This window comes from Mastacembelus armatus, chromosome 5, assembly GCF_900324485.2.
Source record: "Mastacembelus armatus chromosome 5, fMasArm1.2, whole genome shotgun sequence".
Lineage (NCBI taxonomy): Eukaryota > Metazoa > Chordata > Actinopteri > Synbranchiformes > Mastacembelidae > Mastacembelus > Mastacembelus armatus.
Window position 1 is genome coordinate 6,682,169 of NC_046637.1, and position 255,118 is coordinate 6,937,286.

At 39.2% G+C, this 255,118-nt stretch overlaps 16 protein-coding genes across 36 annotated transcripts; 5 read left to right on the forward strand and 11 right to left on the reverse strand.

Moving 5' to 3' along the window:
- Window positions 1–314: 314 nt before the first annotated feature.
- On the reverse strand, window positions 315–11,241 carry LOC113130584 (myosin-binding protein H-like). The gene is made up of 12 exons (XM_026307333.2): window positions 10,900–11,241; window positions 8,914–9,048; window positions 8,072–8,239; window positions 4,109–4,197; window positions 3,813–4,008; window positions 3,561–3,700; window positions 3,256–3,415; window positions 2,864–3,000; window positions 1,608–1,794; window positions 1,457–1,510; window positions 746–779; window positions 315–653 (listed from the first exon to the last, which is right to left on the reverse strand). Exons 1-10 carry the CDS (start codon window positions 11,153–11,155, stop codon window positions 1,479–1,481), a joined length of 1,500 nt encoding a protein of 499 aa, XP_026163118.1. The 5' UTR covers window positions 11,156–11,241; the 3' UTR covers window positions 315–653; window positions 746–779; window positions 1,457–1,478.
- Window positions 11,242–11,551: 310 nt separating this feature from the next.
- Window positions 11,552–83,894, reverse strand: nav1b (neuron navigator 1b). 9 transcript variants are annotated; one of them, XM_026306834.1, is made up of 32 exons: window positions 83,709–83,894; window positions 57,002–57,810; window positions 56,701–56,792; window positions 47,223–47,325; window positions 45,462–45,821; window positions 32,199–32,343; window positions 30,903–31,203; window positions 29,026–29,785; window positions 28,073–28,489; window positions 26,967–27,008; window positions 26,710–26,870; window positions 26,019–26,192; window positions 25,141–25,193; window positions 24,675–24,698; window positions 24,138–24,215; window positions 23,281–23,289; window positions 22,512–22,595; window positions 21,982–22,093; window positions 21,774–21,895; window positions 20,383–20,561; window positions 19,901–20,057; window positions 19,454–19,652; window positions 18,772–18,869; window positions 18,586–18,681; window positions 17,880–18,048; window positions 16,609–16,844; window positions 16,347–16,501; window positions 16,188–16,259; window positions 15,373–15,569; window positions 15,036–15,154; window positions 14,754–14,951; window positions 11,552–14,637 (listed from the first exon to the last, which is right to left on the reverse strand). In XM_026306834.1, exons 2-32 carry the CDS (start codon window positions 57,781–57,783, stop codon window positions 14,554–14,556), a joined length of 5,778 nt encoding a protein of 1,925 aa, XP_026162619.1. In that variant the 5' UTR covers window positions 57,784–57,810; window positions 83,709–83,894; the 3' UTR covers window positions 11,552–14,553. The 9 variants fall into 9 exon arrangements, with proteins under 9 accessions (XP_026162619.1, XP_026162620.1, XP_026162621.1 ...); XM_026306835.1 differs by lacking the exon at window positions 83,709–83,894 and adding an exon at window positions 71,485–71,594; XM_026306836.1 differs by lacking the exon at window positions 83,709–83,894 and adding an exon at window positions 60,098–60,182.
- On the forward strand, window positions 73,722–77,470 carry csrp1b (cysteine and glycine-rich protein 1b). Its single transcript, XM_026306846.1, has 6 exons — window positions 73,722–73,846; window positions 74,592–74,701; window positions 75,161–75,329; window positions 75,625–75,754; window positions 75,929–76,022; window positions 76,779–77,470. Exons 2-6 carry the CDS (start codon window positions 74,593–74,595, stop codon window positions 76,853–76,855), a joined length of 579 nt encoding a protein of 192 aa, XP_026162631.1. The 5' UTR covers window positions 73,722–73,846; window position 74,592; the 3' UTR covers window positions 76,856–77,470.
- Window positions 77,739–83,301, forward strand: tnni1b (troponin I type 1b (skeletal, slow)). 2 transcript variants are annotated; one of them, XM_026306848.1, is made up of 9 exons: window positions 77,739–77,752; window positions 80,048–80,156; window positions 81,327–81,360; window positions 81,564–81,570; window positions 81,670–81,711; window positions 81,800–81,931; window positions 82,076–82,165; window positions 82,662–82,838; window positions 83,025–83,301. In XM_026306848.1, exons 3-9 carry the CDS (start codon window positions 81,347–81,349, stop codon window positions 83,127–83,129), a joined length of 567 nt encoding a protein of 188 aa, XP_026162633.1. In that variant the 5' UTR covers window positions 77,739–77,752; window positions 80,048–80,156; window positions 81,327–81,346; the 3' UTR covers window positions 83,130–83,301. The 2 variants fall into 2 exon arrangements, with proteins under 2 accessions (XP_026162633.1, XP_026162632.1); XM_026306847.1 differs by lacking the exon at window positions 77,739–77,752 and adding an exon at window positions 77,918–78,011.
- Window positions 83,895–86,150: 2,256 nt separating the features above from the next.
- On the forward strand, window positions 86,151–92,932 carry LOC113130322 (troponin T, cardiac muscle isoforms-like). Of its 4 annotated transcripts, none has more exons than XR_003295690.2 (13): window positions 86,151–86,264; window positions 86,403–86,446; window positions 86,565–86,572; window positions 88,957–88,971; window positions 89,098–89,119; window positions 89,233–89,296; window positions 89,386–89,502; window positions 89,642–89,719; window positions 89,861–89,962; window positions 90,047–90,153; window positions 90,276–90,386; window positions 90,570–90,610; window positions 92,437–92,932. XR_003295690.2 is itself a non-coding variant. In XM_026306844.1 (13 exons), the coding sequence occupies exons 2-13, from the start codon at window positions 86,418–86,420 to the stop codon at window positions 92,474–92,476; spliced, it is 717 nt and encodes a 238-aa protein (XP_026162629.1). In that variant the 5' UTR covers window positions 86,160–86,264; window positions 86,403–86,417; the 3' UTR covers window positions 92,477–92,927. The 4 variants fall into 4 exon arrangements, 2 of the variants coding, with proteins under 2 accessions (XP_026162629.1, XP_026162630.1); XM_026306844.1 differs by having other exon boundaries at window positions 86,160–86,264; window positions 90,044–90,153; window positions 90,296–90,386; window positions 92,437–92,927; XM_026306845.2 differs by having other exon boundaries at window positions 86,160–86,264; window positions 90,296–90,386; window positions 92,437–92,927.
- Window positions 92,933–94,029: 1,097 nt separating this feature from the next.
- Window positions 94,030–104,083, reverse strand: LOC113130321 (plakophilin-1-like). Its single transcript, XM_026306843.1, has 13 exons — window positions 103,795–104,083; window positions 102,637–102,731; window positions 101,833–102,299; window positions 101,585–101,732; window positions 101,000–101,207; window positions 100,496–100,664; window positions 99,112–99,229; window positions 98,122–98,298; window positions 95,700–95,870; window positions 95,312–95,465; window positions 94,932–95,118; window positions 94,715–94,799; window positions 94,030–94,280 (listed from the first exon to the last, which is right to left on the reverse strand). The coding sequence occupies exons 1-13, from the start codon at window positions 103,982–103,984 to the stop codon at window positions 94,206–94,208; spliced, it is 2,244 nt and encodes a 747-aa protein (XP_026162628.1). The 5' UTR covers window positions 103,985–104,083; the 3' UTR covers window positions 94,030–94,205.
- A 960-nt stretch (window positions 104,084–105,043) lies between these two features.
- Window positions 105,044–119,690, reverse strand: smpd2b (sphingomyelin phosphodiesterase 2b). The gene is made up of 11 exons (XM_026308056.1): window positions 118,983–119,690; window positions 116,523–116,636; window positions 116,322–116,418; window positions 114,439–114,515; window positions 109,581–109,674; window positions 108,949–109,038; window positions 108,780–108,862; window positions 108,491–108,623; window positions 107,898–108,002; window positions 107,619–107,796; window positions 105,044–106,542 (listed from the first exon to the last, which is right to left on the reverse strand). Exons 2-11 carry the CDS (start codon window positions 116,570–116,572, stop codon window positions 106,118–106,120), a joined length of 1,332 nt encoding a protein of 443 aa, XP_026163841.1. The 5' UTR covers window positions 116,573–116,636; window positions 118,983–119,690; the 3' UTR covers window positions 105,044–106,117.
- A 520-nt stretch (window positions 119,691–120,210) lies between these two features.
- On the reverse strand, window positions 120,211–146,526 carry tead3b (TEA domain family member 3 b). 8 transcript variants are annotated; one of them, XM_026307053.2, is made up of 16 exons: window positions 146,351–146,525; window positions 145,868–146,010; window positions 135,344–135,598; window positions 128,408–128,472; window positions 127,860–127,922; window positions 127,655–127,717; window positions 126,174–126,185; window positions 125,066–125,191; window positions 124,887–124,930; window positions 124,660–124,716; window positions 124,146–124,210; window positions 123,886–124,022; window positions 123,487–123,660; window positions 123,192–123,335; window positions 122,908–123,060; window positions 120,211–122,357 (listed from the first exon to the last, which is right to left on the reverse strand). In XM_026307053.2, exons 3-16 carry the CDS (start codon window positions 135,465–135,467, stop codon window positions 122,244–122,246), a joined length of 1,341 nt encoding a protein of 446 aa, XP_026162838.1. In that variant the 5' UTR covers window positions 135,468–135,598; window positions 145,868–146,010; window positions 146,351–146,525; the 3' UTR covers window positions 120,211–122,243. The 8 variants fall into 8 exon arrangements, with proteins under 8 accessions (XP_026162838.1, XP_026162840.1, XP_026162841.1 ...); XM_026307055.2 differs by lacking the exon at window positions 124,660–124,716 and having other exon boundaries at window positions 146,351–146,526; XM_026307056.2 differs by lacking the exon at window positions 127,860–127,922.
- A 2,145-nt stretch (window positions 146,527–148,671) lies between these two features.
- On the reverse strand, window positions 148,672–155,469 carry LOC113130004 (tubby-related protein 1-like). The gene is made up of 13 exons (XM_026306287.2): window positions 155,455–155,469; window positions 153,301–153,433; window positions 153,049–153,171; window positions 152,788–152,916; window positions 151,686–151,805; window positions 151,406–151,540; window positions 151,251–151,333; window positions 150,935–151,099; window positions 150,596–150,708; window positions 150,392–150,500; window positions 150,182–150,280; window positions 149,517–149,688; window positions 148,672–149,301 (listed from the first exon to the last, which is right to left on the reverse strand). The coding sequence occupies exons 1-13, from the start codon at window positions 155,467–155,469 to the stop codon at window positions 149,168–149,170; spliced, it is 1,530 nt and encodes a 509-aa protein (XP_026162072.1). The 3' UTR covers window positions 148,672–149,167.
- Window positions 155,470–161,511: 6,042 nt separating this feature from the next.
- LOC113129952 (adenosine receptor A1) lies at window positions 161,512–184,050 on the forward strand. Of its 2 annotated transcripts, none has more exons than XM_033325197.1 (2): window positions 161,512–161,633; window positions 182,546–184,050. In XM_033325197.1, coding segments are annotated over exons 1-2 (639 nt in total). In that variant the 5' UTR covers window positions 161,512–161,631; the 3' UTR covers window positions 183,183–184,050. The 2 variants fall into 2 exon arrangements, with proteins under 2 accessions (XP_033181088.1, XP_026161996.1); XM_026306211.1 differs by lacking the exon at window positions 161,512–161,633 and adding an exon at window positions 179,688–181,747.
- On the reverse strand, window positions 168,692–172,635 carry LOC113129951 (adenosine receptor A1-like). The gene is made up of 2 exons (XM_026306210.2): window positions 172,160–172,635; window positions 168,692–171,966 (listed from the first exon to the last, which is right to left on the reverse strand). Exons 1-2 carry the CDS (start codon window positions 172,531–172,533, stop codon window positions 171,318–171,320), a joined length of 1,023 nt encoding a protein of 340 aa, XP_026161995.1. The 5' UTR covers window positions 172,534–172,635; the 3' UTR covers window positions 168,692–171,317.
- A 1,800-nt stretch (window positions 184,051–185,850) lies between the features above and the next one.
- rplp2 (ribosomal protein, large P2) lies at window positions 185,851–187,957 on the forward strand. The gene is made up of 5 exons (XM_026305804.1): window positions 185,851–185,972; window positions 187,157–187,280; window positions 187,385–187,433; window positions 187,517–187,615; window positions 187,826–187,957. Exons 2-5 carry the CDS (start codon window positions 187,158–187,160, stop codon window positions 187,900–187,902), a joined length of 348 nt encoding a protein of 115 aa, XP_026161589.1. The 5' UTR covers window positions 185,851–185,972; window position 187,157; the 3' UTR covers window positions 187,903–187,957.
- Window positions 187,958–190,078: 2,121 nt separating this feature from the next.
- Window positions 190,079–193,592, reverse strand: LOC113130491 (uncharacterized). The gene is made up of 6 exons (XM_026307181.1): window positions 193,352–193,592; window positions 192,030–192,649; window positions 191,779–191,889; window positions 191,471–191,532; window positions 190,859–191,119; window positions 190,079–190,606 (listed from the first exon to the last, which is right to left on the reverse strand). The coding sequence occupies exons 1-6, from the start codon at window positions 193,444–193,446 to the stop codon at window positions 190,568–190,570; spliced, it is 1,188 nt and encodes a 395-aa protein (XP_026162966.1). The 5' UTR covers window positions 193,447–193,592; the 3' UTR covers window positions 190,079–190,567.
- A 7,425-nt stretch (window positions 193,593–201,017) lies between these two features.
- Window positions 201,018–202,709, reverse strand: LOC113130005 (potassium voltage-gated channel subfamily A member 10). The gene has a single exon (XM_026306289.1). It carries the CDS (start codon window positions 202,707–202,709, stop codon window positions 201,018–201,020), a length of 1,692 nt encoding a protein of 563 aa, XP_026162074.1.
- A 13,657-nt stretch (window positions 202,710–216,366) lies between these two features.
- LOC113130467 (potassium voltage-gated channel subfamily A member 2) lies at window positions 216,367–219,123 on the reverse strand. Its single transcript, XM_026307131.2, has 2 exons — window positions 218,901–219,123; window positions 216,367–218,000 (listed from the first exon to the last, which is right to left on the reverse strand). Exon 2 carries the CDS (start codon window positions 217,861–217,863, stop codon window positions 216,367–216,369), a length of 1,497 nt encoding a protein of 498 aa, XP_026162916.1. The 5' UTR covers window positions 217,864–218,000; window positions 218,901–219,123.
- A 9,611-nt stretch (window positions 219,124–228,734) lies between these two features.
- Window positions 228,735–230,288, reverse strand: kcna3a (potassium voltage-gated channel, shaker-related subfamily, member 3a). The gene has a single exon (XM_026307157.1). The coding sequence runs from the start codon at window positions 230,286–230,288 to the stop codon at window positions 228,735–228,737; it is 1,554 nt and encodes a 517-aa protein (XP_026162942.1).
- Between the last annotated feature and the right edge of the window lie 24,830 nt (window positions 230,289–255,118).

The following is a 255,118-nucleotide window of genomic DNA, read 5'->3' on the forward strand; positions in this document are numbered from 1 at the left end:
TTGAGTTTCTAAAACAGTATTTTATGATTTTTCTTTTTTTTTTTTTTTAAATTCTGGATAAACTTTCATCTTTATCTTTGCAATTTGACCCTAACTATGAGGAAAGAACAGCTCAACAAATAAATACTTGTCATTCACTTGTCATTTGAAACGTTATTCTTTATACGTGTTGTATTGTAGACTTGTTTGCACACATTTTCATACTTTATATAAGTTTAAACAACAACTTGTAAGTTTTAATAACTTCTAGTTTTAACCTTTTGTACTCTTCACACTATTGTTGTCAGAGACTTACCGAAGACACTACACTGAAAAAAACAAGACCAGAAATTAATTTATTTTAGTGAAACACATAGATGGTACATGTAGTTCTATAAGGAACTATTAATACACCCTGTCAAATTCTTACTGTACACCTAATGAAAAGGACATGATGATAAAGTAGGTTGGTCAAGTATTTGAACAGGTGAAAATTGAGTTACCATAGACGGTACTGTTAGGGAAAAAGCTGATTGTGGACATGGATATGGACTTATAATAATGTAATGTTAGATAAAGGCATGAAGCCTCGTAACACGGTAACATCTGGCAAATGGTCACAGGTAACAGGTAGTCATCAGCCATATATACATGTTCTTGTAGGAATCCATCACCTTGATGTAGAGAAAAAGAAATAGTTTAAATAATACAAATTTTATTCATAGTTGTGGAGGACAATTTTAGACATGCTAAAAGTGTCACACACCTTATGCTGCCAAGGCGTAGGCCTACGCCTAATCCTAATTTGGTTTCAGAACAAATAAGAAACAACAGGTGTTAAAGGAGGGGTCAAAACTGCAGTTTGAGAAACTAAAATAATGAAGAATCACATGAGAGAAAAGACGAAACGTCAACACTTTTTAAACATTTTTAGAATATCTATGCTAAGAGCTATCTAGCAATCCACTTTTCCAGAAAACTACAACATTAAAACAGGCTAGTTGGTGTTCAGAGAGTAAAATGTATCTTTGCCCTCAAGGAGGCTGCTGTTCCTGCTGACTCAAAGAAATGTGACTAGCTAGTCACCTAACCTAGTCTCCTGACTGAGTTCATGCAGAGACCTTACAAATTTAATTTATGGGTGCTACCTCTTGGACTCTTTCAGTGGCAGAGGCCACCTTTTCCAAGTTTAGTATCCTCCATGTATGGAAAGTATGTCAACGGCACATGGAACCTCTGAACTCATATAATCTATCTAATGCATTTAGTTTACTTACTAAACTTTTGTGACACTCCTTCTACAAATATCAGTGCTGTACACCTGAAGAACAAGGAGACAACTTACTTCAAAAGTAATGTAACCAATCTATACTCTATGTTCTAAAGATCATAGGCACTTGGAAATATATTTAATCTTTGATTGGAAGTCAGTGTATTCAGCAAGCAAGATTAAAATAAAATCAGAATCATTCCTGACCTGTGAATATGAGAATGTTGACCTATTTCTTGTCTGCATCTGCAATTACTGGCTCTGTTTAACAGAAAGACAGGTTATTAACTTTCAGAAGGTGAAAATCTAATATTGATAATGCAAAGTGAAGTTGTTTATCCTAAAAAGCCTGACTTACGTTTGACCTCCAGCTTACAGGTGACAGTTGCTTCCCCGTGATCGTTCATGGCTTTGCAGGAGTACACACCTCCGTCAAAGTTACCGGGCTTACGGATTTCCAGAGAGCAGATACCCTGGACACAGATCTGCCTGTACTTGGGGTCGTCTCCGATAATCATCTGGTTCTTCATCCATTGAATCTTGGGCTGAAAAAGACAGACATTAAAATGTGATTTTGACGCATGTTATGCAAGGGATATAGGAATTACATTAAAACACCTTATAAATTATCAAGCAGCAATGTTGTTTCTATTTATGTTTGTGCCACTTTAGAGGAGAAGCTCTGCTGAGTGAAGCAGGCAGACAGCACATGCCCAGTTTAAGAGTTTTAATGGTGAGTCCCTCCTGGATCCCTACTGGGAATGTTACACATGTGACCCTGCATTTTGGCTGACTTGTCACCCTCACAACCTCTTTCCTCCTCCCTAACTTCAAAGTAGAAGAACAACAATTCCAGCCATGTCATTGGGAACATCTATGCTACTGTACTGTGACCTGGTGGGATTATCAGCCAAAAGAGGAGGTGAGAGGATCAATCAGCAGGTTAACAAAGGCAGTGACTGTCAGCTCAAAGCAAACGGACAGCAATGGATGAGTGAGGAGGATGTTTGTTTAAAATTGTTAACATGTCCTGTCACCACCTTAATATGATTATTAAGCTGGCACCACTGGTGTTACAGTCTTAGCTAGCAAACACTGACATTACATCATGCAACATTACATTGTTAGACTGCATCCCTACCTTCCAGAAAGCCGCTGATTCCCATAACTCAACATAGTGAACATGTAATTTAGAATTCCCTATTTTTGTTATGTATTTGTGTTATTATTGTTGTGTCAGCTGTAAGCAGGCAAACTCAGCTCTGGTGGTATGTTCAGTGAAACCAACATACCAAAATTATAGATTTCGCAGCTGACACACATTGTGAGCTACAGTATATACATATGTTGGGAAATCAAACTTTGAAGACACACTATATGCAAGACATGGTGAAAATTCTCTTAAATTAAATGTCATGACGACTGTTGCAGATTTTGAGTTTGAGTTTATCTGAGTTCACCAACAAAGTTACAACAACCTGGAATAGCGGTGTTTATGGCTATGGATCTGTCTGATTATTAAACTGACACATTTCAGTTTCATGTTCAAATGGGGAAAAAAAGACATGTTACACTGGTCAGGCATGGAAAATAAGGCAGATCCTGTTACTGTACTTTTGGGAATCCTCTGACAGAGCAGAGAAGCTTGGCGCTGTAGCCGACGGTAGTGACTCTGTCATTCAGAGAGGTTGTGAACTTCGGTGCCTCGCTGAAGTTGTGCTCCTTATAATCAGGAGGCTTGTAGTCAATACCTGAAAGAAAGAAGAGAAACACAGTTAACGATACAGCTGCTGGTATAAAGCCTAACTAATACTGTCAGTCAACGGGTTATTAGACTGCCCACCAATTACAGTTTGGCTGCAATCTTCCAACAAATGTATGTAACAATACATCTCTGTCAATAAACAGACAAAGCATATAACAGCAAGGTTAATGCAGGACTGACAAACTAAGGAGATGGAGATGAGGGATTCAAAGGAAACAAGAACGATGCAATGGAGAGGTACCTGTCTTCACAATCTTGGCAACGCTCTTTGTAACAGCAGCGCTCTCGCTCAGTCCACATTTGTTTTCAGAGAACACTCTGAACTTGTAAGTGTTTCCCATGATGAGGTCAGAAATGGTGGCATTCAGTCGATGGTAATGCTCCAACACAGTGAACCAGTCCTGAAACATACAGTGAAGACATCATGGATTAGCTGAGTAGATGTTGAGGGAAATATGAAATAGAATTTATTAGGTGGATCTTACTATCAATAATTAGCATAAATAATATATTATACAGCCAGCTTTGATAATGAAATACTCGTACTCCAGTCTTTTTGTCGGCCTTCTGGACCGTGTAACCTGTGATCTCTGTGTTTCCGTTGTCAGTGGGTGGAGTCCACTCCAGAGCAACATTGAAGCCCCAGGTATCCACAATCTTTACACTGGCAGGAGGCCCTGGCAGCTCTGTGAACACAGTGATCAGATATCAAGTATTACATTCACAGTTTTAAATCATATCAGAATGAAAGGAAATAATCTTTTACTGCAGCTTGGATACTAGTTACATTAAACTTACCAACAATCTGAAGGGTAAATGAAGCCTTGTCCTCAAAGCCCTCCACCTTCACACATATCTCATACACACCAGAGTCTTCCCTATCAGCTGCACGGATAAACAGGATGCTGTCTCTTTCGGTGCTGCGGATGTTCACCTTCTTTGTGTCCAGGGGCTGTCCATTCTTTGTCCAGGTGACCACAGGTTTGGGTTTACCCTGGACAATAGATAAATACATAAATAACTCAGACAAATGGGTAGTTGAGAAGTCTTATTCGTCATGTATAACCAGAAGGATGTAATCATATCCAGCTTACTGTGAAGGGGATAGTCAGATTGATCTTGTCTCCAACCCGGGCGACATATCTCTGTCTGAGGTAACGAGGCAGACGAACCTTTGGGCGGTCTAGAGGGGATCAAAAATAAAGAATGAAACGATTGTTATTATAGTTAACCAGCATTTATACATCAGTTATTCAGAGCCCTTCCTTTATGTGCTGCTTCCATAGCTTGTCGGTAAAGAACAGAAACAATCTGAACAGGATTTCTAGGATCTGTGAAAAGGCCTTTGGAGTGAAGTAAAAGAATTACAGTTCCTTTCCTGACCAACAAATCTCGAGGACATCAATGAGCAGGCTGAGCTGATCTCAGCTCCTCTGAGACAAAGAATTGTCACAGATGCAGTCAGAGCATTTCTGAGCTTTAACTGGTTGTAAAAGGAACCTTCAGTCTGAGTCCCTCAATCCCCTCTGCTATGTATCTGTCTGCTTGGTGCTGCATTGGTTCCATTTTGTTGTTTTTTTAATGGCATGCTGTGTTAAGGCAACAAGCAGGACATATGGAACTTTGGTTGCTTTAAAGCATAATAATAAAATAACATAAAAAACAGTATAGAGACATACAGTGGGTACGGAAAGTATTCAGACCCCTTTAAATTTTTCACTCTTTGTGTCATTGCAGCCATTTGCCAAAATCAAAAAAGTTCATTTTATTTCTCATTAATGTACACTCAGCACCCCATCTTGACAGAAAAAAACAGAAATGTAGAAATTTTTGCAAATTTATTAAAAAGAAAACCTGAAATATCACATGGTCATAAGTATTCAGACCCTGTGCTCAGTATTGAGTAGAAGCACCCTTTTGAGCTAGTACAGCCATGAGTCTTCTTGGGAATGATGCAACAAGTTTTTCACATCTGGATTTGGGGATCCTCTGCCATTCTTCCTTGCAGATCCTCTCCAGTTCTGTCAGGTTGGATGGTGAACGTTGGTGGACAGCCATTTTCAGGTCTCTCCAGAGATGCTCAATTGGGTTTAGGTCAGGGCTCTGGCTGGGCCAGTCAAGAACGGTCACAGAGTTGTTCCGAAGCCACTCCTTTGTTATTTTAACTGTGTGCTTAGGGTCATTGTCCTGTTGAAAGGTGAACCTTCGGCCCAGTCTGAGGTCCTGAGCACTCTGGAAGAGGTTTTCTTCCAGGATATCTCTGTACTTGGCCGCATTCATCTTTCCTTCAGTTACAACCAGTCGTCCTGTCCCTGCAGCTGAAAAACACCCCCACAACATGATGCTCCCACCACCATGTTTCACTGTAGGGATTGTATTGGGCAGGTGATGAGCAGTGCCTGGTTTTCTCCACACATACCACTTAGAATTAACGCCAAAAAGTTCAATCTTGGTCTCATCAGACCAGAGAATCTTATTTCTCATAGTCTGGGAGTCCTTCATGTGGTTTTTGGCAAACTCTATGCAGGCTTTCATGTGTCTTGCACTGAGGAGAGGCTTCCGTCGGGCCACTCTGCCATAAAGCCCCGACTGGTGGAGGGCTGCAGTGATAGTTGACTTTGTGGAACTTTCTCCCATCTCCCTACTGCATCTCTGGAGCTCAGCCACAGTGATCTTTGGGTTCTTCTTTACCTCTCACACCAAGGCTCTTCTCCCACGATTGCTCAGTTTGGCTGGACGGCCAGGTCTAGGAAGAGTTCTGGTCGTCCCAAACTTTTTCCATTTGAGGATTATGGAGGCCACTGTGCTCTTAGGAACCTTGAGTGCTGCAGAAATTCTTTTGTAACCTTGGCCAGATCTGTGCCTTGCCACAATTCTGTCTCTGAGCTCCTTGGGCAGTTCCTTCGACCTCATGATTCTCATTTGCTCTGACATGCACTGTGAGCTGTAAGGTCTTATATAGACAGGTGTGTGCCTTTCCTAATCAAGTCCAATCAGTTTAATTAAACACAGCTGGACTCCAATGAAGGAGCAGAACCATCTCAAGGAGGATCAGAAGAAATGGACAGCATGTGAGTTAAATATGAGTGTCACTGCAAAGGGTCTGAATACTTATGACCATGTGATATTTCAGTTTTTCTTTTTTAATAAATTTGCAAAAATTTCTACATTTCTGTTTTTTTCTGTCAAGATGGGGTGCTGAGTGTACATTAATGAGAAATAAAATGAACTTTTTTGATTTTGGCAAATGGCTGCAATGACACAAAGAGTGAAAAATTTAAAGGGGTCTGAATACTTTCCGTACCCACTGTAGGAGTTTATGGCAATCATGGCAGTTAATATTTGCAATATTTGCAAAATCAATAAACTAAAACTTAAAATGTTTGCAGTGATTTTGGGGTAAATTGTATTTATAAATGAATTTAAAAATTACAAAAATTACAAGGTTTAAACGTGCAAAGACCTAATAAAATCAATCAAGGATATAAAATATTATCAGATCATCACAGGTAATGAGGTGTCCCGGTAGCTCAATTATTTAAATGTGTCACATGTAACTGTAAAGTCTTTGGCTTAGAAACTGTCCCTGTGATTACTGCTGCATTTGACAGAGGCGTCAGCTCCCTACACTGTGTATTAGCTCGTTAAACGGCCAAAATAACCCATTAGTCACAAAAACAAAATCACACAGACATTTATCTACGGTGACATTCAGCCTCGAAATATTTTGCTGAAGCTTGGATATACTGTAAATGTGATTTGGTGAGAAGCACCACCTGCTGAATTCGGCAGAGCAACATTTGTCAGGTCTCTAAATAAAGCAGGCGTGCTGTAGTATAGCACCTGTCCTCATGACGCATGATTCGGTCTCAGTTACTCCCACACACATCAGAATGTATTAAAACATAGATAAATGAAGCAGGCTGCAGAAATATTAGTCTGCTATTTAACAGCCAGTGATTTATGAACACTGATCTGTGAACATGAATTATTTGGTAAAAAGAAAATGAGATGAGGTAAAGTACAATTGTATATTAGAATAAATCTGAGTCTTATTCTTTCATACGGACAGGGTTAGGATTAACTAGCACTGTACCTGTAAAGTCTGTGGAATGTTTCAAAATAAACAGTGAAGTGTCATGGATTTAGGTGTCACCTGAGAAGTTGAATCTATGCCCCCCACTCCCCTTCTATACTTAGAGACAGGACACACTGGAATTTACCCTCCAACCCCTCTCCCCTCTGCAGCCCCCCCGCTTGCACCCAGATCACTTGTCACCATCGATCTTGTGGAAAGGAGCCTGACATTCCACTCTGCAAGAGTCCTGGCAGGAATCACAATGCAATGTCAAAGCCTCAACAGAAAAATCAGTGTTAATAGCGGGGACATTCCAGCTAGTTTTTCCTATGCTCAGTGGTCACTTTGTCAAAGACCATTCCTAAGTTGTTTCTATATGTGGAGCACCTGCTATGATGAACATGACGTAGAACATGGCGCGATTTTTGGAATATAGCCATTCCAGCTTGGATTGAGTTCCCTGCTCGACTCTCCATTACGCATAACGTTAATGTGTGAGCCAAAGTACACAGCTCCTCATTTTAAAGCCCTGGTGATTCCAAAAATCATTTTACAGCAAATAACTTTATACTGTCTGCTTAACACTAAGGTGTACAGGATCTGTAAAACCATCAACTTAACTGGTGTGTTATCTGCACTGCAGGTGGATCAGTATTTCAAGTCAAAGTGAAAATAAGTAAGGAGACCACATTTTTTTACTGTTAACACCGAGAGCACAGTGTACAGAACTTGAACAGCTGAGAGACGACACACAGAGACCGAGACAGACATTCATACATTCACACCAACAAACACAGAGTCACCAAATTAACTGAACTTGTATCCGTTTGGACTGTGGGAGGAAGATGGAGTACCAAGAGAAAACCCAGAGGAGTAACAGGCAAACTCCATATAAAGTTTAAACCTTGAACTCAGAACTTAATAGTTCTAACCATAACACCATTACGTTCTCGCGTTCTGTTTTTCCAACATTCCTTACCAGCAACCTCCTTCACCAGCACAGCCTCGGGGAGGATGCCAGGGGGGCTGCGGCCTCCGGCGTTCACAGCCACCACGCGGATCTTCAGACGATCACCTGTGGTCTGGTTCTTGATAATGTAGCGGCAGGACTTCTGCAGATCCTCATTGACTGCATTCCAGTCTTCAGCTGGATGGGAAAATTATAAATAATGAAAGCAAACTGACAGAATGTAGTTTATCTCTTCATTACAGGACAAAAACTGTGATTGAAATGTGCAGAATATGCAAACTGCAGAAGATGGAATTGGAGGAACAGATTCAGATTCACGCAAATGATGGAATTAAATAGTGAAAACACTAAGCACTGTTTGTTGTAAAGGAAATAGAGTGCATATGTTTTACAAAATTATTTAGTATTAGACATGAATTTGCTGTTCAGTGGGTAAACAGCAGGCCCTCTCTAAATTGAACAGCTACTGATATTAGCTTAGGGCAGTAAGTCTAAAAGCAGAACCTCCAACGAGACCATAGCAACTCATGAAATGCTGCTTTCCTTGTAGGGAAAAGTTAGGTAGCTCATGCTATAACTCTCTGACTGACACTGAAGGAACAGCTGCAACTGATATGCTTGACCTACATTAAAACCGGAATTTTTATGTCCCTCAGAATGTTTAAAAACCATTTCAGAATTGTAGCAACTCCAGAGATAATGATACTGCACAAAAATAATAATGTACAAAAAAACAATATTCAGCTGTTGAAAGGGAAACTTTCTAAATCATTTGAAGGTCAGCTGTCATGGTATATACAGTACCACCAATTGACTGCTTGCATACCAGTCTATAGTAGAACAGGACTTACTTCCGTCTTTGCAGATTTCAATGATGTATCCATCCAGTCCGGACAACCCAATGGTCTCTGGCTGGCTCCAAATGATAGCAACTGAAGTGTCATTCTTGTCCTCAACAAACAGATCCACAGGAGCACTTGTGGGCTCTGCAGATTCCATAAAAACATACATTTCTTTTTCTATTCACATTTACAGGCAGTTAAATTGCTCAAATAATACAAATCAGAAATCAATTCAGTTCAATCATGATGTTCTTTACCACTATAATAAAAAGAACCAGTGAGAATTATATCACTCTAAGCTCAACTTTGGTTTTGAAATAGTTATCTAGAGTTAGTTAGAGTTACCTTTGGGTGGAGGTGGGGGAGGTGTGGGTGGTTTAGGCTCTTCTGATGCAGGCGCCTCAGCAGCTTCAGCTGATGTTAAATAAGCATTTGCATTATTATTGGCAGCATGTAATGAGCAGAGCAATGCTACAGTGTCAAATATAATCCAGTTATGCACTTTACAGCTCTCTGTCTCCCTAACTGAGAGGTCAAAACACTTGCAGTGCAATTACTAGGTGGTGTCTCAAATGACAAAATACGCTCAGTTAATAAAGACAGAGGTGAGAACTAGAACATGTTCTGTTTTTGCTGGTTGCGTTATCATCAGAAGGCACTTCGGAGTCGGGGCAGCTGGTGCTTCCTTTGCAGCAGCTGATATCAGAGGTTAGAATATATTAGATTAGATATTAGTGCAGTCCGCTTTACTGTGGGAAGTGGGCGGCTCAAGATTTAATAATAGTCATATATGTTTTGTTTTTTTTAAACCATCAGCTGCTGCTGATTCCTCAGCAGTGCATGAACTGATATTAGATGTTATATCAGTATATATGTTTTCTAAATATTACATGACATTAAAACATTACAATGTTAAAGCTATTAAAAAACACAAAAAGAGCAGAAATAGGTGAGTTGGGTGGTAAAACAAAGACAGCTATTCCTGTGAGGGTTCATACCATCCACCTCTGGTTGAAATATATCATCAGGAGTAGCAGCTTCATCAGTGAGAGCAGCTGGTGAAGTCCATCTGGCTAAAATTAATACATTGTAAAATAAAAGTCCTCTGTCCGTGAAGGTGATGATCAGTTTTGCGCAGTCTGTATTAGAGGGGTGCTGAATCAACTCTATGATCATTTAATAGGGTGATGTAGCTGATGCTGCTGAATTTGATTGGATTATACTGACAGGTCTTTCCTATTATTTTGTCCATTAAGTCTGTATCAGTGAGGGCAGACTAAATAACACAAACACCTCTCTGTACATACTGTACAGTTCAGAAGCACTCATTACTATTACATTATTATTGTCCCTTTCATTTGTTTGCTTGGTTTTTTTAAGTTGTAGCACATTTCTCTAACAAATGCCTCAGAGAAATGTGCTAATTGAACTTTATGATCAGGACTAGTGTATTAGACTAGTCTCAGCCAGGTGTAGCTGATAAACTGCTAACTACATGCAGATGTTAGATGCTGAATCCATGGTAACTGAAGATAATGTGATATATGTGTTTGCACTAGGGTTGTTCATGCTTGCTAAAGCCAAAGTATGAATGCGCATATTGGCAAATTCTTTACAAGATGACATCCGTTTTTTCTGATGGAAGTCAATGCGTGCTTGGAGCGCAGAAAGCGCATGCGTATGACTTTAGCGATTTTCTAATATTAGGTAAGAAGTCAAAGAAGTCAAATCATGAAGTTCACGCAGTAATTTTGCAGTTTACGTTTTATCTGGCCAATTACTTACGCACGGCTCCTCCTTACGCACAGGCGCAAATGCGTAAAGGTTAGAGTGCGTACTACCATGAGCTGAACCAACTATCCTTTTTATTACGTTTAAATAAAGGATAAAAAAAGAATCAGGGTTCATCCACCCAGAAATAAAAAAGAGCTGGACTGTACGCAAGTACAACCGACAGAAAGTGAGGACTCACAACCGCTGCGCTCGGGGTATTACCATCTGCGGGTGGAGGGGTGGGAGGTTTGGGCTCTTCAGCTGGCGGAGGAGCAGGGGCAGCCTCACCCTCAGCGGGGGCTGGGGCGGCTTCGGCCGGGGCGGCCTCTGCAGGAGCGACCTCCGGGGCAGGCTCAGGAGCCGGTTCGGGTGCGGGTGGAGGAGCCGGTTCAGGAGCCTTCTCTTCCTTCTTGGCTGGTTCTTTCTTAGCCGGTTCTTTCTTAGCCGCCTTCTTGATTGGGGCAGGCTTGGACGGCATGTTGAAGGTCGCAGCTAATTCCCAACTCGGTTAAGTCCTTAAAACTTTATCCAATGCCATCATTCCTGTGGGGATGGCAGGCTTATATAGAGCTCAGCAGGTTCAGGCACCACCCCTTAGTGAACTACATGTAATAGATACTGGACACCATGTATGACTCATTCCATCATGTCTGTTAGTTTCACTCATTAACACCCACTAAAAACCTTTAGTGCAAAAACTCTGGCCTAATTACATATATTAAAAGAAAATCAATACAATAGTGTTTTACTGACTTTACTTTTATATGTATAGTACTAAAAAGTATTATTTAAAGCATATACACCACTGTGGGAGAATTATAGTCTCTGTTAATAGGGTCAACACTGTCAAAGTGACAGACAAGAAGCTGCAGAATAAATATAACATGTATTTTATTGATTCCAACAAACAGAGATAAGTGGATGGAAGCCTGCAGAGGCGTGCCTTATCCATGTACTGAGCCCAAGAAATATACCTTTCTCTCAAGGATGATTTTTTTCCCCCCTCCTAAATGATTGTTGCCGCATACAGAATGCAGACCTATTTACAGTCTTTACAATGATGTTCTGTACAAAATAGAGAAATTAAGTTTTACAAAGGATTCTTTAGAAAAAAAAAAGAAATATCAAATCTGTGTATTAAAAAGGAAAACATTATCTAGAATGATTTCCCTAAACAATACATTAATGTTAACATTTTCCTCATCACACAGCAAGTTTACATGCATGTACAACACTTACAAATCCTTAACATTTTCACATCAGTGACATTAGATACAGCATAACAGTTTTGAAATCTTTAGCCCACAACAAGCTTTGCAAAAATATGACTATTCAGCAACCTGTATTGGCCTACGATATCAGATTTTGTTTTCTATCTGGTAAAATCAAACATGCAACTTGTGAAGTGCTGATTCTTGCCAACTATTTGTGGCAAATTCATTTTATTAAAAAAAAAAAAAAAAAAAAAAAAGCTTCTTTTGTTGTCATTTGACCATTTACATGTCCAGTTAGGTCATGTTTATCATCATTCATAAAGACAAAACACATGAAGCAGCTTCCAAACAGCTGAAATTCTTTAATTCCCTCTGTAAACCCTGTTCTGAATGCAACACCAAACAAGTCCTTCTCTCTTTAAGGCTCGGTATCAGCTGCTCAAACAAGTTTTCACTTTTATCCTGTGATGCAATTTGGTCCAAATTAAGAACTCAGACATAGATTAGATGAAAACAGTGTGTTATGCTCCTGAAGTTCAGACATTTGCTGTCTGCCAGCACCAGTAGAAGTTGCTGCATAGTCCTGATACACTAGTAAGCCAACACAAATCACAGCTATAACAGAGCAACAGGCACAACAACCATTGAATGAGATAAGAAGCTCGAGCTGATGGCTTTTGTTAACCTGCAGAAACAGATCAAAGTTGGGTAATACTGTCAAGTACCTGAAATATTTACAATAACAGAAATGCTTCTCAATTGGAAGATGACCAGGGTTAGACTCACTGGCCATTTGGCATCTTTTCCTCTGTAATGTTTTTTCCATTCATTCATTAATTTTTTTTTTAGTTATTGTGGATTAGCTTGGAGTTTCATAATAACCTTTTGGTAAACAGTGCAATAATGAAGCAAAAGCAGCTCAGACAACTTTAAATTTTAAACTTTCTTTTCACGCTGTCATAAAAGTGGTCTGACATTCACACAACATAGGTGACACCATACAATGTCTGACAGGACTTCACCGTCTTCAACACTTTGTCAAAATGTCCTAAAAATATAAAATTAATACATTTTTTCGAGATCTATTTTATATTTCTTTATCATTGGACAGATATGACACAATACTCTTTGCTAACCTACCCTGAACATCTACATGATCTTTAATCAACACCAAAACAGTTTGGGGGATTGTTAAAAAGCACCATATGTACCTAAATGATAACACGTCAGTGAGAAGAGATTAGTAACACTGCTTTTTTTTAATTGCATGAACGATTGTAAATGAACTGGGTATAGGTAGCCTTAAAGTCACTCAACACAGCCTCTGTTGTGTTTTGTTGTGGATTTTTGAGATAAGGCTTCCTTTAAAAGCACCTACTAGATGACTGATACTGTTATATGGAAGTTTCATAAATGTTTTCTATACATTCATAGTTGAACTTAAAACTTAAAACCCCCTAAAATGAGTCAATATGCATGATTAAAGTACAGTATTTGGTTCAGTATATAAGATATTTGCACCAACTAATGTAGATAAAATAACTGCAATGTTGCCCGATTGTATGTACATAATATATACAATAACTATTTTGAATTTGAGGGAAAGATTTGAAACAAATGGTACAGACAGATGGTATAGACAAAAACTCCAAATTGGGTTCAAATAGTCTTTGTTCAATTTAAAATCTTCTCGGGGGGGTCCTCCAATCATTTATACACTTATCCCTGTGTAATAAGTATGTAATACCTGATATATATGGTGACATTACTTGTTTACATAAAGTAGTTAATACATCTAAATTAACTGCTTGGAAAAAATGGTGTAAGAGTGATGCACTCACATCACTAATAACTAAGTTTTATTGTATGTAAAAGAGTATGACAGCAAGTTTAATTCTCTAACTCAGGCATGAAAAAGATGTAAAAGTGTACATGAAAAACGATTCTATAGTGTTGGTAAATTTTGTTCTGAAAAACAATCATTAATTCAAATGAATAAAGCCGAAAAATGACACGTTTCTGACTTTGTGGGGATGATATTGATGAAAGCACCAGTATTCTCTGCTGACACTAACGTCTTTGTTTTTAAGGCATTTTATTTGTTTCACCTGCTCTAGCTGTAAAGTTCAGGATTGCATATGTATAAGATTTGGCCTATAAAGACTTACACAGTAGATATGTACCGAAGAACTTTGCACTAAACAGTAGCATTTGTCATGCATTTGTCATGCTGTCATACTCTTTTCCAAAATAAGTCCCCATTAACTGAGAGTAGCTCCTGCTGACAAGCACTCCATATCCCATGATGCATTTCAGCACAACACAAAATGGCATGTATTTGCTGTTGCATTAATCGCTTGAAGTCTAAGCAGTGAGATGATGTAATTCATAGTGATCTATTAGCACCGACCCAAGAGTACCGAGGGTTATTGTGGTGATAAAGAGATCTGAACTGAAATAAATGTCCTCCAATCACATATACAGTTAAGTAACAGAATATAGCTTCTCATTCAATACTTTTGAAAATACTGAACATAATTTTGATTTTAATGAGTTACACTTTGAACCTCCTACTACAGGACTGACTTTTTAAATCACCCTACAAAATGTCTGTCAATTCTTTTGTTCCTGGATGCTAAGTGTTAAAGTGTAAACTTTGTGTTCAAAGTTTAGGCAGGCTAGGGTCTTCTTTGTCTGGGGATTCAATGTAATTGGCAGCCTCTTGAAGTTTCAAAAGCATTGCCATCTATAACAAAGAAGAAAGTTAAGAAACGTGAAACCCTAATGAACATCACCTTATACAACGCTGACAATTCTACAGGAATTCAAAATTCTACAAGAAATGATTATTGTCTCACTTACCAGAGGATCTGATTCCATGGAGCTGGGCGGAGTCTCCTTGTGAGGCCTTTCCTCACAGGGCTGACCAGGGCTGCTGGAGCCGATGCTCGGGGGAGGCAGATGGAACAGTTTTGCCTGGTCCTGCTGGGCAGATGGCCAAGGCAGGGTTCCCCTTACCCACTCCACTGGGTCCTCCCATACTGCCTTGTGGCCATGGACCTGAAGAGTTACAACATACCAAATTAATACCTTACCATAAAATGTAAGCACCACATTCTAGATTTGCTGCCTGTAGTTTCTCACCTTGATCCCATCCTTGGCCCCCTCTTGTAAGTATGGAATAATAGAGTGGTTCCAAAGGTCAATGAACCAACATCGAAACTCGTCTACTGTGACTGGACAGGACAGGAAAAAGCAAGGGCCTGAGGAGACAACAGGAACAAGAATAAAGAACACTGAGGACACACACCAGGAAAAATATTAAATCATTCATTCAAGCAAATGTTTATTTTAAAAACTGAGTGTTTTTACCCCATGTTAAAAATGTCACTCAGTGCCCCTCTGTAACTTCAACTTCAGATTTATTTATGGTTTATTTACAGAACAACACTCAGAGTCTATATAAGAGAGGGTTTTATACCAATGAGGAAGTCAGATGTACTGTGCTTCTCCAGGAAGGTGTGCAGATGATACCACAGTTTAGGGACCCAGTCTAAAACCCTGATCAGGTCCTCATTGGTCAGGCTTCTCTCATCCTCCGATTCCATGAGCTTCCTGTGCAAATATCGCACCAGGAAGCCGTTTGCTGGTTCCACATTGTTTGAGAACGTCACCATCCTAAAATGATGTAAAGAACATGCCACAAGTCATATCATAATCTAGACCATTAAGTGCATCAGTGGGTTGGTTTGGAGGCTATAAATTAGATTAGCTATGCCATTACCTCTGTTATCCACATCAGAATTACTTCAGTAAATTTGCAGTTTCAGTGACACCCATAGGGATGGACTGGTTGAAAACTGGATTGAATGGAAACTCAATCAAACTATCAATCTCAAAAAACAATCTCTTATTTAAGTGCTGTTCCATTCCTCATAGTTATATCCACTTTAATCATCAATATGACAGTATCAAACATGTGTTTCCTGTTTTTAGGTTGGCTTCTCAAAAAGAGGTATGATGCTGCTTTCATAATCTCAAGTCGGAAATAATAGGAAGTTTATTTTAATGTAAAATTATCATTTACAGACATGTTTAGGAAATTAGTTATTGCACATTTTCACTTACTCATATTTTACTATTTAACCACTTCCAGGTGCTTTTATTGTATTAAGTGTCTTTTTCCATAGGGAATTTAAAATTTAATCTAAGTGTAACCAGAAGGAAATCCTCTATAAACCCATAACACAATAACACAGAAGAAGAAATTCCTCCACAACTGTTTCTTTAACCAACCTGAAGCTGAGATGCAGACCATGGTTTGCAGTCATCTTCACTGGCTGATTGCTTGTCCCAATAATGTAAGGGCTAAAAACAAAATATTACACAGTTTAGGTTTCATTTTTCCATTATTTATTGATTTTTTTTTTTTTTCCCAGTCTATGTGAAGCTTACCATTTGTGATATTTGCAGGTAAGAGCACCATTGACAAGTTCACTGATGGAAGCAGGATCATGAATATCATCAAGAATAACTATCAGCGGTATTTCTGATGTGCTGGTTTCTCGATCAATTTGATTGGCTAAGTTGGAAAGATAAAGCTGCAGATCCTGAGGAGAGAAAGCAAACCACAGTGACGAGATGATGAAAGGAAAATGACAACATGACAAAATTATTCGCTGTTTAATGTTGTAGAGGATGAATCAGTTTCTATCACCTTGCATGACTGGCGGTGCATGTTGAAAGTGACCACAATGCCTTCTGTGACTTCACGGGCGCTGCGGTCCACCAGGTACTCAGCCAGCCGGGAAGCAAGGTAGGTCTTACCTGTCCCGCTCGGCCCAGACAGGATGAGGCGGCGGTGTTTGAGAAGCAGACTGATGTAGTGTTGCATCATGGGTTTGGGAATGAGTGTTTCAAATACCAGGCTGTCCACACACTTCTCTTTCAAACCTGAGCATTGAGTTCAAGAGACAAATGACATGAACAATGAATAAACAAAGTAGATGATTTCTAATCACCCTTTTTTTAAGAATATACAGTACATATAAAGGCTTTGAGTAGACCATGTTGTGAAAATGGATTTTTAATTACCTCACGTCCTTCATAAGGAACTAAATCATTTGCTCTAAAAATAATTCTGCTCCAAGTGTAATGCGTCTGTGCACCCCCTCATGAGCCTGCAAAGTGTAATGTTCTGCCTTAACATCTGTGGGGCCCATGTGTCTGAGACTGGTTGACAAGCTGAGACTGGCTGCACAGAGATCCTATTGCCCAGAGCCCCGTCTGGGCTGCCGCTGCTTTCTCAGCTCTCCAAGCACTTCGCTCATGACAGTACCATTCCTGCACTTCGCTCATTCCTGCATGCAAAGGTGCAGAGGGGTCTACTGACGGTTGAACCTCCATTCTCCTCATTGATCACAGCTCTGGTTTAGAATCACTGTTTGGGTTCAATATATGTGTTTCTTGTTATCAAAAAATATAATAAAAAATAATTCACATATATCTCTGTAGTTATAATGTTAAAACTTCATAATCTAACCAAATATCTTAAATAAGTTTCCAGAAAACTAATTTGAATGTTATTGAATTAATGAATGCATCAGCAGCCAGTTAGATAGTTCACTGGGCCTGTGCTGGTGCAGCCTTCAGTCAAAGGATTTACAGTTTAGAACTGAAGATACCTAAAGAAAAGCTAGATTGGCTCCAACAGGCTCCGCTGAAGCATTTTAATTATTGAAGAAGAAAGTTTTATATCAACATTTGTGATTGATCAACAGTAAAAAAGATCCTGAACTGTCATAAGCACTTTATCAACGCTTTCATTGAGAGCATTTGTATTTTAAATTAATGATGTGTGACAGTGCTGAATTCAACGTTGTGTATCTAATATAATGAGGTCTTAATTTTCTATTGGAAAAGCTATATCCATACCCATGGAAGGACATCTTCAGTTCAGTTTTTATTATGTTACATTTCTCCACAGACCTTTCAGAGACACAGTGATGCTGTTTGGCCCTCGTGACATGCACCGAGAGGGCTGTGTCTCAGGAGCTTCTCCTCCTAGCACTCTCTTAATATGGCCCATACTATAACTGTAGATCGAGTCAGTTGACAGGCCAAGACTGGAGGTGGGGTCCACTTTGGCTATATACACCTATGTAATGAACAGGAAGCAAACAGAACTGAGTAAAACTTGTAAACATAAGTTGCTTGCAGACAGAAATATTGAAGGATGAAACATACACATACAGTATGAAACAAAACAATAGAAACTGTCTGTTAACAATGGAAGTTAATGTGATCTGTTCTTAGGTGTTACAAGCTCCGGCTCATGCGCCATTTGGTTTTATTTGGGCCAATAAACCTAATGAAATGAACCAGCAACTCCCTACTAGCAAGACCTAAACCCCTTGTAAATGATCTTCTGAACTGCTTCAGTAAATTTAAATACCTCTTTTATTATGTTTGTCCATTTTAAATAACCCAGCTCAACACTAGTGCATATGCTATTTCTAGACCATAGCTTTCACCAGTGTGCAGCAGTTGAACTTACGTAAGTATCAAGCAAGCATCAACGTGCTAAATTTAATGCAAGAGCTGAATTACAAATATGAGCGTATGTTATACAAACAGTACATTCAGTTCTTAAGCAGACTGCACTACACCAAATGGTCAGAAGAAGGTATCTTACCTTAAAGGCCTGACTGACAGCTGAATCCAGCATAGTCCAGTCCATCCTGCCATTCACTCTGACAGTGCCCACAAAGAAATCCTGCTGTTTAACTTCCTGAAGACACAACGTGCAGCTAATTACTTACAATACTCTTTACTCATCTGAATGTGTAAGAATATTTAAATGATAAAAAAACAAACATACATCTTTGAAGACACGTAAATCTGCAACACAAACCACCACCCTAACACGGTGATCATCTCTCTGGGAGGAAAGGCTCAGGGAATCTGCAGAGTGGATGTCTGGCAAGAAGTAAATAAAAGAGAAACAGAAACAAAACCTCATGTAGCATGTGCGACACAAGTGGGCTCAAAATGTAAACAGTCTTTTCGTTATTTAGCACTGAGCCTCTTGAATATCTTATATGTTGCATGGATCGCTGAACCAAAGTCATTTTGAGAAGGTTGTAGTGATACAGAGTTGGAGTTTTTTTTTACATGGGCACCTGAGATTCTTCCAGAAAGTTTTTTGAGTGCACAGATTAGTAATTGGAAACATAATTGCGCTTGTTTTCTTCACTGTAGATTCCTACTCAAATGTAATATGTAAATTAGAAATTCATTAATAATTATGTTTATATATTGATCATGAATTAAAATCAAGACATAACAGTGCATAACAATTTTAAGTTAAATGTATTATTTGCACACTTGACTTCATAGATAATAAGTTATCCTTCATGTGTTGACGAACACACCAGGTGATACTGACAAGTAATCGATTTTGTTGTCTTGTGTTTGTGAACACTATTTAAGTGTTATCCCTCCTTATCTACCATTCAGGTAAAACCAGTCTTAGTCTACATTTTTCAGGGACTGAACTGTACCTGTGCTGCTCCCCTCACTCAGCCCTCTGCTGTAGCTTTTAGGCATGTGCATGGCTACTGACTGTCGAGGGGACAAACTTCCTAAAGCAGTGAGACCTGAGGACTGGGAGACAGAGCTGGAGGGTCCAGGTGATGGGCAGGGGGAAAGGCCACCTGTCTTCAGCTGATCATTTTCAGCCTTCAGGTTCTCCACGGTCCTCTACAGTTAAAAAAAAAAAAGTGTTATTGCAATGTTTATATATTACAGATCCACTTGGACCAGACTGCTGTAATGTTTTTTTTTCTTTTTTGCAATGAGAAAATATATCTGAAATTAGAAAGGTAAACATGATCTGTGCACAGTGCAGAAGATTAAACATTTAACACAGCAGTGCAGCAACTGACAAACAGTTTCAGTGAGAACAGGGTTTTAGAAGTAAACAAAGCAAAGAAAAATACTGCACATACTTGCATGTTGTTCATGGCGTCCTGCAGCTGCTCCAGCTGATGGGCAGAGCTTAGAGCCTCCAGGCGGATGTCTGTCAGTTTACGCTCTTTCTCCCACAACTCTGTACGCAGCTCTGACACCACCTTATCATCCACCACCTCACCTCCTTCACAGAGCCTGAAGATATTTAGTTGACACAAGACAAAATTATAGAACTCTGAAAGGAGAAAGACTGAGCCGATGAACAGCAAAAAAAAAAAAAAAAAATTATGTATATATATATATTTATATTACTAGTATCTCATTCATTTTAAGAATGAGATACTAGATTCAAGATTCAATGACATGTTTACAGACAGCACACTGTTTTGTAATAATTTATGACAGGAATATCAAATTATATCAAATTTAATTGTTTGTCATAGTAAAAGTCTAAATATTAGTAGTATAGTATTTTACTGTACCATCATAGTTTAAAAGATTATGGTAGTGAGAGGTTTACCCAGAAGATGATGCAGGGGTTGAGGATTTTATTGATGATGGAGGATTATCCCCCTCCTGGTGCACCTTAGGGGAAGAAGGTGCAGAGGATTCTGGGGTGGCAATTTCCTCAATGTCAGCATATGGCCCTGATGGCTTGGAGCCCTTTTTACTAAAGGCTTTATTGAAGGAGCTGCGTAACTGTTCAGAAAAGAAATGAGTTTGAAATAATAAATGTGTATGAAATCTTTTGTAAAAAACTTTTTACTCCTTACTATAGAGTAAAACACAGTTAACAAGCAATTCTTAAAAGCACTGGTGTAAAGCTGCTTTTATCAGATGGTACATATAACACTTAAAGCTGTCCCCTATATTCATTTCCTTAAATGGCAATGTGTTTTGTTATTTCTATTGAGAGTTTATTTACACAGTAACAAAGTAAAAAAAAAAAAAAAAAGCATGATAAATAGCTACAATTTTGGGTCAACGGTGGACAGATGTAAATTTACAAACCTAACTCTGTACAGAGCTGAATTTGCAGAAATTAAAATGGATACAATTGTGAAGAAAATACCCATCAATAATGCACATGGCATACACATGCAAGATGTGAGTGAAAGGGAAACTGAATACCATGCGCATGTAAAGTGTCTTTAGACCTGACAGCGGTAATACTCATCTTCATACCAATGAAGATGTCTAGTATTGTCTGAGGTCTGACATCTATTGTAAATAGAAAAGCCAAATGACATGCAGATTACATGAGTACCCAAAGTTATAATTCTGCAGTTTACAATTCAACATTATCAAAACTCACTACTAAGTGATCTGGCAAGCAAAGTTTCAAGGAACAAGGATCACAGGAAGTTTGCAAACTTTTCCCAAGTATGACTCATAAGTGCATAGAGGCTGGAGAAGTAGGTGGGGTTAGGGCTTATGGCGTCGTTTATTGTGGGAACATCACTCACCTCAAAGACCTAAAATAAAAAGCAGGGCAGCATGAAGGAGAGATCAGAGTCATACTTAATAACAGATTTGGATCAAAACAAGAGGAGAATCACACACATGCAGGAGCACAAACTAGGGCAGAGACGGACTGACGCTTTTCTTTTTTTAGATCAAATACAATCGGTACACTGAAAACTGATAGTGGATAACTAAAATTGATTAATTTAACACTGATGGGACACCTGGCCAATTATAAACCCTCACAATCCATTCAAAACTAAAACTGTTAAGATCATTCCTGATCTGAAGAAAACACTAGAATTATAAACCACAATGATCCTTTTTGTTGATGAGGTGTAGTGTTTGTGTGGGTCTTACCACACAGGAGAGTACTCAACTTGACATTTATTTGTCAGTGACTGAGAAGACTGACTATTTCTAGTCTGTGGTTGTGTGTGCCCTCACCCAGCTCTTCTTTTTCTTCTTCTTGGCCTCCTGCTCTTTAAGACTACCCATGCTTGAGTGACTAGTGGTGCTGGTGAGGCTGGAGATGCTTTCTGAGGAGTTCTGGCGATTGATCAGCAGTTCTAAACACCAGGAGAAGACAGCATCTTCAGTACTGTGATGGAAAAGGAGTTCTGACCATAAAATAAATCCCCAGCACATTCTCTACCTTTAGGTGTGATGTCCGGATTACTGAGAACACCATGAATGATTTCCTGGGCCTCTGTATTTTTGACTTTCAGAATTTCAATAGTCTCCTTCAGCTCAGTGAGCTCAGAATCCTGAAGAGGGAAACATCAATATGTGTTCATGTTAGCTCACAGGCTGGTAACTGAACTTGGGTTCTTGTGGAATGTCTCTCCGCTTTCAGCAAGGATAACTGGTTGCATTAAGTGCCTGTTGACAACATGGAAATCCTGCCATGCAAACCTTTGACCCACATCTCATTTCCAGAACAACTATATCCCCTGTTAGCTTCTCTATAAATGATCTAACAAACAGCAATGAAAATCTGATAGTTTGTCATCCTCATGTATTGGCACACAACTACATATTTAGAATGATTTTCAACTTTGCCTTCAGCTGGTACGTTTCTTTAAGTCTTATGGACTTTTCTTGCAATATTTAATATAATCTAATTACATTAAAACCATCACAGGTGCTATAACATCTATTAGCATCATATTATCACAAAGATACCTTTTGCTCAGAGGAGACCGACAGGGTCTGCAGTCGCGCTGTCATCAGAGCCAAACTCTGTTCAAATGCTGCTACCAGATTAGCCTTTAAGAGAAAGAAGGAGACAGAAAATGAGAGCAAGAGCGAAAGTGAGGGGGTTGAAACTGGCTGAACTGAATCAGTTTACAGTCTAAAATGCTAACAACACATCAATCAAATGGCTTTCTCCAGCTGCTGGGAGAGAGAAGAGAGGGATGGAGTAGTGGACAGCTCTGGATGATGTCGTACATGAAAAAAGATGTTAGGAAAATTGTGGAGAGGGAGGGCAGTGATATGGTGTAGCAAGACAAACCTCAACCAGATGTAGCATGTTCGACCTTTAGGCTAGGATGTCTCACACCATTGCTGCTGATGATGGCGTCTCATGATGTATTTTTATACCTATTAAAAACCTTCTAAATATCCAAGCTGACCCAATTGTAAAGGTCTGTTAAAACTATATGACACATCTTAATCTACAGTCTACAAAAAAAAAAAAAAAAAAACACACTCGAAAAATATTTTCAAAAGAGGTAAAAGCAATTAAACGAAATTTGGATCCATTTTCAAATTAAATGTGACCAAAAAAAAACAACATAAGGCCATAGTCAACATGCTTTCAAGGCAAGTGTTTAAGGTCAACTGTGCTACACCATGAGCCCTAGAGAGATATGTGGTGGCAACTTGACAGTATAATGTCCAGAATCATGCAGGAGAGACAAAGCACTCTGGAAGCAGCAGTCCAACAAACCTGGCCTAGCTGCTACGACCAGCATCCAGAGGTGGGGGTCAGCAGGAGGCAGATAGGGGGCAGCAGCAGCAAATCCAGCAGTCAATAAAGCCAAAGGCATAAAAGAGAGGAACAGCGGTATTAGAGGAGGGATAAAACAAATCTTAAAAACATAAAAAAAGGCACACACAGAGACACAGATAGGCTTCATACATTAAGTCTACATGTTCCAAACAAAGCTAGTTAAAAAGTGAAAAAAGAGATGGTATCACTCAGCGTCTGTGGTTAGGTGGTGTGTAGGTTAAAATGCAGTGTCATTAAAACTGCCAGGCTCAAGCATCACAAGCTGCACAGTAAGACATTTAGAGTAGGCAGGAGTGGGAAATCTGTTAGGAAGCTAGTAAAAAGTTCAAATTGAGTATTAGGAATTGAGGTTAAATATATGCCCATTACAATAACAGGGCTCAAGGATTTTGGGTGTGACAGGTGTGAATAGCAGTGAGGTAACTGGAAACAGAGTATGTTTGCAGTGATGCCCAAAGGTTACATATAAAGTGGTCCTGAATATTTTTTGACAGGTTGCTCTTATTCAGAATGGCAGAATGCAGATGGGCAGAAGCCAGAATTATGCATTAGCCTCTAGAAAGAACTGTGATCCTCATTTAGACATCAACAAAAGCAAGGATTTATATATATGAGGGCAGATGCTAGATAGACCTGTTAACATGGGCCTCTGTTTCTCAGTTATTCTCAGTGTGATTAAAAGTTGCCATTTTGGATTGATAGCACTAATAAAATCGGCCATACATCAAAGTCACAAAACTAAGCTAACAAATTAGCTTATGGAAAGTGATACTCTGTCAGAGAACCACACATACATTGGCAGAAAGCTGCATGGTCAAGTTGGCAACCTTTTCCTGTGAAGATTCCAGCTCTCGTCTTAACTTGCGGATTTGCTGTGGACAAATTGCACAGTAAGTGTCAGCAGTATGGACGTTGCATTAAACAGTGCTTTATCAGTGTTAGAGGTTTTGATGATGAAAATGCAGTGGAATGTGTTAAATGTATTGCTTCACTTGGGTAACTAAAAAAGAATGTGCAAACACCAAATATGAAAGGGACTGCACCAAAACTGAAATGACTCACAAACAAGGTGCTGTAAATACACCCTAAACTGTTACATGTTATAATCATGAGATGACAGTGGATTTTCACAATTTTTCTCATGCACTGAGAATATAATGTCTAAAAATGTTAGGTGCTACGGATGAACAATATTAGAGGTAAACCAAAAATGATCGGGGTTAGACATCACTGACCACTGATAACTCCACCAATTCAACAGGAAATGAATGACAGATGTTGCAGAGAAAAAGCACAATATAAGTTGAAGATTTATGGCACGTTGGCCTTACCTCCCCTTGTATCCTCTCCTCATTCTTAAGAACACATGATGAAAGCAAATAAACAATAAAGAAGGATAGGGTGGAGGATTAGCTTATATATTTATCCACAGTAAAAGGAGCATGACTGAAGTTTTATAGGGGTGACAGGAGTAAAATACAAACTTGGAATAGGTACCAAATACCCACTGCATGCATTGTGAGGCCATTAAGAGGTTGGAAGCAACTGTTTAATTTAATATAGTACATTTAATCCACTTCTACAAATCCATCAATCATTATATTGAAAGCAAACTGTATGCATGGGCAGTGATGGGGAGTTTATTACTGTATTCTATACTAGTAGCTTTTCTAAATGTTTATTTTCTTTTTTTTGATCAGCATATTTAGACTAAAAGCATAAACTACTACATTCCAGTAAAAGTCACATATAATACATAAACGGTTTAGTGTAGATAAAATGGCCATGTATACTCACTGAGGAATAGTTGGATGAAGCATTGGATGCCAAAGACAGCACAGAGCCATGGACTGTAAAAAAGCCAAGGTGGAGATAAGACTTCACATTAATAACAGCTGATTTTAATTTAAGGTAGTTTTGAGGTGTCAGTCAGGTACCTAAATGCTGGTAATAAAAAAGTCATCTTTGCCTTGAGTTTCTGCTCTACCATGTCATCATAAATGATAAAAGGTGCATCCATTAGATAACAGGAAGAAGAATATTTTTACTATTGACATCCGCTTTCCTCATCTGTTGTGTACGGCATACCATGTTCCCACTAAAACATTTAACCTCTTCACCTATGCCCTTCTCACCATACACAAAAAGTGTACTGCAGTGTGTTAAGAGAGGACAAAACGTTACACACAAACCTCATTTTGGATGATCTCTTTTCCATTACGAACGTTGCTTCAAAGCATTCCTTGGTTCTAAGCCTCAGTCATAAACCAAGTAAATCAGATTCCAAAAGAGTTTCCAAAATATGCACAAACTGAGTGGGACAGATATTTCTTTTATAATAGCAGAAAGAGCAGCAGAGTCCCTGAAGCTCCCAAGAGCTAACAGAGTGACCTTGCCTATGGAAACACATTTTATATATTTACAACCTAGGTCTGCTACACACACCACAACTGTGGTGCTGCTTACAAACACAGGGATGCGGCAGCACAGCTGACATTAGACTTGTAGATAGTGTCTTTTAGTTCTAGTCTAAAATGGAGGCACCAAAGCTTCCTCCTGTTTCCTTATTCATGAAAACAAATGTCCTTTTGACATTTTGCCTAACAGACTGCGTGCAGTATGAGCAGATAGCTTTGTTCAATTTGAAGCCATGTTGGCTGACTGAGCAGGCTCACCATCATCCCCTGGTTCACGGAACGACCCAGACCGCATCATGCTTTTTGGTCGGTCAGCCAGGGACATACTGCTGCCCAGGGGGGAGGATCCATAGACATCACAGGCAGAATCACTAGGGGGGCCTATGCTGTTGGAGCGTGATATCCTTGGGGTGCCACTGGAAATTGGGGCAACTTTCACAAAAGAGAAACATTTGGTAAGATGAAGAGTGGCACAGATAAACTGCAGGATGCAGTGTATAGAAAACACACACACATAGTAGGCCGACACCTAGGTATAGTATGCTTGTTCTGATGACTCCGTGTAAGGCAAAACTCTGGTTCCACAACAGTCAAAGATCTAAATATAGCTTTACTTGACCCCCTAATGCCCCCAATATCAAACTTGAACTCAAATCTTGGGTGTAGGTATCAGATCAACATATTTACATGGTTCAATCTGATATTATACTATCTGGCCACCACTTCATCACTTAGATATGACAGAATCTATTATTGACAACTTGTGTCAACATTACTTAACACTTAAAACTTAACTGGTCTTTCCTCTCAGTGTGAACTCAATATTCCTGTCCTCAGTAATCAACGATAAGATGGATGACTTAACAAAAATCTCAAGTCTCTTCATTTCAAAGCTTAAAACAGTGAGTGATTTTAGAACTTGGCAGCCACATAGGACAAGCCGACTCACCCACGTTGGTGAGAGGAGCCTTGACGGAGGAGGAGTAAAGAGGACGGGTGGGAGAAGGCAGCTGAGGGGGGCTATCGCTCTCTGTCATACTGACTATGGTGTGGGAGTGGCGCCTTCCCGGTTTGCTTCCTTCACTCTCTGATAGGCTTGAGCTATAGCGTCTAAGAGAATAGAGGTCATTTTAAACGTATGCAATGAAGATTCATTACAATATGAGATTTAAAATAGATGCTTGCACAATAATTGTTTTGACATACTCTAAGCCTTTCTTTGGCAGCGTATTCCTATCTGTTTGCAAACTGTAAAGAAAAAAGTAAAACATTAATTAAGAACCAAGTATTGAATAAGTCATTGTTAATAATTATAAAAAATACCACATTTCTCAGATCCTTACACAAATATTATCACTTCTTTACTCAAACACTGGGCACTTTATCTCTCACACACACACACACACACAGACACACACAGACACACACACACAGACACACACAGACACACACAGACACACACAGACACACACAGACACACACAGACACACACAGACACACACAGACACACACAGACACACACAGACACACACAGCGTGGGACTGTCAAAAAATACATTCCTTTGTCAGGAACTAATTCAGACCATCTCCACCTTGACATAAAGACATGTTCTGATTTTCCAGCCCTTCATCTTCCAAATAACAGCTCAGGCTTTCCGTTCCCAGAAAAGGCACATAAAATATGGGTGGATAGTATGTTGGCTGCCAAAAATCTTATAGCTCAATGTTGGATGTCTTCAGACTGAAACACTAGCTCAAATGGGCATCATGTTTCACACTTTATCTGCTGCTCTGATAAATGCAGCATACACTAGAAAAACTAAAATCACCAATTGTTTTTTAATTATCTTTTTATCCTCTGATCAATTAATGCCAGGATTGGATATAAGCTCCAACATGCATTTTTAACATGTAGTTCTTTCATGTCCCATCAAGCACTGGGAAATAACTGAGTTGCTTAGTACTTGAGTTGCACCAAATGACAAAATAGTATTGGTTTCTGGGTCTTGCCTTCACACCATAGAGGAAATACATTTGTGACTTATTTTCTCTTTGCTGCTTTTCCAAAAGTAGAATAATGAAACATTTTTTTTTTTACAAAATGTACCTACTATAATATGTTCTTTGTAAGAGACATTGTGCTTGTTTGTTATCTTATTACATATGACCAGTAACCATTTAGGGTCTAAAAAAGTAAGTGCCCCACAGTAATTTCCCTTTTCTTAGTCAAATAACAAAATACATTAATGATAAAAATCACATTTTGTGATACAAATTTTCTTACAAAGGACTTTAGATACTTCTGAGACTTGCCTATCTGAGAGGTTGAGGGATGTTCTACTCCCGGCCCCCCAGCTTCCTGTACTTCTCTCCTCCTTGTCATGTGACTCAGCTGTCACAAACCTTGTGCTGGAGGGTACACTCATCTGAAGGGGCAGGGACTCCAAGCTGCGATGCATACCAGACAGTTTGGGATAGAGTAGCGGTGACCCACTCAGGCTCAAGCTTTCACTTGTATAGGAACTGGGGGAATCGATGTGGAGGACAGGTGCTGGGCTAGGGGTGAGGCGGGTAGCTGTGTGGGAACCTGCCAAATCCTGAAGCTTGGAGTATGGGGGGACTTTGGGCGGGAGGTCCTGGATAGTCACACAGGAGTCAAGACTGTTGGAGTTGACCTTATCTAGATGAGCCAGGTTAGGTGGACGACCCAGAGATTTAGTGTTTAGCATCCTAGGAATCAGAAGAAATAACATGTCAGAAATGGAGATTGGTGTGAAGCCCTGAGTTATGATGCTGAGTTATGTTATGTGCAACATGTATTTTTTTCCTTTCATTTTAAAGAGTATTTCACCCAAATTACAGAAACCAAACACTACATTTAACAAATTTCTGCCAGTACATAACCAGACAAATGATTGCGGTTACATGTGACAAAGTTTTTATAAAATTTGATAGCAACATAAACCCAATCCAATTTTCTCATTACTCTGGACTGTTTCTTTGGTAGAAAGCAGTTCCAGGAAATACTGTTAACCATGAGCTCTGTGGATTATGTAGACCAAGTCAGACACTGTTGCTGGAAAGACATATAGCTCTTGAATTTTTGATGTTATTTCTTATTTCTGTAGGCAATGACAGCAGAATTCCAAATATAGTAAACAAATCCACATAGCTGCCACAAGAGGTTAGTATGCTTTTAAACAGTTTTATGCTTTTATTCAATTTAGGTGAAATGTCCCTTTAAAACTGTATTTTAAAAGAGACACCTCGGTGTGGTGGGCGATGACAATTCAGGGTATTTGCTGCTGCTGGTCCTTCTCAGGCTGTGCAGTTTCACAGCAGACTCTCCTGTGGACTCAGACTGAGTCTCTTCTCCTTTCAGAGACCCACAGTCTATATCAGCACCCACAGCCTTGGCCTTGGCTCTCTCCTTCTCTTTCTCTCTGTCTGTCTGGTTCACTGGACCTGTGCTTGTTCGATTAGCCATTTTATTGTTACAACCACTAGTTTCTTTAACCCTGGGACCTGTAGACGCCATGGGGACTGGTTTCAAACTCAGCAGACTAGGGTCAATGGTACCACTGACAGGCCGAGCTGCAGGCCGACCAATCACACTCAACGTGCTTGATTTGGCTGGTCGAGGCAGGCTGCGGTACTGAATGCTGTTTCGGGCAATAGGCCCCAGGAAGCTCTGCTCACTGCTGGCATCAAAACTGTTCTTTCGACCCGAGGATATTCCTCCTCCCACAGGCTTCACTGGGATGCCAGATGACTTGGGGGTTTTTCCCACAGTAGCAGAGCCACTGCAGATAGTGGCACCCCCTGCTGTCATAACAGTGGCAGTACCAGTGGCTGTTGGTGCTTTTTTGTACCCAAACGAGGCTCCAGCAGTGGGTTTAACTAAACCTGATGGAGGTTTGCGATGCTCTCCATGATGATCCCTGCCAGCATCTGAACGAGACCGCTGTAGACCAGCAGATTTAATGGAAATCTTGGATTTGTCCAGTGGCTTCTCACATTTAGGTGCTGCACAAAGAAAACACAAAATATCACAGTTGAATGACCACACTGAACCAAGTTAATTTACATGAACAATTACAGCATTTTAAAAATAAGCAACAAGAATGTTTGGGCTGCTAAGTTCGCTCTGTAGTTTCCATGACCCCAAAGACAATAAGCTGCTCAAAAAAAGATTGGATGGGTTGATGGGCCAGAAACCCCAATGATCGTAGTCTAACAAAATGATGAAAACCCACTAAAAACGACTGAATGTGGACTAGTTAATAAGCACTGTCATAGATCACTTCTCTATAACAAGGCAGCTTCACATAAAAAGAAATGTATGTATGCCGGTTGAGATAAAACAAGCAAGAACATCTGTATTTATTTAGAGACCTTTTATGTGCTCATAGCACTATATGACCCACCAAAAGGGTCTTATGCAAAACCAAACTTAACTTATAACTTATATATCTAAGTTATAAAACTTGGATCTGCATGGATCATTAAAGTACTGGACAACTGAATGACATATTAAGAGATAAGTGAAAAATGTATCATGATCTAATTTAAATCAAATGTTTTTAAAGTTGAAATTAAGTTGGGTAATTTACAACAAAAGGGCAGGGAATGTTGGTATTAGAAGTCATTGGAACTAAACTTTAACCTATTAATTAATCAATCATGACATGATTTGTTGGGAAGTAAAGGTAGAAAGAAATTTAGTTGCTGCATATGGTGGGCACAGAGTTTCTATAGGCATATATTAACAGCCTGTTCTCTAAGATAACAGGAGAAACATTGCTCTGGGCTTTAACAGAACTTTTTTTCTCCAGCAAAACAGATTTCACGGTGCATTTTTCTGTAGTATACTCTGCTGTGCTATAAATCAAAACCTGGCTCATGCTAAGCAGTACACTGCTGTATTCATCTTTACACCAAGCAGATATCTGCTTTGGCTGCTCTACAAACAGACTGCTTACATTTGGATTCAGCATACAAAGAAATAATAGATGACATAGCTTTTTAAAATTGTAACACTGGCAGTGATGCACCAAGTTCCTGTAGGAGAGAAATATCTTTAAAAAAAAGACAAGAAAAATCTGATGTGTAGTTTTAAAGAGAACACACAACCAGATCTCACCTGCGACTCTAAGCATGCTCTGAGATGTATGAGTGATGGGAGAGGTCACACCAACAGGAGGATTACGGCCCTTCCTGAAACTCCCTGGTTGACCCAAACTTTGAGGCTTCTTAAGTTCTCCTTTTCCCCCTGAATCTTCACTGAAGCTTGGAGTCTTCTTTCTCCACTTGCTTGGGGCCTCTGTCTTTAGACTCCCTGTGTCATAGCTGCAGCTATCAAGCTTGTGGCTGGATTTGCCATCTTCACTGTACCATGAAAGTCCACTTTCCACTAGGGAGCGTTTCTCTGCATCAGTGCGGAGCTGCACAGAGAGGAAGGGAAGAGGCACCATGTGGGTAACCATTATACATAGTCTGTTATCTGTGGAGTTGACTGCTCTCTGTAATCTTTGTTTCATCTAAGCTGCATTCCAGTGGGAAGGAATGACAGATATGCCTTGAGCAGAATAAAGAAAATCACAGCAGAAGACAAAGGGAGTAAAAACTAAACTAAAAAAGCAAAAACACAAACAAACAAATGGATTTACACTTTCAGCGATAAATCATAACATTAAGACCAAAGGGAAAACAGAAGAATACCATAAAACTTGTACTAGATCAGAAAAAGGCAGCTGCATTATAATAGATAAACTATCATGTGGTGCATTGAGGAGGTAGCAGTACAGATAAAATTGTGCTTGCTGCTTCTTGGCAGCCTATAAATGTGACACAGTGCGACAGATGGCTTATTGAGTACCGCTAATGTCCATTTCTTCCCAGTAAGAATTCTGCAAGCAAGCAGTATTCCTAAGATTACAGAAAAGTAGCATTTCTTTACCCGTGAAGAGGGTAGGATCCACCTTCTTAGAGGTTATTAAGACGCGTTTAAAGAAATACTCTGCTTGATAGAAAAAATTGGGTTATACATAGAATGTTTTTTCTACAGTAGTAAGCTCAATTTAATAAACAATAAATACTTAATTTTTAACTGCCATATACATCTCTGATTGTGAAGTTAGTCATTCAATGGTTATTTCAAAACTTGAAAGCTACAAAGACCATTCGTAACCTAAGAGTGCTGGAAGTTTCATGCTTTCATAGGACACGAGTAGATTGTGAACTGGACCATGGTTGGTTTAGTACACAAAGCAGTTGTGATATCACAAAATCATGCTCATACTGTAGCTATGTGCCAAACTCAAAAAAAAAAAAAAAAAAAAAAAAAAAAATCATACCTTCACCAGATTAGTTAAAAACATGGTACCACACTTGACCACATGCTGTGTTGCAGTAGGTCAGATACAGTAATTCCGCTCACCATGACAGAAGAGTTACGTCTGGATCCCAGGGGTGTGCTCGGGAGGGAGTTAAGAGAAGAGCTGGCATTGAACTCTTCGGAACTGAGGTTCTCCGAGCCATCACCGTCACTGAGCCCACTGCTGATGGAGCTGCTCTCATCCCAGCTGAAACAATAAAATATGCTCTTGTCAAAATGCTGAAGAAATCTGTGTTTAGAAGTAGAAAAGGCTGGCAGCAACAATGATGCTTCCATCTGTCGGCAGCATGTTGTCTCTGGAGGTGGCCACATGCTCAAACGAGCATTTAATTCCAACATGTCTGCAATTGCTTATAGTGCTAACATATCAAGGCCATATGGTGAAAAAAACCCTCACAATAAGATATTTCAGTTTTAATGAAATAAAGGTAGTAGACAATTGTCTATATCATGACAGACTTGTTCCAAAACAATTTTTTATTTCTAATTTTGGATATCAAATATGTTTGAATTTACGCATTCAGAAAGCAAAGATTTATAAAAGCTACTTGGCTTGTTAATAAGACTATTTCAAATGAGTTGTCATATCATAATGATGTTTTGCTGCTGGGATAAATCCAAAATCTGTGGCAGCTCAAGATGGTATAAAAAAAATAAAATAAAATAAAAAAAAAAAAAAAGTAGTAATGAACTTCTTGCTTTTTATAATGTCTAAATATCTGTTTTCAACCATTAACGTGCTGCAGTATGAGCGCAAATTACAATTAAAATGTTTCCTCGCATTTCTTCACTTTTCAAAAAGTCATTGTTGGTTAAAAAGCTTTTTCTACAATACAACTTTGTACTAACCATCACAACAGCAGCAGGGAAACTCCTAAGTAGCAGTCACAGTATAATCATCAATTTGCACAGTTAATTTGAACCAGTGCTTGTACATTTTAAATACATCCTCTACAGATAAACAAACTGCAATCTTCAATGGTAACTTCAAGGGACGGCAAAGGCTATGCTCATAAATTCTGCTGAACAGGTTTGACAACTGGACAGCTCAGGGTTTAGAAAGAGACTTGATTATGCTCTAAAAAAGCAGAATGAGTGAAAATCAAAGTGACAGGCTTCTAAACCCTCCATGACTCTACCCTCTACTCCACAGTGAAGTCCTACATTTCCCTGAAACAGATGCTGCCAGATTGCCCTCTTGTGTGAGGAAGACAGGGAAGGACAGTCCTAGTATAGCCCATAGAAACTGTTCACCGGGTGTCAGACCTCTGGTTGCATTCATATTTTAGTATATTTCACATGCTGATCACTTTGTGGAGTTCAATAAAACATGTAGCTTTGCACTCAACCAAAGCATCACAGAAGGATAAAACAGTTTTGAATCCAAGGAGAGTTTAAAATTAAAGAGTAAAACATTTTTTGTGCTTTAGAAGAATAATCATGCCTTGTTAAATTTAAAAATTATATCTCCAGAGAGCTAAATTAAAGTCTAGCTTGGGTTTTGTATAATTATGTTCCCCATCATTTCATCTGGCAACCACAGGTGGCAATCACATTTATGTTGGCACAAAAACACGTGGCACAGTGGAAAAGGTAAATTAATAAGACCCTTAAAGCTGAGTCACTGCTTGAGCTGAATCAGTTCTTTTCCTTTTCTTTCGCTTTCCTCACCGAGTTGAAAATGCTCTTTGTGGGTTTGCAGTCTGCAATTAGCAAAGGCATGGAAGACAGAATTGCATAGAAAAATAGAGACAAAAATGGCTCAACAAATTCAGTATGGGATTTAATCACATGGTTATAGTTGAGTTGTAGTTGCAGTTACAGAGGCAAAGCTTAACGTGACACTTCGTACAGATTTTGGGCACTGTAATGCATAACAACATTTTAGTGAAGATTTGTGGCTACAGATGACAGATATTTAACCTCTGAGACTAAGTTTGACATGAGCAGTGGAAAACCTACAACAAATGTTTAATTTGGGAATTTGGAAATGGTTCTACATACCATAAATAAGAATAATTCTGATTTACACTGAGTGCAGATGTTTGTGGTATGTTTAAAACAATACCACCTCTGTCAGAGGTAACAGAGGGCCCATGAATAACCCCACAGGGATGTCAACCTAAGAAGAAGGGGGGGGCTTTGGGCTGTTAATATTACAAGCTAAACTATCTGCTCTTAGGTGAAATCCACACACAGAGGTTGTGAGTACACCAGCGACGTGCATACTTCATACACAGGCTGGCAATTAACTTTTTGTTTTCTGTGGCACAGCTCCAACCTCTCTGATTTGTGTGTCTATGCTATTATTTAGGTTAGGTTGCTGTGAAAATGTTTTAGTTTAAAGAGACTACGGGATGATTGGTGGGGTGGTGCAGGGTGGGGACATTACAGTCACTGTCTAGACTTGGACCTGGATCTAACTGCATCACTCACTCACACACACTCACACACACACACACACACACACACACACACACACACACACACACACACACACACACACACACACACACACAACTACAAATACAAAAGAGCTGATTGCCACTATGGCAAGACCTGCAGCAGTGGTGAAAGGCACTCCGATGGTAAACAGAAAGAAAATCATTCATGCAAGACATTTTAGAGACAAACAATAAGAGAGTTTCTCAGAAATGGTCTTTTGGGGTTAGAGGACTAGTTTTAGTATCTTGGCACATAATAAAAAGAATTCATCTTGCGATTCATTTCTGGCTATGTGTATTTTCTACATAAAGATCCTGGCTCCTGCTGAGTGAGTGGTGAGGACATTCTCTCTTACACAGATGGCTGTAGCATCACCTCAGTGTCCCTTTAGAATAAAATGCGTCTTTATAGATCTTACTGTATCTAATAGAAAGAAGCTTACAGAACCCTCTATTACCGAAATGCAGCTAGTTAAACCAGCCGGACAAACCACCGTTGGACTGGCTTATTCGCTGATCTTACTGGAACATTACTGCGCTGTCTACATTCAGATGATTAGCTAGAAAAATGTAAAGCCAACGAATGAATCTCTTCACCCTCGGTGCCTAAAAACAGACGCAGACATTATCATTAACGTTACATATAACAGAGGGGAAATAAAAGAAAGCCACCGAAGTTCACAAGTTTAAAAAATGTGGAGAAAGTTGAGCGGTGTGTATAAGAGAAAACTTTGATGAACTGTCAGTATTACCTTGGCGTAAAAAGTAAGGTCCTTTTACCTCTTGGCGCCGTTCGCAGAGGAGGCACTTTCCCGATTAAAACGCGACCGCTCATTTGTGACCGTTTTACAGTTTTTAGCGAGCACTTCTCTGAATGAGCCGCGAGCTCAGCCCGAGAATCAAATTCATATCCTCCGCGAGCAAAGAGAGAGACCCCTTTCCTCCCATCCGGCGAGCAGAAGGGTAGCAGTGTACCGCCGGACTGGCAACACCCCCCTCCCAGGAAAAGAGAAAACAGAAGAGGGACGATGAAACCAGAGACACCCCGATATAGCTCTGTTTAATATCAGTCAGGTAACCATGGTTACCGCCCGATGGTTAATGAGACCGATTTGTTTCGATTGACTTTACAGAGACAGTTCACATTAGCTATTACCCAGTTAGCTTACAACCCCTCACATAAATAACTATTTTAACATTTACCAAACACATTCTAAACCAAAATTGATGTTAGCTAGCCTAAAACGCTTTACCCTAGCACTAGCCCCGGTCAGGACCCCTCATTAATTAGCACATATTCAAGCCCCTGATGTAAATAACCTTCACCGTCTATGAGCGATAATTAACTAACTATGCTGCTTATTGGTTGTGCCAGGTTACGGTTAGGCAACCATCCTATTTATATACGTTATAGTTAAGGCAAGAATCCTAACTGGTTTATGGTTAGGCGTGTAAATGAGATGGTCAGGGTTATAATAAGGGGTCAGGTCAGGTGGATTTTCACCTATGAAAAAGGCCCTAAAAAGTCATCTTAACTAGCCAAAAGGCAGGTTGTAAGGCTGCATCATCAATTAAACCGTTTGTTTAAATTGTTTAGAGATTTGGTCTGTAAAATGTCAGAGAGCACAGAAAATGTGAACATTTATACTAGTGCAATCAAATTATGGTGTATTGAGAATTCAGTTTAAGCATCAGTAGGGCTGCTACTCAACCTGTGAAAAATGTGTATACAATTTAGTTGCCTAGATGAATGTCAGAGTTAACTCAGCTGGGTCATGAGATTAGAAAAAAAATGTGCATTATAAATTTATTTACCATCAGACTTCCTTTTAACTCAATGACATTATTATCATTTAAAAAGTCCCTAAAAATAAAATGTGCTCCATCTTCATTCATTACCTCCTGGGGCCAAGCTGGAAACATTATATCACCGTGAGTGCAACAACAAACCCACAGATGACAAGGACCTCCAGTGAGGCAGAAGTCCTTTATAAAACCTCCCTCCCCCTTTTCATTAGCAGTGGAACAATCACACTGTGATGATCTCACCAGATCTTTACTCTGTAAACTAACCACTGTAGGAGGTAAACTCTCTGTGGGCCAAAGAGGTCCCACACCCAGCCCCATTCCACCTATTCAGTCAAAATCAGTCCAGTATGAGTCTAGATGAAATTATTTTCATTAAAGACACAGAAACAAAGGACTGTACATGAACAAACACGAACCTATAATCATTTCACCATTCAAGAGACTTGTAACAAAACAGGAAAAAAAATGCAGAAAACAACAAATGCACTTTAGTACATCAACTGTTAATATTCCTAACAAAAGAACTTATTGACCCTTAAGATGTTTTACATATTTGAGGCTCTCTGTTTTTCCACAAGTCTGCTTAAGTGGAATTTTAGATGACTGTGGTTTTACTTTTTGTTAAAATTAAACAACTTTTTGCTGTCAGTGTGCGTACCAGGCATACAGGCATTCCTCATAATCTCTTTAGCAGATTGAGATACTAGTTTGATAAAATCCTGTTTTGTCTGCCTCTATTTTTTTTAAATTGTCACTCTGATCAGCATATGACAAGGAGCTAGTAAGCAAGGAGCTAGGTAAAAAAACAAAACATATATTCGGTTTAAATACCTGTTGGTTGATCTACAAAGCTTATTTTCTAATAGCAAAACACAACCTCTCATGCTTATTCTTCGCCTAGAATGGTGATTGAGGTAAACTGTTTACAGTACACAAAAAGAAACCCTGTTGCACACATCTCCTGTTTATCTCAGCCTGGCCGCAGAGCTGCTAAACAAGCCGTCGTCTAAAAAGCCCTGATGTTTGTACTGTACAGTAACAGCTGTCCTATACAAATTCCCAACAGCATATGTCGGCAACACCCTTTGCACATGTACTTAACAGATTGAGGAATGCAGCCATCAAAACACTGGGTATTTACAAACTGTTAATATAGATTCAACCCATCTATACAACACCATAGCACCGTGAGGACCTTTACTTGTTTGTCCTTGAAACCACAGATACTAACATCAGCTACAGTATGTAACAGCCTCCAATCATATAGAAATACTATACAAAAGATTTTTTTAATCTGGCTGCAGGGATTTGCTATGATTCTGCCATAAGATCATTAATGAAGTCAGACATGATGTTGGACATTAAGACCTGGCTCTGTCAAATGTCATTGCTCCAGATGATCCCCTAGGTGTTGGGCGAGATTACATCCGCAATCTGTACATGCCAGTCAAGTCCTCCATCTCAAATTGAGCAGTGTTTAAGGGTCTGGCTTTGTGTATTCATGGTGGACATTGCGATGTTGTAACAGTAAAGATCCTTACTTCCTACTGTTGTAGGCATAATGTCTAAAATACTGTAGCATGAAGACTGTGGGGCCTAGCATACTCCATAAAAATCACCCACAACAGCATCCAGAAGCACATGGAGCTTGCATATCTTTGTCTAAACAGTGTATCTTTCAGCCACAACAGCAAGTAATTTAATTTTAATCAACCATAAATTATGCATTGTGAGCAGATAAAACTATCCAAGTTCAAAACCTAAAATAACTCTGACCTGGACATTGTTGCCATTTCTTTGTGGTGTCATGACATTAGTTTACCAGCAGGAGGCACACTGAGTTAAAGCTAGACCTGGCTCAGTAACTGTAATAAAGCTTGGCATTTAGAAATGAACAGGACTTCAATATATGCTTAACCTTTTGATGCTGTGAAAGAACAAACATTATCAAAACAGTGAAAGTTATCTATTTATATTTATATTTAGGTATCATTCATTCAAAAGCACAACAGATGAAAAAGCCAGTGGAGCTTTTCTTTCACACACTCCTGAATTTCCATTCAAGGATTAATAAAGTTTATCTTATATCATCTGATCTCATCTCTGATCTTCCTGGTGTGTAATTTTGATCTGTGCTTGACTATAACAAGGCAAACAGGACTGGGCTGCCTTCATCACAGAGCAGTAGTATATAATAATAGTAAATGGGTTTGAGATGCATCAGTGCCCGAGTCTGGGACTGTAGCCGGCTGCACCATCTCCGCCAAGCCGCAGAAAATGAACTTGTCGTGTGATTATTGGACTGGAAAAATGAATGTACAGTCTTCATCAACCTCAGACAGGAAACTCCCCCCCCCACAGATGATGAACCCTTCTTCCAGAGACCAACAGTCTCATGCAATGCCACACTTGACAGCCAGAGTCTCGAATATTGTGCTATTTTGCCATTATGATGTTGGATAGTTTTACAGTGTTGTCTTGTGGTCTGTCCCCCCCACCCATCTCAGCTCCACTAAGAAAAGCTCATAACAACTTGACTGATAAGGCACTTTAATACTGAACTTGAACTGCTTGCTTTTGGATTAATGTAGGTTCAATATCAGCAGACTAGTGGTAGAGCCAAATTCAGCATAAAGTAATATATTATGAACTAATCTGAACCAACCAGACCTCATTAGCTACACTTTAAGCAGATAATCTGACATCTCTGCACCAACTCCAACAAATATACTAATAAATGGGGAAATATGTGTTAATAGGTACCATATGATTCAAATTTGTACACTTAACAGTAGATGTATCATATTTTCCACCTGGGGCTGAGTATTGTACACTGGTGCAATCTAAAACACACGCAGACGACCACACGCAGACATGACACAAGGATGATTCACAGTCCCTGGGGGTGCTGCTGTAATGGTCTATTATTCTTGTGGGGAGGATGCTGGTGAAGGTAAAGGTGGTTTCAGGGTTTGAGATGGGGGGGCCTCTAGATCCTGTATTTTACTGACCCTTGTTGGCCGATGAGAATTCCATATTAACCCCAGATGTTTTTGAGCCGCTAACTTTAGAAGTATGTGTATACAATGTGTCACTGTGGGAACCAGTAACTCAGTGGTGGGTCTAATGGAGAATATTTTTACTGTTGCTCTTCTTTCAAGCATTTTGAAAGATATCCAAAATACAAATGAACTTACTTTGAAAGAAACTTTTCAAAATGATTTGTGTGTGCTGATTTGTGTGTAGTGTTCAGAGGCACGAAAACCACATCCCTTCTTACTGAACCATAGCCCATAAAGTACTGACCCCAAGTGGTGGCCTCACTATACTGTAATCCCAACAGTGAATACAGGAGACCTGAGTAGAGATTCCAAAGCCTAATTTTTGTGCAGATGGATTTAAGTGGGTCAGAAACCATGTGAGCCTTCAATAGTCAGAGAAGCACTGAGTGACTATAGAAAGGTCCAACCCAGGCAGGAAAAGGAAATTGAATGCAGACTGCCAGGGGCATAGATCCAGGATCAGATGACTGCAGCAAACCGTTTGTGTATTACAGAATGTGTTGATGCACTTACTTTCCATGAGTGAGGTTGTTAGGTATTCTAGTATTTAGAAAACTGCACTAACTTTTACATGGTACCTGCCAAGCCATTAACAGATCCACTTTGCATGAGCAAGGCTTTATTGTGGTTACCAGAGAAGCAAACCAACCCAAGAGGTTGTCTACAATGTACAGCAATGTAGATAATGCATTCAGTGTGTGTGAGGTAAAATATATAGTATATATATTTCTCTGTAACATACCATAGCAAGTTTTTGAATTAAAGGAACTAAATGTGTTTGCTCTTTTTGGATCAGTCATACAGTATTCCATACCAGATGTCTGGAAAAAATGCTTTTATACAACTGGTGCTACTGTAAATCCTGGATGTCGGGTTATAAATGGAAACAATAGCTTTGCAGACAGACAGCACTCACCACCATGCCAATTACAAAACAATGTAATTAAGTGGTTAGCATCTTCACACCAGTCTCTCTCTCTCTTTTTTTTTGCCCACCCATCTTTGTCAGTGTCTATCGTTTTCCGTCTGTGATTCTCTTTTTCTGGCAATGGAGACACACATCCTCGACATATACATCCATTCAGAAGCTATAACATGGCACAAAGGCAGCCTATCACTGGGTCAGTGGAAGGCGGTTGCCATGGCAGCACATCCAGAGCCATGTTGCCGCATGATCAGAGGTGTGATGCTACTGAAACAGCCTCTCCTCTGCTCTGCACTGTTGCCAGTATGCTGCTACATTCAAGCACAATATAGTACAGTCCAGGTTCTTAGTCTGTGTCATGCAAATAAAATATGGTTCTGTCATAAGAATTAATACATTTGCCAGATGAAAAACATAAACAAAATAAACCAATTCATCTGTTAAACAAAAATGTCTTTAAAACTCTTTGAAATATTCTAGATCATATTATAGTATATATTAAAACCCTCAGTTACTATCAAATATTTCTATTACAACATTAAATATATTGGAAAAAAGACTGGCTGGTATTTGTAAAATATTTGTGAAGACAAATGCATTTCCCAGGTTTTGAGTAATGTATTATTTTTTACTATGCTATGTTTTACAGCAGTAATGCACCTCTGTATGTCATAACATTAAAGCCACTCCAACAAATATATTTTAACCATGGATGAAATGAAAGTAATGCAAAATGGGACTTTATTGTGATAAAATGACACCTGACTCTGTTTAGCTCCGCAAGACATTTTAGCATCTTTCAGTTAATAGTTTGGTTTTACAGGCCTCAACTTTGCTGTTTTAGTTCAGCAGATGCTTTTATTGAAAAAGCTTTAGTTAGCGACCAGCTGGTGAACACTGCATGTAGTTTAACAGCTTCTTCAGCAAGATATCTCCACAAGAGTTAGTGGAAATCAAATTGAATCAATTTTTATATTAGATTTGCATTCAGCAGGTCACCTGAAACAAATGCTATGGTGAAATGCTAATTTAATTTGTTGTGCTGCCTCCAAGCCATGTGGTAAAGAAATAAGTTCCATTTAAGTGTACATACAATACTAGGTACAAAGACTGGCTAATGCGCACTATGGCTGGCACCAAAGATATTACAGTGGGAATGTAGTCAGCCAAATCTAGATGTTTTAACTATAAGTGAAAATAACACACACACACACACACACACACACACACCTGGATTATTCCACTAAGATACTACAGTATCAAAAGTCTTAATATTCCAGTGATTGAAGTTATAAGAGAGAGTAATGAGAGAAACAAAAACCCTTTGTACAACACAAGCTGGTCGAGAAGCAAGAATTTCAGCTTTGTATAAAACATTGCAGTTATCAAAAAGCTCATTTTGCAGCTAAAAGAATTTAGAGCCAAACCAAATGCTGAAAGATTTTTGTCTTTTTTCAATCAGTTCTCCTAATTTAAGGTTTCCAAATTATGTTTATGCCAAGATAATACATAAATCTGTCAGCTACAATAGTCATGTTTGGGCTGAAGGGCCTATTGTGAAAGTCTTGTTCTGTTACAAGCATTAGGCATGCATTCATTAAATTAAATTATAGTATGGAAAAAAAGAAATTTTCAGTGAACATCTGTATTAGACATGAAAATTTAACCTGAACCAAAGTGCTTATATACATAGCTGAGTGCCTGTAAAAGATCAACCACAATTGACTGAACACCACTTACATGACACTGTATATGTTAGAAATGGAAAGCCGCACCATACAGTAGCGATATAAAGTGATTACTGGACTCATAAACCAACATTTTAAAATATAGCTTGCAGTGGGATGATATCATAAGAAGAAACTGTAACCACAGGAAGCAGTTATGATTCTTGACGTGGACAGATGTTGTTATGGAAAAATAAAAAGCCAGCTCAACAGTCCAGAGACATGAAGCAGTCACTTTGTAAAATGAGCAAAAAATTACGTTACATAACAAAAAATTACATGCCAGCCAAAACCTCAAGCAGGCATCAAGTTTATTGAGGGAGATGGCAAATTATGTTTAACTCTAATATTACATTGATAAACTAATTTCAGTTCTTACAAAAAGTAAACGGTACTGAATGACAGCAAAAATAATGACTGTTCATACCGTACATACATAATGCATTCAATACAATTGTGTAATAAATACTTTGGAACAATTTCATCGACAGTGTCAGAGCGGCAGTGATTCAGTACTATTATAATATTTGAGACTGTACAGGATTGTGTGATACTGGAACTAGGACTAGGTCTTGACCAAACTGTTGCTAAAATAGGAGTATACTGGTCTAAAAAAAAAAAACATAACTCCAAATGCTAATGTTGCCTTATATACAAAATGTCTTCAACTTTGTGAACCAATGATTGCAAATCATTGCATCTCCGTCAGCTCATTTTACAATTAATGTAGTTCTTCTGCTGGAACTGTAAATTAAGAAATATTTTCAATCACATTAGCAACTTTAGAAGGTCAGTGTGTCTGTCACCTTCTTTAAGTTCTGTCTAGTGGACAAAAGCTGATGATATGGCTTTAGGCATACCTTTATTTATTGTAGGTCTGCAGGCTATATTGTGGGATAACATCAAGTAATATTTGCAGTGATGGCAACTGGTAAATCAATGGTTCCTTTTTCCAAGGATCTATGATAAACCAACAGTGATAAAAACAGGCTTCTTGAAAACTTTTTCCTTTAACTGGGACAAGCCAAATTATCATTATCCTGTATTTTGATACAGAGAAATGACTTTTTGTCTCTGATGGAAAGATGGAGTTCATGAGGAGATTAGGATGTGGTATCACATTATTGATGAGTCTGGCACACACTAGCAGTGATTACCGTCATTGTGTACACACTTAGCCTCAGACTGCCACTGCTGTCTGGAGTGGGTTAAATCAATATCCATGAGGCATCCAGTGATGTGCTTAGTTCCATTTTGTCCCAACATACATAAAAGGGGAGGAAAAACATGCCTTACCTTATTATTTCACAGTGCAACAATTATTATTCTTATTAATTTGCAAAACATCTCACTGACATTCAGATATAGTTAATTATATCAGGGCTAATTGTAAATCAATGGAATGTATGAAAATGTAAAAGTGGGGCTCTGCTGAAAGAAAGCAGAAATTGCACCTCTCATTACACTTGCTTTCTAGCTGGTTTCCATGGTTACGCAGGAGGAGCCTGATCCATTTTAAAGAGCTGGTAGCTAGTCAAGTCTCAATGAGCTGAACTGTGTGTGTGTGTGACAGGGATGTACAGTAGAAATCCAAATGGATCGTAGCATTTGCAAAAGGATACTGTACAAAGAAAAATTAGGGCATATGCTGTTGTGCTTGCCTCAAAGACTGCATTAGGTATCTACGCTAAAAGGTTGTCAGGATATTTATGAGGCAGTAATAGCTCTTGATATAAAGCAGGTATTCTAGTATTCCTGAAGGAAAATCACAGATACTTTGCACTGAAACTAATCCAAATACAGACAAGCAAAGCAGACAAATCAGAGGGATTTTCATGTATAAGCAGGAAATGTGCTCAAGGTCAGAGAGAAAACTGGACCTAGTGCTTCCATACTAGATGCCACAATAGCCTATAATTACACTTATATATGTGATACCACATATGAAGAGACATTTCCATGACACAGAATATACCCATAATCCTCCCGAGGTAATTAGTAATCTACCACAGGGACCAGTTGTACACAACAGGGTGTCTCACAGTCACCTTGAAAACATGTCTGGAGACTGCTAACAACAGTGGCCTAACATAGAGCATGATCAGGCATTTTAAAAAACTGGTTATACAAAATGATTAGCATCTTTGGTGCCTGTGCTGTAATAAAGCAGAGATGAGCCCACAGGTTCACCTCTCATAAATCTCAATCACCACACCAGAGCTAATGCTGCAAGGGCCATGACAAAACACAGGCAGACTTAACTGGATTTCAAGTGCTTGGATGTTAGAGTGAGGAACAGACCATACAACTGTCAGTAGTATGGTCCGTTCTTTTCAGAGTTCTGCTGTCTGATCTTTGTTACCTCTCCCTCCTCTCCAAATGTTACTCTTTCCACTTCTTTCATTTGTATTTATTAAAATGTTTCCTTGTATCATTATTAGTATCAGTCTTGTCTTAATGTCCTAATTCAGCCAAACTCTAAATTTGATAGCACTTCACTAAAACTGACCCACTTCACTTTTATACATTTTTGTCTTTGCTCTAATTCCTACTCTTCTTTTCTTCTCCTTTAATGCACTCTGTAGTAAGAATGTGACCTGGCTTGCAGAGCCTAGTGAGGTCCCCGGAGGCTGGGCTGAAATCCCACTGCATGTGGAACAGTGATAAAGCTGCTAAACCTCACTAGAATTGTCCTGGATTCTTTCTCTGTCTTTCACTCCAACTCTCATTGTAAAATTGGGAGAGTGAATTAGACAAAGACCCAGAAAGAATGTAACAGGAGGGTACTTAGGGTGAGTGCAGGAAAGTATTGTCTCAGATCTGATCCAAACTCTTTGTTGCAACTGTAACTGTTGGCTTAATGGTTAGAAGATTCTGGCAACGTAGGTCAGAGTGCTTTGTGGAAGCAAGAGGTCCCCTGGTGAGCTTTTTTTATTTTTTATTTTTTATCCTCAGTGAAAAACTCCTGAAAGCATTGTTGTACAGCCTCTGATAATGTCATGGGCAATATGAGGATCCTTAAAAAGCAAGAAAGAAAGGGTATCTGCAGGGACTGCTGATGAAAGGTCTTGGCTCTGCTAAGTGCACAAAATCAGATACCAACACAAAGGAGAAAATCATGATGTCAGCATGAAATGTTTCTTTAGTATTACAGCAGTGGGGCTGTTTGCATATTGATAACAGTGAGTTAAATGCAGCTCTACAAGAATTCCCAGGTGACCTTTTCAAAGTCACAAGGTTGAGGTCTTAAGGAAAAACCAGCATGCAGCAGTCTGCAGGCTGCTGGTTGTTATGGAAACAAGCGGTTCAAACATATATTAATCTTTCAATACTCTTACCCATTAGGCAGGTTGTCATCATCATCGTCCGGCAGGCTCTTTCCTAGAAGGTCACTGTCACTCAGGTAACCAGACTTGAGGTCAGCATCATCCGTATCCAAGGTTTCGATGAGCTCAATGCGGGACGTGCTGCTGAGGCGGCTGGAGCAGCGAGCTGGCATTGTATGGGCTGTATACTGAGAGCCAGTCTTACTCCCCTGGTATCCTCCACCTGTGGAGGATGGGGCATCACCTGCCTGGAGACGGGGACTGGACTGGCCATGACGCCAGGAGAGAGGTGAAGAGCGGTTGGACAGGCTGGATATGCTGCGAGCATTGGTCTCATCACTGTCATAGCCCACAGTACTGCTGTCCAAGCAGCTGGAGGGACACACAAGAGAAGGCCGAGTATATGTTAAATTTATATACTTGAAGCATTAAGCTGACAGTACTGTCCAGAATGACACACAAAATCCATATATCAACCACAATTTAAAGGATGAGACCAGAGGACGCAGCAAAACATGTTTCTTTCAGTGTCAAGAGTCCTTCAAAGAAACCCATAGTGGCACTGAGTCTCTGTTGACCCAGATACAGCAACTGTGCCGTATTGTCTTAAGGGACAAAAAACTAGAAATGTAGCATCTTAGAACCCAGAGACGAAGACATGGATGTCCTGATATATCTACATGACCAAGTCATCTGTCTCTCTGAGCAATATATTCACACGCTAGCAGAACGTGTCATTTTTATACCAAGAGGGTTTGTTTTACTTGAGCACAGAAAAAATATTTTTTATTTTAAATTGCAGTATACTGCAGCCTTTATCATAATACTACATATGAAAGTACATGAAAGTTTATTCATCCTCTCCTACATGTGGTTTGGTGTCAGAAATGTCCTTTAAATGGCTGGAGGCAGCTTCTGTGTCTGTTGATTGCAAAACTAGACATACCAACTAACTTAAATACCGCAATGACCACTGGAGTATTTTTTATTGTTGAATAATTCATCAATGTGGAGTCTAACTGGTGCCACTCTAGTACTGAAGGAGATAGAATTTATACTTTTGTTAATGAGTATTTTAACCTGTGTGAAACACATCTGAGCCACAAACAAAGTCTAAAATATCTGGGTTTTTCATTTTTACCAGCGAGCTAATCAGTAACTGTGTTTGTGAAATGATGTTTTAATAAATGTTTTTTTTTTTTTAATTTTACTTTAAGAAATGGGTGACTTTCAGGGACGATTGCTTTGCGTTAACATAAAATCACTCACTGATAAAGAACGTTCATGACGGTTGGATTTGTGCTACAGAATATATACTGAATATTTCATTCCATCTTTAACGACCAAATGAAATAAAGACCTGCTCTCCACCAGTGTCTTGTTATGTTGTGGTTGTTGCTACAAATTAATGCCTGGGCCTTTTGCCTAGGAGAGCTAAACTAAGACAGTCATAGAATGAAGTCATAACGATGAAAAAGAGACGGGCTATTTAAAAAGAATAAAAGCCAGATGTGCACCAGGTGGCAAATCTCCAAACAGGAACAGTACTGTTTATGCATGATTGTGCTATATATTGATCCAGCAGACTAGCTCACATAACAGTGTGTATTCTTTAAGTTTAAACCAAAAACAGAATTTGGCTTAGAATTTGATATGATGATTTCATGAACAAGTCGTACACTGTCTCAAGGTTGCTATAAGTCAATGACATTTTTGAACAATAAAATTAAAAAAAAATAAAAAAATCACAGAATGTAGATGTATTGCACTTACCTATGGCTAAGCTGAGCACCCCGCAGACTAGACATTGTATCCTCCAAATTCTGGCGGAGGTCAAGGACATTCTGCACGGTCCGTTTCCTCTGGGACTCAGGGTCTGTGGGTCAGTTGTGCAGAACAAAAGGTTATAAAACTTGTGTCAGAATAAAACTCAGATACAAACTGTTGTTATATGGTTGTTGTTTTCAAAGAATCCATGGGGACACATTTACTGCTTCCATGTGCACGTGCTCTCGCTTGCATTATTTGTGGCTGGACTGACATGACGAGTCTTCCTTGTAAAAACAAATGTATGTTCAAATAATTAGGGAGACAAATTCCAATCCATGAGCAGCTTAGCCATGGTAACCCAAGCTTTACCTCCTTCTGCATTGGGTACATCCTGAAGATCAGAACTTTTGTTTCCTATTTCTAGTGCATTATCTCAGTAATTCAGTTGAAGCTGTGAAGTAAGTTGTACTGCAGCCAGAACAAATTCACTGCAGCTCAGCTTATTTGGGCCAAGCTCTGTGCAATGTAATGTGTACAGGCTGATGGTCATGACCATGTGAAATCAATATTACAGTACAATTAGGAGTAGTGTTGTGATAGCTATAACAAATGAGGCATCTCCCTGTTTCAAAAGCACAAGGAGATAGGGTTTTCCACTGCAGTGTGTGGAGACAAAGCCCCTTGGGGAAAAGAGAGAAATTAAAAGCTTTAACAGGAAAAAACTTGCTGATGACAGGGGAAAAATGTGTCAAATAATGTGCTATCCTCATTAAGTGGATGCTGAACCAATTCAGCCAGATGTATATATGGTATGAATTTTGAGCTCACCCACAATTCACAAATACAAAATACACATGCTGGTGTCTCTCTTTTACAAACCCATGGAGATATAGGGTCCAACTCTCCAAAGAAAAGAAGAACTAGTTTATTATGAATTTTTGATACATTTCTTGGTTTTCAGTGGCATGAAACAGCACACAGCAAATATTGGATGCTATTGAGTAAAACTGTGGGATTTTAGACAAAGCTAAAAAGAATAGGATATTTTTCCATCCAGTCACCAACAATAACTTCTGTTACACAAGGTTTTGTTAGCCAGAGAAGCTCCATAACACACTCAAAGCAATAAAAACCAGTAGCTCACTTCTCTTTCAAACTGCAGTTCGAATCTACTTCAATTAAATCTTAGAAATTATATGTACATAGTACATATTTCATTCAATTACTTTCTGCATTATGTTCAAATAACCGCTGTAGTTGCAGTTAAATATAAATACACAGTACACAGATTCAGTCAAGTCACAAGCAGAATTTGATCTGTATAAAACAAAAATACTGTACTAATGTTAACCAAGTGCAGTGAATGCCTAAGCATAATCATAAAAAGTTTAACAGTGCTGTACTTTTAACAGAAAACAGGGTGGTTCCTTCAATACATATTGTTGTGAGGTCATTTTTAGGAGCCAGGAATGTCCCAGTGATCACAAACAGGTATTTAGTTTAGTTTATGTGACATTATGAGACAGAAGACAACACAATAAAGTTCAACACTTATTTCCACTGTGGTCTATGAATGAATCTTTTTGTCACATTCCCATCCACAAATTTACATTGTTATACTATGATGGGCCTACTGCTAATTGGCTTTGGGAAGACATGGGAATATACTCGAAAAGAATCCTTGACAGACAGCACACATCTGTTTTGAGTATATACTATAGTCAATATGTTTTATCTTCCTGTGCAGTGACAGTCCTCTGGCATCCTGCATTGCAGTGATGCGTACAAAACAGAGAAGGAATACTTGGACAGAATACAGAAGCAGATCTGAATCAGGAAAGTCCTATGAATGATGCAAGACCACAGGAAGCATACTATAGTGAGACAGTGCACACAGACAGAGACTGAAGCTAAATTACTAAAATATTGTTAAAGGCCCTCGGTAATAAATCTTGTAAACACCACTAAATCAACATTAAAGGTCTTATACCAATTAAAAATGAAACATTCGTATAATTTCTATACAAACAAAATGATCATTGTGAGTACTGACAGTCTTTATCAGCATCTTGTGTTTCTCTGAAGCACTTGACAGAAAATGATTGCTTTATGGCACAAAACAAAAAGAGGGCGCTTTTAGCTCAAATGGACCAAACAAAAAGAATGATTTAGATCCTTTATATGCTGGTAAACACATCCAAAGCCTTGTCTCATGTTGAGGCAGTGGGGTACAATATTTTAGGGCTGTATGACAGCCATGGTGAACTTGCATGGAAAATTTAATAAATGAGCCTATTAACAAAATAGGCAATTCTTGATGTTAAACAGGTAAACAAAGAGACCCTTGTATTCAGAAATAAAAGTGTCTTTTCAGAGAGCTCATAATGAGATATGCTGCAGAAGCAGAGCATGGCATTAAGCAGGACTTGAATGTACTGCAGACCATGAAAAGATCTATTTAAAGTGGCAAGCATATTGCAAGCACTGTACATGTACAATATGCAAATGGAAAATCGTTCCAGCCCAAGATATAATAAGGACTATTCAAATAATACTGTTCTACATCTTTTGCTAATCAATATAAGTCAATAATCAGCTACATGTTTTTTCCAATTAATTTTCACAGCTGTTTCTTTTCTTTTCATAAACATTAATCTCATGTCAAAAGCCCACATATGATAATCATCTTAAATGATCATAAATAATTCATTAAGATGACAAACTCCCTTCTTCAGAAATAATAACTTTCAGTTGATTTGGAACATCATGGAGGTTAATGCAGTACAGTGAGAAGAAAAGCTGTATTCACTCAAGGGTATTCTGCAAATTGTTTGTAATTAGGTTAATGAAGCAGATATGTATGCAGCACAGAACTTCATAAAACTCTCAACATAGACTTATTCACACTAAATATAAGCTAATGTGCATGCTGCTATAGCTATTCTGCAATGTATACAGATCTTATTTGGCTTTATATGTAACTAACACGAGAGTTGGATATCCATATAGCATAATGAGGCATAGATAACACATTAAATCACCACCAATGTGTTCACTAAGATGCACCAGGAAACGTTCACCACTAATGAGTGGACATTGTAACACACTAGGGCAATGACTTAAAATATAACCAACGTTTCTGTTTTTATGCATTTAAAAGCCCATGTTTCCCCAGCTGTCATGTAAATGTCCAATGTATAAATCCGGAAGGAAAATAAAAGATCTAAAATAACCTGTCAAGGAAAAACAGTGAGAAAAAATAGGTTTGAAGTTTAATTTTTAAATATATAGAAGTGTCCATTAGACACCTTATCCTCTCATTTAACTAAATACAAATCATAATTACATCAATACTGAACCTGCTGTTAACCAGAGGAATGCTTTGTTACACAGAAAATCAAACAAAAAAAACAAAAAAAAAAAAAAAAATCTCACTAGTAATACTCTGGTTATTCATAAAGTGCTACCTACTGATAAATATGACCTACACCTCCAAAGAGAATGCCACTCTCTGTCATTTGCACCATTGTAGTGCACAGGGTGTAAGCCATCTGTCAGTGCTCTACAGATGAATGAAGCTGGGAGGAGGCTAAATATGCATTTGTGTGCCTGAAATGAATTCAATATGGCATACTCTCCCTGGCTTTGGAAGCATACATGGGGCAGTGGATGGACCCTTGAGTGAATCGGCACATGTTGCAGCAAACGAGAGCTTTAGAAAAAAGATCAGTGTATTGGTAATAATTCCCATCTCCTCAGGCTTTTTTTTTTTTTTCATGCAATCAACCGGGAAATATTATGATAGGAAGCAAGCACATTTCACACAATCAACACACCAAGCCTCAGACACCTAAGCAGCATGCTGGAGGAAAATGAACAATAGAGCATCACATCATCATTGATATTTAGCTGCAAAGCTGGGCAAGCATTCAGTATAATAAGAAAGGCATGCTTTGCAAACACAACGATGTCGTTCTGACTTTCCACCTTAGTCAGAGATCAGGATGAAATCCGTTCATGGGAAATAGGATTCTGCAGCAGCAAGCAGGTGCTGTGTGCAGGCTTTATCAAAGGGGGCATGATGCTGAATTTTTTGAAGCACTGAGCGGGGCATTTGGTTTGTACCACATGGCGGCCACGCGTACTGGTAGAGGTGGCAAAAGTATCAAGGCTACTCTGTTGTACTCACCTAACATCTGACTGAAGAGCAGCTGCTCCAAGTCACCCAGCACTGTCACCACCAGCTCTGGGTCCACCTTAAGAAAGGGCTTATCTCCCCCTTCCTCCCCTTGGCCTTTAGGACCAGCCTCCCCTCCACCTCCGGCTCCCTGCTTCTTTGTGCTGGCCTTTGCCTTGCTGGAGAGGATCTCATCATCTGACTTTCCATCCTCAGGTGCCTTGCTCAGGGGCTTCACCTCAGCATAAGGACCACGAGGTATGCGGCTCTGCTTGTTCAGGGCAGAGGGAGCAGCCAGTGGGCTGAAAGGCTTAGGTTTGCCCTGGAACAGCGAATGCTCAGATTTGGATAAGTTTCGAGAGAGAGGGGCACCCCCTCCAGCGTTACTGCCACCCCCTGCTGTCTTTGGCTTGCCCATCTTGTTCTGCCCTGCTCCAGGCTTGGCCATGTCATCGCACCACTTTGGCTCATAAAGGTGCAACTTCTTCTCAGCATCAGTGAGTACAGCCAGGTTTGTCATAGATCTCTGCTTGCGGAGATTGGAGGGCACTGGTAACCTGCCCTCAGAGCTACCTGCCCGGTAAACCTTCAGCTCACCCCGCTGCGTGCTCTGAGGCACTCCAGACTTGGCCCTCTTAGCTGCCATACCAACTCCTTTGCCATCTACTTGGCCGTATGCCTTTGTGCCATCCGTTCTTTCCATCTTCAAATCTCCTTCTCTGCCTTTCACACTATTTCCAAGCATGCCTCCTGCATGAGACCATATAAAAAAGCATCAGCAGGAGAAAAGAGGCTTTCTTACCTAAACTGCACTCCCTATGCAACAAAAAAAATCATACATGAAATGCTTCTTCTCTGGTAATTCTGCAACCTTCCCTTTCTTCCTCCTATGTCTTTCTTTTCCTCTTTCCTCCTGACAGGCTGCTGCAACTGCAGCTGTTGCAGTGCTGTCCAGGCGCTCCCTTTCTCTCCTTCCCTCCTGTCCTGCTTTCCTCCGTTTTTTCCACACTCCTCCCTTCAGCACACCCTCCTCTGAACCGCGCAGCAGCAGAATGACAGCAGCGGCAGACGCAACAACGCTCCCTCCTCCCCTTGCTTTCCGCTGCCTCTCCCTCGCCTCCGACTTCCCTCCCATCCTCCCTCCTTTTTCCTTCATTTAGAGATGCATTGGTGTTTCTCAGCAGAAGATGTGAAATACAAAGAGAGCGATGAGAAACAATCTGTTTGGCTTTTAAAACCAGGTCCCATTCTCCTGTAACAGACTGTTTTCCCACCATGTCCTCTGATTCCTTTGTTCTTCCCCTCCCCCTCCCTCACCTCCAGTCTTCCCTGTTCAACACAGTAAACATGATGCATGATTTGTAATGTTAATGTAGCTGTTACTGTTATTAATGTGTAAACTGATAGCTATTCAGGTATGTAATTACAGACCATAGCATGAATTTTTAGCACTGTCAAAATCCCACACAATGCAACAGTGGAGGAGCCAGATTATCTCTCGATCCTGTCTGAGCTTCGTCACCATATCAATACCAGATTTACAGCTGGATAAATCATATGCTCAACATTGTGTTGTTCTCCTATAAATGTCCAACTTCTTCTTGGCATACTACATGATGACAAACATGGTAAGGGGTTGCATACATGATGTGATATTATCATAAACTGATGAACTAATGAATATGATTGGGTTAGTTGTCCACTGCTTTAAAAAAAAAACAAGAGAAGAAAAAGAACTTGTTTTAAAAGTATAATGGCCAAATCTGTGACTTCACTCCAAAAGACTGAGCAAGCGACAAGATGTGCCAGTGTAAGCAAGTAACACACCCAAAACCACACTTTGAAAATATCTTTGACTCAGTGTGAGACACGTGTATATGCACACACAGGCACACACAATTGTGTTAAACTGAAAATCCAGTCACCATTCTTTTGTGCAGGGTTTTTTGCTGACATATGAGTGTAATTTTTTTTAAAGATATTCCACACAGCCGTCTCTCAGGAGGATTGAGGAGGTTCTGCAGCGCTCACATGCAGAGCTGCTCCATGGAAACCACCCTCTCATCGCATGCAAGTCATCTGCACCAGACCTCACTGCTCTGCACAAACACAGCTGCTGAAGAAACATTTTACCTTTTCCATTAACTAATAAGACACTGCATATGTTATCAGGTATTCATCAAAAATAATGTTTTTGAATAAAATATATCAACAAAATGCAATGCTTTAAAGGGACATTTTATCTGTTCTTCTTAACTGAGAGACAAAGTACACACTTAGTTCCTCTTTTTCACAACAGAGCAGGATTGAATGAGAGGATGCTAAATGGTGCAAATCCTGTGGATATGGTTGACTAGTTAGCTATAATGCCCAGAGGGTACCTCTTTAAGCCCCACAATGGATTCACAACACTCAGCTGCATTTTTCATTTATTTATTTATTTGGTTTCAAAGCACCTAGGGTGGTTCATGGACTGGAGAGTTTGCTTGATCTGGTAATTAGTTTCTGGAAACAATGTCAAGTCTTGTTCCTCTTCATCACGAGTTCCAAGGCTCCCCTGCTAACTCCAGATCACTAATGGTGACCTTAATCCCAAGATTTAGTGAATGGCTCATCTGTTTTGGTGAGTGGGGATTTCTTAATAAATCACAGGATAATAAATTCCTATACGCTCAATTGCCTGTAGTGTGGTTTTTTTTTTTGTAAGAACATTTATTGCATCATATAGAAGCAAAATGAACACCTCCTGTCAGGACATGGGTTAATATTTGAACACCTGGACTTTAGGAGCCCTAGTGTTGACAAATTCTATTATTCAGTAGGTCAATCACTTTGGTTCAGACCGAAATATCTAATGTAACTTAGACCAGACATTTCTGTTTTTTTTAGTAAATCATCTCAGCAAGTGTTAGTGACATTGCCATAAACGTTAGTGCAGTCCTTCATGTCCCCCTCAGGATGAACTGCAATAACTTTGGTGATTGAGTAATTGTCCCCATGATATTAAAATGGAGTTTTAACTCCAAACAATGAAGTTTTCCAAAATGTAGCATTCCTTCTGTAAATCACCACCACTTCTCAGGAGAGGGTTTCTTTCACATGTGAGTCTAATTCTCACTGTTCAGCTGGCTGAGTATTGTGTGTATGTGTATGGAGTGGCAGGACAGTTACACAGCTGTGTGTTATGCACTTCCCCTGGACAGCATATGTAATCATTTTCGGCTGCTCAGTTGCTAAAATGCAAATGGATTCATGAACATCAGGGAGAACTCCACATATGCTGGAAAAGGAAAACTTCAGAGAGCCATAAAACAAATGAGCACATAGTCACATGTTAAAATAGAAGACAAAGTAGATTTTAAAAGTATGTGTCAATATTGTGTTTGTGTGGTAATTAATGTCATACAAAAGTCTCTCATTTGAGATTGAATGGAGTTATTGTGCTGGCTGGAATGTGAGCAGCCTGAGCGATGAAGGGTGAACTGTTTGGGGGGGGGGGTTCGACTCGTTCGAGTTTAACATTTAATGGAGTGATTAATTTGCTGTCTTGCAGTGGTCCTGGAGACTTTCCTATTTCCAAACCCTGAGTCATTTTGGAGTAACAATTCCTAGCTGAGCTTTAGTTTCTGTAAATGTTTCCACTGAATGGAATCGACATTAAAACAACCTATATATCATTCTCCAACTTGTGGTTGAAGCAGGACGATAGCAAACACAGACGCATCTCTGTACTCAATGGATAAAAGTAGAATTTAAACATCCCTCAGGTCTGTCCTGCTGCCCCAGCAGGGATGAGAGGAACTCCCAGGCAAGAGGTGAAAGCTGATCCTTCAATCAAAGCACTCAATCTCTCACTCCTGCATCTGTCCACCCTTATCTGAGGACCACTCAGTCTCTGGTCTCATTACTCCCTGAGGAAGGATGGTTGGAGGCTCACACCCCTCAAAGTCATTAAGATAATTAAGAAGCCAGTTAGAAGGTTTTATAATAGTCCAGTGCTCGTTGGGCAATAACAAACATGTTTGACAGGTGAGTTTTAATTATCTGGTTTGAGGTCTGGAACCAACACGTTTCTCCAACGGCAAGTTTTACCTTTATTAAATTATGATGACAAATATATCTATCAATCTCTTGATGTGAGCTCATACAACAAACATGGTTGAGTATTTATTCTGTTTTATGGTTACAGCTATTACCCCAGAGTCAAGAGCGTGTGCTGACTTACTTGAATCAATATCACTTAATCACAGTAGATCTTTAATCATGTAACCACCCTCAAATTGGACTTAATTGAATGAGATTCTGTGGTTGCTAGTGGTAAACAGTGTGGACCTAAAAATGATGAAACACTAATAAAACAAAGCTATTTTTTGTGTGTTTGTGTGTGTGTGTGTGTGTGTGTGTATGATATTTGTATGTCAGTCAATAAGCAACAAGACGTGAGATAGAGTGCTGTTTTAGCTATTAATGTTTTACACAGCACTGGCCTAAATGATGTGAACATAATCACAAGAGTAGAGCAGACACAAAAACATTTAGAAAACAGTGCTGCATTAATGGTGGAGTGTGATTTCAGAGAAGTGTTCTCTGCCAAGAATTGTGTTTTCCCACATGCACATAAAGAAAGAAGTGAAATACTTTAGGAAATCGTGATGTACATAACAGGTGGTAGATAGACTATGTGAGTTGGCAGCAGCTCTGGCGAGAACAACTGCCATGCTCAGTCCAGTGTAAGCCATAACAGAGCTTTGGTGTGACAGGATGCAATATAATGCAACTGGAAAAACAGTGTTTTGCATAACCAGCTGTTTGAACTCTTTGAACCTTACGAAAAGTTTTTTTTTTTCCCTCCACGACATAAGTATTTGTTTTGGCATATTGACTTTGGAAGAAAACAATAATAGGGTAAATTCAATTGCAAGTTGACAAAACTACAGAGTGTCTGCTCTTTAATTTTACAATGCTGTATGATGATCATCTGTCAACCACTTTCATTACTTATTATATAAAAAATACTGTGACCATGTAGGACACCTATGAACACTTCAGCCAAAACAGTTTTCAGACCGATTCACTTGAACAGTTTCTAGGGGCCTGAAACATTTTTATTTAAGTACAAAATAAAAGCAAAAGTAAAATCTGTAGGAAAGTCGAAACAATTAAAGTCTAGCAACATTTTTCTTTCATATCCAGTTAATTATAAGGCAACTCCTTAGACTGGCTTGGGAACCACTGATTTACAGTATCAGGTATGTCTACAATTCCAAGATGAAGCTCAGTGGAAGTAGATTCAAAGGGACTCACCAATATCTTCACAGCAGACCTCCATGGAGTCAGAGGAGCAGTCACTGAGATCATCTATGGGGACATCTGGGTCCTCGTGAGCCTGAAACCTACTGTACATTGAATGAGACACACACACACATTTTAATGGATAAAGACAGCTCAAATTTGGATTAATTGCTACAAAATGGGGAAAACACTTAAAACAGAAATGGTGATTTACAAGAGAAAGCACAACTGAGGGTACATCTGATGTGCCCTAAAAATAGACTGCAGTCTCTACAGTGGAGTGTATCTCAAAAAGGTAAAACACTGCCCTCACCTGAACCTGAAGGGTGCAACAGCAGCCATGTTGACTTTTCCTGGCTCACTTCCTCTACGTGGCATGTTTAATGTCTGATAAGAAGATTTTATCTTGTCATGAGACACTTCTACCTCAGAGGCTCCCAGTTCCTGGCTGGAAATGTTTCTAATCTCTTTTTGGAAGTTCTCCAATCCACCTGAAGACAATCCTGATATGTCATTCCCATTTGACACTTTAGTATAAGGGAGACGCCCTCTTCCTTGGCGTTGCTGCACATTAGCTGTGAGCTGGCAGGTGTCATCCGGACCCACATTGTCCACACTCCTCAGACGATATTTTCCAAAAGTCCAGTTCTTGTTGACATGTCGTCTTAACTGTAGGTCACGCAAAGCCTTCTGCGTCAGTGTGTTGGTGCGGAGGTCCAGCGTGTCTTTAGATCGTGGGACTTCTCTCTTTGGTATCTGAGGGCTGCTGTATGCTGAGCATGTTCCATTGTTTCGCTCTGTAGCTGCTGGGCTTCTATGAGGGTACATGCCAGCTCTTTGCTGCAGCAGGTGGGTCTTTAAAGCTGCACCTCTCAGAAGATCTGTATGACCCGAGGAAACGGACAACGAAGAATAGGACTGCTGTCGTCTAGCAACATGCTGATACTGCACCGTGGGATTGGGGAGGCCGCTGTGTTGTTGTTTAGAATACATCTTAGAGGGAGGTGTGATGCTTCGAGGTGAAGGGAGACTAGAGCTGACACCCGTGTCCCTCTGGCTCTGAGATATGACTTTGATATTCACTCCACTGTTCATGGTTGGTGAGCTTCACTGCACTGAGATCTGAAAAGAAAAGAAGAAAATTCAAATGTAAAGCAAAGTTTTGAAATACGCATACTCATGCTCCTAATGCGAGCTTATCCTTTCAGTAGGAAGCTTCAGAGGAATGCCACTCTTTGCATTTTTACATCTCAATCAAAGGTAATAGCAACATTAGTAAAGAAAACTACATTTAGTTAAGATTCATTGTTCTTTATGCAAAAGAGACAACATCCTACAGGGTGATCAAAATAAATCCAGAGTGACAGAGTTGTGTATATAGTGTAGGTACAAAGTGATGACTTAAAGCAGATCTGATGCTTGAACAATTAAGCAAATATCCATCCATCCATCCATCTTCTATACCCGCTTTTTCCTGAAAGCCAGGGTCACGGGGATCTGCTGGAGCCCAACCCAGCTCTCTTTGGGTGAAAGGCAGGGGTACACCCTGGACAGGTCACCAGTCCATCACAGGGCCACATAGAGACAAACAACCTCACACACTCACACTCACTCCTATGGGCAATTTAGAGTCACCAATCAACCTGACATGCATGTTTTTGGACTGTGGGAGGAAACCAGAGTACCTGGAGTAAACCCACACAAGCACAGGGAGAACATGCAAACTCCACACAGAAAGGCCGGGTTGCGAACCCACAACCTTCTTGCTGTGAGGCAACAGTGCTAACCACTCATCCACCATGCTGCCCCATTAAGCAAATATAATTAGAAAAAAAAAAAATTAACAAAGGGTTATATACTGTATATATATGCAAGTGTATATTTGAAGTACCTGTAGGGAACCTGCTGAGAGGCTGAGTATCAATCCATGCTCTATTCTGCATATTGGATAAAAAGCTTTTATTCAAAATTCCTACTGTAGAAAATACTGTCAAACAGCTGTGCATTCCAGGGTGTCTGCCTCACAGAGGTTTCTAACCACGACCTGCTGACCGAGTATGAGTGAGTGGCACAGAAGAAAGAGGAGAAGATGGTGTGTGGCGAAGAACCATTAAAACATTATTCACCAATTACAACATCAAAGTAGCTATAAAATCTAAGAAGCAGACTAGTCACCAGTTCGAATTGCACAAATGGTAGAAACCTTGACATCAAGAAAGTGAGGCAAACTGGCCTGTCGAATGTTGTTTAAGTGACCTTTAGTTGTACATTTAAGTGACGCAGTGAAGCCGCTGATTTAAGACAATGACAAAAAGTATCATGGGGATTTAAAGAGCAATAAATTAATAAATGTAAATCTTGTGTTTAAAATAATATTAAAAAGCGAATCAAACAACACTGGAGAAAAATCAAAGCATCAGTTGCATCATAAAAAGGACACCATATGTTTCGACAGCTTTGCCTAATGTATTCCTGGTCCTTTACCCACAACCTCCAGTGTGAAACATGCTGTGAAAGCCAGTGGCAGACTGACACCACTGGGCACGTGCGGCAGAAGAACAGCCCCTTTCAGGCCATGCCAACACCGGCTGTCCCCACCACGGCCCCGCAGAGTGGGCTTAAACAGTCCCACAACTCTAACACTCCCCCCCCTTCATGTATCCTATACTGATAACTGATGATCTAAAGTATTTATTCATGAAAACATTCTATAATAGAAACTCCACATCTCTGAAATGGCATCACTGAACATCATTAAAGAGATTGATTCAGTTTTTTCACCCCTTAACTTGTTTACAGTTAATTAACCCATGAAACAATCAATGAGCACATTTTCAGTGTCTTTACAAGCTCTTCATATGACAGTATGATTTCTGCTACTTCTGTTTACCCTGTGACAAATATATCATATATTTGTCCTGAAAGTGGAATTTCTCCTGTAGTTTAAGATATTGTGCTCATCCAAACAAATGTAAAAACAACATGAAGCACATAATAATTACTACAGACACTAAACACACAAAGGTTCATATGCACCTATATTTAAATAAACAAGAAAGTGAATGCAACCAAACAGGTTGAAATCAATTCAGGACTCATCATCATATAGAAAATGTATGTAAATTCATCTTAAGTAATTATGTAAATAATGTTCAGTGCAAAACATATGTAACTAATTTGTTCTAATTTGATTTTTATTAAATCATTAACCCAGACAACAGCATTATATTAAAACAACAAAAAAGCAGCAGGATATGTATCATGTTAAGATACAGTTTCAAGTCAACAAAATACTTATTAGCCCTACTTAGTGAACATCTGTGACATCCTTAAATACAATCGAAATGTCATGTCTCTGTACATGTTAAGTTACAAGGCAAGAGAGAATGTTTTTCTTTGTTTGTCTTACCTGAATAAATAAAAGTCCAACAATAGTCAATCTTCAGGACAGGAGACAATAAGGAAACAAGAGCATGCTGTGGAGCAGACTAACTTGCTCTCCACAGAGATGAGCTCGACTTAGTGTGATGCAGTGTAGAGTAATACAATTTCAAACCACGTGCTGCTTCAAAGTGAGTGGGAGAAAAATCGATAATGGACGACAACAAGGCAGTGATAAAGCTGAAGGGAAATGGGATGTCTTCACATCTCCTGTACTTCAACACTCCTGTTTTTGCTGTCTTCCCTGAGGACGAGGACGGACACACACACACACACACACACACACACACACACACACACACACACACACACACACACACACACGTCAGGACACTCCGTAGACCCTAATCCTAAACCTAATCACAACTAAATGCTTAACCCTAACTCAACTCTGACTAATTTCTAACTTTAGAACTGAACAAAACCTACTCACTGACAGAATTATGCTCAAAATGGTACTCTCAAAAATAGAAGTACACAGACACACACACAATTCACCTATTATGAACAGACTTACTAGTGACTCATATTTCAATATTTCTCTGGTGACATCATGCTGTGTTGTACCCCTGGGGCTCATCTTGTCACAGTTTCAATGAGACTTGGAGCTTCTTTTTAACATGGTAGTCTTTCAAAGAGCTAAAACTGACCCCGTTCTGCCTCAAACCTATAATCAGCCTGAGGGACCGACTAAAGACTAAAGATACTCATACAGACCCACAACACGTCGGCAAAGTTTTACCCTGGTGAAGTCTGCAAACTGCTGAAATCCAGTGCAGCTGTGTCAAAGGTTTGATAATGCTCTCATAAGACATCAAAGGAGTTTCCTAAACACTATAAACTGCTTTGGAAGAAAGAAATCAAATCTGGGAATGATCATCATTCAATCAACCAATGGCTTATGATGTCTTCTATAATTACACATTTACTTGGTAATTTTGTGTTATACGAAATGTCATTTTACGAGGTATCGCCATAGAAATTTGCTGTTTTTTCTATATACAAAGCTTAATTTTGGCATCTACTGTAGTACAAACACACAGGCTCTCCGTGCTCCGTTTTCTCTCAATTCTAGTGGAGCACCAAAAGAGTTCAACGAGTACATCATTATCCACATAATTCAATTTTCTCAAGACTGTCGTACTATCTAGTTTTCAAGAGGCCTGATCTAATATTTATATATAGCACCAAGACCCAGATTCCTGATCTACACTGACTCCTCCTGTGTCTAAGGAGAAGAGTTCTGTTGGGGGCAAAAATGGACTGAGATCAACTCCCCTTGTATCAAAGATGTACACCTATTGTACAGATATGCACAGACAAACACACATTCATACTGATTAACATAGAAATGGACAGAAGGAAATTAAGACACATTTGGCTAACACCAGCCCAGATTTTATGATGCCATTTGCAACAGCTAAAAGCTGCACTCTGTTTCAGTTCTGCATTCAGCATGACTGAAGCTTTTCGGGACACAAAACTACAAAGTTACAGTTTCTGTGGTGTATCATGACTCATTTTGGCTGTTTTAACCATCTGAATAGATGAAATCTAATTTTTTTTTTTTTTTAACTGCATACACATTATTGTGTGGGTATCTAACAATATTGTTTCCAGTAGAAGCTGTAATGTGTGTGTACAGCTTTTTTTTTTTTTTTAGTAAATACATTGCTACAATGATTTTTCCCTAATAGACAACATGGTCAGACTATTGGTAGACTAAATTGGATCACTGTCTCACCCAATCAGAGTGGCATCTTTATGTCTTTTAGACAAAAACTGAAACTTGCTGGTCCAAAAGTAACCATAGTTTAAAGTTGTAATGAAATTTCAGATGATATAGTTTGCACAGCAACATGTTTTAATGGTGTTTCCTGAGATCGAATTTAATTTTTTCCTAATCACATTGTCTCCAACATCAATAATAGTTGAGCTCTCCCTCCTCTATCCATCACACATCCTAACTGGATTACAGCACTCCACAGCAGCACTGCTCTGTAACATGTTTATTTATGAAGGCACACGTATTGTTTAAATCACATTCTTCTGTCTGGTTACCTACAAAAATGCTACTTGATACATTTTTCTTATGATGTTTGCTAAACACCAATTAGTGAAAGATTACCATAAAACCATTAAACACTGACAAATTGTCTTTTCCACTAAAGCCTGCTGTGCTTTTTGTGGCATGTGAGATTAGAGGGGGCTTTCAGGGGAGTCAGTTAATCTGTTGGTCCATGACAGGGATTTACCCGTTTTAAATGACTTTAAGTGATTAACCATGGCCAGTAATGCCATGACATCATCAACATCAAGATCACCCTGAATAATGTTTTAGCTTCAGGAAGCTGTCCCCATGTTGCAGCGTTTGACAACACTGAAACTGAAATTATCCTAAGGGATGAAGTTGATATTGGATCAGGCTATGGGACATTGTTGATCTCTATATAATTTTAATAAATCTGATAGAGCTTTTACTTTTTTTTTTTTTTTTTTTTTAAAAAGGAGACATTTTGACTTGTCATAGCAGTAGAAGCACAGGTTTTAGTAATAAAACTAATAATATTCAAGACAGCATGAATAATACCAGGTCCTTGAAACTAAAGCAGCTATAGCTAAATTCGGGGATCTGCTGGAGTCTATCCCAGCTCTCTTTCGGGTGGAAGGCAGGGGTACACCCTGGACAGGTCACTAGTCCATCACAGTATTGTTTACATGTGTTTTTCAATTTGTCACATGACTAAATAACGTCCTTGAAAATCTGTATTATTGACTTTTTGATATATTTGTACCTGTGGTGATGAATGGATAATGACAACAGGAAACTTATTAATAGATTAAGTAATTTAACAATGTCCATTATGTGTGGTCTATAAATAAAACACTAACTTTCATGGGAAGTATCTAAATTGATTACAAGCTGAGATTACCATAGTTGGGATCTGAGCAGTACCTCTGATAAATAGGTTGAAATCCTGAACCTGTGAACACCATTATCTATGCTTTGGTATGTTTCATCTAATAATTATATTTACATACATACAAGATCCTTTTAAGTAGGTCCTAGGAAGCTGTGAAAGGTGAGAAATATATAGCCATACTGCCAGTTCTCCTCTCTCTTTCCCCAATAGAAGCTCAGCTATTTGAGATAATTTGATACAGATTGCCAAGTCAGTCCTTCACTCATGAACTGAGAAGAACTGAGTTTGCTGGATGATTAAACATTTTATTGGTCATATAGTGGTTTATATTAATACTGGAAAAATTAAATGACGCATGAAGACGAGGCCCACATGAGGTTCAACCTGATTTAAAAGTGTGAACCAGCAGAGAACAGTACCGCAGTAATTTGTTATTCAGCTACGATTTGCGATTTTAAAAGCAGTTTTTCTCGGACTCCTGCTGATTTTCATTAGAGTATGTTTTTAAGGACCACTTTACACTTGATCACCAGAGGTAAAACAAAAGCACAATAAACCAGCTGCCGTTAGTGTCACCACTACTTCTTTTTAGATCAACATTAAACTATCAAGAAAATATACACGGCTGTTTGGATATGTCTGTTTTTGACTTTTTTCTCAGCTTATTACAAGCAAACATATTTCAGTCGTGGTGAAATTATTATTATTTTTTTTTTACAGAAGCACATTCCTGTAAAAAAAAAAAAAACAACTCTTCTGGGAAAAAAATCTGATCAAAGACTAGTTAATATTTGTGTTGACTGGGTTACAGCTAAACATAGACATTTCACATATACTGTAATACATCAGCTGATATTGCTGCTCTGACAAATTATTTCTTTTACCCTGGAACTCAAGTTGATATTGGTTCTGAAGGCTCAGGGAAAGGGTGATAAGCACAGCAGCACAGAGTATGGTGTATTGTACAATCCCTTATGTACACCGAAACAACCTGCCTCTGCAGTTATGCAACTCTCTCTTCAGTTCTCTGAAGTGAACTGAAATTTAGAAGGTTTACACTGAATCCTGAAGCACTGTGATGAGTCAAAGCGTGGGCTGGTGTCTGTGGTGGACCATCAGTCTTTATGTGGACTGGGAATTGGGTCATTAGAACCGGCAAGAGAAAAAAAAAACAAAAAAAACAAAAAAAAACACTGAAAATACACTTGAAACCGCTCCAAACAATGCAGCAACAACACCTAAAATAGTACCAGTGATTCAGTTCATACATACGCAAATAGAACACGCCTTTTCACTTTCCTACAGGCTAACGAGACCAGACTGCAGTAAGCAACAAAAATATGTATAGACCTCCTTCTTTGTCCAGATCCTAAAAAATATGAACGATGACATATGGCAAAGGGTGAAATAAACAATGTGACTAGGAAGTTTAATAGTTTTAAAGCAAAGGCCAGAAGAAGTTGAAAAGTTTACTATATAGTGGAATATATTCCTACTAAATGATTTCTCATTTTATACATTATGCCACTAAACAATTAGGTTCTGAATCATATAATATTCATGTAGCAAATGTAATTCATTCAACCACTGATTTTACTTTTGATACTTGATAACATATGATGATGTCATATGAATGTGTCTTACCTTGTGTAGGTCAGTTTTATGTGTGTGTATCAAAACATAATGAATGAATGAGATAATGAAATATCTTTGCATCAGAAATGTAAATGTTTGAAGTTGATTTTAATTAAGAAGCAGCTGCGATTTACCCAGGAATCAAGAGATTATCCAGTGTGCAGGTGTTTTCCTTTCATTTTGTGTATAAATTCCTGGTTGTAATTCCTCTCCTATGAAGAGCAACTATGACAGTTATGCAAATGGGTACATAACTCATGTTTTTACTGATTCCAAAGTACCACTATGAAACAAAGTTTCCTTTTTTAAAGTAAAATTACCATTTATTTTTTTCAGTCTCCAATAGCACTTAAACTGTGGCTGGAAAGCATGACTTGATATCCTAAATGACTTCACACACTACACATACTATGTGTACAGATCATTTCCTACAATGCCAGTGTGACAGAAATCCTTCCATCAGTTGCCAAAGTCAAAGTCAAAATTTATATGCCCTACTGAGCATCTGTTCTGATTCCTGCAAGCTGTCTCCACTGTCAGCTTGTCTCAAGACACAGCACTAGGGGACAGACTAAGAGTTTTTCCTTTTTTTTCCCCTCAAGAACAAAACCGTATGACAGGGTGCTGCAGTATTTGAAGAGACTATGTGCTAGCTTTGTAGGTTTTATTTATGTGAAAGATTACACTAGGTGACTGCAATATGAACCCTTACTTTTTAGCCAGAAGGGGAGGAACTAATTAGCGAAAACAGTTTGGCTGGAGCGAAAACCTGAATACATATGGCTCACAGTGGCACCACTGAGCTCGGTCTTTAACACTGCAGAACCATAACTGACTGGTTAAAAGGTTGACCCTCTCCATCTGCTAGTGTTATCCATATCAGATCAGATGCAGAGAGATGTGAGGGACCCTTTTTGAAACCACATTAGATAGGTCATGTTCAGTCTATTATTTAAGGTGCAGTCACTTGGAACAGTCTACTTGATCATCTAGCATCATTTGCATTGTCCAAATCTGACCACAATCAAAACTAATCTTTAAAAAAAACTATTGTTCCATTACACAGCTGCTTAAAATTACTACTTCTGTGCTTTTAAACACCCCCTGGGTATAGAATAAATGACCTTCACTGTTCCTTTCCCTTTATGCAATTTTAATAGGATTTTTTTTTAAAATTGAGCTGCAGCTAAAGTGTAACACCACTAACTGCCCAGCCTAGATTAGGCATTTTTGTATTTTAGTTATGTTTGGGTAATAGCTATTTTGACAGACTCTTTTTTAAAAAAACATATAGTGAACATATAGTGGATGCATTGTAATATTTATATTTGTCTAAGGGGATTCAAATAGAACCACATTATTTTGGTCATCTACTTTATGCATCCTTGGAGTATGTGCTTTCCTTCAAGGTTGGGTTCACCTCAGTTTTTGTTCATTGGTGGGATCACATCACTGAAATGCCAGTTCTCCAGGGAGGAACAGTGACTGCAACATGTCACTCAACAACTGACAAGATATTTAGTGTGAAATGAAATGAACCTGAAGATGAAAGTCTAAAGAACTATACCACATTAGGCTTCTGATGTCAAGTCAAATGATTTCTATATTTTGATCTGATGACGCTCAAAGCAAAGAAATTATGTATCATTATATATTTAAGAAGTGAGTAGTTTTCATTTTCAAATTAAAAGCAGGCAGTTAAATGATTTAAAGTATATAAATGCTGTTTTACATAGACAACAAGAAAAAAAAAAAACACCTTACACTACACTAACATTGACTTAATTTGCATTTAAATTGCTGCATTACTCTTCCTAAAGAGAGAGGAACAGAAACACACCTCAGTGTAAAGATGGTGATCTTTACACTGAGGTGTGTTTCTTGACATTTTCATCCAGAACATTTCAGGTTTGACATTCTTGCCTCTGGCAGCCTTTACGGATTCTGCATCAAATTAAAAAACAAAGCCAGATCTACACCTCAGCAAACTGAAGTGAAAAATCACTCCTCTCATGTCAGATCTTGTATCTTCCCTGTGACAAAGCATTATTCTGGGTGCACAACATTGTATAACAGCTTTATGTGGAACACATAAAATATGTATCGTGCTTTCCTAGGCCGGCACACGTGTCATTTTGGGTTAGCCAAGGTGGAACATGTTTGCCACTGGAGCATGTCTGTGGACTAGACTTTCCAAGCCATACAAACCACACACACACACACACACACACGCACACACAAACACAAACAGTTGGACACTGACACGTGGCCTTTACAAGGAAACAAAAACCACCTTTTGAATGTGAAGCTCTATTTGACAACGTCCTTGCACAACACCACTGAATATGCATATACCATAGCATTATATCTATAATTACTTTGATGTTATGTTTAATTTGAAATTAGGCATGACATACCATGCAGCATAGTTTGCACTGCTTGCAGTTTATTGACAACAATGATGCTAAATAGCAGAGCTTCTGAAAACGTCCTTGACGTGATACAGGCTGTTGAAACAAAATTATACCTCGAGCAGCATTTTTGTGCAAATATAATAGAGGTTTTCTAACCACAGAACAGAGAACACTATGTCTGTTTTGTTATACCATAATCCAGAGTGACATTGAAGTTCAAAGTGCAGAAGTTCAAAAAGGTTTAGCATAAAAGTGCATCAACTTGCAAACACAATATTTTTTTATTGGCTATGACATCACCCACCATTAGTGGTTTTCCCAGGGCCATACATGGGCTCCCCATTTAGAATCAAATTACTTTAAGGTCTGAGTTGTGTGCATTAGTGCATGCTAGGGTATGAGTATGGAACTTCTATACTTTTTGATACTAACCAGAATGTGTCAGTATCAAAGCACTGAGTCTCAGACAGTAAATGTGTGGTCAGGTTTCTTTTCCTTTTTACTTATTGCCCCTGTGAAATACTCAACATCAGCATCCAGAGGGTATATCTTGCAGACATTGGTGGTCCCCTTACTCATCATCTGGCACCACAGGGCATCACATTTTAAATTATGTGCATTACTTTGGTGTAGGACCAAATATATAAAAAAATAATGGCAGTGCTAGAAGGCTCAGCTGTGCTTTCTGTCTAGTTCTAAGACAACTAAAATCGTAAACATCCATCCATTATCTATCTTTGCTTATTGCTAAACAGGGTCACAGGGCTCTGCTGGAGCCTATCCCAGCTCTCTTTGGGTGAAAGGCCCTGGACAGGTCACCAGTCCATCACAGGGCCACATAGAGACAAACAACCTCACATGCACACAATCTAAAACTGTAAACATTTCATGCAAAACATTAGCATGTGACCAGTGTCATGGGAACCATGTTAGCATGTGGATATTAACATTTAGGGCAAACCACTACTCATGTAGCCTCTATGATGAAAGTCTGATCTTCATTCTTCTCTTAGCTTTGTTTTGGTTTCCAGCACTTCCTAAGTGACATATTCACCTTTTGAGAAGCTTAATCAGCTAGCTGGTTTATCACAGCTTTTTGGCAAAATAAAAAGCTGTCAGTTGCTGCTGTTTTTCTCGAGCAGCATGCTTCTCCAGCAGATAAGAGCAGTGAAACAGAACCAAAATTGTAAAGGGCTGTAAAGCCAAAACAGGTGAGCTCAAAGGTGGTAAAATGCACTATACAGCTGTGGGGAACTGCAGAGTTGGGTGATAATTTATGTCTTACCCCATTAAACAATTCCATGGTTGATGTAAACATTTTGTTTAGCTTTAAATTGAAAGAGCTTTTGCAGAAAAATGGGTTTAAATCACTCAGTAAGTAACCAAAAAGTAAAATTGATACTCATTTTTACACTAATATTGAAATACTGAAAATTATGTTGAACCCTTCTGCACAAATAACACACAGTATCAGTTTACCATTTTGCATAGGCAAACATAAAAAACATCTTTTAAAAAAAGCCTGAAGCCTCATTTTTCAAAGGATTTCATTGCTTTCTAAAGTCATGTTAACTTGGTCTTTGATAATGATATCAAACACCAATGCATGGTGTTGAGTGATCACAGTCTACTGTCCCAGGGTGAAGTCTGAGCTTGATGCAGTAGTGGCCTGTGGCACATATTGGCATGAGTCAGCAGCATCCCAGACAAGTATGAGACACTAGACTCCCTGTCCCAGGCAGGACAATAAAAGTCCAACATGGGACCAGAAAATTTTTATAAGTAATTAGTTTAGCCCAACCATGTCTTGTTTCCTTCAGGCCTCTCTCTATGCCCGTAGTCATACACGATACTGACAAACTATCACAGGGCACTGGTGTTGTAGTAAAGGACTACATGCATGCTGAATAAAACTACACTGTAGGAGTACAGTTATCTGAGCTGCAGTTGACAACAAGGTCACTACTGGGGAGAACAGGAAGTTCAGATCAATAAAATGATTTAAAATTCAGTGTAGCTTAAAAAAAAAAAAAAAAACCTGCAGCTGTCATGCCTCTCACTAGTTAAATTCATAACACATTCTATGCTTGACATTATTTGTCCTCAGCAGTCCATAAAGAACTCAAACTTACCTAAAACCAGGAAGCTGACAAAACTTAGAGAGATGGTAACAAGTACAAGAAAAGCTGAGACCATTTAGTGATGAGAGTGCCAAACTGAGTGAACTGTCCATCAGTCCATCCCTGTTGTGATTTAACAATGCAGTGTGGGTGATCCAATCCCTGTTCTAGTCTACAGTCTGATTCCTGCAAATTCCCAGATGTAACAAAAAAAAAAAAAAAAAAAAAAACAGCAGCCTGGCGCTCGCACTGCATCAATGACCGAAGCCTCCCAGCCTCTGTCCGATGTCTGCATCAAAACAGGACTGCTCCCTTCCTGCTTGCATAACAATACTCTAGACAGATACTCTGCTGCAGCTGGTGCGGGTGCATCAGACTACTTAGCCGGCAGTCACTCTCTCCGACTTAAATGGACCTGGCGACGCTCCAGTCCAAGTCTCTCTGAACAAAAGTGCTGAGATACAACAGGGCAATATACCTCGTGAACTACTCATAAAACCGCCTCATACTCTGCACTTTCTTGTCTCCGTCTCTGCCACAGCACTGCTTGGTGAATTGCGTATGCATCTTTTCTGCTTAGAGCTCAATGTCCTGTGTCACAACCAAAGCCACTGAACTGGACTGAATTGAATTGTCACTGCCTGTTTGTAGCTGGCTGCCTATAGGGCATAGTCTCCCTCAGCGGAAAACTGGGACAAGAGAAGCCTATTCAGAGAAATCAGCTCAGGAAAAAAAGAACGACAGGAGCAATGACACAGTGACAGCATGAGCTCACACACACAGAAACACCTGTCACATGATTTTACAAAATGTGACTTGTGACAATCCACCTGTGTTTTGTGGGACAAAAATTGCTAAATGATCAACTTAGAAGGCAAAACATGTGCAGGGTAAGGACGTGGTGGAACATGACTAAATTCAGCATGGGCCAAGAGCAATAAAACAACACTCACACTGGTGTGAAGATACAAGGCAAAGGCTGCTTTGATGGTGAGTTATGTTACATTCCCTCTTTTGCACATTCAAGTAAATTGCCTCCCCTTGAAGTTAAATCACTCCACAGGGTGACTAAAGTTCATGAGGAGAGATTATAGACTGAAGCAGTTTGGAAATTGGAGCCTTACATCCTCTGCATTGAGTCACAGACAGGAGATAAGTGAGGATTACAGTCAGGCTGGACATAGACTCAGAAATGTGTAATTAATCTGCACACTGTACACATATGGCATCTGACCTTGAAAGATACAAACTGCTATCTACATTACTGGGTCCTCTGCACAAGGCTCAGCATAATCATAACTTAATTAAAGATATCAAGATGATGAAAAAAAAAAATCTGGGGTTCACAGGCAGGTACAAACAGCCTGAGTGAACTGACTTGAAAGCAAAGCCTCATTAATCGTGCACTTCACACTCCAATGCCTGCATATTCTTTTAGAGTTAAAATTAAACCTTGTCACTGCTTTTCTCAGTACAGCTTCCAGCAGTAGCACACACCAACAGACAGCCGAGAGAGGAATCAGGGCGTGTCTCAGCATTACTTTAGCATAATATCTGCACATATGTGACCTCTGCTGACTAATTTATGAAACTGCATCTCCTCACCTCTCATTATGTCCAGTGTGCGTGCAACAGAGCAGGAGTCAGCAAACAGGCACATTCAACCACTCGTTGTTGAAACCGATGTATGGGCTGGTCGTCCAGGCCATACATCCTGTCAAACTCTATTACCTCGACATCTGTTTCTATTTGTGTCTGCTGAATGATTAGGATTTATATCCTAATCAATCCTATTGACATATATAAAATATTACAACTGCTTTGAGCCACGTGTGTTTAAACAGATTGCTTTTTGTTTTAACATACAAGCTTGCAAAGGATTCTACAAAAAACAGCTTTAAAAGTTCATTTTAGATAGATTGATGATTAGATTACTCACATGCTGAAACACTAAACAAACACTGCTTCCCTGATGAGCATATTATACAACATTCAAATTATGAAATCGGTTAAGCAGAGCTACAACTAACGATCATTTATACTGCCCATGTCATATTAAATGTCTTTTTTGGTCCAACAGTGAGTCTCCAACATAAGAATATTTATAACAAAAAATAGACAATCAGTCTACGTTAATTAAAACAGAGTCCAAGTTAAACATCACACAACATGAACACCAGTCAACGCCTGTATCCACAAAGCCAAAGCCATGAAACACAGTGATTGCTATGCAAACATATTGTCAGTGTGAAGTCAACTCACCTCTTCCAGCTATTGCTCCTCACCTGACAACTTGGCAGAGCTTCTGTGAAAAACGTTGCAAAAAAAGAGAGCAAGTGGAGAGCTCCTGGCTTCAAGTCGGATCAAATGTTTTTTAAAAAAAAACAAACAAAAAAAACAAAACAGGATTTTGCTGAATTCCTGCACAACACCCCAATGAGCAATCACCAGTCGTCCTCTTACTGATGAATGGACCACAGCCCAGCCTTGTGCCTGCCTCTGATCTTGCTTTGCTTCCTATCCTCTCCTCTTCCTCTGGATTAAATCCACTGAGTCTCTGCCACTCTACTCCTCTTTTTCTCTGTTCTCCCTCTCTGTCCTGAGCAAAACATGTACATATTCTACACAAACAGCCAAAGCGGATGTCCACAGAGCAGAGACACAGGGCTAGTGCTGGCCAATCGCAGGCTATAAATAGGCTTCTTGAGTTCATCATTGTCTCTTCCTATGATAGTGAAGAGCCTAGAGGGCTTGGAGAGAGGGAGGAACGCAGACCAAGCAGCATCACTCTATGCTGGATTTTACTTCCCTCATCTTATCAGTTTCCCATTTTTGATCCTCATCTATTGAGAGAGACATTTGAATCATTCTCGAAGTGTTTCAAATAAATGATAAAGTAAGAGTACATGAAATTATTCCTTTTGTTTTGCTTTAATGAACAGCAGGATGACTATCTTCACTGACCACACTGTCTATTATTGTGCAAAGGTCATACTTGTGATGTGCTATAGTGAAGTGTGAAACACAGGGAGGTTGAACCTGCACAATTGTTAAATGTCACAGTGCACAAGATCAACAGCAACAATGCCTATAATGTACAATATTATTCGCTATTTTGAATTATAATACACTAAAATGTTGTTATAATGATGAAGAAACAGTTTGTCAAAAAAAAAAAAAAAGGAAGCAAAATATAGGTTGAACAAATTGAAGAAAAATTACAAACAAAATGCAAATATAAAGATATTAGCTGTAGCCAATCCCACGTCATCGTACGAGAGGCTGGGTTCACCCTGCCCACATCACCTGCTTATCACAGGGATGACACATGTAGACAAACTCTCACATTCACATCTATGGGCAATTTAGAGTCGGCAACTAACCCAACTCCAACCTATGTCTTTGGACAGGGAGGAAGCCAAAGTACCCAGAAAAAAAAACAAAAAAAAACAAAAACAAAACACACATATATGGGAAGAACATGCAAACTCCACACAGAAAGGCAACAGGGGTGAAAGGGACTCTTCATCTGAAGCGACAATATAACCACCGCCCACCACTGTCCGAAATAACATTTTACCAAAATGTATAATCCTTAAATTATCACAATGAGAATGAACCTTCTATTCAGCTTTGTCTCTTCAGCGAGGCAGTTAAGCCTATTTGTATTTACAGTTAATGACAGTGTACATGAATATAACTGCACACGGTGATGATTTGTGATGACAGAAAAAATTATTTCAAATAACTTGCAGATATTCAGGGAAAATGTCATAAAGATGTATTGTTGGGACACACATACCAGATTTCAAATATCTGTGATAACCTTATGATAATCAGCTGGCAGTCACACATGCAAACATGAGTCTAATAAATACAATGTGAATTTGCTGATTGACCTATTGAATCACAAGGCACACTTAAATCCACCAAAAAGGTCTCTGGAGACAGTGAGTAATCCACTGCGTAAGCAAGTCATCCCATGATCTCAACAGAAACCCTTTGTGGGGCAGCAGTCACAGAGTCTTAGACAGATTCATACAACATCCAGTCTAGATGTCACTGTTGCTCTGTTATTTATGGCAACTAGAACAGCATCAGTTGGAGCGCATACATCTTACACAGAAAGTCAGTAAGTAATTTGAGGACATTCATACTGCCCTGCAGACAAATAGCAAGTGCACTTTAGGAAATATTAGGAGTAAATGTCATATATATGGTTGATGTCAGAGAATACCAAATAAGTTGACCCCCATCTTAAAAAAATATGGTGTTTAACATTTCATTCAGTTACTCGACTGAAATATACTATATGACCATAAATTTTAAGACTACTCTTTATGTTGTGCTTTCACTGAGTTGGAAACTTTGCAATACATGCATGACAGATGTCCATCTATTCATTCTTCCATCTTCCCACCCCATCAATAACTATATGTTTCTCCTCCTCCTCCTCCCCTCATTTCTCTCTCCCTGTGTATTTGTCCTGACTCCTCCCACAATTCAGCCTGGTGTCTGATCATCTTCCCTCTGCTTCTCTTCATCAGAGAAGTGTCTTTTCACAACTCATCTCTTAATATCACTGAGCAACCAGAGAGAGGAGCAGCCTTCCACCACAGTGCAGGTAAGAGTCACACTTAAGTTGCATCCTGAAAAACGTTGATTACAGAACAAGAAATTCCTCCACTTAATGTTTGAGATACTTTTCAGTTTGTTTTACTGTTCTCTGGACTTGAAGAGTTCCTTGAAAAATTACGTTGTTATATTTCAGAAGTCAAGGCCTGACTTTTAAAGTTTGAAAATATCCTGTTAATGTCTTGGATGACAGGGGTCTATGCGACAAACCTCAGCAGGAAAGGCTTCAGAGGCGTAAACTGTCGGCCTGCTGGGTTGTTTGAAGTCAGAATTGTTAATGTGTGATTACAAGATAAAATGCGAGGAATTTCCTGTTTATCCAGATTGATCTAGCAGATTACTAACATTCTGTGTGGAGGACAAACATATCTCAAAAATTAAAAAGATGTTGTGGCCATAAAAAGACATTACATTATTCAAACTAAGATCCAACATTGATGTCGTGTTCATACAGAATGTGCTCAGACATCATTTGCACTGTAAGAGGTGATTTCAGTCCTATCTGAGCCTCTCTAGTAGATACTTTGCATTTTACAACCAGGTATGAACAGTCCTGTATTCCCTCATGCCAGAGGGAAAGAAAAGGTGTCTAGTATTACTACACACCAGTACTTGTCCTTTTAAAGCGATTGTATGCAGCCTAAAGCGTTGCTGATGACCTAAACTGCAGAAGAGAACATTATATATACAGCGAATGACGAATGTACACACAGCGCTCTCCTGTATCCTCACAGAATGCCTTTTGGAGGAGGAAACAAGTGCGGCTGCTGCCAGAAAACAGTTTACTTCGCAGAGGAAGTCCAGTGTGAGGGGAAAAGCTGGCATAAGTCCTGCTTTCTTTGCAGTAAGTATTTAAGTTTTCAGGTAACCAGCTTTATACACCCACTGACTTTTTAATGACTGAAATCACAAGAAGAGCCAAGAAGGAATGCAGAGTATTTGGCATCAGCGCAGGAAAGTTAGCATCTGCAGGTTTTCACTCAGACATCTCAGTCCTTATTTGGGTCCAGTGGAAACATATGACAAAGGCTTAGTTTCCCTTTTATGGCAGAGGAAGATACTCATGCTCCCCCTCTGGCAAGCACTTATCTTAGCCAGCTAAGCAGTGTCGGTCTGCCATATTCTTCTTTAAAATGTCATGCATAGCTTGTGGCGATGCCACAAACAAAACAAAAGAAGTCAGACTTTTTTTTTTTTTTTAATAAAAGACTGGTGCTCGATTTCTTTGCTGCAATGAAGTCAGGGAAAGACTCACCAAAGATTTGAACTTTTTTTTTTTTCTCTTCTTTTTCTTTTGTCTAAGTGGTCTGTAAGAAGAACTTAGATAGCACAACAGTGGCTGTTCATGTGGATGAGATCTACTGCAAATCATGCTATGGCAAGAAATATGGACCAAAAGGCTACGGCTTCGGAGGCGGAGCAGGCACTCTGAGTATGGACACAGGAGAGGGACTCGGAATCAAGCCTGAAGTGTGAGCTAAACGGCCCTTCCTTCCATTCATTTTACTGAACAGCAGAATTATAAACTCTACATCCGCATCATAGCACAACATAATCCTGGTTGAATTGAATTTGAATAGAAAAAAGTGCATTCCAAACAGATACAAACAAGATGTTAAACATAAAAAAGATTCACGTATTTGTAATATTGGCTTTTAATGTACTGTTATAAAGCAATGTGTCATAGGTTTTATCCAGTTGTTGCATTTCCTCCTTCAACTGTGTTAAGTTTACTGCCATCTTTAAAGTTTTAATTTTTGTTAACAGACAAGCTCCCCATCATCCTACAAATAACCCCAACACCTCCAAGTTTGCACAGAAAGCAGGGGGCTCAGATGTGTGTCCTCGATGTGGGAAAACCGTGTACGCAGCAGAGAAGGTTATCGGAGGAGGCAATGTAAGAAAAGAAAAAAAAAAAAAAAAAAAAAAAAAAAAAAAAAAAGACCCTTTACTGTTTATCTCAGTCTATAAAGTCTCCCCTAAGGAAAAAAGGTGGATGACTTGCCAATTCATCCACCTTGAATTCTCAGTATATTTTTGAATGTAATCGAAATCTTTGCCCTCTCCTCAGTCCTGGCATAAAGGTTGCTTTCGTTGTGCCAAATGCGGCAAAGGGCTGGAGTCCACAACTCTTGCTGATCGAGATGGGGAGATCTACTGTAAAGGTTTGTGGATCACTTAGAGCTTAAACAATAGTGGACAATTTTATTACATGATGCAAAAAAAAAAAAAATTGAACTATTTTGATAATTTGTTATATTAAATATAATCTCAGGAAAAGTATTCAGTACTTAGCAGATCCAATATTTTAAATGTGACTTTCCTTTTTTTGACAGTAAATTTAATATGTTTGAGTTTTGGAAAGTTTGACAAAAACAAGGCAATCTGAAGATGATACCTTAGACTTCATGAAAATAATGGATACGTTACCACAAAACAGCTCCTTCATAAAACACATTCAAACTGGGCAATCTGAATGATTTGCAGTTAAATAAATGCAGAAATACTGCAGCACTCCAGTTATTTTGTGATATGCAAAATTTATTATTTCTATGATATGTTCCAGGCCTCAGCTGAGTTAAACCTCAGTGTGCAGAGCACAGCAGATGTCCTAAATTATTTAAGACAGATGGCCAAGAGGGCAGACTATCTGACATTTTGCCATTTATTTTATTTGTATTTGAACAGAGTAACATATGCATCAAAGTAAATATAAAGGTCTCCTCTTGTCAGTTGCCTAGTTTAAGTCTGCCAACTGGCCACAAAAAAAAAAACATATTCTTGAGATTCTGCAGCTGTGCAGATTGATGTTTGCCTTGAAATAAAGCGTATTTTTGCCTTCAGATGTGTATATAACTGAAGCTCCAGTCTGACAGTGTATTATGCACAATTTTGCAAATTTGTTGTAATTTTATTCATAGGTTGCTATGCAAAGAACTTTGGTCCAAAGGGATTTGGCTTTGGTCAGGGTGCAGGAGCTCTGGCTCATTCTCAATAAAGCCTGAAGCCTCGGCCCGCTTGGGACTGACATCTGGTGCGCTCTGATTATCATCGCTTCCAGAATCCTTCAGTCAATACCCAGCCTTTACTCTGCTCTTTAAACCCACTACAGGCAATAAGGAATGAATGGAGCACACAGAACTGCTTTGGAACATGTTCAACTAGAATTTGCTCTATACTGTGTTAGAATCTGGTGTATAACTTTCTAGATTAAGATAAATATACAAAAAAATGTAAAAAAAAAAAAAAAATGTAAAAAAAAAAAAAATACTGAACTCAACTGTTTGAATGTGTACACTATGTTTAAAGTCATAACTGCGTATTTTTAGAGGAAAAAATAGAACAAATGGTCTGTGGTTGTAAATCAAGGATATGCTTGTAGTGTAATAACAGAACTGAGATGTTGAGTTTGATTAACATCTTAAAAGAGTCTGTGAGAACGAACACAATAAAAACATGTTTCCAGGCTGACAGCTGTGAAAGAACCGCTTCATATCATGCTTTATTTACAGTTGAGATAAAGCCATCCTCCTTACTGCCTTATATGTCAAACGGTGCACATAAGGTCTTACAATGAGTCCTATTGTTGAGACACTAAATAAATATCAAGCAACAAAAACAGTGAAATATTGGTTTTATATCCTGGCATTCTTTACACAACTTTCATTGTTCTTCTTGTGGGTATGATCTGATGAAATCAGTGTGTGTTTATGTCGCGGGTGTGTTTGTTATGGTTTCTAACCATCATCACACAGAGCAAAACGCCAGCTGTTGCGGTGAACAACGGAGCCATAGTGTTCAGCCCTGTCTCTGCCTGCGACGAAGAGTTGGCACTGACCAGAGACCCATGCAGCTGTGGCAGTGATGGTGGTGGAGGAGACAGCTGTTTGTTTTGGTACAGACTATAACATGTGTGAGTCACAGCAACAGCAAAACAAAGTCTAAAATCCAAATTAATGAGAGAATTATGGCCAAGTTTTTTCATATGCTTAAATTTATAAGTAAAACATAAATGTGTTTCATGACTGGCATTGAAGACATCCTCATAATGGATATAAAACTCGCTCTGTGTATTCTGCTGTAAGTATAAGTCACTTAAACCCTTTACCCACCAGAGGGCACCAAAGAGGCCTGATCCTAGACTACAGAATCAGGTAAAAAAAAGACCTTGCTCACATTATAGCCAATAATGATCATTTGTTTTTTAGGAACATAGTTTCATATAAAAAGAGACAATGCAACAATCTTTATCTCAATATGGAGCAAAACATATCTAATCCTACCATTTACCACAAATGGAGTACCTATGGTTTAAGTATGACGTTTCTTCTATGATCTAATAGGTTATGATGTTCCCAAGAACAATCTGCCTCCTCCTATTTAAGTCAATGAGCTCAACAGTTAGACTCGTCACACCATCATGTTTGTCTCTGAAAGCTACAAAACTGGTATCAATTTGAAATACTTAGCTTAACATAGGAGTTGCAGTAATTTCTGGGAATGCAAAATATAGTGTATTTAAATAATAAAGTATAGGTCACAGCAAACTGTGGCATGTGAAAACTACAGTACTTTAAATTACTTTTTAATCCCCTGGAATCTTTATATTAGTTTTCGCTGCTGCAAACACATACCACACTTTGTTAATCCTGCTGCCATATACACTGTTATAATTAGCTGCTATGAATAAACAGCATGGCTCAGTGTCATAAATCAAAAGTAGTATCAAGAAGTTTAGTGGCCTGATACAGTGGGAATAAAAGAACAATCCTGTAAATTTGAACAATCAACTTCCCAATAAAAAGAATAAGACCATATGATTACAGACAGTGTCAAGGCAATTATGATAGGCTCAATGTGACCAGATTCATTTTACTATAGAGGCTGATTCACCACTAGCAGACTTTCCCATGGTAATCTCCCGTTCTTGCTGTTGGCTTTAACAATGGACAATCACTCTCTATAAATATGAAACTGTAATAAAGAACAGGGTTGGTGGCCCAGCAGGTCGGACACTGCAGCATCATGAGGCTCACCAGCCTTCTGCTCCACTGTAAGCAAGAGAAAACGCAGCAGCCACACATATATTTCCATAAATGTTAAGCATGTTTTCAGCATAAAGTGTAGCAGTATCAAAATGTTCTTTCAAATAACCCGTCATTTCTCCTAAATATAAGGAGACAGACTACAAATCTCAATTAGATTATAATGCAGATGTTTCAATAGGGGTAAAGAGGTCTGATGCTGCTCTACTGTCTGGACTGAATCGATTAATAGGTAAAATCATCAACAGTTTTAAATCCAACATAAAGCAGAGTCCGTCAGAAATCATGGCTGGTGTACCACTAAAAAGAGTAACTAAGCATATGAACATCTTTCAAAGTGGACCTCTAAGTTTGTGGCCGTGCTGCACAAACTGGAGTGGACTAAATCTGTAACATAAACATGACCCAGACACAAGTGATTTCATGGATTACGTTAAGGGCTCACTGACCTTGCCTGAGTGAACCAAGCACCTAGATGAGTGTTCACATAGACAGACACACATCAGTGCTTTTACTTTACTTTGCACACAAACTCAAAATATGAAGCGTGCACAATACAAGCTGCAACCCAAAGAGTGGCAGCATCACATGGTGCAGTAATTTAGCTATGTTTAGTTGTGAGGCCTTAGCCAAAGGCACACTGGAAACTACATTCCTGCCTTAAAACCATGGCTTAACATTGTCTGCAGCTATTATCCTAATGAGACCAAGGGAGGCTTGCATTCTCAGAGGGGACAGGGCACTCCAAAAGTCCAGCATCTCCAACACTGCTCTCAGGAGCCAAAGAAAATCTTAGAAAATCATCTGCAGTAAAAAGACACACTGTTTCCCTATGGATGCTTAAAGTTTGCTTTGCAACTTGGAAAACAAAAACAGGTGAAGGAATAAAGAGAATACATGACCCTGCAGTAACTACAAATTTAAATAGTTCACAGTGAAAACAGGAAAAACCAATTGGCTGAAACATGGTGAAACGCAAGTCAAAGAGGATGTTGTTTATCCCGTCCTGGCACACAGCAAAGTTCAAACACATTATTATAAAGAAGCAGAGAGCAGTGATCTGTCAACACAACATGAGCATCACAGACACACAGTTATGCTGAGACCACCCCCTCTCACGGTGTGTGTGTGTGTTTCTATTTAAGTCTCCTTGTGTTAAAGAGGAGGGACAAACGGGAGCAGGAGATAAATACTCTGGCAGTCTTCTCTCCACCACTTTGTGCCAGTCTGCATTCACAGCATCATTACTGAAAGGTAAGGCCATGCATCTCTACACTACGCTACAGTAAATCAATCTGTTAGTTATTGCTTCTCACATAAAAAGGTTTGTCTGTTGTGTACTCTCCACCCCCCTCAGTCACAGGTACCTTCCAAGAACTCAATTACACTTTGTATTTGATCAGTTTTACTAATCCTTTTGTACAAAACAGGACATTTAACTGTCTAACCAATATCATATTTAGAGCTGCACCTCACCACCATATTTAACATTAACTCAACTACTACTATTGATAAAAAAAAGATGATTAATAATTTTATCAGCAAACCACAATAAATAGTCATTTTAAGTTTCCAGAGGTCATTGTGATGACTCAGAATATCACAGAAATTACAAGAATTGCAAACATTTACATTTTGTGTTTTTATTTGGTCTTAAAAAAAAAAAAAAAAAAACTATTAGGTATATCTTCTCAATTTTCTGATGATTAATCTTTTCAATTCTAATTAGATTCAAAGTTTTAATGAAATTCAAAATACCCCATTAATTAAATCCCTGACAAATCAAGGTAGTTCATCACATATGCATATAAAAATACAAACTTGCTATAACCATGCAATGGTCTATTACGCCCAAATATCTCAATGAATGAGTTAAAAGGCATGGCAAAAGCGAAAGCTCAAACAGTCACTTCAAGCTGATAAAAAAATAATCTGAAACAAGTTGACAGCTGGTAACTGATTATACTGCTTAATTTTTCAAGCATAACTGCCAAGCATATCCTAGTTATGTCTTCTGAATTGCTGCTTTTCTTCACCTTCCTAATAATAGTAACAGCTCTGTCCTGAGAACCCCGTCTCTATTTGTGTCTTTAACCAGTGGAAAACTGGGGGTAAAAGCAGGAAATGTTATCGGTCTGTTGGGGGCTCTTGCATGCTTCTGTCTGCCATCACTTTCCAGCAGGGGTGTGTGCCATCAGCACTGGGAGGTGACAGGTTGATTCTGTGCAGCCACTTAACCCAGCCCAACAGTCCTTAAAATATCAACATATATTTACATTCCTGTAACACAACACAGTCGACTGGAGTGGAACGTATCTATAGTGGAGTTAAAAAGCAAAGCAAAGTTAAGCTGGGGCTCTAGCTGCAAGCGGTCCCCATTGTCAAGCACCTCAGAGTCAAAAGCTTTTTATTTTTGTCTTCCAGGACGAATTGAAATAGCCAAGATGCCTGAGAAAGCGTAAGTGTATCGTGTTTCCATTTCTAAATGACATCATTCAGCAAATTTAATTTATCTATAAAAACCCAAATTAAGGACGACAACTGCAGCTATAAGTTTAAACATTCAAAATGCTGTTATTCAGTGTTTGAACTTGTTATAAAGTCTCTGTATCTTTCTTGTCATTTCATGTCCACGTACAAATACATTAAAACTGACCACAGACCAGAGGTAAGATTCACACTAAGAAATTTTTTTTTCTGTAACAGGCAACTTTGATATTATCACTTGGTTAATAAAATATTGGTTTAAAAAAAATTGTTTGTGCAGAGGAAATCTAAAATCTCAGCCTCTCGCAAGCTCATGCTGAAGGTGAGTCCTCAGTCACATTTGCACATGTTGCATTCTCACTTGAAAAAAAAAAATGAAACATTTAGATTTTCTGTTGTGGGTGTTTCAGAGCCTGATGGTTGCCAGGGCTAAAGAGGAGCTGGAACAGGAGATGGTAGAAAAAGAGGAACAAAAGGAGAAATACCTGGAAGAAAAAGCTCCTCCGATACAAACCAGTGGCTTGTCCTTAGCAGAGCTGCGGGTACAATTTGAGATGTGCACTACAACTTTGCAAACAAACATTCTGTAAATTCTGACTGCATACTGAAATAATATTGTGAAAGATGTCCTATTAAACTAAGAAAGTGATAAAACCAACTTTGAGTTCCTCTTTATTTCCACACAGACATTATGTGAAGAACTTCATGCCAAAATAGACGTGGTGGACGAGGAGCGGTATGATATTGAAGCCAAAGTCTTGCACAACACCAGAGAGGTAACAAACAACACGCTGACAAAAATAACCAAAGCACTGATAACTTCCACATTAGCAGCAGATAGGGGTGCTTTGAAGTTGTGACCCTCGCTTGATACAAACATACAATCGATCGTATGTTTTACAAACATACAATCGTGGCCTAATGGATAGAGGTTGGCACTTGTAACCTGAAAGTTGTGGGTTTGAGTCTCAGGACCAGCAGGAATTGTCAGTGGGGTGGAGTGAATAGTCAGCGCTCTCTCCACCTTCAATACCACAACTGAGGTGGGACCCTTGAGCAAGGTACCGAACCCCCAAATCCCCGCTGCTCAGGGTGTGTGTTCACTGCTCTGGGTGTGTGTTCACTGCTCTGTGTGCACCCTTTGGGTGGGTAATGCAATTTCCCCATTGTGGGACTAATAAGGATAAAAAACTTCACTTTAACAGCATCTTTAAACAAATTCTACAACAAGATGCTTGAAACATGCAAACCTCCTGTCCACTCTCCCCACAGATCAAAGACCTAAACATTAAGGTACTGGACCTGCGAGGGAAGTTTAAGAGACCCAACCTGAGAAGAGTGAGGGTTTCTGCCGACGCCATCCTGTGTTCCCTACTGGGCTCCAAACACAAGGTCTCTCTGGATCTGCGAGCTAACCTCAAATCAGTCAAGAAGGAGGACACAGAGAAGGTTTGTTTGGAAAGAAGAAAACAAAATGCAAACAAAGCTGAGAAGAAAATGTATGTAAATGTTTATGTATCCAGAAACCACTGGTTCTTGGGTCAAAAATAACTATGATTGATTAGATTAGAACATACACTAAGAAGGTCAGTGGAAAAGAGTTTAAAATCTATGTCTAATGTCCGTGTGGTGCAGGAGAAGACTGTGGAGGTGAGTGACTGGAGGAAGAACGTGGAGGCCATGTCGGGCATGGAAGGCCGCAAGAAGATGTTTGACGCAGCAAAGGGCCAGAACCAGTAAAGGAACCGGCTCATCTTATGTCAGGCTGCATTATTTGCCAACCAAAGACATCTGAATACAGCACTTAACATTTAAACACTCAAAGACTTCATGAGTCACACTTAGAGATGCTGAAAGGGAATTGTCTTGTCACACCCAAATTTCCTGTGTGTTTTGTTTTATAATCACCAAAATAAACAAACAAAAAAAAAAAAAAGACGCAGACTTTTTCTGAGCACTCATCACTATGATGATATTTCATTGACATTATTCAAGTGGTTTTACAAACTTCTAGTCCTGTATGCAAATTATAATACTTAATATTTTCAAACTGAACCGAATTATATCCGTGGAATAACAACAACCACGGTCAGGACCCAATTTTCTTGAACATAAAAGCGATAACAGCAACACTTTAAACCTCAAACTCCCCTCGACGGAAAAAAAAACAGCATGAAAACCAAACATGTTAAAAACGGAGCTCACACAAGAACTCAGCTAAAACTCTACAGTGACTTCATTTACAAACATCATCCGTGCAAACAGCAGCACAGGGGCAGAAATTAGCAGAGAGCAGACGGAAGAATAGAGCAGCCATACCTGGCATCCCGGTAGGAAACGAAGCCTCGGTCGATGGTTTGCAGCCCGGACGGCAAAACGCTCCAGGTTGAAAAGCACTTTGTGCATCTGAATGGCGGCGGCTGCACAGATAAATTACTCCCAAATCTTTTCCTGAAGCGACGCGACCTCTGTGTTTTTTCCCTGCGCCATCGTGAAACTCTAAACATGCAGCACAACAGCTAAACAGTGGGAAGGGTTTTCACGGCTTGAATAGCCCGCCTCACGTCCAGGGGTGCGTTTGATATATACTGCAACACGAGGAGCTTTAGAAATGACAACCAATTGGGAGCATTCTAGTGGTACAGTCAAAGAATAATACAATGCATAAACAAGCAAATAAATAAATAAAATATTAAATACATTACCCCACCTCCCCTTTCTACCCCCACCTGAGATGGTATCTTCCAGTTTGTGGTTTGACTGAACACACCTGATCCAGGTGGTGGCACTCAGTGTCACCTACATTCATGTTGATTTAGAAATGAATCAAATGTTTCAATTACAATAAGGCTGTCATATAATACCATGTTGCCTAGATATAAAAATAAATCATCTTTGTATCTGTCATATGGCTGCAGTTAACAAACCTTCTATTGATTGAATATTTTCTAAGTGCATGGATTAAATTTAAAATTTCAGTCACAATTTCCAAGGACTGTAGGTGAAATCTTCAAATGTTTGAAAAGCAATCATATATATATATATATAATTTTGTCTTTTTATATCTATAATATTTGACATAAAGACGTAACACATCCTCACTGTTGAGAAGCTTGTATGAGCAAATGTTTGATTCTGTTTGTTTTGATTCTGATTATTTTAATACTCCTGAATTTGTTCCTGAAGGTCCCCAAGGACCAGATAATAATAAGCTAATGTGAAAGTACAGGCACATTGTTTGCACATTCTCTAGTTTTTATTTCTGCCACAAGGTGGGAGTATCAGCTCACAGTCACTGCATGAGAGAAGTGTTCCATCCAGCAGTTTTGGACAAGACAACTGGAGATAAAAGCATAGATCAGAGTATATAGATAAATAAATACAGTGTTTATTGACAGATACCAGATCTTGTTTGTAAAGACTTGTTTGAGATGAAGATCTCTGTCAGGACTAGTAGCATGTCAGGGTTCAACAGTAAGCCTAAGTGCTCTCCCTTGTTTGTTTAGTTGAGCCAAGTGCCAGACAGGTGGGGTTTTCATATATAATAATAATACAGTCAGACTACTTGAAACTTAATACTATAATTGTCTGACTTCCTATTATAACATTTCATCTATTTTGAACCCCACTCAAGTATATACCCGCAACAAGCAGTTGCTATAATGCTCTGTTGCATCAGCAAAGCCTACACAGTGATATATACACATTTGCAAAAAAATATCGGGTTCCCTTTTAAAATTATAATAAGCCTTGTCAAATGTGAAAGAGTTGGCAGAGCAGATCTCCAGTGAATAAATGCTTTTCACTGCCAACTGTGCTACTGTAAAATATATATCAAAATATACTTTATCGTAAGAATAATTAAATCCAACAAGATCAAAACAGAAACAGGCACACGTGGATAAAATCTAAATAAATACAACATATCATGTGGACATATTTCTGCGAATTTGAAAACCAAAATATTCACAACTTCAAATCTGACCTCATTAAATCCTGCAATAATAACAAACCAAATACATATTATGGTCATAAATTATTGAAAAGATTTGATTGTTTAGCTTTGAGTGTTCCAACAGTTTGTTGTTTTGACTTGAGCTTGTCTTAACTGACATGAGAGTTTGCTTGTGGAGGAACTCCACTTGATCTTCCACACTAAGAGATACACTTTGGCTTCGGCTCAGAGGATACTCAAGCCATAATCCTGACTGTGTGGTCAGATGCAATATTGACAGCAAACACTGGGAGTATCAAGAAGACCTGGCAAAGTCATGAAGGTGTTGGTGAGTGCAAGTTATTGCATGTGAAGACTGAAGGCAGGGATCCAAGATTAAAGGCGAGGAGCAGGAAATGGAGCCAGTGAAGGGAGTGAGTCTTATTTTACCCTCTTCATTTGGCAAAGTGTTATGGGAAAAATGCTCAGTGATTTAATTGCATAACACCTCCAGTTTAGAAAATAAATTCTTGCGGTTACATAATTCTCTAAGGTGAGTGTGGTAAATGTGTTACTGATCAGTAGAATTAAAACTAGTAACAGCAAATAATACATCTTTCCTTTGTATTTATGTCCAGACAGGGGTTTGATTACAAGGATTATTTCTAATCTCCCCCACATGTGCCAGAACTTAGAAACTTAAACCTCTTGAGAGCAATAAGACGCCGCTGGTCAGTCTAAGCTATGGAGAATGCATGTTTTCCCATTCTAGTTAGTGCCATTTGCCATCTGTGTGCAGGTATGTGCCCACCAATTGTTGACAAGGGCAGCTTGCCGCCATGTGATCTACTACTGGGTTTAAAAGCTTAGGGCCCACAGAGAAGGGCACAGTTTACAATTCCACATTCAACCCCATCTGAAGCATACATAGCACTATCTGGGTAAGTCTGTGTCTTTCTCTGATATGTTTTCAAACAACAAATAGAGGTTTTATTATAATATTATTACTAATTAACTTCTGTGCAGGCATTTGTATCTCACTGCCATTGATGTGGTTAAAATTGTACTTACTTGTACAGGTGCTGCACTTAAACATGTCAGACACAGAAGATGCCACATATGAGTAAGTAAATGCGTGTATTTTTGCAGAGTGGAGATTGATGAAAAGCAAGTGATGCCAGCACAGATTGAACTGATATGTAAAAAATATATATATGTTTGCTGTTTTTTTCTCGTTTCAGGGGGCACGGTAAGTCAGTTTATCTTTTCACTGAATACATACACGACTGAATGTTTACAGTGTCAAACAGCTGTACGTTGCTTTGGGAAAAACTGTGACTGGCTGGATGCTACACGGAAACACTGAAAAGGCATGAATGTTATGATAATGCTGCATGAGAAAGAAAAATTTAGAAATGCATTTATATCAAGCGTTTATGCTCGTAAAGTACATTGACATTGTTGGCTTCTCCATGTGTGTTTACTGTGTTGGAGAGGAGGATATTGTTGGTCTATATAATGACACAAACAATATCTATCAGAAAAATGTAAAACTCTCAACTTCAAGAGTCTGGTTGTGTTTCATCAGCCACTTTGTAACCTGCTTTATGCACTTGAACCCTGCATTTAAACAGTCTTAGCTACTTAACACACCGCATCTGTTAAGCTGCTGACTTCACCACGCAGCATATTGTAATTTTGGTATGATGGTGCCACTGTAGAAGCAGCTGCTATACTTCAGTTTTTCTGCCAGGTTGACCTTTGTCCTCTCTGTCTGAGGCTGGAAATGGTTCCCCTCAAATACATCTCCCAGTGGATCTGTCCTTTCATTTCAAATACTGCACTGGGTCACCATCTAACAGATAAAGGGTTGGAACTCTATTTCTGTCTCATTTGTGAGGCTGTCCAGTTGGGCCACTGTGCAGACCCACTGTCCCTGAAACTAAGCAGCACCTGTCTCCTGCTACGTGGAGTAGAGTTGCTGTTAGAGAGCAATGTGGGTCAGCTTATGTTCTCAAGAGAGGACCTTGGGGGAGATAGCAGCTCAAGCACAATGGCCACGTTCATTTTTATGCCTGTTACAGGTCTTTTAAATACAGGTCAGCTTACCTTTGTTGCAGTGGAAAGGGGTTGCATTTCCCCCTATTGGCAAAGGAAACCAAAGGCTTGGTGTAACCTTTTCTCACAGAGACCAATGAGGATAGCAATGCTGGGAACAAAAAACAGCACTAAAACTACTTTGTATGAGTGTAAAGCTCTGTGCAGCTGTGGGAAAGTTGGCAGCAAAATGGCAAAACTCCTCATTTCAATAATATCCAAGTTGTTATATATAGAATAATGTATATTAAGCATTGGTGTGCTTTAGTTTTGTAAATACTCTTTTTAAAAATGTCAAAAAGCAAATATTAATTAAAAATGACAATTTTAATGTGATTGTATCTTTTAATAGAATCCACAGTTTCCACTGCTAATAATCATTTGCATAGAGGAATAAGTAGATAAACTATCTGCTCATAAAAGGTTGAAATGCAATAGCAGCGTGCTGAGAACACAGGTCAGCACAAAACAGAACTGAAGAACATTTGAACATTTTTCAGGCAGAATTAAACACCATTCACTGTGAAAAATGCAAGTCACTGGCAGAAATAATGTTTATCATATTGTTTGCTTGTTAACTCTACATGTTCGCTTTGCACAGAAGAGGAGGAAGAGGTAGTAGAGGAGGAGGAGGAAGGTACTGCTTGTGCTAATATGTTTGCATGCCAGCATTACAGCAAAATCCAACCTGTTTTCAGCTTCATACCAATGCATTTGTTAGATAATCCAGAAAGATCCCCTTATGTTTAAAATTAACCCAAAAAGGCATGCTTAATCTTTCAACTAATCTGGACAATTGATAATTACCAAATCTGGACAGTAATGGTATATAAGCCTGGGAATATAATGTGATACTATCTGTAATTGCATGTATTATTCTGTATAAAAAGCAGTTCTTAAAACATTTTGCATGACTGGATCAGGATGAAGTTTACTTTCTAAATCTTTGTTACTGGGTTAGGGTTTGGGTAAGTGGAGACAAGACACAACAAGTCCTTCAACCTACATGAGCACAAAGGTCATTTTTCTTACACTTGAATAACCACTTATGAGACAATAGGGCCCCCAGCACAGACATATGATAGTCCCAAAGTCTGCATTAGGAGGAGGAATTCACAAAACCAAGCACCTTGAATAGAAGACCAGCGTTTGTTTTCCCATTTCCAACTGACAGTCAGTGTTGTTTCTTTTGTCCATGACTATTTCACAACCTTAACCATTTGTTAAGACCCTTAGATACAGTCCATAGCACCATACCAGTTCCAGGTGTATGGAAACGTCCCCTCACATTGTATGGAAACAGTAACAGATTGGTTAGGTTATGGTTGTGGACTGACAATGACTCTTGGTTGAAAATGTGGGGAAAAACAGTGGTTTCCCATCTGGCTGTCCTGTTTTTAATAAATCCATCCACCACAGACTCCACATCCCTGCAAAATCAGCTAATGTTCTCAGGGACTGTCACGGCTTTCTCTAAGAGAGCCCTCTGCACATGTTTTGCTAAACATTGACTTTTCACTGATCTTCTTTTGGCAGATGCAGCAGAAGGAGGTATGTTCAGGTGTTTGGGTTGTACAGGTCATTTGTATGACAAAAATTAATTTTTTTCTTCCATTGTTTTTTAATAAATTGTCATTAAGTAGCGCCTTGACTTTTTTCTTTTTAATGCATATACAGAGGATGAAAAGCCCAAGTTAAAGTAAGAACAGAGTTTGAATGTTATAAAAGTTGTTTTAACTTAAACTTCAACACAATCCTCCATGAGAGAAATACTTCACTAAAAAAACTAAAAAAACAATCCATCCTCCTCAGGCATGGTTTCGTGCCTGGGTTGGCACCTCCTAAGATCCCAGAAGGAGAAAAAGTGGACTTTGATGTAAGTTCAACTGAGGACTGATCGAAGTTACACCTGCAAGCTGTTATTTAGGCATTGGCTTAAATTTCAATTTCTCACTATCATTTCAGGATATTCATCGAAAACGAATGGAAAAGGACTTGACTGAGCTACAGACTCTGATTGAAGCTCACTTTGAGAAGCGTAAGAAGGAGGAAGAAGAGCTTGTTCACCTTACAGATCGCATTGTATGTTCATATCTCCCTTTTCTGCTGCAAAGTCTGATCTACAGCATTACCTAACTCGATAATCAAGTGTTGCTTTAATTGACTAAGTGTTTACAAGATTTATTTTGTTCTGTCAAATTCTCTTCCTTTTTTACCACAGGAGAAACGTAGGTCAGAGAGAGCGGAGCAGATGAAAATCAGAGCAGAGAGGGAAAGAGAGCGGCAGAATAAACTAGCTGTGAGTAAAGTTCTTGGTCTAATGATAGATCACCGATCACACTGTAAGAGATGCATGTGTCCTAAACCTGGCATGTAGTCTAGGAAACCCCAGCCAAAAATAAAATGGAGAATGGAAAGCTACTGTATTTTTTCCCACCAGGAAGAGAAAGCCAGGAAAGAAGAAGAGGAGGCCAAGAAGAAAGCTGAAGAAGGTGCAAGGAAGAAGCTCATTCTGTCTAATTTGACTTTCACTGGATATAAGGTAATTATTTTGTTGATCAAGATGTAATAGCCTGGCAAGTGCATACAACATACTGTATACCATGCTTTGTCCCCAATTCAGCAGACAGAAAGTGGCACAAAAAAACAAACAGAAAGAGAAAAGAAGAAGAAGATCCTAAATGATCGACGCAAAGAGTTAAACATTGATCACTTGAGAGAAGAGCAGCTAAGGTATAACAAGTAATTTCTTTCTCAGTTAATTTCAAATATTTTTCATGAGCAATTTTAGCTAAATGCAATGTAACCACCCTGTGCTATTCACTATTCAACTTTATCGCCCATATTGACTATAGACTATCTATGACTGATACAGGGAAAAAGCTAAGGAGCTGTGGGAGTGGATGCGCCAGCTAGAGGATGAGAAATTTGAGCTACAGTATAAGTACACGAAGCAGAAGTATGAGGTAAGATACATAACTGACAAACATGTATGTCAGCAATATACCTGTTCAATAGACAGATTCTGGGATGCAGGCCAAAACGCAAACAGAGCATGACTGACAGAAAGATTAATGAGGAAAATGCTCACAAGAACATATCACTGGGCACTATGAAAGTCAATAACTTTTAAATACATTTCTGTGCAGGTCACTGTGCTGAGAAACCGCGTCAGTGATCATCAAAAGATGTAAGTCTGTTGGATGCTCATGTTTTATAGTTGCAAAACAACAAATCACATAGTATGATTTTATAAGGGTGGTGTTCTATCCTTCCTATACATATATATATATATATTTATTTATATCATGAGTAATCAGACAAATGTTTATCAGTGTTACTACAAAATGCTTTTTGGATAAAAGAGGAGACCTTTCTCCAAGACAAGTACAGCTTCAAAAAGGCAGCAATCACCATTCAAGGAGTCATGCCTAAACTCATAAGTGTGTCCTGATGTAATTTTCACCCAGTGACCTCATAAAGTTTCCACTGCCTCCCATTTTAACTTCCCTAAGCTTATCTCAGGCTACTACTCTGGTTTCCATTTGTTTGAAGTGGCATCAGTAACAGATCTGTTGCCAGAAAGCAGGACTTAAATTTCCTAAGCCAAACAGGGCTGAAAAAACAAAAAGCCAAGCGTGTGGGATGTGTTTTAACCAACTAGCAGTCTGGGGTATTTGAACAACATATATGCACTCAGTCTCAAAGGAAATTTGGGCTGTAATGCAGGTAGAACAGCTGAGAGGTCTCATAACTGTTATGTGATATCATCTGTTCTGTAGCTCACAATAAAACAGTGACCAGCCCCTGTTGCTATCTAAATCATGTGAATCCTTTCTCTTGATCTTATAGGCAGTGTTCCAACAAGGGCTCAGGCGCTATACAAACTTTCTGAGCACATGCATTAGTTTTCCCGTAAAACATGGCAGAGGCTTTGCAAAACAGGAATATTAGTGAGTATAGTAAGAGTGCCAGATCATTTCAGTTATTCCTTTGAAACAATTTATATTTGTATTTTTTATATTTATATGTATTTTTTAAAATTTCAGGTAAAACAACTATCATTGATTTTCAGGCAATGCAAGTGCTGACAGAACTAAACATAATTTAGACGTATATAAAACCATAATTCACATCAGCTTTTTTTTTTTCGATAATGCATTCACAGGTAAGCTGCAGAGATCAGATACCTCAGTAGCAACTGGAGATAAAGATAGCAGCCAACTATTTGGTGGCAAATCTCTTTCCAATAGCAGACAGCTATGAAAAGCTTTCAGTAGCTACAGTATCTGAGGGCTTCTGTAGAGCAGCAGTTCCCATCCTGGGATCATGATCAGGATGCTAAAAGGACAATTATTTTGCATGAATATTAGCACAACTAATATCTAAATCTTAAAATCATGCTAATTTTTCTAAAATGTTGATCTTTGCTTGTGAAATTCTGCAGATGTTTGCAACATCTGTGTTGAAATGTTTTCCTCTCAAAAAGAAAATTCATTTTTTTGATTGAACATATTTGAACACAACCTGCTGGCATGTAGCCTGTCATGAAAGTTAACAAAACGTAGATAGGGGGTCTCAATAAAGATTTGGGTCCAGTGCTATAGAGAAATGAACTGAAGTGGGATGGGAATCTAAAAGAACAATTTCAGGGTACCAAGAGTCAATTAGATTGGCAATTGTTCCATGCACACAAGAAAAACTCAAACTTCAAATAAAATGGCAATGACATCTGTGTGTCCACAATGTCCTTTCTGAAACAGAAATTTCCCTAAAAGAATTAAAATCTCAAATGCATCGATACATAAAGTGACTGTTTTGCATCACTAGAATAAATTTGAGTACAAAGATTGCACATGCAAACATTGCAAACAGACCATTAGGCTCATAGACATAATGCGCAGAATACAAGGTTCGAAGCGTAAATAGAGTTTCCATTGGAAAGGGAATATGCACAGGTTCAGTAAGTTATTTACTCTACGTTTGAATCTCTGCTGACTTTCTATTCCTTCTCAGTTCAAAGGGTAGAAGGAGCAAACGTGGCCTGAGGAAGTAACATCTGACATCCACCAGAGGAAAACAGCCTACATATGACATCAATGAAGTTACTGAGTGACGGAAACTGCATAATGTTTTTAAATACTTGAATATGCAAGAACAAAATTACAATTATGAAAATATAAGATGCTCTTAAATATTATCTGTGAAATTAAGTGCATGCTGAGTTCATCTGCAGATATGTAGCCATAGGTTTGAAATGATTGCAGACTTATGAGACAGTGTGGTGCAGGTTGTTTATTTAACACGGGTTTGACTTAATGTGTGTAACCTATTATCATGGTTTTGCATAAGAAAGGTCAAAACAATAACAAGATTTTCAGTGTCATCTTTGTCCAACCACTGGATGTGTCACTTTCAGACTAGTCACTTATAGCTGAATAAAACTATAGCTGAATGTTGACTGTATGATTTTGTGGCTGCATTGCATTAAAAAAAAAAAATCTTCATTTAACAAACCATTGTGTCATTGCTCTTATGTCTTTCACTAGAATATGAGTAACTCTGTGCTAATAATAGAGAAAATATGTGGATAAAAGCCACCACTTTTTAATAAGGGCAGATGCAGGTCTGTTGATTTTAGCTGTTAACCCTTGTTTTTTCTCTATGTAGTTATTTAGGCAGGCTGGAGACCTGATGGCATTACCAGTATTACCACTGATCACATATGAGCACATAAATCTATGGATATAAAATGTAACAATTATGAAGCATCATAAATCTAAACATGATCCAAGACGCCAGAATTCCCTCATGGCTGTTGGGGGGGGATTATGTGGTTTGAACTGTAGAAGACCAAAGTTTAAATCAGGTCAATTATGTAATGCACAGCAGTGCAGCAACAGCTGCAGCGTCTGGCTCTAATAGCTTGTTCTTAAGCCTCAGGAAATAAATTATAAGGGTGGAGTAAACAGAACTTGAATATGTTACTAATCTACAAAGAAGCTTTTCACACTCTGCAGCCAAAACCTAGAGGGGTGTGACAAACTATGAGGTTTCACAAAACTCTCTCTTCATGAGAAATGAGTAATAAAATCATATAATCAGAAGTGCTGATTGTTCACAATGTGTTTATCACCTTTCCAGCTTAAAGAATACAGTTCTGTCAGCATTATTGCTAAGTTTTAGAACATCCCAATGAGATCATTTCAAGATTGCGCACATAGATATGAAAAAGATGTCTACACCACCAAAAAATGTAAACACATCACTGCTTAAGACAATGTCATAGTTCTTACAGCAACCTCATAATCTTTAACAGAAAACAGGTTCTGTTGTCTGTGTTTACTTTACATTATTACACAAATTGTTTTACAGTTTTGTATCATATTAAATCAGCAATTTCAGTGCAAAATTACATTTTAACCCTTAACAGTATATCACTATCTAATATAGCAAGATCATCGTACCAGATTTCAGAATGCAGGCACAGCCACAAAATGTAAATTTACAAAATACAGGCAACCACAACTAGAAAAGCAACAAAAATGTTAGGGCAAAGACAGCTTTGCTGTAAAAATAATAATAGCCTTCACCTTTTTCCCACAGAAAAAAGTAACTTACAGCATATACAGGACCATGTAATCATTGAATGATGGACGCATTATATGGATACATAACCTTAGGTCTTTGTGAAATGGCAACAGGTGCTGCTCAGCCTTAGAGCATCGGTGTGCAGGGAATGTGCAGGCGAGTTACTTTGGTAAACGCCTTTCAGATCTGCCATGTTAATCGACAACTTGAACTGATTTGTGCGCTGCCATGGTGATGTCATTCACGAATGAGGACTTACTCATCCCTTGCTGCAGGACAAATAGTAAAGTATAAATCAGTATTCCATTTCAGTATTTACACTGATCTTATAGTGACACATTGACAAACCCACAAATTAAACTGTGCTTATCGCAAACTTTTGATAAAACACCTCAAGTTGAAATCTGTGTGTATCTGTGTTAGTGGTGTAATGAGTTGTCCCAACTTGCTTCTGTACATGTGCAAACAAAGTCCTGTGAGTTCTTCTTCCAAACCTGAGCTACTAGATTCCTCAGCTGTATAACTTTGGTGTATCATTCGCATTCGCTAGCCATTTCCTGAGAATCCTAATCCTTCAACTTTTCTCCCTCTGTTTCTCACAAATACCTGAGACAGGTGTGGACTTTGAGCTTGAAATAAGAAACAGAGGGGCCACACCCAAACCCTGACACATCCTGGCACCCAGTGTTAAGCCTTAGCTCACCTTTCTCAGGAAGCTTTGTAAGTCTTTTTCTGACCACAGGTTGTAGAGAAAGACAGCTGCAGCTTTGCTAGATTTGGGGAAAAATCTGAGGAGGAAAAACAATTATTAGGAAATTGTTTGGAAATCTAATATGCAAAAATAAAATCCCATATCTTCAATGATCTTATCTATTATGCATATACAGGCAAATTCTCTCTCTGCACATATGTAATCTTACTGGTTTTGGCTGAGATCTTTCAACAAGCTTATCAGTCTGTTGTTTAACAGATGTTTGCCCATCTCAGGTTCCTTTATGACCAGGCAGTTAGCAGTCTGACAGGCCATGGTCAATGTGTCATCGGACCCAATCCCTTCCTTGGTGCCAGTGTTGAGGAAGACCAGCAGCTCTGGGAGGGCTTTACGAGCTTCAGTAAGACAAACAAAACCCACAGGCTGCTCAATACAAGCAAGATTTAAGATAGTGACTTAAATCTGTTATTGTAGAATTTTATTTGCTCAAACACACATTTGTTTTTCCAAACAAAGAAAAAATATTAAGGAACAAATATCAAAACTCTTCGATAAAGCAACATGCTTTATCTTGCCCCTGTTTCTTACCTATGGCAGTCTGCAGGTTAGGGTTCTTGGTTAGGTTTCCTACCAAAGCCACTGTGCTTCTCTGCAAGTTGGCGTTGCTGGAGTTTAATAGTGGAGTGATAACCTGCAGCCCATTCAATTTCTGCACAATTATCTGGCTCATCATATTGGAGACCTGCAAATACAGAAAACCAGACCAGCAACAAGAATCAGGAAACAAAATGTTGACTTTTTTAAAACATGGAAAAAATAAAGAGTCCTTTTAGAAATTTCACAATAATACCCACTAACACTGTGACCTACAACTGCACAGAGAATGTACAAAATGTAAAGCAGCTTGAGCACGTCAGCAGCTATTAGGACAGTTTAAACGGTGAATACACAAATAAACATATTTTTTTAATCTTACAATGCCTTCATGTGCGGTGAGGTTCTGCAGAGCTCCACAACAAGCCTCCTGTGTTTCTTCTTGCTGGCTAGTGTCAAGTAAAGACAAGTAACTCTGCAGAGTTTGGGAGTGGATGAGCCATCCTGCTCCATTAGGTTGTGGTTCCTCAATAACTGGGTAATCAAAGGCCTTCTACAAAAGAAACAGAAAAGATCATCTTTAACATACATTTCCTCTGATCTCTGTACATCCTTGTGTGCTCAGACCTCTACACACCAAGCCAATAAACAATGAAACATTTCAATATACAGTGGTGTGAAAAAGTGTTGGCCCCCTTCCTGATTTCTTATTTTTTTGCGTGTTTGTCACACTTGAATGTTTCAGATCATCAAACAAATTTAAATATTAGTCAAAGATAACACAAGTAAACACATCATGCAGTTTTTAAATGAAGGTTTTTATTATTAAGGGAAAGACCAAAAGAGCCTCAAAAGGGCCACCCTCATGTTGAAATCCAAAGAAATTCAAAAACAAATGAGAAAGAAAGTAATTGAGATCTATCGGTCTGGAAAAGGTTATAAATCCATTTCTAAAGCTTTGGGACTACAGCGAACCACAGTGAGAGCCATTATCTACAAATGGCGAAAACACGGAACAGTAGAGAACCTTCCCAGGAGTGGCCGGCCGACCAAAATTACCCCAAGAGCGCAGCGACGACTCATCCAAGAGGTCACAAAAGACCCCACAACAACATCCAAAGAAGTGCAGGCCTCACTTGCCTCAATTAAGGTCACTGTTCATGACTCCACCATAAGAAAGAGACTGGGCAAAAATGGTCTGCATGGCAGAGTTCCAAGACGAAAACCGCTGCTGAGCAAAAAGAACATAAAGGTCTCGTCTCAGTTTTGCCAGAAAACATCTTGATGATCCCCAAGACTTTTAGGAAAATACTCTGTGGACTGACGAGACAAAAGTTGAACTTTTTAGAAGGTGTGTGTCCCATTACGTCTGGCGTAAAAGTAACTGCATTTCAGAAAAAGAACATCATACCAACAGTAAAATATGGTGGTGGTAGTGTGATGGTCTGGGGCTGTTTTGCTGTTTCACATCATACCAACAGTAAAATATGGTGGTGGTAGTGTGATGGTCTGGGGCTGTTTTGCTGTTTCACATCATACCAACAGTAAAATATGGTGGTGGTAGTGTGATGGTCTGGGGCTGTTTTGCTGTTTCACATCATACCAACAGTAAAATATGGTGGTGGTAGTGTGATGGTCTGGGGCTGTTTTGCTGCTTCAGGACCTGGAAGACTTGCTGTGATAAATGGAACCATGAATTCTGCTGTCTACCAAAAAATCCTGAAGGAGAATGTCCGTCCATCTGTTTGTGACCTCAGGCTGAAGTGAACTTGGATTCTGCAGCAGGACAATGATCCAAAACACACCAGCAAGTCCACCTCAAAAAAAACAAAAAATGAAGACTTTGGAGTGGCCTAGTCAAAGTCCTGACCTGAATCCGATTGAGATGCTGTGGCATGACCTTAAAAAGGCAATTCATGCTCAAAAAAACTCCAACGTGGGTGAATTACAACAATTCTGCAAAGATGAATGGGCCAAAATTCCTCCGCAGCGCTGTAATAGACTCATTGCAAGTTATCGCAAACACTTGATTGCAGTTGTTGCTGCTAAGGGTGGCCCAACCAGTTATTAGGTTTAGGGGGCAAACACTTTTTCACACAGGGCCATGCAGTTTTGGATTTTGTTTTCCCTTAATAATAAAAACCTTCATTTAAAAACTGCATGATGTGTTTACTTGACTACTTGACTTTGACTAGACTGAAACATTCAAGTGTGACAAACATGCAAAAAAAAAAAGAAATCAGGAAGGGGGCCAACACTTTTTCACATCACTGTAGACATCACATATATTTGACTTATTTAGCATGGCCTAAATACTACGCCACCCTGCTTTCACAGCATATATTGTAGGATATATTTTTGAACGTAGCTGATGCAACTTTTTAAGAAACGCAGACTTACACTGTTGGATTTTGAATGTAATATAAGCTCAGTATAGATGACTTTATAAAATGTGTGTTATGGTGCTAGATGGAAAAATTCTGCAAATAGAAAGTCTTCATACAGGTTTATTTTTTTTGCTTTATTATTGAATTTATCTAATGTTGAAGGACCTGGGAACGATTAAACACAAGTATAAGGTATCAAATGAACACGTGTGTGTTCAGGAATCAGAGTGGCCCTCTGCTACTCCTGTCTCTTCAAATGCTGGAGGGTAATACTGGTGCAATTAATGGACCAAGTCCAACTAAGGGTCATTAGGTACTGTTTAGACAAACTGACTGGTACTTTTGATAAGTATCTCTTGGTACATGGTTTACATCAATATATGTGTTTGTCTTTGGTGAAGACCTTCTTTGTCCTACCTCATTTTCTGTCGATTTGTTCTGCGAATTGAAGCAGCTGATGGGGTTGCTGGTGTCCTGGCTATGGCTCCTGCTGAGAGACTTGCCCAAAGTTGTGATCCTGTGGAACAGAGTTGGTACCTCGGCCTCCAGTTGGAACGTCAGGTTGTGCAGGATGCCCACACAGTTTCCTACAGACTGTTTCAACAGGCAGATCACCATAAAACATAAGGGCATATCTTGAGTCACGTGTTTTGTGATGTGACTTAATACATGTTGACAAGTGCAAACAGTAAAATAAAGACTTCATTGACTCCAAACCACAGTGGGGTGGATGCAAAACAACATCAGTACAATATAATGCAGTCTTATAGAAATGCAACTATTGTGTAAATTATAATGCTCAGTTTTTGATCACGTGTTTTGTAGTTGTATTATGCTGCATCTTGAATAGTATTACACTTTTTCATGCAAGTGTGAGGGAATTAAGTCCATGATGAGTTGATATTTACAGTCAGCAAACTGTAGTGTCTGACAGAAGCACATCTCATACGGTGCAGCACTTAATCTTAAATAAATCACAGAAATTGATAATTATACAATTGAGGCTTGAGGTTGATTTAACTGAAGTAATAAAATAATAAAATGTTCAATTAAAAACAAATATATGTGTGTATAATCCATCACACTGTAAATGTTAAGTAGCACAGCAAGCCTATAACGCATAAACATTAGACTGCATATGTGACTCTATGAAGACATGGTTTTCTGTGCAGCAGAAGGTAGAACCACTTTATGACTCAGACCTTATTACTCAGCTACATAACAGCAGACACAGTTTAACGTCTTCAAACTGCAGCTCTTCATTCTAATGACATGTTTTTTTGTCACGTTCCTCAAGAAGGTGTGACATGCATGTGAGTGATGAAGAAACAGGAGTGAAAGACAAACACACAGACAAAAGAGACAGACGGCATCAGACGGTATAAACGTTAAGATTCTTCTTCTTACCTTATCATCTGGTTTTTCTCTTTCTACACAGTCTTTGACATAAGTGACCAGAGAGTCGATCAAACCTCGACATTTTCTCATTGCCTGTCTGTTGCTTTGCTTTGTACTGCTGACATTTCTGTTGAAAGTAAAAAATGAAATACAAAATATTTGTTAAACAATATAGTAATACATCACAGAACAGACAGCAAGGGAATGAGTGAACACATAAAATGCATTTTCATTAATATTTAAATGACTACTCGTTGTGTAAAATGGAAGATTTTATTACTATAATTTACATTATTTTTAGTAGTAGTTGGCAATAAGGGGGTCCTTTCAGGCACTGTAGTGTTTGTCTGTTATTACTAACAGTTGTGGAAAAACAGTGCAGCAAAGGTTTCAAGAAGTTACTTAACAGCAAATCTTGTGCAGTGATGAATAAAACAGTCAAGTCAAACAATTACAGCTTTCTTAGAATAACACAGGAAGTCGGTCAAAGGTTTTTACGTCGCAGCAATGTGTTTGTTGATAAGATAATCGTTATCATGACAAAGCCACATGTAACTGGGTTGACTGATACATTTATATTTATATAGGTTTTAAAGGCTATACATATTGGTGTGAACAGGCTAGTAAGGATTTCAAAGTTTGGTTAGATAAACCAGAATATAATTCATCATTCATCAGTAAATTAATCATCAGTGAAGTTAAATACAAATTCAGAAACAACCCTCACTATCTCAAGTTGCATCCTCAAAAATGATAAGAATGATCAAAATCAACGTCTAAGATTTTCAAAATCTAAAACATTATGTTTTTTATGAAGCTTTATTGCAGGGCTGCTATTCTACATTAGTATATCTAATAAACAGGCCTTCAGAGTTAAAGGTTGGATCAAATAGATCCATGTTACTGAGTCAGGATATTAGTTTATACTTCACGCCGCTGAACATCATATTCACACCACCCTCACCACAAAACATATGTACACAAACAGAAATCAACTTTCATCAGTGTTCAGAGATTAAGGTTGCAAATAGCAAGCAGAGACATCAAGAGATTAACTAGTAACTAGTAATAAGATAATAGTTTACAGGAGAGTTGGCTATTATAGTGTTTGGGACATTTACATCTTTCCAACCAGCTTATCCTCTTAAAACTAATTCAGATTGTTCAGGTTAATGGAGCAGCGTTGTAAAAGGCATGCATATTATTGTATTCACACAAAAATAAACCTCTAGAGAAAACTTCATAAAAAAAAAGTCACATTATAGTCAATTGATCATTGATGCATATTTGATACATACTGCTGTTTTAACATATGAATGTAGCCTAAATCCTTAAGAGAGCTAAGTAAGAGCAATGAAAAGATGTTTAGTGATCATTTGTGTATTTTGCCTACCGCAGACATCCGGTGGTATGATAGAAGATCTCTGGGTCTTGGCAGCTTCTGTTAGTCTGGTCAGGACCTGTTGTGTAAGGCAGGATCACATGCTCCATTAAGACTGGGAGTGCAGTCTTCAGCAGCTCTGGCTTCAAGCTCTCTGCTGAGGACAGATTCCACAGGAGACCTGGAAAGAAAATGCAAATCTCAGCTATTTAAGGAGTAATCAAATATGAATTCACTGCATGTGGCAAAAAAAAAATCAAAGAAATCATGCTCGCTTTTAGTAGTTTTCACAGTAGCTTTAGTTCAGTACTCCTGAACAAAACTAATAGTTGATTTTCAGGATGTGTGAGATGCAAATCATTCCTGCTTCAGTGCTGTTCTTATAACAGCTTAAACATTCAACAAAAGTTAAAACACTAGTTATAAAAATTACCTCTGACTTCTTTGCATGGTCAGGTGTATAGTAAACAGTTTGTGTGCCTCTATCGTTTTGTATAATTCTGAGCTAACTTGTACCTGTCAGCTGTTTCTGTATCTCTACAGAGTTTGTATTTCGGAGCAGATTGACAGCCTCTGCAATGCCACCGCAGCGATTGATCACCTCCTTGTTACTGTCGTTTTTAAAGGACAGGTTGCGGAGGGCGGCTGAGGCGGTCTGGCTGACTTGTAAACTGGGGCTCCGCAGCAGATTCACCAGGGGCAGGATCCCATTGAGCTGTAACACCTGTGACAGCAACAAAACAAGGCTTCAGGAGCTAGCACACAAAAATTTCCCACAGACAGGAAAAATGACTGGTTCCAAATGAAGCAGATCCCAAAATCTGAGCTTTGCTTCACGTTCAAAGTAACTCTTAATATTTTCAGAAAATCAAGCCATGTTTTTGATAATATTACGGTTCAGCTTTTTTTTTTCCAGCAACATCCTTAAATCAGCCCAGCTATGGTGGGTGGGGTTGTAGGGAGTAGGAGTTCATCTTATAATTACAAATTAAATTGTGATTTAACAACAGCCATTTCTCAAAATTTGCACACTGAGTCTCATCACATCTGACATTTGAAATGAAAAGAGTAGCCTGAAAGTGTGATAGAGGGAAAAACCACCTCCTCTTTAGCCTTGTCATCAATGAAAGTGTTGTGCTGTATGTAGGAAGCGCCACAGTGCTGATGCATCTCATCGTCGTGGGAAAGACACTCCACAGCCTCCTTCATAGTGATATCTCCAGTGACAACTCCACTGTTCCCATTTGATCTTTAAGAAGCAAATTTGAATCAAAATGCTATTTAAACACATCGTAAGTATGCAAGCATATTTGTTTGTTCAAAAGATAAGCTAGTTTGTTCCCACTCACCCAAAATCGCCTTTGTTCTTGAAGAGACCATTCATGAACGGAGGCTTTGAAGGACTTTTCACCATCTCACTTTTAACCATCTCAGCTCTGACCATCTCAGATTTAACTGCCTCATGTTTGACCATCTCAGGTTTGACCTTCTCAGTTCTGATCATCTCAGGTTTGATCATCTCAGGTTTGATCATCTCAGGTTTGAACATCTCAGTTATGATCTTGCTATTTGCTTTGGTCTGACTTATGCCATTCACAAGGTACAGAGGGTAGATGTTCTTCGTTATAAGTTCACTGACTGGCCTGTAGTTGCTCCTGTTGGAGAGGAGTCTCTGTGGAGGAACAGGCCTTGATATGGGGTGCTGCCAGGCCTGATCAGGCTCGCTGCGGCTGCTGTTGTGCTGACCGACTGCCATGGAGCCGACAGCACCATAACTCCTCTCATAGTGATAGGCAGAGGCTACTGTGTTCCTCTTCTGGAGCAATTAGATGAGTTCATTAGATGAAATCAATCAACAAACTATATTTTAATAACTGATACATGGACAAACATTTGTTGGTTGCATCATATCAAATGTACAAATTTAAAGCCTTTAATAAAGTTAATGTCTGTGTGTTTTGGACTGTTGGTCAGACAAAACAAGTCAGCTAATTTTAAAGACACTATAAAGAAACTTCATGGACACAACGATTAAACCAGAAAACAATTTGAAGATTAACAAATAATAAAAATGATCTTATTTGCTGGTATTTGAAATACTTCACTCAGATTTACAACATTGTTTCATCAGCAGATGAGCTACCGTAACTTACAGTTTTTGAGAAGCCATTCCCAAAGAAAACACTTCCATTAGAAGTGCTCGACTGTGCCTTGGAACTGTCCCCAGACACCAAGTCACACACGGGGCCTGTGGAGAAATCAGTTGTTATCATATGTACTGTACATACCTAATACCACTGCCTTTGATTTATTGCCTTTGAGAACAAACTGATACTTCAGTTCCCTTACAGCAAATTTGATCTACGGTTTATGATAAACGATGTTATTGTCCATATGCTACTGAAAAAGGAATAACAGCCCTAAAACAGTGTAATGTGAAAGCCAGTTGTCACTTCACAGTAGGAGCAGGGAGCAGAGGCATTTTGGAGTGACCAAAATAAATGTTTAAAAGTTCAGGACATGCTGCCCAGAGAAATGCAATGAATGCTTAATATCTGACATATCTAATCACTGGACACAAAATGTATTTTATTTATGCTTTCCCGGGTAATAACATTTTCAAAACAAACAAAAATAAAATTTAAAAAACAAAAAATGTGTTTACATAACAAGTAACCAAAAATTTCATATGTAAAAAAAAAAAAAAAAAAAAATAGAGGCTACCTAAATATTTTCAGGTATTTTGTACATTAGATTTTTTTGGAAAAAGCTGTAGAATGATGTGTTATCATTCAGTTAAGAATAAATACATTCCTCATTTTTCAAATATTAAATCTCAACAAACCATTTCATTTAGAGTATATGTTTTAAAAACACATTCCTATGATATGCCAAATAATACAGTTGATTATGTGAATGTTAGAAAATTCACCGTTTTTCTCTGCTTACAAATCTTCACTGATTTCGCTGATCGGTACCGTAGATGCAAGATAAAATGCGCAACAAAACTTAAACGGCAGATTTAATGACTGCGTTTTTGTAGAAGACAGACTAGCGCGTGTAGAGAACTTTGATTTGATTCTGTAGAATTAATACCAGATGAAATAATTTTTTTTTTTTTTAAAATGGTCTAAAGTGTTTCGAAGCCAACTATTCCCAGGAAAACAGGTGGAAATACCTTATTCTTTAGAGATGTACTAGGATGTGGATTAAAAAGTTGAGGTTTATAATCAAATTACATAAAACTCTCTTCGAATTGCTAAAAGCCTCAGACCCCGCATGTGAGGGCCTGGTGCATCGGCTGCTCTCACTTGTTGGGGATGAAGAAGATGATGCACTCCGGCTCCTGGACAGCCTCGACCTGGTTCTCTTCACAGTTTGCACTTGTTCCAAGACGCGCTGTTTTCCTGATCGGCACTGGGCAGCGGACGGCAGGGCCAGAGAAGTGTCGTCCACATTCCCGATGGAAATGACTGATTTCAATGGATCCAAACTCGTCATCTTTCTCTCAACTATCCGGGTGGTCCAACAACATCCGAAGGAGGCTCGTATTAGAAGCCGTGGATCGTCTGTGTTGTCTGAAGTAATGAAAGTGCACCTTGCCCTGCCCTGCACGATTAGACCGCACCCATATAAACACGCAATAGACTAAGACTGCTGTGGCCTTGGCACTGTTCGCACTTTCTCCCACTTGTCATGACAGATACATCTACCTGGTATTGATGCCAAAACAAGATAACAGCATAAGAACAACTTGTTGTGAAACTCCTATTGATAATGTGTTAATTTATTTAAACATAATACAAGTGAACAGAATATGATTTCTGTTGAAATAGTAGGAACATTTTAACTTACTTGAAACGATCACAATGTAAAGCTAGGGTAGTGTGACATTTAAGGATCTCAGCTGGTACTGCCAAACACTCAAAACTGGTGATCACACATTTTATCTTTTCATACATTTATTGTAATTAGAGACTGTGTTATGCTTATGTATCTCTACCAACTTATTCAGCTGTAACAAAACTGCAATGTTATTAAGGAGAGTAGCACTAAATTCAATGGTTTTAGACAATTGTCTTTGGTGTGAATTAAACGTATTCATACTGGCACAAAATGGGAACTGAAAAAAACCCCCACCACACCCATGGGTGTGGTATGGTTGCCCTGAAGATGTGTGTGATCTGGCAAATTTGGCTGCCATCTCTTCTCACATGCGTCGTCAATGTTATGTGCTAATTGCGGCTAAGCAGCCAGTTTGGCGATTCAACTACAGGAACTGTTTTCATTTCAAATTTGCACCTGTCAATGCACTTACATTGCTCTCTAGTGGTGAATGCAGGAAGATGCTGTGCCTCCATGAACATGCAAGTCTAGAGTCACAGTACTGAAGACGCATGAGTGTGAAGCATTTATTTTGGCTTTCATAGTTATGCCCATCGCATAATAACTGGAATGAACATCAGGTATTATTTGAAATTCTATGAATCTTAATGAAATCAAAAACTACTAAGTAATTTTACAACTTTGTTTTGATAGTTAAAATTTTAAAATAATTTTTCTACTCTAAATGATTTTTTTTTTTTTTTTACAGCAAAATGCAACAAAGAATTACCTGTCATACATAAAAGGAAGTGGTTTATCTGGTTAGTCAATAAGTGCACTGCACACAAACTTATATTAAGCTACAAGATACTGTATAAAAGTGATTGACGTGATCAAATTAGGTCAAAGTTAAGAGTATACATGAGAATATCTTCAGGACATTCCTATTGCTACACTTTGAGAAAGAGGGGTGTGATTCTCTCTTACATAAAAATATCCAATGCAGCATAGTAAACATGAGAACTGAGACATGCAACTAGAGCAGGGGCAGAGAACGCTGGTCTTTGAGAGCCACTGTTGGAAAACAAGAAAAGCAGTGGCTCTTGAAGACGAGGGCTAGCTACCCCTGAGCTAGAGGCTGTCCCTTTTACTACAGTATACTGCACTGAAAAGTCTAAAATGGTGCATGAGGTTCTTTAGTGCTACAGAAGCTCTCAGAGATCTGTAATGAAGAACAACAACAACGACAAAAAAAAAAAAAAAAAACATGTTACTGGCATACATGTACACCTACAACCTTTGCGGTATTTGTATTTTCTTTGCAGTGGGTACACGTCTGTAAGAATTTAAGCACATAAAGTGAATTGCTGGTCTCAGTCTGGACCCACTGCACTTGCATGGTGTACTCTCATATTCAAAAAAGAAATGTAAGAAGTCCAAAACACAAACAACTGGTCCCAGTAAACTACTGGTAGGTGGAATGCAAGTTGGATATATAGCTTATAAAAGGTATGACAGTACTACATGTATATAACCAGAAGCATACAGTAATTGTAGAGGTGCAACGAGTGAAATCTAGGAGTAAAAAAGGGGTAAAGACTAGTATATAAAAGTGTAAAAATGTCAAAGCATGATTGTGTCCTGTACTATGGCGAGAAATTTCATTACAGTAATTATAGTATAAATCCTTCATTCTGTAGTACAAATCTCTAGAGCACAAAACACATTCAGCGGAGCAATAACTCCCTCAAACATCCATTTTAAATACTTAATTTCTCTGAGCCCACCTCGACCCAGTTGGCTCATACATTATTCCACTGGGTCAAAGGCACTGGGTTCCTGACCCTCAGGGGGCCTGCGCATTGCTTTGTGAGGCTGAGCCAGAGGAAAGCCCCTGAGTTTCTCCTGCAGACTTCCTACAGCTAGTCTCATCTGATCTTCAGCCCCCTGAAGAGATTTGAGTTCCATAGTATAGAAGATGTATAGCAGAGAAGTGATGAGTAGAATGGCAAAGCACAATGCAGCCAGCAGGTAGAAGGAGGTACGAGGGAAAGGTTGTTCAGCTCCCAGGGCCAACCAGGGCACAGCTGCGATGGCCAGCTCCAGAAACAGCAGAGCCAACCCCATCACTCCAGTGCGCGCTGCTGTGTAGCGCATCCTCTCAGCCCAGTGCAAGCCCACTTTGACTTCAGTACGGGCCTCTGTCACGATGTCGACCAACTTAGCCACTTTCCCTGAAGAAATGAAAAAGAGTAGAGAGCTATTACAACGTTGAACTCTTGCACACAAGCAGTATGAGTGTCTCAGGCTACAGTTGAACAGTGAAGTCCCTCCAAAAAAGAGTAACGGTTTAGGCTAGAGGTTTCAAACTACTATCCTCAAGGGCCACTGTCCTGCTTGTTTTATCTATCCCTGCCCTGCCCACTGCTGATTACCTGGATCATGTGTGTTCAGCGACTCAGAAGCTGCAAGGGCAGGGATAGTTGGAAAACAAGCAGGACAGTGGACCTTGAGGATGAGTGGAGTTTGAGACCCCTGGTCTAGACTGTACTTCAGCCCTATATAGATGGGATTACCATAATAACATACCATAAATATTCACTGTACTCCTCAGTATTTAAACTTATTGTTCTGCACTTAACTATGACAAAATTACAGAAAACACCCTGTAATAAAAATGGAAAGCCATGAGAGAATAAACCAAACTTGTTATGCAGCATTGGCTCTTTTACAGACTTACTTATAATAACGTAAAATGTATTCTTTGATCCACCCAAATACTGTTGAGCACAGGTGATGTTAGGTATGCCTATTCCCCTAGAGAAATAAATCCAGTTGAGCAACAGCCATAGTAGTTTATGAGCTAAATGCTAACATGTTTACAACTTCAATTTTATAACACATTGATACATAGTTGGTTTATCAATTTCCATTACACCACCTTAGTTCGGCATGTTAGTATAATAAAATTAGATCATTAGCACAAAATACAAACAGCAGAGGTAGATGGAAATCTCATCAGATTTGCAGTTATTTAGTCACAGACAAATTATTGAGATGAAATGTAATGGCAATCCATCTAGCAGTTGTTGAGAGACATGACTCAAAGCCTCAAACATCAAACTCTTAGTGGTGCTAGAGTAAATGTTTGGGTATCACCCAAGTCAGTAGCATTCATTCTCTGACAATGAGAATCTGTACAAAATTCCATAGAAATCTTTTCAAAAACTGTTATTTCAGTTCTGACCAAAGTGATGAGTTGATCAAACAACCAACACGGCCATTCCTCAAGCATGGTTAGTATGAATACCTGCTGCAGAGTCCTGATCTTTAGATTGTGTGTCTCTTCCAATTTCAGGTGGAGTGTGTGACTCCAGTCTCAGTTCAGAGGTCAGGGCCTCATGGTCAGAGTAGGGGAAAGGATGGTCAGGGACAGAGCCTTTGGTGGTTGACATAGAATCACAATAAATCTCTGTTTTGGAAGAACCCTGCAAACAACAGAAGGGAAATGTTCTCTAGTATTTCAAAGAAATTCCAAAATTGCTGGATGACTCCAACATCTTGCTGTGCACATTAATCTTTCACCCACCTTGAACAAAATGTAATCAATTCGGATTCCATTTTCAAAGGGGGAAAGTTCCCTTTTATTGATAAAAGGGTTGTTGGCTATTAGAGTCATACCGTTCTCACATCCCTGTAACAAAAAATATTTTTGAGTTTACAGAAAACCAACAACTAAGAAGATAATTCTTAAATTTTACAACCTGACTCTTATTTGCATATTATTGAGCAACATCTTTGGAAGTCAAGATGACATTTACTTAATAGATAAAGGGCCACAATGACACTGCTGTACTCACTTGTACAATTTTGCAATGTTATTTCCTGAGCAGGTATAATTACTGAAGCAATGTTTGTACAGCCAGTTTTAAAGTGCAAAGCATAATCAAACCAGACTTTTAAGGTTAGGCCAACTTTCCTTTTACATCTAAGTCCATGGTTTAGAATATGTTGCTAAACTGGGACTTGTCTGATTGCTTGCATGACTGCCTAGTCTGTGTTGAATTGCGGACAAAACTACAAGAAAGATCAATGTTAAAAACAGATTTGCTTCTTTTTAATTACTATATTTTGGGAAACAAATTAATACCTATGTTGTGCTGCATCCTTTTCATTACCTACATCAAACTTAGCAGTCTCCAAATAAGAGTCTCGGAGTCCAGTGTAAGACCTCAGTAGTCTACTGCCAAGGTCTTGAGGGTGCATGTTGAGATCACCACCTAAAATCACCACATCTGCTCCAGCAGAGGTGTGGCTAATAGATACAGAAAAGCATATTTATAAAACATTTATAAACATTATTTAGCCATAATATAATTTGAGATCAAGTTGTAAGCAGCAGAAAAAAAAAACTTTTCACCAAGTAAAAAAATAGTGTCTTATATGGTGTGTGCAGTACTAGGAACTCTACCAAATGAACTGCTGCAGCTCCCAGGCCTGAACCACTCTGTGAGGTAGATAAGAGTCTTTCTCTCTGCAGTACTCGGCATGCAGCTAAAATCAACACAGGGAAGCCAACAAACTGAAGAATAGCAGTATATACTGTGATACAGAGGAAGGCTGATGTTAGGAAACCTTACATGAGTGACATAGACATTTGCAATCAGGCTGCCAAGTTTGAAGACAGCCATTCCAACAGCTTTGCCTCCAAACCAATCTCCATGATGTGCCTAGATGTTAGGAAAAAAAGATGACAATGTTTGAAGCAATCGTCATATAAATCAATAACTCTTTTGTTAATTACTGTTAACTTCATCATGTCTACTGTCCTTAATTGTGCCCATGTCTTTACATTGGCTATGTACTGTCTGCACTGTGTGCATTTATCCACTTTTTATATAGCATAGGGCTCAGTTAATTATTAGATATAGTATGTGGAGTCTTGTGCATTCTATGTATACACCATGGTTCTTGGAGGAACATCATCATTTCTTCACTATGTACTCTGTTTAATGTACTTGGTTTAAATGACAAATAAAATAAAGGTGAGTTGAGTTGAAATGTCTTAAATGAGGTTAAGGTTTCTGCAAAATAAACAATCCAAAACTTTAAAAACAATGCTGCTCACACATTAATGCCTGTGATAGTAAGCCTACAGTATATACTGTAATACTAGAAAAAAAAATCAATTTGGCAAAATAAATATTGCACTTTAAACAAATGGTGTGCATACTGTACAAACGTTCCTTTCTGTCAGCCTCCTCAGACTTACCATGTAAGGATAACCATTCAGTGAGTAGCGATACAGAAATGTATCATGGATTCTGGGTTTGGAGAAAATGGCCAGTCCGCTTCCTATGACTCCACTATAGTATGACAGGGAAAACAACATATGAGCACAAGATTCAGGCTTCACACTAAACCCCAGCTTCAGCTATATGTGGTTATTGTTTTAAGAAATGTGCTTCCTGCTTCTGTGGAGTGTAGACGCACTTCTGCTTGCTCCTGCCTCTGCCGGTTTTACTTTGCTTTTATTCCTTTTTACTTCATGCATTCTTACCCAATGATTTTATAATACACTTTTGATCAACCTCCGATGACCATGCCTCCCTTCCCTGAGGACGATCACAGCAAACTCCTACAGAAAATCACTATGCTGGAAACTAAAGTGCAAAGGTTAGAGATGTACGTGGAGATAAATGGACTATCTGGGAAAGAGGACACTACTCTACCACTCTACCATAGTAGCAGACAAGAGCATGCTAGTATACAGATAACTAGCACTAACAAGACTGAGCAACAGGAGGGTTGTGTCCGGGTAAATAAAACTACTGGTATCAGTCCTCCCTGGAACGCTCTCGGAGCAAAGCCAAAGACTAAATCAGGACAAGCAACTGGCAGAACTCAGTGCCCAGAAATCTGTGATGCGACAGGCTGGCCAGCGTTACCATCCTCCTCAACTCCTGTGCAGAGGAAAGCACAGCCATGGATAACAGCTAAAGGGAAAAGGAGCAACAAAACTCCTAAGAAACTAACTGTACAGCTACAAAATAGATTCGCTCCACTACTGCAGGACCCTGGATCTTCATCTGATCACTTGGACAATCCTCCACATCCACAGAGAGGGGTAAGGTCTGAAAACTCAACAGAAGACAGAAAACTAAGAGGAAAGCTAACAGGGCCTCAGACTCTGATTGTGGGCGACTTGGCCATAAAAGATGTGAGACGGATGTGAGGTAAAAACACAAAAGTGCTGTATTTCCCAAAAGATATGATCTCTGACACTACTGACAAAATCCTGAGCATTGTTGCAGAAAACCCAACTGTAAAAAACCTCGTACTACACACAGGGGCAAATGATATTGTGAAGCAGCAGTCCGAAATCCTCAAAAAGGACTTTAATAATCTGCTAAACACAGTAAGGTCGCTAAATGCAGAAGTTTTTATCAGTGGACCACTACCACCAGTCAGAGGAGGAACTGAGAAATTCAGCAGGTTACTAGCACTGAACACATGGCCTTCAGCTGCATGTGATGTCCACTCAGTACATTTTATTGATAATTTTAACCATTTCTGGGATCGCAGGCATCTTTTTAAGGGAGACGGATTGTCTCTAAATAAATCATGAGTAAAAGCTTTCACCTCCAACCTATTTTTCTTGCTGCGCCACAATCTTCCCTCTGCCAAGGACAAGATACGACGAGAATCTGCCAAGGACAAGATACGGGAATCTAAACAAAATGAAGAAACATCAAAACATCCAAAGCCAACACTCCCCCCCGAATGCTCTAACATGGAGAGAAGTCAGAGCAAAGATGAGGAGGCCACACCCCCTCCACTAGCAGACACTGCCTGTGAGGATTCACTTCCCACAACCCCGCAAACCTAGTTCACCATCTTCCCGGGGCATCCCATTCCCCATCACCAAGAACCTCGCCAACCTGATGAAGCACATCACTACTGGGCCCAAACTGACCTCCTCCCCCAGTGTAATTTTCACCCCCAGAAGCCCCTCAAAGCGGCATGCCCCACCAATTCCTCAGCAAGCTCTGCTGCAATCACAATTGCAGTATCCACCAACCCCTCCTCCACGCCGTCACCAAAATCATTCTTTGTCTCCACAGCCTGATAACAGCAGAGTAAGCTCTAACTGATATGTGCTGGGTCCAGGCTGCAATACTGTTAGTCATGGATGGCTCTCTCCAGGAAAAGCCGGGGCCCAATATGCAAATAGCTATTTCAATCCCAGTTTTGTATTGTTTTAGTGGGTGACTTTAACATTCATGTTGATAATCTCAATGATGCAAGTGCAAAAGAGCTCTTGAACATCCTGGACAACTTTGGGCTTTCTCAGCATGTAACATATCCAACACACATCAAGGGACACACACTGGATCTAATAATCTCTAAAGGTCTTAATATTTCTGAGGTGGTGGTGACCAATGTTGCTCTTTCTGATCATTACTGTGTTTTTTTTAAAACAACCACCCCTGCTGTTTTGAACACAGGTGAAAGAGAGGTAGTCAAAAAGCGGAATATTAATGAGAAGAGCTGTGCATTATTTATTCAGATTTTTGCACCATCACCAACCATGCCATCAGCCCCTGTTGATGATCTTGTAAGAAGTTTCAGTTCCAAAGTTATGACTGTTATTGATTCCATTGCCCCAATTAGGACCAAGGTATTGTCAGCAAGAAAAAAGTCAAAGTCACCTTGGAGAAAAGCCACAGTGGTTAAAATTCAGAAAAGAATATGCAGACAAGCAGAACGCAAGTGGCGAAAAACCAAACTCCAGGTACATTTCGACTTATACAAAGAGAGTATTCACAACTATAACCAAAAACTAAAAAATGCAAGGCAATCATTTTTCTCAGAGGTTATCAATAGAAACAGCAATAATGCCCGCACATTGTTTTCTGTTGTAGACAGACTCACAAACCCAGCACCCTCTCTTCCTTCTGAACTGCTGTCCAAAAAGTCATGCAATGATTTTGCAGCCTTTTTCACAGACAAAATATCAAAGATAAGACAAACTATCTCTAGCTGCAGTCCTAGGAACATGACAATATCATCTGTGCCTCCTTGTTCTCGAGTGAATCTAGAACATTTTGATCTCCTTGATCACAGAGCTCTGGCAGAAACGCTTCTACAATTAAAATCTACATCATGCTGCCTTGATATTTTACCAACAAATTTTTAAAAAAATGTTTTTAACAGCTTAGCTCCAGATGTATTGCAGATTGTCAATAGTTCTCTTCAGTCAGGGCAGTTTCCCCAGGCCTTAAAAACTGCTGTTATAAAACCTCTTCTTAAAAAGCCTAATCTAGATGCTTCAGCAGTAACTAACTACAGGCCAATATCAAATCTTCCATTTCTGGGAAAAATAATTGAAAAAGTAGTTTCTCAACAAATTCACAGATTTATGGTGCAAAACAATCTTTTTAATGCACTTCAGTCTGGATTTCGCGCACACCACAGCACCGAGACTGCACTTATTAAAATTTTAAATGATTTACATTTAAATGATGAATCCAAAACCTCTGTTTTAGTACTACTGGATCTCAGTGCTGCATTTGACACGGTTGATCATGATGTGCTGCTTGATAGACTAGAAGCGTGGGTGGGAGTTACTGGCTCAGTGTTAAATTGGCTAAAATCTTACTTACAAGATAGAGACTATTTTGTCTCACTTGGTAACTATGAGTCTGAGCGAACAAAAATGAAATGTGGGGTTCCTCAGGGGTCTATTCTTGGTCCTCTCTTATTCAATATCTACATGCTGCCCCTTGCTCAGATTATGGAATACCACAACATTGACTACCATACCTATGCAGATGGCACCCAACTTTATATATCAGTATCATCTCATGATTATAGTCCTCTAATTTCATTATGTGAGTGTATTAATCAAGTCAAAGAGTGGATGCGCCAGAATTTTCTCCAGCTCAATACAGACAAGACAGAAGTGATTGTTTTTGGCCCCAAAAATGAAAGGTCAAAGGTCACTGCTCACTAAATCTTCCTATTACCACCTGAAAAACATTGCTAGAATAAAAGGTTGTCTGTCTAAACAAGATGCAGAAAAACTTGTTCACGCATTTATTTTCAGTAGGTTAGATTATTGTAATGGCTTTTTCACAGGTCTTAGCAAAAAATCAATCAGGCAGCTGCAGCTAATCCAGAATGCTGCTGCCAGAGTCCTTACAAACAGCAAGAAACTGGACCATATCACACCAGTTCTTAGGTCACTACACTGGCTTCCCGTTAGTCAAAGGATAGATTTTAAAATCTTATTGCTAGTTTATAAAGCACTAAATGGTTGTGGACCAAAATATATCCAAGATATATTGGTTCCCTATGAGGTTTCCAGACCCCTCAGGTCATCTGGGACAGGTCTACTGTGTGTTCCCAGAACCAGAACCAAACAAAGTGAAGCAGCATTCAGTCACTACGCTCCTCACTTGTGGAACAAACTTCCTGAACACCTGAGGTCTGCTCAAACTGTCAGCTCATTCAAATCAGGACTGAAAACTCTGTTGTTTACTGCTGCCTTCGAATAATTGTTCATCATTGTTTTCTTAATGTGTTTTTATGTTTTATTTCAATTTACTTCACTTGATTTAAATTTATTTTATGTTAAATGTCTTTATTTTTAAATGCTCTTTTCGATGCTTTTAACGTAATTATATGCCTTGTAAAGCACTTTGAATTGCATAGTGTATGAAAGGTGCTATACAAATAAATTTGCCTTTGCCTTTGCCTTTGCCTAAGAAACAAGTCACCTCCCTAGTTTCCTTGTAGAGCTACATCATACTATTGTCAGAAAATTTTCCCTAATAGAGTAGACATTTTTGTGAGCTGCAGAGAAGATTACAAAGGTAGGGCCTTCGATTAATCTCAGTCTTGTGCTTGGTATGGGGGTCACAAAGGAATTAGCCTGAAAAAGCTAATCCTTTAGGTAGGGGAAATTCTTTACTTAAAATTTTGAGGTTGTAAGTACATTTTTGCAGATAGTTGGGCATCTAGGACAATGTTAAAGATATTACATTTTGCTCATAAATTTTAATCACAATATGAAAGAAAATGAGAAATCATTGCACACAAAGCTTGTGAAGAGCAGAAACAATTACCTTTTGAAGTAATGAGAGTGAGGATGACTACAGGCAAGTTTCTTTTTCAGGAAGAGGTAATCTTTCTCACTCCACACCTGAACAAAAAATGTAACTTAAAAAGTACATGTAGATCAGGCATAAGTAATACTGTTCATACAAGTGTACAATTTATGGCTTAAGGTTTGTTCAAAGTTATTAACAAAGTCAAATAGATTACATGCTCCAGAACTTTATACAGTGGGTACGGAAAGTATTCAGACCCCTTTAAATTTTTCACTCTTTGTGTCATTGCAGCCATTTGCCAAAATCAAAAAAGTTCATTTTATTTCTCATTAATGTACACTCAGCACCGCATCTTGACAGAAAAAAACAGAAATGTAGAAATTTTTGCAAATTTATTAAAAAAGAAAAACTGAAATATCACATGGTCATAAGTATTCAGACCCTTTGCAGTGACACTCATATTTAACTCACATGCTGTCCATTTTTTCTGATCCTCCTTGAGATGGTTCTGCTCCTTCATTGGAGTCCAGCTGTGTTTAATTAAACTGATTGGACTTGATTAGGAAAGGCACACACCTGTCTATATAAGACCTTACAGCTCACAGTGCATGTCAGAGCAAATGAGAATCATGAGGTCGAAGGAACTGTCCAAGGAGCTCAGAGACAGAATTGTGGCAAGGCACAGATCTGGCCAAGGTTACAAAAGAATTTCTGCAGCACTCAAGGTTCCTAAGAGCACAGTGGCCTACATAATCCTCAAATGGAACAAGTTTGGGACAACCAGAACTCTTCCTAGACCTGGCCGTCCAGCCAAACTGAGTGATCGTGGGAGAAGAGCCTTGGTGAGAGAGGTAAAGAAGAACCCAAAGATCACTGTGGCTGAGCTCCAGAGATGCAGTCGTGAGATGGGAGAAAGTTCCACAAAGTCAACTATCACTGCAGCCCTCCACCAGTCGGGGCTTTATGGCAGAGTGGCCCGACGGAAGCCTCTCCGAAGTGCAAGACACATGAAAGCCTGCATAGAGTTTGCCAAAAAACACATGAAGGACTCCCAGACTATGAGAAATAAGATTCTCTGGTCTGATGAGACCAAGATTGTACTTTTTGGCGTTAATTCTAAGCGGCATGTGTGGAGAAAACCAGGCACTGCTCATCACCTGCCCAATACAATCCCTACAGTGAAACATGGTGGTGGGAGCATCATGTTGTGGGGGTGTTTTTCAGCTGCAGGGACAGGACGACTGGTTGCAATTGAAGGAAAGATGAATGCGGCCAAGTACAGAGATATCCTGGAAGAAAACCTCTTCCAGAGTGCTCAGGACCTCAGACTAGGCCGAAGGTTCACCTTTCAACAGGACAATGACCCTAAGCACACAGCTAAAATAACAAAGGAGTGGCTTCGGAACAACTCTGTGACTGTTCTTGACTGGCCCAGCCAGAGCCCTGACCTAAACCGAATTGAGCATCTCTGGAGAGACCTGAAAATGGCTGTCCACCAACATTCACCATCCAACCTGACAGAACTGGAGAGGATCTGCAAGGAAGAATGGCAGAGGATCCCCAAATCCAGGTGTGAAAAACTTGTTGCATCATTCCCAAGAAGACTCAGGGCTGTACTAGCTCAAAAGGGTGCTTCTACTCAATACTGAGCACAGGGTCTGAATACTTATGACCATGTGATATTTCAGTTTTTCTTTTTTAATAAATTTGCAAAAATTTCTACATTTCTGTTTTTTTCTGTCAAGATTGGGTGCTGAGTGTACATTAATGAGAAATAAAATGAACTTTTTTGATTTTGGCAAATGGCTGCAATGACACAAAGAGTGAAAAATTTAAAGGGGTCTGAATACTTTCCGTACCCACTGTAGTTTTGTAAAAAGGCTAAGGCTTCCACCAACCTCTTGCAGTAAGACAATATCATGCTCTTCTTTGCATAACATATCTCCAATCATGGCATAACGCTGAGAACAGTGTTTGCTAAGGTAGTGGATTCCCCTGAAAAAACAGAACAGCTATGAACAATGTGTTTATACGTGCATTTTTTGTCAAGACAAAAAACACTATTATATTAAGAGTCATTACAAAGCACAACCACTTACCAGCAATTCAGAGAGAAGATCCGGACACTGACAGAGTCTGTGTTAGCCATGCTGATGTGATGATGGAGTTTAAGATCAGGAGATTCAGATCAGGTGAAATGACAGGGACAGCACCTAATGTGACATATACAGGTGACTTTCAGACAATGAATAGTAATTTTGTTCTCTAAACCAAAGTGTGGCATATGTGGGTGCACAAAAAATAACGGCATAAACTTAACAACACGATAATAGAATCTGAGTAATTTACAAAGTGATAAAGAGAGTGGGTTACTTGGAACTTGAAGGCAAAGGTTGCTAAATGCACACATGTAAATTAATAAAATAAAAAGTATAATCTGCGAAATTATAAAATGATGAGCCTGGGAAAGATGGATTAGGGGAAAAGACACAAATCTAAATATTAAAAACTGCATATTAAGCAACAAAAGTGCAGACCAAGCATGTTGCTGCCAGGTTTCAATTCCTGGACTTCAGCAAATTTTCTGTTTTTAACTGATAAGCTCTGAAGAAATCTAAATATGGAAAGCTCTAGTAGAATTTAACAGGCTGTGTCGGTTTATAAAAAGTTCTGTTTCTTTGTAGTATTTGTAAGTTTGGGATTTTTTTGTATTGATGAAGAACTGACATCTGTAAAGTTAAAGACAGGTATAACAATGAGCAAGTATAGTGACTGAGCTGACCATGGTAGGCCTCACTGTGGCATGCTGTGGGAAAATGTTGATTTTTAAAAAGGAGACAAAGTAAGAGGCTGTTACATTCCCTCGTTTCTCCTGGGAGTGCAACAATACACCAGCCACAAACAGTGCGCTGACATAGCTTTTCTCTGTCCAGTGAGAAAAAAGGGAAGCAGCGATGTGGTGAAAAGAGTCGAGGGATTATAGTGTCAGAGGTAAACGTTCATTTGAGCAAGCAACACTGGGTATCCATCGAGTGCTAGTGCCACTAATTTTTTTAAAAATAAAATACTACTAACTATTGCCTTACATACATTTGCAAGAAAAAGTAATAGCAATGTTTTCAATTTCCTGTTTTTTCTGCATAAACTGGTCAGGAAATGAGATCTCAACTTTAGTTCCCAACACAATGTTTCTAAGCTGATAAAACACAGTGATGATCTTTATTCAAACCATCCATTGAGCCTACAAAGCAATGGTGGAAAAACTAATGGAAACACTAGGCTTCCGATCTGACTGAATGTTAATGGTAGTCAAGTTTTAGCACCCTTAGAATCCAATCCATGAAACAAAAATGGAGGTGTGGTTGAGATGTACCCTTATATAAAAACATTCAAACAGTGTCAATGTGCTATGTGCAAGCAGCATCAGTTGATGTAAGCCATACCTCACAAAAAAAGTATATCAGAAAACCCTTCAATCCAGGGTTGTTAATTTGCATGGAGATGCAAAGGGTTACAGAGTAATCTCAAAGATTTAGATACTCAGATTAAAGACAATGTGGTACTGCAGATTTTCTACAGAGAAGCGGGCACCCAGCCAAGATCCTGTGAAAGTCACAATGATGATCAGTCAATGAGGTAAAAAAAAAAAAGAGCCCAAGAGTAAGAGCTAAAGACTTGAAAGATTCACAGGAGCAGGTGAACGTCTCTGATCATGAGTCAGTCATATGCAAAACATTCAACAGGCAACATATCAATGTCATGACACCACAGAGGAAGCCACTGTTCTTCCAAAAAAAACATTGCAGCATGCTTGAAGCTTGCCAAACAACACCTTGACACTCCACAACACTACTGGGAAAATGTCTTGTTGACAGATGAAACAAAGGCAGAATTGAACTCACAACACTACGAGTGGTGTAAAAACAGAACTCCATTCAAACAGAATGAATTACAGTAGAGAGAGCATAATGATCTGCTGCTGCTTTGCTGCCTCTGTATCTGGATCACTTGTACAGGGGATAATTAATTCTCAAGTGCATCAAGGTATCCCTGCAAGATAATGTCAGGGTGGCTGTCTGCCAGCTGAGGCTCAGGAGAAGCTATGGAGGATAATAACCCCGAATGTCAAAGTAATCACTATGTTCATAATATTCTGAAGCAAGAATTAAAGCTTCTCATATACCAAAGTTTTCTGCTTTTCACTGTTGGTGGCACAAAAAAAGAAATCGAGCAATGCAAGACATTTGAAGACAACACCTTTTCACTTTGTTAAATGCTTTAGGGTAATACATGCAAACATACAGTAGCGATAGCTCGTGGAATAAAATGAGAGTTATAGCTAAGTTATTCCAAATAAATGTTGTCTTTCTCAACAATCTGTCAGATTCGTGAATATTTCGATAAAATCGCTGTAACACTATCACCTGTAACTTCAGGCTGTAATAAAAACCTGAACGTAGCTAGCAGACAGAAGTTAAATCTTCAGATAGCCATTTAGCTAACGTTAACTGTCAGTCAGTGTAATTATTTATTATTACTTCTGAGCTAATTTAACTTACCTCATGAACCTTATGTCGCCGTTACCGGCTGAAGTGAAACTGACTGTTTAATGAGCGGTACAGTTAAGTCCCGGCGTCGTAATGTTAGATTTGTGTTTGAGCGCAGAACACTTCCTGTTAGCTTGCTAGCCAACTTTTACTCTAATCCTTGTTAATTACTATCAGAAACAAACATAGTCGGTCCGTCAACTTCCCAGATAATGACCTGTAAGCTATTTAGCGGTGTTTAACCACTTTCATTCTTACAGTATGTGCTTTTCTAGCCGGCTGGGATAAAAATAATTATGACCTCCGTTTGTACTTCCATCTCAAACAATAAAACGTTGCGTAAGTATTTCAGTGACTGGGAACAATGGAAACAATTGCAGAATATTATTTCAGTGATTTGGTAGAAAGTGAGACTACGTTGCTATAAACCACAATTTCAAATAAGGGCAAACAAAATCAACTTTTTAATACGTTTTATTTTGTCGTCTTTATTACATCCGGTTTGTTTCCGACTTAGTCGCAGTGGATTCTGGGATATGATGTCCGCAAAACGCGTGTTGACAGATATTAGCAGTAAAAGCAGTGGTGTAACGTAATTAAATGTATGAATGAAATTTAATTCAATTAATACACTTACTCACAGAAAAAGACAGGAGGCAGAGCTGGAGGTAGCAGAGCTGAAGATGTTGAGGTTCTCTCTGGGAGTGATGAGGATGGATAGGATCAGGAATGAGGACATCAGAGGGACAGCTCATGTTTGATGTTTTGGAGAAAAAGCCAGGGAAACCAGATTGAGATGGTTTGGACATGTTCAGAGGAGGGACAGTGAATACACTGGTAAAAGGATACTGAGGTTAGAGCTGCCAGGAAGGAGGCCTAGAGGAAGACCAAAGAGAAGGTTCTTGGATGTAGTGAAGGAGGACATGAGGATAGTTGGTGTGGGTGAGGAGGATACAGAGGATAGGGTTAAATGGAGGCAGATGATTCGCTGTGGCGACCCCTGAAGGGAGCAGCCGAAAGGAGAAGAAGAAGAAGAAGAATACATTTACTCACGCACTTGTACTCTAGATGAAAAAGCCATTATTAGCGTTAAAACATGAACTTACACTTGAAACTATACTTCTACTCTCCTACATTAAAAAAATACTCTACCTTTAACTGCACTACATTTATCTGACAGCATCACTTATTAGTTAATATTGGTATGGAAAGAACACAACAGATTTACAAGCAGGTTTAATACGTTTTCTGGGGGAAAATGGCCCCAAAGGCACCATGCGTCTTTTATTGTTAGATACATTTGTTTGATTACATAGTCCAACCTCTACTTTTAAGTATAAAATTGCAATGCACAATGGTAACAAAGACAAGAATAATCCACCTTAAACCAAAAAAAAAAACTTCCCACACCATTCAGAATATGATACATTAGATATTTCATTATTAATTATCAATTATCAGCACAATCACACATTATTTTCAGTGAAGCATATGGCAAACACTGAAAGTCAAAAGACAACAGAATCAAAACAAAACATTAATCTTGATAATGGCAAAAATGTCTGTATAAAAGATAAACTGGAAAACCTGCTAAAGGAGGAGTGTTACTGTATCTTGCTTCTGAAATATGACATTCAAAGCCAGGTGCAATTATTCCATCGTACAATGTCTTGAATTTGAACAGAATTGTCCAGTGAACAACACAGAGTAGAAACTTGTCAGCAGGACCCATGTGATGACAGTTAATGCTGCCTCTAGCACAAGTCCTGCAATACTTCTAACATCTCCATCACAATGGACAATGATCAGCACACCTCCAGTACCCCACCCTGCCCTCCCGCTATTTGTATTCCAACCCTATAAATAACAATCAATGGTCATACTCCACAGCACAGAGACAATAGTTCACATTCAACACAATTATTTCATTGGATTTCAAAATTGTTTCATGTGTAATTTCAGTGAAAAAAAATTGTCTTAAATATCAAAACTTTTATGAATGAATGCTTCTCCAAACATTACACGAAGAAGGGTGAAGCTAATTGACTTCACAGCATACAATCTCTTTTTTAAACAAAAGAAACAGTGATTAACTTCTCTCCTCTGTACCATGGTCTCTGTGCTGAGTTACTTGATCACAAATATGAACATAAAGCCCCCCCCCCCCTGTTAAAAAATACTCCTATGTAACACATATTCCTTTAGGATCTACTGACTCACAGTACAGAAAGAATTCATTTTTCAATTAGGCTACATAACTCAAGGCAGAAAATAAGCACTGCTGTTGCTTCAACCCCGTTTTGGATCTTTTAAGTGCAACCAAGCACACGTCTTCACACGAACAGAAATAACAGGGGCTCTCAAAAGGATGGCAACGCCCTGGCTTTATGTCAGACTTGCAATGGTACAAGGCATCCCTTGCGCCCAAAGTCCATTATACTGTAGATAAATGCTTGTAAGACCTGATTTTTTAAAAACTGTGTAATAAAACATTAAAAAAGCAGAACGTTAATAATATGGTAACACAATAAGCCTTCTCCCTGTATGTTTGGACTGTAAAACTTGGGATGTGTTTTTGTAAAACAACAAGCTACATGAAAATTAGATATCCCAACCCATTCCTTTGTGTGCCCAGATACAAAAAGGTTTCTTTCCAATTTTTGTGACATAATACACTTGTCTGACTATTTTATGTTCATTTGTTCACTTAAAAATAAGAGGTAGTAAAAAAAAAAAAACAATCCAAAGTGGCAGGCAATGATATAATCTTTGGAGAAAAGGCACTTGCTTTGCTAACAAACTTACTGCAACACCACTCGGGTCTGGTTTTCCTTTCTGTGGTCTTGTTCTCACCACATTTCAATCTTTTACACACTTCTCTTATTGCTCAGAGTGGGTTCCCTTGGAGACCATAAGAAGCTTTTCAACCTTAAACACGTTCTCGTTCCCTCAATAAAACATTTCAAGCTCCATCAATTACCTTGGCAAAAGTGGCCCACTTCATCTAAAGCATGTTTAAAACACATGGAAAATAGCTACTTGGTTGACAAATCTGTAATTCTTCAAGATTTCTTTGCATGTCGGCACTCGGGTTTCCTTGCGTATACTTTTTTTTCCTGCTGTACTTTTTCTTTTAAAGCTTAAAATATGTCCTTGGTAGTTCGGTCTAGCATCGTTTGAATGTTTTGTAATGTTTCCTGGATTGTTGAGCTGGTTGAAGAGAGATTGTGTCACGCTTCTGTCTGGCTTTTCCAAAACCTCCCTGAAGAGCTGTTAGTCTTTAACAAGTCTGTAGACATGATACTGAGCTCCATGTTCACTTGTTGAAACCTCAAAAACAAATGCTATACAGAGCAAGGTCTCCTGGGTGTCGCGGTTTGTCACCACCTGAAAGCCAAAGGAAAAGTGAGGTGACATTTATGAAGAGGCACTGTCCATTTAGACATACTGCAATGACAATCAGTTGACAAACGGTTCATTTTAAAGGAACAGTTTTGAGGATTTCTTTCATTGGCTTTCTTGCCAATGAGGTACAGTACATGAGAAGATATTTTCTGCTTTAATATCTGTATTGTGAATATGAATCTACAAACCGGAGCCAAGTAGTTTAACTTACCATAAAGACTGGAATGCTTCATTTGGTAATTCAAGCTAGCCTGCCTTTGTCCAAACATTACAAGATCCACGAAAAATATGATAAATGATTACAATATATGCTTTTTGTTTAATTAATAGAAACCATGGAGGTGGTTTAAATACTTGGCTAGCTGTTTCCCCATTGTTTTCAATCTTTGTGCTAAGCTAAACAGCTACTGGGTGAAATGTTCAGACATCTAAATCTTACTGATTATTGCAAATACATTTCAGGAAGAAAAACAAATTTATATCTATGTTTCAAATATATTTTTATAGTCTGATCAGATGGACTGTATGTTACCTGTAAAATAGTGAAGTTTTCAAGAACACTGTTCATCATGTATTTTTCAGGCAAGTGTTTTAGTTTGTGGATAAAGTTGATCATGTACTCGCACATGGGAGAGCGATGGATCCTGTAAACACACTTTCCTCCCTCCAGACGGGCATATTCTGTCTGCAACACACAGTAGAGACAAAAACATCAAGGGAAAGCAAAGTTTGAGTGAGGACAGTGGCCCCTAAAATTTGGTAGGTCCTGTATTAATTGGGTTTGTGAGAATAACAGTCATTAATGCGTATTTTTACCTCTACTTTCTCGACAACCTGTTTGCCGAATGAGCAGACTTTGGTTGAAACAGTGATCGTCATGTTCTCAATGCTGCTGTACTGGCTGCTGACGCCATAGAAAGAACCAGGCCCATCCTGCATGCCACTACTGTTCAGGTCCGCCTACATAGGGTACAAAGTTCATTGTTTTAGTGATGCCCAGTGCATGTTATGTTATGTGGTCTCAAATCTGGGTGTTTGAACTCATTCTGAGCATAAATCAGACAAATAAATGCACAATAACAACCAATAACAGATGATGATGACAACCCACCCAGAATTTAACTAGGAAGAAAGCATTCTGAGGGCCTTTCTCATAAAGCTCTTTGAGGCCGCCCTTCTTCTCAGGGAACTTATCGTAGATCTGCCGAATGTCCACAGCCTCGAGGAGCGGGTCGCTGTAGGAAGGGTTGGTCTGTCCAATGTGGACAAACAGATGTTTGCTGTACTGCAAGTGGAAAGAGACAGAAGAGACAAGGTAACCTCAAGACCATGAGATGCAAAGCACAAAATGACATTCTGCTCACTTCTGAGCAAAAGGAAACAGGAGAGTGTTGTCTCCTGCTAAGAGCTTTCTCATCACCACCATCTAAAGAGTTTGCTGTTCTTTGCCTCAGTTCTGGCCAATCAAGAAGGTGCCCATCACCAAATTCAACTTTAAACTTTAACTCACATTGTCTGGGTCTCTCTGGACCTCCATGAAGGCTGAGTACTCCAGCATCCGCAACTTAGAGGAGGCAATAGTCCGGTCCTGCCATACTGGCACTGCAGTAGCAGTTGGTCCAGGAGGAGGTGCCAAGGGCTCATAACCTGGACACACACACACATTTATAAAAACAGTCACATTGACAGTGAGCTTCCATTTCCAGGCCATTCACTAATTAATTATTATTATTCTTTTAATTGTCAGAGATTTTTACTAAAGTTACTCACTTGGTATGGACTGTGGAACAGGACCTGATAGGCTTGGGTATGGTGGCTGTGCAAATGGTTTGATACTGAAAAAGAATAAATGGTGCCATAAGCCAATGACCTATAAACCATATAGTGAAAAAAGGGTGTGACTAATGTTTATGGCATATGGACCTTACTATATTTGTATTTTTAAACAAGTTAGTGTCAAAATAAAAGCATGTGTTGCTGCACCAGCTAGGCGTAAGTCCACCTGTTTCATAGCTTCTTAATGATTCAAAATAGCATCCAGTCATTGCTCTAACAAATCACTGACAAATCTAAGAAAATTGATTCATATTTTGTAGAATTTTGTGCTTTTGTTCAAGTCATTGAATATTTAGATTTGACCTTTTTTTCTCAATTAAATCTTAAGCGCTTCATTTGTCTGGTGGTGGTTTACGTCAGTGCAGGAAACATACAGTACAACACACTGTAAAAGAAAAGTTAATACTGCTTTGTGCTCATTGTCGGGCCTTGGCTAGGGGGAACTTACGCATGGCTGGTGCGGTCAAGCCCAGGAGTCCTTCCCGGGTTGAGATCTAGAACCAGCCTGGTGTGCAAAAACGTGATCCGTTAATTGTGCCCTGCAATACCCACCTAACATTAACCCCCTCATCTAAGCATTTACTCCTCTCTAGTGACAACATCTCTCTTTACAAACAAAATGAACCCTGGTGTTTCCTCAGATATCTTGTGGGATCAGGGAAGCTGTTTACTTACTCCTGAGAGGGTCCAGGCTGTCCTGGGATTGGTGGAGGCCAGAACTGGAAAGCAGAAAAAAAAATAACAATAAGTTATTGCAAATAAATCCAGTGTAGTATTTCATTACTGAAAATGAGCGACAACCACAAAGTGTGGTTATGTGCTGTAACTGCACATAAGATGAAGAGAAGTCTCACTCTGGCTGACTGGTAGGGTGCAGGAGGCAGTGGTGGAAGGTGATTTTTTATCATACTCGGGGAGACGATTTGTGCAGATGACAGTGCTGCCATGTTCTGCAGGGCTTTGTCTTTAGACGCCTGATCCTATAGATTGACAGAGAAAAATGATGGTTGTCAACCACAAGGTGGCACCATAACCCCAAACATTTATGTACGGCTGTATATGAGCCTAAACAATCACAATTAACACTGGGATAGTTTTTGTTTTGTTTTGTTTTGTTTAGTTTTTTTTCCTGAATTCTAAAAGTCAATATTAACAATTAGCTAAATTTTATTAAAAAATAAAATTAGAATTTTTGATAAGATTGACAGGAGCTTAGCTTAATAGCAAATAAAAACACTATGATTTTGAATAATCCTTAAAACTGAGTATAGAAATCAAACATACAGAACAAAACAAGAGAGAAAGTGAAGCAGTGTTGCTCCAGTGGTAGTTTAGCTCACAAGACAAAAAAGGTCAGTATGTTATCAGGCTCACCACAGGAAAAAGAGAATGAAAAGAGTGCAGTGACTTGGAATGCAGTTTTCCCCTAATGTCGCACATAAGACTAATTGAAGTTTTACTATGTGAATGAAATTGGCACTACAGTATGTATGTGAAATAAGCAGCACAGAAGACATAAAAAGCAAACCAATTCATATCCATGGTGCATTACACATTTACAAACACCTCAAAGCAGCTTATTTTTATCTTATATTAAAAACTTTATTAAAATGCATCCCCCTGCTTTTTTTGTTATGTTTTCAAATGAATGCATTTGAGATAATTTAGCTATGGCTTTGCAACTAAAGGAAAGCTGCCTCAGAAGCAAGACCCTGAAACAAAGAGTGACAGCTTGTGCAAAGCAAGCAAGACTTTGGCTTCTGGCGAAGGCTGAGGGAATTATGCTGCATCGGACAGGATGTGCAGCTGTATTGTGTTCAAAGCAGGACTACTTCCTACGCATTGCTTCGTTACGGGACAGCGATGTGATGGGACGCCATGCCAGCAGAGGGCCTTAGCAAGGGGACAGATAACTGGTGGTAGCGAGAAGGGAAGCATATTACACAAGTCAGAGTCACTTACCAAATTCATCGCCTGAATCAAAAAAGAGAAAAACCATTAGTGCTGCGCAGTTCTAAACGATGTGTTAAGATTAACTATGAGTTAACTATAAGAGTAACTATACTCTTATACTCTATACATTAAAATTGGATAGTGCTTTAAATCCAAGATAATTCTTACTTTTTCATACTGCAGAAATGGTGTTCCATAATTTACACCATTAATACAAAATAATAAATTTGGATTATTTTTGTACATAGCAATTTTGCAAAATTATGTACATATTTACAAAAATATGGTATAGGTATTGGGCTCTATAAGCATTATAGTTAAAACTATGGAGTATACATATGTATATATATATATATATATATATATATATATATATATGTATATATTCCTATTATTTTCTTGATTTCAATAGACAGCATTAAAATGTACAGCAGGTAAATAAAGTCATTTTAGTTGTCACACTATTTATTTCATGTTTGTCCACTGTATAATCTGAACTTTCTACAGTGGCCTAGAAGCTAATTTTTGGGAGCTATAATGTGAATGTAAAGAGAGTGGAAATGAAATGAAAATGTGGTGGAGTTTTCTTTGCTACAGGGAATTGAGGAAAGTTATGGCTCACTAGGAAGAGTCATGCTTCATATCAACTTGGCTTTTATGAAAAGCTCAGAAACTTGTATTCAGATAATGGGGTCGATTCTTTCTCCTGTATGTTATGAACTTACTTCTCTAGGTCAAAACTTATGTGACTTAAAAAAATATTGAGGCTGATCTGTTTCCTTATAGATTATCACACTATTTTTTTTAGCGTCCACTGGGGTACTGGGGTATTAGTCCGTGTCAATGTTTATGTAAATATGCAAAAACAATAAAAAGCACAAAGAGGCCAGAGAGACTGATAGAACTATGAGACGTCAAAAGAAATATAATGAAAAACAATCAGAGATGAATCTTAATTTATGTTCGGTTTTTCAAAAGACATTACAAATAGACAGATTAGAGGAACTAAAGGCAGTAACTAAAGTGAAGTAAAGAGAATTTTAGGGAAAGTTGAAGTCTCAGAGAAGTACAGTATGCTGCAGAGGCATGGCTGGCACAGAGGACAGATACAGAGCTGGAGCAACGTGCAGCTAAATAACTCATCACTAGGGTTGTCATATCTGCTTGTGTAGCATTCCCTTGAAGAAGAGGCTTTAGTTTTGCCTCTTACACTTTAATTTTAGAAGTGAGATTAAGCCCAGTGCTGCTCAGGCCTACATTAGAAGTTAAAAGTTGAAAGGCTGTTTGTGCACTGCATGCATGATACATAACCAGGACTTGTTATTCTTCTCAATGAGTTATTGTCTAATTGTTAATCAATGAATTTTGCTTGCCAAGCTTGTTTCCACTGACCTTGCATCAAAGCAAGAACTGATAATATGCACAAGTGAACTGGTTAGTGCAAAGCCAAGCCTTTACCAGCCCCGCAGAGCCCGCGGTGAAGCGCATACCTTTAGCTTTGACTGGATCTCGCGAGATTTTCTTCGGGCGAGAACCTGCAAGTGGCTAGAAACCTGCACAAAAGAATAGCCAAGAGAAGGGAAGAGGAAAAGGAGACAGGGAGAGAAAAGACAAGGGAAGAAAGAGAGAAGCCTTAACCAAAGAGGGTAGAGATGCCCAGTCAGTGTTGCCGGGAGGCCGACTGGTGGCACCTACCTTTATACTCGCCTGGTATTCGCGAACTTTCTTCCGTGCTAACACCTGTATGTGACTAGACACCTAAGGGGGTGTGAAACAGTTTTTGACCATAAACACAACATGCACTCAAATGCATGCATCCACAAATGCATGCATCAAAGACATACTTCCTATAATAAAACACAAAGTCCAAGTTCTAAATTGTACATGCAAACAATAAAAGAGGAAAATAAACAATGGACAAGCGAGATGTAGCTTAATCCTCTGTTCCATTTTCAAAAACCATTAAAAAAAACGCATCAGTGAGGAGGTGATGATGTCGTCCATCCTTCACTGTCCTGCTGTACAGCACCAACTGTGTATTAATCTACAGGTGAAATTACTATGAAATTACAGTACACATTAATTTTTACCTTTGTTGACAATAATGAAAATTCTGAATTCATTTATAAGTTGTTGTTGCTACTGCAATTAATAGTTTTCATTATTTTCATAGTGTCATTTTTGCTTTGTACCAAAATCATAAATGCTTATTCTAAACAATAAAGTCTATAAAACTTATTTACCTGTTTTCTTGTGCGGGTTTTGCCTGTCCTCAGCTTGATGTACCTTGCTATCAATTCATTGCGACCTGCAACCAAAAAACAGAGAGCTTAAAAACAAGAACAAGAATACGCAAATACATAACAGAAAGGAAATATTTCTAGATTCCCAATAATACCCTAGATTGAACAGAAGGTGGCTCTCTAGTTATGAATTCACAGCTCACATCAAAAGAACATCAGTGTGACCTTTCCCACAGCTCCTCACACTCAGGGCAAACACACACACAACGCTTTTTTTGTCAGGGGTCACAAGCCACAATAACACCTCTGTTTCCTACAGGAGAGCTGTATGTTAAAGATTGGTTTGTAGGTTAAAAGTTGAATTTTTATGTTTTACCCCTAAGTTTCCATTATCTCGTTTCACACCTCCTTACTGTCTGCTCACATGGCCCCGTAGCATAATTACAGAGAGTGCTTAGAAAACAGAACCATGTTTTTAATCACATAACAGCTACTCTCGACATTCTGCACAAACAGGTTGTGCAGAAAACAGGCTTCTATTCTGGGCTTTCCTAACATTTATCACAGAGCATGAGCTTTAAGAAGCGGTGCCTTTTCAGCGGAGAGCAGCTGGTCTCATGCAGAAATCATCTTTAGCTATGAGAAGTGCAAAAACCATTATTTTGTTGTCTCAAAGGAAAGTCAGTGAATCAGTGTTTTTCAGTTCTTTTTGTTGCCAAGTCATGCTTACCGGGTTTTTGTGGCTGAAAATTGGGCCAAAGGGAGAGGTTGAAGTGTTTTAACATTATTATGAATAATAATCTAAGTTCTTCTAAACTTGCTGACAGAGATTTTCAACAAAAGCCGGTGAAGATGTGTTTTCTTAAACACACTAAACAAGACTGTGTGTCTAGAAAGTCTATAGTTTAACAGCTTTCAGTATCCAGAAGCATAATGACAGGAGAAACAAGCACTTGGCTTCCAAAAGGCCCTGGTTAGTGTAATTACCATAAAAGTACTGCAGGCCATCTCCAGCAGGCTTGCAGCCCTCACCGTACTCTCCAACCAGCCAGCCCGGCGGTCAGCCAGCTGTCTGCTGATACTGAGGTAACCCCTCCCCTCCTTCCCTGGGCCAAGGATGGACACGCCCGCTCCAGCGCCTCCGCATTCCTAGCATTCCTCTAAGCCTGTCACATCTGTGCTAGCCAGTCTGATTGGCCTGGGCCTGTGCACACAGCCAGAGCTCAGGCGAACACACACATTATCATATGCACTTCCAGCTCTGGGAGAAGCAGGGGTTAGAGCAGGGGTGAGGGCCATTGGGTTGGGTATGGGGCCGTCAGTTACAGGGGCAAAAGGGGCAGCTGATGCAGTAACTCTTGGAGGAAACACAAAGCCATATCTGTCTCTGCCAACAACTGCCACCTGGCAGCAATTCAGGCCCTTTTCCCAAAACAACACCACTGTGACCCTGCACTCAATGGACAGTCGCACCTGCTGCCAAACATCCCAACAGAGGATGGCAGAGAAAGAACAATGCCAGTTCGACCCCCACCCAACTGTCACTCTCAATCTCTTCAGCTACAGGGCATAGAGGGAAAAACAACCCATGGTCCCAACCAGAGTTCTGCTATGAGTTTCACAAATGCCCCATTGTAAATGACTGTATTTTGAGATACTGTATGAATTCAGTGATAGACCTAGAACTTGGAGTAAGAAAGACAAGAACTTCTCTCAGAAACTGTAAAGTAAGCTTTCAGGATTTGTAGACTCAATAAAACCAAACTAGATAATGTAATAATCACTATAACTTTGACTTAACCTTTAAAATATACATTATGCAGAGGGCTGAAGGACAAGGACATATGGTGTAACTGTCAGAAAATGAACCGTATTTTTGCTGTAGTACCTGGCTGTTAATGTTTAACAAGACAGGCGCTCAGATGTGTTTTAATGGACAAAAATGATAAAACAAACACCCCTCTCTGCCACCTAGGACAGTCGCAGCGTGTGTTCAGTGTGACAGTCGTGTTTATGAGCACCGATGTGTAAATTTCACGTTCAAGTTATTTTCTAGCAGCTGCCTGGTTTAGCTCACTATCTGAGGCTTGGTGAAGGCAGGTCAGGAGTGTCAGAACACGTCACTGTGGCTGTAGTATTAATGGTCAAAACAGGTAGTAGGCAAATTAAACATGCTTCAAACACAACACACAATATATAAGTGATGCCCTCCGACTTTGAGTGTAGAAACATTTCACCAATGGGAGTAAATGTTCCAGTACTAATACTAACTACAGTGAATGACCCGCAAGTCACTCTTAACGTATAGATAATTTATTTGTATTATCGTTATCATAAATAAGGCCAGCAAACCTGGAGTCAATGTGAGGAGGGTAACCTGTTTCACGTTTATTCAATAACATTACAGGTTGCTACAGTTGACAGGTGTAGTCCAATCTTCTATAAGTTCTCCATTGTATCCTGGTGCACCACTGTTTATGTTTACTATCCTGGATTTTAATAGGCCAATTGGCTAAAACTCCACACAGGTCATACAATTTGTGTTGTTTAATTTATAATTCCAGTAACATGGTTTTTACATAATCTGAATCTGACCACTGTATTTAATTAATTGTTAACACATAACAGATTATTGTTTTACTTTTCTGAAACACACATTTACAACAGTGTTAGCCAGGAATAGCTCGATTTTGCATGTGAAAGTATAAAATATAAAAATGAGTTTTGTTCATCTATTGGACGAGTGGAATCGGTTGACGCCTACAAAAGGAAAAGCTGCAGCAGGACATCATTCACCGCAGGTAAAAAATCAAATCTCAACCTGACACAGAAAAACATCAGGACTTCAAGGTAGCGACTGCATGGTACCCATAAGCACATAATAATTAGGGTTCTTCCTGGTTGCAACCCTGTAGGACTGGTTATCCTAGTTGATTGTATTTTAGAGACACTGGCTCTCTCTAAACCCATCAAATAAAATATCAAGAAGGTCTCTGATCTCTGTGTCGTCAGTCTGCAGATGTGATAGCCGAAATCTGCTTAGACTTGACATGTTAGGAGTCAGAGAGATGGTGACCACAAAGCAGGAGGTCATGACAGGTTATACAAACAGAAACATATACGAACAATCGCATCTACAGCCTGACTCGTCCTCTGCCTCTAATATATGATAAGATAAGATATATACTTTATTTGCCCCCATAGGGATGTTAGTGGCATATAGATGTGGCATAAAGAAATACAATGACACATAAGCAGCACAGGTTTCAGCGCTGAATAGCAATCAGTGTCTTTCCATCCGTCAATCCCCTTTTTCAGCTGCTTATGATTCCCTTGCTGATTGCTCAACACCCACTCAGATCGCTGCAGGCTGCCACTCTTAACCTCTTCCCTGACAGGACACGCCTATCTTTTTTTCTTTTACTACTTTGACCACTGGAATTTTCCACTTCTACGCAAAGATAGTGAGCAGAGAAGCAATCTCTCTTCACTCTTCATACCCACCCCCCCCAACTCATAAACCTTTTCTCCACCCTTATTCTTTCCCTTCCTCCCTCCCCATAACACAAACATTGCTAACATGCTGCTCAGCCATGACTGAAGACATTCCTAACATCTCATTGAGGGGGCTGATGCGGAAGCACCAGGCGTGATCAGTCATCGTCACAGGCCTCTCAACCTTTTTTTTAAAAATATTTTTACACATTTTCTCACAACTTTGCACATGCACTGAACCTCCTAACATGGCCAACAAAGGTCACAGCAGACATAAGCCTCCCTCTAGCACTGAATTCTCTTTTTTGTACCCCAGCTTTGCCCCAGCTGCAGCTATAGCAAAAAAGAGGTGTGTGCTTGGGGTTTGACACACCTGTCAAGGCCAGAAAACGCAGGTGAACAACATGTCAGCACAGCCCCAAACGAAAACAAGACAGGCCACATTTTTTTACACGCATGCTTCTTGAAGATACTTCCTCTGAACTTAAGTGTGAAATGTGACAACTATTTAATTCAACCAGGAGCAATTGTCTCTTAGTTATTATATGAATGCTTTGATTAATACAAATGAAATAATCACTAAATAATCACCAGCATAATGAATATGTGTAGAAAATCCAACGATTAAGATTAATACCACCGTCATATGTGTCTGATTAATATAAAGCAACATCCAGTAGTCCACTAGCTTAGCTTATCTTAAAGACTGTAAAGAGGGGAGAAAGCTAGCCTAGATCTGTCTAGGTAGCAAAATTCTCCCACCTGCAGCTGTAAAGATCAATGATCACTGCATATTTTACTTTTTGTGCAAAAACAAAAATATTTTTGTGGTTTTATGAAAGCTGGGGGCAGACTGTTACCCACCAGCATTATTTTGTATGGATCACACAGCCCAGATATAACTGAATTATTCAGTTTGAAGTAATGTTTTTTTGGCTTTTGGACAGACTAAGCTAAGCCAACCTGCTGGTTGGAGCTTTGTTTTTAAAGTACAGAGATAAGAGTGACATTAAAAAAGGGTGGAAAAGGTGATTATGCCGGTACCTAGGATACATTTCTGAGAGTTGTGGTAGAGTTGACACAATAATAGCATAATGCAAAGCACATTTTACAAAAAGGATTTAATTTAGATGTTTTCCTATAAACTAGACGAAAGGGTTTTCTAAGTTTTCGAAGTTCATGTTCAGAAACATGGTTATTAAAATGTCTGACTTGTTAAATACCGAGTGCTATTCCTTCTTCAACCCATCGTCACCTCTGAGCTGTGGAAATGACTACTGTAAAAAAAACGTACTAATGGAAATCTGCAAACATTTCCCAGCAAATAAATCCTGGCAGAAAAAGTGAAATACCCAATGGGAGGGATGACTTGCCTGCTTTTCGAGGCCACTGGTAGTCTGAGACGGCAAGGTAGGCCAGTATTACATACAGTACAATCGTTAACATTCTCCTGCTCTCACGTCAGGGCAGTTTTTAGACGACTGAGGTAATCACCTTGTGAGAAGGCTTCTTCTGGGTCATGCCTTGGCTCTGCCAGCAGAGCCTTAGATGACTTGTTGTAAATTGAGAGCGTGTTTAGTGTTCTTGAAAAAAAAAGCAGGGCTCTAAAAAGGGGTCCTAACAGTTTGTTGCTACGGGGGCAGGTTTGTTCGTGGGCTGTCTCTTTGTTGACATTCTCATGACAAGTGTATAGAGCCTGGAACACAACACTGCCATGCTAAATAGGACTGAGGAGCTATTTAGGTTAACATTTAAAGATGGCTGCAGTGGTTTATGCTTTAGGTCTGTACACAAACGTCAAATTAAAAGCATGTTGTGAACTGTGTCATTCTGAAAATTTACATAAGTATATTAACATGTACTTCAGTATTTAAGCATATGTAATTCAGGTCAGCCAAACACAAAAATCTGATTGATTTAATTGGTATAAAGGTCATTTCAATTGAATGCATTCATAACTGAATCACACTGGAAATTCTGACGGTAAACAGACTGAACATGTTTAATCCACATTTAAATTTCTTGTGTCTGTTCAAGAGAAGCTACAACAGTGGCTGAGTTATCTCAGGTATGTGCATGTCCTTGAATATCCAAATCTGCCTGACGAATAAGACGAGATTCCATCTTGGATGAATCACGCCAAAGGAATCCTAACTGATGTTAAGCGAAGTAAAGTCACCCAAAAAACAGTGCTTTAAAAACAAACACTAATGCTCCTAAAATACACAGCCTGTCTGAGACGTTAGTGGAAATGATTGATGGTTTTTATGGTTGCATTGAAGCCGGAATTAATTTCAAGTTCTTCAGACATGATGGACTATAATTAAAGGGCAGGAAAGCCTTACAAAGCATGGCTTTAGGGAGTTCGAGTTACGATGGTGAAAAGAACATAATTTCACAAAACCAAAAAGAGGTTTGCTGAGGACAAGGCCAAGAAAAGAGTAAAGAAAGCAGCACATTTCCTGTCAATCAACATTTATTGCTGTTCAGCTAAATTTCCAACTTCAAATGCTAAATTTAATTAGCAGAGCGTGCACTGTCTCAACTATAGGAATGGGAAAGTGGGATCAAAATAATGAAAGACAAATGCCTTCAATTTCCTACACCTGGATGGCAGTGATATTATCAAAGGACTTGCCAACATATCCATCTGGAGTTTTTCAGGACATTACAGGCTCAACACCTGCAATTTAATGAACACACTGCAGGAAACAGCAGAACAATTCTGAAACCATATGGATGTTTAAAATCTTTGAAAGAACAGCATGCCAATGTGATGTTTTTGTTTTTAGACTCGACTCATGCTGTGCTAATTATTGCTAATTTAACCAAACCATTCAGCACCAAACATAACACTTTTTCACAAACCAGCTTCCAACCAGTGACCTGCAGGCAAAACTCTCCCAGCAATACCGGCATGAGAAGAAACAAGAGCATGGCATTCAGCCATAAAACCAAAAAGCAGGATTTTCAACTGACAGTGTGGAGAGCAAGAGAAGAGCCATAAAAACAGTGGGCATAAAAACAGGCTGTAAAGAAAAACACTCTGAAGAAAAGGACAGGTGTAAATCAAGGGGAGAGGAACTGGGATGCTCTTAGAACAGCAATAACCAGCTCTAAGAGTGCAAGTGTGACTGGAAGAACCTGCTCCTGGGTCACAGCACAACACGTACAGACAACACGTACAGACTTGCTGGGACGCTGGGTTCTGCGTGGAAAGAAAACACTCACCTATGTCTCGAAGCTGTGAAATGTGTGCAAGAAAAAAAAAGTATTTTTCTCAATAATTCGTTTTAGGGCACTGTGGTGGGTGTTTGTTTTCTTTCCACCACAAAACTCTGCGGAATGGATGGTTTTCTCTATTTTCTGCATTCATTATAAAACTGATTTCCATGCAACTGTTGCTTTTTTGTTCCTTTGGCTGTTATCCAATGTACTTACCATACATCTTTCCCTCATCTGACAGGATGATTTTTCTCCTGCCACAGGGAGGGTAGATGGCGAGGGCCTCCTGGAAGCTCTGCTCGATATCTGGGCTCCACACGCCCTCCGCATCCCCGTCCATGGTTTTGTCCTCATTGTCCCCATCCAGCCCATCTTCTGGGCTACCGTTAGCGCTCCACTCGTTGGACGCAATGGTGGCGGCTCCCCCTGGGCCCGACCCCGAGCCGCAATATCAAAGGATCTGTAGAAGATCTGTGGAAAACCAGATTCAAGTTGTTTAGCTGTTTTTATTCAGTAATGACTGTATTAAACAGTGTGAAAACACAGTTTCACCCAGTAGAGGATAACTCTGTTGATATTCTATATTTTTGTTACTGTCAACGAGTTTGAGAAAAGAAAATGAAATTATATACGGCAATTTGATGCAAGTTCCGGTGCCTGCTGTGCTCAAAACACAAACATAGACTATTTGTATCAATTTAGGTCTAGTGGTCACAACTGGGATTGCAGGTTAATACAAATCCTGGAAATGACTGTGAAACTATGATGAAAACATGTCACACCCAATAAAAAAAATATGTGTATAACATATAATTACAAACCATCATTTTCTTATCAGCATTTTATTTCTGTGAACTTGATATGTGGACGTGTGCGGTGAATAAGCTAGTTTCATGAAATGTGGACCAGTGTTCCCAGAACACATCCATGGCTGCTCCGTCTACATACAAGACTGTGATAACTAGTGGACAAACCGGTCAGAACAGTGGAACGGTTTCTTACATCATTTACTTATACTGAATTTCTGCTACAAACACATTTCAACTGGTTGCCATCAGGATCAGTTAAATACAGGAGGACACAGAGCAGGGATTTGATAAAATTGACAATGTAGTGACGTCTAAAACCTAATTAACAGCTTCCATAATATATGAACCTAACCCCTGCCAAAAATGTAAAATAATAGCTGGGTAGCCGCAAAGAGAGACCAGAACTGTGTGAGTTCATGTAAAGCATAATGAATACTCAACTTGAATTAGGAATATCATTCATCTATAGGTCACAGCTTTGGCTTCCTTTGACATTATCTTTATTGCAGTCATTAAATTTGTATGAATAAACAATGCTAACCGTAATTATTACTATAATTTCCTCAACTTTATTTTTCTGAAATGGCCAAATGAATTCAAGATATTCCATAAAATGAAATTTAAAAACCTCACTAATCAGCACTGGCCTCAAGGAATTCTTGTGGTGTGGGAACTGTGTCCCAATGTGGTTAGCTTATGGCTGACTGCAGACGAAGCTCTTAAGTATTTTTCAAGCTGCCTTTTCAGCATTGTATTGTTTCTGAGATGGAAGTCTATGAGGTAACCTTGATCCTCTGAGGATGCTTGTGTTCCTGCTTGTGCATTTCAGCAGATGCTGACAAAAATAACATGTAATGAATAAATATATAGTGTGCCAGAATATAGATTCCTGTGGGAAAATTACTATGCTAAAATGATATATATTTTGGATCATTATAATAAATTGCTAAAAAGTATTACAGATTGTTTGTTGGGTTCAGCAGTTTTTTTCCTATTAGAAGCAATATGTGACTTATTCAAGGAGGTTTTTTGCACACAAAAAAGTGTTTCAGTTTCAGTGATAAAATGTGATCTGAATTAGTAAGTTGAATTTTAAAAAATAAAATCAAAACATGAAAAAAAATCCCACATGAATAAATACAACTTGTTCAGAGGTCACAGAATACCTCACTTGTGTATTGCTTCATAGTATATTCATACCACAACCAGTAATTCATAATAAAGAAATCCTCCTTAATCTCTCTTTCTCTCTTTATGTGTCAGTATTTTAAAAGATAACTATAAATGTGCAGCTACAGTAAATTGTCAGAGAACCACATATTGCTGAAAAAGCAGAGGTGGAGGATTAATGATGTGTTATTTGCCTCCCCACCATCATTACAAAAGATCAAAGGCAAGTCGAACAGTTAGTTTCCGACGATGATATTCTACCACACGCAACATGCAACAAGGAATTTATGGAAGTCATTGAACCTAAACTCGAGTTTGACAAATATGCACAAGTCAAGCTGCTAATTTTAGCCCTGAGGGCACTGGTTCTGGCAGGTCATGGTGTTAAAACTCAACACTGAAAGTGAGCACTCATCAGTAGCTCAAGTGGTCCATCTCAGTCCTTAGCAGTCACTAGATTTCTACCAATGACTGCTAAATCTAGAGGTAGGGTTAGTTTAACCATAGTCTGCCCTGTCAATTTCAGAAGAAATGAACAATTCTTCATAAAGATCAGCACTTCAAAAACAATAACAAAAAAAAACACACCGATGTATAAGTAGCCCAAAGTATTTTATAAATGAAGGCACAGGTGCTGTGGGGCAACAGCTTCAGTAAAGCCAGGACATAATAACAATAAGACTGGGGCACAACGAGGGAGGGACGGATGGTCAATCTATTGTTGATCTCCAATTATAGCAGAGAAAACAGTGCAAACCCTATCTGCACTGTGAGCTGTGAAGAGCAGCAAAAGGTGCTCAGTCTAACACACAGCTCTGACAACCTCATTGGTGCTCCAAGTGCTAACAAGAGTGTGTTCAAGTGAGGTGCTGTGAAAGAGAGGCTCTTCACTGAGAGACGGGCCTGAATTCCAGACATGTCCTTATTAAGAAAGGGCTGAGAGTGCTCACTGTTTCTCCTTCTGCCTCCCTTGTGTCAACCCAATGCCCTCCCTCCCTCCTGTGACTCCCCCTCTCCACCCAGCACTCAGAACGTCTCTACCCAAATAAGGACAGGAGACTAGAGGATGCGTGCATGGGAGGAGTGGGTGGTGGTGTGGGTTAGTTGGTTGGTTAGAGAGCAGAGGGCGCAAAGGGGGTGTGCATGGGGGAGGAGAGGTTGGGAGGATGGGTGGGGGGGATTGTCCAATTTAGGCGTCCACTTTGGGGTCTGAAAAACAGTGGGATTGTTCCAGCTGGAATGCAATATCAGCAGTGAACACGCTCCCGCTTCATGACGCTCAGAGCTCAGATGAGAGGGAGGGCATTGTCAGCGGAGCCATTTTTCAATACATCGTCCAGTGGAACCACAAGATTTAAATCAGGACAACAGTCATGACTTCATGGTAAAAGTGATACATTCAGTCTCAGGGACAGTTTTATGGACTCAAATGCAACAACTAGTTTGACACTTGTAGAGAGTTCCAGTAATGGGATTTAAGATGAAGAGCTTTGGGATCAGTTCTCCAACATGATTTACTGTTGCGTTGAGACACGTTTGGATGAGAAGATCTACAACGCAGTAATGATTCACACATCAAAATAAAACATATGTGATACAATACATAAAGATGGAGAAAACTTAAACCAACGACAGAAGATAAATCTGCAACTATTTCCATTATTGCTTAATGATTTCGGCAATTTTTCAAAGAAAATATTCCCAAGCTGCAACTTAGTTAATTGTTATATTTTGGCCTTTTTATGATAATGTATTAAATAGATTTGAGCCGGGTGGTCAAACAAAAAAGTTCACTTTGGCCTTTAAAAAACTGTGATAGGTACTTTTCACTATTTTCAGGTATCCCATAAAACAAACAATCAATTATTAAAATAAAATAAAATTATCTGTAGGTTAACAGATAATGACAATACATGACAACTGCAGTCTTGGTCCCAGGCACAGAAACCTGTGTGTCAAAATCATCCATGCATTTGCCAGAAGGGAGAGTTTATAATGGATCTTGATTGAACGACACACTGCTCTCACATTTAACACAAAAATCAGGGACACACCTCCCCTCCCATTTCTGGGAGTCAGTCCATGGGCCTGTGAGACCAACATGCTACAAAATTCCAATGTGCAGTAGGAATGTAAATAACGCTGCACAGATATGTTCCTCGCACATTCATTCAAACAGCACCATTCATGCACCAGAACCCCTTTTTTCTCATTTTCCCAGTCCAGAACAGAATGCTCACACAGGAGTCTGTTTTCAGCAATCGGCTTATCTCAGCCTCAGCTCCATCTATGAACTAACCAGAGTTTATTGGCACCGATACTGCATTTTCTTTTTCTTCCTAGACAGGACTGTGCGCCGTGAAATGTCTCTGAATTCCAGTAATTCAGCTGAGTCACTCTCAGGCTGCTGGGTCACATACAGAAAAGCTGTCAATAAATCAGGGACATTTGTTTAACTGTGCCACTGAGCTCAGCAAACACCTACAGACAAGCATATATAAAGAGTCTGTGTTCAGCAGTAAAAGTGAGATGACCTGATATTCAGCATTTGGCACAATAATACAACATTCAATTAGAAAACGCAGAGTTATCATTTTTTTCTTTCACATTGCTAGTTTTTAATTCCTCAATTTTACCTTCCTCTGAGCATGATATCATCTTGGTGCTCTCAGATGGGCCAACCAGATGGGTTTTTACTTACGCAGTGGAATTCAAAGACTACACTGAGGCAAGACCTCTACTCTGTGACGTCTGATTTTTGTAGCCTGATGGCAACATCTCTTCTCCAGGTGGCTGGTGGGAAAAGAAGGTCTGTCGAACCTACCGCTATTTAAGACTGAATGGAATGAACCACAGAAACACATATACTAAAGATCCCACCATGAGAGCCATGCAAGCCCACTGAGCTAAGACAGTAGTACTAATACCAAAATCAACTGTCAGATACTGTGTGTATACAGTGGGTGCTTTGTAAGTTCAATGCTTTTGCTTTAGCTGGTAATTTCACACAGATTTACTTTATTATTAAGTGTTTTTCCATTTTAGCTGCAACTTTGCAAAGCAATTGAATTTAAACAGAAACTGTCCCCTTCTTCTGCAACAGCCAGAGAAACTGTTATTTTACTAATGTTACATCAACCTGAGTTAGATCCTCAAAAATTAAAAAAAAAAAAAAAAAAAATGTTAAGTATTAAAAATGCTATAAACACCCAGAAAATCTTTCAGATACAATGTTTATGCCAGCTCAGGCAGAAAGGTCAGTTCAGAAATTGTATGGTGTTTTGGAACAAAAGCATCAAATAAGCAACATGATTAAGAACAGACATCGTCATGTATCTAGCCCACTGGACTGAAGGGGAACAAAGATATACCTCATGCCCAGTAATAAACAAAAAACACACACAATCATTAGATACTGTATATTTATAATATATTTTCTCCAGGTGGTGAGTTAGAGGGAATTCTCACCCTCTTTTCACTTTATACACAGTCATCTCAACTGCTGTTAAAAAAATAAAAGCTGTAGCAATTTTTTTTTTTTGTATTTCTTGTTATAAAGGAAAGTGTTGATTATTGGTCATATCACACACAAACACTCCACGCAAATCAGAGTCCTTCATCTGTCCACAAATCTGTACACCCACATGACTCAGTTCTACTGAGTCATGTCCCAAAGCAGATTGTTAACAGATTTCCTTCAAATCTGCCTCTATCACTGCTGATCCATTAAGTCTGTTGTGTTTGCATGTCTCCCCACCCTTGCCCACTGTCAGAATGTATTACGATATGTACCTCTATCTGTTTGCTAACCAACACACTACAAGATTTGTTCCTGTCTTTAAAAAGGCAGCCTTTGTTAACTCGCTGCGAGACTTGGGGCACTTGCTGGCAAAGAACAGACCCCTGCTAGCAGCCAAAAGCCCCCCTGCTTAGCTGAGAGTTAAACATACCTCCACTGAACGTAATGTTTATACACAGTAACAAATCCTCAGCCTAAAACTCTGCATGAGAACCACACATCTTGTTAAGTTTGAAGGGCGCTCGCAGATGTAGAGTGAGCGTTCTCTGTCACACTGACACCCCCTCCACACACCAACAGCCACACAAACACACACTTGACTGGGGAAACAACAGGACTTGGCGGCAGAAGGAGCAGCTGCTCTCTAAGGTCAGATTACAGATAAAGAAAACATTTTAGGTTTCAGGCCAGGAAAGCTGCTCTCTGACAAGTGCTGGAAACCCTGTCTTATTCCTCCTAACTAATAGAAATACACAAAGATGCATTAATAGGAAATCCACATGTTTAATAGTATTAGTGTTCCTTAATTTAGGGGAAAAATTGAAGTTGATGACCTGGCGTGAGTGTCAACCTGTCTGATCCACATTTGCCACTGACACCGCTGCCTTTCTTAGACTTATGAAAACACAGGCTTCATCTGCAAAAAAATCTGAGTCACCACCCTCTTCTCTCCCTCCTGTGTCTGTCTTTGGCCCTAATAAATTCTCTCCAGCTCCTCCAATAACTTCCTCCTACTTCCTATCTGGCACGGCGCTCAGGAAACAATCAGAGCTGAGAGTGAGAGGAGGGCTGGACAGCCAACAGCTCACACGGCAAGGAGCAGAGAAAGAGAAGCAGAGGAAAAAGTTGAGACAAACACACATAAACTATATGATCACACACACCACAAGCACCCTTTTGTTAAGTCAAACATTTGCAGTTTGATACCAGCTGCATGCCCAAGAAAAACAATAACGCTCCGAGTAATAACTTGCATGCAAGAATGAACAACTAGAGTTTCTGAGTGAAATTATCTGAGCTGGACAACATTTTTTTTTTTTTAAACATTTACACCAAAAACACCACATGTGACTCTTATTTGTTGTTTTCTTGCAAACAAATCACACAGTACGGAAACAGGCTAACTCACTCTGATGTAAGGTTACTGCTTTCATAAATGAGTCACTCTGAGGCTCAGGCAGAGGATAAATGAGTATCACACGTAAAAGCAGAGAATGAACGTAAGGGCTGATTCACTTATTCATTGTTCTGTTTAAACACTGGATGCTGCTGGCTATGTGATTTACCTTGAATTGTCACACTTTCAGAGAATTAAGCCTTAATCCAGCTAAAGAGGGAAAGACTGACACAAAGCGAGGCGAGTGTGCCAGAGTGCTGTTTTTTTACAGCCTGAATCAGCATTTTAATCGGAAATTTTCCAGGGAACATAGCGGAGAAGCCATTCTAGCCTGAATTGGTCATTTTGTGGTGAGGAGAGTGGTTTGAAGCCATAATCTGTGAAACCTTTAAGACATGCATAACTTTGCAGCAGAATGCACCAGCCAATAACTCATCTAACCATATAAATTGTGGAACAAGGCATTAAAAGCAGTCATGGCTTTGATCAAGGCCATATAAAGGATATTTTCACAGTGGAAAACTATAAGACATAAAAAAACACTTAAACCTAAGGAAAAATGTGTTGCAACATTACACATCATGTACATGGACTAATAAATCATTGGACACCTGTGTTGTTTTATGTTGCAAACAACAAAAAGAAATAACTCTGTGCTAAAGAAGATCGTCCTCCGACCCAAAACACTCTGAGCACAAGAATTAAAGGGGTTTCACATGAGCGCCCTTGGGTCACTGGAGCTCCAGTGCGACACACACATCTCTGCAACACCGAATGAGCCCAGTATGAGAGTGAGCCTCCTCTTATGTATAATGGAGGCCACAGACACTGGCACACAGACCCTCAAAGACATTTCTTACGGAGTTCTTCTTCTTTAGACACATTTATGTGGAACATCTCTCGTAACAGTTTCTCACCAGAGAAAGAACAAGTACGTTTAGCAACTTGGGGACAACTGACACAAAGACTACACTGTTGTAGGCCACTCCCCAGCTCCTCCCCTGAGTGGTCAGAACAGGAGGCCAGAAAGCTTATCTGTTAAAACCTCATGGTTTGGACGATATGTAAACATGTGTAATGCATTAACGTGAATGCAATGTTGATAAATTGTGTTACTGGGGACCTTGATGAGTGAAGTAATTCGTATATGTTTACAATATATTACTTTCCTTTTGGTTGGTGTTAGTGTATGTGACTTGAAAATTTGCTTTTTCATTGTATCTTTGCGATAAATTGTTCAAAGAACAATATGTTCTTCATCAACAAAAATGAAGACCTCTTTAACCCAACCAAACTGCATATTGTTTTCCAGATTGTTATTAATGCCCTTCTGCTGAGAGCCGTAGACTCTACTCTGAGCCCCTCTGAACAAACAATATTTGTTCAGATCTGGGTTGACAGAGGGGTAAGTGTCCACCATTTGGACAGGCACTTTTGGGAATGGTTCTAAAAAGCAACCAATGTCTGCACAAATGGGCAAAAGCTCATTAGCCATTCTCCTGTGGGTTTAACACAAACTAGTGAAGCTGCTGCTGACAAACGGTCGACAGACCAACATCCAAAGTAAACTCTCTGCCGTGCAAAGAAAGGATGCACTTCAGGAGGAATCCGCACACTAATATCTGAAATACCTTCAGTGTCATATTAGAAATATGTTTCCCAAACCAGAAACATCAAAAGATTGCAGATTTTTCAGCCTCATGAAGAGAACACATGCTGTTCCCCCTGATAAACGGCCTAAGGAGCGCAGCTGGGGAGTAAGAGGAGTGAAAACAGCCACTTTAAAGGGATATTACCCCAAGCAATCTAATTGACCTCCATGATATGGGCGAAACTGTAAAACCTATGCCTCAAATTGAACTCTAACACAAGTACAGATCATACATACAAAATCCACAACAACTGACATAATAATGTGTGTTCAAGGGAAAAAAAAGACCACATTGTACAGTGGGAGGCCTGGTGCCTTCATGCTGCATAAAAACAATGAAGGGGAATCTGTCAGAGCAGCAGAATGCTTAATCCTTTCCAGATTTACCCATCAGCATCAAAATCTATTATTAGACATCTTGGCGTGTCTCATTTACCAAGGACACATTGTTTGGTTGTACTGGTTGGTCGTTTCATTTCAGAACACCATTTCCACATGTTAACAGAAAGTAACTCTTAAGAAGGATTAAAACTGTAGATTTTGCCTCTCAAACATGACCAAATTTGACCAACTTGAAAAATCTTGCTACATGATATCAGACCAGCCTCTTTATCAGTGTTGCATCAAAAGATTGTAGCTGAAACAGACACTGCTTGTGTTCAAAGACCTCACCACATATAGATTTACAGTCACACAGATTAAAAGACAGAGCAGTACAAACTGTTCGCCTGCTGCACAGCTTGGTTTCCCCACAAACCTGCTAAACATATATAAAAATATACTGTCCTGAGAATATATGTCATCTTCTAACTTTAAGGGGTTATTGCTGCAGTGAAACCAGACAATAACAGTTGCCAAACAGAAACGTTAACAGGTTATTCTGCTTACTGTGACTAACCTGAAAGACTGCATTCTGCTGTTTATTAAAACCTATTGACTAGTAGTGATTGAACATCGCGTCTTCTGTAAGTGCAGAAATTTAATTTAAGATGAAGGAGGTGGTAAAATGTCATCTCTATCTGTTATACATTTGGCTCTATCAAAAATGTTCCCTGTGCCTAAACTAACATCACAGGCTCAGAGCAGGTGTAAGCTGAGGTGGTTCTCATATAATTATACAATTAGCCTGCATACATGCCATGCATCTCAAATCTTCACCTATGTATTATGTACTTAGTAGGACTTTGCAGAGTATCATCACATGTCCCATTTGTTAGCATAATAGATAGATAGATAGATAGATAGATAGATAGATAGATAGATAGATAGATAGATAGATAGATAGATAGATAGATAGATAGATAATAACGATGATGTCTTGAGTGAGAGTTAATAGAGTTAAAAAAATATACACTTATGAACATATATGGGACATTTTGCTACTATTCCCTTGTGCTGTAATTTTGAAACAACTTCTCATAGAAGCATAGATCCTTTTACAGAAATGTTTTCTTGCTGGTTGCTTTAGGTCTGTCACATTTCTCTTTGGACCAGTATTTTTTATAAAAGTGGTTAGGCATTAAACACTTTCATAATGGAATTTATTTTGATCAACTAATTAACTGATACATGTTTTTTTATTTAATAAAACCTATTGACAAAATCGTTGTGATGTAAGAGAAATCATTTATTCATTTTAGTGAGTGTAAATGTAGTTCTGCAGGTTAGCAGAATGCACCTCAGCTTTATTTTAGATTTGTTATTTGTTTGTACAGTTGTAAATCTGCTGGTCTGTGCTGAGAACGTCTGTTATAAAAGTGTCGCTCAAGATGTTTGAAAATGTTTCTTTTTGTTTTCTAATTTAAAAGTGCAGTGCAAACACTGTCAACACTGTTCTTTTTTTTTTTTTTTGTTCATGAGTGCCCTGATAAACTCTTTAAATATTGGACCCATGTCTGCCTTTAAAATAAATCCAAATCTAATTATGGCCATTTAAGTTCTTCTCGTTTATTTTAAGCTCAACATTACCAGAAAATAAAAATGAATAAGGAATCACCTGCAACTATCACTCATCTCTAAAACGGATAGTTTCACTTTTTGTGAATGTAGTAATTTTAATTCCTTGTTGTGAATTAAAAAAATGCCTTTTTTTTTTTTTTTTTTTTGTCAAATAAATTCATTTTTGTCTACTGATGGTCGAACAGGAGGATCCCGCCTTCACTTGACATGCTGGCAAATCAAGAACTTGTCTTACCTTTGGGATGCAGAGCTCCAAACCAGACTGAAGTTGTGTATTCCTCCAAATGGTTTTTGTTCGTCTGTCCCTCAGCCTGTAGGTATACAACTGTTGGATTCCTCTTCAGGAACAAGGCTGGAAGTGTCGGATCCAGGTATGAACTGTGCGAGACAGAAAACAAACATATTGGTCCGCTTCTCTGCTGTCAAAAGAGAAACTTTTTTGTTGTTGTTTGTAATAGTGTGTGTCAGTGATCGGGCTACGGGTGGAAATATGATTGTACAGAGCTTGTCAATGATATCCCTGCACACTGGGAAAGTCAAACACAATAGACTATCAATCTGCAAATGTTTTCTTCCCTCCCAACGCAGGGAGCTCCACGGAAAAATGTAAAAAATGACAATGATCTGAAAACTTCACGGAGGCAAGCGGCATGAAAAAAAAAAAAACTCCCTAGAAAAAGGCTCTAACAGAAGCTGGGAACATTTGTGGAGAACTTACCTTTTTATTCTGGCAGTCACCTACTTATGTTCAATGAAAGCAGCTGGTCAGTTTAGTAACTTTGTTATAATTTGGCGCGTAGTTGTTTTCCGTAATATTTCTCAGAGGTTTGACAGTATAAGTGGAATGTTAAGTATGACTTTGGTATGAAATCAACGCACTACACTGGAAAACGAAGGGGGAGGGAAAGAAAGGACTTTCGAGGAGGAGCCATGGATGCGCGTCAATCAACACGCTTGGGGGGCAGTGACTTCATCACAGGCCCCGCCCCCAGAACTGACCAGTAACGGCAGCTTCCTGCAATGAAAACCAGTTTCTGTCAATATAAACCAATATGGTCTTATCAGAAGTAAAACCAATACATCTAAGCGCTAAGAGGAGCTGGTTCTCTATTGGATGCATGAGCTGCTGTACCACTGCAGTTTTCACATGGTAAACAAAACAGATATTTTAAAATGATCCAGATTAAATAAATAGGATGTAAATCTAATATTTATGCTAATGTCTGTCCTAACGCTCCTATAATTTTCCACCTTTTGACTAAGTCTGGACTTCTGCAGGAACTAACATCAATTATATCCAAATATTTCCACAGAAACATAAATTATATCTACAGGCATTGTGTTTGTGTCTCAATTTTAGATACATCCTTGCACTTCCAAAGCTGTAGGATGTTGATGTTGTATGATGTCATGTGCTATCAAAAAGCACTACAAAATGACACAACCTTAGAGTAGGTCAGTCTAAGAGAAGCCTCTTCTTTCTGGGGCTTATCACAGAGCTAAAATTCAGTGGATTGTAATAATGCAAGCTGTGAGTATTAGTGAGTTATGTCAATAATCCTGAGTAACTTGTATATTTATAATGTGTCAAGTGATTTTCACTGTGGAGCCAGAACTTTATTTTAATTTGTAAAGTGAATCCCAACATTTCTAAAATAAAGAGAAAAAAAAAAACGATTTAAAATGTTTACATCACTGTAAACTTAGAATCTGGACACATTTCCATCCAGCAAACAGCTCCTTCTGTTGGTCAACAACATGGTTGCAACAATGTGTATTTGTCCCCCACTGAATAAAACAAAAACAAAACTTCTGGAGTATACATACAGATGGGGTGAAAATGACAGCACTACTTGTGTTAAGAAATGAAGAATGACAACAATAATCTTGTTTAGCTGGAACTCATGTAACAGAAAAAAGCAATGGGGGAAGAAAAACTCACCTTACAGCATCTGTCCAGAAGAGCTGTCAGCTTCAGGCTTCATTTAATCTGCGAGTTTGGACAACTGCCTGAGCAGGTTCAGGCAGAATACACACCTCTCACTTACTCCCAAGGCCCTGGGCTCAAACAGGTTTTTCATCCTAAGTGAAGCTCCTCTCAACATGTCTGGCAACTACTGGAGAAAAGCGTGGGTGACTCCCAAAACCTGCAACTGGTAACAGTCTTTCTGTTGATCTGTCTGTTCATAGGAACCTATGGAATGGGGCTTTAGAGGGGGTTTGGGGACGACCCTCTAATTTTGAAAAATCCATTGATGTCTTTTTTTTACAGTCATTTTCAGACTTGTTTTGAAACGTTGATAGTGATAGTTGAGATACAGACAAAACATGCAGGGTGAGGGAGAAGTGGGAGGGTGGGTGGGGTGTTAGGCCTAAGTGTAACAAAGGTATCCAGCCAAAATCAAATAAAGTATGCTCTGGTTATATGTCATGTGTCTTAACTGCTTGGCTAATAGGTGCATAAAATCTATGAATTTCTATTATGCCACTGTAATATTGAAGCACTGAAAAACAAGTAAATGTTACCAGATTTATACACAAAATGCTGACCTAAAGGAAATTTAATACACATGCTTTATTAAATAATATTAAAATAAAACTAGAAATGCAACAAAGGCAGTGTTCAGAAAAATAAATAGATTTTCCAAAAAAAAAACACATATGTAGAAAAACCTCAAATCAAACCCAGTAATCAAGAGAAACTGCCAGGGCAATAAACTGAATGAAACTAAACATTTTTCAAAACATCTTGTTAACACTAGATACCAATTAAAGACACTCCTATTTTAAAATCTTACAATTAACAAAACATGACACTTGGAATCGATATTTCAAAGTCAATAAAATATTGTGTAAAATCAGTAAAGTTTAATTAGTTTCTTTTAATCTTACCTGAGCAACAATGTGTTACTGTGCAGACTGCTGATATCTCACCCAGCGTGTAGTATAATTAGAGTTTTTGCCTTAAAGAAACTAGATAATCTTGTGTTATGGTTTAACTTTTTTGTGTCATATCTGACACAAGACATTAGTGACCTTTTTATATTTTAAATAGAGGCAACTGCACATTAAAATCAATACAATACAGCACAAAATGTATCACACAGTTTAACATATTGTAATGTTAGTAATCATTTAACACCTTTATTATCAAGGTTTACCAGGATCCCCTCAAAAAAATAAAAGTACTGTAATTCTCTAGTCACTGGAGTCTGTTGAATAGGTAGACTTCCTGTGACTCAAAGTAATTCAGATGTACTACTGAACAGTACAGATAAAATCAAGACCTTCCTGTGCCGTGCTGTGCAAGATCAGATGATAACACGATACCAAGTGTGTTTCTTATTCCTGAAGGGAATCACACCCATAATGGCAACAGTGCAACAGCAAGCACGTTTCAAGGAGCCACCGTTCGTTATCGGTGCCTATCACTGGAGGAGCTGAAGGCGAGTCCAGAGACATGGGTTGGTGTGATGTGAGTGTGGGTGTGTTGCATACTGGTTTCCATGTGAGTAGAAAACTGGAGATCTTTCTGTTATTCACAGGCAATTTTGCCATCAAAGCTGGAGAGTGCAATGGCAAAGGCCTGCACGGCACACAGCGGGTAGTTGTAGTCCAGTGTGAAAATGTCATCAGCTATCCGTCCAAACTGCATCACAATGTAGTCCACTGGAAAATGCAATGAATTGTTTAAATACTGTAAATCAACTCACAGACAACATCAACTTGTTATTACTTGTTAGTCTCTACACAGGATGCATACTCATGGATGTAACTTTTTACCAATGAAGCATATATGCATAACACCCCCTCTTTTCTAAAATTCTCATCAGTTTCATAACTTGTTAGACAAGCATACAGACAGACAGGTAAACAGTACTCACAGTCTTTGCTATGGACAATCTGGAAATTCTTTATGGAGGCCTGGGTGACCCTGCCGTTGAAGTTGAGCACATGAGATGCCGTTTCTTCGTTCCAAACCGGTGTCTTGTTGTGAAGCTCGATCAAATTTTCCATTCTCCTATTCTGGTGTCTAATCAACAAGCCGTCACATTCCTGCAAAGAATTAGCAAAATATTAGTCACCGAACACCAATAAAGACAAATATGATTTTACACATTGGCCCTGTTGTCATAATAAACAGACAAGATAGGAATCAAGCTGTGGGCAGTGTAGATAGCATTTGTTGACACTTTGTATGGCACAAGAATCAACAAAATATTCATGGTTGGAGGTGCCTGGATAATTTCTCAGTTAAAATGATTTCCACAAAATTATCTACTGCTACTTGTAAGTGACTAAAATTTTTTGTGATTTGAGTGAAGTTACCAGGATGTTTAAACAGTTATCTTATGTAAAGCACTTATGAAGATTGGATCTACAAGGCCAGTTATCTTTTCTAAATTCCCAATGAGCACTTTACTTACTTAACTCTTGTATAACCTTAGTGTGACCAACGTGGCATTTACAGTTATATTCGACAAGTAGAGGAAAACTTACTTTCGGAATTGAAACAACAATAACAACAACCACTGTAACTTTATCTTACATTTCTTGGCCGGAGCGGTACTCGTTCATTGTCCTTGTTCATTCCCGGAATGATGATTGTCATCCGTCTGGGCCCTTTCATTCCTAACACATTTGTTTCCTATTGACAGAAATAAGGAAAGTGAGGATTTCCCATTTTCTACTTTTCTATCAAATATACCCTAAGAGTTTCCTGATAGTAACAATTAAACTGAGCTGTGAAATGACTTACATAGATGATGCCTGCTAACTCCTGCCGTGCATTAGACATGTCTGGGAGAGCTCTTTCTGGATTCAGAGCATTGTCAAATATGGTGAATTTAGTTCCCATTAAATTTGACCTAGACAATGTATAAAAAACATTTGATTTACATCACATTACAATTCTGCATGCTGCTTTCGGGATGAATTCAAGATTTTTTGAAGTGTAGTGAACCTCAGCTTTCCGACAAAATTTTCTCCCCCTCTTGATAAGTCTGTGGCATCAACAGAGATGAGGTAATTTGAAGTTGTGCTTTTCTTTCTTTTCCTCCCAGCCAACAGGAATGTCTGAAAAAAGACAAAGACAGGTAGTCCTGTTAGAATTAAAGAGAGTTTAACGTACAGATACCTAAGGCTATCAAAGATAGCACCAAATACAAATAATTTCAATAATTAAACTGTTGTTAGGAGTGTTTTTGTTTTGTTTTAGCTACTTGTTGACACCTGATAACTGCTCATCTATATTATTGTTGAAATTATAAACTGTTAAACCCAAAAATGACAAATCTCTGACCTTTTTTTCATTGTCTAAATGAAGGTAATACAGAGGGTAGAGGCTCTTATCGATCCCTCTCTGGTCTCGAGTCACTCTGCATTTGACTGTCACGCCCTGTGGAGCCGGCTGCATCACAAACGTCTCCAAGTTGTCAAACTCAATCTCAGGTGATGGAGATCTTGCCTGGTTAAGAAGCATGAACAAGCACAGTTTGATTAAAGCCATGTGCTTTTTGATCATTTCATTCTCAGTGAAATTAAACGTTTTCTTGTGTAGCATGACATGATGTGATTAAAATGTTTGCTTATATGTGAATTAAGGGAATTTGAGATACCTTTTTCTTCTTCCCTTTACCCTTTTTCTTCTTTGATTTCTCCTCTTTTTCTGAGTCAGAATCATCACTTTCTTCTGCCTTTCCTGAAGCAGACAGCAGCTGTGTTAAATGATTTCACTGGCTCAAACAAAGGAACAAGTAATAGGTAAACTTGCCTTTCTTCTTTGTCTTCTTGTCTTTGTCCTTGTCTCCTGATGCTTGGAACATGGATGAAGAGCCAGCGGTGGACTTCTTTTTCGATTTTGTTGACTTTGTCTCCTCTGCACTGTCGTCAGTGTCAGATTTGGCAGCTGTTCAAGGAACATGTGTATTTTTTTTGTTAAACTTTAATTAATATACTTGAGTACTTGAAGATGTATGTTCTCATTTGCAAGAAAGGGGGTTTAAAAAGGCAAACCATAAAGTTTTGAGATGTGGCAGGTTATCAGGAATTACCTTTCTTTTTGCTTTTTGAGGGTTTTTCTCCATTTATCTGGAACATGGAAACTGGTTCCTTCTTCTTATCCTTCTCTTTTGACTTGGACTTTTTTTCTCTTCCATCAGATTCTTTGTCCTCTGTGGAATGAAAAACAAATTTTCCATCCCTGACTACAATACTAAATTTTAGAACCATGTGAGCAAAAATAAGGTAAGTGTAATCTGTAAAATAATATCAGTCTCACTCAATGCTTCCATACTACTACAGTACTATATTAAGCACTGAGTTGGAGAGAAATATAAAGAAAGTGCCATACAAATTTAACTGTAATCAATCAACAAGCAAAAACCTTAAAACCGTGACATAACAAACTTTAAGCATGCAGTCCTGATTTTCTGTGTGCTCAGTCTGTCAGTCACTGCTTCTTTTACCTGTTTGTCAGATTCTGAACACTGGAGACTGTGAGAAGGATTCAGGCTTCACCAGAACCTGTCCATGTCTGGCTGCTAGGGTGGGGTCATTTGTTGGACAGCTGAGGTGTTTTACACAAACGTTTTTGTACTGATGAATTCGGGGTTTGAAAGCACGTAGTTAAATATATGAGATAAGATGAGATGATACGAGACGAGACAAGATTTAAGATGGAGATGAGATGAGATGAAATGAGATGAGATGAAATGAGATGAGATGAGATGAGATGAAATGAGATGAGATGAGATAAACTAAATGAGGAATCAGGGATATCTGTTAAGGTAAGCACTGGGGCAGATTTCTCAAATTTGAACTAATCACCAGTAAATATTAATTTAACTTGTGGCCCTCAAGGAACATGGATTGGCCAGCCCTGCTATAGAGTAATCAGGACAATCAGTAGTGGATTAATGACCTCCAGTTTTAAATATAACTATTAATTAAAATTAAAAAGAAAATTGCAGTAGCTTTAACTACATTTTCAAGGGTTAATTACGTGAGGCATGGTGCTCACTCAGCCTCTGCTTCCAAGTGAGATTCACTCACTCATTATCACACAATAAAATCATCTGATCCTCTTACTGACATTAGTCTGGTTTTTTGCGTAGTGTTCTGCTAATGCCTTTAGAAGACAGGTTTCCTGCATACCTTTTGATTTAGATTTCTTTTCTTTGGCAAAACCTGCAGATGGAGAGCTGTCCTTTGCAGCCTTTTTCTTAGTTTTCTTTTTGGGGGTGTCCTCCTCCTCTTCCTCCCCATCATCATTATCATCTGTGACTGAATCTAAAGAGATGACAGACATTTTCATCAAACTAACTGGTCTGATAATACATGATTTCCAGTATATTACATTTAAAATGTATTTGTCTTTCTGCACCATGCAGCTCTTATACAACTTTAGAGGAAAACATATCAGCTTACCTTTCTTCTTTTTTGGAGCACTTTTCGCTTTCTTTTTTGGCTCTCTCCCTCTTTCTTTTTCCTTTTCTGTTTCTTCTTTGTCTGGTTTCTTTTTCTTCACCTTCTTTCCATCTACATTGTTGATAAGAAAACAGCAGTTAAATTACACCAGCAGAGCAACATTCAAAATATCACAGTTTGTCATTTGTATTATTTGAAGAAAATGCTTAAAATACAGCCTCTTTCTTCAAGGTGTCTCACTTTGCGCTGCTGAGCTGTCATCTTCTGAAGCACCTTCACTTTTCTTGGTTTTTGTTTTTTTGGGCTTGGACTCAGTTTCATTCATCTTGATTTCCGCTGTGGCACTGGCCTCATCTTTCTTCTTTTTTGGCTTCTATGGATTTTCTTTAAAGATACAAAACAGATTACGGATGAGACTTGTGGAAGAAGCAGAAAAAAACTAAAATCAGCATTTAAAGATCTTAATTAATAATGACTCACCATGACAAAGTCAGATGTGAAAGAAAGCAAGGGAAGCAAAGGGAAAATTAAGGTGAACAAAAACCTTATTGTTGCTACAGCTATTGACATTGTGGGTCTATTATAAAATAGAATCTATTCATTTTATGTTCAATCATTCACAAACCAATAAGAAAAACAATACATCAGTGTAGTACAACAATCATATAGTCATAACAAAAGCATTAATTCATTAAAGTCATTAATATATGTAGTATAACTTTACATTAAGCTGCTGATATGAGTTTGTCTTTAAGACATCTAAAATGACTTATGATCTCATGAGGTAATCACAGTAACATTATGTATGCAGGCCTGAAATTTCTAGAAAAGAGTAATCTGTTGCTATTTGTGATAATAAAGTTTTGTAACACAACAAAGGTAAACAAAGGGATTTGTAACAACTTTATGTAACTTGATCAGACTTCTAAAAATCTTAAAATGCTAACTATCTTAAAATGAAATCACCCTGTCAGTAATTCTCAAACACACGTTACATCACATGTATTAGAGGACATAAGCTAGCACATTTATTGTTATGAAACACTGAAAAATGCAATTAAAAGAGACGTGAATGACAAATGGGCCTGCTGAAAAGCCTGTGGGAAAAATAAAAAGAGCCTGGAGTAGAAAATAGCAGACAATTACATGAAAGCCAGTTTGGTGCACATTTACTGGCCCTTTCTTGTCTGTTGTCACATGTATAATATTGTAGATATTGTAGGTTACTATATTCTAATTGCCATGCATCACCTGTAATACTGGCTTTTGTCTGAGCCACTGTGGATGCCAGCTTAAGGTAAAGTCCAAAGGGGCTCAAACGCCAGACTCTTTGTATTCCCACACTATATCCATCCACTGATATGTTGTTACATGTATTTATAGATATGAGGATGATTCTATACAGTAATTTATATAAAATAGTCAAATGAATCCAAGACCAAGAGAAACTTTGATCAAGGCAGGAACAATGTGTCACTATCCCATAAATAGAAAGAGGTCAGTCAGTGTAATTGTAGTCAGCAGAGCCAGTGAAGGTAATCCTATTAGATGAAGATCCTACATTGATGGAGGCCTGTTTGTGCCCCTACACATCCCACAGTTCAGAGAATATAATTACATATTATTTAATTATTAAAGCAAATGTCCAAAAATAACAAAAAGAGCAAAATAACAAATGTTTAAGTTTAAGTTTATGCATTAATGATGCAATGTTAAAAAGTAAGAGAAGTAAAAGTAAATAAAACACTTCAAAGTGAATATAGTAGGCTTTATAGTAGGCAGCTGACAGAAATGATATTACTGTTGCATTTGGCACCAATACATGTGGTTTGGGTGGCTGGATTACTGACTGCTTTCAATCCCCCATGATTTGCTTTTGCATATGAGCTGCGTAAAGTTGAACATCATCAACTAAGGTGCCACTTCATGCTAGATTCAAAGACAGCTCATACTGTACTACAGGGATGAGTTCCAGCTTTGAAGACGTCTGAATATTGTCTCAGTTGAAGAATTTGGGTTACTGCAATGGGACACTTGTGTGTGTTAATGCAGAGAGTGTGTCTCATGTGTGTCAGAACCTTCTGTCATCTTTCTTCCAAATGTCTTTGACTAAAATGTTTTTAAAAAATAAAACGTTTTACATTACCAATGGACATGTAAGGTGTAAAAGTGTCAGATGAACGCACATCAGCCCAACTCTACACTCTGCCTAGGTGGTTTAACCATAAGTATAAACATTAATTAACTCTAGGTCATTTTTCTGGCCTCATTCTCCAAATAAATGCAATGAGGTAAATGCAAAAAAACAGAACATTAATTTAATTTTAAGTTAAAAACATTTTTATTAAATCATTTAAATTAAAATTAAAAAAAACAAAATCCCAACCCTTTTACCTTCTCTGCAGACATGGTGTGGCCTCCAACTTCAACTACAGTTTAGAAAATAAAAAAAGCAGGCTTCTCAGTGGAGATAATGAAAGAGTGAGAAAGCTCTGTACTCAATGTGTATCCTTCAGCAGAAAGTTGTTAATAGGATTTATGTGTAAAGCCATCTGGTCTGTAGAAACACGTCAACGGGAGAAACCAACAAAGGCTCATGTAGAGGGTGAAGACTTGTTTATCACACATGTCCAGTACCCAGACACTTAAAACTAAATGTGCGCCTTCATGTCCTGGCTGTTTTCCTCATGCTAGCTTCAGTAGAGCTGTCTGAAGATGTTTGTATTTTTGCACTTCACACCTATTGCACTTAATAGGTCAGGCTGCCAGCAGCAGCCAGTTTCACTGTCAACTGAGGGAATTACATTTTTAAATCTTAAAGTTTCAAATTACCTGAACCTGCAAGAAATTTCCAACCCCTCCAATCCTGGGGCAAAAACAATGAAAAATACATATTACACAAATACTGTAACATGGAACTTTACATAATTTATTATGGCAATAAAAGTTATAGTAGAACATATGTACACATTAAATACTTAGTGTATTATTTCACAGCCAGCAGCCATGACATTGTCAAAAATTTCTCATGTTACCCCTCCCTTAGCTAGAGTGCTCTGTGCCTTGAAGTGTCATTCTTACAGGTCACACAGGATATGGGAATCGGGCCTAAGCAGGTCTGCCTGACAGCAACAAGTAAAGCTTTGCCTTGCTGCTTATTGGTTTAGCATTGCTTGGCTAGTGCCAGCGGAAAGTGGGTGTGGTAAAATAATAATAACCATTCAGAAAATCACAATGCCTCAGGTAGGGCTAATGGAAGGTGAAAGGATGACATCTAACACGTTTGAAAAATGCTGCAATGACAAATCTATTTCTGTATTTCTGTGCTGTTGTGGTTTGTAATGTTACAGCACCTGTCCTGTGACCAATGTGTGCACTGTCAATGCAGAGAGGCATGGGTAACATGGAAAAAGGTTACATCCAGGATTTGGGTCTTAATGAACAAACATTAGAAAATGATTGTGAAGAGTGAAGGTTATTCTGTGTGTATGCAAATGCAGAGAGTATCAGTATGAACACAAATATATTCATACTATGTCTCACCAGGTAGTGGTTTTGCTAGGCAGCAGTGTGATTGCTAGCCTCCATCCAGCTTATGAATGCCGACAAGGCTTCCATGCACATCCTGAATCCCACAGAGGGGTCACATGACCTGAGTTCTAAGAGGATTTTTAACAAAGCAACAGGTCCCCCGTCGACTATCGCACAACCAGGATCTCCTGACCCTTCAACTGACATTACACTAATCAGCTAACTCACCATCTGTGAGCATTTCAAGGGTTTTCATAGAAGCACTGTAAAGGTCTCCAAAAAAGAAGAAACAATGAACGTATGCAAAGCATGCAAATTCACTTTTCAGGAAAGTAAAATGCATTCAGGTCAAACAAAAATGTCTGGTTTCAGGCAAGCAAAATAAAATTTACAAGAGTCTAAAAATTTGAAAGTAGTGGGTGACTTAGGATCTTAAGTCACGCTGGAAAAATATATAGGGTACATAAAGGTAAAAAAAGAACTGCACTTTTCATTTTGAGTGGCACAGGTAAGTTAAGCCTTTAATATTGTCTGCATGTGCTCCAAAGGAACAGCTTGTTGGTGTATTTGAAACAGTCTACAAAAGACTGAGTGCAAAGCAGGAGGATGCTAAAACGTTCAAATCTGATTTCCTCATTGTGTGATTTCCTCAGTCAACCACCAGATGCTGCTGTTCCCCAAGAGACAAAACCACAATGCGAGCTGCAGCTGTGAGGCACCAGGGGCACATTGAGGTACTGTGGTTTCATTTATGCATACATATTTTAAAAATGACAGATTGCAGCTCAACAGTAATTTTCAAAAGTAAGACAACAATTATTGGAAAGATGGTTTTCCTTTGGCTGTAGCCTCAGAGCTCACAAGAGGCTATGGGAAGAGAGTAATCAAAGCTGAAGTGAAAAAAAAAACAACACGTGATAGGAAATAGAGAAGGAGAAGTACTGTAAAGTGTTTTGTAGTTTTACAAAGCCAGACTTTTTTTCTTTCTGCATCCCTGTTCACACTGTCCAATCAATCTGCTAAGTGTTGAAAAAGGTCTAGACTAATGGTTTTACTGGCATTTCTGCAAAAACTTGACAGTAACATGGCAGTTGGCAGACGGCCTAAGAAAGGCCAGTGACCTCAAGGGAGCAGCGGAGAAGCCATCAAGATCTTAAAGAGACAGAAACTACAGTGTTTGTCATCATATGCTTTTTCCAGTCCATTTCATTTTCATGTCAGTTGTGCTTTGACCGTGAATAAGATGGCAAATATTGGTGAAGCAATGAGAAGCAGCACTAGAGAGTATATCAGAGAGGCTGTAAAACCAGCTCATACTATATCAACATCTGTAACAACAAGCCTGAATGAAATGAAAACACATCAGTCAAAACTGCGGTAAGAAGGAGACCATTCGAAGCTGTTATATAAATGCTGAGCCAGGAAGACTTATGTTAAATACATAAAGGTAGAGGTTCCAGCTGCAGTGACCTGTGTTTAAAGAGGGGGTATGATGATGATGATATTTTAGTTCACCCATGGGTTTAGTGTTGAAACATCACGTTACTGAGGCTGTGAACCCTGTGGCACTGTAAAGCCGGGTGAATCATCAACTCAGAGAGGGCCCATATCTCAGGAAGGACAAACAATGAAGACGAAACAGGAAAATCTGGGTTAAATAAATCTATCCCCAATGGAGGAATTGTTCAAGGAAGGTGGAGGGGGCAGAAAGGAGGACAATGGCAGGAGGTCTTGTCCATTCATCATAAATGGAAAGATGCTATTCAGGAGTAAAAATAGTCTCTTGGGTTGTAGATAAAATGAAATTCACAAACTAAACACTGATTCAACAAGTCCACATCCTGTTTCATACCCCAAACTCTACCTGAAATGTACTTTAAAAGATTAAATGAAGACATGATGTTTATAGACAAAGTAGCGGCAGTTAGAAGAATAAATACTCATGGCACAGTAGAAAGCAAAATGTCAGCATGGCTGAAAATATATATAAAAATGCTGATACCAATGTTAGCTTGCTAGCAACTACTGACTTACTACCTGCCCAAAACACAAACGATATACTGTAATGATATACTCATCACAACATGTAGGTTCATGTTATGTTTCCTATATGTTTTGCATAAGAAAATTAGTTGTTCAACTGGTTGTTCACTTTAGTGTTGTTGCAGCATGTTACGATAGCATTAATCACAAAATACTGAACAGGTCATTCGTTTTAAGAGGTAGCCTGTCATAAAATAGCTTGTTAGACAAATAGTTTGTGGGCGAGCAGTAAAAAATTGAGACCATTGCAAAATGCATTTAATTGTTTCGTTGAAGGAACTGAATCGTATCTCTTTTGTACTGCCTACTCTTTACGTTGTAAATACGTTGTAAATGAGAATCAGTTCTCAACTGACTTATCTGGGTAAAGGTTAAATAAAATAAATGAAATAAAAATGTTGTGCTTTTTAAGACATACTCTGGTGTTAGGCAGCATTAGCTGTGTCTAGTGAACTGTCAGCTGAGTTTTAATTTTCTGCTCGTGTTTCAGGAGCTGAGGGGTCTAGTTTATATTCTCTCAACATAAAATGATCTTGGGTTTTCTATGTGTGGTCTTCACTGGACTACCAGTGAGACCTCACTACCACTTGGTGAGAACATCAGAGACAATGCTGAAACAAAAGTTCTTCATGAAGGCTCGAGCAGCAGTGTGCCCAAATCTAATAACAAGCATATCAAGAACACGTCTTCACTCACAAGCCTCTCTGGTATCTCATCCTTGTTAATAAAATCCTCTCAGCTAGGTAATAGGGGATCATGTTATGGGTGTACACATAGTGTATCACTTGCACTTATTGACCGGTGGAAAGTAAAAAGCTGGAGGTGAGGCCATGGAAATGCACAATGATATGCACAATGCACAGTGAGTAGTTGATGACATCATTGCTGTATTGTAAACAGACTCTCAAATGGACATCCCAGTGGAGAGACATAGTTCTCAGACACTGGCGCCATAGAGACTACTGAGGCCAACTTAATCTTCAAATACAAAAAAAGTATTTTCATTTTTTTGTCTATTATTTATTTATTTTTTTTACTAATTACTGATGTTTTGTGGATGCTGCCATCATGCATTGTGTACCTCTTACTGTAAAATTCAAAGACAACTGTGTTTTTCTAAGCTTTGAGAAGAAGCAGGTGTTACTCATAATTTTTACAGCTCACGGTAGGTTGCTCTGATCTTTGACCCATTTCCCATTGCACTGATAGCTGTGTGAATGGTCAACGTGTTTCAGCAGTACAGACAGCAGTATTTTACAACACTGCAAGGATTAGCCTGGTATGGAAAAGATCTGAATACTTAAATAATTCCTGACATTTTGTACCATGATATGGTTGGTATGTTGTAAAATGTGAAGAAATCATTCCTGTCATTTAACATTTTGGACACAGAAGGGTAAGAAAACATCGAAATGTTGGGGAGTACTACTTCACACAGATCTTCTTGCATATGTCTTGCAGTACACAGAGCTTAGAGAAATATGTCCTCAGTATGACACCTGCAGATAGGCTTTACAGTAAAGCAATTATTACCACAGGATGGAAGGGTTAACGCATTTCTGTGCACTTATCGTTGAGTGCGTTCTTCTTTAAAAAAGAAAAAAAAAACTGCTGGGAAAAACATGTCAAAAGAAAAAAGGTGCAGTTGAAGTGCTATAAATTTTCAAGAAAGAAGCAATGTGGAAGGTTAGATGAGAATCCCTGAGCCAGTCAGAGCAGAAAAGCAGAGCAAGAAGCCTTGTGTGAACTGTAACACAAGCAGCACCGAGCTGTGAGAGCTTGACAGACATTTGAAACGGAGGACAAAGTATTCAGGAAATCGCACTGTAGTTTGCGTTTGCTATTCTGCGGCGGCAATCCAGACTACTGCGTATCCCTAACAGATGAACAGATGCTGCAATGACTGAGTTGACACGCACTGGCATTAGCCTGAGAGTAAAAGTCCTGAGAGCAGTCACTGCCCTGAATCTCCAAGAGAGTGCGTGGCAGGAGAGCGAAAGCCAGCGCTCGCTTGTTCCTTCTGTTTTTTGAAACAGCCAGTGCTCTTTTGAATCAATGCCAGTAGAGGCTGGCCCAAGCCCTCGCAGCAGAAACTTTTACAAGCTCAGTGCTTGCGAGCAGGAAGAGAAGACACAAAGTGAGATTTGTAAAGGGAGTTTGTAGCTCCTCTCCTCTTCTCTTCTTCGACCGGCCTGAGATGTCAGAACAGTGATTCCTGTTTGCTTTTCTTTGTTCATTTAGAGTACAGACGCTTCAAGAACATGCATAAAATGTTCTGGAAAGAGGACTTCATGAGGAGAGAAATGATTAAGTATCTGTAAGGATAAAACTGCCTATAAAAAAAATGAAGAGTCTGTGACGTCACACAGGAAGCTGTCTTGGATATTGCCTGAGGAAAGATACTGATAAATGTCTATGGTGCTTTTTAACATGGACACACTACAAATTAAAGCAATGTGCCCTCTTCAGGACTTGTACATCGGATTAATGATTCTCGTTTCTTGGTGACGATCCATGTGAAATATTCTCTTTGGATTTGCGTATTCTTAAAAACTGACGCTTCCCTTGCCCTTATTTTGGCTTCTGAACTCCATGACACATTTTGTTACTTGAGGATGTATTGTAGTAAACATCCCAAACCAATTGCTTTGTTTTTTATGTTGGCAGTAAACACTGGTTTCCATACACTACTGCATTCAAATTCAATCAGAACCTCAGAGGTTACCATTTCTTTTATCTGCGGTGTGAGAAATTCGAATAAAAACACAGGCAGGTGCAGAACAACTAAAGACGTCTGGACTGACTACCGAAAATGGGAACTGTGAGGCATGTACTACCTGGGAATGATGCCAACTGCTGACAAAAGGCTTTACTGCACGGCTTTGAGAGAAGCCTTTAACTCATTTGCTCTGAAATGCTTCAGGAATACCTGGCACTGAAATGTTTGGCCAAATGTAGATAAATCTGTCAAACCTTTTGGCTGTGTTAGAAGACATCATGTAAGTACTTACTTCAGATTCCTTTATCTGGGCTTATTTCTCTGTCTTTCTGTCTCCGTTTCTTTCTCCCTTCCAGTCCCTTAATCTTATGGTCAAGTGAGATGTCTATGTGATGACACATGATCTACAGTTTATGTGACTGCCTTTTATTCGCCTAGTATATTCGGTCAATTCTTGAACTCACCTCAAAATAAAATTTGATCTGCTTTTATTGCGTATTCTGTATAGATTTCATATCCCTAGTTGACGTGTAGAAGGTTTTTTTTTTTTTTTAATTTCATGATTTCTTTTCCTGCCTCCCTTTCTTCTAACTGTCGCTCCCTCTTGGCAGCAGGGTAAAAGTGGGCAGGGAGAGAGGAGGGCATGGCCCAGAAACTGCTCTCAAGCCCCAGCCCCTGTTCAAGTGGGGTTGTTTGCTGGTACACCACTCAGCCTTTCCCTCGTCTTGCAGGCGAAAAAGAGGGATGTGTTGCATTCTTGTCGCCTTTTTAACCCACTTTTTTTTTTTTTTTTTTCGCCGCCACCATGGCCTAATTCTCTGCGGGTGAACACTAGCCTGACCTTTACAAAAAAGTGATCACCTCCAGGTATTTGATTTTTGATTCTGCTTTTGTTTGGGCCTTGATATTCGTCTTTGTACTGACATCTCCCTTTATTTGTGTCTGTTGTACTTTTACCCTTCTTTTAATGCCACCTTCCACATTGTACATGTGGCTGCTTTTCTTGCATCAAACACAATTCCTAAATCTTCATGGCTTTTGCTCGATTGAGACACTCCGGGATATTGTGTGGAATAGTGTTGTTCACTGGATTAAATGCATTAGGTTCTAATGGCCAAGCATTTGTATATAGTTACTCTAATGAGCAGTCCGTTGACATGGCGCTGTTCGACGAAACACATGCCCCAAGTAAAAAGAGATTTTAGTGATTTGGTTACTGCCTCTTAAACTACAGGACTGTATTAGAAAGCACCGTTGAGACATTTACAATTTAATTACAATTTACAACAAGTTGGAACCTATAGACATTACAAATCCAGTAGCTTGAACAAAAACATTTCACCCAATCAAAAGTGATTATTAGTCTAAGTTTCTAAGAGGAAAAACGGCATTTAAATTTTTTTAATTAAACAATTTGGTTTATGGGTTGCAGAATTGCTGCGTAGGTACAAGAACTCTACAACCACAGATAACAAATAAAATCTCCTAAGACTATATATGTATTACTATACAGTAGCTATCACAAAATAAAAAGTACACCATACTCCTCTAAAAAAAGTATGGTTTCTATATCATACAGGAAAACCATATGATTCCCAAAGAGGTCTTGAGTAGTGCTGTTTGATACACCTATTCAAAAACCAGCATGAACCAGATCCCTGTGTTGCAAGAATTGTTCTATACAGTACATGAAGGGGCTTGTATTGTAAGACTGCAAGGTCACAGTTTCAGGTCAAGCCTTTTTGTTTTGTTGGGCTTTTTTTTAACCACACAAGAAACATGGAAGCTTTAAAAAAAAAAAAAAAAAACAATAATTCAGTTACATCTACAAAAGACAACTCATGCGTTTTACATTACATCATATGACCCAGATTTACTGCAAACTGACAGTAAACATTTGTGTACGTGCTACTTTGAGTACAACTGTTAAAGAGTTTTGTTTGCATATAGTTGACTGAGCATTTGGGTTTGTATTTTTGCATGTGATCACAGCAGATTATGGGACACTGAGCTGTACAGAAAGAAAGTGAATGAAAAAAAAGTGGGAGGGAGCAGGGAGGATGGGCAGACAGAGAGAAAATGAACTTACTGCCTCCTCCCCCCCAGTTCTCCTCAGATGAACTTGCTATGCTGCTTGATGACATGTTGTTTGGAAAGCCATATCCTCTGCTATTTGCGTTTCTCTCTTACCCATGATTAGTGACTCTGTGGTTACCAGGATCAAAGTCTTTTTTTTTCTGGTTGACGATTTTATCAAGTCATATTGCATACACAAATTCAGCTCTTCCTGTATGTCAGCAAAGCAGATTCATGGGCTATAAACAGCGACTGATCTGATGCTTGTCATCACCATACCCCATAAATAATCACTTAAAACTCTTCCAACATATGTGAAAAAAATGCACACTGTAAAAGCCATGAGAAATTCATTATGCAGTGTAACATATGGATGGTCCAGCTGTTCCATTGGCGTCTCAGCAGTTGTCCTGAACTATATGGAATATCACATTGGGAGGTTTCCCATAATAGGACAAAACCACATGATGACATGATGATCACTAAACAAACACTCCTCTGTAATAAACTGAACTGTAAGGCATTCGTTGTTTTAACAAACAAGCAGTGAACTAAAACAAACCATAAAAAATACTTGCAAGGACTTTTTTCAGCTACTGCTCTTAACATCAGTGTAGATCCATTCACTGAGTGGTAAGTTGAGCAGAATATCGATATGACAGACTGGACCAGAGATAGGAAATGATCCCATCAGTCTAATAAAACATCATGCCATAAACAATCTAACAACACAGCACTTCATGACATCTCACATAAAAGTATTGGAAAGAAGAGCTGTCAGCATAACCCTTAGCATACCAACAGTTTACCTAATATTTTAACGTAACACCTCATTAATCTGTGTGTTTAGTATTACAAAAATACTAATCTTTAATAAATATAATGCACTAAACTAGACTTATTGCAAGCATCACAAACAGCCTATTTATTTATTCCTTATTTACATGACCAATAGACTTTGTGTTCAAACATAAAATAAAATGGGTAGGACAATATATGTTAATTGCACACCTCCACCTAATCTAAACTGCACCTAATCTAGTTCATATCTGGACACATACCTTCAGTAACACCTTCTATTCTGTTGTGTTAGATTTGACCAGAGGTTCTAAAATCAGTCTCATGGAACTTATCATGAGGTGCTAAGTGAACTGTATATTGATTTGTATTAAAGGATCACAGAAAAAAAAGTTTCTAACTTGTATTTGCATAATCCGTCAAAGTCTTACTATTTGAGGTGATCAGATGAGCATTTATCTACACACCTTGAACAGAGACTTATACACCATGAAGGAGTATGACCACAAAAAATTACTTTTTGTGGCTGAGTCCACTATAATATCTATCTCCAAAAACTGGCCTCAAACATAACATTCATGTTTGTAATGTCAGCTTGAAAACATACATATATGGGAGATGAGATAAGATAAACTTTAATTTCTGCAGGTAAATTCAAAGATATAATTGATATCATATTGATATCAATATAAACTGGACAAAGGTCATTTTCTGGACTCAAGTACTTTTTGTACAAAAATATAGAGGGTAGCTCAGTCATTTGATGTTTCATTGAAATAACAAATAATTTGTAAATGATGTTTTAAATGTAGTTTAGTTTATAACTGCCAGGGAAGATGTATGGCAGACAGAGTTGATGTGCCAGATGGACATAAATTCCTGCTAATCTGAGTTTATTTAAATAGAATTCGTCAGAGAGACTGAACTGAGCGTCACACAAAACATAAACACTTGTCCAACATATGGACAGTGTCTGCTTGAGGAACAATGGAGCTTTCTTGAGATGTGTAAACACCTAGTTCACATACTGTAACATGGACACACACTGAGCATCTGGCAGCAAGCTATGCCACCATACCCTACTGTATGGTGTCATACCCCATTTCTGACATGGCATCTTCTCATTGCCCGGCTGCCAATACTCTCCTCCCCCATCAGTGGTGGGTTCTGCCATGCTGCAGCCACGACATCACCCCCTTTTTGTCTCACTGAGATTCGGCTTGGCATACACACAATGCCCATTACTTGGCACCAAATATTGGAGAGAGATGCATAAGAGAACCAAGCCCAGTCTGTTCCCTCACAGTCGTCCCTCGTATTCTGCAGATCATCATGGACCGACGCCAGCTTATAATGGGTATTTTTCTTGCACCTTTGTCTACTAAATTCTCAGTTTGTTCAGCACCTGTGCATTTATAATCACAGATATTTTTAATAAGATAAATGTTTCTCACTGTAAGATGAGAAGGGCTATTCTGGGCATTTCGATTGGGAGAGTATGTGTATGACTGACCATGTCATCGATATATTCTCTGGCATGTTGAATATTCTGAGCGAGTCTTACTTGGACTTGAAACTGTTTCTCTTTGTTATACTCTGCAACAGAGCAGCCATTTTCCTATCATCAGTTCCTGTGAAAGTCAAATGTTTACTTCATAGTGTAAATAACAAACAAAAAAATAAATATTTGTTCCAGTTTCACAACTAAACCCACTATTCCATATGTACTCTTAAAGGTGCTAAATAGTGTTTACCTCCAACTTTGCTTTTGTTAAAAAAGCTGATGCATATCTCTGACATGATATTTGGAGACGATCAAGGTAAGAAAGACTAAAAAAAGTGTAGCGGTTCCTCAGTGGCCTGTGGTCAAAAAATGTAATATCTAAAGATATGGTGTCAGTTTAGCAGGGTTCATAGGTAATTAACATCTGATAATGTAATGAAACAATGTGAACAGATTATTCTGACAAATAGAGAAGTGAGTCACATTTTGTTAGATTATGCAATGTGGTGTAGATCAGAGATCAAGAGTGCACGAACTGTAAGATACTAAGAACTGAGAAACTTTTGAACTGCATTGCCTTTGTTCCTGCTGCGGTGTAAGCTTTAAACAGACAGTTTTATTATCATTGGGAAAAGCACACAGTTATGGCTACAACAAACTGTATGTAGTCCACACAACTTTTACTGTAAGCAAAGCTGAATCCTTTGCTGCTTTCACTCCATCCCTCCTGCCAGCCAGTTAGAAGAGTTTTATACCATTTGATTCAACATCTCAATTAAGGCCCCCCACTCCCTGATGTCCTTCTGCCTTTTCTTTCTGCCCCAGTGAGCATGCCCTGGCACCAACACCATACTGCCTGCCAAAACATTTCAATCACTGTCTGCATTAATGAGGCCAAAGAAGAATTCAGAATGTTAATGAACTGCCCTGCTGATTTTCATGTGACTGTGGTTCACATGCTAATTTATGCAAAGTTAAGCCTTTGCATGGGTTGACCATTGTCGCCTACCATAACAATGTCTGGGCTGAGTCAGGTAAGCCAAAGTATGGCTCTGTCAGGGCCCAGACAGCTCTGCCCAGCCTGTGTCCCAGACTTGGGCTGGCACAGTAAACAGACTCCCTTTTCAATGAACTTGAAGTGGCTTTAACACTAAGCAAAAAAAGTAATTTTCAGAAGGCAAGCCTTTGGGCTCTCTTTTAACGATTTTTAAGCAAAAATCACTAGCAAGATTTCTTGGCATATATTTCTGAATCATCCATTATCTACCACTTATCATTCGAGGTCACTTGGAGGCTAGAGTCAATCCCAGCTGACACTGGGTGAGAGACAGGGTGCTGGACAGATCACCAGTCTATTGCATATAACACTGAGACCTAACCCCCATCTGTATGTCTATCAACAATACACCCACAGAGACACAGGGAAAACATGCAAAATCCACGCAGAAAGGCACAAGCGTCGACCGGGATTTGAACCTAAAACTTTCCTGCTGTGCAGCAATAGTGCTAACCACCACTGCCACTGTTCCCCCTATTTCTAAATCTCCCCCTGATATGTATGAACAAGCAATTCCTTCAAGTCACTTTAAACATGCCCATCACTGTAATCTGTGAAAAAATAAGTTGATCTGAGCTGATGCATGAGCACAGGTTGCACCACAGATGTTGGGTGCGGGTGCCAAACATCTCCCTAAAATGGCTGAGGTAATGCAATTTTCCAGTTTTTCTTCCTTTTCCTTGCATTACTTTCTAGTTGAAAAGACAGAAGGGACCAAATTCGAGGGGGGGGGGGGGGGGTTATGTGTAAAATCTAAGCTAAGTTTTATAGTAAAACAGGCATTAATTCCTTGCATAGCTATCCTTGTTTATCCCACTTTCTCTGATTGTAAGTGGCTTTTCCTTATCAGGGTTGCACAAATTTCTATCCTTTCTCTGGTTACAAAAGTGCATTTTGTCTTTTGCACATGTCCAGTGTATGCTAAAGTGCCAAACACATCTATGGTGAGCAGTGATTGAGGTCAGATACTGTATACCACTGTAGTGCTGGTTGAAAGCCTTGTGAGCCAAGTCTTGATTTTACAACAAAGACTATAATGTGGTGAGTGGCGTGTGCTTCTGGAAAAAACTGATTTAACAGATGCTCCGAGAGGGAAAGCTGTTACCAGTCCACCTCTTTTCATAGCAGGCGGTCTCATGTGAATAATGTCATTGAATTCCATTTAAATATGCACTTTTTTTTTACAGCTATTTTGAATACAAATGCAGTACAGTAAGTGTAGTTTACTACAAAATAAATTAACATGTATGCCAAAATGACAAATGAAAGTATTTGTTAGTCTACTTTTCTTTCCCTCAGGAGGATACTAACATGTTAAAACTCACTTTTTTTCTCTTTTTAATTTTGTCTCACAGTTCTGCTGAAAAATATTCACTGCTGCCTGCAAAAACATCTGTCCTTAAGGCTGAGGTAGTAGATTGAATAGTTGTGGGGCTTGTGTCCTCCCTCTGAGATAACTATACAATCTACTGTCTTTCCTAAGGAGACAGGTTCATCAGCTGTGATGTTTGAAGCCTGTGCACACATGGGGAGCTCTACGGACAAAGGAACCCAAAGACTGAGCAAATATTTAACAGATAATCCATCCCTCCCATCTGGAAAAGAGATTGCACACACAACAAAGGCTTTATATATTAACCAGACACAATGATGAAATTGGTATATTTTAACAACATGTTTTGAATTTGGAACATTGAGCAAAGCTTTTTTTTTAAGGATGCTGTGCTTGAAGTTGAGCCTAGCAAGGTGAGGTAGTAGGTTGTATAGTTTGGGAGATAGAGTAAATCCTACTCAGGTGATAACTATACAGTCTATTACCTTCCTTGACAGGTACAATGAATGCTTGGAATGAAGCTCACTTACTCTGATCGAGTGGTGAAGGAGCCACTCTGACACCATCTTGTGGCCATACAATAGCATTCTGGACATTATCAAATGTGGGACTATGTGGGACTGACAAACCAACCTAAAACTAAATTACATTCAACTAAATTACACAACTACATTAAAAGTAGTACTACGTACTCACTGTTCAATGGCCATTTACTATTCAAATTAGCTCAATAACAACATCAAACAATCCCAGAACACCAGAGGTAACAATTTTATGCCATAGATACAATACAGCTTACAGCACTAATGCTGTCAGCCTTAGCCATCTGACACAATTACCAAAGAAAAAAAATTTGGTATTCATAACCCAGTTAGTGTTCACAGACTTTAAGTGCTGCTTAAATCATCAACAGCAGTAAACACATAAATAAGAGTCTTGGCAGCTTTTTGTCCAAGGAGGAAACTCTTAGTACGGGGCTTTTCTTTGTAATTCTCTGTAAGGCGAGATTTTTTGTAAATATGGCCCCAAGGTGTTAACTTATGATGTAAGAGTACACTCAAGAGCAAAAGCTCTAAGTTTGGGAGCAGAATTATGTTAAGTGATATATTATAACATTTTTTGTAACTAGATAGTAAATGATGCTTATCAGACACACTGCTCTGTCAGATAAAAACAGAATAAAGAAATCTAAAATAAAATTTAGCCCTTACTGTTTTTATAGAGCAGCTTAGACTGGGACTTTTACTAAATTTGGTGCATCTGTGAAAAGTTATACAAATATAAAATTTAAATTTAAATTATCACAATATCAAACCATTAATTCAGTGTATGAAACATTAGTTATTAAGCTGTACTGTGTTATATAAGTCAGGAACTTATATTCTCCAGAAGACTGATAATTGATCTGCTGGCAGATAGTTCCACCAAAAGTGAAACACATATGTAGAAACAGGAAATGGGGTGTTGTGGTTTAAGCTTTTACAAATACAACTCTGGGCAAGATCACATTTAACTTCATCCTGTGTGGACCGCTGTCTGAAGGGTCTATACTGAATAAATACTAAGAAATTAGTTTCTGATGCATTTCGGGTGAAAATCGTGACTCATATGCACATGTGTTTTTTGGCTTTCAGAAAATGAATACTCCAGGTGGAACAGAATGAACACTAAGCAATATTCATTTAAGAGTTATTGTATACTGCATGTACAGATGAAAATAGAGCTGCACATACTTAAAAGTTAATAAATGAAACTAAGTGTTCAAGTAACTACAGAATTGCAAACATATGATAACAAATGAACATAGAGTAGCCTGCATACCAAATTAATGACAAAGTTTAACTGAATGCCTAAAATAAAAAGGACAAACAAAGACTGATTAGCCAAAGAAAATTTTCTATTCTATATAATCTTTAACTTAAATCAAAGCACCCATAATATCATCAGTACCTGTCCAATTATAACAAATGCTGGTTAAAAGCTGAGTTGGTGCTGTGGTGATTCAAGTAAAATGCATTTTGTTTTGAGAAGTTGGGTGTCTTTTTTTATTGTGGGTGAGCTGCATCTTTGTTATGTCCTTTGCAAAAAAAGTGAATAATAATAAAATAAGTAAAATAATAATTAACCAAAGCAATACAAATGTCCAACCGCTAGCATTCAGCTTAAAACCTGTTCATTTTATTGCATGCCTAGTGTAACAGACATGCAACAAGTACTTCTGCTCATAAAAAAGTGAAATTATTACAAGCTAGTACAAATAATAAAACCTACACAGCGCACTGTTTTCACTTTTTAGTAAACAGGGGTTGTACAACTGGCAGTTGGTCACATAAGGACGATATTGCAAACCTAGTGACTAGAAAAATACAAACATCTCTACAGCAATAAATGTGAATCCTGTGAACTTTATATGTTACAATTTCAGCTGCGACTGTATGTTGAGACAACTCTGCTCATTTTTGGGTCTGTACATTGTGGTGTTTTAAGTTTTAAAGTCTATGCTTTAACTCCCTTTTACACAAGAAAATATAAATTGATTCCTATATCCTATTTCCAATACAACGGAACTACAGATTTAAACAGTACAGCCAACTTAACACATATCTGATACAGTCTGAATAAATACTTTTTTTTTTTTTCTGACCAAGTGTACACACTGAACAATGCATGCCCCCAAATAATGATGGCAAACATGGTTGCAATGTCTGACTTGTAGCAACATACCTGGATTATATATCCTTGAAAGCTATATACCTTTTTATAAGATAGTGAAGATGATTTCCAGTCAGAGAATGTTTCCACCAAATGTTTACATGAAGAACTGGAACTTGAACAGAAACAGAAAGACAAGTGATATGAAACTTGGTTACAACTTTAGAAACAAGTGGAAATGGTTCTTTTCCTCTGCAAGACAGTTTTCGCAATACCCAAACAGACAGACACACACGCCGCATACATTATAGTAGAAACAAATGCACATTCCTGAGCATAAAAGATAACAAATCTTTGAGTGCACATGGTTTGATTTGTCTACTGTGTCAATAAATGCAGCTTTTGAATTTCAAACTGTCAATGACTTTACAGTAAACAAACCTTCACATGTTAGTAACATGTTTTTAGATGTTTAATTTTGCTAAAAGGTCATTTAAACTTTGTCCTTAAGAAAAAAGACACACCTGAACAAGGTGATCTGCCTTCACACATTGTTTGCTACACTGTTCAGGTCTGTGCTGCCATTGTTGTCTGTTGTCTGGCTTGTCTGAGGGCCTTGATTTTCTTCTCCACATGTAATACACTCTCTCCAAGTCTTCAGGTATGCAGTCTTGATCTTTTCTATTTTGAATGCATACACAACTGGGTTTACAGCTGAGTTGGCATGAGAAAGCAGGATGCCGACATAGAAAGCTGTGTGTGGTACATCATTGCCAAAGTAAGCAATGCAGTTCATTATTTGGAGAGGGAGCCAGGACAGGGCAAACAGGGCCAAGACCAGAGCCAAAGATCCTGCCAGCTGTTTCTCTTTCCTCAGGTAGTGCCGTGATTGGTTTTGGGCACTGTTGCCTGGTTTCTCTCGAAGGTTTCCTCGAATGGTACAGAATACAAAAACATACAACACAATCATCACCAACAGAGGTACCAAGGTGCAGAGAAAAAAGTTAAAGTAAACCAGGTATGACATGGGGATCACAGTTATAAACTGACAAACAATAGTAGAATTGACTGAAGTAGACAACGTTTCATGGTTGTTCCATCCAAACATAGGAGCAAAACTCAGTGGTATTGCAACAAGCCAACATGCTGCTACCGCAAGCCTTGAATGTCTCTGTGTTACTGCCCTTTTGTACCTAAAAAGAAATATGCTAATTACTGTACTGAATAAATCAAAAACGTATTTAAAAAAACAGTACAATTAAAAGTTTTGCAATTTATACAATCACAAATATTTTGACATACAGTCAGATGGACTCAGTTTTGCTCTACAAGACAAAACAGAGGCTAGTTTGAGACAAAAATGACTTTTCCAGAACAAAACCTTACCTGAGAGGTATATACACCCGGAGATAACGGTCCACAGCAATAGCCATGAGAGACAAAACTGAGACCAAGGTGAACAGGATGACCACACAGCTGAGGAAGAGACAGCCATAGAATGAAGTCCTCACTCGTCCATCCACCAGTACAGCTATTGGTATGGCCACGCAGCCAACCATAAAGTCAGCCACAGCCAGAGAGACAATAAGACAGAAGGTGGGCTGCTGAATAATTTTACTGGTCCATAGTGCCAAAATAACCAGCATATTCCCCAAACAGCAGCTAACTGCAATGAGCACCTCTGCTGCTGTGTAGATCACCAGGCCCGCATTCATTGTGCTTCCTCTACAGCTAATGTTCTGTGGCAACTGTTTCACCATGTCTGAATGCACTGTGGCAATTATCTTTCATCTTCGTCTTATGAAACATTTGAGGAAGTCCTTACCCACACTTTTTTTTTGGGTCAACTTGACAGCCTATAATACTTCTCAGCAAGTTCTGCATGGGCATTGCTAGGCAGCATTTAACTTGTAATGCCATATCATGCCAGATGCCAAAATGCATAGTTTCCTGTGAAATATTATTGGCATATGACGAGTTCATAGATATTTAAAGACAAATGTGTGGTAGCTCATGTACCACAAGCAGCTTTAAATAATCTATATTGCACTGAAGTTTGAATTTTTTTTTGACAGAAATCCATCACTACTAGTTAAGACTGTGATGACAGAAGCTAAGTGCCATTGTACTGCACTTGTTTATCATGCTACACTGACTTTCACTATAGACACATCAGTGTTGTTGAACTGTGTTGCTATTATCAATGAGATAACACCAGCTCCAGTGTGTATCTGGCTCTAAACAGGGTATGGTCAGCAATAAATATATTGCTGTTCAACAATATTGAGGATGTTGTGGAAAGAAAAATTCAAACAAAAAAACTCATGTTTTGCTTGTTGATTTCAGTAATCCTAGACATACCTGGCTTTATTTTTACTGCTAAATGTAACAGTAACAGTAATGGCTGTGGTCTCTGATAACAGTTCTGAGAAATCACCCATGCTCATCTTACCCTGGTCCTAATCTGAAGAATGAGGTAGATTTTTTTTCCCCCCACACTAGTTATGTGGCTTTAGTGTTTTAGTGATGGAAACTGTATTTCTTAAATAAGCATTGTTTCATTAAAATACATGTCTACTGTGAAATCTGGTGTCTTGCTGATGGATGCATTTTCTTTTAATTACACCTATATTTGTGCTGCTCCAGGTTTAAAAGGTTGGGGTTATTATTATGTTTTATTCACTATAGCGATCTGTTGCTGTTCAACATAAACAGAAAACATGTACAATTAAATGGAAAAAGTCATCACAGTTAACAGCAACCTTAATTTAATTTTGGTCAAAACTGTTTTTACAGTCATATTTTGCTTTCCTTTGAAACTAAACTAAATATCAAGCATTTTGACCGTCAGTTGAATGTTCAAATGTCACACGGGACAATTTGACGATTTTATTGTTTTTACATTACAGTAGGTGGTCTCACAGTTTTCTGTATGGGATTTGTGGAAAATCACAAAAACATAAAAAAAAATCATTAACTTTATCCATTAAGTATTATATCTTTTATTAAAAAGTGACTGTCTCAGATTTTTGACCCATAGTAAGGAAGGAAGGAATTACAAAATGTGGTGTACCAGGGCATAAGATCACAAGGTCACCAATTTCACTTCCTGTATCATCATGAATGAAACACATACCTTGCTACTATTAAGCTGACACTATAGTTAAAAAAAAATGTGTGAACAAAGCAAATACTGACAAGATATAACGGAACAAAGTACACAAATAAACAGCCAATGAAAGTGACAACAGCTGCAGCATGAGGAACTTATTTTTGTTGGAGTTGCTTTTATCAAGCAATTGACAACTCAATAAAAAGTGACCACAAAATCAGCAATTCCCAACACACTGGGCATTATCCAGAAACCTATTCTTTTAATGTGTTTGGTTTTGTTTTGTTTTCAGTTTACTGCACTTTTTCAATTTAAATCTTTGTTCACATATGTCCAAAACATCTGAGCACTACAGTAAAAAAATAGTAAGACCCCAAGTAAATCTGCTTCCGTGATGGGAACAAAAATACTACAGCAAATTCCTGTGCACACAGAGTTCCCCTTAAAATGGAAACATGGATGTTACGGCCACAAACACCGAAACTGTATAATTAGTGACTACTGCTGCTTTCTGGTTGAATTGGTTTATTTTTCAGAGTAACATAGGACTGCAGTAAAGTCTGCATCTTGTGTTAGCATTGCATAGCAGTTAATGTGGTGATGTTAGCCACTGGTACCACTTACAACCATTAAACCTAAGCTTCTTTTGTGTTTTCCAGGTTCTTGCTGTGGATGCATTTTTGCCATGTACTGTATGTTGTAGATCGTATACTGTCAGTGTATTGCTGAACAATCATCTGGAGGATCTTGCTAACATAGTAATGTTAACAACCACAGGGACTTTTTCATCATAAAGCAGTGAAGCCACCTAAATTAAAACCTAAAAAATTAGCTTCTTACATAACATGCACACAGACACAAACCTTCTTAATAAACCAAAATGCATTTACTGATTTACAGTGACATGAGAACTGATCAATATGACAATTATCAATTCATAATTATTGTGCACATTTTAACATAGGCTTAATGGTGGTTAAAGATTAAGACACGGTTCTGATGCTTTGCCCTGCAAAACCAAAACAAAAATACAGCAATTTACAATTAACTGATTTTTCCATGGCCTGAACACTTTTATTGTTTTAATTTTGCACTGCATTAATATCAGGCAATGTAATGGTATGTATAGGCCTACCTAATGAAGAGCAGCCAGGACAAACTGGACAGTAAGGCTGAATATAGTCTACATATACATATACATATATATATATACATATATATACATATATACATATATACATACATATATACATACATATATACATATATATATACATACATATATACATTAAAAAAAAAAAAAATTCCCTTCTCACCCCTATGGGTGGTGTGTCTTCCTCAATCTCGGGTCCTCTACCAGAGGCCTGGGAGTTTGAGGGTTCTTCGCAGTATCTTAGCTGTTCCTAGCACTGCGCTCTTCTGGACTGAGATCTCTGATGTTGTTCCTGGGATCTGTTGGAGCCACTCTCCCAGTTTGGGGGTCACAGCCCCGAGGGTGCCGATTACCACGGGGACCACTGTTGCCTTCACCTTCCACATCTTTTCTAGCTCTTCTTTGAGCCCTTGGTATTTCTCCAGCTTCTCATGTTCCTTCTTTCTGATGTTGCTGTCACTTGGGACTGCTACATCTACCACTACAGCTTTCTTCTGCTGTTTGTCCACCACTACTATGTCCGGTTGGTTAGCCATCACCTGTTTGTCGGTCTGTATCTGGAAGTCCCACAGGATCTTAGCTCGGTCATTCTCCCTCACCTTTGGAGGCGTGTCCCATTTTGACCTTGGGACCTCCAGCCCATACTCGGCACAGATGTTCCTGTACACTATGCCGGCCACTTGGTTATGGCGTTCCATGTACGCTCTGCCTACTAGCATCTTACAACCTGCTGTTATGTGCTGGATTGTCTCAGGGGCATCTTTGCACAGCCTGCACCTGGGGTCCTGCCTGGTGCGGTAGATCCCGGCCTCTATCGATCTTGTGCTCAGGGCCTGTTCTTGTGCTGCTACGATCAGTGCCTCTGTGCTGTCTTTCAGTCCAGCTTTTTCCAGCCACCGGTAGGACTTTTCGATATCAGCCACTTCTTGTATCTGTCGGTGGTACATGCCGTGCAGGGGTTTGTCCTGCCATGATGGTTCTTGCTCCTTGTCCTCTGCATCGGGCTTCTGTTGCCTGAGATATTCACTAAGTATTCCATCGCTTGGGGCCATCTTCCTGATGTACTCATGGATCTTGGCCGTTTCATCTTGGATGGTGGCTCTGACGCTCACCAGTCCCCGGCCTCCTTCCTTCCTCTTAGCGTACAGTCTCAGTATGCTGGATTTGGGGTGAAGTCCTCCATGCATTGTGAGGAGCTTCCTTGTCTTGACATCAGTGGCTTCTATGTCCTCTTTTGGCCAGCTTATTATGCCAGCTGGGTATCTGATGACCGGCAGGGCGTAGGTGTTGATGGCTTGGACCTTGTTCTTCCCATTTAGCTGACTTCTTAGGACTTGCCTTACCCTCTGTAGGTATTTGGCTGTGGCTGCTTTCCTTGCGGCTTCTTCCTGGTTCCCATTTGCCTGTGGGATTCCAAGGTACTTGTAGCTGCCCTCAACATCCGCTATGCTGCCTTCTGGGAGTTCAACTCCTTCAGTCCTGACAACTCTCCCTCTCTTTGTTATCATTCGACCACACTTGTCCAGTCCGAATGACATTCCAATGTCGTTGCTGTATATCCTGATGGTATGGATCAGTGAGTCGATGTCTCGTTCAATCCTGGCATACAGCTTGATGTCATCCATGTACAGGAGGTGGCTGATGGTTGCCCCATTTCGCAGTCGGTATCCGAAGCCAGTCTTAGTGATGATCTGGCTGAGGGGGTTCAGGCCTATGCAGAACAGCAGCGGGGACAGAGCATCTCCTTGGTAGATGCCGCACTTGATGGAGACTTGTGCTATCGGCTTGAGGTTGGCTACTAGGGTTGTTTTCCACAGTCCCATTGAGTTCCTTATGAAGGTTCTTAGGGTCCTATTGATGTTGTACAGCTCCAGGCATTCCAGGATCCATGTGTGAGGCATTGAGTCGTAGGCTTTCTTGTAGTCAATCCAGGCGGTGCACAGGTTGGTCTGCCTGGTCTTACAGTCTCGAGCGACCGCTTTATCCACCAGTAGTTGGTGTTTTGCTCCCCTGGTGTCCTTACCTATTCCTTTCTGGGTCCCGCTCATGTATTGAGCCATGTGCCTACTCATCTTAGCCGCTATGATGCCCGACAGGAGCTTCCATGTTGTGCAGAGGCAGGTTATCGGACGGTAGTTGGATGGGACTGCTCCCTTTTGGGGGTCCTTCAGGATCAGGACTGTCCTGCCTTCAGTTAGCCACTCTGGGTGAGTCCCATCCATTAGCAGCTGGTTCATTTGAGCTGCCAGGCGTTCATGGAGGGCAGTTAGCTTCTTTAGCCAGTAGGTGTGGATCATGTCAGGCCCCGGTGCTGTCCAGTTCTTCATGTTGGAGACCCTTTCTCGGATATCTGCCGTTGCGATGGTTACTGGTTCTTGTTCGGGGAGGTTGCTGTGGTCTGCTCTCAGGTCTGCCAGCCACTGGGCATTGGTGTTGGTGGGTCTGCCCTCGTGTTACTGCCCTCCCACTGAGAGTACACCTTGGATGGTTCGGTGGAGAACATCTTGTTTATTCTCCGTGCTTCTATTTCTCTGGTGTACCTCTTCAGGCGTGTGGCCAGGGCTGTGAGTCGTTGTTTGGCAGTCTCCAGGGCCTCTGGTATGGACAGCCTGCTGTATTTCTTACCCAACTTCATCCCCCTTCTCTGCAGTCTCCGCACCAAAGTCAGTGGCCTTAACCACTGAGCTATCCAGTCGCTATACATATACATACATATATATACATACATACGCATATATATATATATATACATACATATACATATATACATACATACATATATATATATACATACATATACATATATATATATACATACATATGCATATATATATATATACATACATATATATATATATATATATATATATATATACATACATATATATATATATATATATATATATACATACATATACATATATATATATATATATATATATATATACAGTGGGTATGGAAAGTATTCAGACCCCTTTAAATTTTTCACTCTTTGTGTCATTGCAGCCATTTGCCAAAATCAAAAAAGTTCATTTTATTTCTCATTAATGTACACTCAGCACCCCATCTTGACAGAAAAAAACAGAAATTTTTGCAAATTTATTAAAAAAGAAAAACTGAAATATCACATGGTCATAAGTATTCAGACCCTTTGCAGTGACACTCATATTTAACTCACATGCTGTCCATTTCTTCTGATCCTCCTTGAGATGGTTCTGCTCCTTAATTGGAGTCCAGCTGTGTTTAATTAAACTGATTGGACTTGATTAGGAAAGGCACACACCTGTCTATATAAGACCTTACAGCTCACAGTGCATGTCAGAGCAAATGAGAATCATGAGGTCGAAGGAACTGCCCAAGGAGCTCAGAGACAGAATTGTGGCAAGGCACAGATCTGGCCAAGGTTACAAAAGAATTTCTGCAGCACTCATGGTTCCTAAGAGCACAGTGGCCTCCATAATCCTCAAATGGAAAAAGTTTGGGACGACCAGAACTCTTCCTAGACCTGGCCGTCCAGCCAAACTGAGCAATCGTGGGAGAAGAGCCTTGATGAGAGAGGTAAAGAAGAACCCAAAGATCACTGTGGCTGAGCTCCAGAGATGCAGTAGGGAGATGGGAGAAAGTTCCACAAAGTCAACTATCACTGCAGCCCTCCACCAGTCGGGGCTTTATGGCAGAGTGGCCCAACGGAAGCCTCTCCTCAGTGCAAGACACATGAAAGCCAGCATAGAGTTTGCCAAAAAACACATGAAGGACTCCCAGACTATGAGAATTAAGATTCTCTGGTCTGTGTATATATATATATATATATATATATATATATATATGCTCCCCATAAGGATAAGTCCCATCCAACTACCGCCCGATAACCTGCCTCTGCACAACATGGAAGCTCCTGTCAGGAATCATAGTGGCTAAGATGAGTAAGCACATGGCTCAATACATGAGTGGAGCCCAGAAAGGAAAGGGTAAGGACACCAGGGGAGCAAAACATCAACTACTGGTAGATAAAGCACTCGCTAGAGACCAGACAGACCAACCTGTGCACCGCCTGGATTGACTACAAGAAAGCCTACAACTGGAAAAAGCTGGACTGAAAGACAGCACAGAGGCACTAATCGTAGCAGCACAAGAACAGGCCCTGAGCACAAGATCGATAGAGGCCAGGGTCTACCACACCAGACAGGACCCCAGGTGCAGGCTGTGCAAAGATGCCCCTGAGACAATCCAGCACATAACAGCAGGTTGTAAGATGTTAGCAGGCAGGGCATCCATGGAACGCCATAACCAAGTGGCAGGCATAGTGTACAGGAACATCTGTGCCAAGTATGGGCTGGAGGTCCCGAGGTCAAAATGGGACACGCCTCCAAAGGTGAGGGAGAATGACCGAGCTAAGATCCTGTGGGACTTCCAGATACAGACTGACAAACTGGTGATGGCTAACCAACTGGACATAGTAGTGGTGGACAAACAGCAGAAGAAAGCCGTAGTGGTAGATGTAGCAGTCCCAAGTGACAGCAACATCAGAAAAAAGGAACATGAGAAGCTGGAGAAATACCAAGGGCTGAAAGAAGAGCTAGAAAAGATGTGGAAGGTAAAAGCAACGGTGGTCACCATCGTAATCGGAACTCTTGGGGCTGTGACCCCCATTCTGGGAGAGTGCCTCCAACAGATCCCTGGAACAACATCAGAGCTCTCAGTCCAGAAGAGTGCAGTGCTAGGAACAGCTAAGATACTGAGAAGAACCCTCAAACTCCCAGGCCTCTGGTAGAGGACCTGAGATTGAGGAAGACATACACACCACCCATAGGGGTGAGAAGGGAATTTTATTTTATTTTTTTTATATACAGTTCTACAAGTGTACATTGCCAAAAAGCAGAATTTTACATTTCTGAATAAGCAAGAAGGAAAGAAGGGAAAAAAAAGCAATAAATTATAATGGCCACACAATATAAGTGCAGCCAATATAGTAATATAGTATATGATACTGCAGTATTGTATTTTTTGACACTTTTGACATTACAGTTAATGTCTCCAGCAATCAGTAGTGATAATTTATATACATCCGCACTTGAGCTGAAAGCATGTGGGTTGAAAGAGGCCTAATGAAACTAATTCACTGTCGTGAACACTGAAGTGTATACTAGACCATGAGATCACAGACTATGTCTCAAATCAACATCCTACATTACAGCTTTCTTTAAAAAAAAAGTGAAGTCATCAGACTGAATATGTTTACAGGCAGACATTGAAACTGCTTCCTTAAGCAACTAAAAGCCATCTCAATGATTGCCTGCTCTGTGATAGTTGCTGCCAAAGTCTTTTCATCTATGAAAGGACAATTAAATTAACAATTTTGTAAGTAACTGAACTTTTGGATCCATTTTCTACCTGCAGTTTACCCTGTAGAGTCCAACTCATAGAAACGTTGGACTCAAATTGCACAGAGATCAGTCAAGAGTATGTGATGTAATTGTCTGTAGCAACAACAATAGAAGTATTATTATTATTGCATTTTTAAGATTTACATTTGTACATTAAGTAAATATGATTAGCCTACTTCCATAGCTGCTCAATGATGAAAAATGTAATGTGACACCTCCAGTCTTGCTGCAGGGGGAATAATTTTAAAACTCTGTAAGATTAACTATGTACATTATTGCCTGTCCTATACAGGTTTTCTGGGGCCAGTCTCAATAGTTATGAGCGAAGACATCAGCAAATATATATAGCTAAAAATCAGTTAGTGTCAGTGCTCTCTGCTGGGTAATTAACTATTTTACAAATATACCTGGCATTGTATTTTCATCTAGTCACATACTGACCATTGTGATTACTGAAACATTTGTAGTGAGAGAGAATCAGCACAGATGCGCAGCTTAGATGCATATGTCATATTAAAAACCCTTATCAACATGTATCTTGCCAGCTATTACATAGAAACCACAGTTCTCCTAATAAACCTCACACAAAGAGACTGGCAATATGAGGCGAACTATTGCTGCAGGGTGCTGCAGCAGAAGTCCCTCCCCTCAATTTTATGACTGGCTTTTCCAGGACTAGCGCACTTAGAGAGAGAGAAAGGAGGAAGAAGAGTGAAGATGCACTTATACCAATCCTTGTGCAGAGCTAGAACATCATGCTGAGGATTAACAATTCAATAGCCTTTCATGAGAACACGGGCCACTTACTGTTTAAATGTGGCAAAAGGGTCACTTCCTTCTGCTAGGAAATTTACATAAAGAGGCTATGTCTATGTTGAAGCAAAATCTAAAGCGGAGACAAGTTTCAACAAGTAAGTTAAACTTTTTTCCAGTCTGAGAAAAGGTAAGCAAGATCTGTGAATAGTGAAAATGCCTTCCTCTCCTGGTATCAAGCCTCAGGAGCATGTGGACATGGTATACATCTCCATTGAGACAGCTATTGCCCTGGCCTCTGTGCTGGGGAATGTGCTGGTGGTGCTGGCGGTGTATGTGAACCGGGCACTCCGCAATACCACCTTCTGCTTCATCGTGTCACTGGCTGTGGCTGACATTGCTGTGGGAGTTTTGGTCATCCCTCTGGCTATTATCATCAGTATGGGATTTAACACTCAGTTCTATACTTGCCTTTTCCTCACCTGTCTGCTGTTGATCATCACCCAGAGCTCCATCCTTTCCCTGCTGGCTATTGCCATTGACCGATATCTACGAGTCAAGATTCCCACCAGGTGAGGAACTTGATTGTGACATAAAAGGAGGGAAAGAGAGGATTAGTTGGTTGATGTTTGTGAGGATGACAGTGCCTATAGAAGCTTTACAGTATCAACATAATAATGAATGGTTTACAGGAAGATGAATAGTATATTCATAACTTGATTACATCATTTGTGTAATCAAATGTATGTTGCAGCCAGTATTAGCATGATTTCCATAGAATCCAACTGATACTAAGTCAAATAACATTTCTTTATATTGTCCAAATTACAAAATTATCTTCAATGTTGATAACATTTTCACTGGTTCTCCAAAAGCAAAATGCCTTAACTGTCAGCTACTTTTTGTAAAGTTGTTTCAAGAATATTTTAGAAGAGCAATTAATTATAGTTGTAGTATCAGTAATTATACTTTTTATTGCTTGTTGCATCAGAGAGGTAAATGTGTACTCTAGCCTCAAAGAGTCTATCAGGAAGTGGTTCTACTGTTGATGTCTGACATAGTGCCATATATCTTTGTCTGGTTTAATGCAAATCAATGTGTTGGACATCAGTGCTTTTAAACAAATGAAAAGGTCCCTGCCTACCTAAATGCAGAAAGGCACAGTTTGTTTAGGGATTTGGCAGTCACCATGCTACATTTTATTTATCAAAAGGATTCTGATTAAAAGGCTGGTCCTTGAGAAAAATGCTTCTGAATATTAATCTGCGTAGTGGCATTAGCTCTAAAAATTATTTGCACACTAACATGCATGTGCAAATTTGGGTGATTAAAACACCTTTTTTCATGTTGTTTTCAATGTCCCTGCTCAGGTACGATACCATTGTGACCCAGGGGAGGGCATATGTGGCGGTTTGTCTCTGCTGGATGCTTTCCTTCCTCACTGGACTCGTTCCAATGATTGGCTGGAATACCCACGATGCCAAAGGAAACAGCAGCAGTTCCAGAGAAATTTTCTGCAAATTCACTGCCGTCATGAGTATGGACTACATGGTGTACTTCAATTTCTTCGGTTGGGTGGTGGCTCCACTGACCATAATGATAGCTCTGTATGGGGAGATCTTCAGGGTGATCCGACGGCAGCTTAATCAGCGTGCTGAAGCCACCTGTGATGGAGACAGGTACTACCAAAAGGAGTTGAAGCTGGCTAAATCACTGGCCTTGGTGGTTTTCCTCTTTGCTTTGTGTTGGCTGCCAATACACATCATGAACTGCATCAGCTTCTTCTGCCCGAAGTGTTACATACCCAAGTTTGCCACATACATAGGGATTTTCATGTCCCATGTGAATTCAGCCCTGAATCCAATGGTTTATGCATTCAGGATAAAGCGGTTCCGTCTCACGCTGATCCAAATCACTCGTCGTTGCATGTTATGTAGACCCATACAGTCCACCCAGTGCACCACCAGCACACCAGCCCTGACAGAGAAAGTGGATGTAAACCTGTAACAAAGACTTTCTGTGTACATATTGTACAGTGAGATGGTGTAGTGATCAAACACATGGGATTACATGGTATTTGTAATATAAACCCATTAACAGAGAAAAGGACTTCATTAAGTCACTGACTGGGAAATTTAATTTCTGACCAGTTCACGTTTTATTGACACACTCAGATCTCATAATATATCTGCATAGATTAAAAAGTGGATCTAGTACAAAGAATTCATTTAAAAATTCCTACATTGAATGCCTGACTATTAATGTGAACTGATGTGTCAGAATGGTGAAGATTTATTGAGGAATATAAAAAGAGCATAAAATATTTTTTTTTTCTTTCATGGAAAACCTTCCCAGAGTCATTTAGAACATGGGACACTCTTTGCAACTGGCACTTCAGCAATATATTTTGATATGAAGATTTGAGCATTTGAGCTTAGGAATCTCACATTATTCATTCACCATATACAGAAAAATGAAAAGGCCATATTAGAAATGCAAAAAAAAAAAAAAAAAAAAAAAATCACTAAACTAAATGAAACATAACTCTAATTTTGCCATTAGTCTTTATCAGAGGATGCAGGCACCTTCAGCTAATTCAGCCTTTTTGAGCCATATTTCAATAGCTGTGGCAGATTGTTGAAAAGGCCCAGTAGCATTTGAACAAATTACCCAAAGATCATTATGCTGAAGTGATTTATTGTAACTCTGGAGCAAAAGCCTCTGCTAAAGCTATGTCAGCTCTGCTTTGTCATCAGTTTAACTTCTGCCTGGTTTCAATTACACTACTTCCAGAAAAGAAAAAAGGTCTAATGACATTTACTATATGCATCTGTACATATAATTTTAAATACAATTTGATGTTTTTAAAACATCACCCTTTGTGTATTTTTATTTTACAGTGGTCTCCAAAAGATTTTAATTTTAATTTTAACTTGGTTTATGTACATCCTCCTGTGAGTCATGTCATGACATAAGCTTGAATGGTTTCATATGACCATACTAGTTCCTGAAACTTTCACTATGTCTGCCCTTCCCTCACAAACACACCGGGATGTATTTTACCATCTGTCACCTTCATCCTTGTCGAGGGATTTGAAACTGCTGAGTGTGGTCTAATCCTCAGCCCTCATCTTAGTGAGGTAGATGCCGCATTTACTGCCTTCGTACCACATGCTTCTGTGGCTGGCGGCCTGCTGAACACTGAAGGGTTCATTGTATAGGTACGGAAACAAAAAAAAAAAACAAAGAAAGAAATAACTCTTTGTTTTCATTGTACATCTTATATTCATCCTACAGTAAACGTCTCTGAGGTAAGACTTTTCCTGGTCATTCAATGCTGCTGCAACAAAGATCTGTGAAGCTTTGCAAGATTACTTTGGTATCTGAAAGCAATTCCAATACTTTGATCATTTTAATATTCTCAGACTGCTGAATGAAACTTTAAGCTGCAGCACCAAACCACTCTAAAATGACTGAAACAGACGAATCAGAAAGCAGCAGAGACCTGGAGGCTCCAGAGGAAGAGCTGGACAATGAACAGATCGCCTTGCTCCACTTCAGTAAATACAGTGAAGCCCGCCATGCCCTTACTTGGGAGCAGTGGACCTTCAGAGAGAAGGCAAATTATTTTATAGACCGCATCTTCCTTGGGTTCTTGGCCATATTTTCCCTCATGGTGTTGGGAGAATTTGGCTATAAAATGTGGTATGTCACAGACATGAAGAAGAGTGCAGAGTTTGTGTGGTCTTCAGTGGTCTTTCTGTTCAACTGGCTGTTTACTCAGGACAGACAGGAGGAGTTGATTGAACTGTAGTTTGACAATGGAGCTAATGTTAATATACTTAATCTATTGCATAATATACGCAACACTGCTATAAGAGATGATCCCTTGTTTTGTTTTCTACAATGACGCATGTGGTAATACAAATTCCCAGTAAAGAATCTATTTATAGGTACATTTTAGAGAGATATAGTAATGTATTGATGATTTCTGAACTTTATTGCTGACAGAGAATTGATGGTAATAAATAATATGTACAATTAACCCAATCATTGTTCTGTCCTACAGTGTACTACACACAAGATTTACAGCATCACCACCTTCTGGTTGTTGTCCTTTATTTGTTTGCAACATGAACTGTGAAGTCCTCAAGCAGTAGGTATTACTTTGGTACAGAATATGGCAATGGTAATTAGGACTTGAATTTTAAAGCCATTTAAGAGACAATTAAGATGTAAAAATCACCTTTGAATAGACAAAGTTACAAACACTATAACCAGGCGGTGAAAGGGTCTCACATTAAGCATGCACTGATCTAACAATAGAGAGCATGCAACTCTTAAATATGAGGTTTAGTCAATGTTGTAGCTCATTCTTTAAAGTAGTGGATTGTTTAACCTGTGCCTCACTATCCAGTGTCCATCTCGTTTTTGCAATAGTTAATAATATTTATTTCCTACAAAGAAGTCCGAGTCCTGAAGTTCAGCCCAGACTAGACCAGGAGATTCAAAACCTTAAGGTGATGACATGGATTAGAAAAGAAAATTTAGGTTAAAACCAAAGTTGGTCACATTAAAAGGATAAATAAAAACACGTCTGAGATGTATGATATTTTTAAATAGCTGCTGTTAATTAAAAATATAGTCTGTGCTGCGAAATGGTGACGTAGTTTACTGTCATCGGAATGGACCAATGAAATCGACGCTCTCCGGCTCTTCCACCACATCCGACCCCGCCCCTTCCTTCTCCCGGACTTCTTGGCGTGACCGACGTTTCGTGTCTCTTTAGACTTAAAAGTAAGTCACAGAGTCGTGAATTAAAGCCTTTGTGGTCGGTATTTTATGCCGTACGGTGTTTTTAAACACGACGCGTATTCTGCGGTTGTTTTTAGTTACTGGAACATGTGACGTTAGTGGCGTAAAAGTCAGAAATGGAGGACGGTACAAACACGGCGCCATGTTCCGTTAGCAAGGAACCGCATGTGACCGTGTTTGTGGACTAAAACCGGGGGACAGAGCAGCTGCTAACAGGCCAATGATATTACTAACGTTAACAGCGGAATTTCTGTCCCCGTCCTCCAGTCATCTCAGTGTTGTTTATCATTTAAATAAAAGGTTGTAATATACGAACAACAAAAGCTAACGATAGCTAAAACTGGGCTCCTCTCCAGTACAACACTCGCACTGTGGAAGAACCGAGTTACATAAATCAGTAAAGGTATTTAGCCAAAATATGAGTATCCCGAGTCAGAACATCTCTATAACATTATGTTTTTATTTCCTGCATATTATCTTAATATGACGATAAACAAAATCGCCTCCTAGTGGTGATTGGAAGCATTACAGTGATATATATTACATATATATTTATTTGACAAAATGGACCTAGTTAAAGAGAAGTACAGTATTAAGATCAGTTATTCATAATACCACAATTTTGCTTTGTCAGCTGAATATTTAGGGTTTTGGACTGTTGGTCTGGGTTAATATGTACTAATATGTTGTTATTTTTCGGCCAAATTTATTTAGAAAATAATTTAATTGATCATTTAATGTAACTGATTGCTTTCTGTGTTCATTGTTTGGTCCTGTCAGATTCATTTTCTATCATCTCATAAAATGGTGTTAAATGCCAGTCACTGTTTAGTAGTGAAGCTGAAGTTGACATACTGTTTGTTTAGTCTAACCAAAGACAGACGATGGAGAATGATGAGCAGAAAAGCAGGAGTTAGGCTTATAAATTACTGAATAATCATTTAGCAAAATAGTTTTTTGATGATCGATCGGTTACCATTTTGGCTCTAAATTACTGGATTACCAGTTTAACACATGTAAAATCGGCAAAAGCAAGCTTCTTTAGTGTGTGGTGTCATTCAGATTTTTTTCCCCCTGGTTTCCTAGACTTCACAGTGTTGCAGATTTTCTAAATATTTTTACATAAATTGTTCACCTGTCATCTTGTTTCTCTTCTGTCTATGCAGAATGCGTTACGTGGCCGCTTACCTCCTGGCTGTGCTCGGTGGAAACACCAGCCCCTCTGCAAAGGACATCAAGGCCATCTTGAGCAGTGTGGGAATTGAGGCCGATGAGACACGCTTGAACAAAGTATGCACATAACAATGAATATTATGCATTTGGAGAAAACGTTAGATTTTTTTTTCTCATTAAAGATATTGCGTGGTGGAAGTTAAATCATATTTCTTTTATAGGTCATTAGTGAACTTAATGGGAAAGACATCAACGAAGTCATGAACTCAGGTAAAGGCCCTTCAATAAACACAACTGAAGAGTTAAAGATGGCATACATAGCTAAAATTTCAATTTCTCTCCTCTTTTCACAGGCCTCTCTAAGTTAGCCTCTGTACCAGCAGGCGGTGCTGTGGCAGCTCCTGCCGCTGCTGCTGCTGGGAGCGCTGGAGCTGGGGCTGCGCCTGCTGCTGGTCTGTATATACCTCTTATCTGTATATTAAACAGTTGCTTTTTACGTTTCTGTAGGATTACATACAATTTCAGATTGCATTATTATTACATTTCAATAGTCTGTAGACACATTTCATCATAAAAAATGATTATACTGGATATTGGTGCTACTAAAGATTCTTTCTGGCATCTGTAGTATTGATTGTTTTCCTTATGTATTTCCTTTTCAGCGGAAGAGAAAAAAGAAGAGAAGAAAGAGGAATCAGAAGAGTCAGATGAAGATATGGGCTTTGGACTTTTTGATTAATCTTCCTTCTCTGTGTCTAAAAAGCAATAAAAATGTAAAAGGTTTACACAGACAATGTTTTTCTGTCCTTTGATTTGTTTAAAATAGCTCTTACAAATGACGATTATACACAAGTAATTATTCCTAAAGACATTACCATTAAGTGTTCTGGGAATAAAGTGGTTGGCTTTCAGGGTTTGATGTTGAACGCTATTTTGTTACCTACTAAAAATAGTCAAGACCAAACAACCTGTCATCATTAGGCTGTCCAGACCCTGCATGTGGTCAGTTTGTCCAGCTGTTTTCCAGATACCTGAAACCACAAAATGGCACATGCTTAATTAAAGGGACCAGCAAACACAAAGATTGCCACACCACCAAAATTAAAAACATAACTGCTGCTGCTGTCATTCCACAATTGTCAGGTTTTAGTGGTCATCTCATGTATTTAAAGACTTAAGTGATTTTTTGAAGTGATAAATGTTGGCTTGTGAATACAACACAAACAGGCCTTAGGTTGGTACAACAAAAACAAAAAAGCTTGAAATTTTTCAGTTGGAACACAATTTGTACTCACTGAAATGACGTTACTGCCAACTATGCAACGTTTTTTGGTTTGGTTATTGGCAAACTGATCATTTGTATTTTAACAGCTTAAAATGCAAATGATCATGTTCCATGATAACCCAGAAACTATGTAAGCTTGTCATTTATGGAAATTCCAGTAATAGCACAAAGTAAAAATCTGATGGTAAACTTTTTGTCTTGACAGAGCAGAGCACTAGTATTGCACGTACAGGGACACTATGATGCAACAGGGGTGTCACTGTTAATCATTCCAGTGTATTCCCTTCTATGGGGTAAAACTGTAGTTGTTTTAATCACGGCAGAGCCAGAACTGAGTCACCTGTCATTATAATTCATCTTTATGTTCAGCTTTGATTCCATGACACTTTAATTACTCATTAAATTTAAGTAATCCTTGAACGAAATTACCGTAATTTTTCCACCACCTGTGTTTATGCACATCATGTTTTTGACACCTGGTATTGTGTCATCAAATTAAGCAAGGTGAGCTTTGATGCTTTCAATTAAACCTAGGTGTGAGGAAAATGAGACAAAAACTTACCAGAGCTGTAAGAGTTCAGCAACAGGAATGATCTGGATTCAAGGTTCACATTAAAACCAGTTAAGATTTACAGTTCATGTGACAGTAGATTATTGTGTTCACCAAGTGCTTCTCTACTTGCCTTTACTCTAATCCTTTCCCTGGAGTATGTGAGTATATATGTTGCATAGCACTGCTGGAGGCACAAAAATTCCCTTGTGAGCCCATTAGTGGTAGGGTAGGATTCAAGCAGTCCTCTGGTTGGTTGGAAAGATCAACTGCAAAAAAACCTGTTCCACAGGTAAGAGCTATCATTGCATGATAAAACCAAACAGCAAACAGACTGTCACATTCCATCTCATAAATACCTCGCACACTGTTTGCTGGAAGCCGAACATGTCCACAACACATACATGCATTGCACACATTAACAAACATATCAATATAAAAACAGCTTCACGTTATGTTCTCCTTTGTAGATGATTCATTACAAAGCATTTATTGCCATTGCATGTTCAGTTCTGTCTCAGTCATTGTAGGAATGCACTAAAAATGCTGCAAGCTGTTGTCTCTTCAGCTCAGGAGATAAGTAGCAGGAGTACTCAGGTGTGGCAGAATCCAGGTCTTGTTAATGCACCACCTTTTTCCCATCTTGCACTGGCCTGTTAATTCACTCTAGAGCAGTGCTTCCCAGTCTTTTTGACTGGGTACACCTAAAAATATCCCCAACTGCCTGATTTTCATTTATACCAATAGTTCAACCAGGATATTTTTTAGAAGGTCAGTGATGTAAAAATATCCAGCAAAAGGCAACAATTAGAGAATAGGTCTGAAAGGACTGCACACAATTTTAACACAATTGTCTTACAATGCCTCTCATTCATCCTGAAACACCTCTGGAAAACACTGCTCACTGCGATATAAGCCCAAACACCAATAAAGCTTTATAGTGATGTATAGTTGATTAAAAAAATACAAAAAAAACCCCACAAATTTAAGAATTAAATTATGTATTTTTTTTATTAAATTATGTAATATGAATGCCAGCATTCATATAAACAAACATTAACAGTCATGTCAGTTTAGCTTAGCTTCTATTAAGTTTTCTGTTAAGTCATTTTGAAATCTAGAAATGAAACACTAAAGAAAAAAAAAAACAAAACAGCCTTGCCTGCATTATATACATTGCTCTTTTGTAGTATTATAAATTCAGTACATGAATACTGAAAGATTGCTACATGTTTAAGATTGTGTCTACTTTTTAATAATAAGATAAAACAAAGTAAACTGATTGCGTGAGGGACGACTTCTCACCTCAGAAAAATACACACTCAAATCTACCAAAGCCCTTTGAATGTTTTTTTTTAGCAAATATTGCTTAGCAGCAGAATTACACATATTGCAATGTATAATAGTAATAATCATTTATGGACTTACATACTAGCTAGCTTTTCTTCTCTTAAAAATGTTTGCAAAAGGGAAGTCATTCTTGCAACACATTCTCTGCTACGAGTGCTGTTGAGAGAAGTTGAAAAGTTTTCATTTGCACCGATGGTTCTGTTTTTGCACAGCTGTGTTTCAGTCCTCACTGGCAGACCATGGATGATCTGAACATGCCTGCAAAAGACAACAGGAGAGTTCAGCATCTTGCGCTTGTTTTCTTTGAAACATATAGATATGTACATTTGAAAATACGTAGGTATATGTACATTTATACTCCACATATTTAAATACATTTAAGGGAGCAGTTGAGTCAGTATTCATACATGATTTAAACAATAAACAAACACTACAGCTGAAACTTTCAAAGTTGGTGTTCTTGTCTGCTTAAAGTCTTTAGACCTGATTCAGTTGGTTTTTAATTTTTACCTGTTTGTATTCAAATCGGTCCTGTAGATAACGGTTTCCCAATCCTGTAATGTGACCCATATTCTGTCTCGAGAGGCCAGCTATCCTGGCTGTGAAGTCAAGCGTGAAGGCCAGCTTGACCAGCTCAGGTGCAGTGGGTGGGACAGTGAAAGGAATAAAGGTTGGCGATGCCTCTTTCTCCAGATAGGCATCAGCCAACTTCTGGAAGGAAGAGTATGACAGCCCCTGGAAGAAGTTGTTCAGGGTGGGATTATCTTTCAGCTGGAGGAGAGAAGAAGGTAGTGGGTAGTAGTCAGATGTAGAAGTGAAACAATAGTTTCAACCCCCCATAATGTAGAGCAGTCACATGACACACTCTAGTTTGCAAAGTCTCAGAGAAACCATGTGTTTTCTGGTTCCTTTAATAGTTGACTACTGTTTTAAACTTTGTCATGGTGCTTACTAGGAAACAGACAATATTTGACACATGCAAAACATCATTCAATAGAACAGACAGATGATATTCAACTGTATATAGAAAAGGCTGGCTTCATATGTTGACTTTATGGTACCTTTTATGGAGGGTTTTTTTCTTTTTGTTGAAACAGTTTTTTTTTAGCAATAAATACTAACCTTGTCGTCTATGGCGTCACCCTGTTCCTTTGTCAAGGCGATAATTCTGTTGATAACTTCCTCTGAGAAAATACAAAAGCAAAAGCAAGGGGAAGCATAATTAAAATAGGACAACATGACTGTGATGTATCCAAACTGTTCACAAACTAACTTTAACAGAGAAATATTTTTTGTGTGGCGCAAGTTCCCTTTCCTCTTATCAAACTTCCTACCATTACTTGCTAAATTGCTTAAAGAAGGTAGTTGTCATTTGACATTTTAATATTCTAACAGTGGCCTAATGAACAGAAAGAGAAACCATTTCTTACCATCTGAGAGAGTTTGAACTTCCTCTTTTTCTTTGACCTCAAGGACAATTTTTTCCAGTTCCTCTGAGACCTTCTCGTAGTAAGAGTATGTTGGCTCTACACTGATAACACCTGCAAAGCAGCATATAGTTATTTATACGTACTTCTGCAAAAAAAAAAAGAAAAGGACTCACTTGAGAATCGTACCGTTTGACACTTCTTATCACACCATAGGCTTCATTTAAACAGTCACATTCAATCTCCAAACTTACCTTCAACTCCTGTGATATCAGCTGGGTTGATGTCTTTAGTGGGTTTAACTGGTTTTATCAGAGACAGCCTTTTAGAGAACCTTCTCTTTATAGACCTTCTTCTCATGGACCTCTTTTTGGGTAAAGTGACTGGAGTTGTAGGCAGGCAGGTGGTCACAGCTTCAGAGTCCTCGTTTTCTTCCGTGGTCTCTGGCATCTCTGAAGGACTGTCTGGCTCTTCATCTTTATCCTCATTATTCTTCCGAAAGAAAATGCCAAATACATTTTTCCAAAATGAGGGTTTCTTGCTCTTCTTATTCTTTTTGGAGAGTTTCTCTACTTCTTCAGGAAGTGTCTCAGGTTGGGATGTAGGGGTTTCTTCCGCAAACACTGTGCTAGAGTCTTTATTGTGGAAATCATCCATCAAGTGAAGGGAAGGATCACTGGAATGTCGTCTTTTCTTTTTGGTCACCCACTTTTCTTTCCTTCCAACCATTTTATCCCCCACTGCCCCATCATTTAGGCTGAGGCTGCGCTTGACGTAAACCTCCAGCAGACGGATTGTGTCACTGTGAGGTACCAAAATCAGCTGTCCGTTATTCGGCCTTTGTTTTTCCACCTGTGTTTCCATGGTAGGATCACTACAAAAAGAAGAAAACACCCATACAATAGGTTATTAGATTGTTTTACACTGAACATCTTCAAAGTCCAATTGCAAATCACAATGCAGACAATGAGCTCTATGAATAAAGCCTTTATAAAGTTGTCTCTTTACAGAGTTACTTTCCAAGCAAAATTGCCAAACAGTGCTTGGTATTTATATTCTCCTATCTATTAATAAACTGCACATCTTTTTGAGACGTCAAGTGTATGTTTTAAATACATTTTCTGACACTGTATCAGCAAAACAGCTGATTTATAATAAATAATCTTTTGTTGCAACCAAAGACTTTTTAAAGGTGCAAGCATCAATTAACCTATTTTCTTGTTTAAGCTGTTCAGCCTATAGAATAGAGAACAGTGAAGAACTCCATGCTGGGTTATTCAGATAGTTTGTTTTTCTAACCAAAATCCAAATAAGGTCATAACTTTCACAGAACTGACAAAGCCTGAAAAAAATGTACTTCAAAAACAACTTAGACAACTAACCGATTATTAAAAGCCAGTTAGGTGTAGGTTAGTTATTATTAATAGATAATCGGTTTAGCTTGATACTAGAGAGCAGAGACAGTAGATTCTAGTCGTAGAAATGTACAGTCAAACGACGAACAAATGTCTTATAGCTGTAATGTCCCACAGTCTTTCAAGGCTCCAGGCCACAGAGACAGTAAGTGTGGACCCACCTGGTCTCCTTCACCGCCAGCAGACCCGTTGAACTCCTTACTAAGATCCGTGTCACGGTGGTCGCTGAACGTAGCTCGGTTTTAAACTGAGGCATCTTTTGTTCCCGTTCGCAGGATCGTCCACGCCCGCACGGACACGTCGCTGCGTTCTTTCCTCACCTGTCGCAGAATGTGGGCGGGAGCGGGAAAATAATCACCTGGTTCAGTATTATCACAGGACTCTTGTTTACGGTTTCAAGTAGCTCTCGGTTCGCCTCTTAGTTCAGTTTTCCAGGAACTACTTGTCAGTTTCCTATCAGCTGCTGCCTGAGAGTTAACTCAGGGGTTTCTCATCTGCTGCAAACATGTTCAGATTGAGGCTGATATTTTTTTTTTAGATTGGTAACATAAACTACATCTACACTACATTGTGTTTATATGTGAACAGTAGAAACATATGAACTCTTTACAGTGTGAACACTTCTTTTTTTAATATGATTAACTTAAGAGACCAGAAAAGGTCAAATGTATGTATTTCTATAAGAGGTCAAAGATTATTTATTTATTTTATAGAAAAAGAAAATTAGTAGAGAAATTAAACAAGTTTAAGTTAAATTGGTTTTTAATTCAAATGTAATTTGACATAGGACCTAAGACCCAGTGTGGCACCTACAGTAATAAAATAGTAATACATTTGGCAGCGACTAAGTACTTTTCTCAGGTACTTGATACGACAGATCAATGCAGATTACAGGACGTGTTATCTGCATATGTGTTTACATATAAGACTTCTGATTTAGCCAAGTTTCTGTTCAGTGCTCAACATCAGCAAATGAGTGTTGGTATAAAATCTTTTAACCTGTTTTTTTTCTTTTTGTCTTCACTGATGTTAATGAAATCCTGGGCACCTAAATAAATTATTTGATTGTGACCTACAATGTGTCAAAAAGTTTCCATTAAAAGTTGAAAAATAATAAAATGTATAGCTTATTATCCACATATATTACAGAAGGTATTATTTTTCAGTCTGATGGGTTTATTGTTATGTTATATGTTATTGACTGGGTGCCTTTATCTGTTTATTATATTTTATAGTGAAATTTCTATGTTTCAGTAAATGTAAGCTGCTGGATGATCTGAATTTCCCCCATGGGGGATGAATAAAGTATCTATCTAATGGGCTGAGTTTCCTCCAAGCTATATGAGTAACCCAAATCAATCAGCACAGCACCTTACACCTTTGTTAATCACTTAACACACACAACATGCCTGTAAGCTAACAGTGCTGTTATGACGTCACCTCAAACTGTTTCCCCAGATTGTGTAACTGCTATATTTCCCTCACAGTCTGCAGCCATGAGCTGGGATCGGCCTAATAAAGTGCCTGTCCACGTTTTCCAGGACATTATTATAATCACATCTCAGTCTTTCATAATTTATGTCAGTCAGCCAACAAATTTTCACAAACACTACATCTAACTTTGATTAATCTTCTCTCTCCCTAATTCACTGGAAACTTTGACACATTTTCTACAATTCAAAGCCAAATTACTGTCACACTTTACAGGAATATAACTGGTTTTTAAGTGTAGCAGCTTCTATTGTTTGTCTTCCATCACTTGCAGAAACTTTATCTGTCTTTAGTCATAGACATTTCCCCAGAATGGATAAAAGGGAAAAGCCTCACAAATTTAACTGTGACCTAGTATCACAGAGCTGATTCTTTCGCCATGAAAAACCAGGACACGCAGATTGAAGGCTGACCATTATGGTGGAAAATGTTGCACTGTCGAATCATTTGAATTCTTCTCAGATGACCTGAGATAGACAGCACGGTGTTAACATTGTACTGCTTCAAAGAAAAGCTGAAACATACATTTACACCACATGTACTGTACATCTATGATCCTGGCAAACACTGTGGACTAACCTGAGTTTACAGGCTTAAAATTGTTAAACGTGTTTTGTCAGCAGAAGCCACAGTTGTTTGTGGGCAAAATAACTCTTCTCTGCTGCAACAAGTGAGCTGACCAACTCACAGAAACACTTATAAAGTAGTTAAACAAAAACTTCCAGCAGATTGATTTTGTGCAGTACCACAGGAAAGCCAAAAGGTGTCATGCTAAACACAAACAGCCTCTCCCTGCTGTCTCTGCTACAAAGAAAAAAAAAACAAAACTGTGCTGCTCCAGTAAATTATAAAACCTGTCACTAGTTCCCTCTAGGCAGTACATGAACTCAAGTACTGCACTTAAGCACACATACGAAGGGCTTGTACTTTGTACTTGTATTTCCAGTTCATACTGCTTCCTACTTTGCTATAATTCAGGTGGAAAATATAGTATTTTGTGATACACTATCTGAGTGGTTAGCACTGTTGCCTCACAGCAAGAAGGCTGTGGGTTCACAAGTCAGCCTCGTGGGTTTTCTCCAGGTACTCCAGTTTCCTATATTTATTTAACAACTTTACATGCACATTGCTTTACATACATATAATGATCTAACAAAATCTGATTTATTGTTATAGTGTAAACTATGCTATAAATTAAATAAACTATCACTGTCCAGTGTAATTTGAAGAATCCAATAACATAATATATTCCTTATATATGTGCAATATGGAGAGTTATTTTTCTATGAGAGCTTTTTTTTTTAAGTATATTTTCCAACTTTTAGTTACATGATTTGAATCTTTCCATCACTACTGCCTATCTTAGCTTAAGTACCTTGCTCAATCGCACTTCAGTAAGTCTTTCTTTTTCTCTACTTACTTCCTGCCAGTCAGCCTGAGGTTTCAAAAGAGCATTCTTTACAAGAATTGCATATTTTCCGATAGATTCAATTCTTCTTTACTCTAAATGCACACAGCAAGTGCCAGTACAAGGAAACGCAATAGCCTACAGCATTTAACCAAAAAGTGCAAACAGGAGCAGATGTGCATATTGAGACATTTAAAAGGTAAAGTACAGAATAAGCAACTTTGTATGGAAGCATGTAGCAATATATACTGCATGTAATATTGGTGAGTTAGTTAACACAACAATCCAGTTTATTTCATAATTTTGGGTCCATGTAATTTCATTTTTAATTTAAGAGCTTCTCCTTTGGTTGAAGTAGTAATATTTTTCATTGTCTGAATAATTAGCACAGTAGTGTCATCCAGACTCAGTGTATTGCTCCACATCTGGTCTACAATTAGAGTAAATTTCCAGTTGTCTCAGATGTGAAAAACAGTCTGTGGTCACCTGAGGGCAATGTGTCACCTACTGTCTAATCCCATGTGATACTTCTGTTCACCTTCTTCATTTTTCATGGGTGTTATAAGCAGGACAAATGTGAGAGTCACATTTCGTCCCACAAGGTCTGGTCATTGACCTCCAGGGCTGACGCACTGCAGTGGAGCAGTCACCATGCAGTTACGTGTCATAAATCTTTATCTCCTTGAATCATTACTCACCCTCTCCAATTCTCCAATCATAAAATGATAGATGGGAATAGCTACTAAAACATGCTCAAACAGATACTGCAGAATACATTAGCTCTCTGAATGCTCAAGCAAAGTATTACTTACCTATGCATACAATTTAACCTAAATGCTTTATTGATTTACTTTGATATTGATTATAATGACTTCTTAATACACTGAGGTTCAGTCATCATTGTTTCTTTGGGCCAATATAAATTATTAAGGTAAACCCAAATGTCATTTGTATAATTAAAGACAAACTTTTAGATCACTTGTCATTTCACCAAAGGGAAATTATATTAGTGAATCTGTTAATGCGCAACAGTTTTATATTTTTCTATCAACATCAGTAGTAGTATCTATTTTCCTTGAAAACTGATGTTAAAAAGATGGTAAAACTTTTATTACCAATAATAAACACATTCCTACAGAAGATTGAAATCATATAGCTCAATAACCGAGTACAAAGCTACTGCTAACCATTTCACAGTTTCCCAGAAAACAATGTAAGACACTATATAACAAGGTATATCCCAGTTATTCTGACAGAGCAAAAATGTAGGAATTTCCAGAACAAGAGATGCAAATGAAAAATGATAAAGTGAATGATTTTCCCCAAAGTGCAGAGTATATATAGTGTATATGTAGAGTATAGTGTTATCACGTGTCAGGATGAGTCTCCATCACCAACAGTAAGAAGCAGGGTGTGTCCACCTGCCCTTCCTTAATCCTCTCCAGTGCTGAGAGAGCAGATGGAGTACCTCACAGGCTCAGTTTCACTTGTGCCAAAAATATGTTGTTCAATGTTTATACTGCAGAAGATTTTTTTCCTTTTAGTTTCACAACATTAGCCCCATGGTCAATTTAAAAGCTGGAAAGGCAATGCCTGAATGTTCTTGGTCAGCAAAGTCAGGGTATCCATGTCTCAAGTAATACTGTAGGTGAGCATGGCTGAACTTTAGTCAACATTAAACCTACAAGGATTTATCTGCCACTCAGTGTTAAATCTGCTGCGTTTCAAAGCACCACTGCATTTGCACTTCGATCAGAAACGTAATGGCAAGGTCACTGCAGCGGTGATCCAGCCGGGTGCCACCATGTGCTCTGTCCTGCATGCATAAGCGTTACGGTCATTGGAAGGAACTAGAGACTTTGGAGGGAATTAATCCAGAGACAAGCTGCCCAGTTCCAAGTGACTTTACCCACTGGAGGGCGTGAACTACTGTACACAGGCTGCTGTCTGTGCAGGTCTGAAATTGGCTTATAACGTGCCTGCTGACAAAAGAGTAACACAATCTACTGATATGAGTCTCCCTGTCTGAGCGTTCGTGTCACCGACTTGAAGATTAAAGGAAAGAGTCATGCAACTGTGATATTTTTGGATCTATTTAGGGTCTGAGTACAGTCTGCTGTGTCATAGTGACTGGACCATCTGGTGGTCTCTGAATGATTTCTTGGGGTGAATCTTTATCATAGGCATGATAGATATGATCTCTTTGTGGAAAATCCAATGAATTATAAATGTCAGGCTCACATTGTCTTTGACCTTGCCAGAGCCACCTGTCTCTTAGATGCAAAATGCTATCAGGGCTCCTGTTTGGGATATCACTGTACGATCAGTGATCAGCAGGGCAAAAGGGGCTGCCTGCTGACCTGAGCGTTAACTAGAGATCAACAGGCCTTTTAATGGACTGCAAAAGACAGCCAATATGCTTCAGTATAAAGTGACTTAAACTGCCTTGTCTTACTGAGGCAAAAAGAAAATCTAAAATTACAAGCATACAAAAAGTGCACAGAGAAGATGTCTGTACTGCATTAACTTAATGAATGAGAATGTTTCCCTGATGTGTCTGTACAGGACAGTACAGCAGAGTGAAACAGCCAGCTTGTAGCCTTGGAGGCCAAGATAGATAATCTTATAAATGATTCATTTGATCTGCATATTTAATTTGGTGCTGCTGCTGCTGCTTTTGACGCTATCCCAGTTAAAGGCATTGTCAAGCACACAGCACCAGAAATTTTCCATCAAACAATGAAAGAGTCGTATCAATTCTATGACACTTATTTGCTCAACATCCATTACAGTAACAAAAATGCCTCAAACAAAACTCCATTTTGATCTTACCAGTTATTTTTAGCCACAATGTATTCTACTCATTCTGTCAATAGATAACAGGCTTGTTACAGAACACACAGTGAGAAACGTCTGCTCCTCCAGTCTGCCATCTATATCACGACACCAGATGTAAAGCTATATATAAAACCCCCAACCTGGCGCTTTTCCCGTCTTGTGATGTGACACATTATTAGTCAGGATTCACGGGGGAAATTTTTTGGATGGAGACAGCGAGGGATGGAGAGAGGAATGCCATCATGATATCACTGAGAACCCGCAGTGAGAATGTGTTAACAGATAACACGAGGTGTTAATGAGTATTCAGCCCTGAAGCCATACACTGACACCTACATCTCCATTAATCACTATTATTGTTGAACACAGGAAAAAAAAAATTAGTTTAAAAACTTTAAAATAGCTTGTTTGCATAATATCACAGGTACAATATCAAATAAAATGCAATCTTCACACAGTTCGGATACACATTTAATGAAAGGCACTCTTTAAAGAATAAGTAAAACATAGCAAATTATGACACTGTGTACTGTACATAGTTGCACATACAGTAACAGTTCTCAAATATTAAGTGCTTCATAACATATTAAAGTGCTGAGTACCAGCGTGACTAAATGATGTCACCTCATTGCATTTCATGTTTAACAGTTATTGCTTTTTCAAGGAGTTAAAATATAAGAGAGAGCTTCCCACTCATGTCATCATTATTGCATATTGTAGGATAATTAGAAAGGCATTGATTGAGTTACAATTACATCTGCTGTCATTTCTACACAAGCTGTATTTATATGTTTCGGAAACTCTCATACAGTATGTTTTCCTGTTTGAAATGTGGCATGCATATATGGAACCAATTCATGTTTTCTTGATCAGACACAAACGCCAATATCTGTTGCCATATTCAGCCAAAGTATCGGCTTTGTCACATGGAATATAATGATCATCTCTATATTATTAAAATACCATTTAGATAGCTACAACAAATATGTCAAACCTTGGATTATTTATAAGAGTTAAACCTAATATCCGCACGTTACACCATGCAATACAAATGAGAAAACAGTTAAATCAAAAAGTTCAGTCTTTGTCCTCTATTCTGTCAATCTGATCACAAATTTTATATATATATCATCTCATTTTACTATACATTGTAATAAAAATGTTTCCCCTGCCAACAGCTGATGGTGTAAGCATTTTTTGAAAAAAAAACTCTGCAATGAATTGATAGGATTCTTAAAGGTTAAATTCACATTATAATGACATGTTAGAGAGTGATTGCATATATAGTTGATCTTCATAATCTGGTGCAAAAATGCAAATAGATAAAAAAAAAAAAAACAACCTGTAAGTGAAACTGCTACATGCATGTACTGCCTATACTATAATACAGTGAATTAAGCAGTTTTGTTTGATTTATATTTTGCAGCCTACTGCAACCTGTCTTTCAGCTTAATAGGAGACGTGCTATCATGAAAACTATTTATTGCATAGATATTGTTACACTTTGTCATATGGAGAAGTGCTGCCAACTGAGCATTCACAACTATAGATTTGCTGATAGTACAATGTGTGAGTTGATCCTCCTCTTACCCGTCCTTGAAAATCCTGCCAGGTCCTAACTAGATTTTGCTGAATATGAAAAAGTGCAGACTAACTTGGAAATGCTACGCAATTTGGGCTACGATTTCCATCCTAAATGCTAAAATTGTCAAAAATGTCCTTGATTTCTTTTTTTTTTTCTGTGGGATAAGCGTACTGTGATACAAACCAAAATGACTTTTTTCAATTTACTTTGCCTTCCACGTCTATATTTACTCTAACAATGTAAATCTTTAAGGAAAAATGCAGTACAAATGTGTCATCGCATTTTTCTTCAAACTGCACCGAATGAAAGTTAAGTATACCTTTCACTTCCTCTTATCAAAGATAACTGACACAGCAGTTGCCGAGTTGTGTTAATTGCACTTTGACACATCCACAAGCAGACAGGCAGCTTGTGTAAAGGCTGTCTCACTATCGATACTGCAATAACTAACTGATATGTTTGTCCATGTGTTGTTCATGCCCTTGAAATAATTACTTTAGTCTCTCTAGCAGTGCATGCCATTCTTCTCATTCTGCCAGGTGCCATTGCTTTTGTTTAGTGAAGGTGTGCTTCCATATTTGTTAGCAGCTGACATTTTCTGGGCAGCCTCAGCTGCAGCATCGATCATCTGTTTCTCCTCCTGTTCAGTCTCACGGTGGTAAAAATAGTTAAAGTTGGAGACAATTACAGGGACGGGCAAGGCAATGGTCAGGACCCCCGCGATGGCACAAAGAGTGCCGACCATTTTGCCTCCCATGGTGATGGGGCACATGTCTCCATAGCCCACAGTGGTCATCGTCACCACAGCCCACCAGAAGCCATCAGGGATGCTAACGAACTGCGTTTGGGGCTCATCCACTTCTGCAAAGTAGATGGCACTTGAGAATAGGATGACTCCTATAAAAAGGAAAAAGATGAGCAGCCCCAGTTCCCGCATACTGGCTTTCAAGGTCTGACCCAAGATCTGAAGGCCTTTTGAATGTCGGGAGAGCTTAAAGATTCTGAAAACTCTAACTAGACGGATGATTCTTAAGATTGCAAGGGACATATTCTGGCCAGAGTTCACATCATCATCCGGGGTTGTAGCCAGCTCTGTGCCTAAGGTTACAAAGTAGGGAATTATAGAGACTATGTCAATAATATTCATGATGTTATTGAAGAATTCACTTTTGCTGGGGCACACCACAAAGCGGACGCAAACTTCAAAGCAGAACCAAATGATGCAAATAGTCTCCACAATAAAAAAGGGGTCCGTTAAATAAGCTATCACATTTTTAGTGGCAGGATGAGGGGCAGAACTGCCTTGGGTGCCATTGATACCTTGGTTTAACCCTGGGAGGTCATTGTCCTCCCTGAACTCTGGCAGAGTCTCCAGGCAGAAGATGAAGATGGAAATGACGATAACAAACACAGAAACCAGCGCTACAGATTTGGCTGCGCTGGAGCTCTCTGGGTATTCGAATAAAAGCCAGAATTGTCGTTGGAGTTCATTGGTGGGCAAAAGTACCTCTGGTTCTTTAATAAACCCTTCATCTTCACGGAACTGCTCCATTGCATCATGACCCAACTCATAGAAAACAATTTCATTAGCAAAAACATCTAAGGGAACATTGGCTGGCCTGCGGATCCTCCCTCCAGACTGGTAGTAGTACAAAATCCCATCAAAGGACGGGCGGTTTCTGTCAAAAAAGTATTCATTTCTCATCGGGTCAAAGTAGCTTATCCTTTTCATGGGATCACCAAGCAGCGTCTCTGGAAACTTATTCAAGGTGCTAAGCTGGGTCTCAAACATCAGGCCAGAAATATTGATGACAACTTTCTCATCTTTTTCTTCCATGTAGTGCTTTTCAAACAAATCTTCATTCTCATAGCAATCCTTTGCCATCTTACTGAAGACGCTGTCTGTGGGAGACTCGCTGTTGATCAGGAGCTTCAGATTAGAGATCAAACTCCCACTGCTGGAGTTTGCTTTCGTGGTCAGAGTTAGTGGAGTGGATGGTGACAACCCATCTTGGCCAGACTGATGTGCACATCGTCGTCTGTGTGGCGACTGATTAGGGGAAGTCAGACGGCGAGTTAACCGATTCTGATCAGGGGCCTCTGAGGTGGGTGAAGTTGGGTACCCGGAGTCATTCGGGTCACCCAGGTTGATACCGACATCATCCATGTTCTCAAAATTAACAAGAGGCACCTCCATCGCCAAATTTGTCCAAGAGCTCTGTCTATCAGCCTGGTTTGTGCATAGGAGACACAACCATCAGTGCCACGCTGAAGATCCTGGCTGGATCTCCCTTTCACCGGTTTTCATGCAGGTAGCTCTATGCTACTGTTGAATTCAGCTTTTTATGTGATCTGTAGAAGAAAGGCGGAAAATGAGTGTTGTGCTAAATTTTGTTAAATGGTGCTATACAGTTTTGTGGATAAAGAGGTTTTCCTGCCTGCCCTGTTTGCATCAGCAAAGAAGGTGCCATCTGATACTTGGCTTGGTATTTTTTCTCTCCAATGACCTAAACGAAAACACCAACTCCGCAAGTTTGGCTGTGAAAGTGCTTATACGGAGCATGGATAGTATTATTGCTGATCATGTGCTATAAAACTGAACATGTTTCATTTTCTTATGGAAAAACATCTTGAGTCTTGATTTATGACTGAAAGCAAAAACTCATCAAAACCAGAACACGTTTATTATTCCCTTCTTAAATGGTTGAACACCAGTTTCTGACTTGATTAATGCAAACTAAATCTGTTTCGGTATCGTGTATATCTATGCAGCTATTCATTATTCCACTTGTCTGGTTCGGACAGGTACAGTAACCAAATCCTGACACACACTTTAAGCTGCAAACCTCTGTGTCCTCTTGACACCAAAGGCCCTGTCCACTCAAAGAGACTCATCTGGTTCTATTCCTATTCACAATGCACAAGACAAAGTAACAGTGATAAGATATAAACTATGTAAGGACATCATGAAAGGGCATGTGCGAAAAATAATCGATTAATTTTGCCATGTCAACAAAGAGTGGTTATTGAGTCCAAGAGAACGGACAGTTGAAAAGTATAGTTAACATCAGGACATGGACAATTTTGATTGTTTCTATTTTCAACTTTTGCTGGTAAAATGCTGCTCTTATCACTGAACTAATTTTGCCTTTGCTTGCATTGAGCTGACCCTGAGAGAAGATAGATCCACTGATGTCACTACCTTAAAAAGATCAGAATATCAACACCCCAAAATCCATGCAAACAGTTTAAATCCAGCTGTGTGCAGATGTCTGCACCACTCACCCGTGTCTCCGGCTCTGCAGAAGTTGTCGTGCCCTCTCTACCCTACCCGGCAGCTCCGCTCTGTTCCCCTCTTCCTCCCTTCACCCTCTCCCTCATCCAGACTCACAGTCAAGAGAGTCTAGCTCTAATAAAGCTCCCATTGGGTAATTTAACACCCTATACGAAACCAGAGACGCCTGAGGTACACACACGCATACTCACCAACATACACATGTGCAGACGCACAAACATTAGACAAACAAATGCCAGCAATTTGTTAGATTTTGAATCACCTGGATCACCTGGCTTGTTCTCACTGCTCCCTCTTCCGTCAGTGGGATAAGTAAAGACTTTATAGGTAGTTCTCAAAGATTTACCCTGCAGGAGCCAATCGCAGCTTCTTTAGGTGAAGGGACCCACTCTTTCCCCCCTTTAATGCAGAGTAAGCACACAGATGGACAGCAGGATCATTCAATCCACCCTCACCTAAGGGATTATACTCTTTTCTTTTCCTGTTACAGTATTTGCCATAGCTCCCAATACCCGCAGAAGCGCAAACCTGACCTTGGGGGGGGATTCCGGTTCCCCATTTACATCCTTATAATACATGCTCACATGAACTGTTGTTTTACAAATCTTTACCAATATCTATAGTCAACTTTTATTTTCTTTTTATAGTAGTCCTGCTGTGCTGTCTTGATGCCAATCTATAAACACTCAGTTTTGGTTTGGAAAAACAAAAACTATGAAGTGCACAATCAATTATTTATAAATATTTACATTTATTCTGGGCAAATGTTTTCCCCAGGGGGGTTAAGTATATATTTGTAAAACGATTAATAGGGCAGATAGAGACCAAGCTCTTTTCCAAGAAAATCCTGATGTGGTGGTGTTTTTTTTTTTTTTTTTAAATTTGTCACTTCAGCACCTGAAACTCAAGGTCTGTCAGATTAAAAAAGTGACATGCCTAAATAAAAGGATAAACTCTAATACAGAAAAACTATACTATATATATATATATATATATATATTTCTTCAGTTCTCACAAATTCACCAGAGAAGTAAAAACTTCAATCAAAAGTTAATCTTGTACTTTTTCAGAACGGCGGCCAATTTGGCAACACAGGTTGAATATTATGTTACCTGATAGAGAACCAGCTGCCTGAAGTCAGAAATCATTCCCTCGTCTCAGTCTCGTCCTGCTGCAGTTGGCTGTCTGCGGGTCCCCTGTAACACTGCGACGCGAGCAGCACCACTGCAGGCACAGGCACATGGCTTCAAGGTCACAGAAAACTTTAAAGTCTATGCTTTGCTATAAATCACACGCTGTCACCTTCAAGAACGTCAGTACGTGTGCCTATAGAAACATCACACACTTGTGCATCATTAAAAACCCAAAGTAAATTCAGTATTGTTTGTAAATGAGATACACCTTCAGAAATGCCCATGCATATAGAGTGTGCACACACAAACATAACTCCGCTTATTCAACATCCTCAATATATATATATATTTTTTCGTTGTGTGATTGTGTACTGTCCTGAACATGTCATTGAGACAGCAGAGGCATGACCTTTCACATAAACACTACATAATCGAATTTTCTACAGGCAAAGAGAGACAGGAAGATGGACAGTGAAGGTGGGACCATAAACTCCACAAATCAGAGAGAAAATAATGGATCCCTTGCCCTTCAAAACAATTTATGTCAGTAAAAGTGAACAAGGGGTGGTAAATGGGTGGGATATAAGTTCTGGGGTGACATAGACTGAAGCTACTGAATGCAGTGGCTCACAAGTCCTGACAGGATACCAGAGGGACAAAGACCTTTCCTCTGTCTTTCCATACAGCCTTTATTCCATTATCCAGCCCTTCTTCCACCCTGCATCCAGTCATCTTTCTGATGACACTGTCCCCTTAGTCACTAACAGATTATGTTGACAAAGCCATTCCTCTATCAGCAGTCTTGTGTACTGACACTGCAAAGGTATAAACACCTACTACATACCTTATACCATACCTTTATATAGCTCGACTTTGAGCCACAGACACCTGATAAAAAGAGCGACATTTGAATTTAAAATTATTTAATTAATACCATAATACAATGCTCTCTTTTGATTTGATTTTAACTCATGTAAATATTCTCAATAATTTCAAAATTGTACAAAAACATAATATTATATTTTTTGTAAATAAAGGCAATAAAACCTGAGAAGAAAAATGCAATATTCAAATTCATGGGACAAAGTGAAAATGCTCACTGCCATATAGCTGGTCATAAATCCTTAAAGAGGCCCTCTGGGCATGTTTTTAGATGCAACAAACACTCCTCAGACATTAGTAGTAGTTTCTAGATGATATGATTTTTATTATTTATAATTAAAAATTCATAATGTGCATCTATTTATTCTACCTTGTGGAAACCTCTGCTAACTGAAGTCTATTCTTAGCGTATATGCAATGGAGGTGTTTTCACATCAAACTTGTTTAAGACGCATACTGGACCATGATTAGCTTGTAGATTACGAGAATAAATAAATAATCATCTCATGTTTACACATTAAACACACAGAGGAAGTTTTCCTTTTCAGAAGATCATTGTGAAAACATACAACAAACTGCACGATGAAGGTGAAACTAAGTCTAGGTAAATCTTTTGCAGTGAACAGAAACTTTAACGCAGCCCGTCTATCAGTACACACTCCCTTTCATTGTTTGGCTTGAGAATGTGTAGTTGATGGAGACACACATGATCCCTGTGAGAGACTGTTACTCCACTAAGGAGATTATCAAACAGAAGAGATCAGCCCTGAGATTCACTCTCATAGACAAACAGTGTGACTAAATACTACACCCTTAATTGAAATGTCTGGATTGTTTCCAGGCTCACTAATCAAAAGACAAGTGCTAATCTTGGACAACTCCTTGGACCCCATCAGGCGGTAAGGGAAGAGGCGAGTGCAGCCACAACATTTTAAACATTTAAACTCACTGATTAAATTACACTTTTTACTCCCTTAAACAACAATTAGTTGGTTGTATTTGCTTTTGCTTCTACAAAAACATCCTTCAGCTGATTCATCTTAACATAATAAAAACAACATTCCTAACACACTAGATTATTTCGAAGTACTATCACACGCAGCAGGAAGGAAGGGTCATTTCCCTCCAACAACCACACACCACCCACTGTATTGAGATCAGTGCTGCTCACCGTTGGACAGGGAGGATCCATGGCTGCAGGAGCTATGAGCTCATCCAAAGCCTCCTGAGTTACACCAAGTCTTCCCCTCATGTTTCCATATGGCCTGTTGTGATGTAAGAGCAGTTTAAAATAAATAAATAAACATAACGATCAGAAGAAATGACCCATGACCTTCAAGAGAATGAATGTGAACTGACATTTTTCATCTTTCCAGTATGATGGTCAGCTTGTAATCCTAAAGCTGTCAGTACTATAACTGTGACACTGTATAACACTGTAAACAATATAACATTCTATTAACTGAAAACACTGCATTATTAGTCTTAATAGCAAAGCATTAAATCAAACTTACCTTGCTATCCAGCGCTGAAAAAAGCTCGTCTAACTCACTCGGGCATCCACTTAGATTAAATATCCGACCAGGCAGTGACAGAGTATTAAGCTGCAGCTGTAAATCTGTCTAAAGCATGAGGTTTTGACAGAAGGCAGGGCAGGTACAGTTCAATGCGCTATAAACAAGACAGATGTTTGGAACATCAGCACAGTTTCAGTTGATTGGGTCAGTGTAGGTCACATGCAAATAGACAAATCCTCATGGTGCTCCTTGTTCTCATTCAGATTTACGCAGGAAACACATGACATAGATATAATAAATGCCTTTAATATTTTAATAATGAGGCAAAATCTACAAGACTCTGATATTAGGTCAGTAAATGTCACTTTAAACCTTGTGGTTGAACTGTGTCTCTTTTTGAGTTTTCTGTGTGTCCATTAGTGTAACAAGCTCGAAACATAAGTGAAGTTTTTTGTCCAGCACAGGGCTCATTGTTCTCTTGCCTGTAAAGTCCTGAACCCATCCGTCTGCCTGCCAGGTACTCTTGCTTGGTTCTCTATCATATTTCACACTCGTGTAGGATTCACTGGTCACACGCCAGTTTTTCTCTCCGTGTCCACCTCTCTGACCTTTCTCTTGTCCATTTACTTTTTTATCTAAAGTCAGTGGAGGTTGATAGATTTCAGTAACAGAAAAATACAGTGATGTTTTTTACTTCCTTTTCACTTTGGGAATCAATGTGAGACAGTTTCACTCTGCCATTTTATTACAGTTACCTGTAACCATTTTACCTGTCGGGCTGGCACAAAGTTAGTCTGATATGGATTTCTGAGGGCCAATAAGTGTCTTCAGGCATAGCTGCCATATTAATTGTGTGTTTGGACAACACTTTGAGTCAACAGCTGATCAACAGGTACTGTATAGTAAAAGGGCAGACTATCCCCATTACATAGAGAATTTAATAGTGTGTTGTCTATTTCTAGTGATTTCTAGCAAAGCGAATAGCAACATTATACATTGATATGCACCATGTCACTCGCCTGAGTGACATGGTGATTCCCAGACTTTTTAATTAGATCATGCGTTTTTATTTGCTAAGGGTTTCTACAATTTCACATAAATTGTCATGAAATTTATTACACCCAAGATGTGAGTTTTCATCTAACAGCATCACTGTATTTCTACACTAAACATTTGCAATGAGTCCCAAAGTCTCTGGTTGCCTTGCGTGACATAATGTATTGGTATGGGTAGGAAACAGATACCCCAGTGTGTGTATCAAAGGTGCCGAAAGGCCCTGGTTGCTGCCATGTTACCGGGGACAGATGGACAGGTATTCAACTCTAAACACTGGGTATCTTCTTATTCAGTGGAACACTGTTGCCATGGTGTGGCTGCATGGGTTGCTGCTTCAGGAGAATAGAGCCATGATAAATCTTTAAGACTGCAGTTAAAGACAGTGGTTTTCTCACATTAGTATTATGAGCCAATAATGAAACAAAAACAAATGACTAATGGTACTGCAATGCTAAAATGCACAGTTTTGCACATTTGCACAGTTGTTCCATGTTCCTGCAGCCAGGCAAAAGAGTAGATTTTAAAGTGCTGTATAATTTCTTTTGTATACTCTTATATTTTACCTCCTTGTGTGAAAGGTTTGTACGAAGCAGGAACATACCAGACAAGAACAATTTCTCCCATTGCATTAAGGTTTTGATCATGTCCCTTCACTGGATTGTTCTGCTTGATCAAACATGAATAATAAAGGGCAGTGAGCTGCAAAACTTGCTTCATTGTTTTGCCTCCTGATTGCTTGCACCTTGACATGATCCCAAGAATCCCATTATGCAAGCAGACAACCAGTTCCATTTTCTTACATGATAATACACTGTTTCATTTTAGGGTCAGGGAGTACAACAAATATTTGACTGCATTAGGGTTAAAGGTGCTGTAATAAAGATTTTATATCATTGTTTTGGTTTTACTGCTGGCAATGGCTACTGCTGTCACTCATTGTTCTCATAAACCTTGTTTCCATCTGCAGCAGACAGTTTTGAGTCAGGAATCACTGGTAAAATGTGAGGTGCCTCTTCAGCATTACATGACAAAGTTAACAGCTACAGTAGCTGGTGAACAGTGGAACATTTGGCAACTAAAGTTTTAGTTTAGTCTTCATTTTTCTCAAGAGCAAATAAAAACAGGACTAAAAATTGGGCAAGAGGGATCAGAGGTTCACTGGATGATGAAAAATGACTTCTAGTAAATGTTATTTTCTATCTGCTGGAAATGTAAACAGACAAGCTTATTTCAAGTAGCCTAAAGGATAACTGTAGTTTATTAAATTTGGCCAACAGTTCTATCATTTAAAATACTATTATGCTTATTACAGTATTTGCTGAGATTACACAACATTGTTACAAAAACAGCTGATCTTCTAAACCACTTTGTAAACCTATCTATGCCACTTTGTGCTTTTCTGGATGATTCTAGCCTCCCACTGAATTAGACAACTAGTCATCTATGTTTGGTGTGTATTTAGGCTAAGGAGCACACGTCATCTGAACTCCAACGATGTTGCTTTGTTTAAGCAAAAGCCCTCTCTCCACTAAGAGATCACTGTGTACATAACAAATTAACTCAGTCCATGCCGTAGGACACATTTCACCACACACACAGATGTTACCGTACTTATGTTGCTAAGATACTTTTCTGCTTAGTAAGCACATTTGAATGTCTTAGTATCATCGAGATTTTTTCTTTGCCAAATTATTCCTCTTTGTTCTCTCTAATTACTATCCAAAAACTATCTTCCATATCTGCTGTGGGTAAATATTTGCCAACCAAGCCTAAAAATTCAGCATGTGTGAGCCACAAGAATGTGGGGTGGAACAGTGCTGTGTAGTAATTTTAGATTTCCCATTCCTGTTCTCTGCACATTCTCATAGTTGGAAGTGGGATTAAATGGGGAAAGAGGCCTTGGGACCGAGATGTTGATAAAATATTAACTCACACAGGATATTTCAAGCCTCTGACATTCTTTCAGTGGGACAGCTGGAGTGCAGGGATGCAGATTTTACATTCAATGACATTATAAAGATATGGTTTGTACAATTTAGTGCAAAAATGTTTGAATTTGAACATACATTCGTAATGTTGTAAACTATCATACTGTAGTTATAGATTTATTTACATTTCTACAACTTCACCTCTAGAGGGCAGTAATGTTTTCTCCTTCATTTTCCACCCATCCATCATCTATACCGGCTTACTCTTATTTAGGGTCACAGGGATCTGCTGGAGTGTATCCCAGCTCTCTTCGGGCAAAAGGCAGGGGTCCTTCATTTTCCCTTCCCTTTTAATCTTCCGTGAAAGCCAAACAGCTTAAATCCAGTCACTCCTGCAGTATGCTTAAGAGCACCCATGTAAGCCCCAACATTTTAAAAAAATTACTGCAGTGCTTTCTCAGGTGAGGGCAGAAACCTTCAGTTGCAGATATCATGACAGGTGTTAATGAGAGTAAAGCTGAACACCTTATAACGGGGTGTGGTCTGGTGCCAGGGCAGCCCTGTTGGATTAGCAGCAATTCCCACAGCACTCCTCTCCTAATTACAACCTGGTAAGCACACTGCAAGCCTGTATGACTGCTCAACCGTGCTCCTGTGGGTATGCTACCATCTCTGACAAACAACACACACATACACACAAACCCACTCACTGCTGCCTAACAACAATAACAATAACACTGTGGCAGCAGTGGCCACCTGCAGCAGGCCTGTGTTTCTGCTGCCTGTGTCTTTGGTTGGACTGCTCCATCTCGCCTGCCTTTCCCTGTTTGCCCTGGTTTCAGCAGAGCTCTGCACTGCATCGCTGGATCAAAGCAAGACTAATGACTATAGCAGAGATGTAGCTACAGCACTGAGGCCCCAGTGTTCCTGCTCTCCATGCAGAGCTGTAGTTAAACCACAAGTGGACTAAAGATAGCAGACGGCACAAGACAAGACAGCAGCTTACTCAAAAACTGTGTTCTCTTAATGTGACAGGTGAAGAGAAGATGCTCAGTCAAGCAAAAATATAAGAACTCAGCAGTAAGACAGCACCTCAGACATAGAGCTATGACATATTTACATCTAATTTTTCTATTGCCTCAGATTGCAGCAGCAGAATTTGTGGATCTGAAATAACCAAACCTTCATAGTTGCCCAAACAAAAAGCATCTAAAAGGGCAATGTGGATCATTTTTTCCTGGTGGTGCCTTAGCAACTCAAAGTTCACTGTGAATGATTTCTTGAAGAATGTATCCTTTTTTCTCCTCTGCCATCTCCTTTCAACCCTTTTCTCTCTGCTCACATTCCTCCTCCTCCTCCTATCTCTTTCTCTGACAAAAAAAAAAAGCTATTAATAGAACACCCTGCTCTCTCTTCAAAACTGCAGGGAGCATATACCGTGCACTTAAAGGAAGGAAGAAGCTCAAGATACTAGGAGGCGTTTGAAAATGTCCTCTGCACTGCCCCTGGCTACAAACACACTGGATGTCCTAAGAATAACAACAAAGAGGCCTTTGATCGATTCACGACATTTTGTAACAGCACAGACGCTGTTCAGCTAAAATTAGCTCTTCAAATAATTTGCAGACTAAATACCTTGCCAACACTGATGTGAGGGGAAAACAACAGATAAACATTTAAAAAAAAACCACCTCTTACATATTGTCACTTAGTTGTCCTTCTTCCATGTAAAAATCACATTATTTTTAAACCAAAGAAAGTTCAGAAAGCAGGAGTAAAGACATGACACACAATAAACACACAAAACACAATATCAGTTGAATTATTATTGGCTTCATTATTGATATAACTTTTTCAGGGTTATGATCATTTGGAAGGATTATATGCATTTTTAATTTCATGTTTTTCTTGTCCATAGATTGTCCTTTTTGTCTTGTAAAGTGCAGATAATACTACTTTTTAAGTCCAGACTTCACATACAGTATATAGTACATAGTTTTATCATCCGTTAGTTATTATTTACATTATTTTCTCATATTTCATTTCATAGAAAGAAAATCCATTATCCACTGTACCAACATTGATAGATGTTTTCAGGCCTCTATGATATGGGGGAAGAAAAGGGGAGTGAGGTGTGAATAACTGTACATATTGTTTCAGTGGATGCCACACTATCAGGCTCTGGGATCAAACAAAAAGAAAAATGTTTGTTCTCAAATGCACACATGCATACAGATTGCATATTGATCATCTTGTTTTCTGTATGTATGACTTTTTGTTATGTAGGAGCCTTGTCTCAAACAGCTGACATTGCAGTTCAAACAAACCCTCAAAAAAAAGTTCAGCAAGCCCATATTCACATTCAGCTAGCGTTCCAGTGTTTGACGTACAGAAGCAGAATACTGCGGCATCTCACTTGTGTTTAAAGGATTGTTTCAAATGCTCTGACAGCTGTCAGGATCAACATGTAATTAGTGCCCTATACAAAACAAAATTCTGTGCTTAACCTTCTTTTCTCGAAAAACTACCAGCTAATAATCACTCTCTGCATAGATTTCTTAGTATATTCACTGTTGGGCACCCTTCTTATGGAGTAGATTTGCTGGTGGGTCCCTCAGCGGATGAGAGATGATATTTTTAGAGGCTGTGGTTCTCCCTAAAAAGCAATGCAAGATCATTTTAATTCAGTTGTTTTCATTGAATAAAAACCTTGTACAGGCAAAAATCTGTAGGTTTACAGGTGAGGATGGTTCTACTGGCCTTTGTGCTCTAAACAGAAAGAACAACTATACCATTGTGTATTACAGTAAATGCGTTGCTACAGTGAATTTGGCTGAGGTACAGTAATGTGGCTAATTTTAAATATGACAGATAAATGTTAGAGTATTTGTAACATTTATCATAAATATCTGTCCAAAGAAACTGAATGAAGACAATAAGATAAAATGCATTTGCATGCATAGACAAATATTTTTGGTCAGACTGTGCTTTTTTTTTTTTTTCACATATTTAGCTATGCAAATGGCTGTTGCATAAATGCAGCTGTACAACCAGGCAAAGACACTGACATTCAGTAGATCTCTTTCTCTCTTATGCGCGCACACACACACACACACACACACACACACACACACAAACACAAAACTCCTACATAGATGTGCATCAATACTCAGCTGATGATCAGAAAGATCCTGGTTGGACTGTGGAGGTCCATAAAGGTTAGCTTTTCTTAAAAACTAACATATACGTTCTCCACACAGACCTCTCCACCAAAGGATTATAGGAATATTGCTAAACTATTTATTCTGCTTATACCTTGAGTTACCAGCCATTTTAACATTTTACCTTTATGCTACTCTTGGGAAAGCAACAAATATAACTGCTCCAGTTTACTTTTTAAAATTCTCTAAAAATCCTTTAAAGATATATCAAAGCAAAGATCTGGACAGAGAGACAACCCCAGAAGCCTCATGTCAGGCAGTTAGACGAGGCATCCTGAGCACATATTGGCAGCAATGGCATAAAACATTTTGCTACTGCAGGTTAAAGACTGTAGTGAGCAGAATGAAACCCTAAGAAAAATGATGTACATCCTGGTATGATAAGAATTCATTTAGACAGTTGCTGCTACAAACCTCCTCCTAATCCATCGCCTTTCTTATTACTTAAGACATCCGTGAAAAGATGGAGAAAGGCAAGAGACTCAGGAGTGAAGTGAGAGGACCCCTAGGTAAGCCAATATCTGCTACACTGCTGCTAATTATCACTTCCCATATTGATGTTACTGCCTTTAACTGTTACCTTGGCAGTGTTGAGCGAAGGGTGGAAAATCTCAGCTGGACACAGTCCTAGAATCAGAACCTAATTCACATTTGATGCCAAATTTGAAAGGCAGATTGAGCTTCTGGCATCAAAAACTTCTCAGAGGACAGCCATTTAAATTTTGACCATTTCAATGCCAATAAAAGCTTTCTGATACAGAAATTCAGTTTGGGGTGATACAGTTCTGAACATTCCCCTGCCTTTCAACAAATTATTTTGCAGAAAGCAGTTTTGAACCAAGTGAAGCAAATTTTTACTGTAAATCCTGGGTGTGTGTCAGATTTGCTGGAAAACTCACCAGTAAAGAAATTGCTTTTGAAATGGCTAGTAAGAGTGTGTCTTTGGCACTCTGAACAGGCTCTGAAACAGGAGAACATAGAGACAGTGCTCAGAACAATAATTATCAAAATTAAAAACATGGCAATGATCTGCATGTTGTGGGAAGGCTCACCTTGTCTTAAACCCTAATATTTAAAGTTTTTTTTTTTAACTCTCAGAAGTAATGTGTACTTTATATGTTTTTTTCTGTCTACATATATTTTTTTTATAGATATAGGAATTAAATATATCTATTGTAACGATTAGACCTTTTTGTGTCAGAGTTTTCTTCTTTGAGCTTAAATGCATGCTTCTAGGAATGTTTTTGAGGTCATGCAACACTAGGAATAGCAGAAACCCAGATAAAAGGCAGTTCAGGGGAAACATTATTCTATACATGAGTCCTTTAAAATAGCTATTTTGATCATGAGGACGTGATCCTGTAAATTAGACAGCACTGCAAGTCTGTCGCATCTGCAACTGCGATTAATGTCCAAAACTAGAGTGTGAGTTTACACCTGAATTCTCAGTTCAGCTGCAGCACGTTTACAGCAACATGGCAAAAAATTTATATGGCAATGACTTCTAAAAGGAATGTCAATATCTACGAGGACACCACATCCCGTTAAATGTACTGTAGAATCTGGCCTTATTGTTATGTCTTGAGAAATCTTCTAACATACAGCTTTAAGTTCTCGTATCAGTTACCTGCAGGCATCCTTTTAAATGAGTGGATTTGTATAGAAGGCAGTGTACAGACAAATATATAGTTGTGTGATGAAGCAAGTGGCAGTTGAAAAACAAGTGGAAATTCTCATTCAGATAAAAATGTCATGCAATAACCTACTGACTACATTTACTACTAACAGTACCTACCTACCAGCTATCAATTAAGTCAGAGTTAATCTACCTACCTACATGAATAAGTACTATATGTGTGAAACTGTGAAAAACAACCAAAACAAGAAACATTCAAGTTGTCCTCAAAGCTCTGCAGTAAGACTAGTTTGGGTGAATGAAAAGGGGAAAGCCTGCATTGCAATACATACAGTACATGTAAGACCAAAGCAGTGAAAAGTCAAGGCCATTCTCAGTCAATCATCAGATACTGATGTCTACTGGGGGGACAAAAAAGGTGTCAAACCATAAGCTTAGCGCTGATGGCTATCATTCATCCTTGAAATGATGTGGTGTACTTAACCACCAACCTTGTCACAAATCAGCTACAGACCACATCAGCAATGGCGTGGGCTTGCTTTATGCTCATACATCCTCTTATCTATAAATGGTGTAGCATAGTACAGTTTTGTTTCATTGGCTCCAAGAAGCAGCATATGTAGCGCGTAAGTAGGGCTCTTCAGAAAGCGTATGGTGGAGCAGTGTGCCTTGGGAGAGGAGGGGACCAAGGAACAGGGGACTACAGCAGGACTTGCATTGTGTTGCTCTTTTTAAGTAATAATTCATTTCTATCTTGCAGTTTTCTCTCTTTTTCGTTTTGTGCACTACTGTTGGCTACTGTGGTGAGCAGGACATTTTCAGATATTACTATGTTTTTTTTTTTTTGTTTTTTTTTTTTCTTTAAACAGCCACACAGACAAAGCCAACTCCATGCAGAAATGCAAAATTGAAATTTCATGTTGTTTGATAGTTATCAGGAGTTTTAAGGGCAAGTTGTGAGGAGTGAAGACAGGATGAGCGTGGAGTGAGCAAATAGTCTTGTAATATTCTTTTCACTGTCTATCATCATCATCATCATCATCATCATCAGCAGCAGCAGCAGCAGCATCCTGAATTCTATTGCCTTGATTTTTCCAGCACATGTGAGGTGGGAGGCTGCACGACTGTTCCGTCCAGTTGCTCAGCTCCACATTTCCTGCTGTGACTGGAGGAAAACAGCAGATGACTACACGTCTGTGAGCATTTTGGTGATGTTTACATAGTTTGTGTTGGCCAGCGTGCAGTTGGCTGTCTTGAGGTTCTCCTCCTGAAAGTCCTCGTTGCTGTTGTTCACAGCCTCCTGGATCTCCATATAGTCTGATTTACTGATAGTTGAGCCACTCCGGCTCTTCTTCAGCTCCTCGGCTGAATCAGCTTTGGGCACGTTGACCTGCAGGTACTGAGCCTGTTCTTCACCTTCAGTCTCCCGGTGGTAGAAGTAATTGAAGTTGGACACAATGACAGGCACAGGCAAGGCAATGGTCAGTACACCTGCAATGGCACAGAGGGAACCCACTATCTTGCCACCAATGGTGGTCGGGACCATATCACCATAGCCAACTGTTGTCATGGACACCACAGCCCACCAAAATGCATCTGGGATGCTTTCAAACTGTGACTCTGGCTCATCTGCTTCAGCAAAGTAGACAGCACTGGAGAAAAGTATGACACCTATGAAGAGGAAGAAAATGAGCAGGCCAAGCTCTCTCATGCTGGCTTTTAGGGTCTGACCCAAAATCTGAAGCCCCTTGGAGTGACGAGAGAGCTTGAAAATTCTGAAGACTCGTACTAAGCGGATGACCCTGAGAATGGCTAAGGACATGGCTTGCTGACCCGCTTGACCATCCTCTGGCCTATCTGCTAGCTCAGTGCCAAGAGTGATGAAGTAAGGGATGATGGCAACAATATCAATAATGTTCATTATATTACCAAAAAAGCCTGCTTTGCTGGGGCAGGCAAAGAAGCGCACCAGAAACTCAAAGGAGAACCATATAATGCAGAGAGTCTCCAGGATAAAGAAGGGGTCAGTGAAGTAGGTCGAGGTGTAGCTGATGATTGTTGTATTGGTCTCCGGTGAAAAGACTTTTGCGTGAGACTTGTGCATCTCCTCCTCATCATTACGGAAAATGGGGAGAGTCTCCAAGCAGAAACTAACTATAGATATCAGGATGACCATGACAGAGATTATGGCAATAATCCTAGCTGGCCCTGAGCTCTCTGGGTACTCAAAAAGCAGCCACACCTGTCTCTGAAACTCATTGTCAGGAAGAGGTCGCTCCTCCTCCTTGATGAAACCTTCATCTTCTCTGAACATTTCAATGGCCTCCTCACCCAGCTCATAGAAGCGAATCTCCTCTGAGAAAATATCAAGGGTGACGTTGACTGGCCTTCTTAGCCGGCCCCCTGATTGGTAATAATACAATATGGCGTCAAAGCTGGGTCTGTTCCTGTCAAAAAAGTACTCATTCCTCAGTGGGTCAAAGTACCGCATCCTCTTTTTGGGGTCCCCCAGCAAAGTCTCTGGGAACTGGGAGAGGGTTTTGAGTTGTGTCTCAAAGCGCAGCCCTGAGATGTTGATGACCACCCTCTCACAACACTCATGGTCAGCCTCCGGGTCGTAGTCCTGTGGGTGCCCTGGGTGTGCAGCCGCCTCATCAGAGGGGTCGCCTGTGGCAACAGTCATTCTGCAGGGGGAGGAGGCCTGCACTTTTCAGTGAGTCTGGGTCCTGCAGCCTGGAGAACTGCAGGCAGGGGCCAGGAGAGGGAGGGGGCTCAACACCGTAAAGACCTGACGGCCACAGGATGCCACCTAGGATATGACTGTGTGCAGGACAGATAAAGCAAAGACAGATAACAAGGTCAGATAAACCTGAGACATGATTCAGCACTTAATACTGTTTCCATTAAGTCCAAGAGCATCAGAAATATGCTGTAGCCTCGAGATTAAACAACTCAAAATTCATTAAAATGAAGCCACCCTCTATAACAATGTGATTAAAATTTGATTAGTTATGTAAAGTTACAATGTTGTGAGAAAGCAGTCATACCAGACTGAATCAGCTAATGGAAACTTGAGGCTGACACTACTGCTCTTGACTGGGGCAAATTATTATGCAAATAAGCAGTTTGTCTTGCATATAAATGGATTCAATGCAGGTAAAAGCTCATAAATTAGGACACTGATCTGCTGCAATGGAGAAAATCCACTGAAATGAATGGGACAACCTTTTGCAGTGAAGCCATGCATGAATGTGGCAATGCACCAGGCACCAAATCCATACAGACAGCATCCTGTCTAAAATATCATAAATAACCACTGCAGTCCAAACATAAATGCTTTTAAGAATGACTGTTGCAGCAAACACACAAACACCTCATATTAACTGCCTTTAGTTTAGTTTTGTTGGAGCATTTTAGACTTGAAATGGTGCCTATCTCTAAAATATTCAAAAACATCTATAAATAATTTATCCATAGAAGGAAATAGGTTCCAAGAGAAAAATCTGCCTCTCTTATCTGCATCATTTCCACCGACAAAATAAAAAAAATCTTCTGAAATAGGAGAGAATTAATTCCCAATTGCAGTTTATTGGCTATTGTCAGGTTTTCAAGTGAGGTGTAAATCAATGCAGTAATTATAAAATGGCAGCACTTAAAACCATGTTTCATCGAAATGAGCAGTGATAGGTAAACCTAAGGTCCTTCATCTTTATTTCATACCTGCAGACATCTTCATATCTGGATGTGAACTGATGGTCCTGCTGGACGCTGGAATCAGGGAGGTTAAAAACCAACTGCGACAATCAAGTCTTCTGTCTTCCGAGAAGGTAAAAAAAAAAAAAAATGAATTTCCAATTTGGCACAGTCGGTTATATTCACCTCATGTTGTCTGCAGCATCCTCGCCGTGTACACCGGGTACAGTATGTGCGGGTGTGTCCTCGCTTTCCCCTCCCCGACTTCTTTCCTCCGGGTAGGCTGTCGTGGGATGGCGATTGGCAAAAAAGGGAGGAGGGAACCGATAAAGGAGTTGCTGGTGCTTCCCTTAATATCCAAAGGTGCTGGGATCAGCAGAATGATCTGCCTCCACTGCTTCCCTCCACGCCAGTGTGACGAGCAGACAGCCGCAAAGGTAAACAGTCCTGGCAAGGTGCTCAGAGAGGAAACATCTGCAAAGGGAAGAAACGAGGCGAAGAGGAGGAGGAGGAGGGGGAGCTTACAAAAGCTAATCTTATTACTAAGATTTGATAATTAGACGCGTTCTGGGACGCATGCATCAATTACGAATCCTCATTCCATTTCACTATCAGAGTAAAGCTGCCGCTCAGATAAATCCACTCGTGCGTCAACCAGCCAATTTACCATTTATTTCTTCTTTAGTCATGCACTATCTCGCCAGGAATCCAGGGGCTGAGCTGCAGATGTGCTCAGGCAGAGTCAAAAGTCTCAAGGTTCACAGCGCAGAGACCATTCTCTGAGTACCCAACAGTCTATGTGGGGAGCAGCGCCGAGTATTCAGACGCTGACTTGAAACGACATAAATGAAAGAAGCGCCCTACGTAGTGGGCTAGAAGATTATGCAATTTCACTGAGCCAGAGGCCCACGCACGCACGCACGCACACACAAGCGGCTTTTACTGGCCCTGTATGGTTTCAGCTCGGCAGGAGGTGGGTTTTCTGGGTGAAAGACACATTTCTGCCAGAGATATATCTGTAGTGAGCACTGACCGCTGGGCTGGTACAGACAGCTTAGTCCAACCTGCAGTCGAGCATTGCTATGCATACCAAAAGACGCGCTGCGATGGAGAAGGCACGGGTGAAAAAAAAACGCGCTCTCCACCCGCACTGTAGTCTAACACTCCTTACCTTATCTGCAGTGTGAGCAGTTTAAAGGGGTACACATCTCCACACTGATCAGCTGCCGCCGGCTGAGGGACAAAACTTAAGAACTATTTACCAGACAAGTACAGTAACTGATGCCCCTTGCTTTCCCATTGTCTTAGACTGCTGCTGTTAGAAATGTTCAATATTTCAGCATATTCAATGTTCCACAAACAAATTTGCCTGAAATGCATGTTTGAAAAGACATATTTATCATTCAGTCATCTTTCTGATTGTTAAGATTATTAGCATATACAGCAGCAACTAAAAGCTTGTGTTTATTTTCTGACCTGTAAATCTGGTACATTTTTGTGCACAGTAGTTATATTTGTAATCCTTCCTGTCAACATTAATAATAAATGGGATTTGACTAAAATAGAGCAAAACCTTCATCATTGTGCTCTGCTATATTCAGAATGAGGAACAAACCCCACTGGATTTATTTGATACTGGAGCTGGAAATCAAAGCAGCATAGCCAGAATTGACCTACAGAGAAGCCAAAGGTCAGCGGGAATCCCCTGGTCTGGAAGGGAGGTGAACAGGGACAAACAGGGAGATGAGATGATTTGTGTGAGTCTCAGCTTTGCCAAGGTTACTCTTGGCAGCCCCGAGACCATCAGGGCTCCCAGTGCCGTGCCTTCTGTCTGTTTGCCTGTCTGTCTGTCTGTCTGTCTGCCCCCACACATGCAGATACCTCTCACTATCTCTTAATGGCTTTCCCAGGCTCCTTGTGACAGCACAGGCTTTATTTATGAGCTAGGGGCCTGTCACAAAGACAGTTAATGCAGGCTTTGTATTAGCTGGTTTGCTTTAATTAAAGGCAAATGGCCTCTGTGCCGTAAATGCTGTGAGAGATTAATCATTTGCGGATGTGAAAACAGGAGGTTGTATAAAAAGGCAGATGTTGGTGTTAACACTGAATCTGTTGCCAAGGGGTATTGATTTCAGGATTCCTGTTCTCTTCTCCATCAGATGTTTCCAGCAGGGAAACAGGAAGCAGAGAAGATGAATTTGAGCACAGGAAAACTGAAGGGGGACTATGACTGAATGACTGGTCGTTTATTTACTTGCTGTTTATTGTCTTGTTCTTGCTGTTTCGTTTGTTTTGTTGGTTGATTAAGAAATGTTCCATTTACTGCATGACAGAGAAAACCTTCAAATTCTTATATTTGAAAAATAAACATTTGACATTTTTGTTAAAAATTACTATAAAAATTGGCAACAAAAATTACTGGACCAAAAAATTAGTGAACAAGACTATGAACCCAATCAGGGACATAAGTTTGTCAATGACGTGTCACTGTTGTTTAGCCCAGCCCCTGGAGTGCTGGGCTCTTTTAGACATTGGGGTCTATTTGTACCTCCACGCTCCTTCATACTGCATTGCAGCAGCTACAGGTTTCCAAGACACACACACACACACACACACACACACACACGCACACACACACACACACGCAAACAGACACACACGCAAACAGACACACACTGCAGAAAGGTTAAAAAAAAAAAAAAAACATTCAACTTCAAGACCCTGCTCTGCTAATTACAAGATGAATAGAAGCTAACATATCTTACTTGTTAAGCACTTTGTTCCAATGTTTCTTCAGTGAAGCTTTGCTATATATATTTATATATATATTGTGTTGTGCTTCCACGTGTCCTTCTCGCTGTCCCCTGGAGCTAAGAGTACATCTGATGTGGAGACAAAAAGATCGAGATTAAAAAAAAAAAAAAAAAGAGGGTGATAGGGAAGAGACCATTGTGCCAAGAGACAGAGAAGAAAAAGGAGGGAAAATAGATCACCATGCACATCAAAGTGAGGCCTAGCAGGATGAGGGCAGATGCTGGAAAAGAGCCAGACACCAGGGGAGACACAAGGACACTGGCCCACTGCGGTATATTGCCAAGCTGCATTTCACTTAGTCTGCACAGGTACCCACTGTATGAGTTTATACACTAAACTAGAAGGTGTGTGAATAGCAGTGGCTACTTGGAGACATTTTGGACATACTGTTCTGCAAGTCAAAAGCCACAGCATGCAACATTTGGCTGAATCAAATTTACTATAAGTCTCCATTCGTCATTTGTGTCAATAGCAGAAAAAAATGACAAAGAATGGCTGCACTCAATTCACTGAGCTCTGCTGCTGCTGAAGGGAGGACTATGAGTCAGTCAGTGAGAGTCAGTGCTAGTGTTGCAGGGATACCCTTATGCTGCATTACACAGTTTGTCTGTATGAGTCAATGAAATTTAAGTCCAGGTAAGTGCTTGTTTCAGGAACACAAGTTATATTACACCAAGGTCATATTAGAAATAAGATACCTCTTCTATGAGGGGGAGTGAATAAAAATAAAGCTGACGTGTGTCTTTGGCATTGAGGGTTTTTATTCTAAAAGGGGAAGTAGCCGACTTTTTGCACTGCATGCAGCATTGCTTTATTGCAGTGTATTGGTTTCCCTCTGAATATCTTAGCAATTTCCAAAAGCATTATATTATTTGGCACTGAAAGCCAAATATTATATACCAAAATACATATGCAGGTGTGCTTGACAAAGAATAGGCTGCAGTGCTTGTCGTCTTCACAGATGCACATTATGGGACTTGTGTGATTTTCTAGTGGCAGCTACTGTGTCACTGTGGTGATGCAATGCTTGGATTTTTGTTTGCCAGTGACTCAGAGAATCAAAATATTTTCCTCAGCCTGTGCTACAGCTGACACTGCTGCTATTGGACCAGCAGCCACTCTGACTCAAAGGATACCTGAGGGATGAACCAGGGTTGTACGGTTTCCAGGGTCACAACACCTCCTCAACTGAAGCCTCACACACATCTGCCTTTTCTCCCTCATAATATCTAGTCTTTCAAGGTTAATACAAACAGGCTCCTGGAAAGTGCCTAAAAGCACCAGACTATCCAAAGCAATTGTCTGAAGTCAGCATTAACACTGTAGTTTTACTCAGTCTCGTTCTATGGTTGCTACGGAGACCATCTCTGGGGGCAGCAATGGGAGGAGACTGGGTGGTGACATCACGCCTACAGCATCTCTGGTGCCGCCAAGATGCCGCCGAGATATTTCAGGTAAAGTTATAGCCTAGTGACAAAGCACTTTTCATTCTCCTGCAATCCTGCACTCAGCTGCATTAGCTAAAGATAGTGGTTATAAGAAACATCAAATATGCGGATTATTATTTTCTTGGTTCCACATCGGAGTTATGTACAACATATGGCACTGTTGCCTATATGAAACCGGTTTCACTGTTAGCTTCAGTAAATCTGGGCAGGGGGAGGTCGATGTGCCTTCTCAGACATGCTTTCTGAGCTTTTCTTTGTCTCACTGAAAGCCCTGAACACTTAGTCCTGATGCAGAAGAGTGAACTTTAGGAATAGCCCCCAGAGTGCCATTACTTGTTTTCCAAAGAGCAGATGGATGAATGGCACCCAGAGAAAATAATGGCAATACGTTTTGTGATTACTATTTTTGGCAGCACTAAACTACAGTTTTGGGGCAAATACTGTATCACATAAAATATCATGAGAACAGGAAAAAAATGTGAAATGCTGTGAATAATTGTGCGAGATGCAGCCACAGCCCTCCTTCATCCATTCACAGATGTGTCATGAGCGATTTTGATAAAGTTCAAGGATGACAAGCGGCATCTCTCCTGGCATGCTGGGTGTTATTAGAGGTAGCATGCTGCTGAGAGGCATCATTCCTCTCATATGGTGACTGTGGACATGATGAGGACAGCAAGGAGATAAAACAAGAGGGGAAGCCTGGGGTCTCTATTACCACCGTCCCTGAGAGAGCATGAGCTTGGACTCATATCGTCACGTCTGCCTGGAGCAGCAGTATCAGAGAGAACCGGCTGTGGAGCTGACTGCTGTTTTCTGCAGCTGTGTGTGTATTTGTTTATCATGCAGACAAGCTCATATATTTGATTGCCTTCTCTCTGACTTGGTGCAGTGTGGTGTGTCCTCTCCAGTACCTTCTGTTTTTTAATGAGCAGGATCCCTCAGCAGAATGCATTCAGGCATACCAGCTCTGCAGCTCATGCATAATCATTAATATGCACATGTACACACATATGGGAATAGTGAGACAACTACATATGTCATTACATTTGAAATTAGCAGATGCATTTTGCTTTACATTTTAATACTGTTGAATCACTGTTATGTAACTAGAGGTGGATGCAATTTATAAGTTTTCAAAACTTCTATGAAATCCCTACTAGAGTTTGAGTACTGGCACCAAAATCATAAGCTTGTTTTCTTTAACTAAAGGAGGAAAAGTTTTTAAATGTTAAATACAACCAGCCAAAGCAAAGCCTGGGTAAAAACTGGGTAAATCAGAAATGAATGGATCAAAGAATAACTAAGATTGCAAGTATGACTAAAGTTAAAACTGCAGTAGTTAACTTTTTGGCCACTTGGCAACAGTGGAGGAATCTGAAAATACAACACTGATGTAACATTACTTTAGATGCTATGGAAAACAGGCTATCAGTTACCTTATTCAAACATCCAGCACAGACAGCACAACAATATAACATTGTGTTTCTGGCAAAATTATGTCTGTATTGTCCTTTAAGCTGGTTTTGCCTCGACCAACTCCTGCAGGAAACATAGGTCACTCCAAAATGTTCCACTGTTGCACTTGGTGTTGGGCAGGTATCATGGAACAGGGGTTTTAGAGCACTTACACTAAAAACAGCAGTCTGCTTTGACTGGAAACAAGACTGTCAAAAACAGTATTTATGAGCCACAAACACAATGAGCTAAAGTTACAAAACAACTCTGCAGAAAAGAGGCAAGTGGTCAGCAAAATCAGATTATAATCCTCTGCGGGTCTGTTGCTTGGAATAACGCCTTCCACATTATATGTCGTCAGAAACATTGATTAGTGAATATTTAATGTGAGACTTTAATACTTACTGCTACAGATATTCTGTCAGTACCTAAAAATACTGTATTTTGATATGAAGGACAACACAAAAAAGGAATTTATAGAAAAGATCTTATCTTATTTTCCCTACTATTATTGTGGCAAGATATCAAATTCTAAATAAATGCAGAATCATGTCTTGGCAATTAATCTTCAAAATAAGCATCCTGAGTTCCTGATGAGCAACCACAGAAAAGACTGATGAGCTATTTTATTAATTTAAAGCAACATTGATCTCCTCATGAGGCCAGAACACCTCAGCCTATTAAAGTCCAACAAATTTACTGCTGATATGATTCTTACCTCTGCACAAACCAGAACAAGGTAGGCTGAACTTCTGGTGTCCCGTGCTAGCATTACTGTCAAGCTCTGTGGATGATGAATAACGGTGCTGGGTAACTTGCAGGCACTTTTTCCATTTTCTCCTGGTTAAAAATACATGGAAGAAGGACTTAAATTCCAAGAGAGGAGACAGAGTGAACAAAGCAACTCAGCAGTTCTGAGGCAGAGCACCTGGGGCTGTGGGCTACATGGTATCAGGCCTGCAGGAGTGAGGACAGTGTAGCTCTGCATGTAAAACTCAACTTTCAGCAGATTTTATTGGAAGAATGGGTAAAATCTGTAAATATCAGCGCTAAAATAGTTCACTTTAAAATTATACTCTGGAGAATCAGGCTCACGATATTTTTAGTCATTTTGAGCTCTCTGTTCTTAAGGATTATGTATATATTCCTGAAATGCTGTGTTTGTGTGGAGATCAATTTGTATAGGAAATGAGCCTTTATATACTCAAATCAAATGTAGACCACATTAAAAATCCAAACATCAAGAACTACACTTTAGCCTACCATGAAAAAGAGGTAAACTTTAATAATTATTTACACAGCAAAACTGTACTTAAAGTCTGTTATGACTGTAAATGCCAGAGGGTGGGTTCTGGGACAACTGTCCATTTCATAGGAAAACACAGGAGCCATTTTTGGCTCTTTGCCCCACAAACTGTAATTCCCTTTTTCTCATGGGAAACATGAGAATTATGGGTCAGAGTAAAAGTGTCTAGGTGGAATTTTAAGGTAGTTTCCTAACCTGCATGACACATCCTAGATGTCACATTTTTAGGACAAGATGCTATTTTCTCTTTATAGTTTTAGGTCTCACAAACACCAAAGCTGCATGTACAAACAAGCAAACAAATGTTATACTGTTTGAACACAATCCAATACAACAGTTTTGCCATAACCTCTGCTTTAGCAGTGTTAAAGCTTCCTTGACACTGTTGTAGAGGTTTTTATTTAGTTAAAAGTTTTGGAAGTGAGGACATAATTAGTGGTGGTGTTGGACTGCACGACGTTTAGAGGTACAAAACAGATGGACAAAAGAAGAGAAATGCCTCTCAATATAATGTAATCCACTGCAACACCACCACTACCTAATAAAGTGAGCAACTATTGTACAAAGAACATGTGAAAATGCTTTGCATCAAATCAAGCTGGGGTCCTCCTCAAACCAGAGTAATATGCCTATTTTTTCTGAATCATGTTTAAACGATGAAATTTGGAAAAGTCATTAACTGCCAAATTGATATAACAATGTCAGGCATGTTTTTTTGAAACATTAAAGAAGGATCCAGTGTCTATACAGACCTGAGCAAGTTGCCAGGGCATCACTTGAACTAAATCAGAAACTTTATACCACTTACACAATCAAGCACAAAAATACACATTCTCTCTTCAAGACTTGGTTGTATTTTAAACAGTATACACACACACAAATGTATATAAATATATTTTTGTCTCTGCATCAGTATAGGTAAGCTGCCACCCAGTGCAAGTAAATATTAAAATTCCTAACTGATAGTAATAATTCTGTTCATCCACTAGAGGGCAGGACTGAGCTATGTTCAGTGATAAAGCCTGTTTCAGTTCAAAAACACAGTTGACCATGTAATCAAGTGTAAACAAACCTACAGTTTAGCAGCTACACACATTTTTACTATTCAACAGTAAAACAAGTGGTTTAGCAAAACAGCGCTGTCTTCACCTTTGAATTTTGCACTAACGTTTGCTCATTAGCTCAGTGTATACTTAAAAAGGCAATGAAATTATGCTAAGAGAGCTCTGAAACTATTATGTGACTAAATCAGTCAACACCAATTAACTGGCAACTATTGTGAGAAATTAATAAAAGCCAAAAGTTCCTGAAATCCAGCTTGAAAGTAGCTTTATACCAAACTAATAGCCTAATGAGTGCTGGAAAAAAAATAAAACAGTCATATAATGAAAAAATCCTAAGTACTTAAAATGAAATGATAACTATATAAACTAAAAGAAAAGAAACACTGACCACGACCCTTAAAAACAACAAAGCCATATTTGTGGTTTTGAGAAGCTCTCAAACATTACTGCAAACCACCATGACACTAGAGGGGGAGATACAGCCCGGTAATTAATTTTCAGTGGACTCCTTTGAGTTTGTACTTTGTGCTAAAAGCACACGTGCAAGTGTTGCTGGTGGGGATGAAAGGTAACTGACGTCAGACCTAGTTGGCATGCCAACTCAGAGAATGGAGCTCACATCTGAAAAACAGAGCAGGCGCATTGGTTTTAGTGAAGGGAAGCAAAGGCCAAGTCGCATTAAGGCTGCTATTCATGACAACCACATTTCTACATAATCCCCCAATGCTTTCTCTGAAACTAGATGCTGCTGACTTCATCTCAAGGACTAATACTGTCTGACTCATACTGGTTAAACCACTTTAAAGGAAGTTGTTAAACTCCAGTTGTTACTTTAATGTGATATGACAAAAGGTGATAATGAACCAAAGTTGGACAGTCTGTGAAAAAGGCAAAACAATGCTGTGATAAGATTGTAGGGGGTTGCCCAGGAAACCACCGTTGTCATGGAGACTGCATCACAAGGCGGGCTCAACCGGCAGGAGGCGGGACATACCGCACGTCAGCCCTCCTTTCATCCACGCTGCTCTGAAATGGGATATTTATCCAAAGATGATTCTACCATTCTGAGTCAGGATCACTTAGTTTCAGTTTATTCAATATTCGGTTTTTACGCAGTTTAAATAAAAATACAATTTTACGTAAAACTCGACTATAAGTGATAAATGCTGCCATCTACATCACTCTGCAGCTTATTAGGCTTACCTGAATAATAATGTGAACACGACTCAAGTCCATCGTCTCGACAGGTTATGATGATATTTAATATAACCTAAGCAGGCATTTGGCTATATCATGGTCTATTCAATTACATTACTGGACATTTACTTCCACAAAGCATGAGACGTCGTTTTTGACGGACAGGTGGATGTAATATAGTGCACTATATGCTACACGTGTATCCCAATCATGAACATCAACAACTTTCATAATATCGAGATATGTAGGCATCGTGTGGCAATATGCACTGCACAATATCTGCTTTAACTTTTCCTGACAACAAATCGTAATTAACATTTTCCCCACCTCGAATGTTTTAGGCCATACTGATACTTCATGACCTCTTAGAAATATTCAAACGATGAGAATCGACACCAGAAACATCTATTTTAAATGTGCGTAAATTTAAAACAGGATAAATCACTTGTTAAAACGGACATTTACGCAGCGTTCATCCACGGATATGAGCTGACACATTACGATCGCTTATATAAAAAAATAATATTATAGCTTCTAATTCCATGCTCCATAAATGATCCTGTTTCTGTTTCATTTACACATCTGTGAAGATCTTGTTGATGTTCACGCAGTTCTGGTTATTTTCGGTGGTAAAGTTGGGCTGTTTGAACGCACTGTTGATGCCCTCCTCTATCACCATGTACTCAGACTTGCTGAGAGAGGAGGAGCTGCACGACCTCCTCAGCTCCCCCGGTGGGAGGTGTTCACAGCTGTCTGTGTTCATGTACTGTGAGTGCTCCTCTCCTTCAGTCTCCCTGTGGTAGAAGTAGTTGAAATTTGACACAATCACTGGTACGGGTAAGGCAATGGTGAGCACGCCTGCTATTGCGCACAACGACCCCACTATTTTTCCACCAATGGTCACGGGATGCATGTCTCCATATCCGACTGTGGTCATAGTGACAACTGCCCACCAAAACGCATCTGGGATGCTGGTGAAGCTGGACGAGGGGTCGTCGGCTTCTGCAAAGTAAACCGCGCTGGAGAAAAGAATAACTCCGATGAAAAGAAAAAATATGAGCAAACCGAGCTCCCTCATGCTGGCCTTAAGGGTCTGTCCCAGAATCTGGAGTCCCTTTGAGTGTCGTGAGAGCTTAAAAATGCGAAAAACTCTCACTAGTCTGATCACCCTTAGGATTGCTAGAGACATCGCTTGTTGCCCCCCGTTAGTTTGCCTCTCGGCCAGCTCGGTCCCCAGAGTGATAAAGTAGGGGATTATGGCGACGATATCAATGATATTCATAATATTTTTGGAGAAACAAGTTTTGCTGGGGCAGGCGAAAAACCTGACCAGCAACTCAAAAGAAAACCATATGATGCACAAAGTCTCAATCACAAAGAAGGGGTCTGTGAATGGGCTTGGCACGTAGGGTGCAGTGCCATTGACAGTGGGGGCCACTGTGGCTTGGTCTCTCTCATCCCGAAATTCGGGCAGAGTCTCCATGCAGAAAATAACAATGGAAATCAAAATAACGAGCACTGAAACGATGGCTATCCCTCTTGCTGGTCCAGAGCTTTCAGGATACTCAAACAAAAGCCAAACCTGCTTTTGGAAATCATTGTCGGGCAATACGCGCTCCTCTTCTTTTATAAACCCTTCATCCTCTCGGAATTTCTCCATGGCCTCCTCTCCCAGTTGATAAAACCTAATCTCCTCGGAAAAAATATCAATGGGGACGTTAACGGGTCTCCGTATGCGTCCCCCTGATTGGTAGTAGTAGAGGATGGCATCAAAGCTCGGTCTGTTCCTGTCAAAGAAGTACTCGTTCCTCAGTGGGTCAAAGTAGCGCATCCTTTTCCTGGGGTCCCCCAGTAGCGTGTCTGGGAACTGGTTGAAAGTTTTAAGTTGCGTCTCGAAGCGTAAACCTGAAATGTTGATCACCACCCTCTCGCAGCATCCCTGGCGGCTGCGCTCATATCGATCCACCGAAAGGTGAGGCACCGAGAGCACAGCGGAGTCCTCGAGCATGTTTTCCACCGTCATGATGCCCTTCGCCACCTCGGCATAACCCCGGAGGTCAGTCGCGTTGTGGCCCCTATGCCTGGTGGGCGTGGGCGACTGGATCACACAAGAGGACTGGTCATCCATACAGACTGTTTTCAGTCTGGAGTGCGCCACGCCTCTCTCAGCCAAAGCCTACAGCTTTGGAGAGCCGCGGCCGACGACACATACATCTCTTCCATCCATCTCCGCGTATCCAGACAGTGAAGTGCTGCACTCCCCTCTGCCTCCCCCCCCCCCAAACACGTCGCCATCAACCCACGGCGTCCACCACCCACCCAATAGAAATCAACTTCATACGCACGTGTCATGGCGCAAAAACACTTGATGAAATCACATCAGCGCGTGTTTGAAGTTGGATTCATTCTCTGGGAGCTCATGCATGGCTCATCCAAACCCACTGCAACCTTTATAACATGAAAATGACAACAGGTCGTCTCTGGTGTCTCAGAACAGTTTCCTCTTCTGTGGACTCACAAAGTGGCACTAAAAGCACAACAGGGAGTTCACGTCTTTTTTGCTTTGCCAATTCTTGCGTCCAACTCTTCTGACAAAGTAACGTTATCAGTCACAGCTTCACTTTTTTCTCACAGAACTGGAGCTGATGCAACAGTTTTGTGGCTGCTCTCAAAGTCGGAATAATGACACACCACATAAAAAAACACGATATACTTGTGCTTAGTTTTCCATTATGTGTCTTATTATTTAAGTAGGTGCTGCTCTCCGTGGTGCTGAAAACAAGCACGCACCGGCTTGTACAGTAAATCAATGCGCGCTCTCATCAGCATCAAGTGTGTCGAGTGGGGTTTTGTTTGTGGTCGACTGAAGATGCTTTTGCAGATGCTGTAAATACAACACTGAAAGCTCGAGATCAGTCACCAAATTAAACTTTGGTCCATGTGGTGAGAGAATCGCCTCAAAGAAGCCTCTCAAGAGTCACTCTTTGTTATAGCGGGGATTAATGACGAACATGCAAAATCTATGTTGTTTCTAATTTATACTGACAAGCTTCATCAAAGCCGTCTGTCATTGTGGTTTTAGGCGCATATGTGCACGGGGTTAATGAGGTCGAATGGGAGGCCAGGCTAATGCACAATGCGCTCTTTTATTTGTATTGTGCCACTCTGGATTTTAATTTCAACATGTGAAATCCACAGAAAAAGCCGAGCCTTCCCTCCAATCCAAATATGGAAACATCTAGTACTCATTTATGAACATAGTCAGAAAATCCTCTTAAAGTGGATGACACTGATCTAAAAAAACCTACTGACCTCTTTTGCACTGCTAGAAAAAATATTTCTAGGCATGAGACAACATACTAAAATCCAGTCCATTTTTTCCACATACAACATGAACAACAAGTTTTTTCAAGACTTCTTGTTGTTGCTGAAATGAATGTGTAGCCTTAAGGCTGGACTGGGACAAGACTGGGTCATATGCCCGTGAACAAATGACCCAGTACGTGGACCAGTGTAGCCCACTCACTCTTGGCTGACTTGACTCCCAGTATTTAATTAAAATAAGATAAATTAAATTATATTGTCACCCAAAGTTAGGCTCCAGCAGATCCCTGTGACCCTAATTAGGAATAAACCGGTATAGATAATGGATGGATGGATGTCACCCAAAGGGCCCAATGGTTTGCCCACATGCCAGTTCACCACTGGTTGTACCTATTATTATATGGATATATTACTGTGGAATTAATTCAAGCCAATCGATTCCTCTTCAGTTTCCTATAACTTCATTATCACATCAGTTTGGTTTCAGACTGATCTCCTGCCTGCAGCCCAAAGATGATGTTTTCCTCCTCAGGCATATCCAATAATCTCAGTGGTTTCCCCACACAGGCTAAAACTTGACCTCTGACTAGTTCATCCATCAGGCCTAACAAACGTGCCACCACACTGATAAAAATTACAATAAAATAGTTAAAGATGAAAAAAACTCAGTAAATCTCAAAGCTTATTTTCACAGTGGTTCTTGATGACTAGGGAAGAGAAAACGGTGCCAAATTTTAAAACACTGACTAAACAGGTTGAAAACATAGGGCTGGGACTTTAATGCATTAATTGCAATTAATGACAGAAACAATAATGCTTAATCACACTTTTTTATGGCGATACGGAAGTTCCATGCTATTGTTTCTGTAATGAATTAATCACAATTACCACATTAAAATCCCAGCCCTAAAAAAAAAGAAAAAAAAAGATAAAAAAAATAAAGTGGAATAAGTAGTGTGCCAATCCTGTCTGATCAATTTTAGTGATCAGACCCCTATAACACCTGACCACTAGAGCTGAGATAGTTGTCTAAAATTGATCTGAAACATTTTAGTCATTTATTAAGCAGGAACACAAAGCATTTTCTGCTTTGATTTGTCAATGTGATGATTTAGGTTTTTTATTTCATTGTAAACTGAATATCTTTTTGGTCTTGGACTAACTGTAGATGTCAGCTTGGACTCAGTGAGAAATTGCCGACCATTGTTTTCCAGTTTTCCAAATTATTAATCAATAAACTCACTCTTTGCTGAAATCAGTCAACACATCACAGGCACATCTGCTCATCAAACCACTACATAAACGTCAGGCACATTATGAAGAAATTATCTGTTGCACCGAGAAAACCATGCTGCTCTTAACAATGTCCCAGTAGTTGCATCTCAGTAAGCATGGGAGGTTTTGTCTGGGTTTTTGTCTCCATAGCAACGAAACATCAAGGGTTTGGTAAAAAGAAAAAGAGTTAAGCTGAAGAAGTTATATAATTTCCGGTCCAACTCGTGCAGGAGTGAGCAGACCAGGGACTATTTTTCACATTCCCACTGAGGAATGAACATGTTGCATATCAGGATTAAAACGAATCAGGCTTTTTGTGTGTGTGCATTTGTCGACTGCAAGGCCACTTATCAAACACACAAGAATCAGCTCAACAGAAGGGGACAGATATAAAGCTTAGACCCTGGGTAGGAGCGACATTTTCATTTCACAATGTCACTTGTTATTGAACAGCCTTCGGCTATATGATCCCCCTGTTCCCTCATTTCTTTTGCCATTTTCACTTTGCAGTTAAAACATAATAGCTGAAAATAAATTCAATTTTCCCCTTGGCCATGTAAGTAGTATTTACACTTGTAAACACAGACTGATTCGGTGTGTCAGCTCCAGATTCAGATAAATCCAACTTGCTTTGCAGCTCAGATGAAGAACCTTTCAATAATTTGAGGACCAGAGATAAACACTGAGCAGCAGTGTTACACAACATGAAATGCTTTCCTGTATATACTGTTGAGATACTGAATGCAGATGTGCCTCTGTGTGTTTTTATGAAACAATACCAAACACCTTCTTGTTGTAATATAATCCCAGTGAAGATACCATCAGTGTAGCAACCAAGGTGTCAGATTCCATATCAAGAATGTTTTGTTTTTTTTAAAACAATACACTACAGGTGATTTATTGTCCTTGTAAACAAAAGCCATATTTTCCCTAGATCCTGACCTTGCTGTACACATGCCTATCTACTACTCAGTTGCACAATGTCTGCCAATCTATTTCCTTCATTATTTTTTAGACTACTCTGTTGGCTGCCTGCTGAAGACAAAACGTATCACATATTATGTATCCAAACCTCCGGAGCTGAAAGCAGCTAAAAACAGTTCTTATCAGTCTGGAAAGTTAAAATAAATGACTTATTAACTCTGGCAGAAGCTGGAATTTTAAGTTACATTACAAATAGTGCTGGTCTGGAGGGGCAAGACAGGATCTGATATAATAATCTTTTCAAAAAGATCTAATCTGCATTTTTCATTCTTCAATACTGTAGCCAGTCAGGGAAAAGAGGGCTGGTTTCCATCAAAAGTGACAATGCTTGGACTGCTTTTTGAGTAATGAGGAACAAGGCTTTTTTCCCAGCCCTGTCTGGCTCACAGGCACACACTGGCTGATCAATAAAGGCAGGGAGAGAGACAGAGACCAGTGTCTATCGATCATGTGATGTGATTTCTGCCAACGCAGAATCATTAAACATTCACTGTCCACTGCCACAGCTATCACGAGCCAAGGTGAAGGCCAAGGTCATAAATATTGTAACAACTAATTGTTTGGCACATTTCAAAGCAGCCAAGTGAAGACTTAAATGAGCACTAGAACAGGTGATTTTTCTTTCAGTCAATATCTTGTGAAAAACTGAAAGCAGGTTGACAAATTCGATCCCCTTACTCTATTGGATGACAAAGAGGCAACCCAGTGAGCTGGAAATTACATTTATATATAACACATTTGCTTTACCAAGTTAAAACATGGCATGGCAAGTTTTTATTTGGTTTTTTTTAGTGAAAGTACACTTTATGTGGGGAGGTGGTTGAAGTGGATGGTACAAATTGCAGGACTATGTGATCATTAAACTTAAACAGCAATAAAGTAAATAACTTGTGCCTCTGTGTGAAATCAGGTAGATCTTATAAGTATTAACTGCTTTTAAAATGACATACTATATTAAACAAAGCTGGTCAATATGTTTAACTGAATATACATTCAAGAAACTGTCAATCCTTTGTAAGACAAGAAAATGTATTATTTAAATTGTACAACACAACTGAGTACACTCCTAATCACCTGTATGATATCAGTAATCTACTTATGTAGTTTTTCTTTTCTAACCATGCTCATACACTTCACCTTAACTGAAAATAACAGGTGTAATCACTTCTTTTAGCTGTGGCCACAGAAAATTGTACTTTAAAATTAAATGTAAAATTTCCTTAACTACTTTGAATGTCAGGTCAAAAACGGTTTGTACCTCTTTGACTCAGTTGAGTTTGTAAGAGGTCATGTATTAGTCAGCTGGCATTAGCTCTGTCATCTAGTTTAACAATGGGAATCGCCTGTAAATATCTAGTAACATTGTGCATTGCAACCTGTTTTATTAGGGGTATAAATCTCAACTTAACACTTTTAAATAAATAGTTAAATTTAAATAGTCAAGTTTAAATGTAAAATGCAATGTGACCATATCCACAGTCATCCCCTATAACCAGGAGCTGTTTTTAACCATGTCTAAGTTGCTATGAAGAGACAGAAAACAAAACAAAATTAATTCAGTGAGCATCTTACACCCTGGCCAATCATTTATTTAAAAAGGTTTGCTTTTTATATTGAGTTCAGCTGGGTCAGACTGCGTTAATTAAAAAAATAGAGACTCTAAAAAGAAATATAAACATACATTTATTTATTTATTTATATGGGTCATAATATTTCGTGTGTTGATGCTAAGAATTTGGATTTGACATGCTGAATTCTTCAGTAAATCCATCTGACCACCAAGGAGATCCAAGCAGCTGCTGTCACAGTGACGCACAGAATAAGCGTAACACACACACACACACACACACACAGACACACACACAGACACAGACACACACACAGACACACGGCGGGTGCAATTAACCTCAGCATCTCATCAACTTCTGTGACTATATGCTATGGTTATATTTCAAAAATAAACACAAAATACAGACATGCCACTTGGTACATGCTGATATATAGCACATAGCTTTGCTTGCATGTCAAACAGAAGTAAAGAGGCAGACACCAGATAATACAGATTTTCCAAGACAAACAATCTTGCAAATGTAGACACGGAAAAAAAAAAAAGAAAAAAAATGTTTGCACTGAAAATCAGATTCCATACAGAATTAAAATTACTTCTCATTATCATCATCTGACCTTTAGAAATTCAGACACCCAATCTGTGTTGTTTTAAATATGAATTTTTATCAGGTTGCTCTCAACTCCAGGCGGGCCCAAATTGGTATTTAAGGCACAGTCACGAGCAAAAGCTGCGCTCTCAACTGTCTCAAGTGACAGCATGTGATGCAACGACATATCTGGCATGTGACGTAGACATGTGGCATTACTATTCTAAACAGCATTGCTACAGTGAAACATGAAGGTTGTGGGCAAGGAGGAGGCAAACATTGGTGGAAGGATCTAGCCTCCTGAATTACAGATCCCAGGAGAGAACAAGCTCTCTGGCCCCTGCATGCTGTGCTGTCACAGTAATGGATTGGTAGAGCTACAACGAAAGGTCCATTCCCCCCCTGAGCATTGGACTATTGCTTTATGTATGACCTAAGAGGTGTTAATTTTCAGTGGCAGACAGACCACAGACGTGGAAAGAGATGGTAAAACGCCTCTTCAATTGATTGTGGCCTGAGTATGGTCATATATTTTTTCAAAAGGTTGATGGGAAGGGTAGAGAAAGGGCTGAAGAAACCAAGAGAAGAAAGCAGACCTGAGTTTTACTCCACAAAAAGCATGAAGGAGATTAACTCACAGGAAACAAATAACTTGAGGCTTTAAAGCAGGCAATACTGAAAAATACATGTTCCACATATATAGACTCAACAGGCAACATTACTTAGGAATCAGCATTTGAATAACAAGGTAAACAGTATCAATGGGGAGGGAAAAGTTATTCCTTCAATTTCTTTTCCAAATATGTCTTAGAAAAAGCACCCCACTGTATTATTTCTGCAAATTATCAGGCTTGCACCTTCTTGCAGTAGCTGGTGTGAGAGACATCTTTGAAGTGTGAACCACAGTTTGTAAGGAGCAGATGGGCTGAGTAATGTAACTCCTGACTGGTGCTGTGTGTGTCTCACTGCCAAATCACAGTGAGGTGGCAGAGCGGCTCATTTGGGAATGTAGCAGGCTACAGCAGGAATCACCAGGATGGAGAAGAGCAAGAACTCAATTAAAGGGGTTATTACGATAAACAGCACCAGACATATGCTTATTTAATTTAGGTCTTTCTCAGCTGCTGATTCACTTGTCTTGTTTATCTGATAATGTGATGTTGTTACTGATTCACTGACCTCAAAATGTTGGTGTTACCATAAATTTCGGCACAACAATACAGGTGCAACATTTAATTCAGTCACTTGCACATTGACTGAAATGAATTATGGTGATTTCAGCCGGGACACTGTCACAAAATGAACACGTAATACACATGTCATTCTGACAAACACTGTTAAACTGTAATTTAGTGAGAAATGATGTATTCCAGAGTAAAGTACTCCTGAGGCACAGTGACCTTTCCAGGAAGGTTCATATGAGAAGAATAGAAAATGTGTGTCTACTATGAAGGGCATGCAAAAAGATCTACCAATCTAATATTTCATGGTCAGACTTTCTATATATATATATATATATATATATATATATATATATATATGGAAACATGTCTGTGTAAGTGCTTGCCCAAACGCCAAAGATTCATTCACTCTCTTAAGTGGCACTACAATTAGTAATTTTACTATTTCTTCAACTTATGAGTGCTGCCATGTTGCCTTTACTATATATATAATAGATATTAGATAAAGTATCTATCATTCACTCTGTGCATCACAAAATATTGTAACTGAGTGGTCAATATTGATGATTCAAATTTAAGTTTCTTAAGTTTAATTATAAAAAGAAGCATGTACAGGCACACGCATTTTAAAAGTAATTGGAGTAATTAAACTGTTAAGAGTTGAAATAGTTACTTGACATGATGGAAAGTTTTTCAAATTCATAAATAATAAATCATTATATCACATTGATGCAACAATCATTTATCAAGACTCTGCTTTGGGCTAAACATTAATGTTAGTACCGTCACAGTGACATGCTGATGTTTAGCCAATCTAAAATTTTCATGTCACATTTTTGAAATTGTCTGAGTGGTTAGCACTGTTGCCTCACTACAAGAAGGTCCTGGGGTCGCAACCCGGCCTTTCTGTGTGGATGACTCTAAATTGCCCATAGGAGTGAGTGTGAGTGTGCGTGGTTGTTTGTCTGTGTGTGTCTCTATGTGGCCCTGTGATGGACTGGTGACCTGTCCAGGGTGTACCCCTGCCTTCCACCCAAAGAGATCTGGGATAGGCTCCAGCAGATCCCCGTGACCCTGGTTAAGGGATAAGCAGGTGTAGATAATGGATGAATTTTTAACATCTTACATGCTAACATTATGAATTGTCAATAAACACAACACTGTCATTATTTTGATTTGATCATACACTTCAATGCTGGACAAATTTAAAATTCTGAGTAAATTTCAGAGCAATTCAGCCAATAGTTGGAAGTTGGTTAATAGTGAAGATATTTCAGTCAAATGTGAACCTCATGGTAACACTAGACAAAATAACAGGGATCACCAAAGTAAATGTGATACATTGTGGGACCCTGATCTGTCTAAAATATTCTGCAAATCTATCAAATAGATTTTTCACTTCACTATTACCATGACTAAAGATCCACTTCTGTCGTGTAGTAGTCATGTAAGTCATTTTAAAACACTGCCCACCATAGTCTAACACATCTAGAGGTGTTAAAGGGATAGATCCCGGGGTATAAATGGCACAGCAAATTTTTGGCTACACCTTTTTTGTATTTGTGCATCCTTTTTTGTATTTTTTGACAATTCATACCTGCTGATGATTTATTTTTTATGTGTTAAAGAAAATATGAGATACTGAATTTTGTGGTTTTTGTTTACATTGACAGATAGTAAGAGAAGGAAGGTGTGGAAGCGGGAGGACGAGGACAGGAGGGAAAAGGTAGAAGAAATTTACCAGTAACAGCAAAACTTTAACAGCCCTATTGGTTAAGCTAAACCTAATAATACACAGAATATAGGGGCCAAGTCAATCTAATATCAGTGTGCACAAAGATGTGGCATCGCTTTGATCGTAGTTTGGCATACTGGAGGTAGCCATGGCAACAAGGGGGGGATCCCAGTGCCTGAATGATGCAATGGGAATCTTCCAGCCCATATTCCAGGCTGTGAAATTAACACTCTGAGATTACATTTCACAGCCTGTGGCACTGCTGTCCAAGCAGCTGAACCCCCACATGTATACATAAACAGAAAGACACACAAACATGCTTTCATACACACATACAGGCATGGGTAGGATGTTATGAAAAGCAGGATTATAGATATTCTGCTTATTTGGCTTTCATTCCCTGCCATAAGCAGGAAAATCTCGACCCAGAGTGATAACATAAAGCACACATATGCAAATCGATTTCAGTCAGATAACCTGCACAAATTTCTCAAAAATAGCAGCCACACCATTGCGGTTTATGCTGTATCTGTTCGAGGTGCTGTTTTCCAATTAAAAGCTGTCCTGCAACCCCAGGTAGAGTAGATTCGTGTTATGTTCCTGCCACTTATGATTCACAGTCTCAGCATCAGCACAATGACAGTAACATCAGTAACACTCCAATTATTCCACGCTGAAGGAAGGAAGCTGCATAGATAAAAGCTCTCTGAGGCAATCATACTGTAATCCCTGTAGGATAGTTTTGGTTTATCACAGTTGTGGGTCTTTCTTTTTTTGTGTGTGTGTGTGTGTGTGTGTGTGTCAAAGTGTGGCCATTATTTTGTTTGGTAGTAGTAGCATATGTCTAAGAATTTTATTGCTAAGCAACACCCACATCGCATCATTGCTCTGAAGAAGTCTGATGGGAGTATGGGACAACACATGCAGGGATACTAAATGAACAATTACCCAAACAAAGTCGATGGTAATATTATTACCCCAACTGTCCACTGTAATAATCTTTCATTGTATATACATCAATTTCTTGGTTCAACTTCAAAGTACCTGGAGCTGGTTGTTTGCAACTGGAAAAAAAAGAAAAGAAACCACTCCCAACCCTGACAACACCAGCTCATCCAACAGAATAGTATTTTGCACAAGTAAACTGACTTTCATCTGCAAAACAAACATCCTTTTAAGATTTATATTTGTAACAGGCTATTACAAGCAATAAACCACAACAATGAAGACAACCAGTAATATATTAAAATGTTGCATTTGCAGGATCAACTTCCAGTAATTATATTTGCCGTTTCATTCTGGTTGATTCATCAATGAAATTATTCTTTAATTCCATTTCTATGAACGCCTATGATTTAAACCCCTGTGGAAAGACTAAACTGAAAACACTATGATAAAGGGGTTTAAACATAATGTCCCACTCTTTATCAGAGTCCAGGAGCATGTCAAATATTGAGGATAAACAGTTTCATCACTTGATAGAGCTGTTACCATTTTAATCTATTACATTCCTGTCCAATCATTTTTATCTACACTGACTATTTCCAAAAGCTCATAACTGCGGCCTATTTCCAGCAGCACCACACAGGTCGACAGATATGAGACTACAGCCACATATCAGTTTTAATAGTGGCAGCATCCTTATGTGACTCTGTGTTAAGAGGACCACTTTCCCTCCCCAGCATTAGTTTGCATTGAAACATTTACCAATAGTACTGCACGGGCCTGACTGAGGTAATGATGATTCAGGTCAGTGGAGATGATGAGAGCACAGCTGTGGGAAAAGACCCACTGAAAAGCACATCCCGTCACAGAACAACATATTATAGAGGAGAGAGTGCAGTACTACAGTAGAAACTCAATCAGCTTATTAGTGAGTGTTTATTTCTGTTTAATAACAGTGCTAGAAAAATGTGCAATATTTTTTTTTTCCTCTGGCACTTCCAAGAAGTGCAAAAACAGAGGCCACATCATGTATCTGCTGTATGAGCTTCACCTTATTGTGTGGCATAATGACTACATTGTGTAGGGGACTGACCTTCTCCATGAACCACACTGTATAGTTTTAAGGGGTTAAAACAATTACCAAACCACAACAATCAAATGCATTTATTCCAACAATGAGGTAAAGTTCCCCTTCTTTTCTTTTTAATGTTAATGGCAGAGCAATTCATCTTTTCTAAAAGTCCAAACAAAAGCAAACAAAGCAGAAAGCCTTATGAGGACAGACTTCAAAGCAAAGTCCTCATTAGACATATTATGCCTTTGAAGAGACATCAGCAATCCTCAGTGCAAATTCACAGATGAATCCCTAAAAGCTCTGTGTTTATCCTACTGGGGCTCCTATAATTATGGACACATCGGAATATATTCTTTTTGGCTTTAAATGTGTGGTGTATCTGAAGACAATGACAAGCAAAGTGGTGTTGTGCGTGTATATAACTATCACTGCCTGCCTAACTAATTTCATCCTGGCAGTAAAGTGCCAGTGCAATGTGAAAGCCTACCTATAAATCCTGTGGAAGTCTGTTTACTTGCTAGGAAAGTTCTGGAGGTGAAGAGAGTGTCAGACAGGGTGATGAGTCTGAAGCTGGAAGTTGAAGGTGTGATGTTGAATGTTGTCAGTGGTTATGCCCCATAGGCAGGATGTGAGTTAGAAGAGAAGGAGAAATTCTGGAGGGAGATGGATGAGGTGATCCAGGGTATCCCTAGTGGTGAGAGAGTGGTGTTTGGGGCAGACTTCAACAGACATGTTGGTGAGGGAAACAGAGGTGATGAGGAAGTGATGGGTAAGTTTGATATGCAGGACAGGAATGCAGAAGGACAGATGGTGGTAGACTTCTCAAAAAAGATGGAAATGGCTGTAGTGAACACATTTTTCCAGAAAAGGGAGGAGCATAGGGTGACATATAAGAGTGGAGGCAGTTCAATTCAATTCAATTTTATTTGTATAGCGCCAAATCACAATACAAATCATCTCAAGGCACTTTACAAAAACTAAAACTAAAAACCCAACAATTCCCTTATGAGCAAGCACTTGGCGACAGTGGAGAGGAAAAAACTCCCTTTAACGGAAGAAAAAAAAACCTCCAGCAGAACCGGGCTCAGTTTGGGCGGCCATCTGCCTCGACCGGTTGGGGTGAGTGGATAGAGCAGAGAGAAAAGAACAGCAACAATAAACAACAAATAGACACTGCAAGTTGGTGGGGCCAGTAACTGCACATCAGCGATAAACAGCTCCAGGACCAGGGACACCTGCAGAAGGTACAGAGAGAGAGAGAGAGAGAGAGAGAGGGAGGGAGAGAGCACAAACTAGGGTAGAGAGAGAGCACAAGGTTAGTAACATTCAATGGTGGAATATACATGAGGTGGGAGAGAAGGGGGGGGGGGGGGGGGGGGGGGGGCAGAAGCACACAAGTTGATTACATCTTGTGCAGACATTTTAACCTGAAAGAGATCAGTGACTGCAAAGTAGTGGTTGGGGAGAGTGTATCCAGACAGCATAGGATGGTGGTGTGTAGGATGACTCTGGTGGTGAGGAAGATGAAGAGGACAAGGGCAGAGCAGAGGACCAAGTGGTGGAATTTGAAAAAGGAAGAGTGTTGTGTGGCTTTCAGGGAGGAGCTGAAACAGGCTCTGGGAGGTCAGGAGGTTCTTCCAGATGACTGGACAGCTACAGCTAAAGTGATCAGGGAGACAGGTAGAAGGGTACTTGGTGTGTCATCTTTCTTCTTTTCCTTTCGGCTGCTCCCTTCAGGGGTCGCCACAGCGAATCATCTGCCTCCATTTAACCCTATCCTCTGTATCCTCCTCACCCACACCAACTATCCTCATGTCCTCCTTCACTACATCCAAGAACCTCCTCTTTGGTCTTCCTCTAGGCCTCCTTCCTGGCAGCTCTAACCTCAGCATCCTTTTACCAATGTATTCACTGTCCCTGCTCTGAACATGTCCAAACCATCTCAATCTGGCTTCCCTGGCTTTTTCTCCAAAACATCAAACATGAGCTGTCCCTCTGATGTCCTCATTCCTGATCCTATCCATCCTCATCACTCCCAGAGAGAACCTCAACATCTTCAGCTCTGCTACCTCCAGCTCTGCCTCCTGTCTTTTTCTCAGTGCCACTGTCTCTAAACCAGACAACATTGCTGGTCTCACCACTGTCTTGTCCACCTTTACTTTCATTCTTGCTGACTCTCTTTTCACACATCACACCTGACACTTTCCTCCACCTGTTCCAACCTGCTTGCACACATCTCTTAGCTTCTTTTCCACACTCTCCGTTGCTCTGGACTGTTGACCCTAGGTACTTAAAATCCTCCACCTTCTTCACCTGAACTCCCTGTAACCTCACCGTTCTACTTGAGTCCCTCTCATTTACACATACACACTCTGTTTTACTGTGGCTAACCTTCATTCCTCTCCTTTCCAGAGCAAACCTCCACCACTCTAGATTTTCCTCCACCTGCTCCCTGCTCTCACTACAGATGACAATTTCATCTGTAAACATCATGGTCCACGGAGATCAACCAATAGGGCTGTATCAAGTATCAAGTTTTGTCCCATAACTCTGTAACATCTGCAGACAGATTACTTTGTCAGATAAACAGTCAAAACTCATTTATATTTTTACAATTAACTATATTAGAGGAAGCAGCAAACCTTCATGTTAAAAGCAGGAACCTGAAAATGTTTGGAAATGTTGCTTGATAAACAACAAATCAATTGTTTCCCGATTGATTAATTGATTGTTTTAGCCTGTCGATAACGCAATAAACATGCCGAGCCTGTGTAGATTCATAGACAGCAGTAATTCTGTTACAAGGGTGAAAATGGTATTTGTCAGAGAAGAAAATGAGTTTAAATATGCCATCAAATTTAACTAACTTTGCCTCCTCTTTCAACTCTACAAATAAAAATAAACAAAAAACAGAAATGATGCACTAGGTCAAGTTTTTCTCAGTACAGATTCTAGAACCCCAACACATGGTATCTGCCAACATCAAATACTGACCTATCTGCTAATAAGTGACAGTAATACTCATACAGCATGTTGTATTAGTCCATTCCTAACGAAATGTTCTCTTCTGAAAACCTTTAAATCATCATTTAATAATAAATAAAACATTAAGGGACATAATATTCAATTTCACATAAATCTAGTAATCAAAATCAAACACATATCCTCCTCTCCAAAGCAAATCAAGACCACCAGTGTACCTGAAACATTCTGTTGTGTTTCTGCAATGTTTTTGTCCAGCTGTAAAATGTTCACAGCTTGATATATTAAAGTGTTGTCTTTAGGATGCAGTGTTTGAAGACATTACAGGCACACAGCCAGCACATCAGTACAGGTTTGTGTTTTTCTGTGTTCCCTGGAGAGGTGAAGGCAACCCACCCTAAAGCATAATGCTCATTTTCACTATTCCACTGATCTTAAGGCAGATCTGCTTAGAAACAAACAAAGCATAGAGACTTCACTAGATGGTGTTATCGGTACATACCAATACATATGTTGGTTGGCTGACATACTGTAACTGGCTGATTTTAGATTAAGACCTTATTATTGGTATTTGCAATATTAGCAATCTAACAGGAAACAGCAAAAAACATACTTAAGGTGATTTAGACAGTGTCACTATTGTATTCAGTGGTGTCTCCATCAGCGCCAAGTGCATATTTAGTGTCGTCTTTAGGATCCAGTGATGGAAGACATTACAAACATTACAGAAATTCCTGTAAATCAAACGTAAAACTGAGTTAAATGCCTGCAGTGCACTCAGGAACACACATACAAACAAAAAATTCCCCCAAAATATTTAGTACAGCTTGTTATTCGGACCAAACGGATTGGTCTGAAAGTGATAAAATGCGAGGCGTGCTGGGCTCATTTACTGGAGCGAGCAGTGATTGCAAAGCACTCACACAGATACAGTAATTCATGCACACAATGACGATGAGAAGAGAGTGACATATTTATTCAAAAACATCCGCTCAGACTTGTGAATGTGTCACGTTTGATATCGCTCACATTTGTTCTCTTAGCACATCTCACTAAACAAACAAGTAAGATATTGGACACACAGGGGCTGCTCCTGCCTCACCAACGGGAGTTCTCACTCCTCCCTGTCTGTGCAATTGCCTTAGCTCAATGATTTATGAAAAGGAGAACAATCTGCACACAGATGGGACATAGATATAAATATTCTGACCCACAACAAGGAGGCCAGACTCCTGTGGGCCTGGCTTCAGGTAATGTATGACAAGGCACACAGAGGATAAGAGCTGTGCTGGAAGAGGACCCCAAACACCTCCAATCATGCCTCTAAGACAAATGTCAAGTTGTGTTTGTGTTGCATGAAGGAAGAACAAGGCAAATCCATATTACCTGTTCCTATCCTAACATTTAATACAAAAAAAAAAAAAAAACAACTTCAGAGTCATTTCATAATGATGAATAAATATTCAGGCATCTGCATGTCATTTCACTGGACTGTATTCATGGTAACTCATGACAGCCACAGTCGTTTACTACCTACACCTGATCCAGCTGGCAGATTGCCAAGCCAGCACATCAGTACAGGTTTGTGTTTTTCTGTGTTCCCTGGAGAAGTGAAGGCAACACATCCTAAAGCATAATGCTTATTTTCACTATTCCACTGATCTTTGGGCAGATCTGCTTAGAAACAAACAAAGCATCAAGACTTGATGGTGTTATTGGCAGATACCAATACATATGTTGTGTGGTTGACAAACTGGCTGATTTTAGATTATGACCTTTGGTATTTGGTCTATTGGTTTTTGCAGTATTAGCAATCTAACAGGAAACAGCAAAAATATGTTTAAGGTGATTATCACCTCAAGAAACAAAAACTGGTTCTAAAAGGAAAACATTTCATCATTTTATATAACATTTACCTTGTAAATATTTCAATGTATTTAGTTACCTACCACTCATCATTCTACCTGATTTTTGAGACCGATGTTCAAGCTGTTAAAATAAAGAAATTACAAATGTGTAAAGCATTTTTATATTCATGGCACTGTATCCTACATACATCATCCTACAGTGGATTAGACTCATTTATGGCTCTATTCAGCATAAAATTTATGCTGCTGTCTAAACACAGTCATCATTTTTGCTATAATTCAAATGAAGAGCTTGCATAAAACATTTCTTTAAGTTGGCTGTGAAGCTTGTGGTAAACAATCAGTCCCTGTGATACAGTCCTATATCATGTCAACATCCAGTCAGACAATAATGGATTCTAGTCTTAGACTGTCACAAAGATGAAGTCAATCACACCCTCAGGTCTTTAATCAGTATGCCATGCTAACGCTGCTGCTGACATTATATCACTTCCATGGGGCCTTGAGACACGATCTGGGCAAACCTACCCTCACAAAAGAAGGCTCGGTTAACTAATAATTTGGAATTTTCCAGCAGCCACTCTGTACATCTGTTCTTATTGGCCTCACACAGAGAAAAGATCCCTGAGAGGATTAATTTGCTCTTTCTTCTAATGAGCAGTTAAACAGATGTATCTGCCCTGTCGCTGCTCCTTTGGGTATATAGGAATCAACACAGCATGTGCTATGCTACACATATACTGGTAGGCTACACTGGAGAGAAACACATGAGAAAAAAAAAAAAAAAATCAACACTAGAATGTAAATATTCATAGTAGGTTAGTAAAGTATTATATTAATATTATGTAGGAAAATGTTGTATCAGTAATGCAAAATTAAAAGTGTGATGGATACATGCATTACCTATTTGAAGTAGGATAATTTAATTAAGCCATATTAGCATTCCAACAATCATTGTTATCGTGGCAGCTATTGTGCTAATGTTTTTTAATTTTCTATATTTTAACAAACCATTTCACCAGAAATCCACAGGAGGGCAGCAGATAGATAAATGTTATTAATTCAAAACGGCTCAGGCAGATTGTGAGGTGTTTTAGTCATCTTGCTTCAATTCTGCACTGAAGCAGCAATGAAACAGACACCATATGGATTAATTGAAAATGGCAGCAAAAGCTTAGTAATGCTTTTTTTTCTTAACCCTCTCATATGGCAGACTGATCCAGCAACCTGAGTGTGGCTTAAGGGAATTTAACTGAAAATCACATGTTCACTGAAACCTCAGAGCCTAAGGTCTCAGAAGTCAAAGACCCAAATGTGCAGTTAAGCATGGTGCACAAAGGGCTATGTTCACTTTTAAGATTGAATCATCCCTGAAACTAACAAACTGATACTGAAAACATATTATTATATAATTTATTCAATCAATATTTAGTGTGTGACAGCAGCCGTTTGAATGTAATGTATGTTCCAGCAGATTATACTGTACAAAAACATACATAAATTTACATTTGATATGTTTGGAACTCCATAAATTCAGTACAGGGTACCACTGTAAATGACTATCCATAAATCATCTACAGTACTTCCAGTACATCGACTCCTTGAGAACACATTACAATTCAGAATGTGGCCGAGTGCGGCCATTTGGGAATTAGGCTGATATAGATTGGACACATCTGGTGTCCAGATTGCCAAATATTTGGGAAACAGCTTGTGTGTTAGTGTCATACTACAAGCAGTCCTATAAAGTTTAGTCGTATGGGAGACCAGGTCAGGATGATTATGGAAGAAATGTATTTCATTGTACCATAAGGAATTCAGATTCAATGCCATATAATTTTAAAGTAAAATGAAGTAAAGTAACAAAGATGGACTGGCTGAAGAAGCAGACAGCACTACCAGAGGTACCACAGTTTAATTTTTCTACATAAAAGTCAATAGCTGAGTATTCACAAATGATCTCAGTTTATATATGAAATGTCATGCAATTGAATTATTCAATTTATTTCCTTTAGAAAATACTATCATAAGGTTTTAGATCACATAAACTATTGCAGCTTGACTTGTACAATTATTTAGCACTTTTGTTTACAATGTTTCTCACCATTACACCTACTGCTTACACTGTTTTTTTGTTGTTTTTTTTTTGGTTTGTTTTGTTTTTAAATAATGGAGCTGAAAATGACATCTCAGACAGAACCACATCATAGAATTGGAAGATGCCAGAATCCCATCTGAAAGCAACAAGTATCACTGCGGAGTCAGAGATGACAGAAATTTTAAAAAGGGGGTCTTCTCTGGTAGCCTAATGGTTAAGCTGCATACCACATGACTGCAGCATCCACAGCTGGGGATTGTTATTGCATTGCTGTTAAAAAATATGGATCCAGAGGACGGTAAACTGGGATGAAATCAAAATCGTACACATGGGACACCATATCACTGCCACATAGTAGTGGAAAGTAACCATCTGAAACCCTCTGGTACAAGACATCACACTGCCCTTTCAAATGTGATTCAGCCCTGTCACTGTCAGTAAACAGTAGTCAGTGTCAGTAGTCAGCCACACAGGACAATGCTGAATGAAGAATCTGGACATGGACACTTTATGGTCAATGCCAACATTTTTCTTAAACCTTACGTCTTACAGTTTGTGCATGACAGCGACTTCTTTACATATATGGCAAACTACTTCTTGCATTGTTGAAGCACTTTATTCATTCAATATGAAAGTAATTACTAAGACAATGGGCTGTCTGAGGGTGAGCAATGGAAAATGTTGAAACAACAGTAGTATGCCAATCTATTACACTAAAACTTGTTCACAAACTAACATAAAGTGAAACTTCCCATAATCCAATAATCATCCCTATAGCTAAGAGAAAGAAAGATAAAAACGCAGACTGTCCCAATAACCAACAAGAAGCAATGAAAAACAGGAAAAATCCAACAGAGGCGAACAGAAGGATCCTGTAGATGGGAAAGCTTAGTTTGAAATGTTAAGAAGTCAGTTCCAACTTGGCATCATTTACTGTTACTGCTCACACACGCTCCTCACAAAGACTTGTTTCTATACCTCACAGGAACATTACATTGATTTACAATTTCCTGGAGACTTACCCGAACCTTTGGGATAATGACTACCTGCTTAGCCGTAACTTCACCCTACCTTTGTGACTTTTACTTTTGTGAGGTAAAAGTACATGTGTTTCTCTCTATTTGTCATGGGGTCCTTGTTGAAAATGAAAAAAAAATAAAAACAAGGAAACATTGATTACTTCATTTAATGTATTTATCACATCCAAGTACCTGAAGAGGCAAAGACCTGCCTTTCCCTCAGTGTGTGTTTAACAGAGACAGAAGGTTTGTTCACAGACACAGTTTCAAGAGTTGAAGGGTCACCTGATCCTCTGTGTGTGTATGAGGTGGGAGGGTAGTAGGGGGTCCTAAATACCTTAGGGCAGTAGCACAATAGGCATCAATCCATCCTAGGGGCCAAAACCTCTCCAGTCCCTCGACAAAGCGGCCCGACTCAGCCATATTTGATTTCAAGGACTAATCATTGAAATGACAGGTTCTGGTCAGGAAACTGAAGGAGTGGACTGTGGTCTTTTGATTTTCTTTTTACACACTTTTCACTGTCTGTCAGGCTAATATTGTGCCTGTGAGAATCCTACGATCTAATAAGAGATATCCACATCTAGAAAATGCATATGTAAGAGTCAATGGTAACTGGCAAAAAATTTACATCTTGACCTTCCTTGGTATCTAGAAAAGATCTTGCTCAATTCTACAGTCAAGTAAGAGAAATTTGTTTAAATTATGAGCTGGTCATAAAATCAGTCGTAAACTTGGAAGCCACACAAGATGTCCTTACAGAGGTTATTTCTGGCTCATGCATTTGTTCACCACTTGAAAGGATCTGTCAGTACTTATAAAACATTGTGCAAGATATAAATGGAATGGAAATGCGCTTATAATCGCAAAAAGTAGATGTGGATTTTTAAGTTCCCTGTCCTTAACAGGTGAAATTGACAAGGTAAAAAAAGGAAACAAGTAAAGTTAAATTTAAAACGTATGACTAAATTAAGATGCGATACTTTAGGTTGTTTCAAAACACTTAACTGACAACAAATTGCTTTTTTGTTTCCAGTACTATCAAAATACGTTTTAAGATAAAATTTGCAAGATTAAATGGAAAACGGTGGCTATCAGGGCTTCTCTGATAGGAATGGGTACTTATAAGGACATGGCACGGAATAATGCAAGCAATTTACAAGTACATTTGCTACAAGGAAACATTCCAAGTGGATGACCGGAAAACACCCATGGAAAAATCTCAGTGTATATGACAGCAGTCTCCTCTTTCTTTTCCACTCACTCAGTCAATCAGCCTTCATCACACAACTGCAGGCCAGTGGCAGCGAATCAACGCCACAGGGCATCAGCGGTGGGAAGCGAGCCAACCCGGATATATAGTGTCTCATAGAGAATGACAGGCTATATCACAAACTCTTATTGTGGCAAAATGCCACTTTGTCTGACATACATCCTTTGGCACTGGGATCACACAGATTTCTATGACTGTCTTGAAATTCCAGTTTCATAGATGATGCATGCTCACACTATTCAGTAAAATACAGCTGGCAGAGACTTTAACAACCATTCTTGTGTTATCTTGAGGTTTACCCACCTAGCTACAGATTGCACATTACTTTGTGTAATTAACTGTTTTCCAAAGCAAACCTTTTTAGATGAGGTTTCTTTTTCCATTTGTTTGCATTCTTTATATTTAACTTACAAATTGCTGGAGACAGCCAATATATTATAGTGAAAACATTTTGGCCTTTATTTGTACCACGTCACCTTTTCAGTGCATGTTAACGTGTGGAATCATTGGGAAAAACGCTCTTGGTTCTATCCAAGAAGTGAGTATCAGCAGCTGAAAAGCCTCATGTGAGCTATAAAAAAAATTAACGTGAAAAAGAGAACACTATAAAATGCCAGAATGTGTCAGTATCTGTATTTAAAAAATTCCCTCCTCACAGCTGCACTGCACTGTTAACAAAAACATTAAAAGTGGCAAACTTTTATGATGCCTTGAACATCTCAAACAGATAAATTTTCACATCAACCAGTGAAACCAGGACACAACTGAAGGCTCTATGTCTTGCATTACCTATACAGTCTATGAAGTAATGCATTGGCACTGAGATAAACACACTCATACGTAGATACAATTATTCTGTAGAGAATGCACACCATAAAAGACTTCATACACTTTAATTAAAGTCTTAGGAGTGATAGGATTGTCTTTCTACCTTTAAGGAAGAAACCATGGGAGGGAGAAATAAAATAACATCCTGGTGTGATCGCCTGAACCATCCACACATCTTTTTGACTTCTGTGTCAGCAGTCAGTCCTCACAAAGCAACAAACCCTTCAAACCAACCACACATGTACACACACACCAACTCCTTTGTAAACAAACACTAACAGAGAATAGATCCCTTGATCATGATCATCTTCATCACACAGCTGTAAACACAGATGTGCTTTCAACTATGATATGTAACAGAAACACACAAAGGCTAAACAGGAAGTATAGTAGTTTGTCAAAAAGTACACATGTATATGATGTAAATACATATACACGTAAGTCCACACCAAAGGAGCAGTGTAGCAGCCATGCTCTTTTTTTAAATAAGGTGCAAAGCTAAAGAAAAAGCTTAAATCACAGACGTTCTAGGCATCAGGTACAGATTTGGATTTTACTACCATTAAACTGCCAAGACAGTAAGGACTCAAACAGCTTGACATGAAATTGCATAGAGCGGTAGGGACATTTTTTGAATTCCTGTGTTCTATAAGAAATGTAATCCAATGCAAAAATGGTCCTTTCTGTCAAAGACAACATAGCCATTGTCCTATGGAGCTGGGGAGCCTTTTCCTGAAAGGCTATCTGCCTGGTGGCCCCGGGCTACTCGAGGCTGGGTGGAGCGAAGGTCACAGGGCACATGCTTCGCCTGGTTTTGGCTGGTGGTCTGACCACAGACCTTTCAGATCACTACATAGGTCAGGTGTTCAATTTGCTTGAGATAATCTAACAAAAGAGCTTACATACCTTTCAAAGGTTCTTTTCTTTTTTTGGGTACTAAGGTTTCAAACAACCCAGGCCACCACTGGTGGTAGGACTAAGTTTTTGTTTGATGGCTAAATTCAGAGCAGGTTAAAACAAACCTGAGAGCAAGAGTAACGCACAATGGTATTGAAAAATCAAAAAAATCATATTTGAATAAGATCTAAATGCGACGCAATCCTTATGAATTAATTTAAACACCTCCCATGTAGCCCATCCTATAATACACGGTGACCTATTGAGGAATAGGTCATGATAGATTTTTAGAATATACCCTTAGAAATTAACAACTTAAAGCCACTAAGTGTGGTGGTGGTGTTTACGTATCTGTACAAATTAAATGAGTGACATTGAGACTGAATTACTGAAAGTAAGAAGTGATGGCTGCTTTTTGTTTCAAGCAGGCCCTTTACCAGATAATGCCCAGCCTGACTGTAACAAGGCTTGTCGCCAGCTCAAAAAAAAAAAAAAAAAAAAAAAAAAAGCTAGCATGAAAGGTGGTTATATCTAAAACAAACCATAGTAACTTGCCAGCATTGTAAAAATAAAACAGTAGTAGAACAAACAGTTTGGGATATTGCACAAAAGCACAAGAATAACACAAACAGGTTTAATAACATGCAACACAACTACTGTTGACCAGGAAAGCTAATGCTGGCCCAGAAAGATGACCTGCACTACATGTTGCTCTGCTATGCCTTTGTGGTAATCAAATCTGAATGTTTCATAGAATGAAGATTAAGTCCTGACTTCCTGCTTGGTTCCACAAAGTCAGCTGTCTTTTCAAATGGTCTGAGTTGATGTGGCTGATGAAGGCCAGATGTGGATCGCCACAGCATACACATTTTCTTTCTCCAGAAAAACAGAGTTACACTGTTGTTTTTAAAAACAAACAAACTGATCTTTGGTCCTCCACAAAATACTGCCCATGCCACTGGTAGATCACACTGAACTTAGCCACACATTGTTTTATTTTTGAAAGTGTGTGTGTGTGTTAAGGATGTGTTAGTTTAATACCATGTGTGTATAATTTTTGCTGTTTTTCCTTTTTTTTTTTTTTAAAACCAAGAACTTGCCTATTACAGAAGATCCCTGTATGGGCAGGAAATTTCTTTAACCAGAAACTAGAATGAAGGATAGGGCTGAAAGGCTTCTGAAGTCGTGAAATGCATGTTATACTTCCCTTGATTTCAGTTTTACATTCATTATAGAGTTCGAAATGAGAGAGAGCACTTCTCTTTTTCCAAAAATCCCCATCACCTCCACATTGAAGCGCCAATAAAAAAATGAGCCATAATGCTCTTCTTGTGCACACAGAACAGCTTATCCCCTGAGTAAGGCAGGATATCATTGAATGACCACCCTGTATTCTTTTACATAATAACAGATCGTGATTCACAAATGGCATTTATAACAAGATAAACTAAAAACATACAGTATATCCCATCCTGACCTTCCGTCAACAGCATGGTTCCTGGAATAAGAAAAGCTCATGAAGCCAAATAAAATGCAAACAGAGTTTCGCATATTCCAGGACTGGCTGTGTGCAACTGCCAAATTTAATTTTCAAAACCATTTTGTGCTTACACAAGATGCTACAGTACCCAAACAAGCAAATAGATGACCTTCCTGGTATTTTTCCGCTCATACATCCTGTCTGGTTAAACACAGCATACAAATAGCGACTGTGAGTTTACCTGCTCATGTGACCACAGAAGCACTGTTCAAATGCTGTCCCCAAAAACAACAATGTCTGACTTATATTTCCTCCTCTGTGACATTTATTCCCAGACATGTCTGAAGATGTCCAAAGTCTGTGATGAACAGCAGAAGAGTCTGGTCTGGCCTGAGTGACTAAATAGGTTCCTGCAAATGAGTTTTACAGGAGATCAGCGAGAGGCCAGTTCAAATTCCCAGAGCAGGAAGAAGCTACTGATATAACTTGTCTTTTGTGCGTGTCTGGTCATTCAAATCTCCAAGAACAAGTTTAACTGTAACATTCATAGATGACAAATTGGGCCCGATTCTCTGCGGAGGATAGAAAAGATGGTCCTAACAGCTGAAAATGTATATAAAAATCAGTAGGATCAGTAGGGCAGTTTTTCAAATTATGGCCATGACCAAAATTCCAACCATGCCATGAAGAGTTCAGAGCAATAATCAAAGCCAAACTGTAATCCTCATGTAATATGTAAGCAGATTTTATATCCATATGTTCTTATTTGGATCCAGATGTTGGAGGCTGGTAGTGACATGAATACAAACACAGTAAAGCTCTTATAAAAAAATCTCAAACATTCCTAATTTATGAGGAGAGCGCATAATTCAAAGATGAAAAATTAGAAAATTGTTGTGCGGCTGAGATGAGAATGATCCATATAAGCACGCTGAGAGACACATATGTACATATTCCACACCTGGATTAGTTCATGCTGTGTCGTGTCGAAGCTCAAATGTCTTGAAACATTAGCACTATTCACTCACACAGCCTCTGTGCTCAAACACAATACACACTAACTCTATCCTGTGTAAGAGCTGGTGTCAACAATTATGTCAGTTTAAAGAAAGTTTCACTAATTTAACATCTGGGGGAATTTGAACACCTGCAATAATCCTGAGGAGAAATGGAAATGAACTAATAAGTGAACACTCAAATCCCTAGTCAGCAAGATTGCATTTCTTTTATGATGATATAAAAATATGTTGTCTATTACAGCATTAGGGTCCAGAAATTCACCAGTACCGATTAGAATGTTGGTAATGAAAAATCCTTGGATGGATTCTGACTTTTGAAATCGACTGCTAAAAGGTGATCTCATTAACATCTGCTGCTGCTGCTTTTGGAAGGAAAGAAAGGGAACAATGAGTTGGGTAAACACCGATTAAATAATACTTCAGACAAAAAACACTGTGCTTTTTTTTTTTATTTTATTTTATTTTTTTATTAATGTGTTGCATCATGATCACAGCATGGCTCTTCTACAGTGGCGTAAAGTGAAAAAGTCCACCCGTTGAGTTTCCAGAGGTGGATAACAAAACACTAACAAAATTTAATTTTGTTTAGCTGAGGCCAAAGTGTGTTTAAATTTGACAGAGAAAAGCCCTAAAATAAATCAAAATCTGAAAAAAAAGTACAACAAATAACTACAAAGACAAGCTAGAACTTTATAGATCCTTTCATCCTGTAAGAAATGTTTGCACCCAAGATACCGAGTACATCTTTAAGACTGGTTTAAGCAAACTGCTCACAATGCTTAACATGAAGCTGATTTAGTTGGTAGCATGTTTGGCACA

Excerpts from the sequence above, each read along its gene's own strand:
- LOC113130584 (XM_026307333.2), bottom strand. The coding sequence starts at position 11,155 with ATGCCGTCCAAGCCTGCCCCAATCAAGAAGGCGGCTAAGAAAGAACCG. Across the intron at positions 3,701-3,812 it reads ATTTACCCTTCAGATTGTTG|AGCTGCCAGGGCCTCCTGCC; the intron begins GTAAGTTTAATG and ends CTGTGTTCACAG. Across the intron at positions 1,795-2,863 it reads CTGTCAGAGGATTCCCAAAA|CCCAAGATTCAATGGATGAA; the intron begins GTACAGTAACAG and ends TGTCTTTTTCAG.
- nav1b (XM_026306834.1), bottom strand. The coding sequence starts at position 57,783 with ATGAACAGTGGAGTGAATATCAAAGTCATATCTCAGAGCCAGAGGGAC. Across the intron at positions 47,326-56,700 it reads GGTCTGCTGTGAAGATATTG|ACCCTGAGTCCCAGAGGAAA; the intron begins GTGAGTCCCTTT and ends ACTGACCCACAG. Across the intron at positions 26,193-26,709 it reads GGCTCCTCTCACCAACGTGG|TTGCCCCAATTTCCAGTGGC; the intron begins GTGAGTCGGCTT and ends CTTTTGTGAAAG.
- csrp1b (XM_026306846.1), top strand. The coding sequence starts at position 74,593 with ATGCCTTTTGGAGGAGGAAACAAGTGCGGCTGCTGCCAGAAAACAGTT. Across the intron at positions 75,330-75,624 it reads CTCGGAATCAAGCCTGAAGT|ACAAGCTCCCCATCATCCTA; the intron begins GTGAGCTAAACG and ends TTTTGTTAACAG. Across the intron at positions 75,755-75,928 it reads AGGTTATCGGAGGAGGCAAT|TCCTGGCATAAAGGTTGCTT; the intron begins GTAAGAAAAGAA and ends CCCTCTCCTCAG.
- tnni1b (XM_026306848.1), top strand. Across the intron at positions 81,932-82,075 it reads TGTCCTTAGCAGAGCTGCGG|ACATTATGTGAAGAACTTCA; the intron begins GTACAATTTGAG and ends ATTTCCACACAG. Across the intron at positions 82,839-83,024 it reads AGAAGGAGGACACAGAGAAG|GAGAAGACTGTGGAGGTGAG; the intron begins GTTTGTTTGGAA and ends CGTGTGGTGCAG.
- LOC113130322 (XM_026306844.1), top strand. The coding sequence starts at position 86,418 with ATGTCAGACACAGAAGATGCCACATATGA. Across the intron at positions 89,120-89,232 it reads GATGAAAAGCCCAAGTTAAA|GCATGGTTTCGTGCCTGGGT; the intron begins GTAAGAACAGAG and ends CATCCTCCTCAG. Across the intron at positions 90,611-92,436 it reads GTCAGTGATCATCAAAAGAT|TTCAAAGGGTAGAAGGAGCA; the intron begins GTAAGTCTGTTG and ends ATTCCTTCTCAG.
- LOC113130321 (XM_026306843.1), bottom strand. The coding sequence starts at position 103,984 with ATGACGAGTTTGGATCCATTGAAATCAGTCATTTCCATCGGGAATGTG. Across the intron at positions 101,733-101,832 it reads AAGAACAAAGGCGATTTTGG|ATCAAATGGGAACAGTGGAG; the intron begins GTGAGTGGGAAC and ends TGCTTCTTAAAG. Across the intron at positions 94,800-94,931 it reads AAAGATCTCAGCCAAAACCA|ATTTTTCCCCAAATCTAGCA; the intron begins GTAAGATTACAT and ends TTTCCTCCTCAG.
- smpd2b (XM_026308056.1), bottom strand. The coding sequence starts at position 116,572 with ATGGCTAACACAGACTCTGTCAGTGTCCGGATCTTCTCTCTGAATTGC. Across the intron at positions 108,863-108,948 it reads CAAATGTCTATGTCACTCAT|CTGCATGCCGAGTACTGCAG; the intron begins GTAAGGTTTCCT and ends TGTTGATTTTAG. Across the intron at positions 108,624-108,779 it reads GAGCTGCAGCAGTTCATTTG|CCACACCTCTGCTGGAGCAG; the intron begins GTAGAGTTCCTA and ends TGTATCTATTAG.
- tead3b (XM_026307053.2), bottom strand. The coding sequence starts at position 135,467 with ATGGACGGGGATGCGGAGGGCGTGTGGAGCCCAGATATCGAGCAGAGC. Across the intron at positions 124,717-124,886 it reads CAGCCTGGACCCTCTCAGGA|GCTGGTTCTAGATCTCAACC; the intron begins GTAAGTAAACAG and ends TTTGCACACCAG. Across the intron at positions 122,358-122,907 it reads AAAACTTCACTATTTTACAG|GTGGTGACAAACCGCGACAC; the intron begins GTAACATACAGT and ends TTTGGCTTTCAG.
- LOC113130004 (XM_026306287.2), bottom strand. Across the intron at positions 151,100-151,250 it reads GTAAAGGGAAGAAGAAAAAG|GCAAGATCTCCATCACCTGA; the intron begins GTATCTCAAATT and ends CTTCTTAACCAG. Across the intron at positions 150,709-150,934 it reads ATTTAGACAATGAAAAAAAG|ACATTCCTGTTGGCTGGGAG; the intron begins GTCAGAGATTTG and ends GTCTTTTTTCAG.
- LOC113129951 (XM_026306210.2), bottom strand. The coding sequence starts at position 172,533 with ATGGTGAAACAGTTGCCACAGAACATTAGCTGTAGAGGAAGCACAATG. Across the intron at positions 171,967-172,159 it reads CGGGTGTATATACCTCTCAG|GTACAAAAGGGCAGTAACAC; the intron begins GTAAGGTTTTGT and ends ATTTCTTTTTAG.
- LOC113129952 (XM_026306211.1), top strand. The coding sequence starts at position 181,392 with ATGCCTTCCTCTCCTGGTATCAAGCCTCAGGAGCATGTGGACATGGTA. Across the intron at positions 181,748-182,545 it reads CGAGTCAAGATTCCCACCAG|GTACGATACCATTGTGACCC; the intron begins GTGAGGAACTTG and ends GTCCCTGCTCAG.
- rplp2 (XM_026305804.1), top strand. The coding sequence starts at position 187,158 with ATGCGTTACGTGGCCGCTTACCTCCTGGCTGTGCTCGGTGGAAACACC. Across the intron at positions 187,434-187,516 it reads CAACGAAGTCATGAACTCAG|GCCTCTCTAAGTTAGCCTCT; the intron begins GTAAAGGCCCTT and ends CTCTTTTCACAG. Across the intron at positions 187,616-187,825 it reads TGGGGCTGCGCCTGCTGCTG|CGGAAGAGAAAAAAGAAGAG; the intron begins GTCTGTATATAC and ends TTTCCTTTTCAG.
- LOC113130491 (XM_026307181.1), bottom strand. The coding sequence starts at position 193,446 with ATGCCTCAGTTTAAAACCGAGCTACGTTCAGCGACCACCGTGACACGG. Across the intron at positions 191,533-191,778 it reads AGTTCAAACTCTCTCAGATG|AGGAAGTTATCAACAGAATT; the intron begins GTAAGAAATGGT and ends GTATTTTCTCAG. Across the intron at positions 191,120-191,470 it reads GTGACGCCATAGACGACAAG|CTGAAAGATAATCCCACCCT; the intron begins GTTAGTATTTAT and ends TCTCTCCTCCAG.
- LOC113130005 (XM_026306289.1), bottom strand. The coding sequence starts at position 202,709 with ATGGAGGTGCCTCTTGTTAATTTTGAGAACATGGATGATGTCGGTATC.
- LOC113130467 (XM_026307131.2), bottom strand. The coding sequence starts at position 217,863 with ATGACTGTTGCCACAGGCGACCCCTCTGATGAGGCGGCTGCACACCCA.
- kcna3a (XM_026307157.1), bottom strand. The coding sequence starts at position 230,288 with ATGGATGACCAGTCCTCTTGTGTGATCCAGTCGCCCACGCCCACCAGG.